Source organism: Vicugna pacos, chromosome 13, assembly GCF_048564905.1.
Source record: "Vicugna pacos chromosome 13, VicPac4, whole genome shotgun sequence".
Classification (NCBI taxonomy): Eukaryota; Metazoa; Chordata; class Mammalia; order Artiodactyla; family Camelidae; genus Vicugna; species Vicugna pacos.
Window position 1 is genome coordinate 64780966 of NC_132999.1, and position 283614 is coordinate 65064579.

At 56.1% G+C, this 283614-nt stretch overlaps 1 protein-coding gene, 3 long non-coding RNA genes and 1 other non-coding gene across 6 annotated transcripts; 2 read left to right on the forward strand and 3 right to left on the reverse strand.

Annotated features, from left to right (window-relative positions):
* Nucleotides 1-11443: 11443 nt before the first annotated feature.
* AJAP1 (adherens junctions associated protein 1) lies at nucleotides 11444-114485 on the reverse strand. The gene is made up of 5 exons (XM_072975863.1): nucleotides 113607-114485; nucleotides 61351-62168; nucleotides 15839-15926; nucleotides 13382-13624; nucleotides 11444-11576 (listed from the first exon to the last, which is right to left on the reverse strand). The coding sequence occupies exons 1-5, from the start codon at nucleotides 113633-113635 to the stop codon at nucleotides 11504-11506; spliced, it is 1251 nt and encodes a 416-aa protein (XP_072831964.1). The 5' UTR covers nucleotides 113636-114485; the 3' UTR covers nucleotides 11444-11503.
* On the forward strand, nucleotides 91896-93012 carry LOC140701000 (uncharacterized). Its single transcript, XR_012079775.1, has 2 exons — nucleotides 91896-92070; nucleotides 92600-93012. It is a non-coding gene; the product is annotated as an uncharacterized lncRNA (long non-coding RNA).
* A 25215-nt stretch (nucleotides 114486-139700) lies between the features above and the next one.
* On the reverse strand, nucleotides 139701-139807 carry LOC116282986 (U6 spliceosomal RNA). The gene has a single exon (XR_004192534.2). It is a non-coding gene; the product is annotated as a U6 spliceosomal RNA (small nuclear RNA).
* Nucleotides 139808-151681: 11874 nt separating this feature from the next.
* LOC140701001 (uncharacterized) lies at nucleotides 151682-154252 on the reverse strand. The gene is made up of 2 exons (XR_012079776.1): nucleotides 154190-154252; nucleotides 151682-152069 (listed from the first exon to the last, which is right to left on the reverse strand). It is a non-coding gene; the product is annotated as an uncharacterized lncRNA (long non-coding RNA).
* Nucleotides 154253-154697: 445 nt separating this feature from the next.
* Nucleotides 154698-157251, forward strand: LOC140701002 (uncharacterized). Of its 2 annotated transcripts, none has more exons than XR_012079777.1 (3): nucleotides 154698-154768; nucleotides 154999-155102; nucleotides 156255-157251. It is a non-coding gene; the product is annotated as an uncharacterized lncRNA (long non-coding RNA). The 2 variants fall into 2 exon arrangements; XR_012079778.1 differs by lacking the exon at nucleotides 154698-154768 and adding an exon at nucleotides 154830-154909.
* Nucleotides 157252-283614: the final 126363 nt, after the last annotated feature.

The window sequence follows — 283614 nt, forward strand, 5'->3', positions numbered from 1 at the left end:
TTCTGGCTCCCTTCACCCCCAGACCCACCTTCAGGAAGCAAGTGGCGATTCCCTAGCCAGAGACGGTGGGGAGAGGAAGACACACGACCACTCCCACCTCTCGCTGTGCCTCTCCCATCGCCCTGCGCTCCTGCCTTCCCGTCACTTACCCCGCTGCCTGCTGCTATTCTGTTCACTTCTGTGCCAACGGTCTGCCTCCTCCTGGAGTAGAGAGGCAGGGCCCACACGGCGGGACTGTGTCCATCTTCCTCCTCGCCGTTTCACCAACACAGCAGAAGCGCAACAAGGCTTTGCTGAGTCACAGATGGGGAGCCGGGAAGAGACACCGCTCTTCTCCTTGCGAATGGGAGTGGATGGCCCTGGGCTCACGACAGGACTCACAGCTCTTAGTAACTTCTCCCACCGTGGCTTGCGCAATGGCTCCATGGAAGAGGCAGGGAAAGACAGCCCAGTGGGGTGTGGAGACTCACTTGGGCTGGGATCTCCCCATACGGCCCAAGAAAAGGTGTGTACTGGCGCCATATTGAAGTGAAGACCCTGAGGAGACCCAGCCTGACCATGAAAGGGCTGCAGGTGCCAGCCCTGAACCTCAGCCCTGGGGCTGCTTTCTTCCAAGAGAAGCCTCATGAGCGACTGATGATACTGGACCACAGGGGAGGAGAAGCAAAAGAGATGGGATAGCTCCACGGGCAACGGAGTCAAAGGGAGACCATGCAAGGCGAAGGGTCAACTTCCCATTATGTTTGTTTCATAGCCTAACACAGGGGGGCGGACATCCACACGAAAGTTCCTGAATCCAGTGCCTGCAAGGAAGGTTCTGACTGATGCTGAAACGTGGCTAAGAAGAAGAAACATTTCTGAGATGAAAGAGTGCTTGACGGCTGCAAGATCACAGCAGTGGCTGCTGACTTCCTGGGGGGCAACTCCAGAGAGCTGGTGGGGTTTGCCGAGGAGTCTAGGTTTCTAGGTTTAAAATGCTCACGAAGGACTGAGATGAATGTCTGGGAGCTGAAGCCAACACAAGGGGCCACCCAACCTCAGACCAGAAACACTTTGGAGGAAACGTGGCTTCCCAAGTGGCCCCTCTTCGGACCCTGCTGGACTCTGATTTTGGCAGAAAACGCTCAGGGAGCCTTCGTGGCCCTGCCTCAAGCATCCTCCCCTCGGCACTCAGAACCTGTAAACAAAGTAATGACACCCTTCACTTCAACCAGACGACAGTGGCACCATGTGGGTGAAGACTGGATGCAACCGAGCCTAGAGGTGGACTCCACCACGCGGTGGGTTCCCGAAAGCCAAGCCCAGTCGTTGCGAAAGTTTTCAGGGTCTGCAGGGAAGAGCCGGCGGCCCAGGACGGCGGGGCTTCAGGGCCACTGAGGGCATGAGATGGAGGCAGACGGGAATCTGGGACCTCACCGGATGACGTGGCCCTTTGGGCACCATTCCTGAGGGAGAAAAGGGCAGAAGCAAGGTAAGGACCGAGCCCTGGAGGCTAAGAAGGCTCAAACCTTTGACGGAACAGGGCAGGGCTGCCGATGGACTCTGAAATCCAAAGAGCCAAGGAAAGGGAACACTGAGCAACGCAGGACGTCGCCCACGGCTGCGGAAGGGCGCCCGCGTTTGGACACGTGCGCGGGGGCCCGATTCAGGAAGAAAGCCTGTGCTGCTGCCGCTGTGGGGTTGGAGAGGAAGTCCGTGGCCCGTTCACTTGCACTTTTTATCTCCTTGCACAGAGATGACGTTTCCAGGTAACCGTTAAAAAAATAAAATAAAACACCTCTACGCTCCCTCCCTCAATCGTCACGATATGGGAGGCTTCCCCTAAACGGATGTTTTGTTCTGACAGGTGTGAGCACAGTGCTGGACTACTGGGGGGGACAGGCCGGCGACGGCTGGTGGCTGCACACGTGCCTCCAAGCTCTGCCCTGAGCGCCTGTCGAAGGGGCTGTTGGGGTGCAAAGAGGGGGTTGTTACTTCAAACTTCCTTTGAAAGCTTGGCGTCACCTGCAGCTCTGGAGAGTTCAGGCATCCCAGGGCCGCCTGAGCTCTGGGGCGGGTGCTGAGCTGCGTCCCCACCAGGAATCCTGGGTGCTGCCGTGGGTGGACGGGCAGACCCCCTGCCATCACCTCCTCTCAGCGCGTCAGACACAGAGCGGCCGCTCCCGGCGCCCCGTCGGCTGCTGCCGGCCCTGCCTCGGTGCTCACGTCGAGCTGCACCCGCCTGAGTAAGGAGAGCCCCCCTCCAGCGGGAGAGCGACCGGTGGAAGATGAGAGGGATGAGCTGCGTAACCGGCAGAGAGACGGCCACCACGGAGCGCTGCACAGGTGAGTCGGGAATCTGGGGACCAAATGGCTACGTTTGCGGCATCTTGTTTGATGTGTCAGAGTTTGGGTGGCGGGAGGGAGCACAAAGGAAACCAAGAAACCACCTTTCCCACAGGAGCAGCCTCACCAATTCAGGTCTTCACAGGGCGGTGGGACCCCGGCGGGCATCGCTTTGCCCTTCCCTATTTCAGAAAGTACAAAAGCCAACTTTTCAAACACATTTCAGGTCAGCAGCCTGGCCAGTAAGCAGATGAGAGGTCAGCTCCCTGCCTGATGACCTTTAACCTTTAACCTGGCCTACAGCATCTCACCCAATTGGTTCTCGCACCTACTGGTGAAACCGCTCATAGGAGGCCAGGCACGTGGCATCTGGGGTCCCCAGGCGGACATGCCCTCTGTCTGAAGGGGCAGCGTGGGGTCTAGATGGGCCCCCCATCCCTTAAAGCACCCCCACCGACCACATGATGGGGGCTGGGACACCTGGGTGAGGTGGGGGCCCTGAGGGAGTGTCTGTGATGAAGTGTGTGTGTGGTTGGGATTCTCTGTAACAAGACGCCGGTCTGTGCCCCGATGTCCCCCAGGTGGCTCCACCGTGGGATTCTTGACGGCAAAGCACAAACGCTGGCCAACGGGAGCCGACAAGAGACAGCGTCGTTGCTACCCCTCCACCGTGGGTCAAAGTCGCTCTTGGGCTCAAGAAGGAGCAGGCAACCTCGGAGCGCCCGGTGCGGAGAAGAGCCCAGAACACGCCCGCCCAGCCCCGTCCCCGCCCGGGGCCCGGCGTCCGGCCGCAGACCCACGGCGCCCTCGTCCGCGGCTCAGCGCTGCCCTGACGAGCACACACACGGCACCAGGCTGCAGGCCTTTAATTTTTGGAACTGGAACATTTTCTTTAATCCGGTCTAGGCTCGTATAACACAAGGATGGCCAGGAGCCCACCACCCACCCTCCCAATGTGGCGCTCAGGCCAGCTGGTGAGCGGCCGGCCACACAAGGGCGCACATGGCTGTCAGGTAGCTTCTTCAAACAGGTAAATGGAAAAAGGTCATATTTATGTGTCTATCTATTATATGTATATATATGTATGTATATAAAACCATGGCGTTCTTCGTTCTGGCCCAAGATGACACTTCAGCACACCTCTGGCGCCACCCAGCAGGCACCCAGCACGTGCGGACCTTGCCAGGTCAGGGTCGCCGCGTGCGGGTCGGGGCCGCCCGGGACGGGTGGCGGCGGGGCGCCAGGTCACCAGAAGGAGTATGCTCACGGGTGGAGCTCCGTGTCCAATGTCTGCGGATGTGTGTGCGTACGTGTGTGTGTGTGTGCACGTGTGCGAGTCTGCAGAGTAGAAAACACCAGTTCATTCTATGCGTACTAAGCATGTTCAATAAATCTGATTTCGTAACTGAGAACACATTTTCTTTTTTTTTAAAAAGGAACATTGAAGATCTTCAAAAATTGCTACAGTACAAAAAAGGGGTGTGTGTGTGTGTGTGTGTGTATTTATATATTTATATATGTATAGTAACCAGAAACAGCGACTCTGGCGGAAGAGATTCTCGCTCCTGCTTTCTGTACGACGTCTCCTCGCGGCTCGCGTGGCTGCAGCTCTGTCCCCAAGTCCTTCGGGTCAGTACATGGCACATAATGGTATTATTGGCACGGGTTCAGAATCAAAGTACAAATCCCAGCGTCCAGCGCGACCTCCTTCCTGTCCCTTCCCTCCGCCTCCAGGTCCTTCCTTCCCTCGCGGGTCTGCTTCCTGCTCCCCGAAGCAGCTCTGGGAGAAGGCCGTTCCCATAGGCAACAGCATCTTTATAAAAATATATTTGGCCTACAGCGTCCTGCTCTGCGAGTTCCCCACCGGCAAACAGAGGTGGTGGGCGCAGGGACCCTCCCCTTACATAGTTTAGTTTTAGGTTTTGTGGGGGGGGGTTTGTAATTTTTGATTTATTTTTTTTTACAGGTTCACCAACGGAATCCTGTGTGGAGAGAAAACAAGAAGAGATTAAAAGGCAGCAGGCCAGGGGCAGGGCATCTCGGCAGCCTCCCGAGCCTCCAGGGCGGGGCCCCTGCCCCTGGCTACGGACACCCGAGAGTCCCGGGGACACCCAAGGCTGCCTCGCGGGGCCTGGGCACCGGGAGTCGGTGCGCACGCCAGGAATCCCGGGGGGAGTTGAGAGTTAATTACGGGGAAATTGGTGGAGGGGGGTCCCCCGCCTGTCCGAGATCGGGTGTGGGCTTCCCCAGAGGGGGCCAGACCACCCTACATTAACTGTTGAGGGGCAGGGACACTGCACCCCAGACCTGCAGGTGACTGAGCGCACCCAGCACCCTGCTTGCTCTGGCCGCCAAGGCACAGAGGGGGGCCGCCAGCTCCATCCCTGGGCTGCGGGAAGCAGTGGAGTCCACTTCAGTCCACTACACAGCTAGGAGCTCGCTGAGGCTGGAACTCAGGGGAGGTCAACGGACTTCATCAGAAAAGCCACCTCCTGGGTCTGCCCAGGGGCTGATCTTGCTGGAGAGAGAAAGAGACGGTGAACCACCGTGCACACAGCTCAGGTCAGCCGGCTGCAAAGAAGCTGGCGGCTCTCGCCCCACCTGGGGGGTGCCACTTCGGAAAATGGAGACCCCAAGTCTTCCTGCTGCAAGGAGAGACCCCAAGGACAGCGTCCCCCTGGGAGTCAGAGAGCTTCAGCCGTCCTGGGCAGGGCCAGGGGAGTCGGGACGCCTCCCAGCTCAGCCCCGAGGGGCGCTGGCTCCGAGGGGCGCTGGCTCCAAGACGCAGCTCTGTGATGAGGGTGGGGCAGGGTGTCTCTCTGCTGTCACTCAGAGTGCCCACCCGCGCCCCTACAACTCCCGGAAATCAGGACCCTCAAAGGTGTGAGGAGGAATGATGGTGCATCCTCCTTCCACACAGACTAGGGGGTAGGTGCCTTCTCCTGAAGCAGAGAAGCCCCCTGGGTGCTCCTTGGTAGGACTTCAGGCTGAAGGGCACCCGGGTGTGGGGCACACCTGCAGGGGTGGTGGGAGCAGCGTCCCGGTCAGCACCGTCTCTGGCATCTTCTCCAAGAGCCTTGGTGGCCGAAGACCAGGGTAGGGGTGACGGCACCCATTCCCTCTCTAGGACCCCTCCCCGTCTGGATGACGAAGGCAGAGTCACCTTGACTTCCTCCTACATCCAAACGATGCCCGTTTGGGCAACTCTGGGAGGCCTCAAATAGAGCTTCTAATCACCTCCTGTGGGGCGGCCCGCCCTGCTGTGGGCAGGGGTGTCACCGGGTGGAATGGGACCGACATCCTGTCAGCTGTGTGCCGGACCGCCCTGGGCAGCTGCTCTCCAACCGTGCCCCGCCCCCGCCCCTCCTCCGCTCTCTGGGATTTGGGGTGGGGGGGGTTAGAAAGTGCAGTTGTTGAAATGAGAGAGGAACGTCCCTCTTGCATGTCTCTCTGCATTATAACCTTTTGAAAGTTAAAAAAAAAAAGTGGAGACAAATCCTCTGCGATCTCCCTGATACGAGGTCCCTGGAACTGTCAGATGCAGAGAGACGGAGGGCAGAGGGCTGGGTGAGGCGGATGCGGACACAATATGTCAGTCTGGGAAAGTGAGAAAAGTTCCGAGATGAACGATGGTGATGGTTTTCATAACAACTGTGACTGTATTTAATGCCACATAACTGCCCTGTTTAATGGTTCAAATGGTCAGTTTTTTGTTATGGACGTTCTATGACAATTTAAAAATTTAAAAAAATATTAAAAAATACAGGGACCCTAAAAGCTGGGTCTGGTGACCCTCCCCCCGTCCTGGTGGCCTAGGACCGTCTTGGGTTTAAGCGGCTGCCCGTTGCCCCAGGGTGACGGCTGCTCTCAGATGGGCCGGGGTTGGACCGCGAGTCACAGGGCCTCCTTCCCTAAGAAGGGGGCTTTCCTCGGAGAGCCGCCGCCGGTGGCTTCCTTCCCACCCTTTATTCCGACCTTACACAGACAGACCAAGGGAGGCGCTGCTTCTGTTCTGTCTCCTGGGCTCTTTTCTTACAGACGTTATCTGCCACTTTGTTACTTAAAAGTCTTGGCTGCCTCTGCCGCGGGCTCCCTGGATCCTCCAGGACGAGGTCCCACCACCTCCACCCCATCCCCCCCAGTTACACTTCCAACTCCCAGTTTCCTCCAGTGGACTCTTCGGTCAACAGTCAAGTACAAACCACAGCAGCAGAGTCTTCAACAGGAAAGTTATCAACCACAGGCCCCTAAAGGACAAGACTCACACTGCGTCTCCGACAGAAAGCTGTTACCCTGGCCGCGCGGCCAGCGAGAAGCCGCTCACACCCTGAGCTCCCAGTTTCCCAGCAGGCTTTCACTAAAAACAAAACCCCAAACCCTCTCACCTGCCTCTTTTTCTCTATAAAATAACCTCTCCTCTGTGCGTTGGACTTACCCGTGGCTTTTGTAGAGCCTGCTTGTTCCAAATTGCAATTCCTTTGCTGTTCTTGAATAAACCCACTTTTGCTGGTTTAACAAAACTAAACAAAACAAAAAAGCAGCCCCTGTACCCTGGCCTCAAAGCATAAATCTCTGGCCTCAAATTCCCCACATCCCTGCTGACCTCCCCTCCCAGGGAGGCCTTCGTGAATACTGCCTCCTCTCCTAAACGTGTTCTGTTTCATTTCTGTCCATCAGGGCATCCGGCTCTGTGACTCCTCGGGCACAGGGCGACTGGCACTGGTGCCATCTGCACGTGTGTACGTCACATGTCACCCCAGGTGTCGCGGGTGCCCGCCGGGTCCCCGTGGGTTTGCCCAGGTTGCAGCTGAGCCTGGCCCGGGAGGGAAATCCACGTGGAGTGAAGCTCAGAGAAGAGGCATCTGTACGAGAGGAGCTTTGTCCTCGGCATCCTTATCTGCCAGAAGTGCCTACAGGTGAAGTCACGTGGGAGGATGGAGGGCAGGGCTCTGGGCCACTCGGGGGCCAGCCTCTTCCAAACCTACCAGCATCTGCTTCTCCCCAGCGTCTCAGGATGGTGCCAGCTCTGCACCTTGAATTGCCATTTGAACAGCGGTGCTGGCTTCTTGTAGAGGGGCTGGTAGGTCACCTGCAAGGAGGAGGAGGCGACCCCGGCCACGCTCCAGGCCGCCAGTTCCTGCTGCCTGCACTCAGCTCATGGAGGCGGCTCGGGTTGTCCTGCTCCGGAGGCTCAGCGCGAGAGCCTCTCAGCCGGGCACTGACCCCAGGAGGGCTGGAGAGAGCGCGTCCTGCCTGGAGGAGGGCACCGGCGGCGGTGTGGACGCAAGATTCTGGGCCAGAACGGGAGGCTTCCGCTTCAGAGATCCGAGAGATGAGGACGTGGGATAAATTCTGACTTGGGAGAAACGAGTGCCCTCTGCTGCCTGGCGGGGGAGCCTCGGCTCCCTGGGCCCGCCGGGCTGCAAACCGCACGGGGTCCTGGGCTTGAAGGTCAGCGCCTGCTTGCGCAGAGCGAAGAGAACAGCAGGCAGACTGCGGTAGGGCCCAGAGTGCGGGAGCTGCGGCGAGTGCCCCGCACCCCGGGAAGGCTCCTTCCCCAGTGCTCTGCTCGGCGGCGCCGGTGCTCGGCGGCGCCGGTCCTCAGCCTGGGGAGAGAGGAGTTTCCAGAAGGGGCTGGATGTTGCTTTGAAGACAGCGTTCCTTTGAATTACAGAAGCTGGATATTCTGTTAATGTATTTTTTAGAACAACGCGGGAAGGCTCAGGTGCGTTTCTTGTGTTTTATTAGTTATGTCTCTGGTGTGTTTTTGAAGATAGTCACCACACGTGGTTCATTTCGCACTGGCTTCGGTGCAAGGGCTTTATGGCTTGCGAGGCTCGGCTCGGAATGATGTGGCCTTGGCCGGAGGCAAGATCTGAGCACTAATGAGGTTTTCTGAAGTTTACTTGCTAACATGAAAAATGACAGGAAATTAGCCCACGAGCCGATGGGAGGCATGGGTCCAAGGGCCCTTTCCTGGGAGCACCTTTTCTCATCCAGAGCATCCAATCGGGCCCCACCACGCAGGGGGTCTGGGGCTAGAGTCTGATGGAATCTATCGTAAGGGCTGAACCCAGGGAGACAGGCTTAACTGCTGCCCAGGCTGGGCTGTCTGCGTCCACGAGCCCTGGTCCTGCCGTCAACCTGCCGGCAGGGAAGCGGGCTCACTGGGGCGGGGCTCGGGTCCCCAGTGTGCCGGGGTCAGTATGAGCACGCAAGACGGGCGGTGGGTAACAAACAGCTATATCATCATTAAAAATGCATTTGGAGAGGCTTACCAGCCATGCAAGAGATAAATCTCTCCGCTGGCTCTTAAACCTTAATTAAAAGTTTTAGTATTAATTGCTATTTATTTAAGGGACAATAAGTGCATCAGAAAATCTGAGCCGTTCTCTGCTCCATCCTCACGTCCAGGCGTTGACTGCAGGAATCAGGGCTGCTTCAAGTCTGAACGCGTTCCCCCGGTGAATGATAAGCAGTCCGCCCGACGCTCAGGGACGGGATATGGAAACACTTATCGAGGACGGTCAGGGCTGCTGGCATGGCCCTCCTGGTCCGTGTCTGCGGGGGGGGGGAGGCGGAGAGAGCAGATGCTCTGAGTCCGTGGGCGCCGTGGCTGAGCGTGGTTGCGCTCGGAGCAAGTCCCATGTGTTCTGCTCGCCTCCCCACACCAGCCACCTGAGATCACGGCGACTCGGTCAAGCGCTGGGGACACAGGTATCCTCTCCTGAAGACGGGCCTGGTCCTGAAACAGCTCCTTGAGAGACTTGGGAAGTGTGGCCCAGACACCTCAAGGAGAAGTGGCCCCCGGGGCCCATCTGGGGTCACACACGAGGAGAGCCCACCCCAGTGTCCGTGGGTCTCTGGGGTCACACACACGGAGGGCCTGCCCCAGTGTTTGGGGGGTCCCTCTGTGCCCTGTGCTGCTAGAAAGGGAACTGGGCTTGAGACACGAAGGTCTTTGGAAGATGAGGAGGGAATAAAAGCATTTTCTCCCAATTTGATTTGCATTTAAAGTCAGAGCTGTGGCTCCCTGTCCGCTGGGGCTGAGGAGGTCCCCAGCCCAGGCTTTCGGACACGCAGGACCTGCCTCCCACCTGCGTGGCTCCCTGCCCTGTAGAGTCAGGCTGAAGGGCCCCCACGGGGATGCCAAAGTGGCTGGAAACCCGCCCTCATCTCCTACCACCCAACTCTCATCCCATCTGGGGCCAGGCCGGAGCTGGAACGGGGACAGAGGCATGGCCACAGGGGACTGCGATCAAGGCTCTTTGGACGGTGGGCAGAGCGGGGCCCAGAGCCAGGTGACCGGGGGACGTGTGGCCCCACCACTTACAACCTGACTGTAAACTCAGGCAGTCACTTCACCCCCCACGTCTCAGGCTCCTGTCTGTCAGATAGGATTGCCGAGAAGACTGAGTTTTGAGACGTCGAGAGTGCTCCAATGAGCTGCGGCTGGAACGTCCACAGGAGGGGACCGTGTGCCCCCGGCCCCCAGCCCGGCGGAGGCCTCCCCGGAGTGGAAGCACGTCCACCTCCAGGCCTGGGGGCCCGTGGGTCTCAGAGGAAGAGAGCGAGGTCTTTGATGGGCACGGCCAGCATCTCCCAGCTCCACGTCTGGTGTGTTTGTGCATTTTTGAAATCCTGACAGAGACGCTGGCGCCCCCGTGACCGCCCTGCCGAGGCCCCTCAGGACAGCAGGAGTTCTGCCACTAATAAGCAGGCCCCCCGCCGCCAGCCCAGCTGGGACTCCAGCGGGAGCCCTGTCCCCGGCCTTAACGAGGCCAGTCGCATCCAGGCAGACAAAGGTACGAGCTGCTGGCGGACGGGCCGCACCAGGGCATCTGGCCCTCGACTGCGGGGACAGACCTCCTCTTACAGCCTCAGCAAAGGCCTTTGGGCGGGAGGGGGACTCACTTTCCATCTGAATCTCATTAGGTTCCTTCACCCAGCGGCTACTCTGATCACTCAGTGGGCTCTACTGGCTTCGGGGCAGGAGGTGAGGGTGGGAGATGTGACTTGGAGCAAACAGGCCGCTCGTTAGGGCTGGGATTAGGACCTGATCATTCATTCCTACTTCTCAAAGCAGCTGGCTCCCCCGGCCCTGGCTAAGCGCTGTAAGCAGAGTCCCCTGGGGGTCACGAGTGCACCCCAAGAAGACGCCTCCCCCGCCCCGAGCCTTCCCCCGACTCTGACAATGACGTTCCCCCTGCAGCCCCCACATCAGAAGGTCAACAAAAGTAAGAAAGAACATTTTCAAATATCTGTAGCCCTAGAAATTGGTTTCCTGCTGGTAGAAGGGACCTGACGTCACGTTCAGGAGGAAGCTCTGGGGAGGGAAGATGCTGTCTGTGGATGAGCGAGACGAGCGTCCTCTGGAAACACAGCGTCAGAAAGGAAAACACAGAGCCCTGGCCGCAGCCACTGCCTGTGCGTGCGGGACGCGCAGCCCCGGGGCCGGGACGCTCTCCCCCCAGCAGCCCGACGTTCGGGAGGCTCAGCTCAGAAGAAAGCAATTTACCGTTAGCATTAAAGTCAATATCACTGAAAGCAAACCGAATGTTCCCACCCAGCAGAGCATGGAAAATTCAGAGCGTTCTGGTGCCGGTCTCCGGCTGCAAATTAGTAGATGCCTCAGCTCTTCACTTCCCTCCTTTATCATCTTCTTTCTTATCTCTTATTTTTATATTTCAAAATTGTATTTTAATTCTGCTCTGTGCCCTCCCCGCCCCCCGCCCCGTAAAGACACGTGATGGAGGCCCGGCCTGGCGTCCGCCCGCGGCGCCGCGGCCCTGTCTCCTCTTGTCGTGGAAACAGGAGCTGCGCTTGGAGCTCGCTTGGAGAACTGGGGTCCCCGGCGCTGCAGGGGAGCGGCACCCGCAGAACGACCGGGTGCCGAGTGGGGGCTCGAGGGTGTCCATCGGTCCCTTCCAGGGGGACCCGGGGGCATTTCTCATGAGTGCAGCAGAGAGACCACAAGCCCAGCCCTCTGGCTGGCAACCAGGGCGGTGATGCCCTCAGAATTCTACCTGCCACATCCGGAAGGGAGGCGGGGTGAGGGGGTGGAGGGAAGGTCAGGCAAAGGGACAATTAATCAAGGTCCCAGAAAAAGAGGTACTTACCATGAAACAGACACATGGCGTCTGCCCTGCCCCCAGGAGGTAAAAAAGACTTCGGCCAGTCAGCAGGAGATTTCAAACCACTTCTCAGACACAAAGGCCACAGGAATAAGATGCCGGTCAGAAGAGGAGGGTCTGCAGCAGGCAGAAAGGCGGGCTGGCACGTGCTGGCACCCGGCACCCCACCAGCCGGCCGGCTTGGGCCCGCCCCCGAAGACTGGCTTCTTAGGAGGAGGGTGTCGCTCTGGGCAGGGCGTGCGCTGCGCACGCGCGAGGTCCTGGGTTCAGTCCCCAGGACCTCCGTTAAACAAACAGACAAGCCTAGTTACCCCCTCCCCTACCGATAAGGAAAAGGACCCTGGCTTCTCGGGTAGAGGGGAGCCCCAGGGAGGTGATGCTCGGCCCGGCCCCGCTGGCCTCCCCGCCCGGAGCCGGCCGGTGTTCCCTCCCGCCCTGTCCCCGGAGGTCACACAGCCTGAGGCGTCCGTGCAAGGCGGAATCTGGTGCTGAGGCCCATGGTGGTGCCATCTCCAGGTTTTAGTTTTTGACTTGCAGGATGAGAGCCAGGCTCAGCGTCTCTGCCTCCACCCGCTTCACTGCATGTTATAGGGAGGGCGGGGCCTGGCGCCTAAAATGCCGCCCCCGCCCCGGTGTTTCAACCCTTTGAGACTGAGCTGCCACTTCCCAAGGCCGGCGAGAGCCAACAGAGCATCACCTTCAAACAGAAAGCAAGAACCTGTTCCGCCCGGGGTTCCCACGCCAGCCAGCTGTGCGCGCCCTGCCCGCGGCCAGGGGCGGAGGGTGAGGGCTGTGACACCCCGAGACCCACCCGCCCCTCTTCCCCCAAAGGCGGAAGCGCTGGCCGGCCGGGGCTGGCACCCAAACGGGCACACACACGTCAAGGTGACGGTCTGAGAATCCGTGCACACACGGCCCTTGGCGAGGCTGGGATGCAGCCCACGAGCTCCCCAAACGTCGCTGAGTGGAAGCCATGGTATTTAGAAGGACCATCCTGAGGTTTCTGCTGCCCCCTTCTCCTCTGGGGAGGGGGCATCTCAGACAGAGAACACGGCGGAGTCCGGCTGTAAGTAAGTATTAAAGGAGCTCCCACTCGCTCTCGGGGACAGGACAAGGCGACATCAACTCCGGGAACAGCCCCTGCATCTCCTGGACGTGGGTGCAGGGCGGAGCCCCTCAGGGCACTGGGGCAGCGTCCCGGCTTCCCCACTGCTGACCGTGGGCCCTCAAGTCCACCCGGGGTCCTGCTCATTTCTTCCTAAGATTTTTAAGTTGTGGGATAAATTTTTTTTTATTATTATTTACAAAATGCTGCATGAGTGAGGGCTCACTCAAAAAAAAAAAAACTAGTTTATTGCTGTTTAATCTAATTCTGGATGAACCTTCAGAAGTGACTCAAGGGTTTCTTGCACACCCCCGGGGCAGTGAGAGGCGTGTCTTCTTTGAGGGATTGTGTATGATTAATAAAAAAGGGCACTTAACAACCAGGAGTCGGGCTGGTGTTTGATATTTTCGCTAGATTTGCTGCCGACATTTTATTGATGGGGGTTCAGAGATGCTGGTGGGGGTGGGGCGATCAACACTCGTGGGTATCTGGGGAGCTCGAGACTGCGAGGCTGGCTTTGGACTCTGGGCAGTGAGACTTGCTCAGCCTCCGAGACGTGGGACCCAGGAGCGCGCAGGACAGTCGGCGCGTAGCCAGGTGCCGGGGTCTGGACTGGACCCCGACCGCGGCCGCGGCCCCTCCCTGGAGGGCAACAACAACACCTGCTTGCGTCTGCCCCGCCCCTCTCGCCTCCCCCCTCCCGGCCGCCTGCACGTGCGAGGGCCGCCGGCAGGACGGGAAGGCCGCCTCACCCCGAGCACAGCCCGGCACCCCCAGGAGCGGGCGGCGACCGCGCCCGGCTGGCGCCTGTGCTTACCGGTTCCCGTTGAACGTGGATTTGTACTCCCCGGTCGGGCGCAGCGTCTCGTCGGTGTACACGGGCACGGACGCCCGGACACACTCGTGCGAGCACTGGAGGGTCTCGTTGTAGGCCGTGAAGATGTCCAGGCTGCTGGGCACGCGGGCGGGCGTGAAGTCCGTCAGGTTCTGGCAGCTCTCCTCCTGCTGGGCGGCCTTCCGCTGGTGGCCGTTCCTGCGCGCGTTCCCGCTCTGGGCACAGCTGGGCCGGAGAGACGTCGCGGTGGGCGGCGGGCGGGCGCCGGCACCCACAGCCAACGCCAGCGCTTAAAGCGGTGGGACCGTCCCCTCCAGGCATTAATTATCCATCATTTAGTATTAAACGGTAATTCCCAGCCTCTTCAGAAAGATGGACCACAATCAAGCAATCAGCGCTCTCTTTTTATTTTTTTAAGAAAATTCGAATTTTAAATGTGGTCATTATTGCAGGCAGGATTCTGAGGTAAGTGGCTGAGCTGTGTTATGGGGGAGCTGAGGCCTCCTCCGGCCACAGGATGTCAGCCGGACAGGGGAACTGATTACGCTTCCCCAGGAGCGTCTGAATGGGATGGACACCAAGGCAGGGGCCCGTGGGGAAGCCTTTGTGCCCCGGTTTGAGTGGTCATCGCTCGCTGGGACTGGACCATGGAATTATCCTTGGGGAGAATTAGGGGGTGGGAACCCCGATCCTCAGCCCCTCCCCTGACCCTGCTCACAAGCTGGAAATGAGACCGGATCACTGGGTCTTGGAGAGAACTGTGCTGTGTGCCCCGTGGGCACCTGCCTCCATTCCCCGTTCTTCTGGGCCACAGAGGCTTCCAGACACTGCGCAGACCACACACGGGACCCCGCCCTTGTGGGCCAGGAGATCTGATGGAGAAGACACGTAGTGACCTCGCCAGCCCCCGGAGGTCACTTCTATGGCAAGTCCACAAGGATGGAGGGAGGTGTCCCCACGGAGGAGGGCAGGGAAGGGGAGATCCCAGGAGCCTCACTGGGGCACCAGCTCCCTCCCTCTCCCCCCTTCACGCTCAGAGCCTGTGCAGAGGGGGCTGTAAGGGGCGGGGGTCCACGAGCCCATCTCCCCGTAAGCCATTTCCATTCCCTGCCACGTCTTCCCAATGAGAGGAATCCTGGTTGCTGGCGGGACGCCTCGCCCACAAATGAAGGTGGGAAGACGGGTATGAAAGCCGGGGGCCCCTCAGCAAGAGCGTGGAACCCCCCCTACACCCTGGGGCGTCCTCCCTGAAGGAGTCTTGGCGGGCTTCCTGCAAACCCCAAATGCAGGACAACCAGGAGGAAGGCTGCCTGCCTGACACATAGCGAGACAGCCGCAAAGTGGGCCGCCTCCTTGGAGGGAGGGGCTTCCCCTCATGGAGCCGGCCGGGGGCACTGGGGCCACCGCGCACGCACGCGGCCCAGGGCCCCGGAGCCCCTTCCCCAGCCAGGCGGCCCTGCCCAAGACGCCCCGCCGGGGGCTGAGTGCCATCCACGCCGCCTGCCCCAGAAAACGCCCTGGGTCCCGAATTTGCTGGCCGCCATCAGGAGGCCACTTCCAGGCCTTTCCGGCTCGGCGTGAGGTCTGTTCCGGGGTGGTGCCCCCAGCCCCATCCTCTCTAATCCTGGAGACCAGCTTTCGCTCCCGTTTCCATGCTTCTCCGCTCCCCGGAGGCCCAGGGCGGCCCCTCCCCTCAGCCCGCCTGACCTCCTGTCTGGTCAGCGGGGGGTGGGGGGTGCTGGGTGTGTTACTCCACAAGGGCGGGTGGCTTCGATGCTAAAAGGAGCCGCGTTGCTGGAGGAGTGGCAGCAGGGAGGCGTGCGAGCAGCAGGGTCGCCCAGCAGAGCCCGGATTTTCCCAGGGGTGGCGCAGGTGTGTACACCCAGCAAGGCCAACCTCAAAGTAGGCCAATTTCCAGGAGGAAATGGGCAAAGACAGGCTGCCTGGAGCAAAGCAGTAACCTAGTTCGGCAGACCCAGAGCGGCCTCAAGAGGAAGGCAGGAGACAGAGAGGCTGGCGGGGACAGCCGGGGACAGCGAGGGGCAGGCACAGACCCCCCCCCCCCCGCCGCACCCCCGCACCCAGGCAGCTGGTGGGAAATAATGAAAAACGAGCTGGGAGGGTGACATTCAAAGGGCACTGGGATCTGAGAGACGGGCTCTGGGAACAGGACACCTGCTGCCGCCTGTGGGACTAAGTCAAGGGGCCCGGGCTCGCCACCGGAAGGAAGGGCCATGCCAGGCAGCGAGCCGCCCACCCGCCGGCCGAGCTGCCCAGGGCAAAGGTGAGGGGTCGAGCGTGGAATTCACCAGCAAACAGAAGCAACTCCCTGGGCTGTGCGCCGGAGCAGATTTGAAAAGCAGAGGCTCTTCTGTGTGCACTTCCCCAGGGACCCCCGTGGACCCCTGTTTCCAGGCCAGCAGGGCCGAGAAGCCTTACCAGTTTTTTAAGACAAGAGTTGTAATCAGAGCAGCTATGACCATGATGAGGGAGACGGTGATGGTGATGATCTGATGGACCGCCAAACCTGGAGACAGAGAAGCAGAGAGGGGAGCCATGAAACCAGGGGCACGAGATTCAGGGGCCCAGTTGGGAATGCTCTGAACACCAGTCCCCTCATGTGCCTGGTGTCCCAGCAGGGGACCCCAGTTGACAGGGCCACGTGTCCTTTCTTGCACCTGCCAAGCCCTTCACCTGGGACAGGTGGGCTCTGGTGGAGGCACTCCCCAAAGACCCATCACCCCGCCTTTCTCTCCTGCCCTGGGTAGGTCCTGTCCTGGAGTCTGAGCCCTGGGGCAGCTGGCCTGCAAGCAGGAGCAGGGTTTGGCCTGATCCAGGAGGAGCCAGGACAGCCCAGGATTTATTGGGAAGATGGGGAACACGTGGGTTGACACTCTCGGAGACTCAGGCACTTGGATCCCTGGGGAGTATCTTCCCCTTTTCAGAATTCTCTCCAAGAACCACACTGCCGGTTGAGGCTCTGGGGAATAAAAGATCCAGGCCCACAGCTGATGCTTCCCCAAGTCCCAGGGGAGCATCTGCAGCCTGGCCTTTGTCTCTGCTTTGTGTGTGTGTGTACATGGTGGGGAGGAGGCAGCAGGATGGGGACAGAAGGACCAGCCACTCCAGCAGCAGGACAGCCAGAGCCTGAGGGAGAGCAGCCTGTGAGCCCCACTGGAGGACCAGGATGGCAAGGACAGGAATTCTCTCCACACTGTCCCTTTGCCCCTTGCCCCTGCAGCATCATTGTCCACCAACCACAGATGTAGGGGGAGGGGGAGAAGACAGGCTGGTAACATTCCCCACCTCTGGTTCCCTCCCCAGCTAGGTCTCTCCGGACAACTCATCCATTACATCCTTCCTGGGACATGGACATTAAGGCTGAATCCGCTGGTCAGTGTGGGCCACCTGGAAGGTCCAGGGCCCTGAAGTTCTCTGCAGAGAACCCTGCAGGTGGCAGCAGCCCGCCCCACGCAAGTGTCAACTCCCCACGTCCTCCCACCTGGGTCACTTGAGCATCTGTCTCTCTCCACTCCCGGCATCCAAGTACAGAGGCCCACCCTTCGCACCCGAGGCCCCGGCGGGTCCTGGGGTGAGAACATCGCGTGTGCGTGGTCCAGCATGGAGGTTTTCAGGGTGTAAGAGTTTTCTGGTGCCTCCCATGAACACAGTGTCACAAACAGATGTTACCTCTCTACTGAAGAGGATCCTCGTGGGGGAATTGCTAATAAATGATTCAAAGTTGGCGTGACCAGAAAATGAGCTTTCTCTTCCTGGTGGCCTCACTTTTGGGCTATTTCTGCTTGTCCTGAGGCATTCCCTTCCTGAGCCAACAGGATAAGCTCCCCTGAAAAACTGGAGAAGATACATGAACGTCACGGGACTCCCTCCATTCATTCTTTAAGCCATTGATTCTATAATCATTTATTGAGCACCTGCTGCACGCAAGGCAGAGGCAGTTTTGACCAGCTTAGCCCTGGTGCCCGCTTTTAGGAGCAGCTGTGCTGGTGCCCATTGTTTAAAGTGGCAGCGTTCACTGTGGGTTCCGGCTTCCCATCCACCTGTGCCCAATCTGTGGCATGTGCTACAAATCTCTGAGCCAGCTTGCCTTCCCCCTAGGACTGCCAAATCAGCTTGCCAATGGGGCTGAAAGCGACTTATGCCGTAGGGACCACCCTCAATCTTACCAAGAAGGATGTGCCCACCAGCCTCAGGGATTGCTAGTTATTCACAAGCTTCTCTGAGACCCGACTCAGACTTTGTTGGGAGAGGGAGGTTGAAATGGATGCCCAGTCTAATGGACACCTGGGAAAGATGGCTGCTCAGTCTTTCCTCACCCTCCCTCCATCTACACAATCCCAGCCCAGTCAAGAGATGAACATGCTGTCATGAAGTCATGAAGAGTAGGTGCTCATCCTTTGTGCTTCCTGTGATGAGAAGGAGGCTGATGTTGGTGATGGTGGTGGTGATGATGGTGATGGTAGTGATGGTGGTGACGATGGCGACGATGGCGGTGACGATGGTGATGATGATGGTGGTGATGGCGGTGGTGCTCACGATGGTGGCAGTAATGATGATGATGATACTGATGATGGTGATGTTGATGGAAGTGGAATGATGATGATGGTGGCGATGGGGAAGATGCTGGCAATAGTGATAATGATTGTGATGGTGGTGATACCGAAGATGGTGATGATGATGGTGACTGTGATTATGATGATGCTGGTGGTGATAATGATGATGACGGGCATGCTCAACAAGCATTAGCAATCGTCAGGTGTGGGCTATCCGAATTATTCCCAGCAACGACCCTCAAAGGTAGATACTGTTGTCATAAATTACGGAAGTGAAAACCATCTGGGCAAGTTTGTGGAAATTCCTTGGATCACATAGAATCTTCTGGCTCAAAAAGCAGTTGTGTTATATGATTTTGAGCTCAGACTTTGTTCAACTCAGTTTTAACTTTGATCTGAGGTCCTCACTTTTTCCAAGGCAGAGGCTGGCAGGTCTACCCTCTACCTGCCTGGGGAGAACAAGCTTCTAAATTACAGAGGCTGGTACTTGAACCTCACTACTTCCTCCAGAGACAGACCCCTAAAAGAGAGCTCTGGGCCCATGAGCAAAGCCTCTCAGCCATCTTGGCAGGCCACATGCCAAACTTGATAGCAAGTACTGAATTTTTGTTTCTTGGGCTAAACCTGCCATCTTCTGGGCCAGGAGAATTCTCTGTGGAGGAGGGTGATGTAAGAAAGCACGCTGAGTGGCGCCAGCGACCAGGAGCAGGAGGGAGGGTTCAGCTGCAAGGCCAGGCCCAGCGGGAGGCACCGAGGGTCTTCGTACAGGAGCAGAGCACTCTGTCGTCCATCCCCCAGTGTCTGCAGGGCCAGAGGAGGCCGGGCCACCAGCGGGTTCTGACCTGCCATCTCGTTACCAAGGGAATCCTTCTGTTGGGGTGAGTGTCTGGTTACCAGGCTCTTCGGAAGGTCACCTTAAGGTGACCGGTCGTGTCTTGGACACCCGATTCCCTCCCACCCCCTCTGGGAGAGATGGGGAAGCACTGAGTCTCTTCTTCTGGTGGATGGAAGGATCTGAGGCCCAGAGGAGAAAATGTTTGGCTCACGGGAGCCCCCTCACCGAAAACCAGAAGAACAGAAGCCCTTTGCCAGAGGCTCTCATGCATCTTCGAGCCCCTTGTGAAAGAGCCAGACCTTCATCACCTTTACGTCCGCCCCAACCCCCAGCGCACGCTGCCGGACACAGCATCTTACAGCAGTAGCTACGTCACACGTTGTTAGCTCGGGAACTGAGAAGTAGAGAATAAAAAGCTAGGGGAACAGGAAGAAAGGTAACGGCATAATTCCAATGCCTGCCTTGTTCTGGAGACCCCCTCCTGCCTCCGTGTGAAATTTCTCCCTAGGACTTGCCAAATTCAAATTTGGAGGAAATGATACATGGGTTAATAACCAGCTAGGATCATCAGGGCGGAAATACAACAGTAACACCACGGTGATGCTCTCTGGAAAGATGTCGCTACGCCTGTCTTCACACACGTGATCAATTTAACCCGCTGCCCAGCCTGCAGAGCAAGGCGATGCTCTGCTCTGGAGTCCCGGGGACAATCAAGCATCCAACGCCAAATGAGCAAACCTGGTAATAAAGCCGGTTAGAGGCCACCTCCTTCCTGCTCCTCGCACACGTTGTTTGCAAAACAGTCCTGTGCTTCACCATCTGGCCCGTGGGCTTTGATGGGTCACTGGGCTCAGGCATGCGGAGTCAATGGTTACAGGAAGACCCCGCGGGCCCCACAGTCATGAGGGCTGAACGAAGACTGAGCCTTTTGACGTGTGGTAAAGTGGCATTTGTAGGAAGCAGGTTGGAGGATGGAAGCCCCACAGGGACGCCCCACCTTCCCCTCTCTTTGGGAGATCGCTCCTAAGAGGAGAGCAGAACCACTTATGAGAAGCTGTGTAGTTTCAAGTACGTCGTATCAATGAGGCTCCTCCGAGCGCCAGGAGTCAAGTCCTCAACTGGGTCCCTGGGGTTTGAGGGCACCCCGGGTAGGCGAACCTTCCCCGTAAAGGGCCAGTCAGTAAACATGTTAGGCTTTGCAGGTGGCGGGTCACTCTGTGACCTCTCACCCCTTCCATTACGGCCCAAGAGCAGCCGCGGATGCTGTGCAAACCAATGGGTGTGGCTAGGTCCCAATAAATCTTTATTTATAAAAACAGCTTTGGCTTATGGGCAATGGTTTGCAGACCCTGACTTAGGTGAACAGCTGAAGGTGGAGTGACTTACCAAGTAAATAAAAATGTAGAATCTACTTTGAATAGCTGGTGAAATCTGGGGCTCAAACAGCAAGCTTTTGGTTCTGTAGAACCTTCCTGCTCTACCAGCAAAGGTTTACAGTCTTTTGAGATTTTCACTGGCCACTGTCAAGGTGATTTCAAAGGCAGCCACGCCCCTGTCTTATCAAGTTGGACCATAACGACCAGCAGCGGGCAGCTTCCCCCCGCAGGGTGCGTCCACGCCAAGCCAGCTTCAGAGCAGATCCCTCTGCGTGACATGCATTCATCAGGAGTCTGGATTTTCGGAGACTGGAACTCAGGGAGGATCTTACCGATGGCATCCCACCAGTGGCCCTCGAAAATATTTAGGCTCTGTGTCTGTCAATGTTTTTCCATTAACGTTGAAAAGAAACCGCATTTTGTGAAAGACACGAATATTCAGATCACGGAACCTTTGTGCTGAAAGGACGTTGCCCAGTGGTCTGTGGACAGGGCTCCCCCCACAAAAGGCACCGTTCTCAGGGGGACCACCTCCCACCCCCTCCCTCCTCGCTCGTTTCCCTCAACACTCGCTCCTGGGCCGACGTCCCCCCCAGCCAGATCTCCGGTGCTTATTAAACACTGCAGGCGGGGGTATCTGCGCCCGAGCCCTCGCTGACCCTGGAGGGGGGCCACCCTTGAACAGCGTCTACACCAGCTGTGGGGCGGCGGGGCTGTCACTGGGGTGATAGTGATGTCACTTTAAGGGGACGTGCACTCTACGCTCCCAAGGAAGGGGGAAAAATCAACAAACTTTCTCCTCTCCACTTCCAAGGTCAAGATTCTCCTCTCTGTCTTCAACCCTTGCAGCTCAGACCTGGCCCCAGAGCACGGAGCGAGCTGGGCGTGGAAGCTGGAGTCCCTTTCCTGACAGGTGTTATTGTTCCTGCTAATTTAGGGGCTCTTTCGGCTCCCAGTAATTGCCACTGTATACTAACGCGCTAGGAATCAGCTGCCGCCCGGATAATGAAAAATTATACCCGGAATAATGGATGGCGACAGATGGATTACCAAGCTCGGCATCCATCAATAGGGCTTTTATGGCCATATCTGTGGTGGTTCGTAATAAGATCAGACCCTGAAGATTGATGTGGAAGTTGGTAATCTATCTCTGGGTCTAGATGAGTTTCTTATTAAATGGAGCTGAATCAACTGTCCAGGGCAGAAACCTGCCCACCCAGGACCCTTCTTGCAGCACGGCAGGGGTGGTGTGGCACACCTGGCTGGTGCCCTCGGATGGAGGCAGACACCACGGCCCTGGGATTTGTCGAGGCAAAGAGATGACATTTCTGTGTCTACCGTAGCTCATTTACAGAGCAGGGCTCTCGTGTGCCTGTGTTATGGAAACAAGGACCCGGTGATGGATGGATCCAAGGATGTCTGTCTCCTGGGGTTGGGGAGGTGACAGCAGGCACCCGCAGTGCAAATTCCACTGCAGAGGGACCACTCCTTCCCCACAAACACTGCAAAACGTTGACTGCACAGCACGTCTTTGACAAATGGTCCCTGGAAAGTGGAAGCTTGCGGCATCCACTGGGAGACAGGCGAGAGGCCAGCCCCACTTCCTTGAGGAAGAGGTACCCCAAAGTTGAGGCCCATGCTGAGGCAGCTGGCTGCCTATGGGGGGGTGGGGGTAGGCTGCTGAGGGAAAATGCACCTTCTAAAACTGGGGTGTTTACAGAAAATCAAGGCCACCTGCTTTGTGGCAGGGACACAAAGGCACACAGGTTTCTGAGTGACCCTGAGACGCCTTCCACGGGGTGAGTGATGGAGGTGCTTGGAGCCAAGATGCTGAGACGAAGCGTCCGCTCATCGGAAGTCCCTCCAGCCGAAGGCGGGACCGACCATCGGGAGAACAGAGCCTCCCCCAGGAAGGGGCTGTGCGGGTGTCTCACAGGACTCGGCTCTGTCCTGACAGCACGGGGAAAGTGAGCCGTCAAGGAAGCAGCCCAGAGGGGCCTCGGAGGCAGGCAGCAGCTGTGGCCCGTGGCCGGGGAGCCGGGCCATGTGAGGCACTTCTGATTGTCAGCGGGGATGAGGGAGCCTCCTCCCCTGGCGTCTAGCGAGCAGAGGTCCTGATGCTGGCAGACATCCTGCCCGCACAGGGCGGCCCCACGAGAAGGAATGATCTGGACCCAAACGTTAAGGGTGCTGAGGTTCTCCGCTAACAGGAGAAATGTGTGACCACAAGAAACGGGTGTTCACATCTCCAGCCCACGTCACGCCATCTGAATCGATTCACAGGGACACCATCACGGAGGCAGCATGCGGTTAGCGGGTCAGAAACGTCCCGAGATTACACCCCGTGTGGCTGTAATGTGAAAAATGTGGTCCTTTCCCTGTCACCGCCCTCCTCCTCCCTCCAGCCCCGTCCACGTTAAGAGCACAGACAAGACGGGGGCGGGGGTGCAGGATGGACTCAGCGGCGGCAGATCGATCCACGTGGTGAAGTGAGCCCCGCTGGCAGTGATGCCCATGTCGTCCTCGGTGAATTAGCACAACCCCACGAAGCGGGTGCAGAGATGCACCCCGTTTCTGCAGGGAGGCTGCACAGGGCAATCGGGGAGGCCCCCAAGATCACGCTCAGGCGCAGCAGTTCCCAGGAAAGATCCACGGCACTGAATAAAGCCGTTACCCTCCACTTACGGCCCAGGACAGTCAAAGCCTACAGACGAAGATCAGCACTGGGGAGAGGTGCTTGGTGCGGAGTGCAGGAGAGGCCAGGAGCTTCCCCCATCCTCGCCGACGGGGCCACGGGTGGCGCCAACTCCCGCCAGCGACGCCGGTGATGACGTGCGTGGGGTATCGCCAGCCAGGGAAGCGCCCCCGAGCCTGGGTGTCCAGATCTTGTTGGGGCCTGGTGGCGCGCCCATGGCTGACCTCCCACACGGCTGGTCTCGGTCTCCCGCCGGTCCAGAGGTCAAGGAGACACAGCACCCCAAGGCCCCGCCAGAAGTCACCTTGTTGGCGTAGCCGGCCTGCCCAGCCCAAGGCCCCAGGTAAACAAAGACACTCTTACCAGGAAGGACACGCCATGGCTCAGAGGTGATCTCCCAGGATGGGGACACAAGACCTTTCCTCGAGCCAGTTTAACTCTTTACTGCACACACAACGAAGACCCAGAAAATACGGGACTCGAACCCAAGCAGTCTTGCTCCGGGGCCCGGGCCTTTAGCAGAACAGCGGTCCTCCCTCCACATGGGCTGGCCAGTGGCCACGGGGCCCTGGTCCGAGACTCTGCAGGTGAAGACGTGCGCCGCGTGCAGGGCCCGCGCCAGAAGGGGAAGCCTGCAGCACCCACGGGGGCCCGTGCTGGCTCGGGGCTCCACACGGGACTTGGAGCTGGATGGCATCCGCCGACATCAGGCTCAGCTGAAAGCTGTCCCACCCCCGGGCTGGCCACACCTGGGGGCGAGGTCCCCAGCTGAGAACCTCCTTTGCGTTGGGAGACGCTGCTGAACTTGAGAATTAAGTTGTGCAGACGAGGAGACAGAGGGAGCCCGGGCCTAACAGACAGACGGCGCCAGAGCCCAGCAAATGCGGGTGTCTGCCGGTCCCTTCTCAGCACCATCTTCTGGGCCAGGGAGGAGGCAAGCGCTGCCCCTTCAGACCGTGGACCCTCAGGGGGGTGGGGTGTGATACACGGAGAGCCGGGGAAGCCCCCTAGCTGGCAGTGGGATTTGCTTCCTGTCGTGGGGTCGAATTGTGTCCCCCTGTCCCCTGCCCCAAATGCAGATGCTGGCGTCCTGCCCCCACGGCCCCAGGAGCTCCTATGCCTTCTGCGGTTTGTGATGCTCAGGCCCCGGGGGGGCACTGAGGCAGTGAGGGTCCCCGAGGCCCGGAGCCCTCACCCGAAGTCTGTAAGACCACTACCCACCTCCCAGCTGACTCAGAACCACGGCCGGGCTCTCCTTCTGGCCCCCGCACCCCACGCCCTTCAGCTAGCCCCTCACCAGGACATCACAGAGCGGGGCGGGGCCCGCACCCTGAGCCCCGGTCTTCACCACACACTCCCCCGGCCCCAAGGCCGCTGACGCCGGGAGAGGTGACGGGGTCTCTCTGTCGTGGGTTGAACAGGGTTCCCCCAGAATTCACATCCCCCCAGACCCTGGGAATATGACCTGATCTGGAAATCTGGCCTTTACAGGTGTACTTAGTCACTTAAGCATCTGGAGGCGGCGTCATTCTCATCCCAGCGTCTGGTGCCCTTATAAGACACATGAGAGGAGAAGACACAGAGACGCAGGGAAGAAATCCGCATGGGGACAGGGGCAGCGATGCAGCCACCGCGGCCACCAGGAGCTGGAGGCAGACGTGGGAGCGGCCCCCCAGAGCCCCAGGAGGGAGCCTGGCCCTGCAGGCACCTGATGCTGGCTCCTGGCCTCCAGACCCGTGAGAACACATTTCTCTTATTTTATGCACTCAGCTTGCATGGCCGAGAGGCTGTGTCTCAGGGGCTCGCTTCTCCCTCCCCGGCAGGCGCAGACCCTCCAAATCCCCGAGGGGCCGGTGAATGCAGACCCCTGACTCAGCCGGCCTCCTGAGGGGCGACATCCTGTGTCTCACCTGCTCCTGGGGTCGCCGACCCCACACCCAGTGCAGCGAGGCCTTGATCAGAAAACCGCGGCATCCTGCCCACCACCTGCCGCTGGGAACAAAGTCTTACTGGCACATGGACACAGCCATTTGTTTCCGTGTTGTCTTGGGCTGCCCCTGTGCTGCAATGGCACTGAGCCGTGTGGCCTGGAGGCCTGACATAGTTCCTAGATGGCCCTTTATGGAAAATTTGGGGCCCCTGCCCTAGGGGACGGCTGAGAATCCCGGAGCGGGTACCGCGTGTGTGTGGCATGACCAGGGCGGGGACGGAGGGGCAGCTGGGCAGGGCGAGGGGCGACCCTCCCAGCCCTGTCCACCCTTTTCCACCTGCCTCTCGCGCTGCCTGACCGCACGGATCGGGGGTCGAGCTGCCCCTTTCAGAAAGCGGCAAGAGCTCGAAAGGGTTTCTGAACTGAATTTCATGGCTCTGAAAACGGGCCACCCACGGAGGCCAGGCTCCATCCACGTGGCTCAGACTTGCACTCAGTAACAAGTAACAACCAAGACACCGAAGGGGAACCAGGACACGTGGCCGCAGCCTGGCGCCCCAGCCTCCGCAGGCCCGGGGTCAGAGACGCCCGTTCCCGGCCCGCGTCCTTTCCAGCGGAAAGGCCGGTCCCGAGGGGAACGCGGGAGCCCCCGGGGGCGGGCCCGGGCTTCAGGGCAGCATGTGCGCCGGGCCTTCCGAAGCGTGTCACCGGCCCCACCTCTCCTGTGCTGCTCGCGATCCCCGCCTGGAACGCGCAGGCTCGCTCACGTCACACATGCACGTGCACGCACGGGCACACGCACACACCCGGGCACACACGCACATTGAGGTTATTGCTCATCTCACTGAAGAACCGAAGCAGCTGATCCTGGGCTTTGAGCTCAGAAGTCAGTAAGGAAATGACCCATTTTCCCCTTAACTCCCAACAGCACCTGACGGACTTCAACGAAGGACGGCAGCCTGGGAAGGGGCGCTGGGGCGGCCGGAACCGCCCGATGCCAAGGAGGGGGTGGGGAGGGACATGCAGCGCCCATCAGCCAGGGCTGCAGAGAGCCGAGGCCTTCTGCCATCAGAGCGGCACGTCCCTGGCCTGGGCCTGGCAGCTGGGGCTCTTGGTCCCACGTGTCAGCTGCCAATTCTGTGACTGGATTACTCGCCAGTGGGCCCAGCACCCGCCATCAGGACAGGGTCTAAATTTAGCCCATAAAACAGTGAATGGATCAAACCTCTGGCAGACAGTGAGGCTCTCCCCACAGAGCCTGGCTGCCCTTACTCCACACCACCCTCACGGCACCACCTGCACATTCCGTGCCTGCAGGTCCTGTGCCAGGTGCTGCCATGGGGCTCCAGACCAGGAGGGGCAGGCACACAGTAGGTGTGCAGAGGACGGTGGCTCCCACCCAGTCTTCACAATGGCAGAACCCAGGCAGAGGCATCTCGCATGCTGCCGTTGCCATGAGAATATGCCCAGCCTTTGGGGGGAGGGATGGGAGGTGGAGCAGAGCTGACAGCCTCGAACTCAGGGACAGAAGCCAGTCCCCATGAGTGACAGAGCGAACCCCAGTAATTCACTCATACAGTTGTATATCCTAAGGTTTGGTGCTGTTTGTTATGTGGCATTTCCATGGCGTGGCTAGCTGATACACTAAGTGAAGAGGGAAAGGAATGGGTCTTCCAGGGAAAGAGGATGCGCTGTGTGGAGGATGAAGGTCAGAGATGGCTTCCTGAGAGTGTGAGGACTCAGGGCAAGAAGGCTCCACTGACAGGACAGTGCAGGAGGATCCCGGCTCCCAGGGTGGGGGGGTTCAGTTCAGAGCTCAGAGGCCCAGTCACCTTGGGGGCCACATCTTGTGCTCGCAGCCTTGCTCACTGTTCTCACATCCTGACAACCACACACAGGTGAGCCCCAGGCTTTCCCTTCAGGAACGCCGGCCTGACACTGGAATGAAGGGTGGGGACGGGGGACGGACAGAAGGGATTTGCCCTGCATTATAGAGACAGAAGGCTTAGGGAGGTGGCTGTGGGCAGCCTGAAGGGAGGGGTCATGGTGGGAGCAGGCCCTCTGCCTCCCCAAAGACCCTTCTCGGGGTTCCCCCAAAACCAGAGTTCTGGGCCCAAATCGCAACGTGCATCCTGCACTGAGGCCCCTCCAGGGGCTCATGACGCACAAGTGTGAGAATCTCCTGGGAAAGAAGCTGCCTTCAGAGCTGGTTTCACCCCGCGTTCCGCAGACACGTTGGCGTCTGCGCTCTCCTCCCCCAGAACACACGTCTGAACTGCCGAGAAGCCGCGTGTCCGTGGAGCCCGGCAGGACGTGGGCTAGGAGAGGAGCCCGCCCCCGCCCCCGCCGTGGGGTGCCGCTGCTTCCCCAATGCCAGCCCACTCCCTGTCGCCCCCTCCGTCCTCAGCAAACGTCTGTGGATGGAGAGAAGAAACTCAGCTCTGGAATCTGAGTCCAGGAGGGGCGACCCCGGTTGCCTAGTCTTGGCTGGCAAGCTCCAGCTCCAGAGAGCCAGGGAAGCGAGGTCAGGACTCCTGTCCACAAACCCTGCCCAGAGCATCCAGAGCAAGGGTGCCCGGCGCCAAGCCAGGGGCCCCCGCTGAGCTGGGACAGCCACACCTTCAGCCCTCTCTGAGCTGCTTTCTGCAGTGTGGAGCCTCTTACCTGGCTGGCTTCTCCCGGTTTGGGGCCCGGCTCTATTTTTCTGTTGAGAGTCTATTTTTCTGCATCGCTGTGGCTCCCGCCCTCCATCAGGGACATGCCTTCCTGTGAGTTCTGAGCCAAACCTTCAGGGTTAAACTGAGCCCCAGGGGCGGGGTGCGGTGTCCGGCCCAGGCTCCTCGGAGCGCACAGCGCTAAGCTTGCAAACAGAGCGCGGAGGCCCAGCTGGCTGTCAGCTCTGCCTTCAGAATCCACTGGCAGTGTCAACGGAGCCAGCAGGAGGGAGATGGCTATCCCCACGTCCCATTAAAACCTCTGTGTAGCCAGAAAGTTTGGGGAAATTGCAATGCAGTTTTGACCGGGGTGGGGAGGCGGACAAGAGAGCAGAGGCAAGGCGAGCGAGCCCAGCGTCAGCGGCACGCGGGGTTCCTGGATCACGTTTCAAGGCTTCCTGGTGGGAAATCCTTACATCCAGTCACCTCTGCTGTCTTTATGCTGCTAACTACCTTTTTATTAAAACAATAAACAGACAAACAGCCACGCTTAAAAGACCCCAATACCACCACCCCCGCACCCCCCAGAAGCCCCGGTGGCCCTCCCGAGGATCCTTCTCCAGCTCCTAGAAGGCACAGTGTCAAGGCTCAGAAGAAATCGTGCCGACCACCATGGAAGCCTATGTCCTCACTACGTGGTGGTGGTCTGATCCCCCCTCCCCCACCAGGATGGGAGCAGGGCTGGGCAGTGTCCCGCAGGGAGGGGCACAAGATGAGAATCACCGCTGCCACCCCCCCACACCGGGGGCAGATCCCCTGCCGGGCCAGCTGAGATGCGCTGGTGCCCGGGCAGGGCTGGACCTGTCTCTGCATCTTGCCTCCTGCGGTTGCTGCAAGGTCAGAGCATAAAAGATCCAGGCAGTGATGGCTTTGGGATCCATCCCCATGATGCCAGGGGAGCAGGGAGGAGGGCCTGAGGGTGGGGGGCCCAGGGGAGGGCTGCGAAAAGCAAGCTGATCGGCAAACAGTGGCTCTTTGCTTTGCGGTGGGGTCCCGGCAATATTCTAACCCGTGTCTGCAAGACAGGCTTTTTCAAAGCACAGGACTGAGACCCCATCCAAGAGAACAAGCAGAAGCAGACGGAAGAGTGCTCACGTCCAGCCTGGGCACCAGGAGCCGGGAGTCCCCTGCGGGTTCAGGGAAAAAACAGCACTGTCCTCCCACCCACCAGAGGACGGCTGCTTGGAATCAAGGAGGTGTCCAGGGGCTAGACGGCCTTCCAGAAAGACGGAAACCCAGCTTCCGGCCCGCAGGAGCCCGCCCTCACTGCCTGCCCCCCCGGCGGGAGTCTGCAGACCCTTCCTGCAAAGGGCCAGCCAGTTAAGCTGAGGCTCCACGGCTCACAGCGCCTCCCGCACAGCCCTTCATCCTGCCTGCAGCCCAGAAGCCGCCACAGACACAGCCGAGCAAACTGGGGGGGCTGCCGCGTCCAAAGAAACTCTGCCCGTGGACACCGCCATTTGGAGCTCACGTAATTTTCACAGGTTATGAAACATCATCCTCTGGATTTTGTTCAGCCATTTACATGTGTAAATTCTCAGCTCCCACAACGCACACAAACAGGAAACAGGCAGGGTTTGGTCCCGCTCTGATCCAGAGCCTCAGACGATCTCTGCAGCTTTTCACGCACGATGTCCAGCATCTAACGCCAGATTACCAGACACACCCAGGGACAGGACCAGATGGACCAAACACAAGGGAAGGAAAAAGGGAAAAACAGAACAATCTCCTAGAACATCTAGGTTCTGGAGTTTTCAGGCACCGACATTCACTATTTTATTTTTTTTCCTTAACAGTGGTCCCGGAGATTGAACCCAGGGCCTTGTGTGTGCTGAGCACGTGCTCTACCACCGAGCGATACCCTTGCTCCGGCACCAACTTTAAAATAACAGTGACTAATCTCTCAGGGACAACAGATGACAAGACAGAGCATTTCAAGAGAGAGCTGGGATAAATACTAGTATCTTAGGTATAAATAATGCATATGAGTGATTTATGTATTTATATATGAATAATGCATCTGGCTATTTTTGAAGGAAACAGAATCTGCTCCTGCTAATCCATGTGTGATTGGCCCGGGTGGGTTTTGCTTCCTCCTGGGGCCCTGGTTCCCCATCCACGTCCTGAGGAACTGGGCTTCCACGGTGGTTCCTCCACCTGTTCTGAGCCTTGACACCGTGCCTTTGAGGGGCTGGAGAAGGACTGAGGAGGTGGCTCTGGGTCCCCACTCCCGTTCACGCCTTGCTGTCCCCCTTTAACTCATTCTCCATCCTGGGGGTGTGAGGTTTCACTAGAAAAAACTTTGGAAACTTTGGAGGGTTTCGTGCACAAGGGCCCTTCCAGCAGCAAAGATGTACAATTCTGTGAAGGGAGGAGATTCGTTTTCTCAGAGGCAAGGAAGGGATGAGCAGGAAAGGCCACGGAAGGGGACTGTTGTGTGGCCAGAATGAAGGCCACACGGCCACGGAACCCCCAGGCCCTGACTGGCAGGACAGCTGCACAGCGCCTCGGGCAGAGCAGGGGGCCGCTGCCACGCCTGCAGCAGGACGTGTCTCCCCAGCTTCCAAGGCCTCCCTCTCCCCGGAGGACCCAGCCTTGGTCTCACGCCTTGAATTCTGCCATCAAGCTCCTGGTTTGATTGTTGTCTTTGAGACGCGAACTCTCCTTGGAAGACGAAACCATTCAGGTGGCTGTCACTGGGTGGGGGGTGGGGGGCGTGAGGTCACTTTTCAGTGACAGAAGGGATTGAGAGGAGCGAGGAGACCCTGGGTCCTGATGCACAAGGTGGTGCGGAAAAGCCGGGGAAGGTGGCGGCTGACCCTCAAAAAGAGCTCCACGGCGGGAACTGGACCAGGCTCCTTCCTCCTTGGCTGCATCGACTCCACAAAGAGGCGGCCCGGCTTGTTCCGCCCCTGCTAGGTGCCCGGTGGACCACTCAGCCCTCCCAGCTCTGCAGGACGGTGAATACGGGCTCAGAGAGATTGTGCGCACGCCCCCCCGGGCCATCCTGGGAGCTCTCAGCGCTGCAGTGACCGTCTCCACGCTGAGGAGGCACCACCCGAGGCATCACCTCCCGCCGACACCTCACCTCCCACCCTCTGCTGGGATCTCCCCGGGGAAATTCTGCACCCTTCAGGCACCAAACAAACCTGTCCCTTCCTTGCCCCTCCATCTCGGTGGCCACTGCCAGTGTCTTTGGCGCCTCTCCCCAGCCCTTTGATGACTGCCACTCTGTGGCTTTCCCTCCCGTGTGGCTGGTGGACTTTCCTGCACCCACAAGCCCCGCTCTTCGCCCGGTGGCTCCAGGGCTAGCTCGCCCAGCCTCACGGTGGGCACTGACCACCATCTAGTGAGACAGCAGCACCAGGGGTGGGAGGAGGGCTGGTCGCATTAGGACGTGGGGCCAGCAAGAGGCCGAGTCCAGGAGCCAGGCCCCCACCCAGCCTCCCGGCTGCGGTGTCCAGAGTCACTGTGCACCCAGCTTCTGCTCAGGCCTGGCCAGCGTGTCAGGGTCCAGGGACGCATGTTTTTGGAGAACAGGGAAGCTTTTTCCCTTGACTCCTGTTGCAACTGACTTCTGTTCTCCTGGGTGAATACCATCAGCTGGGCTGCCCAGCAGGCCTCGCTGCTCCTCGGAGGGAAAGGCCAGCTCCTAAATAAAGCTGGAGAACAGACACGCAGCCAGAACGTGCTGGGCCGCGGGCCTGAGGGCGCCCAGACGGGCGTGGGCCGGTCCCCTCCCCTGGGCTCCTGCCCCCGCCCCGCCCAGAGAGCCCGGCACCCAGACCCGTCGCTTCACCCACGGTCTGGAACTGAACGGGATCAGAACGCTCGTTCACGGCAGCCCCGTGTGCCCGAGGCTGTGCTGGACTGAGTGGTCAGAATGCTTCCCAGGCCATGGAAGCCTCTGCTGGATCCGGGAACAGGGATGTGGTCTCCGGATGAGGGTGCAGAAGAAAGGCTGGGATGGGGAAGAGGGGGAGTGCCTGCCTGCAGGCGCCGCAGGCGTGGGAAGCAAGGTGGGAGGAGGGGACGGGGCACTGGCCTCCACGAGTGGCTCGGTCACTCCTAACCACGTGGCCGTGGGCAGGGAGGTGGCTACCCGCTCAGAGTCTTGGATTCCACAAAGGAGACCGGCGAGAGCTGACTGCTCCCCACTCGCCCTCCAGCCCAGCTTTGGGCAGTGGGCGGGGTCTCTTCCGCCTCCAGGCAGTGCCATCCAAAACGTCACCAGCTCTGGGGACAATGGCGGTGTGGCTGGAGTAGAGGGTGACCCTTCGCTCCTCCTCCCTCTTCCTTGGTCTCTCTGTGTCTCTCTGTCTCTGTCTCCATCTCTCTGTCTCTGCGTCTCTCTGTCTCTCTTTGTCTGTCTCTGTGTCTCTCCTTGTCTCTCTGTGTCTATCTCTGTCTCTCCGTCTCTCTCTCTGCCTCCCTTTGTCTCTCTGCCTCTCTGTGTCTCTCTGACTCTCAGAAGGTCACATCCCCTCCTCACTCATCCAATCAGGCCAAATCGGAGCATGTCGCCCTCCCACCCTGGCCGCAGGGCCCCTCCTGGGCATGGAGGGCGGGGGTTTTGCAGGCGATGTGAGGCTCTCGCCGTGCCCCACCTCAGCCCCACTCCGGGGGCACCCACTGCAAATGATCAAGAGGATGTTTCTGTCCGTCAAGGAGCAGCTGCCACAGGCACCGTTCACTCCAGGTTTCCCCGAACACCATCTCTAGAGAACTTAGATGAGCTCGGCTGTCGGGGCCCTTCGGTCACCTGCCATCTCCGTCCTCAGCAAGGAAGTGTGCAGGGCAGTGAGGCAGCCGGGCAGCCCTGCCTCGGTGGCCTGAAGTGCGTCCACGCCTCCACTGGTTCCTGATACGCGCGTGTACACGCATGTGCACACACCTGGGCAGGCCCAAACAGGCGCACAGACACACGTGCACACGCCTTCCCGAGACACCCCTTACCCGCGGGGTCTCTGCACCCCTCCGGCATCGGGGTCCTGGTGCCCCTCGGTGCGCTCGCTCCCGGTGGTGAAACAGACACACGCAAACCTTGGCTTGTCCTGGTCCACCTCTTGTCAGATCCCGCCCCCCCAGCGTGTGTGCCACCCTTCCACGTGAGTGGAAGGCCGGGTGGACCTGTCCTCCGATGAGAAGGGCGGACGCAGGTGCATGGAGAACCGGCAGTGCCGCCCAGCCTACAACCTGGGGTCACAGCGTCCCCTGCTTCGGCTTCCTGCAGAGGCGCACAGGGTGGGGCTGTTATCTCGCGCTGGTGGGTCAGATGACCTAGGGTCCAGGGGCAGGGTGGCCTCTCTTAGCAGCACAAAGCACAGCCTGAAGGCAGTGCCCACTCCACGCCCCACGCGAGACCCTGCAGAGGTGCGCATGCTCAGAGGCCGCTCTGGCCCCATAGGTCCTGACGGGGGTGGGGGGTCCCATCAGCTGTTTAAACGCCCAGCAGGTACTTACTGATCGTGCAGGGAACATGAAGTTAACAGGACTGAAACACCGGCATCCGTGAGCCTGACCCGCTGGGGACAGGGGCACCTGGAGTGTGACCGAGTTTGAGAAACAGTCCCACAGACGGAACTGTACCCCCTTAAAAGGTAGGGTGTGATCCTTGCCCCCGCCCCGTGCGTCCGAATGTGCCCTCATCTGGAGACGTGGTCGTGGCAGATGTGATTAGCTGCAAGGTCGCACCGGAGGTGGGAGGCCCTGATCGGATGTGACTGGTGTCCTCATAAGGAAGGAGGGGACACACAGACATGCGGAGAGGAAAGGCCACGTGACCACGGAGGCAGCGATCAGAGTGATGTGGCCTCGAGCCGAGGGTCACCTGGGAACGGAAGCGGCGGGACCCTCCCCCCGCCGAGCGCTTGTCGGGCGCACGCCCTGCCGCCACGTCGACCTTGCTCTTGGCTGGGGCTGTGAGGCAGTCCTTTCCGCTGTTCTAAGCCCCGGGCTGCGGTGCTCTGACACAGGGAACTAACACGGCGTGCGGTGACCCGGGGTGCCACCGCTCCTGTCTCATCTGGGACACCCAAGGTCACCAGCTGCCACGTCAGCCAAACCCCCGACTTGCGGGGGCACTTTCTCAGGCTGGAGAGCATTTCCAGAGGCTGAGCTGCCAACAACCAAACGAACAGGCAAAACCTAGAGCCTGCTGTTCGTTCCACCCAAACACCCAAGCTGGCGCCCGCTGAGCTGCAAGACGGCGGGGTTCAGCGCAAAGAGTTTGCAGCAAATGTGAAGATTTTCGCCCTGAGCCCTAAAGCCTGTTTGCAGTCGTGGTGTGAAGTCAGCCGCGAGGAGACTTGGAGCGGCCGGGGCTGCACGGTTCGGGTCCTTCCTTCCTAGGGTGACGATGGCAGACCACCGTTTGTCAGGTCATCGCTGCACACCAGGGGCTGGCGGGCCACAGCGCACGGCGTCACTTCTTCCTACGGTGGCGCTCTTATCCGGCAGGTGCAGGGGGCTGAACGGTGCCGCCCAGAGATGTATCTAGTTCCCCGCGCCTCTGCATGGGGCCTTACCTGGTAGCAGTCTTTGCAGACAGAGTTAGTTAAGGGTCTCCATTCTGCTGGACTTAGGGTGGGCCCTAAATCCAGTGGCAGGAGTCCTTGGGAGAGAAGAGAGACAGAGAGACGCCGGGGCACGGGGGGGAGGCCGTGTGGAGACAGGGGCGGACTGGAGGGGTGTGGCCACAAGCCAAGGGAACCGAGGCAGGAAGGACCCTCCTCCAGAGCCTTCGGAGCGGGCAGGGACCGCCGACACTCTGATTTGGGACTTTGGGGGATGATGTATTTCTGTCAGTTAAGACGCCCCGTTTGTGGTGACCTGTCACCCCGATTTTGCTGCCTTCACTCTGCGGAGGGGAGGCAAGGCTGGTCCCGGTGGCCGGCAGCCCACTGAACGCGAGAGCCTGTGTTCAGACCCAGCTCAGCCTGGTTCCAAAACCCACACTCTCTCTGCGCGTCTCCAGTCCCAGCCGAACCCCGAGCAGGCCGCTCGCCCAGCACCAGAGGGACGTGGCTCGAGGGCTTTCTCTCAGAGTGAGAGTCTCAGGACCCAGTAGCCCCGCGGGACCGGCCTCCCGGGCTCAGCCGGACGCAGGCGGGATGCCTCACGCCTCCCGGGTGGCCCTTCCTCCCCCATCCTCTGCGCTCCACGCCGCGCGCTGGGAGCTCGGGACCACGGCCGATTCAGCCCTGGGCACCAGGCGATCGGAGGCGCGCGGCGGGCTGGCCGTGGGGGGTCCTGGCCCCCAGAGGAGCCCCTCTCTCGGGCTTGTACTGTGTTATTTCCTAATCAAAGCACCCAGATCTGGACCTGCCGTCCAGGTTGGAAGGCGGGGGCGGCGGGGGCCCCGAAGGCAGGGAGAGAAGCCAAAGGCGGCAGAGAGGAAACAGAAGCGGGACGCCCGCTCCCGCTGGGGGGGGGGCGGAACCACACCTGGGCCGCGGGGCGGGCGCCGGGGCAGTTAAGGCAGGAGACTGTCATCCTCGGCTCCCCGACAGAGGCCGGGCCTTGGAGGGCCTCCGACGACCGTTTGTTATCACCACACATTGTTACTGAGGCTGATTGCCTGTGATTATTCTGATCATTTCAGTTCCAGCCGCGGAGGGGAAGCGCAGCTGCAGGTTCCCGTGGGATCGCCTCCTTCACTCCTTCCAAGGAGACTCTGAAGGGCTCTTTCCCTGGTGCGGTGGCGTCAGTCTGAGCGGGGAGGACGGGGTCTGGGCCCCCGGGCCCCTCAAGAGCTGCTGAGCTCAGCGTTCGGGCCCCACTCGGGTCGCCTCACCTGAAGTCCCCCGAACTCACGTGGCACCCCCACCCTTGGGCAAACCACTGGGCAAACCTGAGGCTGGCATCTGCCTGGTGTGCCCCCGTGCACACGTGCCTGCGGGCGCTACGCGCCTCTGGCTGGACGTGCCAGTGCGCACACACCTGCCGCCGGCGTCCGCACCCAGACCCCCGCCTGGGGCGCAGCTCAGACAGGCCCGCGACCCTCTCCTCCGGGCCCCTCCGGCGGGGCCCTCGGCACCACGCTCTCTGACAGCTCGGTAATTGCTCGGTTGATTGGTTCTCTGACCTTGGACAAACCGCTTCAGTTCTCAGCCTGCTCATCCGCAGGAGGAGAAATTGTGTGCGAGCCCTTTAAACATCGCGGAGCCTCATACAGATGCAAGGATTACGTCTGAGGCTGGGACAGGAAGGGCGGTCACGGCCAGCCCTCGGAGCCAGAGCTGGACCCGCCCGCACGTGCCTGCCCTGGGCAGGCAGGCGACTCAGGCAGGCCTTGAAGGGCCCACTGGGTCCACACGCTCAGCTGTCCCGTGGGCTCACGATGGCACTGAGGGGACGCCGTGCACCCCGCGTCCTCTCGCGCACACTCCTCCACACCCCTTGTCGGTCCCTGCAGCCTGTCCCTACTGATCCCAAACAGAGACACCAGCCTGCTCCACCTCCCATCCTGAGCTGCGTTCCAGCCCCTGGGGCTCTCGGGCGACCATCCGGCATCCGGCATGCCGTGCCCCCCCTTCCCCCACAATTATATCATGGAGACTGAATCAGCACCCAAGTGTTATCAAAGTCAGGAGGCCCATTACCCCCAGTAAGTTCTGAGTGGGTAAGTGAGGAGATGTTCGTGGCGAGGCCTCCTGTAGATGGGGTTCAGCCAACCTGAGCTTCGTTTGGCAAATCCACCCGCGCCACCCAGAGGACTTCAGGGTCCAGGTCACAGCCTAAAACACAGACGCGCTGTGGGCAGGCGGGGCTGGGCAGGGAGGAACCAGAGGGGCCCAGTCGGGCTGGCCTGTCAGGAGCTCCCAGCAAAGCTTCCGCCTCCGCCCACAGCCTCCTGCTAACGGCTGAGCGAACGAACGGATACACAGACACCCGGGAGGGAGGGCGCGGATCCTGCAGTTCCCGGGTTTTCTGCGTTTCTGCGCCCACGCTGAGCCCTCTCCCCTGTATTCGCAACAACCCCAGGCTCCAGCTCGTGGCCCCATCATGTCCCCCCACCCCATCCCTGCCTCTGCCCCACCACACACGCGTCCTGTCGTCCTGGGGACTCTGATGACATTGAGGTAACCTGACAATAAGGAGCCCAAATGACCCCCTGGGACCCGCAGCAGTGAACGCATTTCCTGTTTATCAACAGCCTCCCACACTTGGTCCAGGGCGGCCGTCAGTGGGGCCGGGGACGGCACTGCAGCCACCATGGGGCGTGTCTGGGCACAGGCCACATTTCAGGACCCCCGAGTCCCATCTAGAGACAAACACGGAGCCATTACAGGGTGCGCGGGCACACGGGGTCTGAGGGCATCTCCCAGAAGAGGCCAGCACATCTGACCTGCCTTTCCAGGTACCTGGGAACTGGCATTCGGTCTGGCGGGTCTTTGCCATCATCGCCTCACCTTTGTTTTTGTTTTTTCTCCTACAAGGATGCAATTACCAAGGGAAACAGCTCACGTGGGAATGGCCTCTGAAGACCAGGGCTTTTATAGAAAAGTAAATGTGCTGTCTCTGAGCTGTGTTTTACCTGAGGGTGGGGTCACAATGTCCCCGGACTTACATGGATTCCGGCGGCAGGAACATTTTTTCTTGTGTGAGCGCATGTGTTGGTGTGTGTGCCTGTGTGTGCGTGTGTTGGGATGTGTGCCTGTGTGTGCGCATGTGTCGGGGGTGTGCCGTGTGTGTGCCTGTGTGTCGGTGTGTGTGCCTGTGTGTGCGCATGTGTCGGGGGGTGTGCCGTGTGTGTGTGTGCAGGGAGAGGCTCAGGGAGGCACTGAAAAGGGTGGTCGGCTCTTAGGTTTGCTTGTCTAATTTATTTTACTTTGTCTTTGGAAACAATTCCAAACGTAGAGAAAAGGGGCGAGGACAGGACACACACCAGCGTGCCTGTCCCCAGAGCCCCACCGGACCCACCAGTGATCCTGGCACCTCCCGGCCTGGACCACACATCCTAGTGCGTTTCGGTTTGTCCCGTCCCCTTCAGTCTGGGACAGCTTCCCAGGCGTCCCTAGACTTTCACGACCTTGGTCTTTCTGGACATAACAGAATAATCAGGCATCCTGCGCACGTAGCTCTGCTTTCTCTGACGTCTCCTCCTGAGTTACAGATGTGGGGGGGAGTCACGGAACAAGGCTGGGTCCTCAGTGACTCCTACCAGCCGGAGAAAAGGCTGACGCGTCCCCTCCGCGGTGGGGGAAACTTGGACCACTGGGCCCACATGGTGCCCACCGGCGTCTGCACTGCAGGGCTGCTCCCCTCCCCCGCTTTGGGAAAATAAGTATTTTCTGGGAGACAATTTGAGATGTAAAGTCCATTCCTCACCCAACTTTCCCCCACTCTTTTACGGCCCATTGGTGCTTCCTGCCTGGACAATCACTGTGATGGCGGCACCTCTTCAGTCCTGTTGTTCCTTCTGTGTTTATTAACCGCATCCACCGTCAAGAGGAAGGGCTCCATCTTCATCTCTGTCCACTCAGGCACCCCTTACTTTATTCAACCGGTGATGGCATTGCTTCTGATGTTGTACCTGAATTGTCGCAGGGTTGGTCAGCGGGAACCCCTCCACGCCGGCTTCTCCGCCTTGTGGACACGTCCCTCGGTCCTTCGAGTGCGTCCTTACCCGCCGGTACCAGGTGTTCCGGGCGTGACCTGTGCTTTCCCCGCCCCAGCCCCGGGGTCGGCCGTTCCTTCCAGGAGCCCTGGTCTTCCGTGGACAGTGCTGGCTGGGGTCTTGCTGCTCCTGAGTCCTCTGAGCTGGGAGGCCAGGAAACATCATTCTGAATGCGCACCTGGGAAAGCATGAGGGCACCAACCCCTCCACAGCTGGTGGAATAGTGACCACCCCGCCCGTCACGGCCACTCAGGGCCTCAGAACGCGGCCTTGCTTGGAACAGGGTCTTTGAAAATGTGATTAAGACGAAGTCATTCTGGATCAGGGTGGGTCCGAAGTCCAGTGGCCGGAGTCCTTCTAAGAAGACGAGAGGACACGCAGACACACGGGAGGAGACCGCGCCCGGTGAGGACGGAGCAGAGACTGGAGGGATGCGGCCACCAGCCAAGGAACGCCCGGAGCCCCAGAGCCTGGACGAAGCAAAGAAGGACAGTCCCCTGGAGCCCCCGGAGGGAACGCGGTCCTGCCCGCACCTCATTTCATTTCAGACTTCCGGCCTCCGGAACTGTGAGAGAATGAATGTCTTGTTTTAAGCCCCCGGGTTGGTGGCGCTTTGTTACAGAAGCCGCGAGGAACCATTACAGCCTCCAAATGCAACCCACACCTTCAGAGCACGCTCACTTCCCCCCTTTCCGGATTGGTGCCTCCCCCTCTCTGGGGGGAACCTGGCTCCAGCACATGCTTGCTGGTCTGCTCAGCTCCACCTCTGCAGGCAGCCAGCCCATCTCAGCCCCGCCGACCACCACCCTGCTCTGACGCCCCCACCACCCCCTGTGAAGAGTCCCAGCGCGGGCGTCAGCAGGGCCCTTTCTTGGTTGCAGGACCTGATGGCGCCTCTGCCATTAGAGCCTCCAGGCGGTCCCTCCAGTTCCAGTGCATCCGATGGGGGCCAGTGTCAGAAACAACACACCTCGGTCCTCACGCTGCATGGAACTGTTAGGTCCTTATTTTTGTTTTTAATTTTTAAAAAACTGTGCTAAAAAATACACATAATGTGAAACTTATCTTCACCATCTTTAAGTGTCAGTTTAGTCGTGTTAAGTATATTCACACGGTTGTGCAACTCACCTCAGGAACTTTTTCATCTTCTCAAACTGAAACACTGTCCCCACTGAGCAGTAACTCCCCATATTCCCTCCCGCAGCCGCTGGCACCCACTGCTTCTACTTTCTGTCTCCATGAATTTGACGGCTCCAGGGACTTCATCTAAGTGGAGTCACACAGTATCTTTTGTGACTGGCTTATGTCCCTTAGGATAACATCCTCAAGGTTCATCTCTATGGTAGCAGGTGTCAGAATTTCCCTCGTTTTCAAGGCTGTATAATATTCCACTGTACGGATGGCCCACGGTGCACTTATCCATTCATCCATGCATGGCTCTTGAGTGACTTCCACCTTTTGGCGATTGTGAATAATGTTGCTGTGAACGTGGGTGTACAAACATCTCTTGGAGTCCTTGCTTCCAATTCTGTTGGGTGTCTGCTCTGTCAGAGGCTGTCCGCCTTCCCAGGGGAGGGGATCTGTGTTCTGCATGGGGACACCTACACTGGGGGAGGGCCTGGGGCATGGGGTCTGCATAGGGGGAGCCCTACTGCCTGGTTGATACCCAGATGCCAAGGGCACATGAAGAGATGCTGGACTCTGACAGGGAGGCAGGAGGAAACGTGCGTTTGGCCAAATGCACAACTCAGAGTCAGAGGTGAGGGCCACTGTGACCCTCGGGGCTGCGAGGAACAGAAGCCACAAGCACGAAAGAAGCTGCTGTCTCCTCCCGTCTTCAGATGGTTTCTTCCTTTAAAAACATGCTCTGAGGGTCACTTCTGTGCAGTGAGAGAACACGGGAAATACCAGCCAAGATGACTCAGTGGGAAGACATGAAATGCAAATTGATCTCTGCCTCTTGGGAGCCGATTTGAGAATCTGTTCAAAATCAAATTAACTTTTTGACTTCTCTCCCCTAGAAAGCTCGGAAGACAGCCATGAGACCACAGGTGAACACGCTCGCCAGGGAAGCACGGCAGCGCCGGGGGAGGAGTCATCTGGCTTCCAGGACCTGTCACCTGGCTGTGGCGTTGCCGGAGGAGAGCTGCTGTGCTGGGACCCACGGGCCCTCCAAAGCCAGCAGGACCCAAGGTCCGTGCAGGCAACAACGTTTGCTTGTCAGGCACCTTGGCTGGTTCCCTGTGTCATTCAGCTCCTAGTTGGTACCAGGAGTCTCAGGCTAGTGATGATGGAAAATCCGTCTCCCGTGCGATTCAGGGACAGACAGCTCTGTCCTCCCCACCTCTCTCTTCTCCACTGGAACCTGGCCACCCTAAAAGTCGTGTTTCTTCTCTTGTAATCTATCAGAAACGCAGTGAGACCCCACGCCAAGGTCCTTGAGACCCTGCAGCAGACGATCAGGGTGACCAGGATCCTGGACATGTGCCCCTGCCCTCTTCTGCCCCGCTCTGCCCACCTCCCTCCAGCTCGGCAGGTGACACACTGGCCAGCTCTCAACATCATCCTCCACCCCTGACATCCTCCAGCTGGGACTTCTGTCCTCATGGACCCGAGTCCAGTCACAGGGCTTCCGTGCAGGTCCTGCTCCACTTGGCTTCTCCTGCACCCCTGAGCTGGGACCCCTACCTGGCCTCCTGCCCCCATGTCCCCTCTCAACACAGCAGCCAGAGGGAACCCTGAGAACCGAGGTGAGAGCTCACTGCTCTGACCTTCCAGGGGAGTCTCCTGTCTCCGGATCCCCGGGAGCTGCTGTCCGTGGTCTGAATGCCCTGCTCCTCCGTCAGCTGCTGCACCTTCTGCCCCCGCACCGGTCCTCCCCCTGCTCTACGGACCCCGAGCTGTTTCATGTCACCCGCAGGGCTCACCCCTTCCACTGCTGCCCGGCGACCCCTCTCCAGCCACACTAACTCCCCTTGGAAGGACATTCCTCTTCTGTAAACTCTGCCGTGGCCGCGGTTTGCAATCACGCACTTGAGTGAATTCCCAGATAAGCCGCCTTCCTGGACCCCCACCTCAGGAGAGGAGGGCCCGCCTTCCCAAGGTGTCTGGTTTGCTCACAGTAGGTCTTGGGCACAGGTCGACAAAGATGAGAGATGGTGAAAGGCGTCTACGCAGCCAGATGGCCTCGACCCTCCTCTGCTCTGGGGCAGGCGTCCAGGCTCCGGGTCCCCCAGTCGTGCCACTGCAGGGGCTCAAGGACCTTGGCGTGGGGTCTCACTGCGTTTCTGACAGATTACGAGGGAAGAAACACGACTTTCAGGGTGAGGGAGGAAAATCAGTCCTTGGTACGGGCTGGCACCTCCGGAACGTAGGAGAGCCCTAACCAGCTCTTGTGACGAGGGCTTCGGGTCACCGCCTAGACCCAGCCTGCCTTGGGCTCGTGGCTTCCTCTTCTGGCCCCTGGGCGCGACTGGGATGAGCCGGTGGGTATTCCTCTAGCTCTGCCCCAGCCCAAGGAAACGGGCCTCAGAGAGCTGGGCCAGCAGCCAGGATCCGACCCCGTGTGACGGGACCAACCCAAACCACCCCGGGGCGACGCGAGCACAGCGCACCCCCCCCCGCCCCCCGCATCAGCGCTTGTAACGAACAGGCTCGGCTGGGGCGCTGGGCAGAGGCCAGCAGCAGCTGCAGCTCCCCTGGCCCGCTCTTTGGCTCTGCCTTCGAGCCCCTCCCCATCGGCGCCGTGGCTCCAGCCGAAGCCCCCGGGGGGGCCCACAAGGCTCTGTCCGCCTCCTGGCAGTAACTACAGGCAGGGGCAGGGCAGGCTCCTCTCAAGAAACAACTCAGACCATCCCCACCCTGCAACGAGCCAAAACGGGTAATGATCCACCTCCCCAGCCTCTGCCCCGACCCTCCCAAGGCACTGGATGCAGCAGGGTCCCTGCCTGACCAGGGCCCGCAAACTAGCCCTCGCAGGGTGACCCGCCCAGGCCTCGCTCTACACCCAGGAGCCCAGGACAGCCGGGTCCCCAAAGAGACCCAGGCGGAGCCCAGTTTAGCTGCACACCCCATTCAGAGGGGCTCCCAGACCTGCGACCCCAGTGCACACAGTCGACAGGGGACCTGAACAGGGGCACGCTCTTCATTTAAAAAATTTTCTGTCCGTTAACTTATTCGATAGATACACTGGGCCCGCGTGGCCACAATCACTCCGCAGCACGCCACGTGGAGGGGAGAAAGAAAGAGCCTCCCAGGGCTCCGCTCAGAGCGGCGGCAGGCTGACGGGGGTCGGGGGGAGGCCGTCCTATTCTGCAGCTCTTTCTGTAGATAAGCACAACAGGAAAGGCATCCTGCGCACTGCAGGGAGCGGTCGCTTCCGGCCACCGGGGATCAAAGGCAGATTTGTGTGAGGGGCGTGTCTGTGGCCGGGGGCTCCGGAGCAGTAGGGGGGGCGGGAGGGCGCTGCAGAGGAGGCAAGGCCCTGGGGAGGAGGAAGGCCCCTGGAGGCCACGTGTGAAGGTGACTGCTACCTTGAACCCAGTTAGGGAGCGTGGACTTTTCTCCTGGGCAGCGGAAGCCACGGGCGATTGTTGAGCAGGGGAGTGGCAAGGTCAGGTCTGGCCGTCCTGTGCCGACCGTTTCACAGAATGTACCGAGTGAGCTCCCTCGTAGCCCTTCCTGGGCGCCAGGCGTGCTCTGAGCACTTTGCAAGGACTGGCTCCTTCTGTCCTCACAACCTGACGAAGGAGGCATTTTTCGGATCCTCGTTTCCCCAAAGAGAAAGGAGAGGCTCGGAGCGGCCAGGCAGCTGCAGCAACTGGGCGGCGGAGCAGCTCCTGGACGGAGAGCCCGGACTTGGTTCTCTTCTCCTAAGCTCCGGTCCCCTGGATTGGCCGGCGGTGGTCAGGGCAGAAGACAGAATTAGAGCCTTTAGGAGGCAAACGGGGCTGAGCTGGACGCTGCGGGCAGGCTGCGAGGGGTGACAGGCTCCACTGAGGCAGGGCCCAACCCTGGGTCCCCAACTGGGACCCTTGTGCCGAACGTCACCCCTCCCGGGAATCACTCGTCTCCCAGCTCCCGGAAATGAGAGTCAGGAGGGGAGACAGGCCGCCGTCCCACTGGAAATGCCTTGAGCCCAAAATGCTTTTCTTGTCTTCTCCATTTAGCAGTGAGGACCCTCTGGATCCCGCTGGGGGCCGAGGGGGCCCCAGACCCACTGGGCAGTGCCCACCAAGGGGTCAGCTGAGCCCCCTCCACACACCGGGGCCAAGACCGGCAGCAGCTCGGACAGCAGGCGCAGACGTGCTGACCTGCGATGGGGACACGGGGGCAGCGGGCAGCCCTGGACCTGGAACCTGCACAGCAGGAGGTGAGAAACGCGCCCCGCCACCACCCATGCTCCTCTCGGGGCTGCCTCTCTCCTCCCTTCCCAGAACAAGGACAGCTTGTGCACCGCACGCAGCGCCACCCTGCGGTCACTCTGCCCAGTCGGACGTGGACTGAGATGTCCTGGCGGCCGGGCTGTCGTGTGTTTATTGCCTGGTTGCAGCTGGGGAAAGGGCCGGCCTTTCCCGCAGCTGATGCAGGGGTATGTGACGTCCCTCTCGCCTTCTGCCCCCTCCCTTTCCGCAGATGCTGGAGCTGCCTTTGCTGGGACCTCTTGGGACTTGCACCTCCTGGAGAGATAGCAGAAGCTGCCTCTGCGCTGCATTGTGAGCTGCTGAGAACTGGTCTGAATGGGTCTGAACAGAGAGGGCCGGCCAGGACCACACGGGGCGGGGGGCACTCCAGGCTTAGCCACGAGGTGGGCTGGTCCCACACGTGTGTGGGCTCAGAGGCCCGGGGTGCTGGGAACAGGCCTCTCGGCCCAGGCAGCACTGGGGTCAACCTCTGCAACTCCCCTAAACTCCTTAATCTCTTGTAGTCTCCCTTTCCTAATCTGGACTATATACTCCAAAGAGTTGTTGAAAGGAAAGAACATCCCTGACGCCGAGTTCGAATCTTGACTCCAGCTCTTATAGGCTGTGTGTCCTCGGACAAGTCACTTAGCCTCTCTGTGCTGTTTTGGCCTCCGCTGAATAAGGAACAGAGGTGTGTTCATCTCCCAGAGCTGCTGTGCATCTTACAAGGGCCCTGACTGACTGAATTCAAGCCAGGCACTTAGAACCCGGCTTGTAGTGAGCACGGAATGTATCTAATCGTTAACATTAAGGCGGGAGTTGCAGATCCAACCCCCCGCTCATTTCCTGGGGCTCAGCTGACATGCTGCTATCTTCCAAGTGCAGCTCCCTGGCTGGCACCTCTCTTCCTCCACCCAGAACAGGTGCCTGGGGTTCGGGAGATCTGCAGGTCTGTATGTGGATTTTCATTGTCATGACTGGAAGAGCCTTTTGCAAATCGCTCCCATTTTCCCCTGGGCTGAGCCGAGTCAATACTTGGACGTGATGGGTTATAAACACAGCTAATTGGAGGTTCGGTGAGGCCGGGCTGGGGCTGCACAGCCCTCGCGTGAACTGCTCCATTCGCACCCCACCCCCAATCTCCTTTGATCCACATTTCGTAAGGGCGTCTTGCCCTAGAATTATGAGAGCAGAAATCGGAGCAAGAATCTTCCGCGTTCTATTTCTGGCTCTGACACAGACGACTGCGTGTGGGCAGATCATAACACCAGAATCTTCTCCGGTATCTGGGAAAGAGCGCACGTCACGGTGGGCGTGCCCTGCCCCTGCCCTGCCCCCGAGGGGGGCAGGGGCTCAGCCCGGACCACCGGGGTGGGTCAGGACACGCGGGAACTTCCCCACGGGTCATGCCCGGTGGGTCCCCCGTGCTCGGGAGCAGGGTGAGCTCTTGCCCTGATCGCCTAGAACCGCGAGGCCCGGCCTCTCGGAACAGGGACGCCAGCTGACCCAGAGTCTCGGGTTCCCACCGGACTAGTCACGGGCTACCCAAGGACAGGAGACTGCTCTGTACTTGCGAAGGCCCCAGCTCCGATTGCAGGGCCAGGCCCTCGATACACTCTGGTTGGTTGAACAAATGAATAATCGAATGAATGGATGAACAGACGGGGTCCCCTGGGGCCACGTCTCCCTGCTGTGCGACCTGTTTCGACCCCTGGAGTTTGCAGATGGCGACTTCCAGGGCAGCCAGGGCCCTGAGTGAGCACAGGACGCCTCTCCCTCGTGCGGGCAGCCGGGAGGGGACAGCCTATTTCTGTAAAAAAGAAATCAAGTGAAAACCTGAGCTGAGCCCCATGGGACTCCGCTGCCTCCCGTGAGCCCAACTCCGCCAGAGCAGCAGGGAGAAGACGGGGCAGGGGGCGGCCCACAGCCCAGGGGCCAGGAAACCCCACGACGATTCCTGAGTTGAAAATAAGGGTTTGAACAGCTTTCTAATTACTCTCCACACTCACATGCGCTGAAATACCCAGTGGGCCGAGCCTAGAACCTTGCTAACTTCATCTGTGAGGAAACTGGACCAGAAGAGGCCACGGGCAGGAACCCAGGCTGGGATGGCGATCTGGGGAGGAAGTTCTCCGAGGATCTCTCGAGGACGCAGCAGAACGGTGAGTGCATACTCTGACTCCCCTGGAGCTCTAGCATGCGTCACCTGGGAGCCCGCGGAAGCCTGGCAGAGGCCGCCCCGCTTCACAGATGTGTACACTGAGGCCCAGGGCTCTCGGCCCTCGCCAGGTCCCGCGGGGGCTGGAGTGCAGGCTCACCCCTGCGCTGCTGCAGCTGAGCCGCTCCGCACCAGCCAGCGTCGGGCACCGCGGGGCGCCCAGCTAGGGGTGCCGCTATTGTTCGTGGAAAGTTCCAGCACTGTGGGCAGAGTGCAGTTCTGAGGGACCTCCCTCCCTTCAGAACCCTGGCCACGCACAGCAGGTTCCCAGGCCCAAGGACACGCGTGAAAGCTGGTGGACCACGTCGGGGATAGGCCGGCACAGCAGAACTGCGGGGCAGGGAAGCCCCTCTCCAGCATCTCTGTGCGCTTTCTCCCTGCATCCCCTTCGGGGAGGCTGGACCTTGCCCAGGTCAGCCACGTGACGCCCCAGCCAGGCCCTTAGACGAGATGGTATTAGAGCCCCCGGACCTGTATGCCCCTCTCAGTACACGGTGACCCCGACGGTCCCACCCCACCACACAGCTGCCTTCTCAGGGGAAGAGAGAGACACTGCTGTCCTTAACCCCGTGTGCCAGGGGCCCTCTGAGCAGGGTTCTGGCTTGCCCTCGCACCCCGAGAGGCCTGTGGAAATGGCCTCGTCGGTCCCTACAAGGGGGAAGGCACGCTCACATCCGCTCTCTCCCAGCAGAGCCCTCCCCCCTCGGGGGCACGCCCTATGGCCTTGCAGAGGCACTGAGGGCTCGCCGATGCCCCTCCCTGCTCTGTTATCACAGCTGAGAGGAGGAGGGGGCGTTCTGGCCTCCAGGGAGGGGTCTTGGGGGATGGGCAACGTGAAGAGGATTGGCTGCTGGTGCCAGCCCCCAGCCCCCGAGGCCCCTTCCTGGTGGGTGTCGAGGAGAACCCCAGCCCCCCAGGACAGATCGGATCAGAGGCAATGGGAGCAAAGGGCGCCAGCCCAGAGCCTCGTGGCTTCAGCTTTTCTCTAGAAGCTACCAGGCTAAGAGGCCACGGTGGGAGTGCCTCTGCCTTTGCCCCAGGCAGGCGGGGAGCCGCAGGAGCTAGTCCTTCTGGAATGCCAGGTGACCAGTACCCTGAGCTTGCTCCATGGGCCTCCATATGCCACCATAAGCTTTGAGGCCACAGTCCCTGAAACCACCTGCTTCCCCTTCCTTCTCAAGCGGTCCCTGCAACTCTGACCTGATATGATGACAGGCCGACCACGCCCACGGCCCCTTGGCTGGCCTGCCTCGTCCTGCACCCTTTCCTTCCACTGCCACTGAGGTATAATTGACAAATAAAGCTAAATACATTTAAAGTGTACAGCAGGATGCTTTGATATGCTGTACTTTGCTTAGCTCTTTGGGGGCACTTAAAATGCCAAGAGGAAGCTGCAGCTCTTCCCCGCAGATGACATCTTGAAGGAGCCTGAGCAAATGTCAGCTCTTCACTTACTTCCCAAAACAACAACAAGAAAATGTTCTCATGGTAAAAGCATCTGCGCTCTCTCCTTTTAATTTCGGAAGCTGAATCTATGAGCGAGACTCAGAAGAGATACCCAGAGAAGAAAGACACAGTCTCTGCCTAGAGGAAAAGGGGGAGTACAGGCACAGTTCGATCCAGCCGTGCAGGGGGACAAGAACTGCTCCAGCCCTGAGTGTGGCGGCGGGGCCGGTGGGTGGCGAGTGTCCCCTGGAGTGTCTGTTTTTCCCTCTGCACTTCTGGATGCCCGGCTCCAAGACGCACCTGACGGGCACTCCAGGAATGCCGTTTCTACGGGGGAGGGGGGCCCCTGTCCAGCAGATGTGGGCTTAGCCCTGAAGGGCAGGAGGGGCGGGTGCTCTCCTGCTGGGGGAGATGCATCTTCTCTTCCAGCTCTGGCCTGAAAGGAGGGCCGTGGGTTCTGCGGCGCCGTCTCCAGCTGCGGAGCAGCAGGCCCTGCGTCCGGCCTGCGGCCTGGGCTGGCAGGAAGCACAGCACCCGTCCCAGAAATCAACCCACAGGGACGACAAATCCAGCAGGAGAAGCAGTGGCTCGTGTTTTCGCTTTTCTTTAAGATTTGCAAAGATGAGACGAGAGCAGGAAGAAGGGAAGTGCCTCCCCATCGCCCGTGTCTTCTCCAGACGCCGGGCCAGGTGGGCTGAGACGGAACCCGGTCTCAGGGACAGTGGTGCTGGGCCCGCTGCTTCGACTTCTCTTCTGGTGTCTTGTAGACTCATTTTCTCCCCAAAGCCAAAGTCAACAACAGTAAACTTCACAAGAACCTCTGCCCTAAATGTGCAGCAGACTCGCCTCCCCTCCCCGCCACCTCATCTAATAGGATGTAACATAATCCACGTGTGGCCAAGGAAAATGTCCAGAAACTTCTGTTCTCAGGGTAAAGAGCCCCTTCCCTCTGCAGCCGTCTCACCAAACAGCCCCCACCCAAAGGGTTCGCTCTCGGGGGGCCACACGGACAGGAGGGAGGAGCTGTATTTGGTTGGCTATGGGGGGTGGGAAGAAGGGGGCACTTCTGTGGTTGAACTTTGTCCCCCAAAAAAGATGCTGAAGTGCTAGCCCCCAGGACCTGCGAAGGTGACCTTGTTTTTGAAAAAGAGTCTGCAGATGCAATCAGGTTAAAGATGGCAAGATGAGATCATCTTGGATTATCTGGGGGGCGGGAGGCCCTAAATCCAATGACCAGTTGACTTGCATCTCCCTCCAAAGCTATGCTGGAGCCCTGCCAGCCAGGACCTAAGTTTCCTTATTTGGAAATGAGGCCTTTGCAGAGGTAAGCCAGCTACCGCAAGGCCCAGCCCACATGCTCCTGCTGGCCCACCAGGGAGTCCTGGTTAGCGCGGTGACACCCACGGGACACCGACCTGGCCGAGGGCTCCTCCCCCCCGACCAGCTCCCCTGACGCAAGAAAAGGAAGAGCTGTCGGTATCGAGGTCCGGAGCCTGGCCATCTATTCACTCGCTGGAGGTGCTACTTATGGGTGGGCAGCCAGGACGGCCGCGCTTCTTAATTAATGACCCACCTCTTGGTGTTGATGCATAATTTATTCCAATGATTTTTCTCCTCCCAGGACACAACAGAATGACGAGCTCCCAGCTGGCCCAGAAGAGAAGGAGCAGGAGAGTAGGGGCAGCACCCTCGGGGTCTGCAGGCCCCATGAACATCAGGGGCTAACTCAGCGGGTGCCCAAGATGGAAGATTCCAGAAGCTTGATGCTCCTCTCCAAACTGGCCAGGGTGGAGGTGCAGGGCGTCTGACGGCCCACCTGGACCCATCACCTTAATGGCCATTATCCCTGCACTCACTTGTTCAAACCCACTTACTGGCATCCCCAGCTTCCAGGATGTAGTGGTCACCAAAGCTGCAATAACAAAGCACCAGGAGCACAGGGGCTTAACCCCACCCACTCATTATGTCAGCTTCTGTGGATCAAGAGCCCCTTGTGGCTTCCCTGTGTCCTCCACTGGGGTCTTACAGGCCCTGAGCTCCAGACGGCATCACTGCTCTGAGGCTCCTGGTACCCCTGACACCTGGGCTGTGTTCTCATCCGGAAGCCCGACTAGGGAGGGGCCTGCCTGTAAGTTCATTTCCAGGCATCAGCAGAATTCACATCCTCATGGCCATGAGACTGAGACCCAGCCCCAGTGAACTTACTCAATCCCTCTGAAACGTGGATTTCAGCAGCATCCTGAGCACAGAAGCAACTTTCATGGAATCTTCCATCTTGGGCTGCATTTGGCTGGCCTTGTCTCCTCACTGAGTTCTCCTCTCCACCTTGGTCCAGGAGCACCTCCTCCCCCAGCCCACCCTCCCGTGGGGTCTCTGTCGTCAGCTCCCATTGGAACCAGCCTCACTGGGCCTGTCACCTCAGCCCTGGCTGCAGACCTGGCCAGTCTCCTCTTCCCTGCCTGCTGGACAGGAGACGGCCTTGCTACCCTGGGCTCCCTGGACCCTTCTGAAAGAAGACTTTTCCACACTTGAACAAGACTTCCCTCCAGCAGGCCGCTGCCTGCACTCCGGCTGCAGGCGACCAGATAACCTTGGCCGAGCTGGGAGTCCCCACTAGCCTCTGCAACCTGGAGCCTGCGGGCTACAGGTGGCTGCATCCTCTCCTCCTAGACACGGCCAGTCTGCTGCTCTGGACATGAGCTGGAGTCGCTCCCCACACGGGGGAGACTGTGCACCCCCAGTAAAGCCTGGGCCCCAGAGGGAAGCGTGAGGGACTCATTTCTAAGTGTGGGTCCGAGTCTCCAGCAGGAGCAGAGCCAGTCCCGGTGGGGGTTTGAGCAGACAGTTGAAGGGTGTGCTCCAGATGGCTGTTTAGTGGCCCCAAATCCCTCCAGCCTCCGGCAAAGGCTCCCACAGAGCAGAAGCTGACTCCCGCACCTGGAAGGGGCTGGAGCTTGCATCCCCTTGGGGATGGAACGAGCACTGAGCACTTGGTGATGTTTTCCCAAGAACTTGTTTGACTGGGGCGGGCGGGAATTGCAAGGCCTGGAAGATGGGGCGCAGGGGTTGGTGCAGGGCAGCGTCTGGGAGGCATTCTTCCAATTCTGCTGACCCACTACATCACCAGGTGAGGACCCCAAGCTCACGTCACCACGGTGGGGGATCCCAGTCATGGCCAAGGCCAGTGGGGACAGAAGCCGGCTTGCACACTGGGGACAGCCCTCCCATGGCTCCTGTCTACACTTAAGAGAAACATCCAATTCCTCTTCTGCCCAGGACCCCCCTCTGCTCCCCCCAGGAAAGCTCCAGCTCCCGCCCTGCCCCCGCCTGCTCTTCCCACAACCAGTCTCCTGCCTGGAGGCCTCTGCATTTGGCCCTGGAAGGCTCCCCACCCACACCCCCCGAGACACCTCCCCGCCAGTCGGGCCTCGCTCACCTGCCCCCACCTCCACCAGAAGCGACCTCTGTTCGCCTGCTCACAGTCCCCACCTGCAGGCGCAGGGCCTCCTCTGTGCCCCCCAGCCCTGGTGGACACGTCCCCCTCGAGCTGGTGCAGGTCTTCCAGTGAAAAGGGGACGGTCCCTCACTGGGTAAAGCTGGGTTTCCCAGGCCCTGACTAAGGCCCCACTCTCTCCACCACCAGCCCAACTCCTCTGCCCCAGCAACCAAGGCCAGCCCTTCCCCAGCTCAAGGGCCCTGCCTCCCCGTATCTCTGTCCTCTCCCCACCGTGAACTTTCATCCTCTTCTGCACCACTCACACCGGCAGGCAGTGGGCCTTCACGCTCCCTCCCTAAAACAGCGAAAGTCCTCTGACACCTCTGTAGTCCTCTCCCCTCCCCGTTCCGGCTCCCCTGCAGACCAGACTCCTAAACCCTTTGTCTCCGCCCACTGCCTCCACTCGCCTCCCTCCCCTCTCCCCATAATCCTCCCCAGTGGGGCTCCTCACCAGGCCTCCCATCGCCCACACCTGACGCAGGACAAGGGGACAGTCACCTGCCCTCTCACCTCCCTTGCCTCCCGGGAGCCCTGACCCTTCCTTGTCCATGTCCTCCCCCTCCCCTTCCTCCTTCCCCCCTCCCCCACCCGCCCCCTCCTCCCCCTCCCCCATGGTGAGACCCTTCCTTCTCCTCTCCTTCCTCCTGCCCCTCCTGTCCCCCCACCATTCCTCATGCTTCACTGCCTCCCCGGGCCCCGTGTCCAAGCCCATCGCACACTGTCCACACTCTCCCCAGGTGATCTCAGGCGTCCACATCCAAACACGGGAGGGCTCCTGAGTGTCCACCCCAAGGCTCAGCCTTCCTTCCCCAAACTCGCAAACCCAGGAGCCCACAGACGTCCCACCTGGACAGCGACTGCGGCAGCTCAAGGCGACTCTGCTGAGCAGGGCCGAGGCTCCTCCTAACCCGTGCCACCCGCGACGCCTATATCAGCCAGACCCAAACCCAGAGGCCTTCTAGATTGCTCTTTCCCTCACCTGCCTACCAGATTTCTCAGCAAGTCCCGTCCGCCCCCGTCCTCCCGTCTCCGCTGGACTCCCGCCATCACCTCCGCTGTGGCCCCCCACCCACGGTCTGTCCTCCAGGAGCCTCTATGGGACCACGTCCCTCTGCTCATCCCAGGACACTCGGGGTAAAACCCAGAGCCTCAGACTGCCTCCAAGCACCTCAGGACCTCGCCCGGCCCAGAACCCTGACCTCCCCTCCCAGACCCCCTCTCACGGGACCCTCCAAACAGCCCTGACGGCACCCGTCACATCGCACTGTCTCCTTCACCTCCACGCTCCCTTTCCCGTCACTGCTTCCTTCTCATCACTGGGTCCTGGGGGCTGCCTTCCCGGCCACACCCACCTGCCCCGCCCGAGCGCCCTCTCCTTGGAGTTTCCTCAGTCGGTTTGTGCGGGTGTGTCTCTGTCCGCTGCCCCCGAGGGGAGAGGGACCGCGCGTGCGCTGCCTTCGGGTGGCGCCTCCGAGCCGGGAGCACAGGAGGGCTCAGGAAGCACTTTCCAGTGAGCGGGTGAGTGAGGGATGGAGCGCCAGGGGACACGGCCAGTGGACCGCAAGCTCCGACCCCGACCTGCCTGTGAAGCTCAGTTTATACAAGGCATTTTCTCCAAAGGAAGCTTCCATTTCCTCCCAGCCCCACTGCTCCCCGCCCCTCATTCCTCTCCAGCACCACGAGGGCTGGAGGAGGAGGAAGGACCTGCAGCCGCCGCAGGAGAAAATCCCCGGCCAGAACTAATGAAAGCTCCTCCCGCCGGAGTGAGCTGAATGGCCCGGCAGCCAGCCGTGCCCTCGTTCCTGGAGCCTGTGAATACAACCGTGTTCCGCAAACGGGCCTTTACAGACACAGTTAAGAGTCTCCCAGGGAGCCCTCCGGGCGACCACAGTGCGCGCTGAGCCCAGTGACAGGCGTCCCTGTAAGGAGAGGGGAGACGCAGGCACGGAGGGGAGAAGCCGCCAGCTGTGCAGCACCCGAGCCCCGGCGCTGCAGGGCCCTCGGGAGGGGGCAAGCCCCGCCCGCACCGTCATTCTGGGCTCTGGCCTCCAGAACCAACCGGGAGAGAGGCAGTTCTGTCGTTTTAAGCCCCCCAGTTTGCAGTGATTTGTTGCCGCGCCCCCAGGACACTCGGATGTGGGAGAAAGCTGGCCCTTTTGTGGGAAGCATGCAGGTGACGGAGAGGTACGGGGCTCCCCCAGGTGCGAGGCCGCCCCTGGGATGTCTGGGACCAGAGCAGGGATTCTCGGGGGGCAGGGGCACCTTGCAGTCTGGAGTCGAGCCTGGCTGTCATGATGACTGACATCAGTGGCGTGGGGCCGGACGCTCCCCGCCCCGCAGTGCACAGGACAGACCCGCTCCTCCACGGGCGGACGGCCCTCCGCCCTCTGTGACTTCGAGCATCCTGACGCACGTCTGGGCTCCAAACGCTCTGAGCCCACGGAGCCTCCTTCACCCCCAGGGACAGACGCAGAATATTTTTTGCGTGGTTTTAAGAAGCACCGACGTTTCCAGGAACTCAACCACCAAGCACATCGAAAGGAGGCTGCAGGCTGTGTTATTTTTGTCCTGAAGGTCGAAGAGGGCTGTCCACTGTTTCAGAAAGTCACCTGCCGTCCAGGCCCAGGGGACACACCCGCCTTGGCTCGTGTTGGTCACGGCACCTTCCTGGTGAAGCCCGGGGTGGGCATGAGCCTTTCACGCCTCATTACGCCTCCCAGGGAAGATGGGCCCGGATCAGCCTGTCGTAAGTCACCTTCCTTTGTGTTTCCGCTAAATCACAGTCAGGGCCCTGCACGGGTTTTCAGATAAACTGGTATCGGCAGGTTACGTTGTCTATGAAAAGACGCACTGAAAGTGAATCAGGGGGCACTGCCAGTGTGTGTTAGGAACTCGAGCCCTGGGTCGGGGCGGGTCAGGAGGCCTGTGCTGGAAGCTGGCCTTCCCTCTCTGCTCCTCGGCAGCCTCCGCCCAGCCCAGCCTTCTCCAGCTGCCTCTGTCCCCGGAGCCCTTCCTCCTGCCCTGTCGCCACAGAGGACACTGGCGCTCTCCTTCCTGCAGAGGTGGGGACAGAGAAGGGGACCCAGCTGTGTGCCTCTTAGAGGCTCTGCCCTGGGTCCCAGGACGTACCCCTGGTCCCAGTCCCGGCTGGGGCCCGGGCTGCTGGCCTTTCCAGACAGTGGGTGAAATCACACCACATGGGTATCTGCCCTCCATGCACCTTGCTGTGGGCTCTGCGGGCGGAGAGCCCCCTGGAGCTTCCTGAAGGCCAGGAAGGCTCTTTGATCGTTGGACCTCGCGCATGGGCCGGGGCGTTCCCAGTGAGGACCGTGGTCTCCTCTTAAACTTGGGCCCCCGCTCAGGATGTCCTGAAGCCTCAAGCAGGGATGTGTGGTGGGGAGGGTCCCCCGGAGCCACAGAAAGGGCCCTGCTGGGGGTGAGGAGCACTGGGGCCAAGCCCACTGGCTCCTGATTCTCAGTGTCAGCACCTCCCTGCCCCCCAGGGTGGGTTTGAGAACACGGGGGGTGAAGCCAGCTGGGAGCCTGGGCCACTCATGATGGGTGGTGGGCAGAGGGGACCCTGGAGACAAGCAGGCTGTCCCCGTGCAAAGGATGCTTTAGCTCACGACCTCCCCCAGGACAGTGCCCCACCACCCACACGTAGGGGCTGTGGGCGTGGCTCATTGAGGGGTTCTGCTGGGTTTCCAGGGGGTAGTCTGACGCCCAGAGCCTTCCAGGGCAGGTGGAAGTCACAGAACAGCTAGACCAGTGACAGTCAGGCTCCCACGTGTCCTCGTCCCAATACCTTCGAGGGAGAAGCTGAAGGACACAAAACAAGCAGCGTCTCCCAGCGCCTCCCGGCACCTCCCAGCACCTCCAGGCACCTCCCAGCGTCTCCTGGCACCTCCCAGCGTCTCCTGGCACCTCCCAGCACTGGCACCGCGCCATCCCCCGGGGAGGCCACACTCGGAGGGGCTCCCTCACTGCTGCCCTGGACCCCTGCCAGCTCCACGCTCCACCGGAGTGGACACGGTCAAGTCTCAGAACAGCCATGGCAGGTAAGGAAGCCGGGACTCCCCAACGTCACGTGCGCAGTGGAGGCCACATCACTGGCCATCGGCTGGGTGGCCAGGGCCTGAGGCAGGTCTGGGTCAGATGCTCCCCCCCGCTGGTCCCGGCTCCGTCCCCTACAAGCCCCGCTCACCGGCCACCTCGGCCAGGAGATCCTGAGCCCCTGCTGCAGGCGACGGAGCATCCCTGCCGCTGGAGGAAGCTCCCGCTGAGAAAAGCATCCTCCTCCGCTACCACCACTCATCACCCCCGACGACAGACTTCAAGGCGGAGACTGGACCTGGTCGGGAGCAAAGACCCAGGGCCTCGTCCTCCCCTCTGACCATGCAGCCCGGCCATCCCGCGTCTGCCCACGAGCGGGCCTGAGTCTCCGGGATGGCGGGGGGCTCTGCGGGGCCGGAGTGCCACTGGGGCCCGATCTGCTGCGAGGGTGAGGACGGGGTCGCTCCTGCCAGGTGTATCCCCACGGGCCCTTTCACAGCAGCCCCATCACGCAGGGCGGCTCGCGGGCAGGGGTAGGGGGTGGGGAGGCACATCTCACCCCAAACGGCGGCTCTGAAACCCGATCCCCAGCATCCGCCAAGCTGGCCCCAGAGCTGACCTGTGCCTGGAGCTGCTGGGCCCGCCGCCTGGGCCCCCAGCTGGCAGGCTGACATTGGAAGAGGTGGAGGTCCCCAAGGACCTCCTTTCGCTGATGACAAAACAGGCAGGGGAGCAGCACCGAGGTCATCTTCCTGATTCTTGGAGGAAGGACATGGGGCCTCACGTGGTCCTGTGTCGGGTCAGAGCCGCATGAGGGGCCTCGAGGGTTTTCCCTTCCAGTGCCTGTTCTAGAGGGGAGAACACGGTCCTGGGGTCGCCTCCCGGCTCCCACTGCCAGGCAGGCCTCTGGGCGTTCAGGGGCGCTGGCCTCGCCACCGTGCTGGGAGCTCTCCGCCCTCCACCCACTCCCCGTCTCCCCGTCCTCTGCATGTGCGCACCCTCCCCGTCCATCAAAACCGGGCCTCGCTCACCCCTCCTCCCCGACCCGTTTCCAGAACAACAACTGTGCTCTCGCTGACCTCGCATGGTGACACTCCCTCTCGCGTCCTTAGCTGTCACCTGTCTCTTGTGCAAGCACGTGGCCTTCCCTGTCCGGCTTTCCCAAAGTGATTTTTAAGCTCCTTGGAAAGAGGGCAAGATGTTGGGGGAGGTTCCATCCCCTCACCGCCCCCTGCTGCCCCCACCCCGAGGTGCAGCATTTAATGTCAACTAAGGAGTGGACGGTCCGCTGCGCAATTGATCAGAAGCCAGAAACTCTAAAACCAGTTCTAACACAGTCAAATAAAAATCCTAAAAATGATGTTCTGTCTAATATTTAATCTCAACGCTCAGAATCATTCCCCCGTGAGTGGATGAAAACCATAAATTTAATCCACCGTATGTCAAACAGACCTGTTAGTGCTGTAACCGTGGAGGGGAGACTCCCTCCTCCCCGGGCCCCAGAGAGTCGGCAACCCCCCAGCACCCTTAGAGGACGCCAGCTTCCAAGGAGGGAAGCATCAGCGTGGGCCCCATCCTGCGTCTCCCGAGGGCCTGCTGAGGCCCGCGGCCCAGCGGGGAGAGGGGGCCCGCAGCTCCAAGGCAGCAAGTACACCCGGGCAGGCGCCAGGGTTCTGCACGAATTAAACAGCCTTCCGATCGCAACTTCTCTTAGAAGGAGCGTGAGGCCCTGGGGGAGACGAAAAGCTTAAGAAGCACTAAATGCAGTCAGGTGGAGCAGGAAGGACGCGCAGGAAATAAAGGGAACCGGCGACAGAGTCATCTCCAGAAGCACCCGGCCAGCTTCAACGAGTCAGAGCTCATTTATCCACTTGGTGTGAACACAGCTTTGATCAGCAAAAGCAGGGATGCTCTCGGAGAGGCTGGATGCGTCCCAGAGCTGTCGGCAGACACACAGGATCCCGCCTGTGGCTGTGACGGGTCCCCACCTGCAACCACAGCCCGCAGGACGAGCCACACCACATCGATTCCGAAAGTCCCAGCTCAGACCCCAAAGACCCCCCTCGCCGCCTGCAGAGTGTAGGATGCCTGGGAAAGCGCCTCGTGCTCGTTTGTTCATTGATGCTCTTACCTCAATTAAGCCACTCAAAATTTTTGAAGTTCATGAGTCATTTGCTTCGAATATCTTTAAATTAAGGACGGATTCATTTCCCTGGCAGCAAACACCCAGAAAGTTAATTAAAAGGGGCTCAGCATTTAAACAGCCATCATGGCTTTAAGCAGAAGGGGAGGGGCCCGTGCCCCTGTTACATCAGCTTCTCCTGCTTCCCCTCCCCTTCTCCCGGCATTTGGAAACTAGTCCATCCTCGTGGGACTTGAGCCAAGGTCTCTCCACTCCCTGTTCAGGTCAGCTGACCACTGGGGCGAAAGAAGATGACAGCAGCCTGTCCCACCACGAGGACGCTGAAGGCCCCCTACTGACAAGGACAAAGCAACTTGGAAATCACCCTTGGAGATGCATGAGTGGGTTCCAATGTAAAAATTACCAGGCAGAACCGGGATGACATTGGAGCCATCGCATCCTTGAGCTGCTAGGTGTCACAAATACGTGATTGATCTAAATGGGGACAAACCCTGAATGATAATGGGGACCTTGGCCCCTCCTGGGCAGGACACCTTCTCAGAGTTGTGAACACTGGCGTTGGGGACAGCACCGGACGGTCTGCACCGGCTGAATCCCAGGGGCCAGTTTGTAGGGTCTAGGAGTGTCCGGTCCAGGAAGTCTTTACTGAGCACTAACCACGCGCCCGGGGCCCAGGAGCTCCTGCGGCAGGCAATCGAGGGGACTGAAACCAGCTGGCTTAGATTCCCCGCAGCTCCCTTTATGAGGTTTAAGATTAAAGCCCAGGAAACGACTTTCCATTTTTCTCCTGGGAGACACTGTGATTCCAGACTCAGAACACGACCAGCAAGGGAGTTGTCACAGGAGGACAATGCTCCGCTGTGGGGAGCCCTCCTCTCCCGACCTCAGGTGAACTGCTGACCGTCCGACATTCACCCTCTGCCAGCACCTTGTGAGGCTGGAACTCAACGCCCTGGTGAACCTGAGCCAGGTGATTTTCCATCCCAAGCAGTTCCCAGCTAGCGTCACTGCTCGGAGCACCAAGGTCAAGGATGAGGGCACAGGACCTCATCAAATGACCTCACCATGGAGCAGTAAATGGAGCAGCAGCCTGGTGATGCAAATCATCACAAAGATAACAGTCATCACTGTCGTCAGCACCACCATCACCATCATCACGACCATCATCACCATCACTGTTATTCCCACCATCATCACAACCACCAACATCACCACCACCATCACCACCATCATCACCACCACCACCACCACCATCATCACCATCATCACCATCATCATCATCACCACCACCACCATCATCACTATTATTTCCATTATCATCACCATCACCATCTTCATCATTATCATATTAACAGCAGCCACATGTATGAAGGAGCTATTATGTGCCAGGCACTGAACACCTGGCACGCACTATCTCACTTAATCTTTACAACATTATGAGACAGTTAATTCTATAATTTCCACCAAGGCACAGAGAGGAGCAGCGAGCCACCCACGCTCACACAGCTAACACAGTGAAGCCAGGAACTGGCAGGCGGGCAGCGGCGCTCTTACCCACCATGCTAAAACTGGGAGAGACTTCTCAGCCTCTTTACTTGCAGGGTGATTCCTGCAGGAGGGGCCCTTGGATAATTCTGGCAGCTATTCCATATGATGTTAGCGCCAGAGGGATTCCAGAGGGCCCCCGCTCACCGGCCACCTGCCCATTCTATGCCCACCAAGGCCTGTGCTACGGACAGACTGGAAAACACAGCATCCACATTTAAACATGTCTCTACAGAAACAAAGACAACTCTCTAAATCTGATTGCAATGATACTTTTTTGGACAACAGAGCTAACTTAACAACGTCTTCACATCACTTCCTAAAACCTTCCTTCCTGATTTTTTAGGGGTGCTCCCAGCTGTGAGGGGGCGCATCTGGGCCTGCTGGCCCTGACATCGGCTCCCTGCTCTAGGAAGTCACTCTCCCTGGGTGTGAAGCAACTGGCTCGGGGGGCAGATCTTTAGGTGCCAGGCCTCGTGTTTTGTACTCAGTGTTGATTAACTGAATCCTCGCAGCGACCATCTAGGAGAGAGGTTTCTGAGCTTTGTGCTGATGAAAAAAATGAAGCCAGGAGAGAAGAGAACTGTCCCAGGGTCACCGAGCGACACGCAGCCGAGCCCAGGTTCACACGCACCCCTGCAGCCTAGAAACACACCGCTCACGTGGCCAGCACAGCCCCCAGCCCTCAGCTCAGGGGCCCCCAGGACCACCCTGGCCACCCTAAGTTCTGCCCGAGCAGTGTGAGTGGAGGCCGTACTCCACAAGGAGCTAGGGACCCCGGTCTACGTCTGAGGAGCATGAACCCTCAGGAGCCCGCTCAGGCCCTCAGCGCCCCGGGGCGTGGGTCCCGTAGGCAGGACCAGCTGAGCGTGGACGGACCCGGCTGGGGAAATCATCGCAGCACTTCCTCTCTTCCCGCCCCCTGAGCCGGCGTCGGCGGGCCGCGGGCTGTCCCTCCTGAGCGTTCAGCATCGCTTCCCAGAATCAACACTCCTCTGCGTTCAAAGCAAACACACAAATTTTCCCCCCTTTTAAACTTGTTGTGCTAAACAAATGAATCTAGCACCAGATTAGATTATGAAGAACCATAAATCTTTTCAAGATAAGCGTCTGTCATGTTGGACCGGCAGTGGCCAATGTACTGTGAATTAATTTGCTAAACCTTATAATGCCGGCCCGGGCATTTTACTTTAGCCATAACAAATTTAATTCGAAATAAATGGGAGCTAGTTTGCTCAGCCATGTCTGTACAGTAAGTGACGTATGCAGAGGAGGTGGCAGCAAATGAAGGCAGCGCTAAATTCTATTACAGTGATGGCTTGTGAGTTTATTGAGATAAAAACGAATGCTTTGTAAACCGCTCTTGGAAGCCTGGCACAGAGATGTCACACAGGCTCTCTGTGTCTGTAGATTCTGGAAGGAGGCTCCGTGGGAGACGGTGGAGGTGCCGCCCCACAGACCCTCTCCAGTGATGCTCCCGGCCCCCGGCCCCCGGCCTGAAATGAAGCTTGGGTTTGCTTCCACAGACACGCTGCTCTCTAGGGAAGAGTTGCTCAGAATAAAGACTGCAGGTCTCTTGTCCGGGTGCAAGAAGGAAGTAGATCAAAGAACAAAAGCCACCCACTCCACGGAAACCTGCCCGACTACTGACCACAGCCTGCCTGCCGGCCAGGATGCAGGGTCTGGGGCACCCGCAGCATGAGCGGGACAGTGTGGCAACCCGGCTGCAGAGGGACCCTGAGGAGCCGTTCTCTTCTGTCCCCTGGGTTCTGAAGAGGACCCATGTCGGGCCCAAGCCCCGCGGAAGAGGAGAAGCAAGCTGGGGGTGGAGGAGGCGGCCCGGGGTCCCCACCCCTTTGTGCTTATGCCCTGGAATCTGCATCCTATTTTACAAGTCAGCAAATACGGCCCCTTAGTCTAAGGTGTGCACGCACAGATCCAATCTGTGAACCCGGGAGTCAGGCTGGGGCGTGGGGCCTAAGGGTGCCGGAGGAGGCTCGGAACACAGGGGACCGGAATGCTGTGCCATCCGGCTAGATTTCAGGAGCAGAGCCCAGCCTGAAGCCGGGTGCGTGCTGGGGGGTCACAAGTGAAGGGACAAGCTTTGGCCTGGGAGGTTTTCACGTCGAAGCAATTGGAGGGTTACAGGAGGAAAAAGAAACACAGAGGAAGCTGTGGTAGATATGCTGAGGCCAAGACGCGCCAATTGTCTACATGCAGCTGGAATAACACGGGCAGAAGAACCAAAGCCATTCGTCTGATCTCCGTCCTCCAAACACCTCCTAATCCATCTTGTGGGAAAAGATAGCCCAGCCTGAGTCAGTGTGCAAAGCCTCAACTAACACCGCAGGGAGTTAATTCCTCCTGATGCCTGACCTCAGTCTTTCCTGCTGTTTAAGGTCATTCCTAGTTCTGAGCCAGTCCGGCAGTCGCCCCTCATAGGGTCACACCCTTGAAGGTTTCTGAAGAGGCCACACAGCCCTACTCCATCAGCAGATGCGCCCATGTCTTACTCCCGAGCTGGCCCAGGAGAGGAAGTTCTGCCACAAAGGACACTGTGGCTCTGTGTCTGGTGGGGCTCAGACACCCCTGACCCAGGCCTGGCGGGTACAGGGTCCACTTTCAGGCCACCACTAAGGAGAGACTCTCTCCCTTCTCCCTCCACCAGACAGAACAGCCTAGCCCCTCCCTCTACAGCACAACCCACGTGTGCCAGGGCACACCCATGGGCAAGTTCATGGACACACAGCACCCCGTCTCTCCCTGAGGCGCCGTTTAGGTTCCACTGTTGGGGATCGGGGGGTCCCACCAGACAGCATCTCCCGGGCACAGCGCAGCGTCCCTTCTAAGCCCCACCCCAAAGGCCCCCCCAAGCGGACCCCGACCAGAAAAGAGGTGCGTACCTGAGGTCTCCCCCAGAACCCGCGGGGGCTTGCTGTCTTTGTCACTGTCTTTGCTGGGACTGGTGGAAGTCTCCGTTGTGCTAACCCCAACCAGGATTCTACTCCTGGGGTCCAGGGGCTCGGTGACCCCTTGAGTCTGCAGCGTCATGGAGGTGGCCGTGGTGGCGGTGGCGGTGGTGGTGGCAGTGGCCACTGTTGTCTTTCGTGTTTGGAAGATGGAGACCGTGGTGGGGCCGTAAATGCCCGGAAATGTGTTGGACTCCAGGGCCTCCTCCTCCCCTGTGGGCCCCCAGGCAATGAACTCTGTCTCCGTGGTGGGCCGGCTGCCGCGGAAGTCAAAGCTGTTGAAGCCGACCCCCTGCAGGTGCCTCCTTCCCCGCCTCAGGAGGGCCTGCTGGTCCGAGGGGGCCCCGCTGCCCCCCACGGAGGACGAGGACGGGGAGGAGGAGCCCAGGGAAGGGCTGGATTTGGCAGCGGCTGGGGGCTTGGCCAGCCCCCCTTTGGGCGCCAGAGCGGCCACCTGGTCCCTGGGTCTGTGCGCCCGTCGGGCCCGGACACCCGGCATCTGCCCGTGACTGTAGCCGCGCTCCACGCGGGGCGGGCGGGGGCTCCACACGGGCGCCGGGACCCGGGACGGCTGCCCGCTTTTAAAACTCCACAAGCGGGCCGGCCGGTGGGGCGGCCGGGGCAGGAGCCGGAACTCGGGGCCCGGGCCCAGGGCCTCACACGACGGCAGGTCCAGGACGAGCTGAAACATGGCTATGAGTATCCAAGCATGGCTCCCCCGGGAGCAGCCGGGCCAGCGGATGGGCGTGGAGCTGCGTGGGGAAGAGAGAGGACAGTCAGTGTGGGCTCCCCGGCCCCCGCCCGGGCCCGCCCCGCCTCGTCCTGAGCGCTGACCCCAGCTCCGCAAGGGGAACGAAACCCTTCATCAGTGGACTCCAAAGGCCAAGTCAAGTGTGGCCGGCTGATCAGCAACGCAGGAGCGGCAGCCCTGCCGCACGTGAGCCGGTCCCCGGCCGGCACGTCCCGCCTCCTCCGGGGAGCCTGCCCGCTCACAGCTCCCCGGTGACTGTGACGGGACTCTGCTGCCCGGGAGGGAGGGGAACCGGGTCTCAGGGCCCCTCCCCACCCGTCAGCTGGAGAGACGACCTCACAGGCCTTCCATCCCCGCTTTGCTTTGGCCCAGAATAAAACGGGAGCTCCCAGAGGACACAAGGGAGGAAGGACAGGGCCAGGGACAAGGTCCACACCCAGGATCTGGGGCCCACTCTTCCCTCTGGGTCACAGAAGCCTGGGGCCACGCCCCAAGGTCCGGAGGGACAGAGGTTGCAGCTGGTGGGGCTTCACGTGGGTGGAGCACAAGGCCCCGGCGTCCACTGCTCCGGGCCAGGCCCTGCGCTCTGCAGACCGCACCTCGTCTCTCAGTCGAACATGCGTGTTTCACAGCAGCCCCGTGGCCTCCAGTGCCACACACGTACACGGGCGAGCGTCTGACTTTTGGCCTCCTCCAAACCTCACTCAGGGGAAGGAGACGTGCTGTGGAGAAGCTGCAAGTCCACAGGGCACCGCCTCTGCCCACGTGCTTGCTCTGGGGACATCTCTGCTCCCTCGATTTTTCTCTGGGGGGAGCACCCTCTGCAACCCGATTACCCACCTCCTCAGGGCGGGGAGGCCAGAGGGGAGCATCCCGCACCGCGCAGCGAGGGCAGTGGGGCTCAGCGCAGGCTGGGCCCAGGTGACTCCCGGGCGTGGCAGGTAAGGATGCCATGCATGGCAGCCACATGGAGGGTGTGCGGACCCGGCCCACGCGCCCTCCCACCAGCGTAGACGATTGAGGCCCAGGGACCAGCGACAGGCACCTTCAGAGTCAGAGCCTGTCACTAACATCACGTCTGAAAATTGACATGAAGGCAGAATTTAGGGATGGGGCTGGGCATGTTTGGTTCAAAGGTGTCACGTGACTTTAAAAGGGACTCAGCACATGTGTGCGTGTCCCTGAGAGAGTGTGTGTGTGAGTGTGTGCCCCCCGCTCTGCAGCCCACGTGCTCGGTGCAGACCCCTCTCTCACTGACACTCGGGGGCACGCTGTCCCCGCCGGCCATCGGCAAGTTGAAGGAAGAAACACATACTAATGAATCCCCAAGCACTCAGGCCCCGGTTCTTTCATAGGGAGGAAAGCGCTCTGCTGCAGGAACTGGGAGATGCTCATCATGCTAATGCCTCAGCACCGCATGGCTGCCAGGGCGCAATTTCTCTGCAGCCAGCTGAGCTCGGTGCAGGGGCTGTGGCCCCCCTGGCTGTGCACGGAGAACCACCCCCCACCGTGCACACTCTAAGTGTGGCTCCTCTGCGGCCACAGTGGCTCCATGAAGGATGGATGGTTTAGGACCTCAAGCTCTCCCACCTCGCTGCACATCTGGACACGAGTCCAGCCCTCAGGGGACTGGGGCGCTGCTTCCAGCAGGTGTGCTGCTTCAGCCTGGAGGCTGCCCTTGGCCACCATCAGGCACCATGGGGCTTCCCAAGCACCACCAAGTACCACTGAGCCCACCACGCCTCCCCGGGCCTCACCAGGCATCTCCAGGTCCCACCAGGTCCCACCAGCTCCCACTAGGCCTCACCATGTATCCCCAGGCTTCACCAGGCACCACAAGTTACCACCACCTCACCAGGCTTCTCTGGACCCCCCCAGTCACCACTAGGCCCCACCAAGCACTACCAGGAACCCCCAGGTCTCACCAGCTACCCAGAGACCTCACTGGGCACCACTAGGTACCACAGTCACACTGGGCCCCACAGGCCCCGCCAGGCCCCACCGGGTCTACCAGGCCCCCGCAGGCTGAACGAAGAACAGCCACTCACAAGCCTGCCTGCCACCAGTACCCGGAGGACCAGCGCCCCAGGAAATGAAGACAGCGGCACCTCAGCCTGGCCGGCCCGCCCCGGCGTACCTTCACACGAGGCCGCCTCTGCCCTGTTCCCCAGTCGCGCGCTGTAATTGGTTAGCATAGAAATCCCTCTTTTCCACGCCACCCAGCTGTTACGCAGAAAAACCATCCAACTGCAGTTGGTGGTGGGGAGAGTCTGGTTCATTCTTCCTCTTCAAGGCCTGTTTGTCCCTCTAAAGTGGTGGGTTTGTTCACAGAGGGAGAGTAAAGCGGGCAGGTGAGCAAGTCGGGACAGAAGCCCCACCACCCGCAGCCCCCGGACCGGGAGCAGGGACGGCCGCCCTCGGAGGGAGGTCTGTGGCCCGGCCTGTGCCCTGCAGGGGACTCCCGGTTGGTCTCTTTACAAGGGTCAGATGCCCCACATCCTGTGCTCCGTCACCAGGCCTGCTGCCCCCCTGCCCGATCTGGTCCCTCCTGGACTCGCGTGGGAGCGTCCTGGGCGAAGACGCACTGTGGTTTTAGGGGATTCAGCCACATCCGCAGGGACCACGTAGGCAACAAGTGATCTCTGCCCTCGTCCCTCCAGCTGGTCCAACCAGGCAGGACCCCAGGAACACTCTGCCCTCCCCTCTCACGCTCCTCAGCACGGGGCTGGGAAGCCCCCAGATCCAGACCCATTTCACAATTAAGAGGTTCTCCAGGATCCACTCACACATCTTCTTCCCTGGTGTGGGGGGCAGCGTCTGGGGCGCTGTCGGTCGTCTCTCAAGATGGGAGAGGACCCCACACGTGGGCAGGGACTGGTGACACCACTAACCATCAGAGCTGGTGGTGACACGCCGAGAAGGCCAGGCCATGGTGCAGGCTGAGGTGGGGCGGCCTCCCCCCAAACTCTGAGGCATCCACAGACCCCTAAGGAACGTGCCTCCACTGCAACCCCACGGGGACGGCCACCAGCAAAAAAGCCAGACACATATGCTGCCTAAAAAAAAAAAAAAAAAAGCCGGACACTTCCGAGTGCCGGCGAGGCTGCGGGAGACGGGGCGTCTTGTGCACCGCTGGTGGGAATGCGGAATAGTGCAGCCATCAGGCAGCCTGCAGCGTCCTCCAAGACACAGGGTTCCCAGCAGATCCAGGAATTCCAGTCTCGGGGATGAGCCCACGTCCACACCAAAGCGGGTACGTGACACTCATGGCGCAAAATTCACGGCAGAAGGAAAGGAAGCCGCCTCAGCGTCCTCCACCTGATGAGGGGTCAAGAACTGTGACCCCGGGGCGGGGAAAGGTATGGCTCAGAAGCGGGGCGTGTGCTTAGCATGCGCGAGGCCCTGGGTTCAATCCCCAGTGCCTTCACCAAACATTAATAATAAATGAATGAATGAATCAATGAATGAATGAATCAGTCAATCAATCTAATCCCCTCCCCAAAAAGAAGGGTGGCCCCTCACCGCAGTGGAACGCTACTTGGCCGTGAGAAGGAAAGATACTTGCTACCGTGGGGATGAACCTTGGAAACACTCAGAGAAGCCAGTCACATAAGGCTCTGTGTAGTTCGAATCCACTTACACAGAACGCCCAGAATCAGGGCGGGTGGGGGCGGGGCCTGGGGGCGGGGGACTTTGGGAGCCACCGTTAGTGGTTACGCGGTTTGCTTTAAGGGCGACCAGACTGTTCAGGAGTTAGTAGCCGTGGCAGGTGCACAGCCTTGTGGATGCATCACAACCATGGAACTCTACAGTTTAAAGGCGTGAATTTTAGGGCGCATAAATTAGGTCTGAAGAAGCATTCGAAGGTGCGGCGGTAGTGGACAGACTGACTCAGGTGCGCCGCGCTGCATCCTCACTCTGTTCCCCGTCCCTAGAAGGTGGGAGGGAAAAAGGATGCTGGGGCCAGAGCTGGCCTCTGCAGCGAGTGTGCAGCTAAGACTTCAGATCCGTCCACACGCTCCTCGCCTGGGTGTCTGGCTGCGGCGTCTACACCCTGGGCAAGGCGGGCCCCGGAGGGCACCCCCGCAGTAACCCAGACTTTCAGACGAAGCAGCAGCTCCGCCAGCCACCCCACCGCACCGCTTCCAAACTGGGAGCTACGCTCCACCTCACTGTGTTCTCTAGTTTGCGGCTTGCTTCTCTCCCTGTTCAATTTTTATTGAAATCGGTTTTCCCCCAAGAACAGTTTAATAAGATTCAACAAATTGAGATTCAATTCGGTACCTTCTGTATGTTTTCTTCTCCGAAGAAAATCACTGTCAGTTAAGAGAGACAAAGACATCTCCACTGAAGGGTGTACTTCTCCCCGAGCAAGGGGTCTGCAGGGCTGCCCCCTGCCAGCAGCCGGCGCCCGCTTGCCGGAGCCCTGGGGCCGTGAGACTCAGGGCTGGGCCGGAGGCTGCCACCGGAGCCCTGGGGCGGCCTGGCCCCAAGGCCACCTTGAGTTCCAGGATGAGACGGGACCTTGAGGGTCCGACGGGTGGCCAGTCTGTCTCCGCACCCCATGCACAGCCCCGCGAGAGATGACCGAGGAAGACCCCCACCCCCGCACGCCCGCCCTGGGGCTTGTCCGCAGCCGGTGCGGGGGACGAGCCACAGCGGGAAGAGCTCTGAGGCTGGCCCGGGTGTGGGCTTGCTGCTTGCGCCCCGGGAGTCACAGGTCTGCGTCCTTCCGGGAGACGGCTGGAGCAGGCGGCCCTGAGGGCTCCTCGCCCCCTAGGAAGACGAGTGTGTCTGTGACCCACCCAGATGGCCCCCAGAAACGCCTCCGAGGACGGAGGTGGCGCACACGCCGATGCGCTTCCTCCAGGACAGCTGGTTCAGGGACGTCCGTGTGCCCATGAGGGCGCCCCAACACCCCTGCGGATGAGGGCGGCCCCCCACATGGGGCCCGGGACCCCGGGGAGCCCCCGCGGAGCCTACCTGCCCCCCCCCCGGCAGGACCCTGTGTCCAGATGCCTCTCACTCCCACTCCACTTCTGTTGGTTTGTTTGCTTAAATAAGCTTTTCAGGTTAGGGTAGGTTTAGATTTACAGACAAACCGCAGGAGGGCGCAGAGTCCCTGTGCGCCCCCTCCCCGACGTCCTGAGGTTCACAGCCTCCCTCCCTCGGCTGAGTCTCCTAAAGCTGAGGGAAAGCGCGGGTCCACCACCAGGAGCCCGGTTCCATACTTCATTAGGATTTCGCCAGTTTTTTCTTCCAGGATCCCGCTCGGGGCACCACGTGACAGCGGTCATCACATCTTTTCGGGCCCCTCCCGGCTGTGGCGGCTGCTCAGACCTGCTCTGACAGCTGTGAGGAGGACGGGTCAGGCAGTTTGCGGACTGTCCCTCTGCTTGGGTGTGTCTGGTGTTTCTCTCATGGCGAGACTGGGGCGATGGGTCCTTGGGAGGCACCAGAGCTGCAGTGTCCCCCTCATCACGTGGCATCGGGGTGCCTGTGGTCAGCACGACCCAAGTGCCGACGCTGACCTCGGTCACCTGGTGACGTCCCACCTGCCAGACGTCCCACCCCTTTCCACCCAGATCCCCAAGCATAGCACACACTCCAGGGAAAAAACCCACTTAAAAATTTCTTTTTCATTTTATTTTTTTGGGGGGGAGGTAATTAGGTATTTATTCATTCATTTATTTACTGGAGGTGCTGGGGACTGAACCCAGGACCTCAAGCGCGCTCACCGCAGGCTCTACCACTGAGCCACACCCTCCCCCTCCCACTTTGTTTTCAGCTCTTTGAAACTCACCCATCTGCCAGCCAGGCCGTGGAACGGGAAAAATCTAAGGAAGCAGCCGTCCCGAACAGAGAGGACGGTGGGTGAGTGACAGGCACGGCTTCCCCTTCCTTTCACACCTGCGTTCCCGGGTTCGGGCTGGCAGGGAGGGGCGGGGCGCTCCAGCTGAGGGCTTGCCCCGCAGGGGGCCGGCGGGAGGCTGGGAGGGAAGAAGCCCGAGGTTTGCTCTCCAGCACATGCAGGGTATCTTCCCCGAGAACACGGCAGCATGGTTCTGCGCTCTGCAGAGACTGGAGACCCAGGGGTGGCAGGCTGGGGTCCTGGCTGGATGGAGCCTGCGGGGAGCCACCCAAGGAGTCCCAGACCCCAGGGCTGAGACGGAAGGGAGACAGCAGCCACGCTCCAGACCTGACCTTGGGCAAAGAAAATCTCCTGGCGGGGTGAGCCTTCGAGTCACGACTCTGTCCTCCTCCTGGGAAAACGTGCGTCCCATCAGGAAGAGACGTTCGACTCCCGGTGCGAGGGCAGAGCTGGCTGGGCGAGTTCACCCCTGACTCCACGCTGCCCCAGTTCTCTGCCCTGGAGGGCGAGGGACGTGGTCTTCCGTGCCAGCAGGCACCCATCTCCTATCCCTGCACGTGCGAGGCCCTGGTGCCCAGACACGCTCGGGGAGCCTCCTTCCGCCCTGGTCCCCTTCCCCCCATCACCAGCAGGACGGCGAGCCCGGCTGGACTTCAGGAGCAGAGACCTGGCCTCCCGGCTCAGGGCACAGGTCCCTCGGTCTCCACTCCTCAGCTCGGGAAGGGAACACACACTTTCTCCTGGAAAGCAGACATGGTTCAATTTTCCTAATGAAAAAATGCAGCCGGGATTCCCTTGAACCGTGTTCCCAGCCTGATGTCACCGAAATGTCCTGTCTGAGTGGCTCCTCACTCAGCTCCGCGACCCGCAGGGATTACAGCATCCCCCCCTCTCAGGGAAGGCCCTCAGTCCCCGAGGCTTCCGTCTTCCGTGGCCCCGGCGGGGGTCAGGTGCGCACGTGGTATCTGACTCTCAGAGAGGGGGCAGTGCGGACGGTCCATCTGCTTTGGGTGGAAAACCTCCAACGCGACCAGCCGCCTCCTCTCCTTCCCTGGAGCGGAGGGTCAGCCTCGGGGTCTAGGGTCCTCCTCGCATCTTCCCGCTCCTGCGTGCTCGGTGCTGGGCGAAGCACTAGGAGACTGGTCTGACGGACCCACTTGTCCTGCGGCATCTGTGGGTGGGTGCGCTCACCCCAGACCCTCATCACCCACATGTCGACAACATAAGACCACGGACGAAGGCACCCGGCTGGGTCACTGCAAGTCTAGGACACGAGGACTTATGATCTCTGTGCTCAGGAACCAGGTCCCAAGCATCCTAGACCGTGGGACCAGGCACACACGAGAGGAAACAGCCAGATCAAGCCCTCTGAGACCTGTAACCGCGGTGACTCGGCTCCCCGGACAGTCTGCGCAGAGGCCCTGCCTGCGGGGATGCGCCTGGGCGGGCACCAGACCTTCCCAGCCTTGTCCAGCCATCAGGGCCCTGGGTGGGGGGCCCAGGGAATCCTTTCACGGGCTCTTGGAGAAGGTAACAACCCCTGGGGGGTCACGGATGCCGCCAAGTTCACACTGACGGTGTGTCCCAGTGTGTCTCGCCGGGGGTGGGGGAACAAGGCCGCCGCAGGACATTCAGCAGGGTCTTGAGACTGCCTTGCTTATCAGCAGCTGGGGAGGGAGGCACTGCCACCGGCGTCCAGTGGGCGGAGACCAGGGACGTGCAGAAACTGCCCCATGCACAGGACAGGCCCCACCACGGAGGCCTGTCCGGCCCCAGGGCCCTCAGGGCTGAAGTCAGAAGCTCTCGCGCACAGATGGTCTGCCCCACCCGCCCGGGGCCTGGTGAGGTGGGCTTGGCTATCTTTATCTCCAAGAGGAAAGAGTCTTGGAGATGACCAACCCACACAGACTCCAGAAGCGGCGCTGTGTGTGGGGACAGAGGGGGCGCACCGCCGGCTACCTGACTTCCCCGTCCTGGCGCTGCAACCTGCTGGCTGTGTGATTTCGGGTGATCCACAGGGCCTAAGTCTCAGTTTCCCCACCTGTAAGATGGGGTGACAGCCTACAGGGTCTCATGGGAACGCCACGGAGACTAGGTTAGGCTTGGCTCCTCGGAAGTGCTCCCAAGCCTCGGCTGCGGTCCCTGTACGCCCCTGGTGGCTGTGGTGGTGGACGGCACCCCGGGGCCCATCTCCCTCCCCTGGGAGCGTCTGCAGAACTCGGAGGCCCGGGGGGCTGGTGCACGCCAGGCTTCACAGGTGCTTGGAGGAGACTGAAGGATGGCAATGTGCTGGCATTCTGGTTGCCTGGGCAACGTGCCCGCGAGCATCCCGGAGGAGTGAAGTGGTGACAAGCGGTGGGTGGGAGCGCCGTGGGCGGAACGCTCTCCCCAGGAGGGGGGGGGCAGGGTTCCCGTGTGTCTGAAGCTACAGCTCCCACGGCCGGCCGCGGCCAGGTCCGTGCTGCCCTCCTGCAACCGTGCCACAGGGGGACAGCGGGCAGGCTATCCAGAAACAGCAGCCCCACGAAGCGCCCCCAGCCCAGTACGTCCCCTCAACCTCGTGTCTGTGTCCTCCCTGGGTAGCAGCTGCCCCCGCGGCTGAGCAGCCTCCCCTGGTTGGCCAGCCCGCCTTGCCAGGTACCTGGGCCACACCTCCCGTGCTCCCCCTGCAGGTGGGGGCAGAGGTCTGAGACGGGCCCCCAGCATGAGCTGATCCTTCTGGGTGTCAAGCTGGTATCTCCTCCAAATCTCCCTGGGCAAAGCCAAACATTCACAGGAGCTGGACAAGAACCCTTACATCTGGTAAAGTTCCCCACCACCGAAGCCATCTCAGAGCAAGGACTCAGAAGGCCCCGGAAAGGCAATGTTGATTCTGCAAACCCCTGGCTAGGGTTCTCAGCCCGGGCCTCGCGTGGGAACCATCCACTGGGGGGAGGGTGGTTACAGAACCTGAGACCCAGACCCCCTGCAGACCCACTGGCAGCATCCCTGGGGATGGGGTCGAGCATCGCTAACGTTTTGAGAAGCTCCCCAGGGACGCCCCGGGTTGAGAGCTGAGCAAGGTCGCCCGTTCCTCACTGGGACCCACTTTAATCCTACTTCGTGTCCATTTTTAAGAAGAGATAGGATGGGGGTGGGGGCGGAGGGGAGAAGGGATGCTGCAGGCTAGTGACCCTTCAGCACAGAGGTCCCGGCACCACGTGTCCCAGCTCCTTCCAGGAGGGCGGTCAGGCTGGGAAGATGCTCTCGGGAAAGTTCTTGCAGGATCGGGGGAGGAGATAAGAGCCAGGGCGCAAAGGCGTGTTTGTGGAGAACTGCACTGAAGAGGGCTCATGACGCACAGAAAGGGCCGGCGGGCGCCGGATCCGTCACCCACACGGATGGAGCCCCAGCCCCGCCCCACACGCTGGGCTAAGTGCTCGCCACGAACTGTCTCATGCCACCCGCACGGTGACCCTCCCAGAAGAGCTGCCGCTACCCTCATCTCGCAGAAGAAAGAAAAGCACAGAAATAGAAGCCGTGTTTTGCTCTGAGAAGACGTCTCTTAAAAATCCAACTGAGAGCAGGCGATGCTGAAGGAGGCACACGTCCAGCCGCGGAGGGAAGCTGGCTCCGGGAAGGACGCGCCCCTCTACGGCTCTGAGAACTGTCCCAGGGTCTCTCTGACGCCGAGAGACGTGCGTCCCTCGTGGAGAGCGTCCTGCGAGTCTCAGACGCTGCTCCTGGCAACAGATGGCTCGCTACCGACAGCCTCGTCCCTGAAAGGTGGACTCAGAAGAATAAACGTTGCCACTTCCAAGGCACCCACGAAATTCCTCTCTCCTCACGGGAAGCATCTATTTTAGCTGCGTTGCCATTGTTACGACGTATTTGCAAAGCTTGGTACACGTGCTTTTACAGGCGCTTTTAAAGCCAACAAAGGATAGAGGAGGACAGGGAGGGAGTCACAGAAGGAGGCAGGGCTGCTGTGGGATTTGCAGAGACAGGGAAGGGACGCCACGGATGGAGGTGGGGAGGGCGGGGCACGGAAGGAAGAGCAAGGTGGCCAAAGGAAAGCTGTGGGTCAGGCGGTTTTGGGCTGAAGTCTGGCTCCATCACCAGCTCACCAACCATGTGGTCTGGAGCAGGTCCCTCGATCTTCCCTGGGCACCATCTCCTGAGGTGGTCCCGCACCTGCCCGCTTTGCACCAGGGGATGTGGCAAAGGCAGGACACCGGCAGAGCTCTTAGCAAAGAGCCAGCTACACAGGTTAGGAACGAGAGGAGGCCTGGTCTCAGGCCACAAGAGGGTGAGGCAGGGCAGCTGCGTGGCCAGGGATGGAGAGGAAGGGACAGCTGGAGCCCCAGCTCTCTCCACAGGCCTCCAGGCCGCCCCTGACGTCTCTGACCTCCGGAACCCCCGGGACAGCTGGGGCCACCACTCGGAGGGGCTCAGAGTGGCTGAAGCACAGTGGGCCCTCAGACATCAGAAGGTAAACTCAAGGAAGACAAACTCTGCAGTTTCAGGGCTCAGAGTGGGCATCATGGAGGAGATGAAATGACAGCAGAAGCCAGAGAGGTACAGAACCTCAAGCAGAGGAAGGAGGCCCACTGGTCAGGCAGCTGGGGAGGGGCCCCGGCAGCCTGGGGGGGCGGGGGCGGGGCAGACGGCCTCGAAGGTCTCCTGAGTCTGTGCTGCGCAGATTTCAGGTAGGAGGGAGGAGGGTCTGCTTCACAGTCAAAAGCAGACCCACCCCACCTGAGGGGACCGGGGGAGCCCGGGTGACCTCAGGTAGCGGTCTCCACACCCTGCCGCGAACTCCGAGCGTCCTCACCCTCGGTCCTTTGTCCCTAAGTGTAAGCAAGGCTGAGGTGCACGGGGCCAGGGACTCAGACGGCAGTCTGCGTGGGGCGCGGGGGTCCTGAGGATAAGTGCGGTGGAGGCGGGGCCTGGAGAACAGGGCACGGCGGGGGCTCCCCCGTGGTCCGTTGAACACCGCAGCGTCCACAGATGGGGAAAAGAGGACACGGTAGCTTGGAAATGAGCTGGAGTTGCCGGAAGTCCATGAAATCATCTGTGCGAATCTACAATGTAGGTCACGTTCTGCCTTACCTCCCGCTACACAGAGTTCCTGGGTCTCCATCAGGTGGGGGCGTGGCTCTGCTGCCCGCCCTCCTCCGCCCTGACCCTCCACCCCCACGGAGGGAGAAGGGCAGGGACACAAGTCCCACTGGGCTGCGGTGGCACCACAGGGGCGCTGCCCTGGGCAGTGGCAGGCGTGACGGGCTCACCCAGCACCAGCAGCGCCACTGGGCAGCCAGAGCCCACTGTCCGCGGGGCCGGTCCTTTCTACGTCCTCATCTGGCCGGCCTGTTGACCCCATCCATGCCCTCTCCCTCCAAGTGGCCAGTGAGGGGATGGATGGGTCAGAGATGTCAGCGCACCTGCCCAGGTCACCAGCCAGTGGGCGGTGCCTCGGGGACCTGGCACCAGCCTGCAGGGCTCAAGCCTGCTCTGCAACTGCCCAAAGCCCTGGGTGCAGAGTGAGGAGGGGGCCGGCCTCCGGCCAGTGCTGCAGGCAGACGGAGCCGGGGACATCCTGCCCAATGCGGACAGCCACAGCTGGAGCATGAACGGTGACGGGGACCTCACTGCCTCCAAAAAGCACCGAGCGAGTGTGGGGCAGGGGCTTGGGGAGAGAGACTTCCGGTATCATTTCCACCCCACCCTAGCCATCCTGCAGGGACTCAGGACCTATCCACCCCCTGAGCAGCACGCCACGTGCAGGCCACATATGCCCGGATGCACACGGACACACAGACACACATGGACGCACAGGTTCACACATGTGCATACACAGACACTTGCACACGTGTTCCCAGCTGTCCTATTTCTGGTTCTCCCAATGTCCCCTCCTGTGGCTCAGCTGTGAAACCCACAACCCTGAGCACCATTTCCCTGAGCGGAGGGTCCAGGGTTCAGCCACAAATGCGGTTTGGCAAAAAGTTTATGGCATGGCCACCACGGGCACGAGGACAAAACACTCTCTTTGGGGAAATTCTTCCCAAAACACCCCAGCGGAGCTGACTGTCAAATCCGGTGGACAGGCCCCACTGTCCCTGGGCGTGACCTCTTGGCGGGACCCAGGACACTGCCCACTGCCTCCCAGCGAGCAATGCCTTCTCTTAGGGTCAGTCTCCCACCTCCCGGGATCCTGCTATAGACCAACTTGTGTCCCCCAAATTCGTACATTGAAATCCCAACCCCCAACATCTCAGAATGTGACTGTGCTTGGAACTGGAGGTCTCTGAAGAGGTAATTAAGGTAAAACGAAGTCACTGGAGGGGATCCTAATTCTATGTGACCGGTGTCCTTAGAAGAGGAGACCAGGACACAGACATACACAGGGACGGCCACGTGAGGACACGGGGAAGACGGCGGTGACACACCAAGGCAAGAGGCCTCAGGAGAAGCCACGCCTTGACCTTGGGTTGATCTTGGATTCCAGCCTCCAGGACGGGGAGACGGTGAAGGTGTGTTGTTCGGGCCCGTCTGTGGTACCCGTCAGCGGGGCCCGAGCTGAGCAGGACAGGGACCTTCTCTCTCTCACTGCTCCCGCCCGCAGGGCTCAGGGCTCAGGGCCCGGCAGGTCCCCATCTTCCTTCTCTCCTGGGGATCTGGCACCACGGCTCTGGACTGTACGTGCAGGGGTCACTCATGCACATGACGCCACCTCACAGGTCTGGACCTGGCTCTCCAGCCCGGACCTCACCACCGTCTCGGCCAGCTCAGAGCAGGACTCAACACGGACATGCAAATCCCTTGTCCACCTTAAAATGGCGCACCCAATAGCGTGCCCGGGGGCCCCGCCAGTTACCAGGTGTCACAGACAGCGCCTAATGCCACCCGGGCCCTCCTTCCCCTGCCCTGCTTCGGCGACCTGCCCATCGCTCCCTCCCATGCAGGGGTGCTCAGCCTGCGCACAGAGACCTTGGGCTGGACCATTCTTTGCGGGGGGAGCTGTCCTGGGCACTGCAGGATGTTTACCTCCTTCATCCAGAAGACGTGAATGGTACCCCCAGGTTGTGACAACGGGGAAGGTCTCCTGACATTGTCACAAGTGCCCTGGGGCCCAGGGCTCCGGCTGAGTACAGCTGCTGTAACAGGCACCAGGACCCGTCCCCTAGTCTCCACTTCCACCTCGCCAGGCTGCCGTCCCGCCCGACTCCACACTGTCCCCCACTTCACACTGACTCCCCACCATCCGTCCTCCACGCAGCTGCCCAACCTCACGCCGCTCCTTCCCGCACTGCCAGGGCACTCCTCCCCGCAGCCTGAAGGGCCAGCGGTGCAACCTCAAGGGCCAGCCCTCACCCCTCGGGGCCCCCGCGCCCCTGTGCTCCAGCCCCACACGCTCTGCACGTGCTGCCCCTGCTGGTCAACTGTCCGTCAAGGGAGCCCTGATTCTCAAGCCTCTCTGACGTGTTAGGACCACTCTCAGCGCTACTAGCTGGTGGACACTGAGCCGTGGGCACCGAGCCATGGGCACCTGTGTGGAGGGAGTCGGGCCTGCGCAGTATGGCCGTGCTGGTGGACCGCGGGAAGACTTCGAGGGGATGCTGGTGCAGGAGGGCAGGGGGAAGCCCTCACTCTGTCTCCTCCTAGCCTCAGGGAGGGATGCTCTGCAGCCCACAGGGGATCTCCTTTACCTGCCCGCGTCAGGGAGCAAGACTCCCTTCCTGGCACTAAATGTTCTTAACGCGAGTTGGCAGATGTCCCTCTCAGCTCCTGGGTGCCCGGATCCTGCATGCTCGCCCCACTGGGGGAAGGAAGGGCCCCTCTGCAGCCGGTGGGAGTCGGAGCTCTGCTGTCTCCAAGGAGGGCATCCTCCCCCTCCCACCGCCTCCAGGAAGCCACCATGACTACCTCCCACACCTGCCTTCCTCTGTCCTGTGTTTCCTCTGATGCTCAGAGTCTGTCTCCACCGGTGCCTGCCTGTGACGTCCAGTGACCGCTGGCCGACCCCCCAGCCCGTTACGGGGGTCTCTGAGTCCTGGCAGCATCACACGGACTTCTTCGGAAGCTTTCTCCTTATGGAACGGGAGAGGGGCCCAGCCCCGCGGACCTCCCAGACCCGTGACGAGGAAGGAAAACTGCAGCCTGAGGTGGACTTTTATTGAACTTGATTCTTACTATTAATTATGCTTTAATACTAAAGTAAACTGTGCTTCTTAATTTTGTTGTCATCAAATTACTGTGTAACCGTTGACAAAACAGCTACAGTGACGGGCACTGGGGATCTGTGAAAAGGAAACAAGGTGCCACCCCACCCCACTGCCCTAATCCAGCACCCCGCCCAGGGCCCGCCTCACAAAAGTGCATTCATTCATTCATCCAGGGAGCAAACAGATGAGTGAATGGATGGATGAGCCAGGGGCTCACAGTCTACTTGAGGAAATTGGGGTTTTCGTTGACAAATTCCTAGAGGAAGGTCTGGGGGGGCCTCATGGGAGGGGTGCAATCCCGGCGACCTCGTGCGGTGGGGACTCGGGCCCTGCAGTCTCGGGGCCCAGCCGCTTCTCTCTCAACGAGGAAGTTCCCCGCTGGGCTCCTGTCCTTAAAACAAAAGTTCGCACCCATTGTAAAGGTGGGAAAGGTCTGGACACCTTGGCAGACCCAGCTCGGCGTCCCAGACCCCAGAGGCGAGGGCGTGGCAGCGGCCAGCCCTGCCTGGGGAGCCGGGAAGGGGCCCAGGGCCCGGTAAGCCTCCTGCGGGGGCTCCCGCTGGTGCAGCCGCTCCGCGGGCCTCCCAGGGGAAGTCGGCACGTCTCCGGGCGTGGACAGCGGTGAGGCCGCGCTCCGCTCCTGCAGGGGCGGGGCTGCGCCGTGTCCGTCCCTGCCGGGGAGCAGACGCACCCCCGGAGTCAGCAGGGGTGCACTGGGTGCCACTCGTGCCGGAGCTGGGAGGCTCTGTGCGGCCCCCTGGGACTCAGCCCCGGGCCAGGCGGCCCGTGAAGGTGGGCACCTCTCCTTGTTCACAGGGAAGAACAAACCGCTTCTCTGACGAGCCTCGGCCGGGGCTCCCGGCCCGCACGGGGACGCTGCCCACACGCCCGCCTCGTCCGCGCCCTCCAGCCTTCACGGCCGCCCCTCAGGGAGCCCAGCGCTGGGACGCGTGCAGAGCGCGTGCGCCTTCCGCTCGCGGCCCAGCCGTGTCTCCAGGCCGAGGACACCCAAACTCAGGATCCAGACACGCGCCCGATGCGGCGCTGGGAAGGGCGTCCCCTCCACGCCCTCGCACCCCCGCCGCCTCCCCGCCTCCCCGCGTCGGGCCGCGCCCTGCGGCCCGGGCTCCGCCCCCTTTGCCGCGGCTCGGAAAGCGGCTGTTTCGGGCGTAACCGACCGCTGGTTCGGCTGTCAGCCGGGCCGCCCTCTGGCAAGGCGGGCGCTGTAACCCGCGCAGCCGCTGAGCCCACCCTGCGAGCGCGCTCTGACCTACCGGAGACTGTGCCGAGGCCGCTCCGGGGCAGAAGCCGCTGGCGCTTCTCCCTCTTCGCTCCGCCAGGGGCTGTTTGAACGCCCCGTCCCCTCGCTCCCTGTCCGCGGTCTCGGGAACACTCCACGGAGGACAGAGTCCCAGACCCGCTGCTGGGCCGGGTCAGCCAGGAGCCCTCGGCCCCCCGCCCCCAGGGGGCCTCGCCTCCGCCGCACCCGCCCGGGGAGGCCCTCAGACCCCCGTGCGCCCCAAGGAGCCTCTCCTCCGCTGGGTGTATGCTGCCTGCCCGCCGGCTCTGGGCAGGGCCCCCGGAGCCCGGGCCCCCCCAGGGGTCAGGGCCCGCAGAGACCCCGTGCCTCGGCCCCCACTCGTGGGAGGGGGCGCAGCTCTCAGATGGCCCTGCGCTCCCGGGTGGGTCCGCTCCGCCGACGTGGGTCACCCCCACGGCGAGGAAAGCAAGACAGAACATCCCCTGGGCGCTCTCCGTTCTCCCCCGGAATTCTCTTCTCAAGTTAAGCACTTGTTTATTTTGAAAGCGGAAGCTGCACCTTGAGTGTTTTCACTAAATAAGTCTACGTTTGAACGTCGACCAGCATATCTACATTTCACCTCAGGACTTCCTCCCCCCTGTATCTCACTGTCTCTCTGTCTCTGCCTCCGTGTCTCTGTCTCACTGTCTCTGTGTCTCTGTGTCTCTCTCTGTCTCTGTCTCTTTTTGTCTCTCAGTCTCTGTCTGTCTCCCTGTCTCTGTCTGTCTGTCTGTCTCTGTCTCCCTGTCTCTCTGTCTGTGTCTCAGTCTGTGTCTCCGTGTCTCTGTCGGTCTGTCTGTCTCCCTGTCTCTCTGTCTGGCTCTGTCTCCCTGTCTCTCTCCCTCCCTCCTCCCTCCCTCTCTCCTTCCTTTCTGGGACCACAGTCTACAAAGAGCTCACAGACACGGGTTAGGCTGCTCCCGGTTGGGCCCCCCAGGCCCTGGCCAGGGACCTGCCGCTGAGCCGGCCCGGGGCCAGGCAGGTGGTGGAGGGACACCACCTCCTCAGAGCCTGGGGGAGACAAGCCACCTCTCAGGTCGCACGCACGTGGTCATTCTGAGCGTGCCCGCGCTGCCACGGCTGGGCCAGCACCCCTGGCCACGCATCTGACCCTCTGGGGCCCAGTCCTGGGGGCCCGGCCCACTGCCCTCTCGCAGGCTGTGTAAGTGCCTCCTCCCCTGAACATCCTCTGGTCACCGGGAAGAGCAGGGCCCAGAGGAGCCTTCTCATGGGCGCGGCCCCTCAGAGCTGCACCCCTTTCCTCGGCTGGGGCCCCAAGACTCCGGGTCTCTCCTGGCCTGTACCCCAGCGCCCCCCCCACCCAGCACACAGGTGCTGGATGGGCAGGTGGACGGATGGATGGCATCTGTGCTGCCTCCCTCCGTCCTCATCTGCACCGAGCACCCTGGTCCTGGGCCCCTTTCTCTGAACCATGGCGACCTCATCCCACGATCCAGCTTAGCGTCCCACGGCAGGGGCCCAAGTGGCCAGACTCCACGCGTGCGTGCTGTCTCTCCTTCTTAAAGGAGCCCTAGTCTTGGAGGACAGGATCTCCTGCCATCACCCCTTCAAACTCTGCGTCCGTCCTCCGCCTCACCTGGTACCATCTGACCCTCGACCCCCATGGGGATGAGCACAGACAGGACACTAGGTCACATCGGGGGGATGGTCCAGCACGTGAAGCCCAGCGTTCTGGCCCCGCCCAGAGGCCGCCCGCCAGGCTGCCCCGCCCGGGGGCCTCATGCTGGGAGCAGCGTGCCGGCTGAAGCGGCACACTGAGGCCGACGGAGGGTGTGCCGGTGTCTCTGGGCTTAAGGAAAACCTATCTCTGAATTTCAGCTGAGACAACAGGTAACTGGGCGATGACAAAAGTGGTCCGAGGCTTCCCTAAGTCCCCCCGGGGGCCACTCCACGGTGAGCGCCCGCATGGATTTCACAAGGTTTTCAAGCCCTCGGTCCTAAATTCTCACTGCGATCACGGCTTTAGAAGGTACTTTTCTCCGTTTGTGGGTTCTGTAAAGAGAGAGAAGAAAGGAAGGCAGAAGGCTCGTCGGTCTCTTAGGAGGAAGAGGCCAAGCTAACAGTCCTGCAGGGAAGGACCGGGACCCCTGCTCTTGTCACCATCCGTGCTCTTGGTCCTGATCCTCACGGGGGTGGGGGCCGTGCGAGGGAGCTGGCTCACAGACGACAGGTGGCTTCCTGGTCCGCATGGGGCCGCGGGTGAGCAGCAAGGATGCTGGTCCGACTCTGTCCTGATCCCTCTGCAGAAGCAGAGACCATCTCTTGCTTGGAGGCTGAAACCCTAAAAGCAGGGCTGATACAAGCCAGTGAGTCACACCGCAGGGCCAGAGGGACTGGTGACGGCTGGGAGGGCGAGGGGACGAACAGACAGGAGGGCTGTGGCTCGGCTGGCGTCCTGGCCGCAGCGGGGAGGGCACGTGAGGCACGCACCCGGAGGGATGCTCTGTCCGTGTTCTCCCCGGGGCGCCTTCCTCACTTGCGGGCTTTGGGTGGGCAGGATAAATGAGCGAGCCTGACGCGAGAGGCTCGGCGGGGCCCCGGCCCGGGCGTGCCCCCCCGGAACTGGCCAGGGATCTGGGAGGGCTGGAGTTTATCATTTCTTTACTTCCTGAGGCTGAGTAACTGTCCGCATGGGCACTTTCTGGGAAATGGGGTTTTTGTGGGGACACAAAGGAATTAAGGGGCTCATACTCTTAGGGAAGAATGAAAACTCGAACCCAGCCCCCTCGAGGCTCCAGCTGCGGGGAGGGACGTGGCGCACCAAGGCAGGAGTCTGGACCCTGAAGGCCAGCAGTCCTGGGCTGAAGCCCAGCTCGGCCCCTGGCTTCCTGGCCTTACCACACGGCCTTCACGTGCCTGTGAGCCTCAGTCTCCTCACCTGTAGTTGCAAAGGACAAAAGGTACCCGGTGGGGTTTCAGAAGGAGGGATGATGGACAGAAAATCCTCAGCACACAGCAAGCGTCCCCCTCAAAAGAGGGCTCCACCTCCCAGCCCCTCGAACCTGAGCATGTGGCCTTATTTGGAAAAAGGCTCTTTGCAGATATGATTAAGTTAAAGACCTCAAGTTGAGGTCATCAGGGTGGACCCTAAATACAGTGACAAGCATCCTTGGGAGAGAAAGGCGAAGGGACACTTGGGGCACAGAGGAGGCTTGAATGAAGATGGGAGGATGCAGCCATCGGCCGAGGAGCGCCCGGGGTCTGGGAGCTGGGAGAGGCCGGAAGGAGCCTCCTGAAGAGACTGGGGGCGAAGCCCAACCCTGCTGATGCCCCGGTTTCAGACTCCGGCCCCCAGCGCTGGGAGAGGAGGGGTTTCTTTGGCTCTGAGCCCCCCAGTCCATGGAGCTTGCTTGCAGCCACCCCAGGACCCTCAAACAGGTGTGATCATTTGCCAAGGGGTCACTGAGTGGGGGAGACCCTCCCCCCAGAGTGTAAGGAAGGAGAAAACATGAGGCAAAATCATTTCCTCACTGCACCACTGTCAACCCTCAGCCGCCTCGCACCTCACTTGTGCTCTCGGGGGAGGACCCCAGAGGATCAGAAAGGCCCCAACATCCAGTTTGTGTTTCCCTGGGAAAACAGGAGGCCGTCTGTCGGTGGCTGCTGGGCGGCCAAGGGGACAAACAGACCAGGGGGCTCATCTTGCCCAGAGCTGTTACCCTGACTGCAGCACCAAAAAAGGGGTGCTGCCAAATCTGGGGTGTGCTTCAGTGGCTGCCTGGGTCCTTCCGCTGTCACCTGACACGTCCCACCATCCCCAACCTGGCGGAGGCCACGACAACCAGGCAAACAGACTGTAGGCCCTGTGGCTTCAGGTTGACCAGATGGCTGACTGCGGGCTGCCAGCAGCACCTGCCCCTGTGGTGGGGGCGGGGCGCTGGGGGCGGGGCGGCCACAGCGCAGGCGAAGATGGCACCGGGGTGTGACCTTCGTCCAGCCTGTCCGTCCCCTGTCTGGGGAGGGGGCTGCAGCCCTGGGAATCCCGGTCTCGGAAGGAGCTCCTGTAACAGCAGCTTCAAGAGGAAGATGCTGCGTCTGGTGACCTGGCAGCATTGCCAGTTAGGATCGAGGCTGCCGCAAATCGTGAGACACAAATTGTGAGCAGCCTGCAGACCATTTGCAAGCAAACCCGGCGGCGAGGCACTGAGAGGGCCCTGGATAAGCGTCCTCGCAGAGGCGGTGACGGGAGAGCGCGCCGACACCCTCTCCTGCCTGGCACTTGCTCCATAGAAGGAGGCCTCGCGCGGCCCGTGGAGAGGCTGCGCAGGCAGCACTCAAGATGCAAAGATCTGCTGGTGTTTCCTACGGAATTATACAAATGGACCCACTCTTCCGTTTTATGATTGAATTAGGTAATGTATTGATGGTGCAGAAAGAACCAAGGTTATGTCCTTGTTTCCCATGATTTACGGGCCAGGAGCATCTCACGGCTCCTGGTTCTGGACGCAAGCACGCTGACGTGCGCCTTTGGAGCCCAGGAAGGCTGGCTGTCACACAGACTTGGGAGGGCTGTGGGCCGGCTCTCAGCCACCAGCATGTCCTGCAGAGAAGCCCCGGTAAGAGGGGACACTCTGGCCACAGCAGGCTGGCTGGGCTGTCCTGCCTTCTTCCTCCTGCCATGGCGCCTTGTGACAGAGGGCAGAGGACAGCTCGCCCCGGACCAAGTCTGGGTCCATCCTCCGAGCCCGGCTGCCCCAAGGAAGAACCCAGCTGGCTCTCCAGGGGCAGGTGAGCTCACGAGACTGTCTGACCCGGACTCTGTGTTCAACTGCTGTAGCTGTTCTGCATTTACTAGCTTCCCCTGGACATGTCGATACACCCAGGCCTCAGCATTCCCATCCGTGAAATGGAGAGATGCCTGTCCATCTCCAAGGGTTAGGATCTACTTGGAAGCAAAGGATGAGCCACTGGTGACTGCAAAGATCTTCTCGTCCCAGGATGCTCCCCAGGAAAGGCAATGGATTTGGATGTCTAGGGAGAGAAGGTGCTCCCTGGGGTCAGGACATGCGGGGAATTGGGGGGGAACTGGCTCCTGGTGCTGCCTCTCCTCCCCCCTCCCCCGCTGCTCCACCCCCTCCAACCCCACCCTTTTGCCTCCACCAGGCAGCCAGACAGGTCGCCGAGCTGCCTGGGGTCTTGTTCCCCTGAAGTCTCCCTTCTACAGCTCATGAAGGTGATGGGTGATGGCTGGGAAAACCGGCACTCACAGAGGGGACGCGCGGCTCCCCCGCCCCAGGTGCACGAGGCAGCTCACAACCACTCCCTCCCTCCCTCCCTCCCGCCTCCTGAACTCTTAAACCTGCAGGCTGTGCTGAGCCAGGAGCAAAGGGAGCAGAGAAGAAGCTCCACAGAGGCCAATCATCAGCTCCTCAGCAGCTGCCCCCACCTCCAAACAGCCGGGGTGCGTCCCCCGCCCGGCACACGCAGAGAGCAGCACATTTTCTGAACCCTGGAGCTTTACAGAGACAGCAAACTGAATCTGCCCAGCCCTGGCACCCCCAAGGGCCCCACCCTTGCGGCCTCTGATGGGCTGCTTCCCTGGCCTCGCACCCACCCCGCCCACCCTCCCCAGCCCTGCGCACCACGCTCTCCTGACCCTTCTCGTGAGGCGCCCGTCCGGGTCCCACCTCGGGCTTCCTCAGGCAGCGGCGGCTGCTCCTGCCCCGCTCCAGCCCGGTGTGGGTGGCCTCGTACCCACTTCAGGGCGGGCGCAAGGTAGGGACCTCACACGGCTGCAGAACGAAGGAGAGAAGAGTGACAACTTCATCTCGTCCTGTCTCCTGGGGATTTTCCAGCTGAGGCCAGAACATGCACAGAGCCCCCAGGAGGACCAGGGCGGGGTCACCTGGTACGGGAAGCAGCACCCCGCCCCCCCCCCCCGAGAAGCATCGAGCCGCCATTGCTGCATCTCTTTGTTCTGCTCACTCTGCGGGGTCACTGTGCCTCCCACACACGTCAAGGTCGCGGAAGACCCACTGAAGCAGAGCAGACGGCTCCCGGGCTCGCAGAGCCGACCTCTGACCGGGGCACCAGCATCCCGGGAACTGGTAAGAAATGCAAACTCTTAGGCCCCTCGCTCCAGGCTCAGAATCAGAGGCCTGGACCCAGGCATCAGCGCTTCCGCAAGCCCTCCAGCGACAGCGGCTCCGAGCTCCGCGGCCAAGGAGAACACGCGGCGGCCCTGCGCAGGGCGGGGGCTGCGGGCAGGTGCTGCGCACGGAGCTACGAGGGCTGCTTGTAGTCCTCCTGCACCCCGAAGGGCGGACGGATGCTGCCACTAACCCCAACCTACAGACAATGGGAGTGGGGCACAGAGAGGGGGAACAATGCGCCCAAGGCCACACAGCAGGCAAGAGTCCATCTGACTCGCACCACGAACACAGAGCCGGGGCTCTGGCAGGGAGCCCAGTGGGCTCCCCAGGGCAGAGGCGGCACCAGGGGCCTGGCCAACAAGGGGAGCTTGACAAGGATGCAGCCTTACTCCTGACGGGATCATCACCACCATCATGACACCCACGTCCACAGCTCTGTAAAGGCTCAGCACGGCTCTGGGTGACGCGGGGGGGGGGGCACAGGACCCACACACAACACCCTGGCCTCAGAATCGCACAAAACCAGGTAGACGCTATGCAGGCACCAAGGAGGCGCCTGGGAGAGGGAGCCGGGAAGGGGCCCCAGGCACCCAGGGTGGGGGCACGAGCTGTCCACAGAGGGCTCATGTGGTCTCAAGCCTGGAGAGCAGGTGAACGGTGGTCCCAGTGGAGCCAAGGTGGGAGTGGGCCTGGACAGGGAAGGTGGAAGTTAGACAGGTGGCCAGGCTGGACCGGGGCGCGGGCAGAGCATCCGGGAGCAGGGAGACGTACTGTAGCAACGACAGCCTCCCCGTGACCGCCAATCGCTGTCTGTGGAGAGCTCTGTCGCAAGCCCACAGCCCCGCAGCACCTGAGTCTCCATTCCCATGAGTCTCAGACACAAGCTGCCAGCACAGAGCAACTCCACGGCCAGGAGATCTCCCTCCACGGCACCACAGCTCCAGCGGACTATGGTGTTACCGGCGGACCCGCAGCCAGGCTCCCTGGACTGATCCCAGCCCCGGCCGCTCCTGGCTGTGTGGCCTCAACAACTTACTCACCCTCTCTGTGCTCGATAGCCTCATCTGTAAGCTGAGGTCACCACAGGGGTGCTGAGGTGTCCAGCACTCAGAGCAGTGCCTGCAACCATCAATCAGCCTGAGAGACACTGTCACCACGGCAACTGTCCCCTCGTCACTTTGCAGGTGGGGAGCCCCGGGCAGAGACCCCAGCAAACCTGCCGGAGGTGACAGAGCTGACTGGCAGACCCCAAGCACGTGAGCTTTCTGCCCGTGGCCTGCTCCCCCTCTGCAGGAGACGGAGTCGCGGTGCAAAGTCAAGGACGTGCCACTTCTGCGGAATTCCTCTTCTCCGCACCCACAGTGGGGAGCAGGGATTTCTCAGAATGAAGAGCTCACTTCTGCCCAGGGTCACCTCTGTGCAGTCACGTCCCCTCCACCCCAGCTGACTTGCCTGGGGAGGTGTGAGCAGAAACGCCTGGAGAAGACAGAACCCAAGCCTGCCCAAGGCCACCCCCAGCGGCCCTGCGGCCCGTGAGTCTTCCTGGAGGCCCGCCGTCGGGGCGGCTGTGGCTGGCGTCCCAGCCTCGCTCTGGCCAGCGGCACTGGGCCTCCTCTCCTTGGCCTGGGGCTGGCAGACGGGGACGCTGACAGCGTGGCCCAGGTGACACCCCTCGCCGTTGCAGTCTGTGGCAATTTTGCACACTGTCCGCGCTGCTGAAAACACGCGCCTCCGAGGGGCTTTACCAAACAGTGCGGGCATTCAGTGGGCTGCGGGTTAACAGTGGGCATTTCATCAAATCGTCCGAAATAACACTTGATGTTTGTCCTGTCTAGACAAAGGGATTCTGTGTGCGTTTGGCTGTTTAATCTAAAAACTGCACCTGTCTCTTTGATTTATCTAACTCTGCCCCTCAGGATTTGAAGCCAATAATGGGGACTGGAAAACACTCCATTTCAAACAGAACTTGCTCAGAAGTTTATCTCCACAATATTTCCAAATCCACCCGAATTCTAATGTCAAAGACCTATTATTTAGCTCATAGACTGTATAGGTTCTAAGACACTAAAGTGTAATCCTACAGAGAAATGGTCCATTTCTACCCACTGCAGCCAGAATCCCATATAAAAACACCTCTAGAAAGATGCTCGTCCTGCGCTCCCAGCTCCGAAGCAGCCATGCTACAGTGGCTTCATCATTCTTATTGGGGTCGAAACAAATTTTATTTGTCTAGAAATAAAAAACTCCCGTGCAGCTGAAAACACAGCTGTCATTCTCCATCCTCCGGGCTGCATGTCTGCCCGACATGTGTACCAGCCTTGAGGATGGCTTTGCCATGTCGTGAAATGGACAGCAGTGTCCTGGAGGGTGGCCAGAGCTGGGGCCAGCGGGGCGGTGCCTCCGTGCAGTCCCGTGACGGTCTTCCACACGCGAGCATCTACTGAGGGAAGAGAAGACTGTGGGCCCAGCAGGACCCACAACTGAACTCTTTCCAGCCCCTGCCTCCCATAGGGGCCGAGTGGGTGTGTGGTCATGTCCACCTGAAACCTCAGAATGTGCCCTTATTTAGAAATAGAGTCTTTGAAGATGTGATTAGGTTAAGATGAGATCACAGCGGATTACACTGGACCCAAAATATAATGACTGATGTGATGGTTACATTTATGTGTCAACTTGACTTGGGCCAAGGGGTGCCCAGACGTCTGGCCAAATGTTACTGAGTGAGTTGGCGAGGGGCTTTCTGCATGAGATTAATACCTGGGTCGGTAGACTAGGGGAAGCAGGTGGCCCTCCATACCGTGGGTGGGCCTCGTCTAATCAGTTGGAGATCTGAATAAGACCAAAAAGCTGAGTGGGAGGGAACGCTTTCCACCTTTAATTGCTGTAGCTGGGACATCGGGCTTTTGCTGCCTTTGGACTTCAGCCAAAACCTTAGTAGCTCCTCCTGGGTCTCCAGGCTGCAGGCTTTCAGTTTGGAACTTAAACCATCGGCTGCTCTGGGTCTCCAGCTGGCCGACTGTAGATCCTGGGACGTGTCAACCTCTGTAGCCACGTGAGCCAATTCTTCATAATAAATCACTTTTTATTTGTGTGTATACAAGTAAAATATATACGTGTGTGTGTGAATACTCTGTCGGTTCTGCGTCTCTGGAGAACACTAATACAGCTGGTGTCTTCGTAAGAAGAGGAGACACACAGACACGTCCAGAAAGAAGACAGCCAGGCTGGGACAGAGGCTGAGATGGGTGCGACGCAGCCACAAGCCGAGGAACATTCAAGATTGTCAGCAGTCACCAGAACTGGCAGAGGCGAGGGACGATTCTTCCCTAGAGCCCAGCCCTGCTGGGAGCCCAGCCCTGCTGACACCTTGGTCTTTGACCTCTGGCCTCCAGAATGGTGAGAGAATATACTCTTATTGTTTAAAAGCCCCACCTTTGGGGCGCTTTGTTATGGCAGCCCCAAGAAACTGATCAGCTGGGGTCCCTACTGAGGAGTCCAAGACATGAGGATCGTTCATTCATTCATTCCATGGAGTCATCAAATATTTGCTGAGTGCCTGCTATTTGAACGTCTCTATTCCAGGGTCTGGGGACATGGGATACAACTTGCTGTCCTCGTGGCATTTACACCCAAGGGAGAGGAGACAAGCGAAACGGAAATCGAGTAGAAGGTACAGAGGATCAGACGGCGAAGAGCACGATGGGGAGAGACGGCCGTAGCAGGAAGGTGCAGGAGGGAGTGTTACCTGAAATCGGACGGTAGCTTTAGGGTTGGGAGGAGCCGAGGGGGAAGGCACTGAGCTGTCCCCCAGAGTCCTAGTCAGCAGCTTGCTCTTGGCCTTTGGGGGTGAAACGCATGACCTCAGGTGCTTGCTGTATGGCTTGGGGCAAGTTACTGAACCTCTCTGAGAATCAGTTTTCTCAGCTGTCAAAAAGGGGTGATGATGGGGTTGAGCTCAGTGAACTGTAAGGATGAGAATGGTATGTTTCGAGGTCAGTGCACCTGGTCCACGGTTCTCCTGTGTCCATAAATGTCAGCGATCATTTGGAGCCCCCCAGACAGAGCAGTTTCCCCTGGTGGTGCACAGTCCCCATGGTCCCCGTCTCCTTGAGTTCACATCCCTTACAACTCACTCCCCTGAGTGTGGGTAGGACCTGTGACTCCCCTCCAGCCAACAGGAAACAGGACAGGACGTCACTTCCAGGATAACATCATGTAAGACCCCAACATCCCTCTTGCTTGGAGACTCTCCAACCTGCTGACTTTGAAGAAGCAAGCTGCCACGTTGTGGGCTCCCATTTGGAGAGGGCCACTGGGTGAGGAGCCAACAGCCGGCAACAAACAGAGCCCTCGGTCAGGCAGCCCTGGGAGCTCGGCTATGGACACTTCCCCAGTCGTACCTCAGATGAGACCACAGCCCCAGCCCACCGCTGACTGCAGCCTTGCACAGAGCCCAGCTGAGCCGGGCTGGCCTCTAGACCCACAGAAGGTGGGAAATAATGTATATGTATAAATGTATATAAAATTTTTGCATGGTAGAGCTGTCTTTTTTGTTGTCATTGTTGAAGTGCAGTCAGGCACAGTGTGACAGTTTCTGGTGTGCAGCACAGTGTCCCAGTCATGCATGTGCACACACATATTCTTTTTCATATTCTTTTCTACAAAACGGAAACAGACTTGCAGACATAGTAAACAATCTTATGGTGACTGGGGGAAAGAGGGTGGGAAGGGATAAATTTGGGAGTTTGAGATTTGCAAATGTTAGCCACTATATATAAAAATAGATTAAAAAACCAAATTTCTTCTGTAGAGCACAGGGAACTATATTCAATATCTTGTAATAACCTTTAATGAAAAAGTATACGTGTGTTGTTTTAAGCCGCTGAGTGTGTGGTGATCTGTTACGCAGCAGTGGATAACTAACACAGACACTGTTCATCTTTAGAAACGGGCCAGGCCCATGCTGGACCAGATTCACCGACGTGAGGGACACACACACTGTCCGTACTGAGCACCTTTCTAAAGTGATTCACAAATACACATTCCTCCTCAACTGGACCCACAAGAATGCTATGAATTTGAGGCCATGAGGGAGATTCATCAGGGAGGAATTCAAGGCGGCCCCTAGTGCTGAGGGAAGGGCCCACGTTTGCTGGTAGGACCGTCCTTCTGTGTGGAGGGGACGCCTCAGTCGGTCCCACAGGGGAGCTGCCAAGCCCACCCCCACCTCCTCCCAGGCTGACCTGCACTCAGCAAGCCGCCCGCAGGGAGAAAATGCACGCTTCACAGGGACGACAAAAGTACCACTCTCCACAGGGTATTTATATCTCTCCTGAAAATCACCAAATTGGCCTTCTGATTCAAACCAGCCGCTAGCTCCAGAGCTACCCTGGGCAGGGGGAAAATGGGTTCCATTCCATCGTTTCTGGGATCTGTTCGCTATTGGCTCTTAATGACCTGAACACACACTCACGCATACATTACTTGTTGTTCAATTTCATGCCACTTTCACTCGGAACAGGGGCTGGTCCCTTCGAACGGGGCCAAGCCCTTCCGGCCCACGTGACTCTGCTGACTGCCTTTAAGCGAGTTTCTCCTGCAGACCACAGCTTCACGCCCACTGCTTTGGTTTCAGATGTTAGGGTGTTTGGGGGGTTTTGTTTGTTTTAATCCTTCTTTTGCTCCTTAATCCTCTGTCTTCCACCTGGCGCAGCACCGTGGGCTGGGAGAGGTGGGGTCCCCGCTGGGAAGAGGTGAGAAATGCCGCTGGCCAGTCCTGGCCAGGCCTTCGCCCATGTGAACAGCTCGTTTACTACAAATAAAATCAGTTAATCTCGGCGGCAGGCTCTGTAGGGGCTGCACACGCCGTGCAGCCTCCCTGTTGGGGGAAGCAGGGCTGTGAGGTCAGAGTCCTCAGCCTCTGGGAGCCCAACAGGCCGGAAGGCACCTGGGATCGCGGCCCAGACCGACGGTCTGCTGAGGTGCCCCCCCCCCGCAACATCCCTGCCACCTGTCACTCCGCTCAGGCTGATCTTACACGCCTCTTCTGGCGGGGAACTCACTCTCAACCACGAGTGGCTAATTCCATCCTTGGGCATCTCTGGCAAAGACAACATCACTGTTTACCTCGAACTGACCTCAGCCACCCTGTGACCCCTGCCCAGGCTTCCTGTCCCGTCACAGGGTCCACACAAGCCACTGGGCAGCCCTGCTGAGCTGGGGCCTCAGTTCTCACAGCCCAGGTCCCCGCCTGTCTCTCCCAGGCCTTGTCTCCTCCCGGATGAACCCGTAGCTCCAACCTGCCCATGTGCTTAGTCCGTCCATCCCTGGAGTCCCCCATGGACACTCCAGGCCTGTGCTGGGTGCTGGGACCCAGCAGAAGCAAGACCGACAGACGCCCTCTCCTGGAGCATCCAGCCCAGCGGAAGCCACCAGAGGGTCAGCAAGCCTGTGTTAGATGGTCCCCAGTGCACCTAACATCCGTCCCAAAGTGAGGACGCCACGTTCCTTACAAACAAGGAACCATGTGACGGGGTCTCGGGGGCCCTTGGACATAGGGTGGCCAGAGAGGTACATATGACGGAGGTCTGGGGGTGAGAGCACACCAGCCTAGGAAAACACGGGGCATTGGAGCACTCCAGACGGTCACTCCTACTGCCGGAAGGTTCTCCACGTGGCTCTTGGTGGGACTGGCGTGGCCTGCTCGTCTCTGGAAGGGGGCAGGGAGGAGTGCGATGGGTGCAGGTCAGGGTCTCCACAGGGACCCTGAGACCTGCCCAGGGTGGGGTGTGGGCAAGACAACCATTGGGGCTGCCTCTTCGCGGGTGGAGACGGAGTTGTCCTGGAGAGCGGGGCTGGGAGGGCAGAGCGGTCAGTCCCAGAAGCCAGAGTGACTCAAGAATCAAATGTGCGCTGGTGCTTCCGCGGGTGGAGACCCCTCACCGCCTCCTCCCCTCACCTGCAAACTCGGGCCCCAACCCCCAGGGCTGGACCAAGACCCAACCTCCTCCTCACCCAGCAGACAGCAGCTCATCGGTGACAATTCTGTCCCTTGCGCCCTGTTTTTGTTGTTGAACTTCGGGAGCCAGCACCATTGTACTCACTTCACCCCCTCCCAGCGAACTCGGTAACACGACACGCCCCGCTGGCAGCTGGAGGCTGGCATCCTCAAGTCCCCCTTTCTGGTGCCTGGTCTTTGCTGAGACACTGCTGACAAGACCTGCTTGAGGGCCGCGTCAGCCCTGGAGCCTGGATGACAGACGCGAGCGGACCCAGAACCCCGGCCCACCTGCCCCGCCCCAGACAACATCCGGGACTTTGTGGGCTGCCGTTCCCCAGGGCCCGCCTTTCTCCTCTCTGGCGTGTGCGTTATTTGAGAGTGGACTTCAGAGCCCCTATACTGGCACTGAGAAGGGGGTGGGATGCAGGAGTACACATCGAGGACCCTGCGGGACAGGAGGGGGGTCAGAGTCTCACCGGCCAGCTGGACCGGAAACGCTACATACGATGCTGACGCCATCAGACCCATCTCATGAGCCTCCAGCCTCTTCTGGAATTCTTTGCCAAAGTTTGAATTTGTCGTAAATAAACTCAATTTTCACTCCCTTCACACAAATCAGCTTTTTTTGGAACTGGTTAAAAAAAAAAAGAAGGGGGAAAAAAAAAACCACCACGAGCAAGTGCACAGGAGATGAGGAAGTCGGAGGCGCATGACTAACGCGCAGGCGCCGAGAACGAAACGCGGAGGCCAACGCACGAACACGCGGGCCCGCTGATGCCCGCGGCGCGAGGGCAAGCCGGCGCGGGCCCCTCCCGAAGGACGCCGAAGGTCCAGAAGCCGCAGGCGAGGACGAGCAGCGAGCGGCCGGCGGGGCTGCCCCCGGGCAAGGACCCCGGCGTCCTCCCCGCCGCAGGTGTCCGAGTCCCCGCGGGAAGCGAGGCGGCTTTGGTGCTGCTCCCGGCAGCAACCTCCCTGCGCACCCAGGGCGCTCTGCCGGTCAAAGGAGAAGCCGCGCTGCATCTCTCCCTGCCCTTCTGCCCATAAGACCTTCGGGGCAGCGTTTAACTGGCTTGGCCTTCACCACCAGCCACGGGGGTTCTGGGAGACCCTCGGACCCTGGTGTGAGGCACGGTGCGCCGTGAAGGATTTGACCTTGCCCAGAGAGGTCTAGCCTTTGCCCGCGGCACTGGGAGACGTTGCCCGGCTCTGGGCTGTTCTGCCTGATGAGAGTGTCTGTTTTCCTGGGGGGAAGGGCTTGGACACCACAATATCTAACAATGTGATTGGCGGGGACGAGGGGAGGCCTCGGTGTCTGCTTCACCTCCCAAGGGGCTGGAGGGTGAGGCTGGCCACGTGGGCGGACAACCAGGTGGAGTGATGGAGCCCCAGGGAGACCTCCGGACACCGAGACTTGGTGAGCTTCCTGGGGGGCGGCACTCCACCTGTGCTGTCGCACTGTCCCCGGAAAGGGTGTCCTGACTCCACGGGGAGGGGGCAGCTGGAAGTCCACGCTGGGCTCCCTCCTGGGCTCTGCCCTGGCATCTCTGCCCGTGGCTGACTTTAATCTGAATCCTCTCCCTGTAATAAACCATAACTGTGAGCTCTGGGGGTCCTGCTAGCCAAGGACCGAGCCTGAGGGTTTGGCACTGAGGACCCCCAAATGCCGCAGCTGTGTGGGAAGTGGGAGTGGTCCTGGGGCTGTCCCCTCCCCCAGGTCCTGCCACTGACACCCGGGCCTCACGGGGAGGGGCGAGCGCTCTCCGGCCGGCAGGAGCGTGCTGGAGCCGGCGCCCCGGAAGACGGCCCCGCCGCCGCGTGGCGACGCGGTTCCTGCCCCGTGCCGCCTGTGTTTGAAGACGCTGGCTGTCAAGAAGGAAGAGCAGAATTAGGCGTCGAGACAGAAACAGGCACAGGCAGGTGAAAGAGCGCTTTTGTTTGCACAGAACTTTCTGCCAGAGACCCCGAAACACGGAGACGGGGAGGGAGGAGAGGGTGCAGCCTGCTGACGACGCCCCCATCCCGCAAGCAAGCGCCTCGCCGCACCGGGAGGGGCCCAGGACCGGCGGCCAGCAGCTTCTGCCCACTGTGCCCGCAGGCCTGGCCAGCGGCCCTCCCGGAAGAAGTCCCCCCTCCTGTCTGCCTTCAGTCCTTCACTCCACTCCCGGCACCTCTGCTTTCTCCCTGGCCTCTGAACCCACCGCAGGGATCAGCAGGCTGTTTCTGGAAAGGCTTTGGGGCTGGCAGGGGTCCTGGCACAGCCACTCAGCTCCATCCTTTGTGGCACAAATGCAGCCACAGACAACAAGCGCGCGCGTGGGTGTGGCCATGTGCCAATAAAACTCAATTTGTCTAATCAGGCAACGGTGGGATCTGGCCCTCAGACTGTGGTGTGCCGCCCCCGGACCTAGATCTGAGCTCCCAAAGCCCGAAGGCTCTCACTGAAGCCTCTCTCCAGGGCCTCTCCCAACCACTCCCTGGCCGGCGCTGCGAGCCGGCCTCAGCAGTCTCTGGGACCAGGGCAGCCAGACTGAGCACGTGAAAACGCAGGCTGCCCAGCTCCTCTGCATTTCCGAAAACCAGCAGCTCTTTTTAGTATAAGGATGTCCTATACGAAACTCAGGATGTACGCTACCAAAAATGTATTTGTTGTTTGTCTGAAATTCAAACATAACAGGCATCATATATTTTATCTGGCAGCCCTACGTGGGGGCAACACGGTTGGATGCAGTCCAAGCAGATCCCAAATTCTCTGCTCCTGGCCCTGGATTGGAGTCTTCCCTGAACCAGTAATTCAGATAAAGCCTTAAGAGGGAGAAGGAGACAAAGGAAGAGGGGGAGTTGAGGGGAAGACAGAGAGGAGGGGAGAGAGAGAGAAAGAAAACTGGGCATTAAGAGTGCCTCATTACCTAAGTCATGTGTATCAGTCACCTACACTGCATAACAAGGCACCACAAACTTAGCACCTTAAAACACCACCCATTTGCCAGAGTTCTGTGGGTCAGACACCAGAGTGGTGCAGCTGGCCCTCTGCTCAGGGCTGCACAAAGCTCACATCAAAGCACTGCTGAGTTGTGCCTCCTTCCAGAGACCCCAGGGAAGGAACCCCTTCTGAGCTCACGCAGGTGGTCAGCAGAATCCAGTCCCCATGGTTGCAGGACTCAGGTCCCTGCTTCCTTGATGAGTGGGGACATCCTCTCCATCTTCACACCATGTTACATCCTTTTCTCCTCCTTTTCTCCCTGCCCTCACCTGCCACATCTCTCCACCTTTCTGTCTGTGTTTCAGGCCATATGACAGCACTCTGGAGCCACCTGGATAATCCAGGATAATCTCTCTGCTTTAGGATCGACTGATTACTGAGCTTAATGACCTCTGCAAAGTTCCCTTTGCTGTCAGGTGACATTTTCAGGGCAAAGCATCACATTAGAGTCACAGCCCAGGACCTGCTTGGGGGCCACAGTCCTCCCCCATCACCCACTGGGACACACATCACTGGGGACCCAGCAGTGCACCAGGCAGACCTGCCCCACCCCTGGAGATGACTTGGAGAAAGCTGGCGTTTGCAATGGAAGCGCCTCTACCCTGGTCCCCAGAATTGGCTGCTTTAGGGCTGTCTGAGGCATTTCTGCCAGACTTCTGCTCCTAGGCTCCCAAGCTTAGACGTTTCCCGTCATTGGAAGCAAAATGCAAGATCCCAAACAGAAACATACGGTACCCCAAAGTCACGTGGGCAGAGCTCATGCAGAAACAGTCTTCCATCCCTGTAGTGGCCCCAAGACTGAGACATCCGACTGTGTGTGGCCCTGGGGCTCCTGGCAGTTTGGCTGTTTCACTTTTATTCAACTTGCCTGGAGCTCTCGTGTCACAGTGATTCAGGGCCCAACAACCCTTGGCAGCCAAAAGGTGCAGCCATGGAAGGTCCACATGCCCCCCGACCGCTCCCTCCGCCCCATGCGGCCACGGGCTCCATGACCACCCCCTATAACGGTCCACACCCAGGAGACACCCGGTGCTTTGCTTAAATGTACACACCATAACATGATGTGCTAGCGGCTCAGAGAGTTTCAAACCACAGAGACCGGGGGGCGGGTGAGGGTTTCTGCGAGGACTCCACCAAACAGGGAGGAACGGCGCGCGTTTCCAAAAGCCTCTCCTTGCGCGGTGGGCGGTCTGCGCTGTGGGTCCCCGGTTAGACCATCACAGTGAAAGCAGGCTGTAACCAGCTTCCCTGTGCAGCTCTGTGTTCCCATTAATTACATTTTCTGGTTACCCAGGGATTCAATTTTGTTCAGTCTCTGGATCTACAAAAGCAGGAAAAATAATGGGCCAATATCTTTTAGATTAGAAGCACGGCTAACGAGGTTTCCATGTCATCATGCCAGCATCCTTTGATGAATGGGGACATGACGTGAGCACAGAATCAGGAGGGCATGCGGAGAAGGACTGCTGGACCAGGGACAGGTCCGGCTCCTCCACCTCCTGGGCTGAGCTCGGGAAAGCCGGGCGCAACCCAAGCCCCCGGCCCCACACCGTTACCCTGTTAGACGGGCAGGCCCGCGTTCCGATGCCCCAGTGGGCGTGCGGATGAAGAAAGCTGACGTCCTCATGCTGTGTGACACATCACATGCTCCTCGTAGCAGGGGCTGGCTGTTGCTGCTTTTATGAACACGGTCATCCTGGTGCCGACACTCCCCATTATTATGCTTTGGACCTCAGTTTCTTCCAGTGTAAAAAGAGCAAAACCACCCAACCCTCCTCATGACTGTGAATGACAAGGGACCCAGTGCCTGGGAAGTGTGACGCAAGCTCCAGGACACCGGCAAGTGTTACTAGGACCACCATCACCACAGAGGGAGAAGGATGAATACAACTCAGGGCGCTTTCTCAAACGGTCTACAGGCCGGGACATCAAAAGATGTCTTCCCAGACCTGAAACCCCCAGATCGACCTAACGGGTTGCCATTTGCTTTTTCCTCTCTTCCAAAAGGGAGAAGGCAAAGAACATTCTGGAAAACCTCGTTCCAGATAATCTGGGCCGGCTCCTGCTCTCACAGGCTCCCCTGAACATGTCACCCAGTGGGTCCTTGAGCTAGGAACCCGCAGATGGATGAGGCCAGGCAGTGAGACCTCCATCTGGTCGCTTCGTGGTCACACGGGCGCTGGTGCAGAGGGGTGGCAGTGTCCCGGGTGCCAGCAGCAGAGTGGACGTCTCACTTCTGCAGCAGCAAGATGCAGCTCTCAGAGAAAGGCAGCAGGCTGGATGGGCCAGGCCATCCCCAGGGATGCTCCAAGTTCACAGCCCGTGCCCGGGTCACGGAGGCCCCACGTGACTGCGGGCTCCTGGCTGGCATCTCGCTAATAGGATAAATGTCAGCTCAGGTGGTTTTCAACAGACCACAGGGCTCAGCTCGGAGGTCCAGGGAGAGGGAAAAGCGAAAGTCACCAAGAGTAAGATTCCTCCCAGGGGCAATTGCTTTAATCCACTCCCAAAATGGCTCATAATCCCTCTTTAGTGCGGAGCTTATGAAAGTGCAGCATCTCCCCCGAGCCTCTTCCCCGGGGATGTGTTAGGAGTAAAGACGAAGCAGCTGCTCCGTGCCCAGCGCGCCAGCACCGGGCACACAGGCAAAGTGGAGGCCTGGCTGCTCTGTGACGGGGGCGGGGGGGGGAGGTCAGCCCTGCCGCTGGGCAGCCAGGTGCTGGGCTGTGCTTTCCACACAGTCGCCATCCTCCCAGCCCCACATCGGTGACAGCCCCATCCGTCCCAAGAGGAAGCTCGGAGGGACCACGGGAACGGTCCAGGACCACACAAGCACTGCAGCTGCCCCCAGCCCCGTCAGCTGCGGGTAGAACTCGTTTTCGAGAAGTGTTGACATCTAGGCACACACCCCAAAGAATCAGAAGCAGGAACCGAAACAGACACTCTCCAGCCACGTTCACAGCAGAACGATTCACAGTGAGCTGAAGGTAAAGCAACGCAAACCTCCATCAATGGATGAAATGGAAACAAAACGAGGTCCATCCACACAACGGGACACTATCCAGCTGTAAAAAGGAACGGAGCCGTGGCTGCTGCTGCCCCGTGGACGAACCGCAAAAACATGATGCTGAGTGAAAGAAGCCAGGCACCCAAGGTCACATGTTATGTGACCCCATTTATGTGCACTATCCAGAATCCACCGAGACTGACAGCAGACTGGGAGTTGCCAGAGCATGAGGAAGGGGGAAGGGAGTGACGGCTAATGGCTACCAACTTTCCCTTCGGAAGATGAAAATAGTTTGGGACTAGTTAGTGGTGATGGCTGCACAACCCTGTGTATGTACTCGACGCCACTGAAATGTACACTTTAAAATGGTTAATGCTGTTATGTGAATTTCACCTTCAGTTAAAAAGGGAATGTTGGCTGAGTCTGGATCCTCCTGTTGGCTAAGTCTAAGTCACTCCTATTGGCTGAGTTTGATCCCTCCTATTGGCTGAGTCATTCTGTCTTGTTGGCTGAGTCTAAGTTGCTCCTGTTGGCTGAGTCTGAGTCCCTCCCATTAGCTGAGTCTGAGTCCCTCCTGTTGGCTGAGTCTGAGTCCCTCCCGTCAGCTGAGTCTGAGTCCCTCCTGTTGGCTGAGTCTGAGTCCCTCCCGTCAGCTGAGTCTGAGTCCCTCCTGTTGGCTGAGTCTGAGTCCCTCCCGTCAGCTGAGTCTGAGTCCCTCCTGTTGACTGAGTCTGGGTCTCTCCTGTGAAATCCAAATATTCCCTGTGGCCACTGACATTAACTCAAACTGTCTGTGACTCAGTAGGACTCTGGAATTCTTACACAAGAGGAGTCTTAGAATGACAAGAGAGGCTGAAGGAGATTATGGAGGGGGCTGGTGTGAGGTCCACCCTCCCCATCATCCCGTGGAGCTGCTGTGGACATCAGCCCTGGATGCCACCCCCATCTCCCAGGTGGGGGCTCCTGGCTCCAGGACAACCATCACATGCGGAAGAAGGGAAGGATGTAGCCATGCTGCCCCTGGTGACCCCTCCCAGGACTGGGCCCGGAGAGCTGGCTGCCTGAGAGTCTGGGCAACTTTCTTTGCTGGCTTGGCATGACCTTAGAAACACTGCTTAACCCTTGCTCTGCCTCAGTTTACCCATGTGTGAAATAAGGCTAATGATGTTTCCTGACCTTGAAGAGACGTTGAGAGATTTTGTTAATTAAGGTTTTTACTGCTTGATAGCTGATGGGTAAAAAGGGCAAAGACTTATTGACTGGTGATTTTCAAGTCCACTGCTGCCCTGCACCCACTCCCCCACACAACACACACACATACACACACACACCCCTGCACAACTCCTACACCCACACACCCCCAACACACAGACCCAGACACACACAGATACACACACCCCAACACACAGACCTAGATACACATACATACATGCCTCCACAGACACACACACACACATCTCCACATACACACCCCTGCACACTCCTACACCCACACACCCCTCCAACACACAGACTCAGACACACACACAGACACACACCCAACAGATACAGACACTCACACACAGACACACACACCAGCTCTCTCCCTACGTGGCTTTAAGGGGGTGCCTTCAGCTCTTCTGCACACAGGTTTGGACCCACATGTGGACAAAGAAAGCAGGGCATCATCTGAGGAGGAACCAACTTCCCCAAAGTCTCCCTTCCCTCCTTGAAATTTCCACCCGGACTCGGAGCTGCTGGTTGGCCATCTGGCTCCGCCCACTCCTGGCTCCTCCTGGGGGGGAGGTGCATCCTCAGAAAGTCACTGCCCTCAGGTGCTCCAGGCCCCGCCTGTGAGGCGCTGCACTGTGAGCTCTAGATAAACAGTAGCCGCCCTGCTCTGTCTGCCTGCATGCACCTTCCTTCCCCTCCTCTCAGATGGGGGCCAAGTGCCACCTCCTCCAGGAAGTCTTCCCAACCGCTCCAGGTAGAGCCACCTGCTTCTTCCCCTGGGCTCCTGCGGTTCCCTTTGCATCTCTGCTCCTGCTCTGATGAAAAGTTCCTGAAGGGCTGGAGAGGGTCCCCCCCTCTCCGTGCCCAGCTCAGCACAGCACCAGGGGCAGGCCATCTGTGCCTGCTGAATGAAGGTTTGGGGAGAAACCCTTCCTCGGCCGCAGCCCTGGGGCAGCACATCCTCAGGTGGCCACCCCGTGGCTGGCGCAACAAAACCACAGCCCTGACCCCCCCCCACCCTCACTGTGAGGCCCCGGGGACAAGAACCTAAGAAACAGACTCCAGCCACGTGAACTGGGGCCGAGGTTTCCAGGAGCACCAGGTTTCTGTGAAGAGGATCCACCTGGCCTGAAAATGCTGAGGGCAGGAGGAAGCTGGGGCCGGGGGCTCCGAGGGACCTGGGGGCAGCGCCGGGCAGGAGATTAGCCCAGTGCTGGCCTTTCAGCAAGGGCCCGCCAGTGCCCCCCGAAGCCCCCACTGCGTGACGCCACAGCGCCTGGGCCGGCGCCTAATGGGGCCATTCCGTCAACGTTTTCTGGGATTTTGAAATGCAGTGTCATAAAAATAAACATGCTTACTCTTGTCTTGCATAATTGGCTCCCTAAAGAATCCTTGCATCCTGAAAGCCACCGTGTCCCTCGGCAGGAAGCACAGGTTTTTTCTGCATCTGGGTACAGTCCTGAATTTTCTCTTTACAAAACAGAGGGGGGTGGGAGGAGGGAGGAAACTGGACCCCTGGGTGCATCCTTTCCCCTCCATCACAACGTCCTCCCTGCTAAGGGCGAGAACACGGTCTCCAGGCAGTCCAGAGGCTGAAGCTCTGTCACAGGCTGGCCTCGTGGTTTCTGGAGGTTCACTGCCATGTGTGGGACATCACCCTGCCTGGTCAGTGACTCTTACCTAGAAAGGTTGGTTTTGTAAAATAGTGGCTGCGTGCCCAACATGCCCATTGGCCGTTCCGGGGGTAACTCCTTCACTCTGGCCTAAGATGGCTTTTTGCAACATTTCGGAAAATTGGAACCACAGGAGAACATTTGCTTTTGATCACGGGTACAGTCAAGCTGGGAGGGTGGTTATGAGACCCGTTGAAGGTGAACTGTGTTATTTAGGTGTTCGTACGGGAGCACGTGGGAGCTAAGCGGTGCTTCACCCGAAGGTGGGCTTGAGGGAAGAGAAGCAGGGGTGGCCTCGCCCCGCCCCATCTCCAAAATCCCAGCTCCCTCCCCAGGCCATCCTTGACCTGCGTGAGGATGATGGGCTCGACCCACCCAGGCAGGAGGGCAGACAGCACTGCAAAACCAAAAGCTCCATCCTGTGCGTGTGGACCCTGCACTGCCTCCCTCATCTGAAATGATGCCCTTTGTCGTAAGACATTCCATGAGGGTGACCTTCCCTAAAACTGCCCCACTGGGAGGACGCCCATGATCCCAGAGAACCCCGAGGGCCACGCCAGCCATGCACAGTGGGAGAAGGCTTTGCGGTGGGAGGGAGGGCGGGGGCAGTCTTTGCAGGACCACTTGCCAGCCCTTCCCCTCCCCCACCAGGCCACACTCCCTCCAGCCACAGGAGCCACACCCAGGCCAGCTAGGAGCCCTTCCTCTAATGAGTCACCATGTTCCCCCCTCGTGGCATCTTTGAACGGAAACCTTTGTTCTCGTCATTATCTCGCCAAGATGCAGCACCCTGGCGAGACACCGTTGACACTCAATAAATGTGTATCAGATGAAAAATGAACAAATAAACAATGGCTTATGTGCAGTCAGCTCTTCTCTCCAGAGCAAAGGGAAGGAGCAAATCCAAACCCAGAGGTGGAATCTGGGATATCTGGCCTGTGCACTGTCACCAAACAAAAAAAACCAGGAGGCTTCTCTGACCTCCCCACTCCCCGAAGCATTTATGTCTGTGGCTGCAGAGTACATGGAGCAGGGAGAGAAACAGAAACAATGTTCATGGCAGCATCATTTGTATGAGCCACAAAGTAGCAACAGACCAAATGCCCATTAACAGATGAATGGATAAACCAACTGCGGTATGTCCAAAAAAAGGAATGCTACTCAGAAGTGAAAAAGAATGAAGAACAACATAGGCAAGCCTCAAGAGCATCATGCTAAGTGAAGAAACCCAGGCAAAGAAGTCTAATTCTATTTATCGGAAATGCCCAGAGCAGGCGAATCTATGGAGACGAAAGTCGAATTAGGGGATGCTTGAGGCTGGGGGTAGGAATGGAGTTAACTGTAAACAGCACAAGGGAAATGCTCTAAGTCAACTACAGTGATCATTGCACACACAGTAAGTTTACTAGAAATTGAATTATATGTTTAAAATGGGTGCGTGCTATGGTACATAAATTATACCTCAACAGATACATACACACGCACACGGTGGGCAATCCTTCTTACCCAGACTCCGAGTTATGTTAAGCCTAACTCTCTCAATGTGGCCATTCATTAGTTCCCACTTGAATTTCACCAGAGCTGTCAGGAGAGGCTTCCTTGGAATTGGTGGCATATTTATTTTTAATTATTAAATAGATTGAGTAACTGTATCTGTGTCACAAATACGTGTTCATCCCTTTATGACATTTTATGAATTCTTTGCTGCAAAACAACCTCTCACTGAGATGACAAATTTTACCTAAAACTGTGGGTGCTGGAAGGACTTGTGACTTCAATCAGGTCTAGATCCACAACGTGCTGACCTGACATCACAGCAGTTGGGTCCTTCTCAGCTTCATGTTCAAGTTTGTGTTGCTTAAATTTGATTTTGTTTCTCCCAGAAGGTCAATGTGTAACTTCATCAAGGGAATGAGAAGTAGATTTTACAAAAGATGTAGATGGCACAGTGAACAGGGTAAAGAACGTGACTGAACCCTGGAGTCCATGAAATCTGGGATCAAATCTCAGCTCCCTCACTAGTCAGCTGTGTGAACTTGGGCAAACCACTTAACCTCTCTGAGCTTCAGTTTCCCTGTTTGTAAAATAAGAGTAACAAAACCTGCCTTGCAGGGTCATCATGGGGATCCTGAGGGCAGACTGAGATGGTGTAGACTGGCTGGGTCACTTAATGCAAACCCTGGGTTACCGAAAGGTCTGGAGCTAGTGTGTTCCAGCACCTTCTAGCTAGACATAAAAGGATGAAAAACACAAGTAATGCATCTAGTTTATGGGCTATCTGAAGCTCACAGCCAAATTTGGCATAGAGTTTCCCATTACATCACCTAACTTCATTCAACAAGCATTTATAGAGCGTATATGTGTGGGTGCCTGCGCGCGCGCACACACACACACTCTCTCTCTCTCTCTCTCTCTCCCTCTCTCTCTCTCCAGTTCTTTTATCATAAAGACCAAATGAAGTGAAAACAGCAAAGACACAAATGAACATTCCGCCTTCACAAACTTGAGGCTGTTGTCTCACTGCTCTAGAAACAAGAGGCCAACTGTTCTTGTGGTTTCCTCGGAGCATGGCCTTGAAGCCACCCTATGTGCAGGGCAGGAAAGTGGGGCTGTCCCCAAAAAGGCTGTGCTATTTTCAGAGCTGCCCTGATTTATGGAAGGATCTGGACGGCTCTTCTTATCCAATAATTATGCACCGGGTCATTCATTACTGTCACCGGTAACGGATCTCATAACATTAGCAACACCGCACCTTCACTTGCTGCTGTATTTGCATTCTAAAAAGTGTGGCAGAATCACAACATAGCAAATTTCATAAATTTTTTACCCATTTGCCCATTTCCACATCACCCAGGACTGCCATTAAATCCAAATACATGGTGACTAAAGAGGTTTTACACACACACACACCCCAATTAGGTGATAACTTTTGACAGAAAAGTAGAGAATACTATTTTTCTTTTAGTGAAACTTTTTAATTTGAGTTAATTGTAGATCCACAAGTGCTGAAAAAGATGCAATACAGAGAAATCTTGTGCATCCCTACCCAGCTCCCCAAGTGGAAGCATCTTACAAAAACCACAGTATAATGGTGTAAGAGGATACTGGCAGGGATGCACTCAAGACAGAAAGCACCCCAGCACCCCGAGGGCCCCTGGGGTTGCCCTGTTATAGCCACGTCCTCTTCCCTTCCACACCCCAGCTTCTCCCTAACTCCTGACAACCAGTACTGTGTTCTTCGTTTCTATCATGCTGCCACTTCAAGAATGCCATGGAATCATCATATCGTGTGTGACCTTTGAAGTTGGCTTTTTTTTGCTCAGCAAAATTCTCTGGAGGTTCCTGCGGGATGTTGGGTGCACCAGTCATCCCCTCATTTTTATTCCGTGATGTGTACATGCCACGGTGTGTTTAGCCACTCACTTGCTGAAGGGCACGTGGGTTGTTTCCAGTTTGAGACTTTATTTAGAAACAAAGCTGCTCTGAACATTCGTATATAGGTTTTTGTGCAAACAAAATTCTTCATTTCTCTGGCATACACGCCCCAGAGTGAAATGCTCAACAGTATGGCAGCTCAGGTTTAATTTCATAAGAAACTGCCAAAGTGCTTTCCGGAGCGGCTGTAACATTTTACCTTCCCACCAGAAGTACAGGAGGGCTCCAGTTTCTCCATATTCCTGGCAGCATTTGGTGTCTATATTTCTTTTTTTAGCCATGTTAGTAGATAGATAATGGTTTTAATTGCATTTCTCTAATGGCTAAAGATGCTGAGCATCTTTCCTTGTGCATTTTACCATCTAAATATTCTGTTTGTGAATTGCCCTGCCATGACTTTTGCCTGTTTCTAATTAGACTGTTCCATTTTTCTTACTGAGCATTTTGAGAGGTCTCCGAGTATCGTCTATACTAGTCCTTTGTCAGATTCTCAGTGTGCAGATATTCTCTCCCACTCTGCAGCCTGCCCTTTCATCTTCTTAAAAGAGTCTTCCACAGAATGAATTCTAAAATTTTGATGAGATCTGATTTATCCATTTTCCCTTTTATGTATTGTGGTTTTGGTGTTAAATCTGAGAACTCTTTGCCTAGCCCCACAACTTGAAGGCTTTCTCCTTTTTTCCCTACAGGTTTTATAGTTTTATTACATTTTATATTTAATTCTGTGACCCATTTTGTAGTGATTTTGTATAAGGTGTATAGGGTGAGGATTTGGGGGGAGGGAGGGGGTGGCTATGAATGTCCTTTTGTTCCAGCACCATTTATTGAAAGGCTACCTTTCGTCCACTGAATTTGCACCTTTGTTGAAAAATCTCCTGCGCATGTTTGCAGGCATCTACCCCTGGGTTGGTTCTCTGTTCTGTTTCATTGATCTATGTATCTACTCCTCCATTGATACTACATAGCCTTCATGACAGTGGCTCTGTAATAAATCTTGCAATCAGACAGACAACTCCTCTCATTGGATTCTTCTTTTTCAAAACTCTTTTAGTTATTCTAGTTCCTTTACATTTACACATGAACTTTAGAATTATCTATATGTACAAATATTTTGCTGGGATTTTGATACGTACTGTGTTAAACCTCCATATCAATCTGAGGGGACCCAATATCCATACTATGTTGAGTCTTCCATCCATGAACATGGTATGTTTTTCCATTCATTTAGACTTTCTTCCATTTCTTCCATCAGCATTGTGTGGTTTTCAGCATACAAACTGTCCACATGAGTTTCATTAGATTTACACTGAAATACTTCATTTTTAGAGCAACTCTAAATGGTACTGCATTTTTAATTTGTGTCCACATGTTCACTGCTAATTGATAGAAATACAGTTAATTTGTGTACATTTATCTCGTATCCTGCAGCCTTGCTGAAGTCTCTTATTAGTTTTAGGAGTTGCTTTACAGATGACATGAAATTTTCTATGTAGATAATCATATCATCTGCAAATGGGGACAGTTTCATTTCCTCCTTACTGTGTACATTTTGTTTCCTTTTCTTCCTGTATCACACTGGCAAGAACTTCCATGTTGGATAACAGTGGTGAGAATGGACATCCTTGACTTGTTCCTCATCTCAGGGGAAAAGTGTCCAGTGTCTCAACATTAATTATGAAGTCAGTGGTAGTTTTTTTTACAGATGTTCTTTATCAAGCCAAAGAAGTGCCCCTGTATGCCTATTTTCTGAGAGTTCTTATCATAGGTAGCTGTTGAATTTATCAAAAATGTGTATGATCATATGATTTTTCTTCTTTAGCCTTTTCTTACGATCGATTGCATTGATTGATTTCCAAATATTGAACCATCCTTGCATTATTCATGGAATAAACCCCACATTGTCATGGTTTATACTTCTTCTTACACATTGCTAAATGTACATATTTGTTAATATTTTGTTAAGGATTCTCTTGGCCTATTTTCACAAGCCATATTGGCCTATAGGACTGAGCATGTTAGTTTTTTAACAGCACCTTCCTGCTGCCAGACCTTCCCCGCTGAGATCTTCCCTTTCTCAAATCTAAATATTCCTTTTTCAGGGCCAAGGATTCCAAGAAATAGCATGAAAACTCCTTGCAGGGCCCTGGTACACTGTGGCCCATCAATCAGCACTGAGCACTTGAGATTCCATTCTTGGAAACGCTGGTGATTAGTTGCCTTCCTCATCCTTCTTTTGCTAGAATCTTCACAACAGCTGACAGAGCCTGTATGTCAGTTTGAAGAGGCTGCACCATTGCATCTGGTCAGAATAAGGCACCTGATGTACAATTCACTTGCTTCACAGTTCCATAAGTTTGAATTTAGGAATCTTACCATGAACCTGTGCCCTGCTTAACTAAGTCAGTGCATTCAAAATAATAATAAAAAAAATTAGATGAGATCAAAACAGGAGCTATCTCAGAGTTTGAAGAACTTACCATTTAACTTAGAAAGAGCTCCCAAATTGAGGAATTGTCCCACAATACAAATTCCTTTCTTTTAATACTTAAGGAAGGGCGGTCACAAATGATCACCAGGGCAGCTCAACAAAGTGCACTCTTTTCACAGATCACACTCCACTGCCTGGAATCCGTGCCTGGCATCGAGTCCTTGCACTTAGTGGGTGCTCCATCAGTGTTCCATGAAGGCACAGGGTGGGCTTATCAATGCAAGGGCATCCCCTCCAAATCCCCTCAGGAGCCCCCTCATGCCTGTGCAGCACCGGCAAGCAGCCCACCAGCCCACCTGGAATCAGCTGCCTGTCCGCGCCTGTGTTAGAAGCCCGGTTCCTGATGTGGTGTGCTCCACGCTTCCTTACCCAGACTCTCAGTCCTATGAACTCAGCAGGTTCCCTCCTGCAGGGGGAGTTCTGTTTAAAAAACGGGTCTCTTCACCCGGAGTTGGAGCTCCTGATCATAAATGCTTGGATGCCCACTGGCCCCTAAACTCCCCAACACACACCATGCACACCCACATACACACACTCACACCCACACCCCAGAAACCCATATATGTTCCCCAACAGACATCACTCCCCTCACACACACCACACACACACACCCCTACTTCTAGAACAAGGTTCTCAAAGGTCTTCATTGAAACCAGACCTTGACGATTCCCCATCATTCCTCCTCCTGTGGACCCGATGTGTCACAGGCTCTCAGCATTGGTGACAGGAGCTGGGGGGCCGGGGGGAGGCTGGGGGCCCCAGCCTCAGGTCCGGCCCAGTGAACGCACCCTGTCAGAGCTGCGAGGGGCCACCCCGATGTCTGTCATCCCAGGGTGTGTTCACTCAGGGCGCTGGTTGTGGGGCACATTGGTGGAGACTCTGGAAATGACCTTCCAGGAGGGCAGCTCTCCTTCCCAGCAGGTGATACAGCTTCTCGTCCAGCAAGATCTTTGACTCACTGGTCTTACCTCTCCATCCACTGAACCCCCTGGCCCCTGACAGCTCTGTTACAAATGAGCAGTCCCTCCTCAGGTCCCCAAGAGCGTTTCATCACAGCATGGGCTGGGAAGTGCCCTGGTAGGGCTGGACAACCTGCCCTGCCTGCACGGTCCAGCTCCCTCTCCAGACCGTGGGCCCCCCCGCCCCCAACGCCAGCGGCCGCTGCCCCCACCCCAGCTCAGCCTCCTGCCTCCGGCCCTGGCGCTGGCCCAGCATAGAGCTGGCACTCCGCACGTGTCCACTGTAGAGTGAGGGCTGCTGGCCAGGCTGGCCCTCGTCGGAGCGTTTACCAATGCAGCAATGGTGCCAATGTCGCACACAGCCTGGGGAAGCGGCGGTCTCTAAACACTTTTCTCAAGGCTGAATTTCCGTAGGAAAGCATCCAATGTGGCTGCCCCTAACCCCACGTGCCCACTGAGTCCCCCAAGGGTAGCAGGTCCACGGGGAGATGGTCTGGGACGAAAAGCTCCTGATTTCCACAACTTAGAGCAGGGTGAGAATGGAAAACGAACGCTCATTCACACTGTTTTATACTGATCGCACACTGAAATAATAGTTTGCATATGTTGGAAAAATTAAATTTACCATTCAAGTTGATTTCACCTTTTTTTTTTCTTTTAATGTGGCTACTGGAAATTTTCAAAATACAAACATGGCACATGTTCTGTTTTTACTCAACAATGCTGGTCTCCACTCCTAGTACGAGTCATTTTGCCTGCTCACATATTCTCCCTCCATTACTGGAGTGAGGAGCGTTTGAGAGCAGGGACCCACTCATTTCCAGGTCTGCGGGGCATCTGGTCAAAGCTGAGTTACCCTCAGGTGCTCAGGGACTAAGGAACGGATTAAAGGTGTGAACGAAATGAGTGAAACAGAGGTCTGCACGCAGACATGGACAGCAGGCAGGTTTCATGGACCTCAATCCCCACGCTGTACACGACATCCCCAGGACTTCTCTGTTCCATAACTGGACTTTGTACCTCTGACCCCCTTCCCCCATCTCACCCATCCCACCCCCACCTCTGGCCACTGCAGGTCTGTCCTCTGCCTCACATGTCTGGAAATAGCTGAGAGCGATCTTCAAAGTTCTTATCACAAGAAGAAAGCAAGCCTGTGACTACGTGTGGTGACGGATGTCAACTAGATCGACGGTGCTGCTCGTTTCATTCACACACAAGGATGGCCTCATCACGTTGCACAACTGAAACGAATAAAAAGTTGTCTGAAAGTGACACCTCCATTTAAAAAACAGCGTGCGGACTTTATCAAACGCAGTACAAGTTCCACAGCTCTCATGGAAGACAGGAGCAGACGCATCTTAAGGTGGGTGCGTGTCACAGACTGTCCCCGGTCTCCTCTACCTGCCCACCCACAGACTCACAGACTGACCAGAACCTTCTCAGTCAGTCCCTCATGGGTACAGCAACTGTCCCAGTCTCCCAAGAAAGCCGAGGGGAAGGGGAGCCCTCAACCCACTGGAAGGCAGGTTGTTTCGCCTCTTGCCCGAGTCTGCACCCTAACGTCTCCCAGTCCCCCCTCGGTGGCATCTTGGCTCCCCCACTACACCGCCAGACCCGTGCACCTGCCCTCGTGCTCTCTTCCAGTCTACACTCACCTTTCCTTTTAAGTTAAAGATCAGATGCCCTCCCTCCTGCTGAACTGATAACTGAAAGCGCTCAGTGGGGCAGTTTTTCCCGGACACGTCTGCATGCCCACCGTGACTAAGTGTCAAGCCAAAAGAATGACTCTCTAATGGTGGAATTGCGAGCACCACCAAGTGGGGCTGAAGAAGTGTGGTATCTATCTGGGGCAGGACAGGGTCAAGGCCTAAGGCTGGCCCTGGATGGGCACTGCCTTCCTGGGTCTAGGTGTGGACTCGGGGATGAGTTACCAGAAGGGCGAGACTTGTAAAGCAAGGGCGCTGGGCCAGGCAGACAAGCTCACTCACTCACAGCCAGCTCCTGAGCATCTTCTACGGGGCACTGCTCTTCTCAAGAGGTGACAAAGGATGAGACAGTCCCTGCCCTCACGAGCCCCTGGTCCAGAGCCCAGAGCTTCCCCCCAGCACTAACCAGGAAGCCTGGACACAGACGCCCCAGCGTCCCTGGCGGACACGCCCCCAAGTCTCCATCGCCAGCCGCAAGGTCCTGGCACCACTGTGGGTGCGCCCTTCCCACAAGCCCCTGAGGTCACACCGGGCCTGAACAGCAACTCCGTGGGGAGGGTGGGCTGAGGTCTAGGTGGCCACCCACTAGGGGCCGGAAGTGACAGGAGGGCAGAGAGGCCATGGGCTCTGCACGCCGGCCCTCCCTCCTTGGCCGGCCACCCAAGAGAAAGTGCCACAAATGGCAGAAGTCCCAGCGAGTGGACAAACGGAGCACGTGAACGGGGCGGGAGGGGGAGGTGGGCAGGGAAGCACAGATGGACTCAGCACGGCAGCCGCCCACCTTGTCTTGGGTGGGAGGGGAGAGAGAGAGACAGCCTCTCCAGAGTGCACGCAGGGGATGGAGATGCACATACAGCCCCAGGCCTGCCCCCCAGCCCGCCGTGGCCCGGCAGCCGGACCTTGTTCTTTGCCAACACACAACACCTGGATGGTGCCCAGGTCAGGGGGCTGGGGCCGGCATGCACAGGATGGATGGCACTGCACCCACCGCCCTCCACTCCAGGTTCCCCTTGAGTCATGCTGGAGTTATTTATCAACTCTGAAGACCCTCTGAATGGTGGGTTTCTGGCCTCTCGCCATCCCCAGGGCCTTTTCCAAGGAGTAGCAACACTCACTGCCCTGCCACTTCCCTGCACCTATCTGGGCATCCCAATTAACTCGGCAGGTCCGCGGGGGCTGCCCCGTGCTTCCTTCCTCTGCCCACTGGCAGCAGTAGGGGCTGAGTCTTGCACACTCTCCTGGAAGGGGCTTTGGACCTGGCCCTGAGAAGCTCCCTACCATTCCTGGTTCACTGATGGGTACAGAGTGCTGCCCACAATGGGGAGCCACAGCAGTCACACCTCCTCCAGGTAGCCAGATCCAATCCAGGACCCAATGTGGATGGACACCGGGGGAGCCAGGGCGCCCACCTGAGGGCTCCCGGAGCTCTAACATGAGCACTGCAGCCTCCGACTTTCTATTAACTGAGAGTTAATCCGAGTTATATAACCACCACTTCCCACTGGGCGGCCTCCTGACTCATGGACTCCTTTGAATTCCTGGAAGGGGGTCCTAGAGAGGGAGAGAGAGTCAGTGGGCCACGGGGTCTGCCTGCTCCAGCTCCAGCCAGCCTTGCTCCCGCCTCCCCCTCATGTCTGATTGGCATCAGCCAGGAGAAACCCTCTCGAGCCAGACTTCAAACACAAAAATCTAGATCAGGGATATATTTGGCTTTCCAAGCTAATCTCTACATCAGTTTGGTCTCTACTGAGTTGTAGCCCTTTGAAGAAAACTTGGCAACTACGTATGGGAAGCAGATGACTCTTACGTAACCCCAGACAGGAGACCCTGGGCTCTGGGAAGCTTCGCAGTGGTCGGCCGGGGTAGGGGCGGGGTTTGATGTCCACCCTGTCCGTCAGGACCCGGGGTGCGGCTGCCCCCACCTGCTCCCGGCACCCTGTGGTTCTCCCACAAAAAGCCCCGGGGAAGGAAGGACTTAGGAAGGACCTCCAGCCCACATCTGCCAAACGCCTGGATGGCGCCCAGGCTGGTGGGCTGGGGACAAGGAGGGCGCCATGTGAGCGACCCCAGGGAGGAGGATGCAGGAGCCGGTGGGGAAGCAGCTGCTGGCTCTCCAGGGACCAGGAGACAGACGTCTCAGGGAGGCGTGGGGCTGTCTCAGCCTGGGAGCCGCCTTGCCCTGCTCCCCACTTATCGCTCTTTCCGATGCACAGAAGAAAAGGAAGCAGGTGATTAAAATAAATCAACAGAAGGTACAGACGGGGAGGAGCTGGCTACCCTCTCCTCTGCTTGGACAGTGGGTCCCCTGGGGGGAGGGCGGGAGTGAGGGGAGGGGGAGGCACCCGTGTGGTAGAAAAGCTGTGAGCTGCCTCTTAAAGTGGTGATTTATTCCAGTAATACTGGTGCTGGTGAGCCTCACGGCCACTGACACCCGATGGACTCCAGTCGCAATCAATTTGGTGGCAGCAGCTGGAAATGGGTGCGAGCCACAGCTGACCGGGAGGACAGTGTCTGCAGACAGAGACTCTAACTCCGACAGCCTCTGAAGCCTGGCTGCTCGTCCCCAGCTGCTGGAGGACTTTACAGGCCGGGACGGGGACAGGCGATCCCCCGGGACTGTGCAGTGCAGCCCAAATGTGGTACAGCGTGTCTAGTGGGCCTGGGGACTGAGAAGCAGCCCAGGAAAGAAGAGAATGCCATTATGCTGTCACAGACCCACCCCCGCCGCACACACAGCCAGGGCCTCGGGAACAGAAGGGGCAGCAGAACCTCAGGCAGAGGGACCACAAAGGACATGCCCGGGAGGAGTGCGGTGCTGGCCGCGGCACCCTCGAGTGGCACCTGGCAGGTGCCTTGCAGGCTCCGAGCCCCTGTCGAAGCTGCGACGTGGAAGGCTGTGGCCACAGGGGCCGCTCACACCCAGGCAGCCCAGCTCCAGAGTCCCCGTCGCTCGCTGAGTGAGCGTCCCCTCCACGCGGCTCCGGGAGCTGCTTCCTGTGAGCTCCGACGCAGCTGGCCGCGCTCCGGGGCCACCTTCACAAGGGGCCTTCATTTGTGCGGATAGAAGGTATCTCTGGAGTTCTGCTACAACTACCACCGAAAAGGCACAAAAACAGCTCCGAAAGCCTCACGCTGCTCTGCCTCCTAAGAAACGGCTTCACACACACAGCTCCCTTCCAACGCAGAAGCAAAAATCCAAGCCCAGACTTTGTCTTGGAAGCCAGAGCTGGGAGCCCTCACTCAGGCCGTGCCCAGAGCCACCTTCGTCACCTGGGCTCCAGGCTCCACGTTTGCCTGATCTAACCGGGCCTGAAGCCGGCAAGCGCTCACCGGGGAACCAGGGAGGGGCTTGGGAGCAAAGACGATGAGCTGTCTCAAAGGAAAAAGCGCCTCCCCAGGGCTCAGGCCAGCACCCGCTGGCTTTCCGTCGCCAACGCTACCCTGTGCCTGGTGAGACACAAAAGCAAAGAGCCTCCAAGCACAGCCCCTTCTCCTGGCCAGGGGACAGTTCTCAGACATGACAGAGCTCGCTCCTGTCATCCTCCCAGAGAGGTGACAGCTTGTCCTCAGAGACACATTTACCGAAAATCTCTTGTGCTAACACTGAAGGGAAAAACACAAAAGGTCAAACTTCAAAATCACCCACAGAACTATTTCCTGAAGCAAAATCTAGAGTAGATCTCACTTGGGGATGCCTTAGAGGAACTGTTTTAGTGAATTTTGAACCAGCAGAGAGGTTTCTTTCCTTGATATTTACTCTTCTCTCTTTCTCCAAATCTTTCCATCTAGCAAGTTAGTAAAAAAAAAAAAGATGTCGGTTCAAATAACTTGCCGGCAGTCAATCAGAAATGGAGTGCCAGACAGCAGCTCGGGAGGTGTCTGGGAGACCAAGGTGCTCCCTCCGCGGAGCGGGGACCCCTCTGATCTTTCCAGAGGCCCTGGGGTCTGGCAGACACCGGGGAGGCAGAAGGCAGGGCACCTGGAAGGGGTCACCCGGGCAGAGCTGCTCTTGCTCCATTTAGTCTGCGTCCCAGAATGGCTGAGCCTAAATGTGAACCAGTCCAAGCACAGGACATCGATTCAGGCCGAGCCAATACCCAACGCAGTTCTCCTCAGGATTAACCTTTTAAAGCCCACACTGGGGAACAAGACCCTGTCACCGAAGGAAGGCATGCCGCTTTCCAGAAAAATGCCAATAATAACATTTGGCAATTTTCACTAGATGCCTTCACCCTGGGAGTGGAGAACTGTCTCATAAATCAAGGGTGGCTTGAAAACGCTTGGCGGGCTCCGTCCTCTTCCAATTTCTCAAAATCAGGACGCGCACTTGATTCTCCCTTCAGCTCGCTCTCCTCCCTCCCCCCAGCTCTTATCGGGTGGCGGTGGGGGCGGCTCAGGCAGCCGGCTCCAGCAACGACTTGCCCCTTTCTCCCCAACGCGGGAGCGCAGTGCATCCCAGTGGACGAAGTCGAGAACCACACGCCGGCTTCCCCTGCCTCCGCCTATGTCCTCCCAGCTCTCGGATGCAACCCGGGACCCAAACGCACCAGCTCCGCCGAGACCCCCGGCAGGAGGGCGACGGCTCGGAGGCAGCCTGCGCCGCCAAGGGGGGCAACTGCGCCCTGCTGGGTCCGAGGCTTCTCGAGGCAGGGGATGAAACCCGAGCTCCACGACAGGCGGGCAAAGTTTCTCGAAAAGGGTCTTCCTGGTTACCACTACCAGGGGCCCCGAGCGCGAACCCCCGGTTCCTGCCGGCCCTGGAGTCTGGGACACAGACAAGTCCCGGGCGCTCCCGAGGGTGTTTGTGTGAGGCAAGGAGGGGGTGCCCGCCTGTGCTCCCCCAGAACCCCAAGGCCTCCCGCCCCAGCTGCCCGCCAGCTGTGCGCGCCCGTCGGGCCCGGAGGTCACCGGCAAACAGCTGGATCGGCTGCTGGGAGCCCGGGAGGCCCCTGCTCAGCCCCGGGGCCCGAGGATGGGCAAAGGCGGACAGAGTGGCTGTTAGGCTTCGGTTTCCGCCAACTCCGCCTGCCAAGCTCTCGCCGGGAGCCCGGAGCCTTGGCTTTCCCCGGCAGCCCCGGCCCCCGCCCTGGGTCCACAGCCCACCGCGCCCAGCGGCCCGCGCCTCGCTCGGGCCCCAGGGAGGAGGCGCGCCGGGGCGGCCGGCCAGGACACTGCGCTGCTGGCGCCGGGAGCCGCGGGCGCGTCCGGTTGGCCCCGGTACTCGGGAAGCTGGGGCGGGCACCCCTGCCCGGACTCGGGCGCGCGGAGCCTGGGAGAGCCAGCCCGCTCCCTGCGGAGCCGCGGGGCCGCGGGGCCCCGAGCTCCTGACTAGCGCCCCGACCGGGCTTCCGGGGCACCGGCCGGCCGCTCGCGGGGAGCAGGGAGGGTGTCCCTTTATTTGCAACACCGAGGAAAGCGCCGCTCCAGCCTAGCGCGGCACCCACGCACCCGCGCACCCACACGCACCCCGGCGCGGGCCAGGTCGCTCACCTGAGTCCTAAAAGCTGTTGAATCCACATGGTCACGTTTCGGGGAGCGGAGCCTCAGATCTCGCTCGCCCCGGCCATCTGCGCGGCGTCCGCGCCCGCTCGCTTCCGTCCCGCGGCGCCGGTCTCTGGCTCTCCGTCTGCCGCCGCCCGCTGCCCGCCGCCCGCCGGCCGCGGGGCGCAGAGCGAGTCAGAGCGCGGCCGCGCGGGGCTCCATGCCGGCCGGCGCGCCGCCGCCGTTGGGGCGCATGGCTCAGGCGGGGCGGCCCGCGGGGGCGCACATCCTTCGGCCGGGGCGTGGGGCTCGCGGCCCCCTCCGGGGGCGACCCAGCGAAGGCGGCGGCAAGGCGGGGGCGCCCGCTGCCGGCCCGGGAGGGGCGCGCTCCGGCGCCGCGACCGCGCAGCGAGGGTCGGAGGAGCGCCGGCTTCGCCCTCCGGGGCGGCGAGGAGGGAGGCGGGCGGGCGGCGCCGCCGCGCACTGTGCGTCTCGCGGCGAGACTCTCGCTCCAGCCCTCGCCTGCGCCGAGGGGGCGGCGCGGTCCGGGGGTGCGGGCGGCGGCGACGCTGGCGGACGCGGATCCTCTCCGCGGGCCGCCGGGACGGGGTGCTCTGCCTGGGACTCCTCTGCCGGTCGGCGCCTCTCAAGTTGGCCGGGGGCTCCGTCTGAGCGCTCGCTCTGCAGACGGCCGCGGCGCCAGAGGCCGGCAGGAGGCGGGCACCGGAGGCGCGCGGGGTGAGGGCGCCGTGGAGCGCGGGGTGTGGGGACGCGCGGCGGCGGCGCCGCGCCGAGGAGGCGCGCGGGGATCCCGGGGCCCCGCCGCCCGCGCCCACCGCGCCCGCCGCAGAGCCGCCGCGCCGCTCAGCCGCCTCCCTCCGCGCGTCTGTCTCTCCGCGCGCTCGCCCCCGCCTCCCCGAGCGGGTCCCAACTCCGCCCGCCCGGCCCGGCTCACGTCACCCGCTTCCCCGCCCCTCGAACTGGAGCCCGAGCCCCCGGCCCGGCGCCGGCTGCCGTTCGCCGCCCCGCCTCATGGTGGCCCGCTTCGCCGCGCGCATCTGTGCGCGGCCCCGGAGCCGCGGCAGGCGGGGCCCCGGCCGCCCCTTCCCCAAGCCTAGCCTCGTCCCGGTCCCCACCTTGGGAAAGGCTCGAGAGAAGCCGCGGGCTCGGATTGGACCGCCGGGCGCTGCCGGATGGTGTTGCCACGGTAACCGGATGGCATGCGAAGCAGTTCGAGGTTCTGACCCGGTTACTGGTGCGCCCAGTGGACCCGGAGAGCCGGTTTTGCGGGGGGCGCTCGTGAGGAAGCATTCGGGGGCCGTCTGGGCCGGGGGCTCCAAGAAAGTTTTCTCCAGGCGGAGCTGCGCGAAAGCGGCCGCCGGAGTCTGGGAGGCGGGGAGAGTTCGCTCTCCCCCTGCGGCCTGGGCCCCTGTCTCGGGCCCTGGTGGAGGAAGTCCCTGCGTTCCTGGTCAGAGCTTCGGCACCTCTGCCCCAGCCCAGCCGGGTCGGTTCTGAATCCTGACGCTCGAGCAGTCCCCAGGCCGAGCCTCCGGCAGCCCCAGATGCTGCTGGGCCAGGCCCTGGAGGAGGAGGACTCCAGAGGGGTCGCTGGGGAGTTTCGGGACCCCAGCTTCCCACTCGGCCGCACGCGCATCCTGGCCCCTTCCCCATCCCCTGTGCATACCCGGGTGGGTTGTATTTGCACGGCCTTGACTAGAGGAGGAAGGCCCCTGTCCCTGAGAGAAGGGACGTCCAGTGAAACCCCCCTATTAAAGGCTAGACCTGCTGACTCCGGAGAAGCCCTGCTTTCAACTCTCCTTGCCTGCGAGGGAGGTGCCAAACCAAAGGCCCTAGAAATCATGCCAGTGCAGCTCTTGTGTGGCAAGTGTGGATGTGGGGGTCCAGGGAGGGGAAGAGGGAGATGATCTATGCAGGTGCCCCCCCAGCTAAGCTCTGTAACACGGCCCCCAGGCCCAGGTGAGAGACCGCCACTTAGCAGAAAAGGCCTCCCTGAGGGGCAGCCATTTGCGGGGTGGAGTGCGGACGGCTGGGATTGTAGACTCCCAGGCATGCTCTTCATCCCTGAGCCTCCAGGTCCTTGAGAGCCCAGGGGTCTACTCTGCCCAGGCCAGAGGATGGGGTGGGGGGTGGGGGGTGGCCTGCTTCCCCAAGAAGATTCCGGAGGAGACAGGGCAGGGGCAGAGAGGTGTGGTGGCCAGAACCCAAGTCTTGACTCGGGCAGACCAGCTGTTTACTCACTGTGAGGTCCTGGGTACATGATCTAACCTCAACATCCTCAGTTTTCACACCTGTGAAATGGATTCCATGTTCCCTTCCACACAGAGATTTTTATGGGGGTTAAATGAGATCGGATTCACTGTTACTGTCTAAAGACGGCACAGGCTGAGTCAGCACTTTGCTTACGTGACCACTCTTGGCTGGTGTTCTCCCGGGAGCCCTCTCCCAGAGGTCTGGGGCAGATCCCAGAGGGAGGTCCGGGAACAGCAGGCTGAACCCCCCACCCCCTCACCAGGGGAGTAGCGATGCCCTCACTGCTGCCACCTAGCGGGAACACGTGGGGGTGCTGCACCAGAGAGGTGCTTCCAGAACATCCCTGGAGGAGCTGCTGGGCGAGGAGCCGCTCTGCTCCGGGGACCCCCTTCTGCAGCCCTGTGCAAGCCTTGTGCGGGACCTCGTGTGAGGACGCTTCTGAGTGAGTGCAGTAAAATGCACAGGATTATTAGGAAACCAGGCATATTGAAACGTATGCTCGAAACATTAAATTCTTGACATAGTAAAGTAGAGGGGCAGAGAAATACGTTCTTTTAATTACGTGAAGTAATAAATTGGCGGATCCAGAACGCCCCACAGTTTGGGTGTGGAGATGCGCAGCAGAGCCACTGGGACCCGTCCACAGCGGCAGCGAGACCACGGGATTGGGCGGCCGTCTCGGCGTGACAGTCACAGGTACGTCACACCACCTGCCTACCTTTCTCCCGGGAAGAAATGCTGGATTTCGGCTGTAACTTTTTCACCATCCAAGTGTAAAGACCCCTTGAATTCTACGCACGTGTCTTGGGGGATGAGACCTCAGGTATGAACGTCGGGGCCAAGAACTGAAGTGTCTTCTGGAAGCAGCAGTCAGGATAAGCAGGGGCAGTCAGGGGGGGGAAGCTACACGGCGGGCGGGCGCCGAGTGAGTGCCGTCCCCGTAAATCCCGGAGGCGGGGAGGAGAGGGGGCGGTCGCCCCCAGCCCCGCCCAGCTGGAAAGTGAGACTTGGGGGGGGCACTGATGACACCACTCCAGCTCCCCCAAAGAGGGCAAATCCCATTGTTTTGTTTGTTTGGATTTTTCCCTCTTGTTGAAACATTGTCGTCTTTTACACGCCGAACAATAACAAACCCGTGAGGATGCTTCGCCCTCGGTGTGACTGGTTTCTTGTACTTTGATGGCATCTCATGTTTCCTACCTGTTCACCTTCCTCCTCTCTTGGGAATTGGGGGGCGGGGTGTAAGTCGTCCCCCACCCATCTCTCTCTCTCTGTCTCTCTCACGCACACGCACATGCCCGCGTACCAGCTTCAGCAAGGACATAGGGAAGTTTTCAGAAGTACCCACCATGGAAAGATCACCTGGCCCCCCCCCCGGGGGGGGAGTCTGCTCCCTGGAACCTGGAATCACAGGCTGGCATGGACTCTCTGAGCCCCCTGGCCTCTGCCCTGCCCTATTTTCCCAACAAAGGAGCCGGCCGACCCCCAGGAGGCCCTCTTTGAAGCTCTCTCAGGCCATTTACCTAATGGCCTTCACAGGCATGGCTATTTTTAAAATCCATCCAAAGCCAAACTAAGCTGCCACTGTTCATTTTTCTCCCAAGGAGGCAAGCGTGTCTTAAGCATGACATTTGATTAAGTAGCGAAGTTTGTGATTTTAAATGGAAGGGAAATGCTAATTAAAATTATTGTAAGTTTCTTGAAAGCATTCACACTGTCTTCTCTGCCCCCTTACTTTACTAGCGCCCCCCCCCCTTTAGAAATTTCACGTGGTGATGGGAGGCCGGGTGGGGGTGGGAAGGAACTTCAAGTCACTTTTGCTTCTGGGGGGAGGGTAAGGGCCCAGGCCTTGGAATCCGGCGCCTACCCCTGCCAGCATCGCATCAGAGCTGTCCCCAGGTGGGGCCGCAACCCCGCTGCCCGCTCCAGCTGAGGGCAAGGGCAAGGCTGCCAGGCTGGAGGCTGGGAGAGAGGCTGAGACTCCCCCGACGAAATGACTCCCAGGACAGTCGCCTCGCATCTCAGCCTGGCTGTTAGGGAGAACGCAAGTTCTCTGCTGCCCATGCAAACAGGCGTGTGTATCAGAAAGAGAAACGGTCCCCTGCTTCCTCTGACCAGGTGATGGGCGAGAGGGCTGCTGAAGGATTTGAGCCAGGCTGGTATGGAGAAAACCTGCTTTCAAGTCTTTTGGGAATTCTCTGTGATGGCACATTTGCCTATTCTACTTAGATGAGCAAGGAAAAGAATGAATTCGCATCGCAAAATAAAGTGACAGTTTGACCCCAGTCCCCTGGCATTGCGGGGTCTGGAGGTTTGGGGCATGAAGCTGGAGAGAAGAGGGGAGGGTCTGGAGGGTGGGCAGGCACGTGTGGGAAGCCAGGAGGGCTGGGGTGCCCCCAGAGGACGGGCGCGACCCCCAGCCGAGTCCTTACACCTTCTCATAACTGTGACTGGGGTTTTTGTCCCGCATCGAGGTTCTGCTCTAAGGCAGTGGCCTGAGTTAAAGGGGTCAGGGAGTGAGGAACAGATGGTCCCTGTTTTGGGGCAGTGGGACAGGGGGACACCCAGTGGCCGTAGGAGACAGGAGGAAGAATTGGGACACAGTGACTAACTCTGGAAGGGATGTAAGGAAAATCCGCTCCCTTCCTCACATTCCAGAAGACTCTGGGCCTTGGGCAGGTGGGAAGGCTGGTAGCAGAAAGCACTGCCTGACTCCACAGAGTTCTCTGATGGGACTCCAGACAGATTAACTGCGTGTTAATGAAAAGCGGTGGGATCAGGGGCAGGAAGGCGTCCGACCCTTGGTTACACTTACGATAAGGGAAAGGGGCTGGGGACGCCACTCGCTGGCCCCAAGGGCCTGACGACTCCTTCTAGGGGGAGAGGTGACGGGGTGAGGATGCGCTCACGGCAGGACCGATCCCTGAGACTGTGCAGAAAGTAGCAGTGAGACTTCCTGGGGACAAGCTGGCCAGATGGGGGTGGGGGTGCACAGGGGATGACGTCTGACCCGCCCCGCGCTGGGAGTGGTTGCTGCTACTGGCTGGTCCAGAGACCCTTGGCTCCAAGCAAAAAGGGCAGAGCTGGACACCACTGACTTCAGGCTGCTGACGTCTCTTCCAAATCAATTCATAAACCACATCAGTCAGCTCAGGCTAGCTAATGCTGCATCAGCAGACAACCCGTGGGAGCTCGGTGGGTGAACCCAACAAAAGTCTATTTCTTATTCATGATCAGGACGGCCAACGGCTCCACCCGCCCTTCTGCACATCATCTTCACTCTGGGACCCAACCTGGGGGAGCTGCGCCCACCCGGATGCCCAGTCACAGAGCACAGAGCAAGAAGTCGTGGTGGGGCCTCACCGTGGCACTTAAGTCTTCCCCTGGGAAGGGGCATATGTCACTTCCATGTGTCTTTGACTGGCCAGAGCAAGTGCCGTGGCCAGGCTGACACCAGTGGACATGGAAACATAATCCTCACATAGGGAGAGGCAGGCAACATTTGGACATTCAAACAATCTTCTAGACTTATGAGTAGGTACCAACAATTCAAAGAGATTCAATATCTTGTTTTCACAGAGCCCCCAAACTTGATAATGACAGAGTTTGTTCAAAGAAAGGAAGTGTATTTTCTAGAAAGCATGCTGGGTTTGCATACTTCTTTCTATCTCCAAGCTCTAGATAAATCTTTGATTCTCAAGGTTGGGGAATTCTGGACTAGACTTCATCCCCTACCAAAGACTCAGGCAGCTGACGAATGCTGACACTTGTCAGCAGTGATGGGGGAGGGGGTGGTGAATGCCTCATCCCTGACAGTATAGATAGATGGTCAGATCATGTGTCTTTGGGGGCTGTGCTTCTCTCCAGAGGAGACAGCAGTGGTTAGCCAAGAAAAATCATCACCATCACCTTCATCAGCACCATGACCATCATTAACCCCAATGTCATCACCATCATCACCATCATCAGCATCAGCATCACCATCATCATCATCATCACCATCATCACCATCACCATCATCACCATCATCACCACCATCACCATCACCATCATCAGCATCATCATCACCATCATCACCATCATCATCACCATCACCATCATCACCATCATCACCATCATCACCATCATCATCACCATCATCACCATCACCATCATCACCACCATCACCACCATCACCACCATCACCATCACCATCATCAGCATCATCATCACCATCATCACCATCATCATCACCATCACCATCATCACCATCATCACCATCATCACCACCATCACCATCACCATCATCAGCATCATCATCACCATCATCACCATCATCATCACCATCACCATCATCACCATCATCATCACCATCATCACCATCATCACCATCACCATCATCACCATCATCATCACCATCACCATCACCATCATCACCATCATCATCACCATCACCATCATCACCATCATCACCATCATCATCACCATCACCGTCATCATCTTTAAGAGTTTTGCTGATGCTCAGGATCTGCTCAGAGACCCATTCTTAATGAACTAAAAAGCGTCTGATCCTTCTATGGCTCCCTTTCTCAGCCAGTAATAGTCGGACTCTGTCTCCCTCCAGCAGCAGCTCAGGTGGCATCTGGGCTGCTCTCATCCAATCTAGTGGGTAATTGAGCAGAAAAGCCACTTCCTCTAACAGTGCCTCGTCTGAGCACTTATCCTCGGCTTGAAGAGGTTTCCGGAACATGCCAAGGAGGGAGGAAGACTTGCCACTTATTGAGTGCCCTGATGCAGAGCAAACACCCAGCTGGTTTGCCCCAATGTAGCCTGAAAGTTGGCCCTGTGTAGGCGTCAGCTGTGACACTGAATGGCACATATCTGATCTCCTGTAACCTCCACAACACCCTGGAGAGGCTGGAGATGTTCTCACACCGGAGCCTGCTAGCATCGCGCAGCTTGGGCCCTGGCAGGGAGGCTGGCAGCACTTCTGGGAGGGAACCTAGGGCAATCTGGGAGGTGCGGGGGAGCTCAGGGGCTGTTTCCAGCTAGGAGGAAGGTGTTCCAACATTGTAATATCTGGCATGTCTGCTCCCGGCCATGCTGGCTGAATACCAGGCCTGATCATACGCATATGCGTGAGAAGTTCAAGGTGGATGGTCGAAGATCCCCCAGCAGGGAAGGGGTGACTCGGCGATCCGGCCTGGGTCTGTCCAGTACCAAGGCTCTCTTTGGTGTACCATATGAAGGTCACTCGACAGAAACCCACTTCACTGCCCGCTTCCTGAGTATGTTAAAAAGCAGAAGCACGTGTTCAAGACAGCGATCCCCAAATTCTACCAGTGGCTGACCCGGACCATTATCTCCTTACATACAGGTCCTGGTCCCTGCATGATCAATGCTGGCCCTTAATTTCACTTTTGGAATTGTGCTTTTATGAAATGTTCACTTTTATTTAGTCTTCTAGGGAACTTGGCTACAGTTACACACTGCCAGATGACCACTCAATAGCCATCGTCCCCACCCTTACTAACAGACCTTTGGTGTTGGGGTGGGGGCTGATAAATGTGCCTGGAGGGAAGTTTATATATAGCCCAGCCTCCCTTGTCGCTGGGGTGGCTGGCAACAGTTCTGGCCAAAGAGGTATAAGCAGAAATTACTAGATGGGACTTCTGACAAAGTTCTTTAGAAGGGGGCAGACCTTTTAGCACATGCCTTTTGCCTTCTTTCTCGTCCTTACTCCTGCCTGGGATGCAGGTGGGATGCAGGAGACAGAGCAGCCACATCGTAATCATGAGGTGACAGGTATGCAGGTGGAAGAAATAGACCAAAAATGCCAGAGCAAAGGGATAGAAGGAGTCCAGGCCCCTGGGGCAGGGCAGATATCCACAGGGATCCCAAATTACCTGCCTACAGACTTCCTGTTAGACGAGAAAAGTAAATCTCTCATTTGTTCAAGCTTCAGTTGATTCGAGTTTTCTCTAACTTTTGTGCAAATGTAATCCTCACTTAGAGCAGGCTAGTTCTTACCTGTAAGCCTGGTAAGACTCAGAGGAAGGCCTTCATTTCTTCAAGATTCTAAATTTTCTGGGGTGAAATTTTACTAACTGCCATGAAAGCTTATAGTCAAAGAGGACGACTGAGACAAATTTGGAGAGCAAAAGTCTTAGCAGAAACGTAACATAGGGGTTTTCTGTCTTCACATTATCCCCTAAACATCTTGATCTATGTCTGTTTCACCAGCATCACATCTTTAGCTGAGCTCTGCTTGGGGATGGGGGTGGTGACTGTAAGGAATCCTTCATGCCTTTGTTCCCGTGTTTTTGGAAATTTCACCAAGCGAAGAGGTATGTTTCGTGTCTCCCAGGAGACAGCAACTCCTGGCTCGACTGGGTTTGATGTCTCATGCTCTGAGTTCTCCTTTGTTGCAGGAGCCAACGAAAGGCTTGGGAGAAGGCAGCACAGGTCTGCAGTGTCTGGAGCAGGTGCTTAAAAGCTGAGTCAGGCCCGCGGCTTCCCACATGAGCTTGAGGAGTTTCGTTTCTCCAAGCTAAATAAAGTGACGTCAGCAATCCAGGACAGCTCTTGTAGGAGTGATGTTACTAGAACCCTTCCCTGCCGCCCCCACCCCCGTAATCAGCAGAGATGCCTGTATCCAACGAGAGGATGCTTGCATTAATGAGAAGGACACAGGTTTTGTTTTTTCCTTTTTAAAAAGAATCAAACAAATAATTTCAAGTCCTGCCTCCACCACGTATCAGCTGCTGATCTCAGACCAGTTGCATCACTGCCTTAGCCATGGTTCTGACATCTCGCAAATGGGAGAGGAAGGAGCACACCTTGGGGGGATTAAATCAGATGACCCGGGCAACTATCCTACCGTGTTAAATGCCCATGAACCATTGCCATTATTAGGAAGGGGCTGTGGTCAGTGAAGCTGGCATACATCTGAGGGCAAGTATCAGCTGTTTATGAATTTATTCTTCATGCAACAAGCAATTATTGTGCACGGTCCTAGGTGCCAGATATGCCTTGATAAGTTCCACACACCTGGTCTCTGTCCTCATAGGATTCGCATTTCAGAGTTGAATTCAGACAATAAACAGATACACAAGATAGAAATGCATAATTGTCTGCTGAAAACTTTCTAGGGATCATAGGCTGGCTATTAGCTGGTACTCCACACCATCACCTTTCTTCTAAGATCTCTCCTGCTCGCCGGGGCTAGAAGCCTACAAGCTACATTCTTAGCATTCCTTCCTGTGGAAGCAAATGATCCTGGGAATGGCTGTGGATGAGTGTCTGGCTCTCAGAAGAGACACACAGACTCACAGGAGGAGAGCCAGCGTTACACCCGCACAAGTCCACGAGAGTAAAAGGTTACTCAACAGTAGCAGTAACATCGCTCAGGCAAGGACCCGCTGAGCGCTGTGAGGGATGGAGGCTGCCTGTGCCTCTGAGCAGCATGGGAGGGAAACAACCACACACACACACTTGGGTCAGTTTCTCTCTGAGCAGAGCACTCAGAGGCTTAGAGTCAGCCTATTGCAGAAAAGCGTGTGACAGCTCCGTGTTACAGCTCAGTTGTGACAGCAACCTGGATCCAGGCGAGAGCCCAGGCAGCACGCGGAGAGTTGGAGAACTCAGGTTTATTACGCCAGTGGGCCCAGAGGAGTTAACACTCCAAGCTCTGCACCCCGTCAGCAGGTTTACACAGGCTATTACAGACTGCCAGTCTAGACTTTGGACATTTTGTAACATCATATGCAAATAAGGTATAACGAAGGTGACTAATTAGGAACAAGCTTTGTAGAAATGGACCAATCAGGAGTGAGAGAAATAACCAATCAGGAGTGAGCTCCATGCAAATGAAGCACTACAAATGGGCCAATCAGGAGTTAGCTCAGGGAACCAATAGAATTTTAGGGGTAAGTTCCACTTTCCTAGAAGTCAGCTGTTTCAGAGGCAAAAAGTGAGATGGAGCCGCTGGGCCAGGGAACTGGATGGTGCTGGCAGGAGAGCAGTGGCCCTGCCCGGGGGTCCTGCAGGTCTTTTTTTATAGAGCCTCCCACCTCAAGCCCTCCCTCCGTCCATGTATTCCTGGAACTCAAATGCATTCTAGGACTGATGAATCAGACAAATGAGGTCTCTCCTCTCAGGCTGTTTTTTTCTGGTTCAGTTTAGTGGATTTCAGAAAACATGGGCTAGGCAAACACCCCTTTGGAACCTGGACTTGGGATCAGGGTCTGGTGAGATTCCTCAAGCCCCAGACATCCAGGTTGGAAGGTTAGTAAACTCTCTGTGATTGGGGCATCAGGCTCATTAAAGCTGCTTGAAAGTTGGGAGAGGGGCAGGTAGCCTCATCCACACAATGTTTAAAAAGGTGATTGCCAGCCCGGGAGACACCGGTGTTGGAGGGGGGGCTCTCAGCAAGCAGAGGGGCCACATGTTGCAGACCTGGGACTGTTGTCCTGGGGCAATTCTTTACACTACCCTGTCTCGCTCTCAGAATGTCTCGATTTAGACTATACATTCTAGGCTGACACAGTCAATCAAGTATCCCCTTGTCAAAAGGTATCAGACATTAAAGACAGACCACCTGGGCATTTAAATCCCTGGGGGTCTTAAGACTGAGAGGTTAAAGTCCAGCTGGAAAGTCCAGTGGAAGACTATTCAGCTGTGACAAGGAATGAGGCACTGATGCATGCTACAGTATGGGAGACCCTTGCAAACATGATGCTACTGCAAGGAACTAGACAAAGGGACATGCAGTATTTATGAGAAATGCGCAGACCAGGGAAACCTAGAGACGGGGGTAGATTACTGGCTGCTCGGGGCTCTGGGGGTGGGTGAGGTGGGAGGAGGACGGGGAGGGGTCACTAAAGGGTACGATGTCTTTCTGAATGATTTGAGGTGATGAAAATGTTCTGAAATTGACTCGATGGTGGTTGCCGAGATCTGTGGATATGCTGAAATCACTGAGTCATACAATTTAACATGGCTGAGCTGTGTAGTGCGTGAATTGTATCTCAATAAAGCTGCTTCAAAAATCATGCAGGGGGTAAAAAATCCATTCTAAGTAAAATAAACCAGTGGGTTTTAATGTAATACAGTACACAAGGCATGAATATGGAATTCCACGTTGCAACTAGCCGTTGAGAAACCGCCACTTGTCAAATCTTTGTGTGGTATCAAACAAGATACCCACAATTATCTGAAAAAGCTACTAAACCACTCATCTCTTTTCCAACTACATCGATGTCTGAGGCTGTTTTCTTTAAACTTCAACCAAAACGACATGTTGTAACAGACTGAAAGAACACACAGCTGTGAGGATCCAGATACAATGTCTTTTTAATTTGGAAATGTTATTTTTAATAAAAGTGTTAGTTACATTAATAACAATAATTAAAGAAAAAAAGAGTGAGGCTCAGTGGCCAGCTGAGTGCGTGAAGTCAGCACAGTCCTGTTACCGAATTTACACCGCCCGTCATCCCTTCATTCAAAACAGTCATCAGCTGGTGCCTGAGTGATGAAGATGACGACTATATTAATTCCAGCTAACATTATAAACTAGTTACTCTGTGTCGAGTGCTTGATAAATTGGGGCCATCCACCCCAGACAGCTGCCCTTAAAGTGAGAGTGTCGTTAGCTCAGACAGCCGCTCGGCGAGGCAGCTGAGGGGCAGGTCCGTGCTGTATGCTCTGGAGCAGAGCCGAGGTCGAGCCCTGGTCTGGGTCCCTGGGGAAGAGGCACAGTCCCCTGCCTTTGTGGCCAACACACAGGCCCCCCCGTATGCACACTGTGGCCATGGCGTTCTTGGCGGGGTGTGGAGGCAGTGCTCGGGGAACCTTCCTCATCATCATTATGGGGGGACATAAGCCTCCTCCCCATGCTCCCAGGTGGGACTTCCAGTGCGGAGACTAAGCTCTGGGGGCAGTTAGAAAGTCCACTTGGCTGCCTGCTTCAGCCACATCCTGTGGGCTGTTGGTTTCCGCCTGCCTGCTTCCTGGGTGGCCAGCCTCATGGCTGTTAGGAGGTGTTACAAACTGGACATTTGTGTCCCCTCAGAATGCTGAAGCCCCATCCCCCAGTGCGACGGTCTTGGAGGTGGGGCCTTTGGGAGAGATTAGGTTTGGGTGAGGTCATGAGGGTGGGGCTCCCATGGTGGGATCAGTGCCCTGACGAGGAGCTGATGAGACCAGAGCTCACTCGCCCTCTGTTGTGGGGGTGCAGCAGGAAGGCAGCCTCCTGCAAGCCAGTGGGGAGCTCTCACTGGGAGCAGAGCCGTGGGTCTCCAGCCCCCAGAACCATGAGAGGTAAATGTCTGTTCTTCAAGCCACCTGGTCTATGGTAGGTGCTGTTGCGTAAGCCGACCCAGATAGCACCTTGTGGGATCTCCCTGCCAGCCTCCAGCCGGTGCTAACTGCCTCTCATGGTCTCTCATTGGCTCAGAGCCCCAAGAACTAAAATTCCTGTTTCTACTAAAAAATGAGTAGGGATTGGCCAGGTCCAAGAGGGTGGGCACAAGGACAACAAGAGAGGTGACAAAGTCCCCGATGGAGGAGGGGCCAACAACCTGCAGGGGGTCCCAGGATGGAGCATGAGGCCAGAGGGAGTGAGACCCATGGCCAAGTGTGCCCGAGCCCACGTCTGGGTGGTGACGCGGCTGGATTTCACCTTCCAATTCAGAATCACTGCAGTGCTGATCACTCACTCATTCACTCATTCATTCATTCGTTTATTATGCATCAAGGGCCAGCGTGAGCCAGAGTGAGAAGCTCTGTGCAAGTCCCCAGAGGTGCTGCCTGGACACAGGGGACTGGACCTCTGGGTCCCAGGTGCTCCTGGTGCCCCCGGGTGAGGTGCAGAGCTCTGAAAGGCACCCAGGCAGCCTCCAGCTGTAATGGGCGATCTTGGGCGTTGAAACAGGAGGCCGAGGAGAAGGCGGCAAGAGGGCAGGGCCTTGTCTGAGTGGCCACAGCCCCCGCCCCTAATTCTGCAAGCGGGCTTTCTTCTCGTGTTTCACTCTGGGCAGATCAAGTCCCCTCTGGGTAACTCCTGGGTGTGTGTCCATTCACTAAGAAACTACATCCACACGCCCCTTCCCCATACGGTTCTTCTCCCACAGAGTTCAAGAGAAAGTGGTCACAGTGGACTTGACTGAGAGGAAGCCCCACTCCGTACCAGCTGGCTGTGTGTCCAGATTTCCATCCACCCCCATGAACCTCAGTGTCACAGGGCCACCCTGTTTCAAGAAGCTGGAAGTTAAAATCAGACAGCAGGTGGGGATGCACTCTGAAAAAGGTAAAGCCATAATTCTGATGAACGTCAGTGTCTGGCTGGTGGGAACCTCTTACAGCTGCTGAGGGCTCAGTCACTGCCCCAGGGCTGCTCTGACTCAGGGACTGAGACCCTGATGCCTCAGGCCATCGAGAATGAACCTTCAACTGTCTTACACACACCAGTTCCCACCCAGGGGTTGAAGGCAGACAGGAAAGATCAGGGTCCGATCTGCCAGGGCACTGAGGAAGGGAGAGGCTATTCACCAGTCAAGCTGGACAAATTATGACCCGGAGAGGAGAGTGAAATCAAACCCCTGCCTCACACTGTACAAAAGCTCATCTCCAGCTGGCTGAAGGCTTAACACCCAGAAGGAAGTGATGCAACACTTAAAAGAATCGGCACCTGTATCTTGGAGGAGGGCGAGAGTTCTTAAACAAAGCAGACACAACTCTACGTGGAAGACTGAAACACGTGACTTCTCTAAAATTAAGAACGTCTGTTTATCAGAAGTCCCTTACAGACAGTGAAGACAAGCTCCAAACTGGGAGGAGGCCATTCCCATGTATGCAATTGGAAGAGCACGTGTATATGACCCAGCAGTCCCACTCTTGGGCATAAATCTGGAGGGAACTCTAATGTGAAAAGATACGTGCACCCCAGTGTTCATAGCAGCTCTGTTTACAACAGCCACAACATAGCAACAACCTAAATGTCCATCAACGGATGGCTGGATAAAGAAGCTGTGGAGTATTTATACAACGGGATACCGCTCAGCCATAAAACAGAATAAAATAATGCCATTTGCAGCAACATGGATGGACCTGGAGATCGTCATTCTAAGTGAAGCAAGCCAGAAAGAGAAAGGAAAATATCATATGAGATCGCTTATATGTGGAATCTTGAAAAAAAAGACACAAATGAGCTTGTTTACAAAACAAACAAACTCAGACATGGAAAACAAGCTCACGGTTACTGCGGGGAAGAGGGCTGGGAAAGGACAAACCGGGAGTTTGAGATACGCGAATATTAGCTACTATACATAAAACAGATAAACTACAGGTTTCTTCTGTGCAGCACAGGGAACTATATGCAATACCCTGCAGTAACCTATAATGAAAAAGAATACAAAAAGGAACATATGTATGTGCACGTATGACTGAAACATGACGCTGTGCACCAGAAACTGACACATTGTCAACTGGCTAGACTTCAATAGAAAAAAGAAAACGCAGGTGGTCAAATATCGATATTTGTCAAACTACACATCAGTAATGTGAGGATAAACAACCCATTGGGCAGACGGACAAAATTGTAAGAAAAGACATTTCACAGAGGAGAAAATCCACATGGCCGACAAATACTTGAAGAAATACCCAACCTCCTTAATGATCAGATTGAGTACAGACAAACCAGAAAGACTGGCAGACAATGTACAGCATGACGGTCTTCGTAAAAGTAAAATTTAACACTACCAGCGGTAAATTCCCAGGAGTACGCAGAGGTACGGCACAACGATTTTAAAAGAAGGGATGATAAACATAAAATCCTGGATGAGGCGTTGCAGAAGGGTTTTCTGCTGGCCAGGGAATATTTCTTCTCCTCTGTTTACCAGACGATTCCCAGAGCCAAGGCGTCCCGCAGCCTCTGGTCACCCTGCTAGGCCAGAGCGACCAGCAGGTGCTCACTTGGGCCCTGGAAGAACGAGGCATAGGCTGCTGTTTTTTTTCCCCCCAGGATCAAGGAAGTCAGTGAGCCACCCTCAGCTTGGCCCTGACAGCTCCCCCTTCTAGAGCCTGCCCCACTGTCTTGAAGAATCCTGTCTTTTCTTGCCTCATTTCAGCATCTCCGACACACAAGCATTCCCCAAAGATCCTTTGCTTTGGGGCCTGTGGGACGCTCCCCGCCTCCCCGGCACAGGACAGGGAGGGAGGGCTTGGCCTCGGGGCCATCGGGCACCTAATGTTGAAATGCACAAAGGGAGACACTGTCCCGCCTCTGCTTTGCAGGTCACTCCCCATGGCGAGCGTGCCTGAGTGAGCTTCCCGGCTGGAGGTCGCATCCCAGTTCCAAAGGCTCCATCCTTCACTTTTCGTCCATGTTTTCCTGTAGCTCGAGAGGGATGGTCCACAGATGCGAGCATCTTGTGACTTCTCTCACCGCCCAGCCTCCGCCAGCTTCCCGTGCTGCCAGCGAGCAGTGGAGGAAGGGCCTCAGGGAGAGGCGGGGGGCAGTGCGGTGAGCAGGGCGTCCTGGGCGACCGGCCTGACCGGCCCACCAGGGATGGCGAAGCACGTCTCCCCTCCCCCACCCCGGCTATCGCTAACTTCACGAGCTTTAGGCACGCACACCATCTGAGGCTCTCACTTGACCCGGTCCAAGGTGAGGGACTTCCCTGTATTTGGGGCAGAACAGACGCTGCCGCCTCCTGAGTCCAGCACGCAGGGTGGACACGTGGCCCAGAGCTGCCGAGGAGGGTTTGTCCTGGATGCTAACATGTTTAAGTCCCTGGTGGTCCCAGGGGCTCCTGCTGTGACACTAAAGCATTTCTGCTGGATGTTCAAAAGGCCCGGGGCAGCGGAGAGGAAGCCCGAGGTGGGAGCGCCGTCTCCCTGCAGCCGTTTCTGCATGAGCCACGCTCCTGGGCCGGTACCCTTCCTGCTTTAGGATGGGCAGGGCTCAGGTTTGCAGCATGTAGGCAGAGAGCGCTAATTAGCTCTCCCCTAACTTCAAAACTGAAACCCCTGCACACGCGGCATCCTGATTATGATGGCTGCTATGACCATGACTGCAGCACGGTGCGGCCGCCTTTTCATCCCCGAATTTCAAAGCAGGCTGCTTTATAAGGAGATGGCTATTCGCTGGTACAATGAGAAGCAACCTTTGATTTCAGACTCTTGATGGAAAAACCTCTGATTGCTTTCCACTCAGCGTGATTAACAGGCTGAGGAGGTCCCTTAGAGAGGATGTGTCTGTTAAGTGGGATCTGGGCACTGGTGTCAGAGGCAAAAGGTCCCCTCCACACTGCAGAGAGCAGTTCCTTGGGTGTCTAAGCTTCCGAGACCCTCTGCAGCCAATTCTGCCCCTCCTCAGGTTCATTCTCTCCCCAGGAGCCATGGCGTCGATCAAAGGTCAAGGGCAAGCCAGACCCAGGCTGACAGCGCAGCGCAGCCAACGCGCAGGCTCCAGCCAGACCGCTTGTGCTCAAGCCCTGGCTCTGTGTTGGAAATTTCAGCTCGGGCAGGTTACTTAACCTTTCTGTGCTGCCATAGAGTGAAGTTAAATAGGAGTGTCTACCTCTTGGGGGCCGTTCTAAGTACTGGATGAGCCGTCACAGATCCAGCCTTGGAAGGGTGCTTGGCGCACAGTAAGCTTGCAGTGAACTGTGGTGAAGTGGGGGGTGGCCACAAGGACATCACTTCCCGGCTTCAAGTTCAGCAGTGGATCCCAACTCTTCCCCCACGACTCAGACCCTTGACCTGGCACCGAAGGCTCTTTGGGGCCTGGCCCCTCTTGCCCCTCTGGGTAAGTGCCTTGGTGCTCACCACCATGGCGCCCTCCCAGCCCAGCATCGCCAACTCCCTGCACACCCCGAAGCTCTCTGCACCGCTTCCCTGGCCCTTGGGCTTCTGCACTGGCCAGTGGGCCTTCTTGGAAGCGCCGCTCATGTTCCTGGGCAGCTGGCCCTGGTCCTTTAGGACTCAATTCAGTGTCACCCCTCTGGGAAGGCTTCCCAACCTCCCTATTGGATTAGGTGCCCTCCGCTGGTGTCCACAGAATCTACCTGTCCTCTTTGTTGCCATGACCCACGGCCAGTCTCCTCCTCCCTGTCCTCCTCGTCTGTCTTCTTCCTTCACCCTCATTCTCATCTTCATCTTCTGTCCTTCCCGCTGGACCATCATTTCCTCCAGGGCAGATTTTGAAATGGCCATTTTAGGAACCCTTCTGGGCTTCACCAAGAACACACACACCTCAACGTGTAGTTTGGTGTTTGTGGACAAAGGCGATGTCCACACTTCCTCAGGAAGCTCCTTCCCTTCTATTGAGCTTCAGGGGTCACAGAGAGACGAGGTAGAGGGGCCAGTCACTGCCTGGCTCGCCGAGGGTGCTGAGCGGTGAGTCAGCGGAGGGGGATGATCCGATGGGTGAGCGTGAAGGCGGGCAGTGCCGGCCACCCCGGCCAAGGCTGGAGCAGGGCTTCTGATGCCCCCCGATCTGCAGGAAGGCCCTTGGGTCACCTGGCAGACTCACTCCACTACGTCGCCGTAAAACCTTCTCACGTATCAAAAGACGCCACTTCACCCAGTGAGCAGACGATTCTTTTCATGGTTGTTAAATACCCTAAGAGCCGAACTCCTCTGGAAGCATGTTACACCAGGAGCTCTGCGGGATGCCGGGCTCCTGCCCGCGCTTTGGGGTTCCCTGGCTGGGAACCAGAAGTCGGTTTGACCGAGAGGAAACGTGGGAGGAGGGATGCTTGCGGACAGGACCTCCCTGCGGCTCCGCCCTCCTGCCACCGGCGCTGCAGAGACAGGCAGTTCCCATCGATTATCTTCACACACTATTTTGGGCTCTGGGGACTTTTTAATAACAAATGAAAGCCACGCACAGTAGCTCAGGACGTCCGACTCACTCAGAAGCGAGGCAAGCCCCTCTTCCAGCAGAGGGGAGACCAAGGATGCAGGGAGATGGGGGTCCTGGTGGGAGGGCCAGGCACAGGGCTCAGCCACGGGGACCCAGGGGGAGACGGTTGCTCATCTCGGACTCACACCGTCCCGCCCGCTGCCGGCCACGCTTCCCCTCTAGCTCAGGGGCCCCTGTTGACCTGGGAGGCCTGAGGCTGTGCCTTCTGGAACCTGAGAGGGGGCTGATGGTGTGGGAGGGGTTGGCTCTCCAAACCCTCTGATACAGGCCGAAAACTGCTGAGCCTGAGCCTCGGTCTCGCTCCACTCTCTTCCTGACATGAGGTTGTAAGAGGAGACAGGGCACAGCCCTGAGCCCTCCCCAGGGTACCAGGCACCTGGTCTAGTCTTTATGTTGCTGTTCGGGGCTCACAGATTCCCAGCTTGAACAGGATCCCAGGGGCGGAGGACAGCCGGAGAGAGGGGTGCCTCTGTGCTCCGCGTCATGCGGCCAAGGGCGGGAGAGCCGGCCCCCGTGCGGGTTGGCGACCTCCCGCAGCCGCCCCGTCCCCGGGGCCACGTGCCCACATTTCTCAGAAGCAGCTTGTCCCGTCAGATCCCGGGAGGTGACCCACCAGCCCTGGTGTACTGGGCCGCAGCACTGCAGCCCCCACTGCGTGGGGCAAGGGAAGGTGGTCTTGAGTGGATACTGGGGTCCTCTGACCTTGGCAGGCTGGCAAAGCCTGGGTACCCCTGCGGGACACAGAAAGGTGCACCCTCCCCGGAGAGATGTCCAGCGTTTACGCCAGGCCCCAAGCACAGGCTCCCGGCCCAGGGCCGCTTCTCCCAGGAGCCCAGCGCCCCCACCCCGAGCGGGGCTCCGGCAGCTACGTTCCAGGGCTTCTGTGGCTGTGGCTCCCTTTTGTCTCTAAGTGACGTGCATTAGGGAAACAGGTCCAGTGGCTGACCACCTCGAAAATGCAAATCAGTCTAATTTCAATCAATACATGCAGCACTGAGCATTAAAAATGCAAATTTCCTGCTGTGCAGAGAGCAAGAAAGAGCGGTGCCTTGTTTAGAAAGGAAACTCAGGCGGCAGGAGGGCCTTTCTCGGCTCTTAAGTGGGACAGAGGAAGAGGCAGAGCTGGGTGACATTAGCAGCGTCTCCCTGCCCCAGCTGGGTCCTCCAGGATCCTGAGCTGGCGGGCAGGGGAGGCCTGCTTATGGGTCCCTTTAAATTTGAGAGAAATTGTTCACCCGCCTTCTTTGCTTTATTCATTCACTTCCACGTCCCGTCCTCCCCCCGTTTCTCCTCCTCGGAGCCTGAAGGGAGAACTTCGTGGCTGGACAGCCTCCAGCTCCCAGGCAGAAGCAGCAGCTGGGAGAGACCTGAGTGACAGACCTGGGAGGAGTGTTCACGCCACACCTGGAGGAGCACCTGGCCCAGGTGAGGGGAGACCTTGGGGTCCTGCCTCCAAGCCAGCCCGCATCCTCGGTGCCTCTGAGGGGCGATTAGCCTCTGTCCTCTCTGCGTCGGCACAGCAAACCCATTGCTGATGTCACCAAGCCGATCCTTCCACCACGAAGGCCCCGGCGTGGTCCCGCCCTCCCGGGGCCCTCCCTGCACCGCAGGTCCTCAGCGGCACAGTCCAGTGGCCACAGGCCTGGGGGGTGGCATCGGACTGTCCCCACTTGCGTCTAAGCCCGCTGAGGGCAGCACCACTGGGTTTTTGCTCTAACACGTGCTTTGCACAAAATGCTTTGCACAAAACGCGTTGCAATGAGTGAGTGAATGATGCCCACGCTCTCGTCCGTCCACCTGGAATAGTGGCTTCTAGATTCCAAGGACGAGCGGTCGGTGCACCCTTTCATCCAGACCAGAATCCCAGCCCAGCACCCCCTCAGGTGGCCGCCTGGCCGGTCCTTGAGCTAGTGCGGACACAGGAAGCCAGAGCCTCCGCCATGTGTGATGACCACCACACGCCCAGTGGTTCAAACAGCACCTGCCAGTTATCTCACAGTTGCCGTCGGGCTCACCAGGCTGCCAGCACGGTGTTGGCGGGGCTGGGGTCTGGTCTGAGCTCCCGTGGTTGTTGGCAGAATGCGGTTCCTTGCAGCTGTAGAATTCATGGCATCTTCCTGCCTCAAAGCCAGCAGGAGAGAGAGCCCCACCTGGGGAAGGGCCTCAGTCCCTCCTGTAAGGACTTTCCCTGAAATGGGTCAGGCCCACCCAGGATAACCGCCTTTCTGACGAGTTCAAAACCACCCAGTTGGGGGCCTTAATAACATGTACAAAAGCCCTGCCGTCCCCGGGCGGGAAGCCGTCTGCCGGGAGCCACGATCACGGGCCATCTTGGAGGTCTGCCTGCTTGTCCCGCAAGGAGAAGGCCTGCCCTGGGCTCTGCACCAGTGTCCTCTGGAACCATCTCGTCTCATCAGGTGGGCGTCGTCTGGGGATGAGGAAACTGAGGCTCAGAGAGGTTGAGGTGAGGCCTGCCTGGGTCTAGGGCGGCAAGACAGAAGACAGGACACCAGTGAAACATGAAGTTCAGGTCAACAACAAGTCATTTTTTAATAAATGTATCACAGATGTGGCGTGGGCTGCCTCTGCACAGAACGTGCACGTGGCTTACCTGCAACCCACCTGTAGCTGGCGTCCTGCATCGCGCAGCTGGTGACAGACTAGGGAGCAGGAGTGGGGAGCAGCCTCCAGAGACTGGGCTCCCCCTCGACTCGGACACGTCGGCATTGAACACCTGCTTTCCTCTCCCTGCAAGGGGGGCCTGCGGCCACAGCCCCGGGCCACCTGGAGGCCCAGCCAAAGGCCGGCGGTGGGTCAGGTGGGAAAGCAGGTGCTCGCCAGGGGGCATTACAGGGTGACGCCCTTGCAAGTGTGGTCCTGGTGGCCACTTGCTGCAGACTGAATCTGTGTATCCTCCCAGCTCTTATAAGCCCGACTCCTGATGTGATGGTGTCAGGAGGCGGGGCCGATGGGAGGTCCTGAGGCTGGAGCCCCCATGATGGGATTAGTGCCTTCAAAAGAGGCAGGAGGGACCATCTCCCTCCGCCAGGAGAAGACAGTGAGATGAGGGCAGTTTACAGGGGAGGAAGCAACCCTCACCAGTCACCAAAACTGCTGTTGCCTTGATCCTGGACGTCCAGACTCCAGAGCCCGGAGGAACAAACGTCTTTGGCTTAAGCCCCCTCTGCAGCGTCTGCTATGCAGCCCAGCCGGAGCTAAGGCCACTGCCTCCCGGAGGAGGCCGCCCCTCCCTCCCCTCCCCTCCCCACCCCCCCTCCTCCCCTCCGCCTCCCCTCCCTCCCCTCCCCCGCCCCTCCTCCCTCCCCCACCGCTCCCGGAAGCCTCGCCCCCAGGCGGCCTGGTTCTCTGCCTGAGCGACTTATCAGCACGGGGCAGGCCGGTTACACCAAACCCTCCAACGGAGAGTTAGGGGCGTGATCGTTTCCGTGATCTGTCTCCACCGGAAGCCGGGCAGCTTTCACTCCTCTTCGTGTCACCGCTCATCTTGAAATGTCGTATTTAAATGATTAAGCCGACGAACAGTTTTATTTCCTCCAGCAGCCGACAATTCCACATAATGGAGAGATTTTAAAGTGGCACAATAAAAACCTTCATGGCTTCAAGACTCAGTGAGGAGGCGCGGAAGGGAGCCTGGGGCAGGAGAGGGGGCTGCAGGCCCGGCCCCTCTGGGCCCGTTTCTCTAGGGCCTGCCAAGAGCCCCTGACCTGTGGCCAGTGGCCAATGTCCCCTCACCGCCGGCAACTTCTTACACAGAAGCAGCTCAGGACCCGCACCGCGTGGAGAAGCAGGGCCGGGTTCTGGAGGGTTTTCGACGTCCGCCTGGTGGCAGGAAGGTCTGGTATTTACATGTGCAGCTGGTCCAGGCTTCCCAGCTGACCTGTCCCCCGCCCGGGACACTGGCTCTTCCGTGGCATTGCTCACTCCTGTCCCGGCAGAGAAAGCCCCGCAGGGCTGCTCCCAGCTGCGTCCAGCAGCCCCCGCAAACCTTCGGGAAGCCGCCGCGCAGCCGTGCGTGGGCCCCAGCGGCCCGCCCTGAGCAGCCCCGGCCGCCTCCCCTTGCTGTCCCCCAGCACTGCCCCTCGCCAACCTGCTGTGCCCCACAGCAGTCCTTCCCCTCCTCATCCTGGTGTCCTGCCTCCTTGCTGGCAAAGCGGCTGGAAAAAGAAGGAAAAGGGAAAGTTTTGCTTTGCTGTCTTTGCCAGTTCCCGTGGCGCCCGTACTCCTAGGGGGCCGATTTCAGTTACGAACAGCGGAGAAGCCGGCTCCCTGAAGTCCTGGGTATCCAACCATCAGCTCTCGTGAGCCCCTCTGCGCAAAGGCAGCAGGATCCCCGCACGGAGCCACATGGCTGTTCTGGGTTGTCTCCGTCGCCGGAGGGCAGAGCCCTGTCTCCTCCATTCTCCTGGCATCCACAGCGCCGGCTTCCGCACGGTGGGCAGACACAGCCCTCCTCAGTGATGCGCGCCAGGCCTGCCCTCCCCAGGCCCCCAGCCCTCGCCTGGCCCGCTGCCCTCCTTGCCCTTTGCGTTTCACCAGCGCAGAACCTGTGTTTGTCACCTCCACACCTTCCGGCATTGGCCCCTGACACAGCCTGGCTCTCACCCCACCCTGACCAGCCACCTCTCGGCCGGATCAAGGCCGCCCCCCAGCCCTGCACAGACCCAGCGCGTCCCGTGCGCCTCACTTGATAATTATGTCTTGTGCTTTCTCTGCACAAGTGGCCACATCTTGGGCCTTATTATCTCTAAACACACACCAGGTAGCACCGTGTCAGGACACAAGAGAGCAATAAGCCTTGTGGAAGGGACACAAAGATGACTCTGGGGCAGCAGAGGCCCCAGAAGGCCCCAAAGCCACCAGTCACCTCCCGAGGGTCAGGTCTGTCCTTACATTCCCTCCCCAGATCTTTCTGGATGGGCTTGGAAATCACTGACTGCATGCTCAGCTCTGTTGGGCACACAGTAGGTGCTCAGCGAAAGCAAAATCCAACACTGAGAGAGGGGCAGGCTCCCACACACGTTCAGTCTCTAAGTTCATTTCCAGACCCGAGAACCATGGAGGGAAGGGGGCAGGGGGACCCTCGTTCTGCGTCTGCTGCTCGTCCTTCCTGTCACTCAAGGGCCTGGAATTAAAGCGTCACCATTAATTGCGACACTTCTGTCTGGAAAGTCTTCCTGTGTGTAATTTGGACAAATTGCCCTGTATCCTCTGTCAACGCACATTGCGTGCAAAGTGACTCAAGGAAGGACTGGTTCATTTTCTGTTGCAGGAGAGACTACCACCCCATGGGAGGCCGCCCCAGGCAGGTGCCGAGCTGTGGCGTCTCCCGGGGGCCAGGGATGTGCTCCAAACGCTGCCCGTCTCCAGTCAGGGCCCCAGCACTGTCTGCGCTGCACCTGCAGGTGACCTTCCTCACCTTCCCTGGTGGAGCTGGGGAGCGGAAGGCAGGGCATGAGACCAGTGAGCAGAGGTGGGCTGCGTGTAGAGACTGAAGCTCCCCTGGCTTGGGGGGGACCCCCAAGTGAGCCAGCCAGGCAGACAGAGCAGGCGGAGTCAGACGGTCACCTGGACACAGTCTCAGGAGTCAGACACACCTGGGTTCCAACCTCCACCCTGAGCCAAACAGCTGTGTGACTCTGGCAGAGACAGAGAAAGTCCCTGGATTTCAGTGTGCACATCTGCAAATCTGGAGGATGGGAGATGTCACCTGTCCAAAGGTGGGCGATGTCTGCGCTGCATCCCTCCCGGGGGAGCAGTGCACCCCCCACTGCAGTGGGTCCTGACGAGAGTGTCCATCCAGCGGCGTCCCTGGAAGCCCCTCCCCTGCCACGCGGGGGAGATGTAACCAGAGCAGGGTCTCTGGAGTCTGTCCCTGCGGTGAGTGTGGACCAGGAAGGGCGGGAGCCCAGCTAGACGCTACCGTGAATCCACACCTTCACCGGGACCTCCTTCTCTTCCTTCAGCACGTGTGACCGGCCAGGTTTCCCCGCCTCCCTTTCTGTAGACGAGGCACATGTCTGCCGGCCAAGCAGAGACATGGGCCCCTGTCTGGAGGGGCTGCCTGAGGAGAGGGTTTCAGCTCCTGGGGCTCAGGGAGGAGGGACACCTCTGGGCAGTGGTGGGTGGCTGTCCCCCAGGAGGAGGCTGTCTTAGTCTGGGCAGCTGTGACAGAACACGAGAGACTGGGGGCTTATGGACACCGGACGTTTATTGCTCATGGTTCTGGAGGCTGGAGTCCAAAATCAAGATACCTGGTGGCTGGTGAGACCAGCTCCCTGGCTAATAAATGACCATCTTCCAGCTCTTTCTCCATGTGTGGACGGTGCGAAGGAGCTCTCTGGGGTCCCTTTTGCTGCTGCTGCTGTTTTGATTGAAGTAGAGTCGATTTACAATGTTGTGTTAGTTTCCGGTGTACGGCATAGGGATTCAGCCATGCGTGTATACATACATCCTTCTTCAGATTCTTTTCCATTATAGGTTATTACAAGCTACTGAATGTAGTTCCCTGTTCCAGACAGTAGGACCTTGCTGTTTATCTGTTTCTTATGTAGTAGTGTGTATCTGTTAATCCCAGACTCCTGCTTACCCCTTCCTCTCCCTGCCCCTTCCCCCTTGGGAACCACAAGTTTGTTTTCTGTGTCTGTGAGTCTGTTTCTGTTTTGTGAATGAGCTCATTTGTATCATTTTTTAAGATTCCACATGTAAGTGATATCCTAGGATATTTGTCTTTGTCTGACTTACTTCACTCAGTATGATCACCTCGGGGTCCATCCACGTTGCTGCAAATGGCATTATTTCATTCCTTTTTTAATGGCTGAGTAGAATTGGGGTCCCTTTTACAGCCCACTACCCCTATTCTGGGGGAGCGCATCCCAGACATAATCACCTCCCAAAGGCCCCATCTCCCAATGCCATCACACTGAGGGTTAGGGTTCCAGTACATGAATTTTGGGGGGATAGTCAATCTGTGACAGTGATCTTAGTTCCTGATCAGTTTGGCATTCGTGCCAGACTTTTCATTCTCAAACCCATCATTACGGTGAACATTCGCGTTAACATAAGCCGGTGTGGTCTGGCAGTTGCCGCCTTTTGGTCCCTGGCTTCCGTGACGTTCCATGAGATGCAGGCGGCGATCTGTTTCAGTTTAACATGTGGTTCGAGCTGAAAAGACCACCAATGATGACAGAACTGCCTTGTTCTCAGCCCTTTCCAGACTCAGTACGTCTCTCCTGCTTCCAAATGGAACGGCCGAGGGGCATCGCTCAGACACGTGTGGCAGTAGGAACGACCCCCCCGCCCCCGCCCCCAGGGAGGGGAGATGCACCCACGTTACTGCCGCAGCCCGTGACCTGGCAGCCGGCCGGGGGTGCTGTGGCCAGTGCCACCACCTAAGAGACTCCAGAGCCCCCAGCTGGCAGCCGGTGGGGACAGCGGGACATTCCAAGTAGACACGTGTGAGACCTGGAGAAGATGAGAGGCGACCAGCCCTGCTTAGAACAGACGGAAGGGAGCAGCCATAGGCTCCACTACAAACCGTCTTTTCTTCCCTGTCAGGGCAAACACACGGCCAGTTATTTCTTTGTTTGCTAAGGATTTTGCAATTTTGTCATGAACTCTTTGGGCAGCAATGAGCTAAAATAACAAAAGTATACATTTAATGCAAAAGCAAGTGCTGAACTTCTCTGGGTCCTTAAAATTCTGCCAAAGCTGCAGCTGGCGCCAAGCGCTCGTCCACGTGGCCCCTGCACCCGTGGCCGGAGGCCGGACCCTGACCACCCAGCGGCCTCTGCTTCCAATGTCAGTGGTCGTTTCAAGAAGACTTTGCTCAAAGTTGGGGATTTGCCACGTACAGCTACGTAAGGCTTCTCGTACGTGGCTCCTGATTTTTCTTTCTTTTTTTTTTTAAAAATATGGAACGCTTCACGAATTTGCGTGTCATCCTTGCGCAGGGGCCATGCTAATCTTCTCTGTATCGTTCCAATTTTAGTATATGTGCTGCCGAAGCGAGCACCTGATTTTTCATTTAGATCAAATGCTGCTCTTAGCAAACCCAGGTGGCTCAGTTCAGATTTTAAGTTTTCTTGGGCATGAATGAAAGATCAAGCAGTGAGCTGTGGAACTGCCAGTGCCACCAGCAGAAGGATTTGCAAACCGGTAAAGGAGGCCAGTGTTGAATCATGCCATCGGGGACTTCCGGTTCAAAACTCCGTGAATTTCGAGAATGGTTCAACATTTCTTAATCCCAGTTATAAACTAAAAATACAGCTTTCGGAACTTCATTCCACTGGAAGCAAAACCCCTGAGACTCCTGGGGATGCTAATGCAAATTCAGTGGAAAAGCCACATGGAGGTTATAATTGTTTGTTTTATTACGCTGATAATACCCATTTGAGGCACGTTGCAGGGTAAAAGCAACGTTCTTGAAGTGAGACGCGCAGGGAGCAGAAATGAAGGAGACCCGTAGTTCAAAATTGCATCCAGAAAGTTGAGACCACGTAGCAGTCAACTGGCAGAAGTTGTCATTGTCAAAAATTTACAGCTGTGTGTATGCAGGCACTCAGGGTAACTGAGTTACAGTTCATGACAAGCCGATATTGAATTTCTGAAAGCCCTCCAGTGTGGCACTATAAGCCCTCAGTTGCTTCTCACCGTGAACAAGATTCTAGAAGTGTTTGAGCCTGGAAGAGCTCCTTCGTAAATCGGTCTCCAGGGTCCTATAAGGGCACTGAACCCTTCTGTGCACAAACCCTCTGCATTTTGGTTGCATCCAATAACCCAACAACACGAACAAAAACAGCAACCACAAAAATTTCAGCTTTTGAGGCTTTTAGAAAATTATAATTATTGAAAACAAAGCTTGCAAACGGGAAGATGTTAAATATATCCCCGTACCAGGAAGGGAGGGTGGGAACCAATGAAACTATGTGAGTCCCGACAGCATAAGATTTAATTTAGAAATTATATAATTGTGCTGTGGAATGTCTCAACTAGTAGAAAGCATCTTTTAATGAAACCCTATTTTTAATTAAACAAATTTGTATTCTGTGCCAGAGTAGAATGAAATGGGAAGATGTACCAGTTTGCTGCGTCTAAATTTGGAGAAACATTCAAGAGAATCTTTTCTAGAAATGAGTTCAGGACAGACAACTTATTTGATGAGTTTTATCTTATAAGAGGATTTGTCAAAGAAAGGCTCTCAGCCTCTGTAAAGGCATTTGGGTAAAATATTTACACATTTCAGGGTGGGAAACAGAAACCATGAACATAGCCTCTGTAGAGAAAACCTTGTTCTGAGCTTACCAGGGCCCCCTGCACCTGCAGAGAGATAATTGTCTCAATTAAACATGTTATGGTCTAATGGAGTCAGTGTAAGGCATCAACAATCTCAAATGTACTAGCAAAAAAAAAAAATGCAATTTTGCGGAAGGGCCCAAGCCATTTTACAGAAAAATTTTAAGTGTTAAGATTCTATTGAGCAGTTCTCCAGTGAAGACATACACATGGCCAATAGGCACATGAAAAAAATACTCAGTAGCACTAATTATCAGAGAAATACAAATCAAACTACAGTGAGGCATCACCTCACACCAGTCAGAATCCATCATTAGAAAGTCCACAAATGATAAGTGCTGGAGAGGCTGTGGAGAAAAGGGAGCCCTCCTGCACTGTTGATGGGAATGTAGTTTGATGCAGTCATTGTGGAAGACAGTCTGGAGATTCCTCAAAGAACTGAAAACAGACTTACCACATGATCCAGTGATCCCACTCCTGGGCGTATAACTAGATAAAATTTTAATTCAAAAAGATACATGCACCCTAATGTTCATAGCAGCACTATTTACAATAGCCAAGACATGGAAACAACCCAAATGTCCACTGACAGATGACTGGAACTTGTGGTATGTTTATACAATGGAATACTACTCGGCCATAAAAAAGAATAGCATAATGTCATTTGCAGCAACATGGACGGACCTGGAGATCATCTTTCTATGTGAAGTAAGCTGGAAAGAGAAAGAAAAATAACATATGATATCACTCATATGTGGAATCTAACAAAAGAAAAAGAAAAAAGAGGACACCAATGAACTCATCTACAAAACAGAAACAGACTTGCAGACATAGTAAACAGTCTTATGCTTACCAGGAGAAAAGGTGTGTGAAGGACTGATTTGGGAGTTTGAGATTTGCAAATGTTAACCACTATATATAAAAATAGACAAAAAGACAAATTTCTTCTGTATAGCGCACGGAACTATATTCAATATCTTGTAATAACCTTTAATGAAGAAGAATATGAAAAAAATATGAAAAAGAATATACGTATGTATGTGCATGACTGGGACATTGTGCTGCACACCAGAAACTGACTGTACTTCAATTTAAAAAAAAAAGACTATTGAAAATACTTATTCTTCAGAAAAACTCCAGTGTGTCTACCCATAGAGTAAAACCCACTCATCAAAAAATACTTCAAAAATATACAACTTTAATTATATTTGATGCATCCCTTTCTTTCTGACACATGTCCCACTTTGGATGACAGGCTAAATGATCAGCCTGCCAGCGCACCATCAAGGCTTCTCCAGCACAGAGATTTCAAAGTCTAGACTTTCCTGGCTGCTTATTTCATCCTGAGGCAGGAAGGCTGAGACCGACATTGTTGTTGTTTAATTGGGGCGTAATTTACAACAGAGTGAGATGCAAAGCTGTTAGGTGTACGGGTCGATCAGCTTTGCCGTGTGCGCACACCCACGTGACCCGTACCCAGCCAAGAGACAGACTGTCTGTCACTCTAGAGTTGGCTCTGCCCCCTGCAGTTAAGTCTCCTCCCCCGCCCCCCACCGGCAGCCAAGCTTCTCCCTGTCACAGTCGGAGCTCAGAAGGATCTGGGCCGGGGTCCTGGCTCAGCCATGGACTGGAAAGTCGCTCAGACTCTCCGGATGTTGGTGGTCCATCCGTGGAAGGGCACCTGGGGGTGCGGAGATGCCATGAGTTGACAAGACGCAGTGTTGGGCATACAGTGGCACTCCATACACAAGGGCACGGTCAGGGGTGAGTGAGGGTGGAGGAGACGTCTCCACCTGTGCAGGATTCCATCACCAAGGGTGGCCTGGAAGGACTCGATTCCAGTCAGTCTGTCCAGGGGTCCTGCTTTGCCCCACCTGCCTGCCAGGTGTCCTACCTGTGTCCCAGACCTCCTGCCTCTCTGCCAGATGCCCTGCCCTTGTGTGAGGTATCCTGTCTACCAGGTGTCCAAACTGTCTGCTCCTATCTGTCCAAACTCCTTGTCACCTCCTTTCTTCAGACAGAGACTCGTGACAACCCCCACTGCCTGGGGTTCTGTCATCTCCTGGGAAGAGGGACCCATGTCCTCACCCCTCATACATGTGTCCTCAGCCCCAGCCCTGCCTGTGGCCCTTAGCATGTCCAGCATGTCCCCACAGAGATAAGCTCCATGCCACGTGGCTTAGCACTTGACACAAACCAAAATGAGAGAGAAGTGAGTCTCAGGGAGACAAAGGAACCAGCTGTCGGTCACACAGGCGGAGCGAAGGGAGCCAGCATGCCCTCGGTCCCTGTAGTCAGGTAATAATACCACAGTGTTTATGAGCTCCTGTAAAGGGCTTTTGCACAATCCTACATGGGAAGCCTTATTATGCCCATTTTATAGGTAACAAAACTGAGGCTCGGGGAATCTAGGCCGCCCAAGGCACCCAGCTAGAAGGTGCCGGAACTGGCTTTGAGGCTGACTCTTCCAGCTCTGCCTCCTGGGGGAGAGGCGTGTGTGTGAATACTGCCTGGGCCCCAGCCTTTCCTGGGCTGCAGAACCACCCGGGGAGTTTTCCCGGCCCCATTCCCAGAGGCCCCAATTCGGCAGGTCTGCCTTGAGCATTTGCTTGTCAGGAAGTTCCCAAGAGAGTCTAAAGCAAAGGGTGCAGGTGCCACCAGCCTGTGGGCCCCATGTTCTTGGTGTCAGAGGAACCTTGTCCTGGCTGGGGGTTCAACGTCACAAACACTGGATCCCTAGGTGAGCCGCCACCACAAAGGGGAATGGGAATGGGGCTCGCACGCCCCAGCTTTTTGAGCCCCTGTCCCTGGTCCCGGCCCCTCGGGACCGCGCAGCTCCGACCCCACCCCTCGCCCCACAGGGAGAGAAGATACGGGGCAGCGGATTCCCCTCCCCAGACCTGCCCCCATCTGTGCCCACAGTGCGGGTGCCGAGGGGTTATTGTCACCTGTGAGTGCTTGTTGAACTTGCCTGATGATGGATTTATCACAGCCTGAAAGTCACCTAGTCGCAAGCGCCCCGAGTGACAAGGAAAATGGTTAGAAATTGCTCCCTATAAAAATAATGAGCCCTGCTGAACTGAGCCAATCCAAACAGCCTCCTCATGGCTCCCTGCGCAGCCAGGTGCGGCAGGACGGGGGCGGTGCTTTGTGGCGGAACGTGGGCCCCGCTCGCTGAGACAGGTCTGAGGGCGGGGGTGGGGCTGCTCTGTGTCTTGACGCAGACGCCCCTCACCGGGCAGCAGCACGGCCAGGTGGCCCAGGGGCAGGTCAGGGAGTTTGTCCCATCACCGGGAGGATGACCGAAGTCAGGGTCTACACCGCTCAGGATGCTCAGCACCCCCAACCACTGCAATCTGACCCTCCCGCCTGCTTCTCAACACCCCTGGGAGGTGGCCCTCCTGCTCCATCGCTCATGAATGTCTCTGCACCGCCTACGCCTGGCTTAAACCGCAACCCCCTCAGGCAGGCACCCTAGCTGCCCGCGGTGGGCAGGCCCCTCCCCACACCCCAACAGGGCCAGCCTGGGAGCCACCAGAACTCGGTGCTAGGTCTGGGGACATCTGCCAGCTTGCCTGATTCCTTTGCTAGCACCCTCCAGAGCCTCTGGGCCGTGTCTTCATTCCTGGGATTGTGTGAGGCTGAGAACAGAGGCTGGAAACCCGGGCAGTGAATGAGTGAATGAATGGATGAGTCGGTGAGTGAGAGCAGAAGAGCTCGGGTTCGCCGTGTACGTGAAACGCCGTGTTACCATCGGACAGTCCGCGGTGAATGCGGTGACCCGTCATCCCCCCTCTCCCTCGCCCTGACCTTCAATGGTCAATTCTGCAGGTCTTCCCTGAAACTCGGGCCCTAGTCCCCATTTCTGCTCCTTCGTGCCTGCCCCACTGCCCGGCCTCCCTGCCTCCCGCCTGCCCCTCGAAGCTCCTCTCTGCAGGGTCCAGTCTGAGTAACCCGCTGCTCTCTCCAGCTCTGCTGTGGCTCCCCAGTGCCGCGGTGACGGAAGCAAAGCCCGCCATGGTCATGTCCACCCCTCCCCTCCGGCTCAGACGCCTCACTCCCAGCTTCAGACGTGACTCCACGTGGCTACACATCAAGTGGCTTCTTACAGGGTCCTTGGCTCACACTGTCCTCTTTGGCCCAAATTCCCAGCCTTCCCATCCCCCGGCATTCCCACCCTGTCTGTATTCTTATTACACTTGAAGATGCAGCTCTTGGGTCATTTCTGGGGACCCCGTACCCCTCATGCCACACATCCGGTCCTTTTGTCCCCTCTAAGCTGGTGCCCCTGCCCTGCTGTGTGGGTTCCAAAGGCACCAGTGTGTGCCACTGTCCTCGCCCTCCCGCGGGACCCTCTCTTCCAGGGTCATTGCCCACGTGCTCGCAGAGTGAGCTGGAGACCCTGCGGTCTCAGCTTTGAACCCCTGGTGCCCAGCCCCCCCGCACACTGGGTCTGTAGGCGGGTGCCTCCGCAGGCTGGCTCTGAGCTCACAGCCGCCCGGCCAAGTCCTGTCACAGGGCAGGTCTTACTCAGGTTGAGTTACACAGATGCAGCCATGGGCAGGCTCTGCCCAGCCGTGCCCCCAGGACAACAGTCTGCGAGCAGGCGATCGGCCTCTCCTACAGATGGGGATCATGACTGCAAGGTGATGGGCTCCTTCACAGCCAGTTCTCGTCAGCGCTGGGTCCCCCATGGCTTGGCAGCACCCTGACTGCCTTGAGGACACAGTTGAGGGGCTGCCTCCACCCCCCGTGCGTGGGTTTGACGTTATCTTTCCGTCCGTCGGTAGCAGAGCGCCTCCCTCGCAAGGATGCAGACATCACAGAATGAAAGTCTCTGACACACCAGGTGGTCCACGTCCTATCGTGCTGCTGACTATGTTGGGGGCCGTGTGGGGGTTGGCTGAGGCCCCTCAGGGGTGGGATAAGGCAGGGGCAGCGGGAAGCCAGCAGGAGAGACTCCTGGCACCGCCCTCTGCTCAGGCCTCAACACCTGGACACGCAGGTCCCCAGGGGGTGATGGCGCCCCTAGGGGCTGGGCTCCCCTGCAGAAGCAGAGGGACCTCAGTGCAGCTCTATCTGCTCTGCGCGTCCCAGAGTCCTCAGGGGTAGCCTTCCCATGTGGCAGCCCAGGCTCTGGGCAGGAGTCTGCTTCCCCAGCCCACAGTGTCCCTCTGCAAAGTACACCTGCTCCATGGCCAGGAGCACCCTGGCTCCCAGCTGTGTGCAGCCCAGAGAAGATTTTGACCTTGCTTGTCAAAGCAATTATTATCCTGGGCTGATCCTACAGACAGATGAAGAGGGGGTAGGGGAGGACCAGGGAGGAGGGGGGGGTGGCCCACCAGTTTACAGGGCCACTGGAACTTCAGACCCCGGCAAGGACCACCTGGACGCCATGTCTACATCCCGTTGTTGACCCTAACAGGCCGTGCAGCTGGCCTCAGGGACCACTCACTTTCCAACCCACTCTTTCCTGGTCCCTGGGCGCCAGCACAGTGTCTGGGAGGCCGGCTGCCTCCCCCAGATCTGGGCTGCGACTTTCCACCTCCCATCACCCTGTTTTCTCTTCTAATTGAACGCTGATGAAATGACAGTTCATCACCGCTGTTTTGTTTATTTGAAAACAAGGAAAGCACTTCAGATGCTTCGGGAACAAAGCAGACTTGATAATGAGAGCCCATCGACAGACAAAGTGGGGCCCTGATTAGCCCCAGGGGGAAGGCGGAGAGGCTGGATGGGGTCTGGAGTGCCATTTTGTTGTCTCTGCTGGCAGGGCTCCTCAGAATTGCCATGTAGACTATTCAGGTGTTGAAGCACCATTTGATTCTGTGTATTGTTAGGCAGGAGCAATTCACCCGGGGACAGGGGCGGGGGCACCTCCTCCCAGCAGCTGGACCCATCCTCAAGATGGGTGAAGGGAGGGTGAAGGCCTTGGGCCATTGGCTTGGCATCATTTTGCAACAACCAGGGGAGAATCAGGCTTAGAATGAAACCTGGAAGCCGTGAGGAGAGACCTAGAGAAATCAGACTTGGGAGGGCATTGTGGGTGGAGTTGTGTCCCCAGATTCATGCTGACCTGGGACCTTGGAATGCGGGGTCTTTGCAGGGGTGAGTAGTTAAGTGCATTCATACTGGAGTAGAGTGGACCCTAATTCCAAAATAAATGGTGTCCTTAGAAGAAGAGGAGAGACACTCAGGAAAGAAGGCCATGTGATGATGGAGGCAGAGATCGGGGTGATGAGTCTGCAAGCAAAGGAGGCCCAGGACCCTCAGAAAGAGACACACAGAATCCTCCCCTGGAGCCTTGGGGGGAGCACGGAACTGCCGACCCCTTGATTTCAGACTTCTGGCTGCTGGAACTGTGAGAAAATGACTCTGTGTTATTTTGAGCCACCCAGTCTGAGGTGCTTTGTTAAAGCAGCTCTGGGAACTTGTCAGGAAGCAGTGGGAGCTGCTGGGCAGCAAGGCTCTTCTCCATCCCAAGGCTGTGGGGTAAGGGCAGCTCATAGAAGCCCTGCCTTGCTTCAGCCAGTTTGAAGTGGGGTTTTGGTCATTTGTGACCAGAAGACTCCTAATTGACACAGTCTCCAAAATCAGCAAAGGGCACATCTAGCTGGGCAGGAGCAAGGAGTGCAGGGGTTCTCCCTGAGACACGTGCTCCAGCCATCCCATGAGCCTGTCCCAGGCACCTTCCCAGGAGCCCTTGTGGCCCCAGATGATAACCAAACAAAGTTATCTTCTGCGGTGCCGCAGAAGAAGGAGAAACACACAAGCCAGAACTAAAATGCAGGTCAGTACAGAAAAGCCACTGCAGGAATTCATGGATGGCTTGACCCTTCTGATCATTAGAGGCTGTACTGGAGAATAACATTTAAAATAAGACATTTCAATGCCTTCTCTTAACTGATGGGGGAAATACATTATTTGTGAGTAGCAGTTTAATATACATTAACATTCCCTCAACTGAAATGACCAAAATTCATAAAATTCAAGTTCCTATACATAAAGTATTTGGCTCCTTACTGCTAAGAGCAAAGCACCACGTTTCAAAGGAAGAGGCTGCACTTGACTCCTCACCTCCATCACTTAAGTCTTGATTTCACTCAGGAAAGGAGGAAGGGCCACGTGTGGGAGCACTTACGTGCAAGAGTTTAGACTATACACCTTCAGATTCAATTTTTATACCGACCTAATGAGGAATCTTATACCTGTTCGTTTCAGCTCAGGAAACAGAGCAGTTAAGTAACTTTCTGGAGATCACAAGGCAGGATAGTGTTTGAATGCAGTTCCGTCTGGTTCTAAAGCCATGCTGGTTTTTGGGGGTTTGTTCTGGGGGATTCCTTCCTGCCAGATCAAGCTCCATCTCTAACATAAAGGGAGAGATGCCTGGTGTCGTTGCAGCCTGACCTCAGGTCTTGCAGAAGGTCTGGGGCAGAACGGAAGGAAGAGATGAGGACTCGCCTGGTTGATTCCCACTCACCATCTGTGCATCCCTCTGTCTTCCCTGCGTGTTTTCAATGTTACACAAAAATCTTACACGTGGAAGTGACTTTCAGAAGACGTATCTACGTGCTGCTTCTCTAGTAAGAGAAAAGAAGTGGGCATCCTCTTCTCCGTCCCTCGGAGGAGCAGAGCTCCAAGGATGGGTGGGAAGGAAGGTATGTGGATCGCCGAGGGTCTGGCTTCCGAGGGATAAACGGACTTTTGTTTTTTAATGTCTCTGATCTGAGCTTTTTCCTGATGGACAATCCATGCACGCCACAGTTGGACCTGGCAGGGGCGCTAGAGAGGGAAAACAGGGGCTGCTGGGTCCTGAGAAAGCAGACGGCTGAGCCACATGCTGGCACACATGCCAGGGAGCCCACCCAGGGGGACCACGGCGGGGCAGCCATCTTGCATCCCCTGCCTCTGTCCCCAGCCACCCCGCTCAAGGGAGACCTGGAGGCATTTATCAGCGGTGGGGACGAGGTGACAATTAGGTCCATGCACCCCACTCCAGAGGAGGGAAGAGAAAACCCATTGCTGCATTTCCTCGCCAGGGACACACCTCATGCTGTCCATCCAGAGGCTACTTGCTGCCCCTGGAGTCCTGTCCTTCAAACTCCATGTCTCAAGTTTCACGCTCCCCCCGTCCAGGGAAGGATCACCCCATCCAGCAGCCGCCCCCCAGGGCCTGCCACCTCCCCTCCTGCCACGAAGGATGGACTGTTATTTTCTAGACAGACATCAAGGTCTTACCTTTTCATACTGAGAACATCCCAGCAACAGGCAGAAGAGCAACCGCAAGTGTCACACTGCTGATGTGGGCGCTGGGGCCCAGGGCATGGCGCCCCAAAGTGTGCCTCCATGCAGACGAGTATTTTGAATTAAAGTTACTTAAGAAGCGGCCCACACCAGAGGGACACTCTCTCTTTTCTGTCTCCCTGAAAGTAGGAAATACATCTCGCGTGTGGAAGGTGAGCTCCCTGTGTCAGGAGGTAGAAGGAAGTCTTGTCACCAAAGATCAGGAGACCGAGGCTGAGAAACTTACCTGAACAGACCTCGTGACTCCGTTCATTGACTAAAGCCCCGGCTCTGCTCAGTCGGCACTAATTAGCCCAAATTTCCTCGTCACATCAATTCCTCACACATTGACTGTTTCTGTCTCAAATGTGTAAAAGCTGCCTGCTTTGGCCACTTCTGAGACCCCATTTCTACGGGACCTCCATGCAGATGAGTTCAAATGTGTTTCTCTTTCCCGCGTTCATCTGCCTTGTGTCAATTTTATTATTAGTCCATCCACAAGAACTCAAGAGGGGTGGAGGGGGAAATTTCCACCCTCCCCGACAAGCTCTTCCCTTTATCCACCCAGGAAATGGCTCTTGTTTATTTAAGAAATTCACAGAACAGAGTGTAGGGGGCTGAACCATAGGCCCCAATAAGAGGACCGCGCCCTAATCTCCCAACACGTGAATGCGAACTTGAGGGCAGACACGTGTCCTAAATCGTCCAGGTGGACCCTAAATGCAACTGTGTGTACTTCGTGAGAGGCAGAGGGAGGTAGCCGTCAGATACGCAGAGAGGAGAGGCCATGTGAAGAGGAGGCAGAGACTGGAGGGAAGGGGCCAGGACCAAGGAACGTCTGGAGCCCCCAGAAGCTGGAAGAGGCGGGAAGGGTTCTCCCTGGAGTCTTGAAAGAGAGCATGGCCTCACCAACCCCAGGATTTGCAGCTTCTGGTCTCCAGAAATCTGAGAGGAGGCATTTCCCCTAAGCCCCCAGGCTGTGGTGCTTTGTTACGAGGACCTGAGCAGACGGGGACGTGGGCGTAGGAGCCAAATGCGTTTTAGAGAGAGTTTCCCTGAGAGCCAGTTGGAGGGAGGCAGCTCTGCAAGGGTGGGGCAGAACTTTCCAGGGAGAGGAAATGGCAGCGATAAAGCACCTCCCCCCAGGGAACCTGAAACGCCCCAGGACCAGAGGCTGGTGCCTGGAGGAGAAGCAGAGACCTGTCCACACTGGGTCATGTCCGTCTTGCCAAGCCGAGTTGGTTTATTCTAAGCACTCTGGACCTTATCAAAGTGTTAAGGAGGAGAGTGATGGATCTGATTTACGTTAAAAACCAGTAAGTTAAACAAAGCCTGATATGGAGAGGGGTTATGGAGAACAGACCCAGGACGTTGGAAGACCAGCGTGGGGGTGGGGAGTGCGGCATGCTGAGCTTGCGATGCGAGGCTTATTTTCAAGTGGAGAAGCCAAGCAGGCAGCCGGTGTGCAGTCTGCAGCCCCAGGGAGGGGCAGGCACTTGTGCCTCATCACTTACAGGGGTTGTTCAACGCTGTGGGGCTGATGCAAAACTTTGGATGAGGAGACAGAAATGAGAGGAGCCAAGACAGAGATCGGGGGAGGGGCTCTGACCTCTAAAGATGGGGCCAAGGAAGAGAAGGCAGAAAGATGGATTGGGAAGGGGCGGGGGGGGGCGGGGGAGTAGCCCAGGAGAGGGTGGAAGGTGAGAGGAGGAGGGTCTCAAGGAGAGGGGGGTCCGCTGTGCTCAGTGCTGCTGAACGCGAGCAGGCTGAGGACAGATGCACGCCTTGTTTGCAGCAACTTGGATCCCTTGGCAACCTTGGGAAGGTTAGTTTTTAATGGTGAGGATGGAATTGACCATATGCCAGACAGGTTGCTGCTGATGAGAAGCAGAAACAGTTCCTGGAATCCACTTAACCCAAAGCTTGGCAAAGCATCAGTCATATCAGCCACCCTTCCCGGGAGCAACTTATTGTGAGATTCCTCCAGCCTTAGGTCTGCTAAGGACTGCTGCGTGAGCCCAAGGGCCTTGCCCCCAAGTGCGTGTGTCCTCAATTTTACCAAGCAGTTACCGGCTACTTGCTCAGTAAATTCGCGGGATCCTAAGGGAACCACGTAATTAACATCACCCCCTTCCTTTTCAGCACCCTGGCCAGCGCCCGGGCCCAGGGAGGAGGCTCCTTAAAAGCTTTGGTAACCGAGGTCACTGTTTTCCAACCACTGGTTCTCATCTTGTTATAAAGAAACCCTAAATGACACCTCTGATAAAAGGCTGTGGTTCAAAATATACAAAGAATCCTGAAAACTCAACAATAAGAAAACAGCTCAGTTGAAAATGGGCAAAAGAGCAGAACAGGCAACTCATGTACAGACGGCAGATAAGCACATGAAAGGAGGCTCCACTCCATTCATCATCAGGCAGAGAACAGCCAGGCACCACCACACACCTACGAGGACGGCCACCCTCCGGGACACTGACGACGCCGAGTGCCAGGGAGGACGTGGAGCCGCAGGAACGCCGACTCAGGGAAGACAGCTGGGCGATTTCTTACAAAACGGAACACATGCTCGCCGCGCAATCCAGCAGTCGCGCTCCTCGGTGTTTCCGCAGATGAGCTGAAAACATGGCTGCACCAAATCCTGCGCACGGGGGTTTGTGTCCACTTCCTTCACAGTCACCAGAATGGCAGAAGGCCTCCTTCTGTAGGTGAATGGATAAATAAACTACATCCAGACGGCGGAATATTACTCAGTGATAAGGAACCAGCAAGCCATGAAAAGACACGGAGGAACCTTAAACGCAAATTACTAAGTGAAAGAGGACAGCTGGGCGGGGCTACATCCTGTGTGGTTCTGACTATATCACGTTCTGGGAAAAGCAAAACCTTGGCGGCAGTAAAAGGATCAGTGGTTTCCCGGGGCGAGGGGAGGGGGCAGTGAACAGGCAGAGCACAGGGGTCGTTAGGGCAGTGAAGCCGACCTGTGTGATGCTACGCGGTTGGTGCATGTCACTACAAACCTGCCCAAACTCACAGGACGTACCAAGAAAGAACCCTAATGTAAACTATGGACTTTGGCTGGTGACGCCGTGTCAGGGTAGGTCCATCGACTGTAACAAATGCATCACTCTGGTGGGGGAGTTGATGGTGGGGGAGGCTGTGTGTACAGAACCAGGGATGGCTCTGCTAAAATCTCTGTACCTTCTGCTAAATTCTCCTCTGAACCTAAAAATGCTCTAAAAAATAAAGCCCAGATATATTAACAAAAAATACCCTAAATGTATCTTGGGCAGGGTGACTGGAGTTGCCCCCATACCCCCATTCACTGCGTTAGAGGCTGGAGATCGGGTGTGCAAACTGCCTGGAAGCCGGAACCCAAAGTTGCTAAATTTCTTTGCAGGACCTTCGGGAGGGCCGTTAAATTAGGGTTAGAAGGACCACCTGGCTCAGTGGGGTCCTCACCCTTTGCTTTAATAAAATCAGTAAAAGCTGTATGTCCCGGTATTATGTTAATATAATTAGATGCATAGTAATCTGCAGGTTTATCGTTCTGCCCAAGTGCAGTATCGAACCTCAGAACCAAAGGTTTTGCTCACATACTCTCTCCCATGACCCCTGTAAACCTGAAAATGTCAAACTCATTCTAAGAGGATGCCCCCGAAATACAGCTGGACAGAACAATAAATCCTGACCTTTTCCTGTCTAGAGTTGGTGACAGAACTTTCAAAACCAGGAAAGAAACCCCCCAGAGGGCCGTGTCACAGGCCCCCTTGGGTACTTGGGGGTGGAGCCGTCCTTGGTGAAACCTGGGCGTCGCCTTCCTGAAGCCGAATTCCGTCCCCTCCCGGGACACCCAGGGTCTCATGGGTGCCTCTGACGCCAAGCAGACTGGGTTCACTCCCCAAACAATGTGTTCACTGTGCCTGTAAGACTGCTGTCTACACTTCTGACCTCTGCCCTGAGTGCAGGTTCCTACAATCCTGCCGGTTGGGACGGGAAGCCCCTGGGCCCCTGCTGTCACTAGAGCAGAGGACAGGGGAATCTGAAACCAGGGGTCCGACCTCCGCCACGAAACCCTGAGGGCCGCGAGCAGGTCCTGCCTCAGCAGAGCGTGGCCGTGCACGTCCTGCCCCCTGCAGACACCCAGCCCCTCTACCCCATGGGTGTAAGGAGCAAGCAGGGAGTGGGGAGGGGCCCCGGCTGCCTTGCCAAGGCTCTCTCTGGAGACGAGGCTGACTCGGAAGCGAATCCTGGTGTGGATGGAGGAGGACAGAGCTTCTCCTTCGGTGGGGTCCTGGCTCCCCTGGAGCTGTGCTCCCCGAGGGCAGGGCCCCCCCTTCCCCTCGGGTCCCCAGGGCTTGGGTAGGAACCCACAGGCGAGAGGCGTTGATAACCATCATTAGATGACTCAATTATTTAAAGTAAAATTTGCTGATCGAGCCCACCTGGCCGGCCCAGCACTCAGCCAGGAGTCAGAGCACGGGTTCCCTTAAAGACAAGGTGTCGTTTTCCAAGGTTTGGACAGGGCAGGCGTTCCCTTCACTGAGCTTTAGGATCAGTTTGTGTGCAGAGGCCGTCAGAAGAGCAGCTCCAGCCGCCCCTCCTCCCCCCACGCCCACACTCATGCGTTTTTCATCACACAGCTCTCTCTCCCGCCGCCTGTGTCTGTGAAGTTTCTGCTGTGAGCCATCTCGAAAATCTTAATTCTCAGGCTTTAAAAGGAATTGTGTTTTGCCAGCGGATAGGCTGGGTTTTACGACACCGTTGGGGATGGTCCTTCTCCCTTCAAACAGAAGATTGTTGAAAACAACTGGGAACCTACCAGGCGGCCGAGTGTGAAAACAAACAAAGCAGCGGCAACGTGGGCAGAGCGTTAGGGGGGCCCCAGAGACAGGCCGGGTCTGGGGTGACGCCAGATGGAAGGCGACACCCCTGGCCTGGCCCTTTGTGCCTCGGCGGGGGCCCCAGGCAGCCACCTGCCCCAGGGAAGGAAGCCAGTCTCAGGAGGGCTCTGTCCGCAGCCCGGGTTTATCCAGGTCAAGGCCTAGTTACAGCACAGAGGCGGGGGCGGGGCGGGGGCTGTCTGCTGCTTGGTTTGCTTTTGCTGAGAGGGAGGGAGGGGCTGGGGGGGGACACAGCCGCCGGGCAGCTGCCCCTCTGTGGCCAGGCTTTATGGCCTCTTTGTCCCATAGAACTTCTGCGACTGCGGAATTAAGACTAAGATGGAAACCGACGCCTGTGAAAGTTATTACTGTGGTTACCTGGGAGCGCTTGTTTTCAGAGGGTGGGTGAGACAAGTCCGCAATTCTAGAATCCTCTGGGGGAGAGGGCCCCCCAGGGCCTGGGGAGCCTTGAAGCGGGATGCGGTCAAGCGGGGGCCCGGGTCCCCTCTCTCATTCAGGCAGGGCGCGCTGCCCCACTGGGGACGGAACCCCAACAGCAGAGGGCCCGGGGAGGGGCCCCCACGGCCGGCGCACCCCGCCCCGAGCTGTGCGCCTTTTACGGAGCCCCTCGGGTTGCCAGGCTGAGGGAGGAGGGGGCGGTGAGTCTCCTCCCCACACACACCTGCCCCCGACTTTTGCTCCTGGTCACGTGCTGACCTGCTGCCCTTTGGCTTTCTCCACGTCGAAGGTCACATCCTCCTTTGACGTGCTCCCATCCGCCGCCACGTCCCCTGACAGCAGTGGGATGACGGAAACAGAGCAGGAGTCACGCCCTCGGCACTGGGGGAGCAGGTGGGCCAGAGTCACGGGGTGATCGCCTAGCTCGTTTTGCAACACAGAGGAAGAGGCAGGGACGGGGTGAACTGCTGCATCTGGAAGCAGAGGACAGAGCCCGGTTCCGGGTCTGCTTTGTCTTCATTAGCCGGCGGGGACGGGGTGGGGGGGCAGTGGGATGGAAACGGGGGAGGGGCCGCACCGCGGGTCCCACTCACATGCCTGCATCCGCCGTGCGTCCCACCCCCCTCCCCTTTCCACGGCTCAGGAGTGACTTGGGGACCTCGAGCTGTCAGCTGCTGCACAGAAGTCACGTTCTGGGCAACGGAAGAGCCGAAGTGGAGTGGTTTTTTTTTCCTTTGTTCTTCCACAACCTGTTCAGCCCCACTTCACACCACGCCCTGAGAAAGGCCGGGAGAGATCACGGTCCCCGTCTCTGAGGGGTCACAGACTCCCCCACCCAGGACAGGGCAGCACGGGCTGGAACGTCAGGCTGGAAACCAGCGGGAACACCTGGAGAGGGAGGCGGGGAGGAGACAGAGGAGCAGAGAGGAGGCGGCTGGGCGGCAGAGAGAGCTCTCCTTGGGATGAGGGCTTGGAGGGGCAGAGTCCCTGGTTCATCGCTCCTGGGTAGAGCCTCCGGGGTAGCACACAAGAGATTTTTCAGGCCGTGGAATCAGGAGGACCTGGATTTGCTGTGTGTTCCTGGGCACATGGCTTAACCTCTCTGAGCCTCAGTTAATATATATACAGGACCCATAAATAGCACCAAGCACGGCCTCAATAAACACCCCGTGTGCTCTGCAGGCCTCATGCAGTCTCCAGGCTGAGGCTTTTTTTTAAGTAGCACTTCATTGCCGCAACTAGACACTCCCATGTGTAGCACAGCCTCTCATACGGAGTCATTCGAGCAGCAGTGCTGAGAGACGGTGACCAGACACAAACGGGACAGAGCTAGACAGCCAGCCAGTGCTTTCTCAGTTAAGAAAAACATCCAATATGAAGGCCTTTCAGAAGCCCCACCCCACGTGCCCGTGCGAGTTTGGTCCTTAACAACAACCAGCTTTCTCTAAACATTGCGTCTTACAAGCGATGGGTTGCACAGCTGAATTACTTCCAAAACAAAGTCACATGCTTCTGTCTCCTATGTTTCTGTCTTCCTCGGGCTAGAAATGGAAGCCGCACACTTCAAGTCAGATCCAGGAGAGTCTGTGTCACCAGGCAGATCCCGGAGCAGGAAGGTCCCGGGACCGGCCACACCTCCTCGGCTCAGGCCAGGCCTGCAGGGGAGGAGGAAGCATTTCCTTTTGCCTGGGGAGGCGTCTCAAAGACCCGTGAGCAGGGTCCACTACATCATAGAAACTCCCTTCTTACAGTTGCTTCACTCACCAGCACACGCGGAGGCGATGCCGGTTCTGAGTCAGGTGCTGTGATGGGTTCTGGGTTGAACTAGACTGTTCCAGACTCGGTGTCCGAGCAGATCTGCAGAGGGAGGGAGAGGTGAGTGACAGCTGCCTCCACGCTCCTGATGGGACCCTTGGTCCTGCGGGGAGGGTCCTCGGCCGGCTCCTCCGGGACAGCGAGGGAGCTCCCCCAGGCCCGAGGCCCGCCTCGCTCGCCTCTCTGTGGCCAGGGCTTTAGATGCACAGTAATTTGCAAACTGAGGTTTTGTGACTTAGCGCAGTAATTTCTGAAACATTCGGCAACACTTCTTGCAAACACAAGGGCATTCACAAACAAAAGCTCCACTTTGCAGAAGGGAAATCTGAGGCCCAGAGGAGCTATCAGTTTACAGGGCTGCGCAGCCGTCGATGCCGGGGACTGCCTGCTGGACTCCAGGACGCCGCCAGACCCGGGCCCCCGCCGAGCCGCAGGCTTCTCCAAGCCCATCTAAGACCAGGCCTTTTAAGAATATCTACCTCACGGGCCTTGGTGTGCTGGGCCTTCTCGCGGGGGCTGCGGGCAGGGCGGCAAGTGGCACGCAGACGCCGAGCCCCTCCTGGGGCTCCTGCTCCAGCGAGACTGCGGCTCCTTTCCTTGAAGGTTTGCGGTTACATTGGGATAAACCAGGACAGGTTTCTTAAACTCTGATTCTGGGCACCTTCGCCCGCTCTTCTCCAAATTCCAGAATACACAGGTGGCCACCTGGGCACCTGCTTCCACAGTTTATTGGTTGTTTTGTTTTGCTTTATTCTGAATGAAGATCTTGCCACCCAGTGAGACTGTGTCCTCGGGCCCTGCCTGGGGCCAGGACCAGGAGAGGGCCGCGGGGCGCAGCACACTGTTTCTGGGTGTGCCCAGGCCCTGCTTTGTCGGGGAGGCGTGGTCGCCTGGGGCAGGGGGGTACATTCTTGTGTTGGTGCCCAAATGTGGGTTCTGGGGTATGTGGGGAAGGTGGGGTGACCAACCCTCGTCCCTCGATATGCCGGAGCTGCGTCCGCCGCAGGGCTGAGACCAGGGCCCCTCTTCCCGACCCAGCCTGGATATACCGGCAGGACCGAGGCTCAGGGGACACCCACAGGAACGGGTGGCGGGTCAGCTTGGTGGATGCTCACCGGAGCAGGTGAGGGGACAGCCCGGTGGACACCCCCTGGAGCAGGTGAGTGGACAGCAGCAGGAGGTGGCGGTGCACTGTGGACTCTGGACCCCGAGGGCCGCAGTTTCCACCAGGGGGCTCAGGCTCGCACGCAGGAGGGCCCCAGCTCCAGCAAGAGGCCGAGGTCGCCTGGCCCAGCACAGCTGCGCTCCCACCCCGAGCTGAGTGAGGGTCCCGGCTGGCCCACAGTTCCCTGAGCCCCCTCCAGAGGCACGCGGGGCACTAAGGCCACCGAGCCCCACCCCACCCCCGCCACCACCACTGTTCCCTGCGGACATGTCCAGGTGCACCATCTCAGGGCTTCTTTAATAATCTTTGTTCTTTCTCATTCCCCTTCTTCAAATACCTGAGGCTGCTTGTAACCCCGAAGCTGTTCCTGGAGCTCTCTGCCTGCTTGTGTCCCACTGGCGTGGGGGTGGGGGGAGCAGCGACAAGGAAGGACACGCAGGGTCTGGCCCCTTACAGCCCAGGAGCCGCCGGCGGCCAGGTCCCTGTTCATGTGCAGCCCCCGACCAGGGCCCCCACCCCCACGACACATCGGCGCCAGGAGCCCCCAAAAGCCATCTCCTGAAACGCTCACACACTCGGCCGGTGGAAGGATCAGAGGATAATCTGTCCGTGTGTTTGAAATACTAATGGCCTCTATCGGGGCGCAGCATGGAGAGTGGATTCCCGGGGGGAGGGTGGAGCTCAGGGTTGGAGCGCGCGCCCAGCAGGAGTGAGGTCTCGGGTCCAAGTCCCAGCACCTCTATCAAATAAATAAATACATAAATAAAACTAATTACCCCCTCATTAAAAACAAAGAGTGGATTCCGCGGTGGGCTGAGCGATGCCCCCAGAGGCATCACGTTCTCGTCCCCACGCTTGTGGACGTGTTGCCGTGTGTGGTGAGAGGTCTCTGCAGGTGTGATGGACTGAAGGCGCTTGTGACGGGGTGGGGGGTGATTGTGGCCTGCCTGGGCGGACCCTAAATGCCATCGGGGGTGAAGGTGGCAGGAGGCTGGAAGACCAGCAGAAGGGCGGTGACTGGAGAAACCAGAAATCTGTTCTCTCCACCGACAGACGTTTAGCAAGTGACGCCGCATGCAGGCACCGCACTGGGCGTGGAGAAACAGCCAGGACAGGGACAGAGCTCACATTCCATGAAGCGGAGGAAAGCCAAACAAGAGACAAGCACGCAGCCTGCGAGCACAGAGCGTGTTGCGGGGGAGAAGAGTGCTGGTGGAGAAGGAAACCTGGGGCCGGTGCAGAAGGGGCGCGGGCGGGGCGAGGGGCGGCCAGGAGAGGCCCCAGGTAAGCCTGCCGATGGGGAGGCCTCACGTCAGCAAAGACCGGAGGGAGCAGCCGAGGTGGGAGCCACACAGCCGTCTGGGAGCAGGGGAGGACAGCCAGTGCGAAGGCCCTGAGGTGGGAGACGGCCCTGTGCGCCGGGAACCTCCGGGAACAAGGTGAAGAGAAAACGATTCCTCCGCAGAGCCGGGCCGGGCGCTCTGGGGCCGCCCTGACTGGAGGAGGGAAGGCACGAGCGTCCATCAGAACCAGGTGACCAGCTGGCTCAGCTTCCAGCAGCCCGGGGAGGGGCTCAGGGTGGCCGCTGTAGAGCTGCCCGCCCCGGGATGGCGCGGCGCTCGGGACCCCGCAGCCCGCCTGTGACCGCGGCTTCCTGGCGCTGCTGGCCGCCGGCGGGAGTGGCGTGAGCACGGCCCCCCACCGAAGGGAACGCCTCCCAAGATGGGAGCTGAGGGCAGGGCGTTCACTGAGGACGGCACCCCTCCCTGCTCCCCTGAGCTGCTGCCTTTCAAGAGGTTTGCTCACAGCCCGCTCGGAGCAGGTGCACGGCAGGACGGCTGATCTCGTCCCACTGAGAATGAATGAGGGTTTCCAGCGATGCATCTCCACGGTCCCTGGCCCAGAGAAATGGGGCGGCCAGGCCTGGTGCTGGGGAAGGGCGCCCCTCTGGTCCAGCGGGCCCGATGCCCCTCCCACCTGCTGAAATGCAGCCGTGCTGTGGGAGTCGGCGCCTACTATGTGCTTGCTGGGGCCTAGATGCAGCCACAAGTGGAGGGTTGAGGTTCCTCTGCTGGGGTGATGCTCTGCAGAGCTTCAGAGCTTAGAGGGACCTCTGTCTGTTCTCAGCAGCGAAGCACCTGCTGGTGCGGCCGCTGCGCTGTGACTCCACGAGCCCGGGTCTGGGACTCCGTGCGGCTGCTCTCCGGGCCGAGCTAAGGTGCTGACGTGGGTGCATGGAGGTGACCCCTCCGATCTGGGCTGGGGTCACCCTGAGGCTCTGGCATTTAGCAGCTTCGACAGAGTGACTCAGAACTCACTCTGAAGCCACACACTGTTTCACGCAGCCCATCCAGTTGGCCTGATCTGGAATGACCTGCTGCATTTGCAGGACGCTGGAGGACACGGGGCGGGAGGGAGGGGCGAGGCTACCAGGCGGCAGTTACTCTAAACTGTAGGATCGCCGTCCGTCCCCTTGGACGGCGTCGTCTGCTGGCTGTGGCTGGAAGCCTCCCTGGGGTGCTGGTGTCCGAGAGTGTGCCGGTCACGCTCCAGGGGCCGTGCGGGCACTTCTCACCGGAGGGTGGACACTCCAAGCTGGCCTCAAAGAGGACGGCCACTGATGAAGATCATCCTGGAAAACCCAAAACACTCATAAAGCCGATCTCTGTGGCTTCACAGCTGCACGAAGTCGCGGGTGGGCAGTTGGGGACCATGATGCCAGACAAATACAACCTTAGAACAAGTGAGTCTCCCACAGCCCAGTGAGATGGGAGACGCTGGTGTGGGCGATGCGGTCGTGGGGCAGCCAGCCCACGCGCCCTGGCCACTGGAGCCCACGCCCTTTGATGGGGTTGTGTGCAGGGCCCACTTGACCACTAAAATTGCATCTCTATACCCAGCAATGAGCTAGTGAATGGATGGAGGATTGAACAAGGTCACGTGCTCCTTCCCGAGGCTCCTCCATCTGCTGCGGGTGGCCTCTGGCTCAAGGCATATCCTCCGTCGTCTTTTGCTGGGAAGACAGGGGCCCGTACACTTGCCACAGGGCCCCGGACCCAGGACAGGTCTCATCATCCAGCTCTGTTCTCTTCCTCACTGGGCACAAATTCAGCCCAGTGTTCAGAGACACCCAAATGCGTGGACGTCCACCTTTGCTCCAGGGTCCAACATCTCAGTGGGCCATTACCGGGTTTCACTCCTGCCTCCCAACTGTGTCTCCCCTTCATCTCCCACTGGTCCCTTTCAAGTTCCTCAGTCAGCATCAGCCAGGGCACATCCTTTCCGCCTCCTCCACGCACCTTGACCAGCACGTCCCCCCTATCCCAGACTGTCCCCACACCTCACACTCCTTAGGTACCCGGTCCTCACGTCGCTCCTCAGCAAAGCCTTCCGCGGAACCCTCTTGTAAACTTGCTCCCCGCACCACTTCACCGCCGCGTATCTGTCCTCTTCCTTTACGTTTAATTTACAAACGACAACACACCACGCATCTGGTTTCTTTGCAAACCCTTGTTCGCTTCGGGAAAAGGAATGTTCTTCATCCTCACGGGGTGGGCACCCACGTCACGCCTGATTCACTGTAGGCACCTGAGATGCTCATTGGCTAAATTGAGTAGTTAGGCTTCCTGGATGAGGAGACCCCCAAAGACCAAGCAGAGTGGAAGGAAGCCTTTCTCTGGACCCCAGAGAGGGGAGGGCGGGGGCGTGCAGGCTGGCTCCTCCCGCAGAACCACTCTGCTGTAGATTACTTTGGTACCAAGGGGCAGCAATCCACTCGATTTCATCATCTGTACATTTAATTTTTCACTAAAAAGTCTGATCGTATATTTCTGTGATCATAGGAAAACCTGTTCCCGTTTCTCCCCCACCACCAGAAAAAGAATCCTGCTAACCTTAGGTCTATAAGCAGCTCACACAAACGGTCCTTGCCTGTCCCAGCTGGGATCAGCCTCGGCCCGTCTCTGCGGCTGTCCCCAATTGGTTCAGGGTCTTCCTTTGGAAATCTCCCGGAGAAATCCGACTGCAGAGAAGGAAGGAGCTGAAGACCCTGACTTTTGCGGTAAAGCACTTTTCCGGGCTGGACCGCGGGAGGAGAATGCAGAGGCAGTTCCGGGCTGCGCCACCAGGGGCAGGAGACCAGGCACGTGGCGCAGACGCAGATTCGAAGCTTGGAGTGGCCACCTGCGCCCGAGTCTCCAGATTCTGTTACCCGTCGTGCGTTCAACCTCAGATCCCAGCCCCGAGCGGGGGAGTGGGCGCACCTGCCTGCCCTCCTCCCCCCGGCTGTGCCTCCCTCCCTCCCGGCCAGCTCCAAGCACCCGCCTGGGGAGGGGGTGATCTGTTTCCTCCAAAGGCTCCTGTAAATCTCCCTGAGAGCCCTCTCCTGTCTGAAATGAAGAGCTGCCCCTCCAACCTGTATTTCTTCAGAACTGGTAAATTGCATTTTAAACCCATTCCCGTCATCTGATCTTCACGTCGCATTTCAGAGACGTGTTAGGGGAAGGGAGAGGCTGGGGAGGGTCCCGGGGAGACATTTGTCTCAGCCCAGACTGGAGGATCGGTGAAAGTGAAATATTTATGTTCTCTGCTCCCAGCTTGTTTCCCGTCTTCCTTCAAAACAAGAGGTCAGAGCCCTCGTGAGTGAACAGATGGTTGACTCCTGTGTCTGAAAACACCCACCTTATCTCCCGTTAAGGCCCCCGCTCCACTCTCTTTGTTCTGCCTGGGTGGGAAGCACTGTCTGTGCTCCAGAAACAGAATTTCAAATTAGATTATTTGAATGAAGTCAGCAGCTGTTGATTCAGAAGAAATCGAGGGCCGGTGTCGTCAAATCCTTGATCAAGAAGCGATCTCGAGAGAACATCCGGCCCCGCCTCCCGCGCAAGCCTGTGGGTGCCCAGGCCGAACCCGATAGGACAGACGGTCTGCATCCTCTTACGAAGGTCCCTGGGGACAGACGCCACATCTTCCCGGGTCACCTATTGCTGGCTGGCCATTTACAGAAATATTTGTTTGAGTGAGCTCCTGTTTGTGGGGAGTAAGAGCTCTCAGGGACTATTGTTTGGGTGGAGAGAGAGAGTGCATGTTTCTGCTCAGTTCCTGGAAGTGGCTCGTGAGCCACAGCAGGACAGCAGCAGAGGGGCCAGGAGTGAGCCAAGGCGCCTGCAGGTGCCCTTCGGGGCGTCTTAGGGTTTCAGACGCTGTCCCGGGAAGGTTCACTTTATGTGTCAACTTGCTGGGGCCACGTGGCCGGGCACGTGGCCAGACATTATTCTGAATGTTTCTGTGGGGGTCTTTTGGGATAACTGTAATTTTAAATCGATAGACTTGAGTAAAACATATAACCCTCCACAATGTGGGATTCACCCAATCAGTTGAAGATCTTAATAGAGTCAAAGGCTGACTTTCCTTCAAGCACGTGGAGATTCTGCAGCAAACTGCCGTCAGATTTTGCACCATCATTCCTCCGGGTTCAGCAGCAGATGGCCTTTGGACCAGACCCACAACCCCTGCCTGAGTCTCCAGCCTGCCAGCCTCCACCATCAGCCCCTGCACTCAGTGCACCCATTTCTTTCCATCTTTTCCTCTCTCTGTGCACCTCCTATTGGCTCTGCTTCTCTGGAGAATCCTGATTAATATAAGCTCCAAGAAGCGGATCAGTAAAAAAGTGTGTTGGGGAGGGTGGTTCAGGAAAACAAAGCTGGAGTATTTTATGCCCCAGGGAAGAGGCCTTGGTTTGAAAGATGATTCATTTGTTCACATTTCAGCCTCAGTATGTTTCTACTCTTTTGACGCTTGAGAACACAGCACGATGGCAGGATGACCACCTCAGGCCTACCTTCCAGGTGCCGCGCCTCCGCCTTCACTCTGCCACCCTCGTGGCCGTTCCACACCCTTGTTTTGCCTTCATGGCTGCAGTTGGGCTCCGGGGGTCTTCCCACTGGCTTCCCCACAATTCTCTCTGCACGTGGCACCCAGGACATTTTTTTTTTCTAAACTGGAAATCTAATCACGCCTGAGCTAGGACAGATCGTGGGGTCTGTTTGAAGGTGGGGAGACGGTAACTTGGATTCAGTTTGAATTTACACCAAAGCTGCCAAGAAACCAAGCAAAGATCGTGTGCTCTTGACTCCTTCGTTTTGTGCCTGAGATCTAGACCCCCAACACCCTCGTTCTATAAGCAAGTCTCTCTCCACCCTGTTCACCAAATACTCAACTCTAATGTTTTCATGCGTTTACCAAACTTCTTACCTTAGAGGTATAGACACGTCCTGTCCACGGTGGGGACCATTCTCTCTCTCTCTCTAACTCCCCATCACAAGCCAAAGGGCAAGGAAAGAGGGAGGTGTGGAACCAAGACGAGTTCCTATTTCTGTCACAAAGTCTCGCAACACCATGTATTTTCCTTTATTGCTTTTATGACATTTTCAGCCACTTGGTTCTTTGTGTCACTTGCTTGTGCACGTCTTCCCTGCTAGAGAGCAACCTGGCAGGCCCGGCACCATTGCTGGGTTGGTTGTTACTGCCTTGCAGTCAGTGCTCAACGAGTAAGTGCCTGAAAGGATGAAGGAGCGTGGACCTCTAGCTCTCCACGGGCCTTACCACCACCACGATCGAAGAAATGAGGACCTTCTACACTAAATCTTCATCTTCACTCCTTCTAAATTAAGATTTGAAAGCTAATTTTCACGACAAGGGAAGGGAACGTAATCCTCAACTTTGCTAGGAAGACGTTTGTCATTCTCCCTTGGCTGCCTGGCAGCTGAACCCTTTCAGTCAGCTGGGGGGTATGCACGGGGCCTGTCCACCTTTGTGGGTCCTGATGGGAACAAGAGTTACTTCCCATTCGAAAAGCTGAAGATGCCACATACTCATATCACCGAGGTTCCACCAGTCAGATGCTCCCACCTGACCTAGACCGGGAGCTAGGGACGCACAGGAAGGGCGCTGCGAGGACTCTCTGTGGCAGTGGTGACTGGCGGAAGCTTGCCTTCCCGGAGCAGCTCCGGCAGCTTTCATGGTGCAAAGCGCAGCACCCAGCGTTCAGCAGGGGTGTCCTCACTGGACCCAGAGCCGGAATGGAGATGTGCGGGAGTCTGCTGCGTCGTAGGACCCCGGGGCACTGAGCCCACTGACCCTCTTCCCTTCTCCGGTAGAGTGGTCCCCACTTTGCCTGAGGAGAAGCTGTGCCTACATGTAACCCCTTTTCTCCAGACCTTTCAATAAGGTACATCCGTGGCAGGACCAATAATAAATGAAAACACCAAAGAGTTTGTAAGATTTTGTTCGTGCACGCCAGAAAGAGATAGGTCCCCACTCTAAGCCTGACCAATAAAGCCAGGCTCACAAATAGACACAAGGCATAGAACCAGTTATGTGCTGGGTCGGAGGCATGCAAATGCTCAAAATACTGTTTGGTATCTTAAGTATGTTTGGTGATTTTAAAACATGATAGATACCTGAAGAAGAGCAAGAACTTGAAAGCCACCAAACTAAGGACAGGAATGACGTCTGGGGGGAAGGGACGGGGGCACTGGATTTCACGGTCCTTGCCTGGCGGATCTTTTCCCCAGGACGGGTGCATGTGTCAGAGACTCGCACTGCAGTGTGCCGAGTCAGACCTCTGAAGATTGTTCTGATTATTCGCCAAGGGGGTTGGATGAAACCTGGGCCCCACATTTCACCGGAGGCTCCCGCTAAATGAAGCTGGGCTGCCAGCCTTCTCTTGATTACTGTAGAGGAAGAAATCCAAAAAGAGGTAGATTAAAATACTAGAGTGGATTTATCACCCACTGTCTCCCTCCTTAACTGTCCTACAAGAGGGCTCAGAGCACTCCCTCCACCAGAGCAGAATGAACACTTTGCTGGAGGAGGTACTCGGAACTTGGAGGAGAACTGTGGCGGCAGCGAGACGCGGACCTGCTGCAGCTGAGCTGGCCTTCCCGACCTGAATAGGAATTCCAGGATCGTGGGTAGCAGGCGGCACTTTAGCATCCAGGCAAAGTGGCTGTAGTTACGTCCTGGGCACCCAAAATACTGTAAGTAGAATGGTCTCCTCTACACACAGGACTAGAGGTGGCTCACCAATGCTGAGCCCCCAGGGGTGGACGGGGCGAGTGCTTACCATCTGAGCAGGTCTGATGTGCAGAGCCTGCAGGGGACCACAGTGAGGCAGTCTCAGCCCCTCACTGGACCCCCTGACCTGAGTCAGCTCCCAGGCCTCGGACCTCTTGACTGATGTGTTGACGACACACCCTTGGGGATGCACCCAGGCGTAATCTTACAAGAAAGCATTGTGAATTTTTCTCCTAATCCTTTCCAGAACAGACAGTGGCCTTTTACCTACCCAGCTGTGCACTGGGGAAAGGGAAATACTCGGACCTTCAGGGATTGTTGGAAACGGGCCGAGCTCAGCATAATCACGGGCAGGGAATTAAGAGGACCAGATGACGCGGGGAGCATCCCTCTAACCCCCACCCCGGTCTGCCCGGGGGAGCCTGAACCCATCCGACCTCTGCGTGTGTAACTGGGAGACATACACCAGTAAAAGGAAATATCCCCAGATTGTCTGACTGACCCACGAAGTCAGAGATATTGTCGTAGGACCAAGCGGGAGCCAAGCTCACCGCTCACAAGACCACGTCATGGTCTTCAAGCCACGGGGCGAAAACCTTTGAAACGATGGTGTGACATTGGCTCAGGTGATGGATCTTGGCCATAAAGAGATGAAGGGACAGTAGGCTGTTATGAGCAGTGCAGGATGGAGGGGTGTGGAATTCTGGGGGCCCCCTGGGTGCCTCCTAGGACCGCCAAGCCCGGCGATCATGGCTAATGAAACACCGGACCTGTGGCTTACAGGCAGCTCCCCAAGGGCGCAGCTCCCCAGGAATGAAGGACTAAAATGCGTCACCAGGTGAAGGACTTGACCAGCCACAGCGCCGGCTGAAGGCAGGGGGCGAGCAGTGGGGGAGGGGGTCGCCTCTTCACCAGCACGAGCAGGAGGGCTCTGACCGCTCCCCACACTTCCTCGTGTCCTGAGTCACGTATATATACATTTTCAGTAACTTTTTTTAAAAACTAACTTTTCTTCTCTTTGTGTTGATTCCACGGTCATCTGCAGGGCCTGTCGGTGGTGGCTGTCTCTGTGGTCTAGACCACAGGTTACAGCGTGTCAAGGTCAGATCACGGCTGGACACGGGGGTAGACGCGGTGATGGACAGAACTCAAAGTCACCCTTTCGTTTTCATTAGAAGGAGCGAGCTTCCAGGTGCGGCAGCGGACGCGGCGTTAGGTGGGAGCCCCGCTTCAGACGCGCGGGGGCGGAAGCGGGTGGGTGTCGGCGGAGCCGTCAGGTGGGCGGGCTGCAGGAGGCGTCGCTGCTCTTACTTGCTTGCTTTTCTGCCGCCAGGCTTTTCATCTTTCATCCTACATGTGGGAATCTCCCCTTACGGGTCTTGGTGGGAGGCAGAGACGCCTTCTACACAGAAGCAGGAGAAGGCAGAGACTCGCAGTTTCAGCCTTCCCGTGGATGACGTGACCTGGAGTCCACCCGCCGGAGGCATCTGCTCAGGCTTGAGTCCGATCTGGTGACACAGGGAAAGGGGTACAGAGGGGGCCTGTCTGTGGGAGGAGGGGCTGCCAGAAGGTTCCTGGGGCACCAGGGCTGCGTGCTGGGGGCTCAGTGCTCAGCGTCTAACACTAGTGGATGCTGGCAGTGAAAATTTCGATGGCTGAGAGCCAGCGCCGTGGGCTTCCTGGCTTGTTCTGCAGCACAAACGTGTGCGCTGTCCTTGGCCTTCCGGTGCTGAGCCTGAACCCTCCCTTCTCAGCCATTCTGCGAGCTGCCCTGCCTCTTTTGAGCAAACTCCTTTTCCATTTAAACAGTCGTGATGTTGGTTCCCGTTGCTTGCAGCTAAGAGCCTCGGCTAATTCTAGAAGTGAGAAGCAGGTGAGAGTCCTCCCTGCAAATGGAAATTTAGATTCCTTGGTGACATAAGTGCAGGCCAAAGACATTTGTACCATTCTTCATAAAATCAGCATTGTGGAACTTGTGGTCACTTTTATTTTTTTTCCCTGGTCAAAAGTTAGTATTTCTTTCCAGGAATTACGCACAGACTTGGAGTTGATGTTCAAATTGTTTTTATCTTTTCCCCTCAAACTCTTTCTCTGCAATAGGTATCTGCCAATACATAGAACTAGATGGTGAAATGCCAGTGATGGTGAACACCTTACAGCACGAAGCTGTTTGGGAATTCACCGGGGCCGCCTCTTCCAGGTGGAGTAGGCCGATTGATATGGTTTCCTACACTAGTGATTCAGATGATCGTCCCTAAAAGCAAACCCAGGAGTGTCTGGGGGTATGATGTTTGCCCTGAGGTCACTACACAGCGTATGAAAGGCACTGTTCCTCCCATGAAGTCCTGTCACTATGTGAAGGCAGAACCTGAAGAGATGAGCAACAGCCCATTAGCGGGAACCACCTGCTAAATTCGTCAGCTGCCCCCGTGGAGCACAGGGAAGGCTGGAAAGCAGCACAGGGCTCTGTTTGTGCAGCTGGTTCACTATTAGAAAAAAGTTGCAGACTGGGTTTGGGGTCCTTAAGCCAGAATATCTCAAATTGGTTTTCACAGAACACTTCATCAGGGAAATACTAATAATTATTCCAAGAACAAAGGCTGTGTAATCAAACATGTTCAGATATCTCCTCTGACGAAACAAAACAGTGTTCAGATTCCACCTGCTGCTCCAGCTCTAGCCTTCTCACAGGGAAAGAGCTCAAAGGATCATCTACACTCTGCTTCTTTTTTTCATCTCTGATGGTTAATTTTATGTGTCAACGTGGCTAGGCCACGGCACCCAGACATATGGTCAGATACTATTTAGATGCTCCTGTGAGGGTGTTTTTTGGAAGGGTATTAACATTTAAGTCAGCAGATACTGAGTGAAGCAGACTGCCCTCTGGAGTGTGGGTGGGCCTCGTTCAATCAGTTGAAGGTCTTAAGCAAAAGACTGAGGTTCCCCCAAGGGAGAGGGGATTCTGTCTCCCGACTGCCTTGGGCTCAAGCTGCCACATCAGCTCTTCCCTGAGTCTCCAGCTTGCTGGCCTGCCTTGCAAAATTTGGACTTGCCAGCCCCACAATTGCGTGAGCCAATCCCTTAAAATAGACACAACTCTCTCTTCCCCTCCCATACACAGACACACACACATGCACACACCCGAACACACATCCTATTTGTTCTGTGTCCCTGGAGAACCCCGACTAATACAATTCCTAACACTCTTTCCTTAACGCCCTGCCTTGGGCGTCCATCCCTAACATTTCTACGGAGCCTGCTCTTGTTAAGGTCACTCGTGGACCCATGTGGCCCAGACCAAAGGTGGTTTCCATGCTTTTATCCTATTTGAATCCTTAGCAGGTTTTGCCTCATTTGATGCTACGTCCCTCTTGAAACTCATCTCTTCCTGACTGTTGAGACCTCCCACTCTGCTAGGTTTTCTCTGACTTAATGGGAAGGTCTTCCTCCAAGCTCCTTGTCAGCTCCTCACTTCTTGATTGACCTAAAAATGTTGGAGAATCCCAGAAATTGCAGCTCATTCTTCCAGTCTGAGGCCATCTTCATAAAGATGGATGATGGCTCTTTCTTCACCGGTGGTTCTCTTCTCTTGGCTTCCAACACAGCGCATGCTCTTGGCTTTGCTCCTGGATCAGTGTGGTTCCTTCTCATCTCCTCTTCCCCACAGCTTCTTAAAGTTGTGCCAAGGAGCTGCAACCTCAGTTCTCTTCTCCCATATACTCATTCCCTAAGTGATCGTTTCCATGGTTTAAAATAACATCTATGTATATGCCAACGGCTCCATAGTTACATCTTCCAGAAGACCTTCTCCTAAAGTCCAAGTTCATCTATCTCCTGCTGGCTCAGAGACAGTGAGTTTGCACTTTCAGCCTGAATCTTTCCTCCAGACTCCAGATGTATATATCCAAGTGCTCAGTCAACATCTCTATATGGATAGATAATATCTCAGATTCAGCACGTCAAAGCATAACTCCTCCTCTCTCAACATCTTCCTCCAAAGGATGTCAGCCCCATCCTTCCAGTTTCTCTGGCCACAGACCTCAAAGTCGTCCTTAAGGAAGACTCTCTCACACCCACAGGCAATCTCTCAGGCCATCTTGTTGGCTCTCCTTTCAAAGTACACCCAAATATTGCACATCCAGATACGACAAACAAGCTCATTTAGATGATCTCTTTGGTCTAGAACAACTTCTGTGCCGAAAAATTTGTACAGAGAATGTCTTTCATGTAGAAAATTCAGGGGACCGTACATTTAAATAAACATCTGTTTGAAGGCATCTGAGTGTAACCAAGGTGGTAGGGACGAGTGGAATCATGATCCCAGAGAGAAGGTCAGCTCTGGGAGGCGAGCCAAGACTCTGGCATGACTTTTCCACTGGAAGCACCTGCTGATTTGATGAAAGGAGGCTGGGAGTCTCAGAAGCTGCGAAGAGCTTTTTCCAGTCTCCCAGGGATGGGCGGGGGCAGGATGCGCAAAGCTGTCAGGGAGGATGTGTTCCAGGAACCATGTGGGCATCAAGGTGGGACCCGGGAAGGGCTGTAACCGGGAACGAGAGCAGGCCGGCAATAGACCAGCCTGTCCCCCTCTGAAAAAGAGAAAGAGAAAAGGAAAAGAAAAGGGAGGAGGAAGCAACAGCCACAGCAAAACCGTAAAACTGAACTTCGAGCAGCTTGCGTATAAACTGGCTTAGGTGATCTCCACGCACTCCAGAAAGGAAAGAAGGGGACAGACGGGGATTCAGTTCAGTGCTGCTCTTCCTGTGAAGGCATTTGCTGATTAGTTAGCAGAAGTCTCGAGGCTGAAAAACTAGGGGGGGAAAGTGGTTATTAGGAAGCAAAGCATAGCTTCGTAGTTTCACAGTGCTCAGGAGAGAAAACTTAAAGTTCAGGACCATCCAATCATCAGGGGCCCTCTTCAACACACCTGGCTTTCAATGTACTATTGCTCAAAAAAATGCAAGAATTAAATGAAAACCAAAGGAAAAACAGACAATAGAAACAAACCCAGAGTGAGTCACAGACGCTGAGATTTCACCCTCAGACCTTGAAGTAACCGTGATTAATATGTTCAGGAAATTTAAGAACAAGGAATAGAATTTGGGCGGCAAATGGAAAGCAGAAAAATAAGTCAAAAGGCAATTCTAGAACTTAAACACCCACAAATCGAGCACTTAGACAAATGCAGTGGAAAAGGGGGAACATGTTTAATTAAATAGGTACTTTACCAATGAGGCCATCCGGACCGGCGCATTAGACAGGAGAAGACGCTCAACCTCATTAATCATGACGGAAGTGAGCACTCAGGTCCCGAGGGGACCCCACTGCAGACTGGCCAGAAGAGCCAACATTAAAATGCCTGACAGTGCCAAGCAGGGGAAACCGAAGCCCTCTTACCCTGACGGTGCGAGAAACGGCAGTGCAGCCTCTTTGGGAAAGTGCTCGGTATTATCTACCGAATGGCCCAGAAATTCCCCTCCTCAGTGTCCGCACACACGCACGTATGCTGTGATTTAACAGCGCTACTCATAGTAGCTAGAGCGAGGGTCCAACCAAATGACCGTGGCAGGCAGAAGGCACAGTGTTCCGGTGTAGGGGGACAACGCAGTCCCCCAGGCAGCAGCCAGACGAGGCGCTCCGGCGACGACCAGCTGTTGGGTGGGCCTTTCCTGACAGGGAACAGACGAAGCTACTCAGAGAACACGCCGTGTATGACTCCCTCGTACCCATTCAAAACCAGGCCAACCTGCTCTATGGCTTTAGCACTCAGGATGCCGCTTCCCCTGGGGAAGTGGGTGTGGAGTTGGAGGTGGGAGGACGTGCTGGGGAGACCCGCCAGCCCCCGGCGGTGATTACGTGGATGTGTTCAGCGTGTGAAAATCCATCGAGCTGCTTACCTGTGGTTTGTGATGTGAGGATTCTATATGAATACACATTTAAATGTAAAGTTTATTTGAAGGAGCAATGACACAAGTCTAGAAGACACCCCCTCCTCATCAGCCCCGGCGTTGCTCTGGCTCAGCCCTGTCACCCTCTGGATTTCTTTCTTTCTTCCCAACGGTCTCCCCACCTCTCCCCTTGCCTCCTGCGGTGCTGATCACAGCAGCACAGCCAGAGGGGCCCTTCAAAACATACCTCAAATGCTGCGTGACGGGGTCCTTCCTTCCTGCCTTTCTGACCCCACTTCCCACGGGTCTGTCTGTCACATCACACTCATCCTCAGAGCAGGGCATTTCCACTTCCCTCCACCTGGAACGTTCTTTGTCCCGACTGTCCCTTGCTTGTGTCTTTGTCACTGAGCCCTCAACCTGAATCTTCTTGGAGTCTTGCCTGGACCGCCCCCTCTAAAGCAACCAGACGTCCCTCTCACCCACTTCAGCTCTCTGCACCACGTCTTTCAGTCACGGACAACTTCCCTCCATCCTTCCTTCACATCCGCTCCCCAGGATGAAACCTACAGGGGCCCACAGTCCGGCTCATTCCTGCACGATCCTGAATACCTCAAACAGTGTTTTGCATATGTATGAACACAATAATTAGGTGTGAAATGAATCAAGTAAGTTTGGAAAATGCTGCCCACTATTTATCTCTCGTGTATGCATTTGTTAGCATATTAATGTTCCTGAGGAGTCCCGCAGTAAAAACAGAAACCTACTTGACCTTCACCTCGCAATTCCCAGCCCATTCTGAACACAAGAGCCCATTTTTGCGTCGTACCCTATTGACGCCACTGCCGGAGATGCTACCCCCAAGGGCTTGTAGCCGTCCTCCCGGGAGCCTCCTCGTGGCCAACGGTGGGCTGAACGTCGTGCACACGTTGCCTCCGTCTCCATGGCAACCCGAGGGCCTGGGCATCTTTCTCCCAGCTCTGACTACGAGGAAACGGGGCCGTGCCGAGTTGGAGAGGGTCCCCATGGATGTGGGTAACACACAATGAAGCTGGGACAGGACTCCGCATCTGCCTGACGCTAAACCCCGCTCTTGCCCCTTCAGTTGGGTGAACCCAGTGGAAAAGTCAACCCAATGTGGCTCGACTTCCCATCTCTGCCTGCCTGGGAGTGGAGGGAATGGATGGATGGCTAAGATCACGTCTTCCTGGAGAAGATGAAACCCCTGCTTCCTCTTGTACGTCTGCACCCTGGGGATGTGCTCAGCGTCAGAGCCACGGGGCACGTTTCCCATCACGTCTTCACAGCCTCAAATTGCATTTTATGAAAGTCTTGGCCAAACAGGCAGGAAAAGATGGCAAGACTAAGCAAATTGCCAGTCTATCCAAGGGGATAATTCATTAAACTGGCAGGTTAGTCACAGGAGTCTGCCCTGCGCCGCTAATGAGAAGGCATTCCAGAACTTTCTCTCACTCGTGCTTTAATGCTTGCATTGCACCAGCTCTCACTCAGCATCTTCTCCGCCCCACTGTTTGTCCAGATGTGGGAGACACTGCCAGCCGTCCCCGGGAGCCCTTTCCCAGGAGAAACTCCCCTGGTGGCACAAATGAGGCTCTCACCAGACACGCAACGTCACCGATGGTGACGGCTGGCCCTCTCCTTCCCTTCTCAGGCCTGTTCATCTATAACTGAAGTGAGTAAGCTTCCTCAGGTCTTGCTGTCTCATGGGTCCTCTTGGGTCTGAGATGATGGGCGGAAGCAGAAATGTCAAATTCCTTCAAGAGGCACCATGGAAACTGCAGACATCCTCACACAGCCTCAGAGTCCAAGCTCCCTTGCCCAGAAGAGCTGAGAAGACCCCTATAGGTCACGGTCTCCAGCACTGTGGACTCGGGGGGCAGCTATCACTCTGCCACAGGGGCCTGGCCTCTCCCCACTAGATGCCGGTCACACCTGCCCACCTCTCCCAGTTTTAACAACCAGAAATACCTCCAGACGGTGCCGGATGTCTTCTGGGGAGCAAAAGTGCTCCCGGTTGAGAACCACTGATCTGGATGAGTCAAGATTCTGAAATATCAAATGTTTTAAAAGAAACGGAGATAAATTAGTCAAATAACGTGTTGAATCACGAAAACTACGTGTTTTCTCTTGGTGCTTATTTTGATAAAAACATTCACTTCTTCCTCATATAACGTTGAGTGTGAAGCCGCACGCTCGTCCCTGCCCATGTCGGGTCCCGGTGCTGCAGTCTAGCAGAAAACCAGAGAAGACAGACGGATAATTGGCAGATCAATTATAGATAAGGTAAATGGTGTGTCCCTTCAGTCCTGGCAAACGAGCAGCCAGTTAAAGGGAGTCAAACCCCGTGCTGCGATCCTGTTTGCATTACGTGTTTGTCCGGCCAAGCCGACTGTTCACCGCAGCCCCTCTGTGAATTACCATAAACTCCAGGTGAGTGGTGTGCGCACAAAAAAGTCTTTCCCTCGCTTCCATTTTCCCGGCAAAACCAGCTGGGAACGGCCTCCGAACAGCTGGGGGCTCAGCTCACGGCCAGCGTGGCCTCCAGGGGCCCCCTCCTCTGTCGCAGCCTCGCACGAGGCCGGGAGCAGCTCTCCAGAGCTCTGCAGTCGACACTGAAGGGGTCGAAGGGCCTGGATTTCAACCCTTCTGCCCTCCCTGTACTTTATTTATAAGGTGGTTCGTCCTACTTTTGACAACAAATTTCAAAAAAAATCTCAACAGCTTGTCTGTTAGGACAGGGCGCGTAAGGGAATGCGAGGGCTTGTTTTTTTCCAATAAAATCTGTTTCAGGAGAAAATAGAGGTGATTTCACTGTGTGCACTTAGAAAAAAAAAAGAGAGAAAGAAAACTAAAAGTCTGACAAATCTGAACAGCGGTTTCAAACACCACCTCCAAATGGAAGCGGGTCACCGGTGAGAAGGCGGCCCCGTCTGCTCCTCCCGCCACGTGCTTCTGGTTCAGCGGCATCAGCCCTCTGCAGAGCGAGCGTCCGGGGCGTCCCGTCAGCAGCCGCTCCCCAGCAGACTGTGAGCATCGCGGGCCCGCCTCCTGGTCCCCGCTCAGACTTTCTCCAGCGCCAGGTCAGATATAAAAGCATCAAATAGCCCAGGCAAAAATCGATGCTGTTGGTCAGACGTGAAAAGCAAAGTGGCCTGCCCACTCGCATGTGCAAGGTTTTCTTCTCGGACCTTCTGCTGCTTCTGATCAGATGTCCATGGGATGCCCTTCATCTGAAGGACGCGGCCTCCAGAGGTAACAGAGTGGAAAAGGTGGAAGGAGAGAACATTCTGGAATTCTTGCCTGCCTGCCTTTTCAAGTGGGTCCCTCCTGTGATCTTGGGAGGTGGATCACGGCCACCTCCTGCTAGCCAGGAGGCAGAATGGAAGTTCATAAGATCAGGGCCCCACAGGAGAGAGGAAATAAGGGGCAAAGGGAAACAGTTATCACTGTGCTGGTTTTTCCACTCCAAGGCTATTAGGCAGAGGTGGGGCCGGACACACCAAAGTCTCCGAGAGGCAGTGAGGGGTGCAGAGACATTATTGACAACAGTCCTCCCACCCTGGATGCTGAGATGCTGTGACGCGGGGCCCTGCCTTCTCCATCACCCCACAAGAATCAGAGCAGGATTAGAGCAATGACTGCAGCCCAAGGGGACTCGTGCTGATGGCTGGGGGGAGGCAGAAAGAAGGACAGGAGATGCCCTTTCCTCTGCCCCACCAGTGCCCTCCAGGTCCACCTGCAGCCTCCCTCCCACGGCATCTGTTCTTTGTTCTTTTCACTTGTTCGCTTAGAGCTCCATGTGAGCATGCGTTGGGCATAAGGGTGTAGAGTAAATGTTCTTCTGCAGCAAAGTTATCTCACTGTGGAGCATAATGAAGATGACTAACACCTCCCTTGCCTGTAAAACACCAAGCACCAACTGCTTATTAGATATTATAAATGAATGGCGGCTCGGTTAATGCTGCTGACTGCCAGTTTCCCTGCAGATCAAGCAGAGTCAAGCAGATTATTCAGGACAGCAAGGGAGCACGTGCCTTGGCGGAAATCAAAGGGAGCCGAGAGGTGAATGTTGCTAAGGTTTGGGGTCTGGGTTTGAGTGCTGGCAGGTGGGCTCTTCAGCGCATGGGCCTGACTGGGATGTTCATGATGTAATAGCACAGGACCTGTGGACACAGCCAGGCCGGGGGCTTGGACCAAATTTTGATGAACATACAGTAGTTTGATGAATAAGGATGCTTGCCCAGCTGGGAAACCTATGGTTCAGCTAATCAGAAATTCAGGGTGCTGCTGAAGCTTATGATTCGGTGATTTTCTTTTTACAGCCGCATGTTCCTGGGCAAGAATTTCTTGGGACAAAACAGTGAAGTTATGTTGGGGCAAGTGCCTTAGTTCGGGTGCTGCTGGCTTCTCATGTGTTGCCAAAACTTGGCCTCCATCCCCCACTCAGCAAATTGAGACTCAAGGACAGTGATTTGGATGAGGTAGAAAAGGCAGCTTCATTTCTTTGCAGGCAAAGGAGGTCACAGTGGGCTGGTGTCTCTAAGACTGAGCCTGCTGGGGAGAGAAGGCGGGGGTTCTAGTAGAAGTTCAAGAGTTCGAGGGGTGGGGCTAGTTTCCATAGAGATTACATACAGGGTAACAAGTTGTTGCAAAATTGTTCCTGTTTTTGCAGGTGCAGCAGCCGCCTTCCCTCTGCTGGGTATGAAGTTCACCTCTGGCTTTGGGGCTCTTAATATTCTTGTACCTCAACAAAGGATGCGTGGAAAGAGGCCCCGTGGAAAAGAGCTCTAGAGGAAAACTTGTGCAGTTTACGGTCAGGCTGATTAGTGCTTTTAGCCTTTTGAGCAGGCTGAGGCCTGGGATCTCCTGCTGCAGGCTCAGAGCTGCAGCTCGAACAACAGGACACAAGGACATCGCAAGGGGCCAAAAACAACTGCAGACATGCGCAGTTGGGGCGAGTTATGAGCAACAAGATACACAAAACACCCAATTGTCATTTCTGAGTTGTTGGGGTCAAGAAGAGGGCACTGGGGTCAGGAGCAGGGCACTGAGCATGACCCCTGCACACAGCACCTCTAGGAGGGTAGACAGACCACCCAAAGCTTTCTTATTCTCCAGCCCAGCCCTGGTCAGCAAGAGCATGAGGAAAACCCTTAAACCATTTTACAGTTAAACAGTTGCAAAGACCATCACAGATACAGATGGTCCCCAATGACAGTGGGGTCCTACCCAGTTACAACGTCTCAGCTGTTTCAACACCCCTTTGTGGTCAGTGCTACTGTAGGCACGACCTCGTGCCCTGGATCTTGTGGTAGGAGCTATTACAGGGAGCATTATTATCCTTCATTTTACCCCTGAAGAAAGTAAAACACAGACAGGTTAGGTAACTTGCCCAAGGCCACACAGCCTGTGAGTGGCAGAGGCAGGATTCGAACCCAGGCTGCCTGGCTCCAAATCCATGCTCTTGATCTCTACGTTATTCTGCCATTTGCAAAAACAAGTCCAAACAAAACATTGTGCAGGAGAAACAAGCCAGAGAAATCTGTAGAGAAAGGTAAGCTTTCCAGGAAGCCCACAGCTTAATTAGAAATGACGGGACATCACCCAGCAAGTTGGGTGACAGGGGCTCTGTCCTTTCTGCACCCGTGAAAGGCAGCCTGCCCTGAGGGCTACAGGAGAGAGGACAGTAATTGCCTCTGCGCGTGTTTGTTTGTGGGAGCTGGACTGAGTCACACAGAGGTGAGAGCCTGCAGATTAAAATATTTGGGGCATTCTAATAAATAAATAATGGTTTTATCTCAACACTGTGATTTCTGGAGTGGAACACAGCGCTGTGGCCTGAAAGCACATTCTGTCTGCCGAAGCCCAGCCCTCAGGAATCGCTCAGAAATACTAGCGCCATCTCTCCACTCTCCTCTGCGCTCTGCAACTTCAGAGAAACGTGATGCACACACAGGAAACAAAGACGCTCCAGACAACGCTTCTCGTGCTCTGAACCCCCGGTCAGGCTGGAAGAGCACCAGGAACCCAGAGAGGCAGGTGTCTGGAGCACCTGAGTGGCTGGGGCTGTGTGAGAGGTCAGTAGCTGGACTGTTCAGAGAAGAAATTTTCGATTCACAAGTAGAGAGAATCCTGGTGCTTGGGGAGGGGCAGGGGTTTGGACCTGACTGAAGACGCAACAGAGGACCAGAGAAGATTCTAGAATAAGGAGGGTGCTTGGCAAGGAAGGTTGAGACTCAGGGCATCAGAAAGCAGTGAAGCAAATGAGTCTGAAACTGCTGATGGGCCCGAGGTACATGCCTTGCAATATCGTGTTTCCTGGAGAGGCAGCAGCTCCTTGATAAACGATCAGGGAAATAAAATTTTAACCCAGACCTATTGGGGCGGTAGCTAAGCCTTCTGTCTGCTCTGCACTCATCTCCAGAGGGGGCAGGCTCATCTCTGATCTCCCTGGGGGGGGGGGCGCTGAGCAAGGGGCTTTGTCATCACAGGCAACCTCACGCGGGCCACGCGGGGAAGCCCACCTCTCCCACATATAAAATCGATTCTGTTCTATATTCAAAGGCCTTAAACGTGAGAGGAGCAATCTGTCTGCGCTTCCGGCTGTGGGCGGTGAGAAGGAAAGCCGCCGTGTTACACAGTCCCTCGCGCGGCGGCCAAGGGCGTTCCCGGGAGGCGCGGAACATTCCCAAACAGGGCAGGGAGGACAGGATGGGCAGCTGGTCGGGGTGGTGGGGGGCTCTCTGCAGACCGGGCCCCCTGGCCCCCGGGCAGGACGCTGTGGCCGGCCTTCGGGGGTGTCATGGGCTGACTGTGCCCCTCCTCCGTCCCCAAATTCATCTGTTGAAATCCTAACCCCTGGTACCTCTGAATGCGACTGCATTTGGAGGTGGGGCCTTCAAAGAGACAACTCAGTTAAATGAGGTTCTTAGGGTGGGCCCCCATCCCATATGACCAGTGTCCTTATAAGAAGGGGAAACCGGGACGCAGACACAGGGAGAAGAGAGCATCTCCAAGCCAAGGAGAGAGGCCTCCGGGGAAACCAGCTCTGTCCACGCCTTGGTCTGGGGCCTGCAGCCCCCAGGGGGGTGTGGGTGGGTCAGTGCGTGCAGGAGGAGGGGGGTCACTGCGTGCGGGGTGGGGGGTCAGTGCGTGTGGGGGGAGGGGGATCAGTGCGTGCGGGGTGGGGGGGTCAGTGCGTGCGGGGTGGGGGGGTCAGTGCGTGCGGGGAGGGGGATCAGTGCGTGCGGGGTGGGGGGGTCAGTGCGTGCGGGGGGAGGGGGGTCAGTGCGTGCGGGGTGGGGGGGTCAGTGCGTGCGGGGTGGGGGGGTCAGTGCGTGCGGGGAGGGGGATCAGTGCGTGCGGGGGGGGGGTCAGTGCGTGCGGGGGGAGGGGGGTCAGTGCGTGCGGGGTGGGGGGGTCAGTGCGTGCGGGGTGGGGGGGTCAGTGCGTGCGGGGAGGGGGATCAGTGCGTGCGGGGGGGGGGTCAGTGCGTGCGGGGGGAGGGGGGTCAGTGCGTGCGGGGTGGGGGGGTCAGTGCGTGCGGGGTGGGGGGGTCAGTGCGTGCGGGGAGGGGGATCAGTGCGTGCGGGGTTGGGGGGGTCAGTGCGTGCGGGGGGGGGTCAGTGCGTGCGGGGGGAGGGGGGTCAGTGCGTGCGGGGTGGGGGGGTCAGTGCGTGCGGGGTTGGGGGGGTCAGTGCGTGCGGGGGGAGGGGGATCAGTGCGTGCGGGGTGGGGGGGTCAGTGCGTGCGGGGTGGGGGGGTCAGTGCGTGCGGGGTGTGAGGGGTCAGTGCGTGCGGGGTGGGGGATCAGTGCGTGCGGGGGGAGGGGGATCAGTGCGTGCGGGGTGGGGGGATCAGTGCGTGCGGGGAGGGGGATCAGTGCGTGCGGGGTGGGGGGGTCAGTGCGTGCGGGGTGGGGGGGTCAGTGCGTGCGGGGTGTGGGGGGTCAGTGCGTGCGGGGTGGGGGGGTCAGTGCGTGCGGGGTGTGGGGGGTCAGTGCGTGCGGGGTGGGGTATCAGTGCGTGCGGGGGGAGGGGGATCAGTGCGTGCGGGGTGGGGGGATCAGTGCGTGCGGGGAGGGGGATCAGTGCGTGCGGGGTGGGGGGGTCAGTGCGTGCGGGGTGGGGGGATCAGTGCGTGCGGGGTTGGGGGGGTCAGTGCGTGCGGGGTTGGGGGGGTCAGTGCGTGCGGGGTTGGGGGGGTCAGTGCGTGCGGGGTTGGGGGGGGTCAGTGCGTGCGGGGGGAGGGGGGTCAGTGCGTGCGGGGGTGGGGGGGTCAGTGCGTGCGGGGAGGGGGATCAGTGCGTGCGGGGAGGGGGATCAGTGCGTGCGGGGAGGGGGATCAGTGCGTGCGGGGGGAGGGGGGTCAGTGCGTGCGGGGGAGGGGGATCAGTGCGTGCGGGGTGGGGGGGTCAGTGCGTGCGGGGTGTGGGGGGTCAGTGCGTGCGGGGTGGGGGGGTCAGTGCGTGCGGGGTGTGGGGGGTCAGTGCGTGCGGGGTGGGGTATCAGTGCGTGCGGGGTGGGGTATCAGTGCGTGCGGGGGGAGGGGGATCAGTGCGTGCGGGGTTGGGGGGGTCAGTGCGTGCGGGGTGGGGGGGTCAGTGCGTGCGGGGAGGGGTGTCAGTGCGTGCGGGGGAGGGGGATCAGTGTGGGCGAGGTGGGGGGTCAGTGCGTGCCGTTGCAGCCGCTCAGCGGCGGCGCCGGGCTGCAGCAGCCCCGGGACACGGGCACAGACGGTTTGCACGTCCGGCCGCAGTCCGTGGCTGAGGCCAGTGCAAGGTCGCACAGTTGGCTACGAATTAGCTGCTCACAGCATGGACAGTCAAAATTAATAAAAGCTCTCATTTTCAAAAATAAATTATTTAAAAAGGGGAAAGTTCTTGGTGACACTTTGTAGACGGCGGAGTCCTCGGCACAGACCGCCACCAACGTCGAAAGGTGTGGGAAGACTCTCCCTCGGCGTCAGGGCGCCTCTCTCCCCGCATCGTCTTCCCTGGGGGCCTCGTCGCCCCGCCCTCCGGCCCAGCCGGCCCCCGGGGGGCCACGAGGGCGGAGTCCGCCCCCGCCTGTTTTACTCATCAGGAGGGTGACGGTGGCTGAGAAACCCACCGAGACGAGGAAGCCTCGCGGTGAGGAAGCGCTGCCCCGTTTCCGCCTCACTTTCCCCCCGGCAGACCAGCGGCTCGGCCGTGCTGGGTGCCCGAGGCGCCGGCGGACAGCTGAGCCGGCGGCTGAGCGGAGCCCGCGCTGCGGAGCCTGCTCCCGCCTGGGCAGGGCCCGGGCCGTGTGGCAGAGCGTGCAGGCCAGCCACGCACTCGCTCTCCGCAAACCCACTCCGGGCCCCACTCCCTCGCTGCTTTTTGGCTCTTGCCTCCTAAGGAGCGGCCCGGCCCCACGTTCCTGTCGGCGCCTTCGCCCTCCTGGAGGCCGCAGCGGGCAGGGGAGGGCGGGGGCGGGGGGGGGGCGGCGGAGCCGGAGAGGGCAGGGGAGACTCTCCTCGCCGGGACAGAGAAAGGTTTGATTGGCCCTTGGCTGCTTATGAAGGGGGCGCTAATTCACCCTGGAGGCGTCAGAACAGAAAATCTGACCGATGGGAGAGAGCAACTGGCCATAACCCCAATTACGCGGGAATAGTAAGACTCAGCAGATACCTTCAAGGTGTGGGTGATATTTGCACCTGCTCAGCACTTTCCTCGTAAAAGGCAGCTATTTTGATCCATCACCACCATCCTGGACTTGATGGAAACCAAATGGAGCTGTTCTGTTTAGCAGGGGTCTCATGGAACCGTTTTATTTTTATGAATATGGGTGTTAGATCTGGAGAGAAGGAAAGTTCATTCAAGCACTCACTGAAGGAGACGGTGATGGGGAGACACCCACCTTGGCATGACTTTGTCAAATCTTCCTCCTGCTGGGGGGCACCAGGGATCCCAGGGGGACAGGACATCACCCAGTGTCATAAACAGTGGCCCCTTTGAGGTGTGGTTCCTGCATAGTTCACACCCTCTTGGCACCCCCATCACTGCTCCTTACAACGGTCTGCAGCTTACCTCGCCCACCTCCTCCTTCCTGTCCGAGGCCTCGTGAAAATGGGCGTCTACCCCTTGTCAAAGGCATTTTGCAGAGTCCCAGCCTCTCTGAGCCCAGTTTTGGCCCCCTGGGGCTGACCTGGACATCACCCAGGCAGGCTTCAGCAGAGGTCAACCCGTCACCTCTCCTGGTAATGTGTTTGCAGGTGCACACAGCATCTTGGATCCTCCGTGTTTGCTCTCTCGTTGCAGATGTGAACAGGACTAGGGGAGGGGGCTTAGACCCGCAAAGAGGTCCCCTACCAAGCAAGCAAGTTAGAAACTCTCAAGTAAGGACAAGAACTGGCCTTTCTAAAAGTTCCCCATGAGTTTCTAATGTGCCCACAAAGGCTTAGAACAACTACCTTAATTTAAAGTCTAGAAGGTCAGATTTTCCCATAACTTCCCCATCTGGGAGGGAAAGTCAGGGCCAAGGGGTCTCGGGCCCTGCTGCTGGTGGAACGCCTCAGTTTTACGGGATCCAGGACAAAGGCTGAGAGCCCGTGTGTGTCAGGCAGTCAGGAAGACGCTTTATATATTTCTCCTGTTAGTTCTCTCAGTGGTACTTGGGATAAATACTATTTCCTCAACGTGGAAGAGGATCAAAGGTGAAGATTCTCTGTCACTTCTCCGATGGAGAGATGGCGTCCTCGCCCCTCCACTTGGGTGGCGGCTTTTCTACCGCAGAAGTGATCCTGGGTCTCTGCCATGGCCAGGGCCTCTGGAGGCTGGCCACTTCCGTTTCTCCCAGCTTGGAAAGCTGAGTCTTCAGAAAGCCGTCTTCCGTGTGAGAAGTGGGCGAATCTGAGACAGCTGCACTATGAGGATGCCCACACCCGCCCCCACTCTTGCCAGCCACCCAGCTGTGGTGCCAAGACATCAGTGGAGCAGCCACTGACCTTCCAGCGCAGCCACCCCTTTGGATGGCTCTGGACATAGCCCAGTCTGAATACAACCACGAGAGTTCTCGGAGGAACACCGCCACGCCGAGCCTGGTCAGCCCACAGAACTGTAACCGGTGTGGTCCAGTCGTTTCAGGGTCTGCCAGGTAACAACAGCTATAGGAAGACCCAGTCACACTGGCTGTACTAACAGAGAGAGTGAAGCCCCCGAAGATGACTTGTTGGAGGCCACAAGATCATTAAAAAGACAAACGGAGATTGAAATCAGAATTTTTCCTGACTTCAAAGGCCACTTTTCCTCCCAGACTTTAATCCCATCAGCTATAATAGCCATGTTAGAGTCACAATTTACTGCTCAATTTAAATTGGAGGGAAAGGCTTTAAATCACCCCCCAACTCAATCCACCACCACCATTGCCTGACTCCAGTCAGACCTGCCAGTCCCCGTTCCTCCTCCATTTGTTACTCAGGTCCTTAGATTTATTTATTTATTTAATGGAGGTACTGGGGACTGAACCCAGGACCTCATGCATGCTAACCATGTGCTCTACCACTGAGCCATACCCTCCCCCGACACCCTGCTCTTCCATTTAAACCTGCACACCCAGAGACTGTCCCATCCCCTCTCGGGAAAGCACAGCTCTCAGCACCTTTTCCGACTCTGGAGCTGCCTGTGCAGTTCAGTCCCTGATGGCCCGCACATCAGCCCGATCCCTGGTGATGAGGAAGATACATCAAGCTGCTGCTGCGGGAGGCTTCTGCCTGCTGCTTGTAGCAGCATCTACTCTCAGAAATGCCATTACACCCTAATGAGCTGCTTGGAAGCATCAGCTTTTCAGCCTGCCCAGCTGCTGCAAGGGCCGTGATGGCTTCACTGCAGAGATAAAAAACACCCAGGAAATTCCTGAAACTGATCTTAAACCATGCTTTACTAGGAGGCAATCTGGACCTCTGCTACCAACTAATTAAACTGTGAAGGTCACTGTCACAAGGAGAGCAGAGCAATGGTGGCTGGGCAAACATCAGGTCCAGTTCTTCCTCCTTCTGACCTGGGATGAATGGTCAATGCTGGCCATAGTCAAGAGTCCAGGCATCCATAGAAGCATAAGGAGTTTCCCGGAACTGCCCATCCCCAGGGCCATAACAGATGCCTTGATTCCCCACACTGGTTAGTTTACTGCCTTCTATGCTGTCAGGGTCACAAACCCAAGGGCTTCTGAAATGTCAACATGTAAGAAACAGTACCAACCTGCAAAATGGCATGAGAATTCAAGACAACAGGGTACAAATAGAGATGAATTGGCCAATTTGTTCCGTTCTGGCCAAAAAAAAAAAGAAGTATTAAGTTCAGAGGGTCTAATTACCCTTAGATATGGAGATGCCTCCTCTTTGACCCTCGTGATAACAATGATGATGATGGTGATGTGGTGGTGATGACGATGGTGGTGGTGGTGATGATGATGGTGGTGATGATGATGGTGATGATGATGATGGTGGTGGTCATGATGACGATGATGGTGGTGATGATGGTGGTGGTGATGGTGGTGATGATGGTGATGATGATGGTGATGATGATGATGGTGATGATGGTGGTGGTGATGATGGTGGTGATGGTCATGATGATGATGAAAATGATGATGACAAGGACAACAATGATGATGGTGATGATGATGACGACAGTGATGAAGATGTTGATGATGATGACAATAACAATGACAACCATGGAAATCAGGAGGAGCAATGTCTGTTAAAGGCATTTATCTGCACCAGCTACTTACTTAACAGGAGTTCCTCCATTTAACTCTTACACTTCCAGAAATGGGAGGTGCCAGAGCTTTACCAGAGTAGGTGGCCTCCTTGAGGCCATGCAGTCAGGAGAGATGGTTCTGGGATACTGGCACTGCTCCATTCCTGAGCACAATCATTCAATCAGTGGAATCCCCTGAATCTTTCTCTGTGTTCCTCCCTGCCTTACTCAGATCTTTCCTCCAAGGTTTGCAAGAGCTAAAAAGGACGAGGATAAGGATCAGCTTGGTAAAAAAAAAAAAAATCCTGTTTCGAGTATAGGATTTACATTCATTTTTTTTCCTCAAGGTTAGCAAGACTGTCCAAATTTTTGAAGGTTGCTATGTACCATGGAACAATCACATGACACCAAAAAAAGACTTGCCTTGGCCCATGTACAACTAACTGATGATCTGGGAAGCTGACTCACTCCTAAACTCAATTCTACCCGCTTGTTTTAATCCATTTTTATTAAGCATATCTACTATGTGTCAAGACCACCATGCTGCCTATGGGTGTGAGGATTTAGGACAACTCAATGTCACTCAATGAGTACAATGTTAAAAATGCTTCCCCCAAAATACAGCATGATGTATTATTAGCATAGTGTTAAATACACTTGCATGATTGTAGCAAAATGAGTTCTATCCACATGTAAAATTGTTTTATTATTATGTGCATATATTAGAAGATTAAGAAGTCAAATTACCAAATACAGCAATTATAACTTGCTATCCTTTTCCACCTAATTTTGCTTATGATATGTTGATTAAACTCAAGTTCATTATTCCAGACAATATTGACCTACTTTGCACATTTAATACCATCCAAACAGCACTTTCATATATTGTCATAACCATCCAGACTGTCATGCACTTGATTTATGGGTCTCTCGCATGAAACCACAACTTTCAGGCCAACTGCTAGTGTAGCAAGGATTGAGAATGCCAATCTGCCAGACTGAGAAGCAAAACTCCCTTCCTTAAAGACAAATCTCCATCTTGGCCACATGCGTGACGGTATTATGTCTTGCTCAGCAGTTTTCTCTGATTTGGGGAAGTCAGGAGAGATGGGTTGGAAAATGTTTTGCTCAGGGGAGGTTGGTCAGGACAGTCGGTGGAGGTGAGAGGGTTTTTATGTGTCCCTCCTCACCATTCCCCGTCATGCTGTGTTATTTCAGAGACCCGACAAATGCCAGCGGGACTGCTGGGTGGCCATCCGCCAGACTGGACAGAAAGCCAGACACACCAGCCAAACGGTGCCCTTGAACGTGGACGTTGCCCGCCCCTCAGCCTCACGCAGCAGTTCCCACCTCCCAGAACACTCTCCCCTCCCTCCCTGGCCTTCTCCTTGCTAATCTGGACCCATCCTTCAGGTCTCTGCTGGTAGCTGAACAGAAATGGGAGCCCAAAGGGGCCGTTTCAGCTCCTTAAATGAGGGTCTACCCCAGTGGTTCTCAAACTTCATGGTGTCTGGAACCCTTTATGTTCTTAAAAACACTGAGGACCACAAAGAGCTTCAATTTATGTATATTCAGATGTATTAGGAATTAAAACTGAGAAAAAATTTCAAATGTTTATTATTTCATTTTTAATAATAAGCTTACCACGTATTAACATAAATATTTTTTATAAGTGGAAGTATGTTTTATAAAACAAAAAATATTGGTGAGGAGAGTGGCATACTTCACAATTTTTGCAAATCTCCTTCATCTCTGGTTAACAGCTGAACTCCCAAAGCTGCTTCTCCAGTCAACTGTGATGTGTCACGTAGCTCCTGGGAGCTCCGCAGTACCCCCAAGAGAGAATGAGAGTGAAAGAGTAAGTGATAACTCAGGATCCCGATGGAAATAGTGCAGACCCTGAAGACCCCCTGGAAGGGTCTGAGGAGTTCCCGGGGTCCTTGGACCCCTGTCTGAGGATCATGGCTCTGTGTAGTTTTCAGGTATAAGCACTCAAGCTTGGAAAGGATAAAGGCTTTAAAACCCTGTCATGTCACTAACTAGCTGACCGTGGGCACGTCCACCTAACTGCATGACCACATCAAGCCCTTCAAGATAGGACAAGTAATGCTACTTCAGGTTGCTATGAACATCAGCCATCATGTAGGTGTGGTGCTAACACAGCACCTGGCTCATAGCTGGCTTCTGTGAACTGTGTGTTCTGGGGAGATAATGAGGGTTATTGACTTACTTACTCAATTTAATGGAGGGACTGGGGATTAAACCCAGGACCTCATGCATGCTAACCACGCACACACCACGGAGCGACACCCTCCCCCTCCCACTAGCTTCTGTAAAGTCGTCGCCAGGACGCGTCCTCCCCTGTGCAGGATACTTCGTTACTCACCCCTTTACTCTCTTCCCCAGGAGGGTGGGTGACCTACCTGATCAGTAAATTTGGGGAGGAAAAACCAAGGATGCTCCTGAAAGAGCACGTGCTAGCTTCCACAACTCTTGAGTCCAGCATGGGGTGTCCTGGGCTGGGTGGGCAGGTCTGCCCAACACCGACAGCTTGGAATTGCAACAGCTCGAGCTGTGTCATCCAATTTGACCTCTACTAATATGAGGGTCCATGTGTTAGCTCCATCAGCTACTTTTTATTTGCTTGATTTCTCAGTTTGGTCAGAATCTGGGTGGTAGCGGGAGAAAGGGAGTCACAGTGGGGTGATCTGAAGATCCCGACAGCCGTGGGCATCATCTTCACCATCGTCATCATTCACACCAGCAGAGCCATTCAGCTTTGTGAAAATGGTTATTGTGGTCATGGAGAACAAACACATACACACACACACCCCAATGTCTACACAACGGACTTTGAAGTCTGTTTCAGCTTGCACAAAGATAAAATGTTTTCAATGCTTTCATGATCTAGGCCTCATCAGCTGGACTCAGGATGAAGGGATTAAAAATAAACTGCAATGTAAGATCTTAGTAATAATCACAAAACAGAAATATCCATGGTGGTTCATGATCCAGTGGGCAAGGTGGCGGCCACGCCCAGCGTGAACTGAATTATCCCCTGCCTGTGAGACATTTGAGAACAGCTGCCCAGTGCCCAGCACTGCTCTTACGCATGCTGTGTGGTCACTGTGTCCGTTTAAACGCTCGCGGGTGGTTCTTCAGTGGCATTGCTGAAAGGGAAACGATCGCCAGGGCACAGCTCAGTACCCCGTGTCCCGCCCTGGAGCACAGCCAGCCTTACAAACACCCAGAAAGCTTGGTTCTGGATGAAAACCCCAGGGCTGCCATCCACGCGCTGCCAGTGTTTTATGGCCTCATTTCTAGAGCTGTCGCCCTTGGCCCTCCGGGTCTCTAAGAACACTTAGCATTGGTTTATGCTGTTGGATAAAGTTCCAGGCTCATTTCCAGTTCAGTCTGGGGGGCATTGGAAGGTCTTAATCTAGGCAGTTGGCTCCCAAGGTCCCTGTTCTGTGGAACCTTTCCCTCCCTGGCCCCCAGGGCCCGTGTGTCATTGCTCCATGAACTCATTCAGGCCACCAGGGTGCTGGCCGGTCCCCAAGGCGGGGGTCAGCGAAGAGCACTCTCATTAGTAACAAGCACCAGAACCTTTGCTGGGGCTTCAGTGATTAGATCCACTTAATGAAATGGAGCCAATTAGCTTCCAGTTTATGACCAAGAAATGATTTCACCATGTGGTCAGACTCTGCCTTAGGAGCTGGGGACAGGGGAACATTCCCCTGGGTTCTGTGCGTGGGGTCTTCCTGGAACCTTTCAGATGTGCCCCTCAACAGCACTGACCTAAGCCGGATGCCTGGCAAGCCCCACTCCCCACAGCAGCCACCACTCACATATTGTCCCAGAAACCATTTCTGGGGCAGGACCCCTCCCCAAACTCACCTTGTAGGAGAGAAGCCATTGGGAATGCCCGTTTGGGATGACAAAGGGGGTCTACGGTTGTATTTCTTGTGGACAACATGGGCCACAGATTCCTGGAAGGCCACCCCAATGTGGACCACTTTTGGCCTTTGTGGCTCTAACACTCCAGGCTGCAGCCTTTCCTTCCTTCAGTGCCAGCCCTGCCCCCAGGGCCACCTGCCTGAGGGCTGGTTCCCAGGAGTCTTGCTCTCACCTGGACGGCCCCATCCAGGGTTAAATGCATTCGCCTCAGTAGGGGCTTTGGCAGGTTACAGGTAATCTCTCCCTGATGCTGGGATCCTCTGGCGTTAAGATGGGCTGGAGAGAGTTGGGGACCTGAGTCCTCAGCCTCACTTACACCCCTCTAACTCTGGCTTGTAGGGCTGATTGCAGCAGCAAAAGGGAACTTTCTTGAAAAGCTCAGTTCTCCCTTCAGCCTCTCTTCAGAACAATGAGGTGGCTGGCCCAGGCACCCTCCTCTGATTTGTTGTCAAATTATGGTCTTAGCTGAGTGTTGCTTTTTGATCAGGTTGCAGTCATGGGCCAGGGATCATTCTAGGTGAGGGGAATACAGAGATGAGAAGACCTGGTCCTCCTCAGGAAGACAGCAGGTGGGTCGGCACAGGTGCCCCAGGCAGCCAGGGGTGCACACGACAAGCTGGAAGGGGATGATGGGCTCAGAGGAAGGAATGACTGTGGTGATGGCAGGGTTGGGGGGGTGGGGGTGGATATTCAGGCTTCATGGAGGAGGTGTCATCTGTGAAGGGTGTTGAATGACTTAGGACCAGTGAGCAATGTGACAACAAGCAGTAGGGAGAGCAAAGGTAATTGTTTGCAGTAATCGAGTGGGGAGTAAGAAAGGAGGGTCAAATGTAAGAGAGATCTAGGACAAAATATGGTGCCTTTTAGGACTGACTGGATATCCAGGATGAGTGAGATAAAGAAGACGTGGGTGGCACCCAGGTTTCTGCTTTGGGTGAATGGTGGCAGTATGTTCATTAAGTTGCTGGGTTGAGTCTGGGCATTTTTAGTTTGTGAAGGGAGCAGGGCATGCAAGTGGAGATGTCTATTAAAAAGTTTTAGGATAAAGAAGTTGTGGTATATTTATACAATGGAATACTACTCAGCCATAAAAAAGAATAAAATAATGCCATTTGCAGCAACGTGGTTGGACCTACAGATTGCCATTCTAAGCGAAGTAAGCCAGAAACAGAAACAAAAATACCACATGATATCACTCATTTGTAGAATCTGAAAAAGAGAGAGAGAGAAAGAGAGACAAACTTATTTACAAAACAGAAACAGACTCACAGACATTGGAAACAAACTTATGGTTACCAGGGGGGAAAGGGGATGGGAAAAGATAAATTGGGAGTTCGAGATTTGCAGATACTAACTAATACATATAAAATAGACGAACAAGCTCATTCTGTATAGCACAGGGAATTATATTCAATATCTCGTAGTAACTTATAGTGAAAAAGAATATAAAAACAAATATATGTATGTTCATGAATGAAGCATTATGCTGTACACCAGAAATTGACACAACATTGTAAACTGACTATACTTCAATAAATTTTATTTTATATATATACAAAATTAATATAGGCAATATATTATATATATATATACAAATATATACAATAAATTATATATAATGTATATATATATACACACACAAAAAGAAAAAGTCTTAGAAACATGTCCTGGAGTTTGGGAGAGTAGCTGGACCAGAGCTACAAACTCGGAAGTCGTGGGACTAGAATTGACAGGGGAATCAAATAGTAAGCCTCGGAGGTGAAGGAGATGGATCACTGAGGGAGAACTTGGAGAAGGTGTCGCAGTCTCTGCTCTCCTCCTTGCTTGTGGACCACGGCTCCGTCTGTGAGCTACGGTGGGAGGGAGGGAGAGACACAGTGAGCTCAGCCCACAGGGCGTCCCCGGAGGGCGAAGACGTCCTCAGGGTTCTTAGCCTGCGGTCACGTCTAATAGTCCATTTGCCCACATTTTCTTCTCTGGATTCCCAGATGACGTTTCCTGTTAAAAATGCAAATTCCCTCAAGAAAAATTCATCTTTTTAAAAACTTTTCATCCATAACTTAACATCTTTTTTTAAATTGTCTCTGACATTACATTATCTCTTTGAAGATTATTATTTTATGGGGGTAATTTTTTTATGTAATGGTGGTGCTGGGGATTGAACCTAGGACCTCGTGCGTACTTAAGCATGTGCCCTGCCACTGAGCGACACCCACTCCCCCATCACTTTCATCTCAGTGTGCGTAGAGAGCTTCAGAAAAAATACTGAAGACCAGAGAAAGACCTAGGAGGGCACTGGGTCTCTTGTAAAAAGAAAGGGGCACCAGGCAAGGGGGAAAAAACACACGACACCAAAACTAGAACCTGGAGGCACAAGTCCCCAGTTTACAAATCCTGCCTGAGGATTCTGTTAGAAACACCTATTTTCAGAATTTACAGGCATTAGATGCAGAGTTACAGTTACTTGGCGTCTTCCATCAAGTCTGGACTCAGAGGTTACCCTGCTAAATGCCATGGAGAAGGCAGTCTGACATAATTTAGGATCCTGTTTGGGTTTTTCTGAGCTCTAAACAATAATTGAGTCCCCAGACACTTAGCAGAATCTGACCACACATGGTGAAATTATTTCTTGGTCATAAACTGAGAAGTTAATTGGCTTCATTTCTTTAAATAGATTCAATTATTTAAGCCACAATGAATCTTCCAGAGGTACTTACAAGTCGAGAATGACTTCAGGAGATGAAGGTTTAAAGCATGCTACCCAAAGGCCTTTGCAAACTGCCACCAAGGAGTTTGCAGATTGGGAAGGGATTTATCTGTGCTTATAAAGTACAGAAACTGCCCTCCGTGGTATGATTAGATTTGAAGAAACCAGCTTATTAAAAATTAACGCAGCCAAGAAGTGATGCCCTCATCTGTCTATAATGGAGTTCAGTATTGTTGAGAACCGTAGGGAGTGAGGTCTGGAGCCCACCACCTCCCCGGCCTCTCAGAGGAAACAGCCACCACACACCCAGGCCATCTTTGCCTCCACTTACTGCTCAGTGGCATTCTTCCCCTTCAGCAGGGCTCACCTTGGAGTCCTAAACAAAACAGTTAACTCTTAAACTCACAGAGGAAACACAGAGCCATAACTAGGTTGACCCCAAGCACCTGACTTCCTTTTACACAGTAGACATTTGTGGGTTTAGCTCAAATGCTTCTTCCTACCTTGTCCTTTCTCCCCTCCAGCTTTGGCCTGGACTCTGAGTGTTAAGCAGTCCCAGAATAAAGTGCTTGTAATTAGCTGAGAATCTGACCCAACCTCCAACCCTCTTCCTGCTGCCTTAATAAAAATTGCTTCAAATTGCCCTGACCCCAAGCACAGACGTGGTGTGCCCCTGCACGCTTCGCCTAGTAAATGTGAATTACCTTCTGAAAGAGCATGCTTAGAAGCAGAGTTGAATCATTAACCTTAACCCAGAATTTCACTCAAGCAAAGATCGTTGAAACTACAGGGTTGGGTGGGTTAATTAGGGGCCAGTGTCTTTTTCTTCAGGCAAATGAAGACAAGGGATAGATCAACGAGCTGCTGGTACCTCACAGAGCTGGGAGGGGTGTGTGTCCACCATGTAGGCTGGACTTTTCTCTGATGAAATCAGAAGGAAGGGACATTCCCTACCATCAGTCCTCTGCAGAGGCTCACCCTAAGGATGAGGGAAGAGAACATGGAATCAGCTTTTAGGGATGGGGGCCACCTGCTCCCAGAAGCATCTGTGCAGCCGTGGCTCTGTCCAAAGCCCCCAGTGCTGAAAGCAGTGAGGTGAAGACACTCAGAGTCCACCCTGAGACACCAGTCATTCGGAACTTGTTCTTTCTCCGGGGACCAGAGCAGGCCACTCTCAGGAGTAGATAGTTTGAGGCTAAATACTGAATGTCTCTGAGAAGACGACCAAGCGTTCATTTTAACTTTTTACCGACTACCATGAATTATTGTTTGACCACCGGCTCCCCTTCTAGTATGCAGCACATCTAAGGTATGGGCGTATGGAAAAGTCATCAGGAGACACCTTACAGGATGATGCGTTTCTCAATGTTTGAAATGAAATAGGGGCTAGGAAAATCGTCGATACCAAATTTCCCCATCCCAGGGACCCTCCCTTGCCCAAACGTGATACTCCATTGCCAGAACCGTGGGTGGAGAGCTTTGTCTTCCTTCAGCCTCGTCCCCTAACACGAAGCTCCCCTTCCAAACAATTTTATAATGACTTTGTCATTTCACCACTTATGCAACATGTCTATACACTCCTTGGCTTTTCAGAAAATCATTTGAAGTTAAAAGCGCAAAAGCTAGTGTAAATATGGAATTAATTAAATCTATCTATGCTTAAGTCTTTTCAGCATTAACTTATGAAATGTTTGCCAGTAAAATTATTAACATGTAACTCTGAAGATAATGAGTCAATTTAAGGTTATTTAATTACTGGCAGAATTACAGTATTATTTACACTAAAGTCTTTCCTGCAGCTCTATTCTCATGTGTGATACATCGCCGAAGGGTTTTCAAGTCTAGCTCCTTCTGATATGTCATTTGGATCATGATTTTCACCTGAAATAATGGGACCTTTTGAACCAATGGAGTCATTGGCTCTTCAGTGGATGGGCATCTCTGGAACCTATGTCTGTGATGATGGAAAAGTCACTAGTTGGGGCTAGTTGATCACTATCCCTATGTGCCATGAAGTTGAGGTGGATCAGAACAAGTCTTGAAAACTTAGCCCCCAGTTCCCTTCCTGTGGAGGGTAACCTAGGGTGGCATGCAGTTAGCACCGATTCCCAGGTCTTTGTGTGTCCAGCAGGGGCCCCATTAGGAGCTGGACGTCCACAGCCCAAAGCCCTAGTCCCCTTTTAGTTCTTGCTGGAGGCATCATAGTCCAGTTGAGTGGCCTTTGCTGTATTTTTGCTCAGTCATTCAGCCTTGATGTGAGCTGAGATAGCTGCCCTTCTGAGGGGCACTTCTGAGCAGTGAATATTCCTCCAACTTTCTCCCAAACAAGCTCTAATTTCCTGCAGAAAACCTAGACAGTTTAGAGCAGTTTGCCTGGAGCAAAGGCCTTCATGTTGTGATCTATCAAAGAGACTGTATGCATCAAACATGGCAGCCCCCCTCCACTGGGCTCTTTGATAATGCTTCTTCTCCAGCCAGATTGTCAATGACTGACCTTTATCTAAAGATAGAGCAAGACAGAAGGCTGCCATGAGCAGCAGGAACCATGCTGGGGAGAGGCAGAAGCTCTGAGGAGATGCTGAGTTTGCTCTCTTCTTGAATGGAGCAGCTATGGGAAGCAGAGCTGGACTGGTCTAAAGAGAGTTAAATGTCACAGAACAAAAAATGTTGATTTCATGATGAGCATCCTTGAGCCCCTGTGGTGTGTCCAGCCAGGACTAGCCATGGTGGTGGTGGTGGTGGGTGAGAAAGTGTAGGATATAGTCCCTGAATCCCTGAAGCTTCCTACCTAGGGAAACAAAATCTGCAGACATTGTCAACTAGAGAAGAATATAAGACAGAACACAAGCTAAGTGGTCCACACTCGGGCCCTTGTGATCCAGAGGAAGCCCTCATCCCACATCCTCCTTTTGCAGTGACATGGAAAGGACTGTGGGAGCCTCTATCCAGCTGGAGACCACAGGAGGCAGAAGCCTGGAATGTGGGGGGACACATCCACTGGGAGTTAGAGTCTAAGGTTCCATTTCCAATAAATTGCATGGGAAGCAGAGGCTCATAACCATGGGATGGTTCTTCTCAGACCCCTGGGTACTGTGGCTTGTGTAGGTTTAATCTTCGGTGGGCTGAAATGTCCTTCAGTTCCCTCTGGATGCTGGCATCAGACGAAGGATGCTGAGAGCACACAGCCCTCCCAGTTCTAACCTTTCAGGGTCTTCTCAGGAGATCTCTGTGGTCCTGCCCCTCTTCTGCAGGCCAAGTCAGAGCTGTTTCCCACTGAGGCAGCCTCCTTATCTGTCAGTAGAACAGCTTATGCAGCCTTAGAGAGAAACCCTTGAGATTTGGGGTCATGCAGCTGACTCCCTGGCTCTCACAGAAGGGAGGTGACCTTGTGGCTCCACAGTATGTGCAAGATCTGATATGAAGAGACATAGGTGCAGAGGATGCCAGCATCCTCAGAATGCCTGGATGCAGTCAACACAGTTGGGCAGAGTTCCTTTTTTGACTCTCCTGTCTTGACTATGGCCAACCTTGGGTCTCACAAAGAGACACCTGGTGCTCCTGCACCTCCTCCACCACACCTGGGGGATGGAGGCCGAGCAGCACCCAGCTCACCCACCTGCCCAGGTCTCCACCTGATGGAAGAGCTTACCTGCGGCACCACCTCTGTCTCCACTTCCACCAGGCCCCCCGGGAAGGTCTCAGCTCTCCAAGACAAGGAAGAAGTGAGGCAAAGCTATGAAATAGGAAGATGGTAATTTTTCTTTAAAACAGGGGAGAAATACAGCTCCAGGCCCCTGAGAGTGTGGACAGCATGGGCTGTGGGATTCCCAAGCCTAACACAAAGTGCTGAGATGTGCAGTGCAGCTCGTTTTCCCAGGGAGGTCCGTGGCTCAGAAACAAGGAAACCAATTTCATGCTTCAGGGAGCTGGTGGATGGTCTGTGGGGTCAGGAAAGGACTTCTTCACTCGGGTGGGCCCAGCCTCTCTGAAGGTGAGGAACACGAGGAGCTCCAAACTTAGCATCTCTGGAGACCTGCAGAGCGGCCAGCAGCGGACACTGGAATGATGAGGTCAAGGGGGAAATGCAATGATTAAAACAAAATCCAGCCAAGGATGGAGGAGGGGAGATGGATGGTTTTAATACACCGCCCGCCCTCTCATTTTTAATAACAATGTTGCCTTTGCAATATTAGCTCTGTTAATTCTCACCCCCATTCCGTTCGCTTTTGTTTTCACACGCTTGCGCTGTAATTTTCAATTTAATTAGTCGCAGCTCTGCTAGATGGCAACAGGTCTTGGTTTTTCTTCGCAGCTAATACTGCTAATTGTTTATCCAGCCTTCAGTAATATCTCATTAACTTTATAGGCTATCGTTTCCACATCATCTACAGAATTAATTTTCTGCAGATCTAGAGATGTTGGTGCTTGTGAGCGATTTCTCTCAGAAACACAACAAAACAAAACCAAAAAAAAGAAGAAAAGAAAAAGGAGTGGCTGGCGCAGTTGGAGAAGCCCGTTCTCATTTTCCGCTGTGATGTCCCTCAAGGAAATAATGTCTGGAAAGGATCTTTCCTCTACTTTTTTAAAAGGGGCTCACCTCAGCAATTCATCATTTTTTTAACAGTCATTATCCATAAGGTGTTTATGGATATGCAGATAAATATGAGACGTGCACAAAAAATATTTGGAGGCTACGCAACGTGGGCCCTTCAATTACTTGTTTTAATATAATGAAGTTGTTATTCAGATGAGCTTTACGGCATCCGTCCTGATTTCTCAGAACATTTAATAACCCCCCCCCACCTCCTCCTTTGGAGGATGGGAAGTTTAGAAGACAACAGCGCACGCCTTGGCTAAACTCCCCCATCACACCACCTGAGAGTCCGACAGCCAGTTCTGCCCTCCTTCCCCACCCTCTCCTGCCACCTTTGAATGAAGGTGCAAAAGTTTGTCCTTCACGTGGCTCTCCTCCCTTGCTCCAGGGCTGGCTTCTTTATAGCCTACCTGGTCCCCGGCTTTCAAGACAAAAAGGTACATTCTGTCCTCTCTGCACTTCCCTCACCACCTTGGACCACATGGATTGACTGTCCCTTCTTTGTTTGTCCCAGACAACAGGAAATGACTTCCATCCTTTGTCACAAGCACAAGAGAGCATTGCTAACAGACTGCCCCTGCAGGCTAAGCCTGCCTGGTGGCAGAAGTCGTGGCTTCCCTCACCTGGCCTCTGGGCACGGTGGCTTCACGGTCCTGTGTATGTCTGCTCTCCACGTGGCCGGAGGATCCATCTTTTCTGTTTGGAGAAACGTGTGGACGTTCTCCACAGCTTGGGTCCCCACTAGGAACGTGCTTTCCAGTGGCTGCGATCTGTTCCTACGGAACTGGGAGCAGCTACTTATCCACGGACTGAACTGGGCCGGATGTAATCCCCCGCCAGCAGAAGGGTCGGGGAACTTGATGAACTGGGCTGCAGACAGCAGGAGAGCCTGGGTCTGTCTGCTCAGCCGTGGCCGTGGCAGAGGCAAGGGCAACAGCGGAAGAGGCATCTGAGAATGAGCACGTGGGGGTCTTGCTTTGACTGAGTGGAGAATCCACGCAGCGACGACTCAAGAGATAAGACTATGGGTCAGTTGGACAGAAGAGAGGATTCCAGGATAGATACCAGACTCGGACTTCCACTGATCGACTGTTTACATTCAGCTTGTGAGAAAGGCCGGTCTCCATGCCCAGAGGGCATCAGGAAGGACCCAGAGGACAGTCACATCGGCAAGTCCTGCCTCAGCCACCCTTGCTCACTGCTTTGCCAGCTGGAACCTTCTCCCCAAACCCCGCTCGCCATCAGCATCCTGTGCATCGTCGCTTATTCTGCGTTTTGCTGAGCTATAACCCCCTGGGGAATATGAGGAAAGATGTGAATGAGAAGCACACCTACCCCCAAACAGTCCAAATTGCCTCATTTTCAAGGTATCCGTGGGGCCATAAAGACCGCAGCATCTCTGTTCTATGTGTGAGAATTCCAAAATGGCCAGGAAACCAGCGGGTGTCTTCTAGATGCTCTGGAGACAATGATAAGGCACGATGCTCATGGTGCTGCGTTTAGGCGTTAAAGAGTAGCTGACGAAACAAGCATCGCAACCCAGAGCTGACTTGTCCATCGCCCCCCGAGAGGGACAGATTTCGAATCCCATACTTGTCCCTTCCCACCTCCTTTACCCCACGGGGGACCGTGGGTTTGTGAGTCTGCTTCTGCTTTGTAGGTAACTTCATTTGTGCCCCCCCTTTTTTTAGACTTCATGTGTAAGTGATATCACATGGTGTTTTTCTTGGTGGATGATAGAGATTTAGATAAAGGTGTAGACGCAGGCGCACTGCCGGTGCAGATACTGGTGCACACAGATGTTGGGTGTAGACACAGGTAGATACAGTGCATAGTGTACTGATTGCCCAGAGCTACCGTAGCCAAAATACCACAGACTGTGTGGCTTTAAACAACAGAACTTAATTCTCTCAAAGTTCTGGAGGTCAGAAGGTGGAGACCGAGATGTCAGGACAGCTGGTTCCTTACGAGGGAGAATCTGTTCGCGACGTCCCTCCTAGCTTCTGGTAGTTTGCTGGCATCTTTGACAGCCCTCAGCTTATTGAAGCGTCCTCCCAGTCTCTGCCCACATGGCATTTACCCCTGTGGGTGTGTCTCCACCTTCACATAACTGTCTAATTACAAGGGCACCACTCATATTGGGGTAGGAGCCCACCCGATCCCCGTATGAACTCATCTTCACTAATTACGTCTGCAAAGACCCTATTTCCAAACGAGGTCATATTCTGAGGTCCTGGAGGTCAACCCATAACATGCAGGTATAGTTATACACAGAGGTACAGGTGTAGACAGACACAAGGAGGTGTAAATACAGGTAGATACAGGCATATAACTCAGCACACTGTCCCTACCCTTGAATGTGCCACCATTTTCCAAACACTTTGGGTGTTTTCAGTGTCACTGCTGCAAAGAAAGCCCCGATGACCACCCCCCACCCCTGTGCAAGCATTTCTCCGGAGTCTAACCTGAAGCGGATTCATCGGCTCACAACATCTCCGCATCTCCAACTCTGGTAGATCCGGCCATGCTGCCCTCCAAAGCCGCACTTGAATTTCCTCTCCTGCCAGCTTCACCTTCCTCACGTTCTGTCGTTCATCCTCCCACCTTCCCGATGGTGCTCTTTGAACCACAAAAGCTCTTACTTTTGGTGAAGCCCACTTCATTTATTTTTCATTTGGTTGCTTCTGCTTTAGATGTCATAGCTAAGAAACTATTGCCTTTTCCAAAGTCATCAAGATTGACATAAAGCTCTTCGATTTTTGCAGTTTTAGCTCTTAAATTTAGGTCTTTGGTCCATTTTGAGTTAATTACTGTATATGGTATGCACACTAAATACATACATAATTTCTTTCGTACGTAGATACACAGTTGTGTCATCAAAAGTTTGTTTCGGCTTTTCTAGGTTCCTTGCGTTTCCATACAAAGTGTAGGATAAGCTTGTCAATCTCTGCAAAAAAAGACACTTGGCATTTGGGGAGGGACTGCGCTGAATCTGTCGATCAGCTTAAGGAGTATGTATCTTAACTACAATAAGTCTTCCATCCATGGACATGGGACGGCTTTCTGTGCATTCAGGTTTTCTCCATTCTATTTCAGTGATGCTCTGGTTTTCATTGCACGGGACCTACGCGTCTTCTGTTCATGTATTCCTAAGCCTTTTGTTCTGTTTCATGCTATTTTAAATCGAGTTGTTTTCTTGATTTTATTTCTGGATTGTTCATTGCTAATGTACGTAAACATAATGGATCCATAATGATTTTGTATCCTGGAAATTTGCTGACCTCAGTTATGAGCTCCAACAGTTTCTTTTTGTGTGTGAATTCCTTAGAATATTCTGTGTACAAGATCGTGTCATCTGCAAATAGAGATGGTTTTGCTTCTTGTCTTCCAAGGTGGGTACCTTTCCTTCTTTCTTTTTTTTCGTTTATTTTCCACTCTTCTTTTCCAATTGCTGTGACCTGTGGCTTATTCTTGTGTTTCTAAAATAGCATCCCCTGAGGACTGAAAGCTGTTTTCAATTAAATGTAGTCAAATTTGGCCATTGTTTTCTATTATTAGCAACTATTAGCAAAAGGTTTTGCATTTTACTCCTACTTATGAATGCATCCCTATTCTGAAATTTTGAAGAAATTCTTATTTTTTTTTCTGAATTTAAATTATTCTGCTTTTCAAATTTGACCTTTATGCTGCTGGAATTGAATATTGAATGTGCATAAATTAATGAGTCAGGGAGCTAATTTTGTTTTATTTCCCATGTGGATAATCAACGGTCCCGACACTGTTTGTTGAATAGTCTATTGTTTTACTGCTGGTCTACAAGAACAGCTTTCTCATATTTTAGTTTTTCATACATGTGTGGATCTGTTTCTGGGCACTGTGTTCCATTCCACTGGTATTTTACTAACCCCACACTGTTCACCCACTTATAACTTTATGATATGTTGTGATAGCTGATATGTCAGGCTCCCCCAACACATTCCCCAGCTTCTTATTTAGTTTCTTCAAATTTTTCTTGGCCATTTTTATCATTATGCTCTTACATTTAAGCTGTAGAATCAGCTTATCAATTTTCCCATTATAAAGGATTGGAATTTTGGTTGGAATTCTATGACATTGTGGATTAATTTGAAGATAATTCTTATTTTTATAGAACATGATGCACTGATTATGTTATTATAGTTCTTTAAAATAAACCTTGTGTAATTTTCTCCACAAAACTCCTGCACATCTTAAATATTGTGTGTATTCCTATTTTGTTTTGTTTTGTTATGCTTTTAGTTCCCATTTACAAAAGCAACAAAAATATGAATTACATTTCATTTTCATTGCTGATATATGGTATTTAAATAGGTTTTTTTTCTACAGGATTCTTGTATTTGTTTATTTGTCTGAGAAACATGTATTGAGGGCTCACTATATGCCAGGTACCATTCCAGGGTCTCAGACAACCAAAGTGTCCAAACAGACTCAATCCCCGTCCTCCTGGAGCTGATGTTCTCCTGGTAAGAGGGAGACAGTAACCCAACAGGCAAGCGTATGACATGTCAGATAGTGGGAGACGCTGCGGAGAAAAGAGCCAACTAAGCAAAGGCAAGAGGAAGAGCAGGCCACATCGTGGGCTGCTCCCACGATGTGGCCCCTGAGCAGAGCTTTAGAAGGAGGGGATGAGTTCCCCAGGTGCATGGCAGGGAAGGGGAGCAGCAGGTGCAAAGTCTGGAGCCCTGTGTGTACCGGGCATGTTCATGGGCCACCCCGGAAGCGGCCAGTGTGGCTGGAACCTAGTGAGCCAGGAGGAGTCTGGAAGGAGCTGGGTCATAGTGGTAGTCAGGGCCAGATGAAGTAGAGTCTTCACCAGATCTTTGCAGGGCTGGTGGCTTCCTGTGTTTGCACTGAGTTCAAGAACCCCTTCCCCAGCGAGGGTTTCAGGACCACGGACACCTCCCTCACTGTGTCTGATCCACTCTCTTGGCTCCACAGCTGGAAGTGTCTTGCTTCTTTGCGCGTGCGCAGCCTCTGTCCTTCCCGCTGCGTAAGCTCACTGACAACAGGTTCTTGCCCAGCTTCTGTCCTGCTGCTCGGTCAGCCCCTGGGACTTTGTCCTCCCCCCTCCCTCAGGCAATCCCTAAATAAACCTCAGGGCAGCACAGAGCAGTCCTGAATGAACCCACACAGCCAAGCACAGGCTCTCCTCTAAGCCTTGTGCCCACACAGCCACTCTGGCCACAGTTTTGCCCATCACATCTGTGCAGCCACATGGTGAGGGAGAAAAGGGATCTGCAAAAGGATCCCCCTGGCCGAGTCTGCTTGACAGCATAATTGACAGTTTCCCTAAGCTTGCTTCAGAAGCCAACAATTCAGGCTATGTAGAACAAGCCCCCATGCCTCGAATGTGGTTTAAATGTATGTAATCAGTAAGGTGGATTGGTACATAAAATCCTTTTATTATGGAAAATGGCAGGCGTCTACAAAATCAGAAAGACTAGCATAATGAATACTGTGCCCCCATCATTCAGCTACAGTGATTCCTGCCTCCTTCGGATTATTTGAGGTAAATTTCAGACACCATATTGCTTTTTTTCTGTAAATTTTTTACCTTGTATCTCAAAAAGATAAGGGTTTTTTAAAACTGCATGCAATCATAGTCTCATTAGCATATCTAAAATTTAACAATAATTCCATAATGTCATCCAGTCATTGTTCAAGTTACCCAAGCGTCTCAGGTTTTTTTTTTTTTTTTTACAATCTATTTGTTTGAATCAACATCCTGACTTTCATAACACCAACATTTCATTTTTTAGGTTATTATATAAATGTTGTTATTGTTTTGTTGCTCAGAGGATACCAGCTTTGGCCACCTTTCAGGCTGGCTCCTGCCTCCTTTCGAGAAGCAAATACATTTTTTAATACAAGAAAAACATACTCTTTTGCTTTCACTTACCATCCTGCTGTCATCACTTATCTGCACACCCTAGAGTTGCTTCAGACCTGCCCAAAGCAACATCCCTTACTCGTTTTCACAGCTGCAAAATAACCTGCTGTACAGACGCACCCCGCTTTCCATGTCACCCCCTAGTGATGCGCATTTGGGTTGTGCTCTTTCCAGAAGTGCTGAGCACACGTGTTTTCATAACTTTTTTTGGGCATCTTTGGAAACAGATCCTAGAAGTGGATTCCTTGGACAAAGGGTACACGCATATAAGATTTTGCTAGATTTCGCCAAATTCTCCCTCTCGGGGTTGTACTATTTTGAATTTCCACCAGCAGTGTTTCTCCGGAGCCAAACCAATCAAGTGTTTCACCCACGTTTTACATTCCTGCCAACCTGCTGGGTGAGGAAAGGCACCTGTGCAAAGCTGGAGACACCTGTGTGAGCTGAGCGGCTGTCAAGTAGGCACAAGAGGTGCCCAGAACACCTTATGTAGAAGACAACAGATACATAGCTATCTCCTGGGTGATGGGGCTTCAACTCCCCCTATCCCTCAGGCAATCCCTAAATAAACCTCAGGGCAGCACAGAGCAGGGATCGAAACCCCCAGGTAGGACCATCAGGTCACCAGCACAGCTGGGATGAACGTGCATCGGCCTTTTCTGCAGAGGAGGGAAGCACGGCTGGCAGGGACGATGTTCCCCACGGGCTCCTGCTGACCTCCACAACCCGACAGGATAAGCGATCATCTGCTGTTTCTCCCAGAAGAAGAAACTGGGAGCCAGAGAAGCTAAGTCATGTGCCTGCAGCTGGTGTCTGGATGCACCAAGATTTGATCTCAAGGTTTTCTAACGCAGAGGAACACTGTTCCCGAGCTGGCAGATGGAACGAGCCCTGGAAGTGTCTACCTTGGTGCCTTAGTAGGAGCTGCCACAGTGATAACACCCCAGGCCAGGCTTCTTGCAGACAACAGACATCTGTCAATCACGGTTCTGGAGGCTGGAAGTCCAAGGTCAAGGCACCGGCAGACCCAGTGCCTGGCGAGGACCGGCTTCCCGGTTCACAGATGGCTGTATTCACGCTGTGTCCTCACGCGGCGAGGGGCCGAGGGAGGTCTCCGGGGCCCTTTCACAAGGACACGAATCCTGTTCATGAGCGCCACCCTCATGACCTAATCACCTCTCAGAAGCCCCACCTCCTAAAACCGTCACCTTGGAGGTTGGGATTCCAGCATATGGGTTTTGAGGGATCACAACATTCAGCCCATAACCCTTGGCTTGGGCTGCTGCCTTTGGACCCCAAATCTGCTTAAGTGTTCTTTTAACGTCTCCCTTGTGCCTGGTCTTTGTTTCTGGGCTGCCTCTGTCCTAGGAGTGGTCTCCACAGCGCCTTACTCTCCACCCCAGCCCCAGCCTGTATTTTCTGGTCCTTTGCATTTCTTCACAGTCAGTTGAGCAGAAGGGAAGATGCGCTAGATTCTGCCGTCTGTCTCTCTGCTTCTGTCCAAGACGAGGAGTTAAAGATAGCTCGAACACACCCTGCATTTCAAGCCCTGCTCATCACTCTGCTAATGAGTTTGTGTTCCCAGATGAGACTCTTCTGGCTAAAGACGGAATGAATACAATTTGCAGCAACGTCTGTGGCTTTCTTTCCCCAGCCCCTCACGTGACTGCTCCGACTGTGGCACGTTGGACTTGAAAGCTGTGGGTTTGACTTTGCACTGAAAGGCTGGACAGCTCACAGCTGTCCCAGCTTCTCCACCGTCTTTTCCACATTCTCTGTACTTTCCCACATTGGCTTCTACTACGGATGCCTTTGGCATCTCCACGTTTTAGATGGAGACCGGGAAGCCTACAAGGAGGATGATTTCAAATGAGTGCCTTCTGCAAGGGGCAGACTTACTTAGCACCTTGATCTGGTCACAGACGCCCGTCCCTCTAGTATCCTCAGTAACCAGGTAGCCCCCTAAGTACACCTTGCAGAGGAGGTATCCTGAAAGGAACTAATTTTTATCTTAAATAAGGAAACTGAAATGATCCACTGCAATCAGCTTGATTAGATGTCAGCAAGATCATTTAATAATACTCCAGAGAAACACCACGTCGCCACCATCGAGGGTCGTGGAGCGCTGCTCTGCTCAGTACCCTGGGCAAACATCACAGGAGCCCCACTAAGGAAGCCTCGTCCTCTCTGCCCTACAGACGAGGAGACTGAGGCTGATTGAAGTCGGGCACCTTGTGTGAGAACATCCAGCCAGCGGGGAGTGCAGCTGTCACACCGGCTGGTGGGAAGTCCCGATGCAGACCCCTGAGTTCATTCCTGGAGACAAAGCCCACCGATGGGGTTGACTCTTCCCGCACCTCGTGAAAGTCACAGACGAGGCCTTGATCACAGCTGTAAATGTGTCCACTCGTATGAGATTCACAGGATGGAGGGCCATTCAAGATCCATCTTCTCTCAAGGGGTTTGTTTTTACAGCTCAAACCCCTACAAGCCTTAGGGATAATATTAAGCAGGAGTTTCCACAGAAAAACATCAATAGGATGTGTGTGTGTGTGTGTGTGTACACACAGAGAGAGAGAGAGAGTCTTATTTTAAGGAATTGGCTCAATTTCTTAGTAGAGTCTGGCAAGGCCAAAATCTACTGAGCAGGGCAGGATGCTGGAGACCCAGGAAGGGGTTGCAGTTCATGTCCCAACGATGCCTGGAGGTAGAATTCCCCCTCCCATAAGAGGCCTCAGTCTTTTTCTTAAGGCCTTCAACTGATTAGATGAGGCTCATCCACATTTGGAGAACAATCTGCTTTACTTAATGCCTACAGATTTAGGGTTAATCTCATCCCCCCAAAATACTTTCACAAAACATTGTAGAATAGCATCTGAGCAAATATCCGGGTTCCATGGTCTAACCAAGTTGACATACGAAATTAACCACCACAGGGACTTCCTCCAGTGCTGCTGTCCCCTCAAGCTTCTGAGATACGTGACTCCCGGGGGCATGGACAGGAAGGCTCATGGAGCATCCTTGAGCAGGTCTGTGCAAGACCACAGGGCTTCCCCATGCCCAGTCTGACCAGTGCTGGTCCCAGATTGATCCATCTCAGATCAATAACATGCTATCGGCTTGGAACTGGCTATCATACTGTGCTGTGGTCCCCTCAGACCTCTTCAGTTGCTTGGAGCTGAGACCTGCAGCAAACTTCTGCTTCTGAATGTTTATCTTCTGCTGGTGTTTTGCCAGGGGACCCCAAGAATGGCCAAGTTGTTCCTGTTGTGGGGAGATGCCATTTAGAATGGTTAGAGGTTTGCAAGAGTGCTCCAAGTGTTGCTTTAAATGTCATCCTGTTTCCTCGCACACTTCTGTTTTTAGTGAATAGATCCAGCAATAAGACACACAAGCTTCCTTCCAATTTGCCAGAGAAAACTCCCCTCGACTCAGCTCATCAAGATGAAATATTGACTCCACGAGGAGGGTATGTTACAAACGTCTTATGGAATGTTGGATTTATCATAACCTTTGGACCAGAGACTGGCTCCTGCTAGCCAACAAGCTTATGAGCTCTGGGGTTATTTTTACAAGGAGCTTCCAGATACGTGCGTGCTAATAAAAGCACTGGAATGTCTGGTGGAGCTGGGTCGTTTACATTCAGTGTTACCCTGCAGCCCTCGTCTGAAAAATGCTGACAGATGCCCGTTCTCAACTGTTGCTTGCAAATTTCACAACGATTGCTTGGGAGCTTGGTTTTCTGCTCGGGATTTAAATCCTCCACCTTCTCACCCACCCGTCATGGCTCTCGCTGTGGGCACGCGGCGCTCCAGAGCAGCCCTTGCGGGGAGAAACCAGTAGCAGCAGCAACTGTCTGCTGGTCTCGAAGCGCCCGGAGCACAGACGCTCGCTTGGGTTTCAACACAGCTGCACGTCTCACAGAGCTTTCCCACGCCTCTTTAAGAACTGTGTTTTCCAGCTGTGGTAGGATTATGCGTGTCTTCCTTAAAAACCTAAAAAGGGCAAAGCTTAACAAGACTGAACTGTAGCTGGACGTTTCGCAGACGTTCTTTCTGATCTGCCCTGAGCTCTCAACCACGCCCTTGAGGATGGATCAGGAGCTCAGAGCTTCGCCGTCTGACGCCGGGGTGCAGGATGTGACAGGTGGGCGGTCCTGGCTAGGGAGGGGAGGCCGACCTGTGCCCCGTGTCCCTCCAGCATGCAAACCACACGGCACTGTGTGTCAGGGGGTCCTATGAGCACCGGAGCCTTGGGGTACCTTTGCTGATCTGTGTGTATAATCTCCGAGCCTTTAAGCAAATCAGGACCAGGGACCATGTTTCAGGAAGGACAGAGCACGGGAAGGTGATACCAGTTTCCACCTCCCCAGCTCGAGTGCAGAGTGGCCCGCCGCCAGCTGGAGGGGCCTCCCTCCCCTCTGCTTCTCCCTCCAGCTGCAGGCGTGTCTTTCCAAACTTCCTGTTTCTCTGGGGACCTTTCTACACTGTGTTCTTCTGGTCTTCCCCACCCGAAGACCTGGGAACCTTCTCTATCCAGGAATCATCGCTGAGACTCGGGGTTCGGCAATGTTCTCTGGGGACTTTCTGTGGCCGGGAAATGAAGTCGCCCGTGAGGATGGACCCTGGAGGGGCCGGAGGGCACGGCAGCTGCCAGGCGCAGGGGGGCACCGCCAGCATCAGGCTCAGGTGCAAGGGTAGCGCTCACCCCAGGCCCCGGAGCGCTGCTGCCTTGCTGAGAGCAGAAGCAAACTGTGGCGGTGCCTTCAGCAGGGGCCTCTGGTGGGAGTGGGGTCACCCCCCGGGGGGGCGGGAAGGACTCTGGTCCCGGGACCCTCCTGAGGATACCCCTCTGCCGCTGGGAAAACTGGCTCCTGCCACGCGCTCTGGTGGTGTCACCGCATCTCCAGACCCCTGAGCTGGCTTCCCTGCCTGCCTGGGCGGCCACAGTGTAGCCCTAACTCACAGGCCCCCAACCTCGCTCGGCTCCAGTTGTGGAAGAGGGAGGGTGTGTTGGCTCCGGGTTCCCCACCTCTCCCTGCACCCCGTTCTCGGCCCTCCACCCACAAAGGGCTTACGAACAGTCCTTCCAATTCGAGACAACTTTAGAACAGGAAAGGAAAAGGCAGAACTGCCTTCCGGCTGCCGGCCCCTCTGCCTGCGAGTCGCTCCGGATCAAGGCGCGAGGCAGGGCCGTGGAAACCAGAGCGCAGGCGCCGGCAGGAAACAGAGGAGGCCGCCGTCCGCCGGAGCAAGGCTCTCAGCGCGCGACACCCGCGGAGGCGGGAGACCCCGGCCCGGGGGCTGCCCCAACCCTTAAGGGAGCCTCTGGGGCGGGAGGGCCCCGGGGACGGGGCGGCCTCTGCAGCCCTGCGCTGAGACGTCAGCCGGGGGCGAGCCGGCCGCGGGCTTGGGCGGTGCTGAGAGGCGCTGCTCGCGGAGGCCGGCCCGGCAGTGCGCCCCGCCGCCTGCGCATGAAGCTAGAGAACGAGGCTCCGCTCCCTCGGAGACGGCGCCGAAAGGGCACAGGAGTTTCACTTAATTTTTCAACTTTCTGGCTTGGCTGTAAGCCTGTGTCGGAGTCTAAGCCAGAGAGCCCTGCGCCCAGCCTGTGATCAGGTCTGAAGCTCACCCTTGCGGCTCCCCTGTCGTCAGAGGCGTTCAGGACACCTCAGCGCTGACCGGGAACACGGTCCTCCCAGGCGGGGAGCGCGGACACCTGGACGCGGCTTCAGTATTTTCTCTGAGACCCCCTCCTTCACCGGACGTGAGGAGGGGCGTTCAACAGACTCTCGTTTGAGTGTTTTGGTTTTTTTACCCTAAGCCCCATATTCGCTCACAGACACCTGTTTTGTCCTTTCACAGCCGCCGGCCCCTCCCTCCTGGGGGCCCCCCAGCGTCCCTGCAGCCTGTCCGACGGAGGGGCGTGCAGGTTGTTTCTGACCCTTCGCAGCCCCAGACGGGCCATCGCAGAGAACCTGTGCACGTAGATGACGTTGTTGGGCACAGCTTCAGGGTGAGTTTCTAGAACAGGGACCCCTGGTTCGAAGGGTAGCTGCCCGCGCGGTTTTGCTAGGAATGGCCCCATTCCCTTGAAGGCGGGGGGAGCCGACTGGCACCACTCTATTTTCCGCTCGAGCTGGTCCCTGGTGACAGACCTGCGGTTAGAATCTGGGCAAACTCGAACAACTAAGTCATGTGAAAAACTTCAGAGCAAGAACTAGGGATCAGGGACTGTTGCCCTGAAGTGCGGGGACTTGGTGCCCCTCCAAGCTCTAGGGACTGAGATACCAACAACGCAGGCTGTGACGGGACGCACGACCTTTGCTTTGCAGTAACTTGGCCATCACTGTTTCATAATTCATTGTTTCTAAAGGCTGTCCCTGCTAAGTGAGCTGCAGTGATCAGCACCCTTGCTTCACTCCTGCAGTGTAGGATGAGGCGTGCTGTGAGTGGGGGGCCTGGAAGTCTCCCCCTAAGACACGGAGACAGAGATCTTTGCAACAAGACGCACGCAGGTGCTCAGCCGAGGTGGGTCAGGGACCCCGTCTTCTTTCTTCAGCTTGCAGACTGTAGGGAAATACCCCTCTTGTGGTCTGCTCAGTGCCCCGTCTTTTGCATTTTTGAACTTTTTAGTGATGGTTCTGCTATTTAAATTGGCCTCCACGGGCAGCGCTGAAGTGCCGCCTGGTGTCCCAAGCTCAAGGCGGCTGGGACGTGCCTCACAGAGGGATTACGTGTGCGAGAGGAGTTTTGTTCCGGCACGAGTTACTGCCCTGTTGTCCGTGATCCAGCAGCATCACTAAATGAGGGAGCTTTAAACGGGCACACATCAAACAAGGCTGTGCACCGACTGCGCACGATAAAGATGTCCCGACTGGAGGCTCTCGGGAGCCTGGCCCTGTCCTTCTCCCAGGAGTGATGGTCTGCCCTCACCAATTCATTATTCGTAGCGACTTTAGGCCGTAACTATGGTGAAGGAACAGAAGTGACTGTAAAATCAATATTTTTTTATCTTTGTTTCTTTGCCCATTTTCAAGGCATGCCTAGCACATCCCACATCACCAGATTCTTTGGTCAAGGGACTGGCCTCGGCTGACAAATTCTCCATTCACCCCAATCCTAGTGATCACCTCGGCTCCAGGGTGCTGGCCTCGTGCAGATTCCAGCACCAAAAATAGGGCTGGCCCCACCTCGTAGTGGCCGTGCATCTGTGAGCCACGCAGCACGGCTGTCTCTGTAGAGCCCTTCCATGGCGTCAGACAATTCACCTGGAGGAGAACAGCTTCTCAGGGGCCAGGGGACCCAGAGCACAAGCGTGGAGACAGCAAACACGTCACAGGGTCTCTTGGATTCCCGGTACCTTGTGGGGCCTCAGGGATAAAAGAAAACCAGCCCATGCTCGCTGCACAAGGAGCGCAGACCCGCCTGGAGGAGACAGACGGCGGAGCCAAGGAGCGACAGCACCGGCTCATGTCATGTCCTCTGGGCCAGGGGCTGGAGTTGTCTAGACAGGGGCTGAGCACTTTCTCTGTAAAGGGCCACATGGTAAATATTTGCATCTTGGTTGGCCAGACTGTCTCCGTGACCATCACTCAGCTCTGCTGTCACGGACCAGCAGCACAGGGGATACGGAGGTGAGCGCGTGGGGCTGGGCTCCAATAGAACTGTATTTACAAAGCCAGACTGCTGGTCTGGGGGTCAGGGTTCGCTGACCTCCTGGTCTGAGAGACTAATAGGTGTCTTTCTGAATTCAGGTTCCCTCTGGATATATGCCCAGGAGCGGGATTCCTGGGCCACACGGTAAGTCTATTCCTAGTCTTTTGAGGAATCTCCACACTGTTTTCCACAGTGGCTGCAGCAAACTACATTCTCACCAGCAGTGTAGGAGGGCTCCCTTTTCTCCACAGCCTCTCCAGCATGTATCATTTGTGGACTTTTGAATGATGGCCATTCTGACTGGTGTGAGGTGATGCCTCACTGTAGTTTTGATTTGCATTTCTCTGATAATTAGCAATATTGAGTATTTTTTCATGTGCCTATTGGCTATTCATATGTCTTCATTGGAGAATTGCTTGTTTAGGTCTTCTGCCCATTTTTGGATTGGCTTGTTTGTTTTTTCTTATTAAGTCTATATGAGCTGTTTATATATTCTGGAGATCAAGCCTTTGTCGGTTTCATATTTTGCAAACATTTTCTCCTATTCCATAGGTTGTCATTTTGTTTTGCTTATGGTTTCCTTTGCTGTGCGAAAGCTTGTGAGTTTAATTAGGTCCCATTCGTTTATTTTTGCTTTCATTTCTATTGCTTGGGTAGACTGCCCTGGGAGACCATTGCTGAGATGTATGTGAGGTAATGTTCATAGCTGCACTATTTACAGTAGCCAAGACATGGAAACAACTTAAATGTCTTAAATTGACAGATGGCCGGATAAAGAAGTTATGGTTTATTTATATAATGGAATACTACTCAGCCATAAAAAAGAATAACATAATGCCATTTTCAGCAACATGGATGGTCCTGGAGAATGTCATTCTAAGTGAAGTAAGCCAGAAGGAGAAAGAAAAATACCATGTGATATATTTGTAAGTGGAATCTAAAAACAAAAGACTAGTGAACTTACATATAAAACAGAAACAGACTCACAGACTTAGAAAACAAACTTATGGTTACCAGGGGGGAAGGGAGTGGAAAGGAATAAATTGGGAGTTTGAGATCTGCAGATACTGACTGGTGTATATAAAACAGATAAACAAGTTTACTCTGTATACACAGGGAGTTATATTCAATATCTTGTAGTAGCTTATGATGAAAAAGAATATGAAAATGAATACATGTATATTTATGTATGACTGAAGCACTGTGCTGTACACCAGAGACGGACACAACATTGTAAACTGACTAGACTTCAATTAAAAAAAAAAGAAGAAACTACTAGGAATCAATCTGACAGGGAGTTTCTGGAGCAGTCGGTTCTGGAGAGACTCCCTGAAAACCGAGTTCTGGGCCAGTTCGTAGAGGATGCGTGTTATTCTGTTGGGGGTGGGGGGGAGGCTGCGCCTGAGCACACGGGGGTTGGAGCTGCAGGAGCTGGAGCCCCGGGCATTGGAGGAGAGCTGGACTCAGAGCAGGGAGGACGCTGCCACGGCCTGTCCCGGGACCACCCTCCCAGCAGCGCCCCCCCCAGCCCCGCCGAGTCTCTCTCCACGTCACCGCTGGCTGCACTCACCTCCTTGCACAGATCAGACTGCGAGGTTGGTGCAATCGGCTGTCCCGCTCACCAGCCTGCCACCCAGCAAACCCAAGGATGCAGGCTCCACGTCCCTGGCACCTGGTCTGTCTCAATTTGGGGTGGTGCCCCCCACTGGGGCAGTGCTTGACACCGAGTAACACTCGACCAGAGAGCCATGGAGTGGCTACCAGTCAATCAATCCAACACCTTAGTCCACAGGACTCGGTTGAGGACGTTACAGCTCCTGCTGGAAGCCCAGAGCATCACAAGCTCCCGCGTGCCCGGGCGTCATGGGATCTGGTGAAAATGCTAATTCTGACTCTGGCGATCTGGGTGGGCCTGCTCTCCCGATGTGGAGGTGGTGCGTCCCAGGTGATGTGGTGCTGCTGGCCTGAGACCCAGACCGAGGAGGGAGGGGCCAGAGCAGCCTCACGGCCAGGGCGCGGCATGACCCGCCGAGGCCCTGGTGATCGGTCTGTTTCCTCAGGCCTTCATCCCATCCGTTTCGCCTTCATGACTGGCTCACTCTACACCGAACCCAGCTACACTGACAGCGTGCTCCCCTGTCTGAACTGAGTTCTCTTCCTTTCTCTCCATGTTTCTTGGTGGAAGAGATAGGCGAGGGTGAGGGAGGTGGGGAGAGCACAAACCCTGGTCCATGTTGGGGACGATGACAGTGTGGCCCAGAGAGCTGAAACACACCAAGGCCCCTAGCAAGCAGCACCGGCAGGGAGGGCACGGTTAGACAGTGAGAATGTCCTCAGCACCCCTGGCCCTCTCTGCGCCTGAGCAGGGCCCCCCTGGGCGGCCCCTTGAATGGCACCCAGCTGCAGCCCGTCTTCCTTCTGGCTCAGTTGCAGTCGGAGCCATCAGGAGCTCCTGGTGGGCATGTGCCCCGAAGTCCGCCCCCTGCGGGTCCGGGTGCAGCCCCGGTCAGATGAGGTCCAATGAGGTTCTCTGCTTTCACGGCTCATCCGGCCACCCCTTGTGTGACCAAGAGCCAGATCAAGACAGCAGCTCATTTAAAAACTCATCATTTTCTCTGTGAGAACATTTGGCAGAGCTCTGCCCCTCGGGTTGGGGGCCAATCAGAATAAACACTTGAGCCCAGACCTCAGCGCTCCGGGATGTCTGGGTTGATCTGTTTCAGTTTGTGTGGCCATTATCACCACCACCATCACCATCAGCAGCAGCCTGAACGTCCAGCCACAGGGGACGGCGTTTGGCGCTCTGCCCTCTGCCTGCCGTGAAAGGGCTCCCTGCCCCGCCTTCAGGGTCCCCAAGACCCGCCCCCTGTGGCCCCGACAGCTGCACCCAATGAGCTGTTCTCTGTTCCAGAATGTTGACAGCGGCCAGATGGGGGCTGGAAGCAGACGAGAAAGGGCAATGGTACGGAAGGGTAAACACCGTGTTCCTCTCGCTGATTCTGTGTTTCCATCCTAATGAAGGACCAGGGCGAGAGGAATTACTGATCTCTGAACATGCCAGGAGGTGGGAGAGTAGGAAGGGAGACAAAACAGCAGATTGTAAAGCTCGGTGCGATTTTCTGAAAGGTCTTCCACCCGCACGGGGTTCAGTGCAGACGGATCTTCAGTCGATCACTAAGACTGATCAATATGGACCCATTCAGGCGGTGACTCTTCACCAGCTAGTCTTTGAAGAACCTGTGAGTTTCAGATCAGAGTGGAGCCTGGGGCTGGACGTCTCTGGATCACCAGGAACTTGCCCGAAATGCAAATTATCACCAGGACCCACCCGGAACGCGGACGCTGGTGCCCCGGGGCAGGGCGCAGGCCATCTGCCTGAACAAACCTCTCAGCGACTCTGCTTTGCACTAAAGTGGGGACGGAATAGATGAGCCCCTTTCCCCTGATGACTGATTCCAGCCCACCGCTCTGCTCTCCCAAGACAGGTGGCCCACGATTCCAGGAAGCCTCAGCAACCAAAATGTCGTGAATTCCTCCTGGTTGGGCTGAAGTTCACCTTTTCATTGTCTGCAAACAAAGGGCTTAGTAGGGAAATGAATTAAATGAAACAAATTACATGGGAGCTATTCAAAGGGAAAAAAATGTTTTTGCTACCTTATTACATTAATTGTCTATATGCAAATCGTTGCTTCCAGTTACAAATGAGTCTTCATTATGAAGCAGATACACCAAGACGCAGTCTGAATGCTCAAGCTGGCTCCATCACTCAGGCTTGAATGTGATCAGATAAATACCCTCTAATTTGGACCCCGCTTATTCAGGCCGTCTCACCCTCAAACTAGCAAGTAATCTAGAATGAGCACCTGAGGAAAGAAATCTCCATTTTGATTGATAAATTGCTAATGAAATCCCCACACTGTTACCCCTTCCAACTTCAGATGTGCAGTGAGACAGCACCATAAAAGCAGCAAGTGAACGGAGACTTGCGATCAGACGGTCCTGGCTGATCTTCTCAGCACACAAAGCGACAGGAAGTCTTAAGAGACAGGAACATGCAAGTAGGCGACCGTTTCTCCAGCCTCCTATTGACCTCGACCTCTAAAAGCAATGTTCTTTATTAGCTGATGTATCGCTGCCGGAGACTTTCCTCGTGGAATCTGAACACATTATTTAAGCACTGAACTGTTTCCGTTCTGACCGGTAATTGTAGCGAGATTTAATAGGACAGAGAACAAGCTAAGGGCCTGGGGCAAGATCACCTCGAAACGGCCAGTGGGATCTCACTGAACCCACAAAGGTGTGTCTTTGGTGTCAGAACCAGAGGGGACTTCCGCACTGCGCAGCTCCAGGGGGCGCTGTTCATATTGTAATGTGAGGGTGGTTGGGCAGTCCATGCTCTGGGTGGCCTGATACATTGGCCCTGCAACCCGGTATTTAAGATTCACATGGTGTGTCCAGTCAAAGGCCAGAATGTGACATGGACTGTTCCTTTAAACCCCCACGTCCGTTGTAGGGGTGTCAGAGCTCTCCAGAGAAACAGAACCAACAGGATGTGTGTAGATCTGGACAAGGAGGGAGAGACAGAGATAGAGATGGATGATAGAGGTCTGTCTGTCTGTCTGTCTGTCTATCACAGAGAGATTTCTTTTAAGAAACTGACTCACATGACTATGGGAGCTGGCAAGTCTGAGAGGACAGAGGCCCAGGGAAGAGTCGAGGTTGCAGACTTGAGTCCAAACGCAGCATGTCTGCAGCATCCCTTCCCCTTCGGGGAAGCTCAGTCTTTGCTCTTAAGGCCGTCACCTGATTGGGTGAGGCCCACCCAATGGCGATAATCTGCTCTAACTCAATGTTAATTTCACCCAAAAGATAGCTTCATAGCGCCATCCAGACTGGCTTTGCCCAAGCAGCGGGGCACCATGTCCTACGCAAGCTGCCATTAAGCGTTACAAGGGGACGTCTGCTGATTCTGTCTGCCGGCGTCCCCGGCCTGTTTTTGCTGCTACTCACCCACACTCTTCTTGGGAAACTCACTCTCCCCAACTCCATCCTTGGACTCATGGGTCTAAGCGGGTAGGTTCAGCCTTGAGTTTCAGGCGTAGAACACTGAGCCAGGCGCAGCCAGTCAGCTTCTCCCTCTGGCCCTTTGGCACTCTCCTCCCCATCTCTGCCTGGGGCCGTGGAGATGGGTTTGGGGGTGGGAACATGACCCAAGCTGGCCAATCAGAGCGTTTCGCCCACTTAGCCAACTCCTAGTCACTGTGGTGGTTCCACGGTTGGCCTGAAACCCAAATAGTCATCGTGACACCCCAGTCCAGTGATTGTGTGCAAACCATCGTGGGGAAAGGCAAGCTTCCGAGCACTCTGATGCCCTTTGAACCGCTGAGCCGGGGGGACCGGATTTTCCATTGTGAGACTGTGAGCTCCTGGAGGGCAGGGCTTAGGTGGGTTGACGTCCGCCTGATGTGCCTAGAACTATGCCCACCGTATTGTAGGAGGCTAGTGATTACATGTTGAATGAATGAATGAATGAACCAATGATGCCCCGTCTTGCATGAGCCCACGGGTGTCTGTCCCTTGTAGACAAAAACACCCAATGATTGCAGCCCACAGGGAAGCGCGCCGCAGCCCGGGACAGAGCTGTGACCGCTGCGAGGCCTGTGGCTTCTTGAATCCCAAGGGCAACTCTAGCTTTCAGTCCAGGACATAGATTTCTTCACTCCAAAGTAAGCTGATGGGCAAGAAAGGCTTGGAGTTGTTTTGCTTTTTTCTCTCCCTCCGTAAATGGCACAGATGCACTCCTGAAGTTTGTCCTTCCAAACACCTGCCACTTTTTCAATGCAAATCAGCTGCTAACAAAAGAGGCCTGGCTGGATACTGAGGCTGCAGAATAAGACAGACTTTGCTTGGGCTCCCAGGGGCTCCTCCGTACAAAGCCACCTGATGTTTAGGTGGGATCGAAAGAGTCACAAATAAATTTGAAATTCTTGGGACAAACGGGTTTCAGAGTTCTTTTGTGTTGTGTTGGCACATAAAGTTAGAGTTCCCTCAGTCTGACAAGCTGCAAGATTCACTGGCAGGAGATGGCTTCAGGGCTGAATCACCAAACCTTGAGAAGTATGAGTGAGCAAGGGCTCACGTGCGTGGTGAGGGGATGGGGCTCACGCATGGTGGGAGATGGGAGGCTGTGCATGGTGGGAGATGCAGGGGGCTGTGCACGGTGGGGGAGATAGGGGTCATGCATGGTGGGAGATGCAGGGGGCTGTGCATGGTGGGAGATGCAGGGGGCTGTGCATGGTGGGAGATGGAGGGCTGTGCGTGGTGGGGGGGATGGGGGGTGCCTTGGCCAGGGAAACAGCTGTCTCCGTGTGCTGAGCTCTGAAGGTTACCTGGGAGGCAGGAATGTCAGTGCTGGAGGTGAGACAGTCCCAGACCGCCCCGGGCCACCGCTGATACGGCCCCAGGGCCAGGGCCGCACACACACTCTTCGTGCCCCGACTGCGTGGGACAAGCCCGCCCTGAGGTTCACTGTTCCAGCGGGAGGAGAACACTCGTTACGTCGGCTGGTGGAAGTTGCCTTAACAGGAAGTGACCTTTCTAGAAAGGGCTTGTCCGTGGCCGTCTGCCCGAGCTCGCCTCGCAGGAGAGCGCGCGGTGGCGGAGGGCGCACTGTGCCAGGTTTAAATTTAAAGCTTGTTGGTGATTTCGTTTTTCATCGTGACTTTAAAGAAAGTTTGTCTCTGGTTTGGAGTGGCCCAGCCTTTTCGATTGCCAAGCTCGATGGCGAGTTAGAACCAGAGGCCGTTCGAGGTCCCAGGGGAGGTTAGGGAGGCCCAGCGTCCCGTGGCCCCAGAGGGGGTCGTGGCGTGAGGTTCGCTGTGTGCATGGCAGTCCTGGTGCAGGTGCTCAGCCCTCTCCGCGTCTCGTTGGCTGTCAGTGGCCGGAGCAGCCCGGGGCCAGGTCAGTGTGTTTATCCTGTGAGCCATCCCTTCCCCTGGTCCTCGGCAGAGACCCTCGCTTCCAGGCTGTCTGGATCCCCCCTGCCCCCAGACACCAGCTATCTGTGTGGTGCCAGAGCCTGATCCCTCCCTACAAACTCATCTGTATCAATTTCCTACTGGCGTGGTGTCGTAATAAAAGACCACAAGCTGCGTGGTTTCAAACAGCAGACGTCTATCCTGTCGAGGTTCCCGAGGCCAGAAGGCTGAAGTCATGGTGTGGGCAGGACTGCTCCCTCCGGAGGCTCTGGGCGAGGGCCCTCCTTGACTCCTCCAGGCGTCCGTCCGCTGCGACCCTCAGCATCCTTGGCCTGCAGCTGCCGCACTCTGGCCACGTGGCCGTCTTCTCCCTGTCTTGGCATTTTCCTCCTCCGGGTGTGTCTCGTCCAGATTTCCCTTTTTCATAAAGACACCGCCATATTGATTAGGTTCCATCCTAGTGGACTCTGTAAAGACTTTATCTCCAAATAGAATCACACTGTCAAGTACCTGGGACTTCAACGTGTCTATATCGGGGGGACACAATTCAACTCACAAGCCCCGTCCAGTCCCACAAAGACACGTTCTGCTTTGTAATAGTCAGGTGCCTGCAGAACACCCAGAAGGCTGATCGGAAACCTGGCAGCCCGAATCCCTGCGCAGATCAACCCGGGTGAAGGGAAACGTGGCTGCGGTCTGCTCACACCCCCACCACTCGCGCCCCGGCTTCCTTGGGCAGCCCGGGTTGGGGAGCCTTGTCTTTCGACCTGACCCAGCCCAGCACTGACGCCCGCCGTGCCAGGCCGCCAGCTCTCCCGCCAGAGCTGCAGAGAGCCTCAGGGGCCCCCCCAACCAGAGTGATGTGGCGAAACCAGGCCCACTGCCCCCCCCCCCGAAGCAACCTGGCATCTCCCAGACGATGCTCTGAGGCTTCGCTTCTGTGCTGAAACGCTGATCTGAAATGCTCTCCAAATCAATTTCATGTTCTTCCTTGTAAACTCTCTTTTCTCCAAAAAGGAAACATTGAAAAAGTTTTTCCTGGCTCTTCTGTTTCTCTGTTTCCTGATGACTTGACTTTCTTTCAGCCCAAAGGGGGATGTTCACGTCTCAAAATGATGACCCAGGAAGGAAGCTGTGTGTGGAAGATCCTCAGAGCCTGGAGCCCCCCACAGGGACGACACTGCTCGCTTCGCAGGACTGAAGTGTCTCTGAGACCCCGTGCCATCCACAGTGTGAGAGGCTGATTTCATCTTTGCTGGAGGAGTCAGAACGCCTTCTTGGGAGACCCCCATGCAGAGCGGACCAGAAGGAAACCTTGAGGGCAAAGAGAGCCACGTGCAGGGAACAGTGCCGACCGCGGTTCCCTTGGGGGGAGAGTTCAGACGCCAGGCTGGACGGGTGGCTGGAGGGTGTTTCTGAAGCTCAGGGAGAGCAGGGCTGAGGAGGGAGAGTCAGCATTCGCGGGACAGGCTTGGGGCCACATGTGAGGTGATTCCAGCCAGAGTGGGCAGGCAGGTCCAGGCCGAGGAGACGGTGCTCCCGGCAGCTGATGTTGATGGAATTCATCACATGCTGCCCCTCCTATTCCCGCCACTCTTCCCAGGGCGGATTCCTTGAGGGCTCCGGCTCTGGGGGTCTGGGAGAGCTCGGCCTCAGAAGCCAGTCGGCCCAGGAGAGCCACCTGATCTGAGAGCTGTCCACGCACCCCTCCTGCGGATGCTCTGTCCTGGCACCTGTCTCCTCAGGTGCTCCCCGAGGGTCCCCCGTGACCCAAGTGTTTGCAGGGCTGCGGGGACCTGGCGGCGGCCCTGGCCAGGAGCAGTGGCGCTCTTCCAGCTGCCCAGCTCTGGCTGGCAGGAGCGGCCTGGCATTCCCCAGGGGCCCCAGGCGGGGCGGTCAGGGTCCCAAGGAGCCAGTGCAGCTGTTCAGCGTCCAGCGCCGGCTCCTGCAGACGGGTCAGCGTCCGGGTTAAACACCGCAAAGTGGCAATGATTTCAGGGAACCACCAGCGGGCAGCCTGCATGAATTAACGCTGCGCTTCGTGCATGGCTGATCAACCATCTAGTCCGAGTGGAGGAATTATGTAAAGGTATCGAACGGTGCAGCCAGGGCTGCCTGTGGCCCATCTTTGGTGGAGGGCGAGGGTCTGATTCATTAACGCCCTGTGTGTAGACACGCTGGGCCGTGACCAAATCCCTGTACTTCGCAGGATGAATGATGAATGCCTGGTTGGCTAAAGGGTTTAGAATATTTCACTCTTGTCTTCCTTGCTCCCCAGATCCGCCCCGTCCTGTTAGATGGTCTTTATCGGCATTTGCCCGCCTTCGGCCTCAGCGCTGTTTCTAACCCTCTCGCTCGGAGCAGGAGCAGGTCTGGAGAGCGCTTCCTGCACCTGTAACGCTTCTCGTGCCGCCATTTAGCCCTGCCGTTGTAACTGGCTTTTTTATAATTTTATTTTCTATTGAAGTGTAATAGATTTACGACATTAGTTTCAGGTGCACAGCAAAGTGATTCAGTAATACACATATACATTTTTTTTCAGATTCTTTTCCATTGTAACTTGTCATGAGGAATTGAATCGAGTTCCCCGTGCCCTACAGTAGGTCCTTGTTGTTTATTTATTTTATATATAGTGGTGTGTATCTGTTCATCTCAAACTCTGAGTTTACCCCTCCCCCCTTCCCCTTTGGTAACCATAGTTTGTTTTCTAAAAGCCTCAGGAGACACGGGCCTGTGCGTCAGAAGGTCTTGTGCTTTGCTGGAGAAGCGGTGTGTTGCCGAGCACTGTCCGTGGGACTTTCTGATCAGCTGATCACCACCCCCAGCCCCTGGCAGCTCTGCCCCAGCTCCTCCCGTGCCCGGGGGCACCACCGCCCACGGCGTCCTGCCCTTCTGCTTTTACCTAAGGGGCAACAGAGGCCTGGCTGCCTCCGACTCACCCAGCAACCCCCACCCCCCCTTCACTCCAGATGTGCCCTGCAGCCTGACTGTGCTGGGGGGGAGGCAGTGACGGAGCCCCCGGGCATCACTGAGCTACCAGCCAGCACCTAGCTCCCAGCCGCCAGACCATGGAGCCAGCGAAGCTCTCTACAGCCTTTTGTGGGAAAAACACTTAACATTTCAAAACAGCAAGGTTCTTGACTGTGAATGGAGAGAAAAAGGCAGCTCACCAGAGGTGGCAATTAATATGCCCAATTTTTCCATCCAAAGCTATTTCAAATCTGTCTCAAGCTGTTTCTTATTAAGCTCTTTAACATTGAAAATATTCCATATTTAAAGCTGAGGCGCGTTGCGCCTGGTGGGGCGGGGGGACGCTGATGCCCACCCACCAGGAACAGCGTGTTTCCTCGGGAGGGGCAGCTGGCTTCGGTCACCGGGGGCCGGACGCTGTGCCCAACCGAGGGGGTGACACGAGGCCTCACACCTGCGCCCTGCCCAAGGTCACCTCGCTGCTCCTTCCTCTGCACTCACAGTCCCAGGTCACATCACTACTCACCCGTGCCCCCTGAACTCTGTGGCTCAGGGCTCTGCCAGCCCCGCCGCCACCAGATCCAGCCCCTGCCGGTGTCTGCAGAGCCGATGGGTCAAGAATGGCTTTCACATTTTCAGATACTTGGGAAAAAAATTAAAAGAAGGATACCGTCTTGTGACATGCGAAAGTGACTTTAGGCTAAAATTCCAGCGTCTGTAATACGGTTCTGCGGGGCCGCAGCCTTGCTCACGCCCGGACCGAGAGTCTCTGGCCACGTGCCCTGCCAGCCAAAGAGCAGAGCCGCTGGGCGGCGACCACGTGCCCATGCAGCCTGAAGCTGTCACTGTTCACTGATAAATATTCACTGTATTTTATTACTAGTGAAAATCTCGGGTTTATTTATAAGCCTATATTGTCTCTATTATTAGTAATAAAATACTACTGCAGATTAAGTATGTGACCATTTATAGAATAAGTGTGTCGACCTCTGCTTTAGATAAAAAGTGATCATGGCAGGAAGGTGCTGGGGGTGTTTGGCAGACTTCAGCCAAAGTTTGGTTGGATATGGGTTTGGGGATCATTATGGACTGAATGTCTGTGTCCCCCCCAGATTTCTATGGTACCGAAGCCCCTATGTGACCATGCTAGGAGGGGAGGGGCCCCATGTTTGGGAGGCGATGAGGTCATGAGGGTGGAGCCCTCCTGAATGGGATTAGTGCCCTGGTAAAAGGGACCCCAGAGAGCTGTCTTCTTCCAGGTGAGGACGCCGTGCAAGGACACCGCCTTATGAACCAGGAGGCAGGTCCTCACCAGACACGGGGCCTGCCGGAGCCTTGAGCATGGACTTCCAGCCACTTTGTTACAGCAGCCCAGACGGACCAAGACCAGTGTGAAGGGGTGGGAGGGAAGACAGCCACAGAAGTCGTGGAGGTCAGGATGCGGCACCGGCTGTGGCCCTGGGAGCCTCTGGGAGGAAACGCTGGCTCTGAGAACAGTGGGAGTACCTTTCACACCCGTGAGACCGGGCCCAGCCCAGGTGAGAAAGTTCCCTAGTGAGCGGTAGGCTCAGGCCCCTGTCCCTCCAGTGCAGGTCTGAGTCTGCCACCTGTATGAGTTTCCTGCGGCTGCGGTAACAGAGCACCACAGACTGCGCGGCTTCAAACATCACTTCCTCCCTCGCGGTCTGGAGGCCAGGAGTCCAGAATCCAGGTGTTGGCGGGGCTGCTCCCTTCCAGAAGCTCTGAGGGAAAATCCTTCCTGCCTCTTCCCGGTCCTGGGGGCTCCGTCCCATCACTGCACGGCCCCTTGTGTCTCCTCGTCCTCTCCTGGTCTTACGAGGACACCTTCATTGGACTTAGGGCTCACCTCAGTCCAGGACGATGTCATGCTGAGATGCTCACCTGTGCTGCACCTGCAGAGGCCTTTTCCCCGACGACGTCACCTCCACGGTCCCGGGGAGGGTCGCAAGCACAGCTTTTGGAGACCACGAGGCTGAGGGTGGGAAGTCCGGCCCCACGCTGGGGCCATGGGCAGAACCGGGCCCTCCAACCCCGTGGTCTCTTCTCTGCCCGCTCGCCGCGACCCTGCAGCGGGGCCATCAGTGACCTTGTCCGCTGTTACCGACCCTGAGGGTGGTCACCTGCGCTCCCCGGCCGAGCCTGGCAGCCTCGGCCCACGCTTCCTCTACGGGCCGGCCCCTCTCACGTGATAAACAAACCCAACCAGGGCGGCCCACGTCTGGAAAGGCCGTAGCGGCTCAAGGCAGCACGCTCACAAAAAACAACAAAAAAAACAGCATCACCTGCACAACCGACTCGCTCAGGCTCACAGCTTGCAGCGGCGGCGCTGCTCGCCCGTGGCGGGAAGGCGGGCCTTCCTGGAGACTGTGTGGCGATTTCAAGTCCAGTGCCCACTGGTGGTGAGCTTCGCCGGGACAGCTGAGGCCGCCGGAGGGACACGTAGACCCAGGACTCGTCTTGGAGAAGGTTGGGAAGCTTCTGGAGGCCTGTGCTGCCTCCCAGGCTCGTAACCGCCCCCATGTGACCTTGGGAACCCCGGTCGCCCCTCGCCTGGGGAGCAGGAGGGTTGAAGTGCACCGTCTCAGAGCTCCTGCTCCAGACCCGTTCCCAGAGGCGACGCCCCCGGGCCTGGCCCCTGGGCCCTGGGTGCTGGGCGCCCGGAGAGGAGGCAGCGGGCCGCAGGGAAAGCGGCGAGGGCGCCCTGCGGAAAGGCCCGCTCCCCGCCCGCCACCAGCCCCCAGCCCCAGGCCGCAGCGCCCAGGGCGGAGAGCCCCTGCCAAGCCTGCCTCCCCCACTCACAGGCCGCAGCATCCCCGACCGCAAGCCGCTCTCCGGGGACGGGGCTCATGTACCGACCGTGTAATGGGAACTCTGCCTGCTTCACTTCGGAGCTTTACGTGCGAAGTGCACTCAGAGCGTTCACAGAACAGAAGAGAAATCTGTTCCGCTAACACTTGCCAAACGAAACGGGAGCTGGGACTGGGGATGGGGGACCGTCCTGTGGGTTCGTGGGTCCTCGTACTAGGATGGTGAAGGCGGGCACCCTGAGCCTGGGGGCTGCTATTGGGCCCCCCATGCCCAAGGCTGAGGACCCGAGGGGAGAGCTGGGGGAAGGGCAGCACCTCGGGGATCACCTTTATAAAGACACGGCAGCAGGCAGATGCCAGGGTGCGGCTCGTTGTATGTGTCAATGACCGTGCTCAGGGCGCCCGATAGCTGGTCAGAGATGATTTCTGGGAGTGTCCGGGAGACGTGAGCACTCGAACGGGCAGGATGAGTGAAGATCGCCCTCGCGGATCATCCAGTCCATCGAGGGCCTGAACTGAATAGGAAGGTGGAGGGAGGATGGACTTGCCTTGTCTGCTCGAGCTGGGACGTCCATCCTCCCCTGCCCTCGGACCCCCGTGCTCCAGGTCCTGGGCCTTCAGGCTCGGACTGGACCTACGCCTTCAGCTTTCCTGGGTCTCCCCCGAGCTGCAGATGGCAGAAGCTGGGGCTTCCCAGCCTCCCTAATCGATGAGCCCGCTCCACGTAGTCAGCCTCCTCCGGTGTCACTCTGCGCGCGCCCTGTTGGCTGTTTCTCTGGAGAACCCGACTCACACAAGGTGTGACCAGGAGCCAGGCGGGAGGGAGGCTGCAGCCGCCGTGTGACGTGGAAAGGCCTGGTCGGACGCACTTCGGACCGTCCATTCGCAAGCTGCAAGCATGCTTGGCTGTCGCAGCTGGAGGAAGTTGCTGTCTAGTGAGAGGTGCTGCTAAATGTCACCCTAGGAAAGTCCCACGACCAGGAGCCACCTGGTCCCGAAGGCAGCAGGACCCTGGCTGGGCAGCCCCGTCCACACACTCCACGGGGCTTCGAAAGGACCTCAGAGGGCGCCTCCTTCCCTCCTTCCCCCTGGATCAGAGCGGCAACTGTGGGCGGAACCTCCGTCCTTCTCCAGAGAGCAACGGCGCCAGGGCGTGGGGGCTGAGCCCTTCACCGTGGGGTTAGAACCGGTTGTCCCAGAGCTCATTGCCCACCGTTGGCTCCTCGCAGGCCCTCGAGCAAGACACCTCCAAGTCTTTGGGGGAAACCCGCGCACACTGCGCTCTCCCCGACCACACCCAGGGCAGGACCCTCCAGCCAGGGTGGTCCTCGCGGGCCGCGCGGGGGTCCTGTTGACGAGTGCTGTGGGTTTTCTCACACTCTCTGGGCTCGGTGACCCCAGGATGTCGAGATGACCCCATCAGTGCTGAAAGTGCGTTACCTTCCTCCCAAAAGTCACACGAGGGGATGTCTGAGAGCGCAAGGCTGTCCTCTTTGAAACTAATAAAACCAGCATCGAAGTTTGGACATGGCTGTGGAGCAGGTGTTTGTGTCCCCCCAGAATTCATGCTGAAACTCTGACGTCCGGTGTGATGGTGCTAGGAGGGAGCCTTGGGAGGCGATGAGGTCTGAGGGTGGAGCCCCGAGGACTGGGGTCAGTGCCCTTAAGGAAGGGACCCGGAGAGCTCCTCGCCCTCCCCCTGCGAGGACACAGCGAGAGGATGACCGTCTAGGAAACGGGAGGCAGGTCCTCACCAGACACCGGACCTGCTCGCACCGCGACCGTGGACGCCCAGGCTCCAGACCACGAGAAATGTACGTATGCCCCCGGTCCACGCTGTTCTGGGACAGCAGCCCTCGCTGACGGGGACGGATGTGTTTCTCCCCAAGAGCCTCGTTCCCCTTATGATGGTTACAAATCCACAATCCCCAGCTTCGTCTCTGATGTTTCTAGATCCCGCTGTGCCCGTCAGCCTCCTCCCACAGAGGCGGGAAGGCCACACCTTCGCTCTCCAGGTCAGAGAAGTGGCAGGAGGCACCTGTCTGGGTTCCCTCTCTGTCCTGAGTCCTAGATTCTTCCCTGGAAAACATCCTAGGTGGGGAAGGACAGCATGTGCTTCAGCCTGAGGGAGGATGGGGCGGAGGCTCCTGCCCAGAGCTCGCCTTGGGGACCGTCAGACTGTGCTTGGAAGTCTCTGCCCACCCACTCTCGGCCCTGCTCTCCTGGCACCAGCTCCCCACCTCCACTGCTCGGCACAGGCGGCTGAACGCTGCCCGGGGCTCCCGCCCCGCCCGCCAGGTCCAGGCAGCGAGGACAGTCACCTGACCTGAGCTGTCTTAGCCCACCTGGGCTGCCATAATACAGCGCCAGAGACACTGGGGTTGGGGCGGCTTATAAGCAGCAGACATTTATTTCTCACAGTTCTGGAGGCTGGATGTCCAAGGCCAAGGTGCCGGCAGGTCTGGTGTCTTCCTGGTTCACCGATGGTGTCTTCCTGCTGCATCCTCACAGGTGGAAGGCGTGGGGAGCTCCCTGCGGTCTCCTTACAAGAGTGAGGCCACTAATCCCACCATGAGGCCCCACCCTCATGACCTCATCACCTCCCAGTGCCCCTCCCAAAGCCGTCCACTGGGCGTCAGAATCCATCATGAGTTCTGGGGGGACACAAACTTTCCAGCACCGTGCAGGGGGCCCCGCTCTAGGCCGGTGGTCAGCGGGACTGTCTCCCAAGAATCCCAGCCGAGGGAGACAGGCAGCAGCTGGTTGGCTGCAGGGAGCTGAAGCCAAAGGCCAGTTTCATCGACACAGAGCGGCCGGCCAGGCAGTACAAAGGGAATGGAGGGAGAGGAGTGTGTGTGGTGGGGAGCAGAGGGGGCCACGGGGCCTTGGAGGAGAACCAGGCGGACCTCAGGCCAGCAGACGCCCTCCATCGCTGGCGGCCCCTGGCCCCCGGTGCTGGTCCTCTCAACTCCACACTGTACAGACGATCCCCGAACCCTGACTGCAACCTCCCCAGTTAGAGCCAGGTCCAGTGAGCGTCTTTCCCTTGCAACTGACAGAAATTTGAAGTCATGTTGTGCAGTCCAGAGCTGACTTGCCAGGCCCAGAACACAGGCTGGCGGGCAGCGATTTGGGCTTCCTTCTCAGCAGTTAAATACATCCTGGGCTTGGGGAATGCAGCCAGCGTGTCTGGAAATAGAGATGCAGACCCAGGGCCTGGCCAGCCCCGCCTCCCCTGTGCTGTGTGACCCTGAAGCAGGGCCCTTCCCTCTCTGAGCCTCGGAGCCATCCTCTGTAAGTCTCCGCAGGGCTCGCTGTGAGGAGTCACTAAGATACTGACTGTGGTGTCCGACGCACAGAGAAGTTTGTGGCCCGACTTCACACGCTTGCTCTGTCAGGAGAGTCGAGAAGGAAGGCGAGCCCTCCTGCACGTGCTGGGCACAGACACGGGAGGATGGGACTTGGAGGTGGCCCCGAAAGTCGGGCAGGCAGGGGGTGGGGGAGCCTGGAGAGGGGGTCGGAGGGAGGGAGGGCGCCCTGGAGGTGTGGGGTCCCCACGCACCGGTGCCTCTGGATGCATGAGCCTCTCACTCCTTTCAGCAACAGCAAACCCCCTTTAAGCCTGAGCTCCTTCGGGAGGGACTCCGCCGCCGGCAGCCCCGCCCCTCAGAGTGCTTGGGGCGCTGCAGATCTCGAGGCCGCGCCCTTCGACCCGGAGCGGCGGCCCCAGGGGAAGAGTTAAGACTTGGGAGAACGAGGTCCCTTGGGGGCCCCTGCGAAATGGGCGACAATTCGCAGTGTCACCCCCCGCTCTGCTCGGAGGCTCTGATGAAGTAACGCTTGCCAACGGACATGAGTTTTCTAAAAGAAAGAGGGTTCTTAGCACCGTGAGCCCGGCCTCCGGGTCTGCATTGATAACCCGCCTCCGGTGAGTCGCCACGGCTCGCTGGCTGAGTCGGCGTCAGCAGGAAGAGATGGGGGCAGACAGTTTGCTGGTCGTGGGTTTCTGCCTCCTTTGCTTTGTCTGGGGGAAAACGTCCTGACACCGCGGTTGACAGAACCTGGGACTTTCATTTCAGCCACGACACCGGGAAGAGCGGAGAGCGCAGTGCCCTGGTGTCGCCCCCGGGCTGCTCCCCACCTGGAAGGTAGGTATCTCTGGGGCCTCCTGCTGGGGGCGGTGATGCCACCGGGCTCCCTGCATCCGCCCCTCCCGCCCCAGAAAGGCGGCAGCCTGAGCCCCAAGAGGTGCCCAGGAGACAAAGCAGAACCTCCTGCTACCCAGGCCGCAGCGAGGACCAGTCCCCGCTCGCCCCGGCAGGGTGGCTCTGCTAGCACGGACTCGGGCCAAGCAGAGGCTGGCAGGAAGGGCTGCACTCAGCTCGGACCTGAGGGCGTCACCGCTGGAGGCAGGTCTGAGAAGAGTTTGCAGGACGTGGAACGGCTGCTGGAGACCCCGGTGGACGGGCCATCACCCGTGTGCTAGCCTGTTTGCGCCCCGAGACCCCTTCTCGCTCCATAAGCTAGGGTTTCCTTTCCTGCCTCTGCAGGGAGATGCACGGAACCAGCCCCCCAAGCGTCCGTGCGGGGAGCCTCTCCCCCGCGCCGTCCATTCCCGGCTCACAGGCACTTCCGACGCTAGGTGTGCGGGTTTACCACACCGAGCACCTCTCCCGCACCAGCCAGGCGTCTCACTCCAACTCAGTTCTGACGCTACCGGGGTTCACATCAGGCCCCGGGGTGAAGGGCTCAGCCCCACGAGGCTGCCCCACTTCAATGCCGGTCCCAGGTCCCAGGGTGTCGCTGTACTTCTGAGCCACCAGCTGCAGAGCAGGAACCCCTCCTCGGGCTCCGTAATTTGCTGGAGTGGCTCACGGGACTCAGGAAAACCCTTCACATTTACCGTTTATTATAAAGGACGTGATAAAGGACACAGATGAACAACCAGGTGAAGAGATATGGAGGGTCTGGGAGGGTCCGGAGCACAGACGCTTCTGTCCCTGTGGAGTGGGGGTGTGTCACCCTCCGGGCACACGGGTGCGTTCACCAACCCGGCGCCTCCCCAAACCCCTTACTTCAGGGATTTTTGTGGAGGCTTCATCGCATAGGCAGAATGTATTAACAACTCACCTTGTAGACCCTCTCCTCCCTCTGGAGGATGGGAGGGGGGCTGCAAGTGGCAACTCCTAATAATTACGGCTTGGTTTTTCTACTGACCAGCCCCCACCCCCAGGAGCCCACCCAGACTCACCTCATTAAAGCAAAGAAGTTCCCATCACCCAGGAAATTCCAAGAGGTTTAGAACTAAATTTAGTGAATATATAAATACACTTTTTCCTATTATTTCACAATCAGAGATGACAGGTGCAGATTCCTACACAAAAGTGGGGTCATGTGATATTTGTCCTTCTGTGATCGGCGAATCTCACCAACATCATGTCCTCAAGGCTCAGCTGTGTTGTGCATATGGCAGCATCACTTTTTCCAGGCAGAATAATATTCCACTGTGTGGCTGTACCACATATCCCTTTTTTTTTAACCCATTCATCTGTTGATGGACATCTGGGGATGTTTCCACATCTCGGCTACTGTGATACAAGGTATCTGAAATAGTCAAACTGATTGAAGGAAAGAATGAAATGGTGGTTTTTCAGGGGCTAGGGGCTGGGGGCTGGGGAGATAGGGAGCTGCAGCTGGAGGGTGTAAAGTTTCAGGTGCACAAGATGAATGATTTCTAGGGCTCGGCCGTGCAGCGTGGGGCCTGTGGTTAATGCTGTGTTGTGCATTTATTCTGTTAGAGGGCAGGGCTCATGTTAACTGTTCTTAGCACAACAAAAAATTTAAAATGAGAAGATCTGCAGGAAGCCATGCCCCTTCCCGAGCAGAGATCTACTGTCTTGAGCCTCCAGCCTCGGTTAATTTTAACCGATACTGAAAGCTCAGAACTTCACCAGCATCCCTTCCTCAGTCCCACATCTGGATCATTTTGCCGGGTCCCCTTGATTCATTGTCCAAGACATGGAGCAAGTCTGTTAAGAAACCCTTGGGGTCCGGGTCCACTTAATCCCTATCTGAGCCTCTGATATGCAGACTCCTCCTGGGTCACTTCAGAAAATGTTCCATTACTGATGGAACTAAAGGACCGCCTGTCAGGGAGGGTGATGTCTCTGCAGTCGGGTGGCGTGTCCCGGCCCAGGGGCATCACGCTGGGGAAGTCAGCATGCCCGCGGGAACTCTGCCCACTGGGGAGCCTGCCGCAGGCTTCCTCTGGTCCTCAGGATGCTCAGGCTGGGTGGCGGGAGCGCAGTCTGAATATTCATGACATGCAAATCATGGGAGGTGAAATTGTCACTCAGCCCCTGAGCTCCGTCCGGTTCTCACCTCCCCTGGCACCCGCGCTCGCCGTGTGGACGTGCCTTCCCCAGGTGGGCGCTGTTACAGGACATGCTCTAGATGCGACAGGTGCTCATGGAGGCGTTGCTCCTTATTTCCCTTGGGGGCGTCACGGTGAACATCACGTTTGTGGGGAAGGTCAGCTGCTATTTCCTTCTTGAGACTCTGAGGGTTCCCAGCATTGAGGGACAAGTAGCTTTTCTCTCTCTTGCCATTTGTCACTTAGTGTATTTACCTCACTTCAAATCCCGAAGGTCAGGGAGGTGGAAGGACCCTGGAGCTGGTGCTTCTCCGCCTCCTTGTCGATGGACTCCACGCGCCTCTCGTGGAGACGCAGGAAAATGATGAGAGACTCAGGCCAGGGCACTGGGGTGGCGTGTCGGTCAGAGGCCGCGCTGGTGTCGTGCACATGTGGTCAGTGGGGCCCCGTGCTCGGCAGAGCTGAACTGAGCTTGGTGTCACCCTCTGCTGTCACTGTCTTAAAATTCTTCACAAAATTTTAACAGGAAGCCTGCTTTTTTTTGCAGTGGGCCCTGCAAACTAGGGAGATGGTCCTGGTTAGAGGCCCTGGGCTACATCATGGATGGGAAGGAAGACCCTCCTCTGCTTCTGAGAGATGCAGAGAGCCCACTCCGGGTGGGGAGGAGGTGGCTGTGGTGGACCTCAGCAGGGTGGCCTGTCTCTGGAAGACCCCAAGGGAGACACTGAGGGACCGTAGAGTGAGAGGACCCCATCCCCACCCAGATAGTCTGCCCCCGGCTTCCGCTTCCAAGGAGACTGTGGGAAGTCAACAGAGACAGTTCTCACCTCTGTAACCACAGGCTGATAGATCCCAAAATAAACCGTAAAGTCATTAGCACGTGTGCAGCTGTCACCTGCTCAGAACGCAACAGGTAGCTTTCTGCCCAGAATAGCCAAGTCCACCCCAGAACCGCACCATTTTAATTTCTTATTTTTTTTATTTTTTTGCATAAATATAAAAATACTCTTATATACAGGTTTAATTTAAATTTTCTCAGAAGTTCTCAAATATCCTTTATAGCTTATTTTTTAAATCCAGGATCTGATCAAATATCATTCTTTGCCTTTAGTCAACGTCTCTTTTTTCTAATTTGGTCTAGAACAGCTCACTTGCTTTATTATCTGTTTACTTCTATTGCAACAACAGATACATAATATAGAATGTAAATGGTAACATTGACATTAAATACAATCACGTGGTTGTGCAGCCGCCGCCACCACCCACTTTTCACCTTCCCAAACTGAATCTCTGTCCCCGTTAAAGCCTGATTCTTCCTCCCCTCCCCCGGTCCCCGGCACCCACTCTCTGCCTTCTGTCTCTGTGAATCTGACGACTCCAGGTGCTGCACATAAATGGGATCGAGCAATATTTACCTTTATTTCCCACTTAGCTTAGTCCTCAAGCTTCACCCATGTGGTAGCTTGTGTCCGAATTTTCTTCCTTTTCAAGGCCGAACAATATTCCACTGTATGTAGAGACCATGTTTTCTTTATCCATCCACCTGCCGATGGGCACTTGAGTTTCTTTCACACTCTGGCCATTGTGAATAATACTTTGAACAAGGATGTATAGGTCCCTGCTTCCAATTCTTTTGGGTATATGCCCAGGAGTGGAATTGCTGGATCACATGATAATTCCAAGTTTAAGTTTTTGAGGAACCACCATGCTGCTTTCCACAGCAGCTGCACCATTTTACATCCCCACCAGCAGAGCACCAGGTTCCCATTTCTCTATATCTTTGCCAACACTGGTGATTCTCCATTTTTGAAAATAATGTTGTCCTAATAGACATGCAACAAGTTCCTTCTATACAGTACAGGGAACTACATTCAATACCTTGTAGTCACCTATAATAAAAAAAGAATATGAAAAGGAATGTATGTATGTATGTATGTGACTGAACTATTACGCTGAATACCAGAAATTGGCACAACATTGTAAGCTGACTCTACTTCAATAAAAATGAATAAATAAATAAAAATACTAACCTAACTGGTGTGAGGTTGCATCTCACTGCGGCATTTATTTTTTTATGATTGGTGTTTTTAGAGCATTCAAAGCAGCTGACCTGTGGAAGGTCCCACAACTGGGATTTTCCTTGGCTGTTTGCTTGCGGGTGGATTCAGGTTAAGCACTTTTTGTCCAGACACTGAGGACTTCTCGATGCACAGAACTTGGTTTGTCTCATTACTGGCTAAAACGGTATCACCAGATCTTTCCATCATAAAGGACCGCCTTCCGTTGGTGATTGCAGTCGCCCTGCGAGGGGAACCCTGCAGGAGCACAGGTGACCTGCTCACCAGCAACGCCCACCCAAGGCTGCCGCATCGGGAGACGGTCCTTGTTCTCATCCGTGACGACGATGGTGGTTGAAAAACAGTAGTGTTCTGGTCCTGCTGTCTTTTCCTGTAAAAAACTGTTTTTCCATCACCTATTTCCCCAATATTTTCTGAGACTGTACAGAAGTGCAGATTTCTTTTAATCTCAGTGTCTTAGAATCCATCATTGCTCTTTCTGATGCTTGAACTGCCCTGCATTTGGCCAGAAGGAACCCCTGAAAGCTGGTCGCTGTGTCCTTTAGACACTCCCCCCTCCCTTAATCTCCACCACAACAAGGTGACCGGGGACCCCTGCTCTCTCCCCAACCCAGGCTTGGCTCCTCTTGGAGAGGGACATTAGGTAGAAGCCGAGATCTGGGCCCTTGGCTGTTCTTTGCTTCTTGGACCTTTCAGGACTACATGTTTTTGAGGAACTCGATGGACAACATTTAGATGTTTCAGAGTTCTTTAACCAAGTTTTATAACAAGGCTGTCACGAAGGGTTTACATGTCCTCGAGGCAGCGTGCCATCATCCATGTAGATAGAACTGCATTAGAGACAAAAGAAAAATAACAGTGGTGCCCCCCCAGGAATCGGTGCTGATTCTAAACATGTCTGAAAGTTGATGCATTTTCCCGAAGAGTCACTGCACAGTGGTGTCCCCACATGTGGAAGTGACAGCAAGCTTTGTCTCGGGTGGAAACTCCAAGTCCCAGGATGGATGAGGGCAGGTTCACAGGTGATCCTGGGGGACAGGAAGGCAGGTGGGAGCCTCGGCACAAGCAGGAACAAGGCAACGCTTTGGGGGGGAAACAACCAACCACCCTTTCAAAGTGACAGGTTCCAAGCCATCGGTTTTGGCCCTGGAATGAGATGTTAGCACCAGCACAAATGGTGGGGTCACCTCAGGATGACGTCCCCAGCGGTCCCCCGGCAGAGGGACCCACCCCCTCTGGATTCCCTGGTGCTGACCAGCAGCAGCGCGGGCAGCCATGTGCCTGTCACTTTGCCCAGTGGACCATGTGCTCTTGCTAGGCTATTTATCGGCCATCAGACCTGTGCCAGCCTGGAGATTCTCTGAAGAAAAACACCAAGATAAGCCAGCAGACCCAGCCCAGCCCTGTCTCCATGGGGACTAGAGCCCAGTGGTGGGGGCCCACATCCAAGGACCACAGCAGGTGCCGGGCTCACCGAGGCAGTGCAGGTGCCGCAGAGGACAGGCTTCAGTGGTGGTCACCCGGTCCAAGGAGTGGATGCTGCAGGCAGCTGTGGTCGTGCTGGGATCTGAGGGATGAGCAGGGCTAGGTCCAGAGGGGACAACGGACAGCACGTGCAAAGGCCCTGAGGTGGGGGTGGTGGAGCATAGAGTCTGAAGGACACAAGGGGACCACGCGATTACAGCAGAGGGGATGTAAGGAGACGATACTCAGAAGAAGCAGGGACTGGTTGTGTTAAGAAGGGGCCAGAGGGTGTCAGGGGGACACTTACTGCCCACTTCCTATGTCTACTCCATTTCTCAAAACACCCGGCCTCCTGCTAGGCACTGAATGTGTCCTCCACAGCCTCTCTGTTGGTGCCCTGAACCCTGATGTGATGACGGTGTTAGGTGAGGGGCCTCCAGGAGGTCACCAGGATGAGATGAGGTCACGTGGGCGGGGCCCCAGGATGGGATTAGTGCCCTTGTAAGAAGAAGAACACAGCTCTCTCTCTCCCCCCACCCCCTCCCTCTCTGCCTTGCGAAGACACAGCAAGAAGGTGGCCATCTGGGAGCCGGGAAGAGGGCTCTCACCAGGAACCAAGCCTGCCTCACCTTGATCTTGGCTGTTCTAACTTCCAGAAATGAGGGAACTAGAAGTCTGTGATGTACAACACCCGATTGGCAGTGACCGTTTGAATAGTCCGAGCTGAGCGCAACGTCCCCCGACCCCCATTCGCCCGCTCAGTCTTCTGGATCTGATCTGGTCCCCATGCCCTGAGTCGGGGGAAGACAAGGTCTGCCCCCAGCGTGAAGGCCTGTCGGTGTTCAGGCCACGCGACTGGGGGAGCACACCGTCCGACTCGGTGGCCTGCCAGCAGGGAAGCCGCTGCTGTCTTCCCCCCGAGCTGCGGTCTCCCTCACATTCGCGGGTGATAAGCTGGCCTTTGGGTCTCCGTCTGCCTTACCCTTTGTTTATCTCAGAATGGAAGGTGTGTGGTGTGTGAGCCCTCTCTCGTCCCAGTGGGGGGGCAGGGGCAGACATATGACTAGATTTGTGTAAAAAGCCCACCTGGGCTGTTGTGTGGAGCGCGCCATCGCCAGTATTGGGAAAGCAATCGGGAGGCGCTGGGTCCAATCAGATAATGGGTGAGGACGTGGAGCTGAGCAGCGGTGGGAGTGGAGTCGTGTTTGGGTGGATCAGAGGGGATCTGGGAAGCTGGTGGAAAGGACTTGGTGCTTTTAGTGGCAGGTCAGGGGGAAGAAGGTCCCGGCCCAGCCCTAGGCTTCTGGGCACACATGAGAAGTCGAGCAGGAGGGCAACCCCAGCAAGGTGTGACGGGAGTCCCTCCTCCCTTTACCGACCAGACGTCCTGAGCATCTGCCAAGTTCCTGGAATAGTTCTGGAAGTTGGGACACGGTGACAAGCTCAGACAGCTACATTCCCATGGTGGGGGGTGGGCGGGGGGACAGACGACATACGTACACACGGTCAGTGAGTGACACGGTCTCCCGTAGTGTGCTCTGGTTCAGGGGGGCCAAGGTCCGACCTTGGATTTGCACACGTGGAGTTTGAGCTGCTCTTGAGAGCTTCAAGGGAGACGCGAGACAGCAGCCACTCCATCCCCATCCCGGCACCCTCCCCATCCCAGCACCCTGCCCCATCCCCGCACCCTGCCCCAGCTCCTGCACGGGGCTGATCCGTGTGTGTTCCTTGAATTAAAGTGAATTCAGAGGCGGAGAGGGGTGTTTTGGGTAAATAAAGTCTGAGAGCAAAGTCTTCCTGGAGGTGGGAAGTGTCCCTGGGGAGGTGACAACTGGGACGCGTCCTGGGGCACTTGGATGGCTTGTCTGCTCGGCCTAGACCAGTGGGGCACCTTAGCTTAGGCAGAAAGCCCTCCTTGGGGTTCAGCCTGATCACCGCAACCGCTGATGACTCGAACCCCAAACGGCATTGCAGGCACTTGGTGCCTTTTTTTTTTTTAAGTTGGATTTTTTTTAATGTAAGTCTTGTTGATTTGCCGTGTTGTTAGTTTCCGGTGTGCAGCCCAGTGGCTCGGGTACATACAGGCTATTACAGGATATTGAACGCAGTTCCCTGTGCTGTGCAGCGGGACCTCACTGTTCATCTGCTCTGCGTGTCGGAGTCGGCATCTGCTGATCCCCAGCTCCCCGCTCACCCTCCCAGCTTCACTTTGCTCTTTGTGCCTATTTGCTCTGACAGACATTTCAGGTAAAGACGTAGGGCCGAGGGAGGAGCTGGGTCCTCCTCTGGCTCCTAGCAAAAAAATTATTCTAACCCACAACTCGGATTGAGTGCTGACTATGTCCTAAAGCACTCTGCATGGTTTGACTTATAAAATTACAAACGCTTACGATAGATAGATAGATGATAGATAGATAGATAGATAGATAGATGGACAGACAGATGATAGAGCAGATACGAAGCTACAGCAGGTCAACACAATTGTTCCTCCCAGTCAGAGAAACTGAGTCACAAGGATGTGAAGTAACTTGCCCACGACTGCACACCCGGCGAGTGGTGGACTGGAGTTTGAGCCCAGGTTCGGATTCTGGCTCCAGAGCCTGTCCTCCCGCTGTGACACCACTTCACTCTCTAAGGACCGAGCAGCCGGCAGCCGCGCTGGGCTCGCGCACTTAGATGCAGGTACGTACAACGTCTCGCGGTCCCCACGTCCCCTGACTCTGCGCCTCACCGCCTGGTCTGGCTCAAGATCACTCCCAACCTTGGAAACGACAGTGGTGACTTGTCCCCCAGGTCAGCTATAAAGGTGGGAAATAAGACACGCCTCAGCGTAACACCTGGGACGTCGCACTCAGTGTGTCTTCCACCTGGAGCTGCAACCCCAGATACGGAATCTTTCCTAAGTTTTTCTCATGGTCCAGTGGGTGGCATCTTTGATTTTCCCCAGTCTGGGTTTGCCTTTCAAAGAGTTCAATAAAGTAATCAAGCTCGCTCTTTGGGGTCCCAGCCCACTTCATCTGGACTTCCAGGAGCATTAAAATTAAGGTCAAGGCTCTTGACGTGAAGGCCCCAGCACCTCAAGGACAGAAGGGAACCCAGACACTGTGCTGCCTGAGCCGGACCGGGTTTAAATTTCTTCCAGGACATCACAGAAAGTCATCTTCTCGTCTCTGCACGCGGCCTGACCTGGAGAAGCACTCAGAGCATATTTGCTCAATGTGAATAGACACGTTTGCTGAGCAGCACTGTGATAGTGTGGGTTATAAGACATATCTTTTTGGTCTTGGTCCCTGCTTCTGGCACAGAGCCCCTAAAACACTTGGAAGTGTCTAAGTGATGAAAATCTTAAAGGTGCTTTTGTTATGTTAACAAGGTGACTTTGGGACCAAACCTAAGAGTCACCTGCGCAGCCAACCACGTGACTGAGGGCTGGAACTTTCAGCCCCACCCCCGCCTCCAAGGAGGGGAAGGAGCTGGAGGCTGAACCAGTCACGCTTGCGTAATGAATCGTCATAGTAACCCAAAGGGGCCAAGCTCAGAGAGCTTCCAGGTGGGAAAGCACATAAGCCCCAGGGGACAAGCGCCCCAAGTCCAGGGGACAGAAGCGCCTGTGCTCAAGGTGCCCAGACCTCCCTCCATGCGTCCCTTCATCTGGCTGTCCTCTGCATCCTTGACCATATCTTTTGATTAACTGGTAAACGGAAGTCAGTATTCCTGGTTAGGGGAGCCACGCTCGAACCCAGGGAGAGGTGCCTCTGGGGCCTCCGATCTGTAGCGGGCCGTCAGAAGCCCAGGTGCCGTCTGAACTCGTGCCGGACTGGAAGAGGTGGGGGCGTCTCGTCGGCTTAGTCCTGAGACCACGGGATTGGACACCGTCCCCCAGTAGGTCGTTTTAGGATTAAGTTACATTGTGGAACGCCTAGCTGGTGTCACCGAGAGCTGCTTAGCATCGGGGAGAGACCCCCACAATGAAATGTTCTCTGTGAGAGTCGAGACTCACGGGGAAGGAACCCACAGGAAGGAAGAACTGGGTTTTCCCCACATAGGAAAGGACGAGACTGAGTGGGTTTTCTTGCCCTTTCTTTTCCTTTACAGGCGCACATCTGCCTTAGATACAGGAGACAGGGGGATAAACACACCAGCTCAGCCCAGCTCGCGCGGCCCTCCACCTGCACAAGGGGGCAGCGATGCACGGGAGACAGGTGCAGAGCGGTGATGAGGTGTCCGCAGCAGAGGAAGCTGGGGCGAGGGCAGCGGAGCGCGGTATGGGGGGTGGGGGTGGGGGGATCCAGACAGGAGATCGGACGAGACGGTCTCTGAACAGAGAACTCCAAGACTTGAGGGTGAACACATGCGGGGCCCCAGGGACAGGGGGCTACCCTGGGGGACGGTGAGCCTCCACCGTAAGTTAATTCTGCTTGTGGATGCGGTCAGAGTTCACCTGTGCTGTGCGGGCGATTTTTCCTGCTTCCGAACTCCTGGAGGCCGTCTTTTCCCGAGGCCTGCTTTTTTGGAGTAGGTCTGCTGACTCTGAGAAAACCATCGTAGGACTGGGAAAAGGGGCTCCCGCGGGAAGGTGTAAATATTCAAAGAGGCGGCTGCGCAGGACAGACGTTGCCAGCACGTTCATTTTCGGTGTCTGTGCCGCAGCCGTGGTCACTGTGGGCTTTGCGGTGATGTTCCGTTACAGCAAATCTCGCGGGTAGTCACCAACCCTTAAGAGGTTATCTTGGAAAAAAGTAGCTCCCAGCTAACCTCAGACCATGAACTAGCAGAAGAGGTGGCACTAAAAGTAAATGGTCCAAAGGGAGTTTTGATCAATGACTAGGTCCCCGGGTCCTACCAGGACCTTAACGGGAGTCCAGACACCTCCCTGCCGCTTGGGGCTGACGTAGGCCGAGGGACCAGATGTCTTGCAGAGTACGTCCAGCCCTGCTGTTGGAGCAGGACATTAGGCTGGACGCAAAATTGGCCTGATTCCATTTGGCCAAGATCTCCATTCTAACGCTACTTCCACAAGCTATGCCCACGGTCAATACTTCTGATCTGCAGTCAGACTCCTAACAAAATGCTGTGTGACAGCAATTTGATTGGCCCTTGTCCCTGGTTCCTGGGAGGGAGGCTGAACCCTTGAGATGTCCCGGGTAATTGGAGTGGCTCTGTTATTTATGAGCCTCTGGGATGACACCTGAGTTTATGCTGAGAAATGCGACGGCTCAGGATGGGGGCTGTCACAGGAAGACCAACCACGACAGAGGACTGGGCTTCGGGTCCGCTGGTGTCAGCCCGGCCTCTGGGGAGGGGAGGGGACCGGAGGCTGAGTTCAGTTGTGTGGTCAGTGGCTCACCACCAGCCCACACAGTGAGGCCGCAAAAAACTTTCGTCATCGAAGCTTGGGGGGCTTCACATCTGCTGAGCACAGCGGTGTGCCTCGAGGGTGACACTCTGATTCCATCGCGGGGAGCACACAGAAACGCGGTGTTTGGGATCGTCCCAGGTCTCACCTTCTGGGCCTCTTCACTTGCCTGTTTCTGAGTTGCAGCCTTTATGAGAAAACTGCTTTCACACGAGTATGTGATTCCGCGTGATGGGTGAAAACCTGCAGTCTGATGGTGGGACAATGCCTCCACTTTTTGAGTTCTGTGAATCATTGCAGTAAAGTATTCAGCTTGAGAGAGTCATGGGGCCCCCCAAACTTACAGCCAGTTGGCCAGAGTGCAGGCTGCCTGGAGCCCCCCCCCACCTCCCCGAGAACAGCCAGCCTGAAGCCGGGCTGGTCTGCGGTGAGAATGTTCTCATGGAGAAGCTGTGCCGTCTGCACTCACTCCGGGGAGCTGGTGCCAGACTGAATCGCAGCACACTGCCGGGGGAACCAGAACTGAGGTGACTTAGACATTCATGCATGTTCCCCGGGGCGGGGGGGGTTGTGACTCAGCGTGCGGACTTGATCACAATGGCTGGACGGGCTCCAGACCCAAGATGGAGAAATGATCCGGCACTGGGTGCAGATTAGAGCAATTCCCTCCAAATCAGCGTCGATTCATCCTGTAATCACAAAGCCCGAGACGGAAAAGGGCGCTCAGGCGAGCTGACAACTTTCCAGGGTGAAAACGGGACACGTTGGTGACTCACGTTCACTGGCCGTGGAAGGGGAAGCAGAGTTAGCTGGGGGAGTGGGGCCCCCAGATCGCTTGGGTTTTAGGAAGCTTCGCTGAGGGCGAGATCCCATTTCCCTGCCACCAGCGCTTCTTTGGAACTTGGGCAGTCACGGCGGTGCGGAGGCCACCACCCAGCCGGCAGGGAGGGCTCTTCCCAGCTCGCTCTTTGCCGAGTCTTTCCTTTGGAGCGTTTACACTCCACAGTCACCACGTCTCCAGCAGGGGTGTGTGGGGGTGGTGTTTGCGTGCGAGCGGGCTCACTCACACAGGGCAGCCCAGCCCTCACGCATCCCTAAGGGGCCTCACGCGCTGAGGCGCACCCAGGACAGCGCAGGGGACGTCTGCTCCCGTGGCACTTTTTGGAACATCAGTTCCAAATGACGGCAGGTGCAAAGTGGCTCTGAGTGATGGGTGAAAAGCCTGCCATCTGGTGGGGGGGGGCTCTTCTGCGTCCAAGAGCTTGCCGTCCAGCTTTTCAATTTTGTTGGCGGAGGAGGCTGGGCAACAGCAGCCGCCCGGTAGTCAGGGGGTAGGAGCCTCATGTGGAAGAACCTCCCTGGCTCATGTGCCAGGATGAGTCTGCAAGGCTGTACGCTCTCCGGGACCTGGTGAGGGACAGGTCCCAGCAGCCCGGGATGATTTCTGCAGCCGCCAGGCCCGTCCGACAGCGACAGGGGAAGTCAGCGTTCTGGCTGTTTCAGACCCACAGTGAGTGCTTTACCGGGTGGCCGGCAGCCCGTCCCAGCATCAATGCCCAGGTTTATTCACTCATCCCATTCAGAAGGTCCTGAGTCTCGCCCACACAGACACATAACTTGTGTGGACTTCGTGCGATGCCCTTCATTACATTCCCTCCCTTGTAACAGACGCTACAGAGAACCTACTTTACATCTCCCTGCGCAGACACACACGCACGTAGCGGCCTGAGTTTCAGCTCTGTGCGTGTCTGTCAGCCACCGCTCTGCTGGCTTTGGTTTGCAGCTGTTTAACGCATGCTTGTTGTGTTTCTCCAAAATCCACCCTCCCAATGCCGCCCCCTCCCCCCACCCCCAGTGTGAAGCGCTCGGCTAACAGCAGGACCAAGTCACAGGTGGCTAAGGCCCAGGCCCCCCAGCCCCTCAAGGGGACCCCAAGTTCTGGGGAGGGCAGGGTTTCTTCTGGTTTGTACAAGGACCATTGTTCGGTCTCAAAAGTCTGCAGAGACATGGGGAAATGGGCGTGCATGCTCACCAGGGGAGGCAGGGAAGAAAGTGGTTTTAGCCTCCCCAGGGAGGCCAAGAAGGATCAAGATGGACAAAGAGGAGGCTTCCCGGGGTGGGGGAGACCAGGTGGAAGCTCTAGTTGAGGAAAGAGCCAGAAGAGAGACACGGCCCGCCCCCACCCTGCCCCACCATCAGCTCCCCTGCCCCCTGCCCCGTCCCAGCCTCCAGCCTCTGAAACCACCTTAGACACTGGAGGCCACGGAGGGAAGAGAAACGTTGGTCTGGGCATCATACTTGCTACCCCCCAAGCTCCGAAGGGCAACTGGGGGTGGTGACGAGGAGGTGTGCGGGTCAGCCCCGTGGAGGGCGCGCCCAGCCCCTGGCGCAGACCACCAGAGGGGAGTCCAGGGAGCCATTTCCCCGCTTTGGGCAAGGATGTGATTGTTAGGGCATTTCAGGGGAAGGCAGACCAGAGCCGGGCCTCCGGGACTTCAGGCCCCAGGCCCGGAGTCATAGCCTTGAGCGGAGGAGCCAGGGGAGGGGTGGGGCCCAGGGAAGCTTCTCAAAGACAGCACAGTAGGTCAAATCGTGTTCCCCCAAATTCACGTCCATCTCGAGCCTCAGAAAGTGGCCTTTGCAGGTGTAGTTAGGGTGATGCTACGCCTGACTGGGGCGGCGGGGGGAGCGAACTCCAGTGACTGGGGTCCTTGGAGGAAGAGGAGAGGCTGCTTAGAGAGGAGAGGCCATGTGAAGATGGAGGCAGGGGTGGGAGGCATGTGGCCACAAGCCAGGGAAGGCCGGGAGCCCCAGGAACTGGAAGAGGCAGAAAAGAAGCTCCCCCAGCATCTTCAGAGGGAGGATGGTCCAGCCGGCACCTTGATTTCAGATTTCTGGCCTCCAAAACCGGGAGAGAATGATCGTCTGTTGTTTAAGCCCCCGGTTTATGGTAATTTGTTACAGAAGCCCCCAGAAAACTAACACAGATAGAAAGAAAGGTTGGTGACCAGGCCACACTGAGTGAGGGAAGCAGCTCAAAATAGGGTCCAGAGGCGCAGGTTCCAGTGGGCAGGGCGTGGGGGTTAGTCTAGGGGGCAGGGAAGGCCCCTGAAGCATTTAAGCAGGAGGGTGACGTAACAAGATGGTGAGCTGCCACGCAGAGGAAGCCACGGCCCCTGCCCGGAGGGATGTGTAGACCCGGGGCAGTGCTGGCGTGGTCATGGGATGGGGGGAGGGGATGCAGGCGGACCTGCGGGCGGTCCTGGAGGTTGCTGTCAGGGGTCCCCGACACCACCCTCAGTTTCAATGATTCTCTGGGACAAAACTCACTAAAATCTGTTATCCTTATGGTTATAGTTTCTTACAGAGAAAGGACGCAGAGTAACAGCAGCCCAGGGAGAGGCTCAGAGGCAGAGACTGGGAGGGACCAGGCCCAAGCTGCGGCTCGTCTGCTCCCCGCAGAGCCATTCGCACAGGGTCCACTTCTCCTGAAAAAGATGCGTGACTACACCCGGGTCCTGCCAACCAGGGAAGTACCCCTGAGCCTCCCGTCCAGGTGACACAGGCCGGGAGCCTGCACACGTGAACCTGCCTCCGCTTAGAGGTCGGCTGGCGCTGACGGCCCAGGGCCCCGCCGTGAGTCTCTCTCTGCGTGGACCACCCAGCAGGGCCCCAGGTCTTAGGTAACGGACACGTGTGAGGCCTCGGAGGTGACCCGGAGTTGCTGGTCGAAGGCCAGACTTTTCTTCTCAATGTGTGGGGTTTAGACCACCCAGGCCTGCTGGGTCGGCTCTTGACTGCACAGGGGCAGAAGGGACTGACGTGGGGGCCGAGGAGGAGGGACCAGGAAGCATGACTCAGCCTTTGAGCTGAGCATCTGGGGACCCTGATGTCACTGTGATGGGCGCAGTGGGGCCGTTCAAACTCTGGAGCTGGTGAGCTTGAAGGACCTAGGATGGTGTCCTGTAGGTGATTGGAGGGACTAACCTGGACGCTTGGTGTGAATCTGAGCTGGCGTTTAATCCATGGGATTGAGCACTGTTCCCTGAGGCGGGAATGTGCATAGAGCGGAGGCCGCAGGGCCAGCGTGGACTGTCCTTCTGCACTTAGAGACTGAGAGGGACTGGACGGAGAGGCGGGGGGAGAGGAGGGAGCCGACCACCCCGGGGCCAGAGGGAGACAGCGGCCAGCAGTGTTAAGGCTGCCCTCCTGCTCTGTGACTGAGGACGAAAGCCGGACGCTTGGATGGGCCCGAGGGACCCCTTCCCATCGCTCACGGGGGAAGTGATGCTGGGAGGTGAGGAGGCAGAGAGCACGTGTGAGGGTCGCCTGGGGGGATGCCTGGCTGTGCTCGGAAGCAGAGACAAGGGCAGACCTGGAAGGCAGTGCGGGGCCGAGGACCATCGGGCAGCCCCTGAGCACGACGCAGTGACGGTGTATCTGACACGTCAGAGAAGGAAAGGGAACGATGCAGAAGGGGCCGCAGGGACAAAGCCAGCCCAGGGGGTGAGCCAGCCAACAAAGTACAGGAAGCCCAGCTAAGCTTGAATTTTACATAAACTACACAGTACTTTTTAGCACAAGTATGTCCTGGGCGACATTTGGGATATACTCGTGCTGAAACAGTATTCATCGTTCATCCAGAACCCAGACGTCCCCGGGGGTGCTGTATGGAGCCTAGCACCCTTGTCACATTTAGACTTTGCCTGAGTGGGAGGCGAGGTCCTTCTTCCTTCAGACGTCAGTTCATTCACTCAACTGATGTTCCTGTGCACCCACTACGTGCCGGGTCCCGATCTGTGGAGACAGCAAAGCGCCTCCCTGTGTGGTGTTCACTTTCCAGCAGGGGAGATAAATAACAGCATACAAACACGTTCAGAAAATTAAAGCAGGTTGAGAGAAGTCAAGAGTGCGTATCCAAAGGAAGTGAAGTCAGAATCTCGAAGAGATGCCCGCACCCCCACGTTCGTGAAGCTTCCTCCACGTGGCCAAGACACGGAAACCACCTAAGTGTCCATCCACGGGGGGATATGGAAAGTGTGGTGTGAATATAAACGAAACATGATCCAGCCGTAAAGGAAGGAATCCTGCCGTTTGCAAGGACAGGGTTGAACCTGGAGGTCATTACGCCGAGTGAAGTAAGCCGGACAGAGAAAGACAAACACTGCACGGTCTCGCTTACGTGTGGCATCGAAACAGCCCGAGCTCACAAAAGCAGAGAGGAGAGTGGTGGTTACTGGGGGCTCCTTGGGGGCCGTGGAGTGAGGGGGTCGAAGGACACGAGCCCTCAGCACGAGATGAACGGGTTCCGGGGACCAAGTACACAGCACGGTGACTGCACTTATAACTCTACACCGTCTACTTGAAATTTGCTGAGAGCAGATCTTAAGGGACCCCACCACACACACAAAAGTGGTCCCCGTGTGAGGAGACGCGTGTGTCCATTATCTGGACCGTGGTGACCATTTCGTAACATGTACGTACATCACGTTGTACACCTTAAGTGTGTGCACTTTTTATTTGTCCATTTATCTCAACAAAGCTGGAAAAAATAAGTGAAAGTAGAAGAAGTGAAGCCTTGGGGGGAAGGCAGGCGCCTGGAGCCGCCGCTGGGCTGGAGGGTGAAGCGCACGGCCGCACAGCGCTCACAGCACCTTTAAAGGGCTCTCTTCGCTTCCGAATCATCTCGAAGGCACCGGAACCCAGCTGTGGTGTTAGAGTGGCCGTTTCGTGTCCGACTCAGAGGAGGGGCACCCGTCTGCCTCACGACCTTCTATGTGACACAGATGTCATCGGCCGTAACAGACACGGGAACTGCTCTGCGTTCTCTTAGAGCTGCCGTGAGCCCCGGACCACAGCTCCACTCCCCGCACCAGTGTCATGGTATTGGCCGCTCACTGGCCTCCCCCATGCCCAGGGCCTTCCACCTCCAGCCCCCAGATCCTCCATCCGCTTTCCACTCTCCACGCTGTGGGGGGGTGGGACTGCCCACCCTGGTACCCACATGGCCCGTCGCCCAGGAAGACGACCCCAGAGGCCTCTGCAGCACCAGCCCAGGGAGCTGGACTTGAGGAGGGACAGAGGCAGCCAGGGTCCCCAAACCCAAAGCCAAGGGAACTGACCCAGCCTGAGATTTTTGGAGAACGGCCAGGCAGAGCCAGGCGGGCCTGTCCAAGGCGCACGGAGGGGCTTCAAACCCCAGCTCCCCCCTCACCATGTGCTTCCCTCGAAAGTCCCGTCTCCCAGGAACAACCTAATTATCCCGTGGACGCCCCAGAAGGGAAGTGGCCCGGGGTCATCTGCGGCCGCTGCACCGCAGTTATTGGATTTCTCTGACTCGCTGCTGTGTTTATTTTGATCGATGAGCATGAACGGATCTTTGTGGGGAGATGAAAGGAAAAGGTCCCATGGTAGCTGGGCAGCCTCCAGCCCTCTGGGCCGCAGCCGTGGCGCGGCTCCTTTGTGCAACAGCGCAGTCCGTATTCAAGACGGCAGGCCGGCCCCTCCCCCACCCCCATGTAGGGGGCGGAGCCGCGTCTCCCTACAAGACATACTCAAGATGCAAGGGACCCAGAGCCTGTGAATGAGACCTTCTTCGGAAACAGGTCTTTGCAGATGTCATCAAAATAAGATGAGATCTCAGGGTGGATCCTAACCCAGTGATGGTGACCATAGAAGGAGAGGGGGAGGACACAGAGACAGGACTCGGGCCACGTGGCGCCGGATGGAGGCCGGGGTCAAGGTGATGCGTCAACAGGCCCAGCGTGACCGGTGGCAGCGGAGCACAAAGTGAACTGTTTTTTAAAGTGTCCAAATCCAGTGGCATTTAGTACATTCACAACGTGCAGCCCCCACTTCTATCAAATTCCGAAGTGTTTTCATCACCCAAAGGCAACCCCGACCCAGGAACCGTGCGGAGCCTCAGATTCACTGGGTGCTCTCGCTCTCGCACCAGGCAGGGAGGGCTGCACCCTCCTCTGCGTGTTTTCTTAGGTGGCAGGCAGCCGGGAAGGCACAGGGACGCGCGGGGCCCAGGCGGAGGACGTGCCTGGCTCTGACCACTGCCCCGCACTGTCCCCTGCATCCCCCACCCCCACCCCTCTCCTCCCGGAGCTTGGAGGGCACAGCGCTGTCCAGGAGGGCAGGCCGCTCCAGGTTCAAGCGTGTGAGCCTAGGGGTCCGCCCACCCCGATGCCCTGAGGGGTACGTGAAGTACCCTCACCCCTCTCTCCAGCCCCATCCGACGTTGCAGCCAAAATGCGAAATGTGCAGCCCGGCCTGGTGAGCGCTTCTCTGAAATATTACCCTCCGCACCGCCGGCACCCGGCTCTTGTTTTGCCAGGGCTGAGCCTCTGTAGGGAGTCAGAGCAATTTGTTGCCATAACAACCCTCTCTCCCACTCCGGAACATTCAAATACCAGCCTCCTCCAGCCTGGCTCCTCTCAGGGGGCTGCCAAGTGGCTTCAGCCAGGGAGAAGGGGGGCGGGTCCCTGTCCTCCTATTCTCAGGATGCCGAGCGCAAGTGAGGTCCCCGGGGAAGGGCCAGGCGAGCCGCTCCGAGGGATCGCTCAGCCGGCCTCTCCACCAGAGCCTGAGGCTTCTGGGTCCTTCCACACTCAGTCTGCCATTGTTCTGTCACAGGGAAAGGAAAGGAGTTCTAGAAGAGTGGGAAGGTGGCGTTGGGCTATTTTCCCTCTGGAAAGCCGAGGCCCCAAGGGGGTGACATTTCTGAGTCGGTGCGAGTGTGCGTCCCCTCCAGGGCCCGCCCTTCGTGCCCCCTCTTCGCGCCTTCAGTGTAGTCCCCCCGGAGCTGTCGCAGGCCCGACCTGCTCGCTCCCCAACCAGCCGGCCGCGCGCGAGGACCCGGGGCTCCGGCCTGACGAGGGAAAGACCGTGTTTCCCCGTGTTGGCATCGTCCCCGGGCTCGTGTGGGGCGGGGGAGCTCAGAAGGGGAGACAAGTGAGTGAGAAAAACCACGAACGCCAACAAGGACCGCATCAGCGAGCAAAGGAGAGGGTCTCCCTCGGAGTCACACGACCGGGGCGGTTAATTCTAGAAAATCCGCTAATAGGCAACCTCTGCCTTCCCAGCTTCCGCGCGATACACGCGTCTCCGCCTCTCTGCTGACAAAGCCTGGATGACAGATTGGCACCGGGAAATCCTGCCACCCAAGCCGGGTCTTATTTATAAGTCAACCCTGACTTTCAAACAGAGGTTGTTAAATGCCAGCCGCTTTGATTTTATATTTAAATCAGGCTGAGAGCTTTCTGAGCGCAGAAGAGCAAAGCTTCGTCTGAGGACGTGCCTTCCCCACCTGCCTCCTGCAGGAGCTCGGTCTTCACTCAGAACGGCCACATACACATTATAAATTCTGTCCCTGCTCTCTCGTGTTCAGCTGTATAACCTTGTTACGTTAACATAAAAATTAAACACGAGATGAATCAACGAAATTGGATTCGCGTATAGACACCCCAGGGTGGGGGCGCAGCCGGTGGGAGCCGGCCGTCCCGGAGCCGCCGAGGGGTGGCTCCTTCCAGGAGTTTTGTGTGAAGACTTGAAGACAGAAAGAAAAAGGAGCTTGAGAAATAAAAGGCCAGGGCCAAGGGTCGGTGTGGTTTCGGATGCTCCTGCTCCGAGTCCCCGATGGTCCGAGAAAGAGCTGACAAACCACCAAGCGAGGAGGGGGTTGGCTCGGGGCCGCCCCAGGGGAAGCCTGACCGCAGCCTGGCCCCTCCGCCCGGCCTGGGGCTGCTTCACGGCGTCTCTTCCCGCCGGATCTCATCCCATCCTCCCCAGAGCGCACCTGGGGGGCAGGCGGACCAGGTTCTGTTGACCCAGTTCTGCCAACTGACGAGCGGAGGCTGGAAGGGCTTCCAGGCCCTCCCCCCACAAACACGGGCTCCACCAAACAGGGTAGAACCCAATCTCCTGGCTCATCGCTAGTCTAGACGAGGCTGCGGCCGCATTGCCCTGGCCCCTGGCTTAGGGCGTCAGTACTCTCCCTGCCCCGTGCTCTGGGCTCCCGCTGCCCCGCCTGCGGCTCCTTCCCTGAGCAGACATCGCCTTTGACACGCTGGCCCTCGGGCCGTGCTGTCCCAGGACATGCTCCTGTCCTGCAGGCCCCTGGACCCGGCCCGGGACTCACGGGCGCCTCGGGACCAGATGGGGCGTCCTTTGTTCCCCAAGAGGCCCTGCACACGGTCCCCTCACAGCACTCAGCGCCCTGTTGAAACTGTCTGTCTGCCTGTGTTTCCCCCACTGGACACCAAGCCCCCGAGGGCCTGGGTAGCCCTGCCTTCCTGGGAGTATTCCAAGCTGTCACAGCAGGGGCTTGGCCCACATGCCTGACCGGGCCGTGGTCCCAGGGATCTGGGCGGAGCCGGCCAGCATGGGGATGAGGACTTGGTTTGCAGCCGTGAGCCCCGCCATCAGACCACCACGCGGTCAGCAACAGCTGTGTCCCCACACCTCTCGTTCCTGCCAGGATGCCCTCTCCCTTGTAAAGAGGCAACGGTTCCTGCTGCGCCGTGTGCGTCCTGCAGCGACGAGCTACAAACAGGCCCGTGTGGTCTCCTGGAGGCGGTGGGCGTCTGTGCTGAGCCTGAGAACCATCCGGCGGAACAGAGGCTGAGCCCCCGGGGCTGCCCCAGCCGAATCTCCGGGGGGAGGGTGAGTCTGGGAGAGGCCATGGGACAATGTGGCCTGTGGTCTCCAGGGCAACGAGAGAAAGCTGTCCTGGGAAACGGCGTCAGGGCGGGTCGGGCATCAGGGTGGAGAGGCAGGTGGCTCAACCTCCTTCTGTTCCCCCTCCTTGAGTGAGGTCGGGGTCTCGGTGGGGGACATAGCAGAACATGGGATTAAACCTCTCAAGTGGTTCTGGGAGGAACATTTTCCTCCTAGAAGTTTAGGGCCTGGGGCCTGGAGAGGACAGCTAGTTGCTCAGCCAAGGTCAGAGAAAGTTATTGGGGTGGAAACAGCTCCTGAGCCGCCAGTCTGACTCCCCCACCAATGTCCCCACTGGCCCCCCCAACCCCCACTGCCCCCACTGCCCCATCCACACACAGCTCTCGGGAGAGGCCAGACGTCCCGTCCACCTCCCAGGCCCCGGCTGGGCATCTCTGCCGAAGTCTGGAGGTCAGCTGCTCAGACCAGACCAATGTCCGAAGCTGCCAAGTTCAGGGTGTGGGTGGGCAGGGCTGAGCCAAGGGGGCACGGACGCCGGGGGGAGTGGTCTCCTGGGGCAGGTTCGGGAGCAGCAGCAGCAGACTGGCTAACGTGGCTAACGGACGAGTTCTCAGCATGTCCGAGGTCAGAACAGTCACGTTCTCACAGACGTGGGCTGGCCCGACGTGTCACTGGTTGTGGACCACGCGGCCAGAAAACACCTCCCATGGGTGGGCAGGACACGCGACTGAGAGGCGGCGTGGGAGGGGCCCTCAGCAAGTGTGGGCAGCTTCCCCGTGGTCTCTAGGAACAGCCGGGAGCTGCCTGCTCGGGACGCCGTCCCCTGCAGTGGAATGGGGCCCTCTTGCTTGGCAGGTTAAGGGTGGCCACGCTTCCTGGCTGCACGTCTGGTGGAGAGCTGGCCCTAGCCCCCGCCCCCAGGTCTGGGCCAGCCCTCGTGACCGCAGTTGGAGCAGCACAAGGGATGTTCTGCCTTCCAAGGTGAGGCTGTAAAGAGCCCGAGGAGGCTAGCTTGGCCGCATGGAAGGCCAGCTCTGAGGCTCCGGCTTGGAGGGAAGCCAGCCGCCTTGCGATCAAGCCAACTACCCTGCCCTCCGCGCAGGGAGGCGCCCCAGCCACGTGGAGCGTGCACTGCAGAGGGAGCACCACGCAGACCGCCAGGGCCCTGGGCGCGGACTGAAGCGCCCCAGCGGCTCCCCGCCAGCCAGCCCCCAGCTGAGCCCTTCCCCAGTGTCCGACCCACATAATCTTGGGTAAAACAGCCCAGCTATTTGGAGCTTCTAGCTTCAACCGGTTTGTCATGCAGCAAAAGACAACCGGAAAAGAGAGAAAAATCAAAGACACCAGAAGGGGAGCCTGGACTCCCAGGGCACAGGGGGGCTCGGAAGACTCGAAGTGGAAATCCCCAGTAGGAAGATGATGACGGCGTGCTCTGGGCCCCTCCTCCTTCAGTTCCCTTCTCCTGTAAATGTCATATTTCCAGAGACGGTGACTAAGGCAGTTCAGGGTAAGAATATCAGAAGCCAGCTTCTCTCCTCTGACGTTTCATCAGGATGTGAAGTTGGAGTTTGGCTCTAACGGGTGTGTTTGTTCCTCTGGTTGGAGGGTGTGTCCAGGGAAGCTCTCTGTGGCTCTCCTTAGCCTACAAAGGATTCGCTGCTCCTTTACTAAACCGCCTCGGGCTACAGGCGTGGGATGCGTCCGTCCCCAGGGCCGAGGGTCTCGTTAATGGGTCCCCTGTCGTGAACCCCAGAACTTACCCGAACCAGGAACACATCCCAGCCGTGGTGGGCGCTCGTCCAGGCCGCCCTACGACTGCCCCTCGGTAAGTGTGGACTGTCTTCTTCAGTCTCTAGAAACCAAAGTCAGTGCTATCTTCTCAGGCACCTGCCACCTCTGGGAGCCAATGCAATAAGCCTGCTCAGTCACGTGGCACCTCCAGGGACCAATAGGCACTGGTTTCTCAGTCACATGCCGTCTCTGGGGACCAATAGACACTGTACTGTCAGTTCACCTCTGGGAACCAATGAGAGCTGTCTGTTCAGTCCCATGCCACCTCCAGGAACCGAGAGGCACGGATTGCTCGGCACAGTGCACCTCCGGGGACCACTGGCAGGCTTTGTTCTAGAGCAGCCTCCTCCAGGGGGACGCCAAGCGAGGAGGTCTTCACTGTCTTTGTCAACCTAAGCAGAGATAATCTCACGTCATCACACACACCAGCAGTCGGCCGCTGGTTCTGCCGGCGTGACTTGGCATCTCACCGGGGAAGCGGGGCACGTCTGCTTCCGCCTGGCTGGTGGGTGGAGTGGGACACCCTCCGGGGTCTGCTCGTCCCTGTGCTTTTGGCTCTGTTGTCATTTTCGGTGGCGGGCGCCTCAGAACATTATCTCTCCCGGCTCACACTGAGCTCAGCGTCTCCCGGAGGAGGAAGAACGTGACTGGTGGTCTGACGTTTCCTGCTTGTCCAGCAGCTGCCCCGTCCCCGGCAATCAGAAGCAGGTCCGCTTGGATTCTGCCCCCACGAGCCACGCCCACCAGCACGTGCAGGCTGTTGGGGGGTTTGTCCAGCCAAATCTATGGTGTGTCCCCAGCATGGGACACACTGAGTTCAGCTCTCGGCTCAGTGGTAAAGGGAGAGATGAGATCTCTCTCTCGTGTGACAGATTCTGGGGGGACAGATGGAAGACAAGTAAACCAGTCCACAAGCCAGACAGATGCAGACAGGTGGTGAGACGTGCCAGGAAGAAAGAAGACAGCGGAGGTGGAGGGGGCACCCGGGTACGGGGAAGGATGGCTGGATCGAGAGGTCAGAGAAGGCTTCCGGGGAGACAGCGCCAAGCCCCGAGGGACAAAAAGGAGGTGGCCAGACCCCCACCCACAGGAAGCAAGTGCAAACCTCATGAGGGTGGGGTGTTTGAGAAACAGCAGAAGGTCAGTGTGGCTGGGCGAGCGGAGGTGTCCATCTGAGGTCCTTAGATGTGCTCTCCTGACCTCCCTGTGGGAAGAGGTGCCTCCTCCCCGGCCCCAGCCCCGGGCCCTCTCCACCTCCTTGCCACCCGTCTCCACCCATCCAGGCTGCTGTAACAGATACCAGAGACTGGGCGGCCCTGGTGTAGACAACAGACATTTATCTGTCACAGCTGGAGGCTGCAAGCCTGAGATGAATCGGTGTCTGGTGAGACCCAGCTTCCTGGTTCAGAGATGGTCATCTTCTGTGTCTTTGCACGGTGGCAGGGGCTAAGGAGCGTTCTGGGGTCTCTCTTGTAGGGACACCAGTCCCATCCACAAGGGCTGCACCCTCATGACCCAGTCACCTCCCAAATCACCTCCGGATACCATCACATTGATACCACAGTGTTAGACTCTAACATCACTACGGTAGAATTTAACATGCGATTTTTGAAGGAACACAAACATTCAGTCTATGGTCCCCTATTCTATTTTCTTAGTCACCTTTGTCATTTTCTACCTTATCTCGGCTTTGTGTTGATAAGTTTACTGTCTATTTCCCTCTGCCTTTTTCACGGTCATTTCTCCGGGCCTCTGTAATTCTCGGTGCATAGCAAGTGCTCAAGAAATAATGGCTGAAGGAAGAGTGCACCATATGCGTCAGTATCAGCAAAGCAGGTCCAGACGCCATCGGAGCGGATCTGCTACAACTGGGGGAAATGTGAGCATGTCTATGTCTATCTTTGGCCTGGAGGCTAATAGCCCATCGTGCACCCAGAGAGGCAAGCACGAACAGCAGTTACAACAAACACAGGCACACCATTTGTTGGGTCCTTCCTGTTCTCCAGGTTTGGCAGAGAAGTGATACTTAAGAGATGGAGATGGGACTCGAGCACAGGGCTGGTGGCCTCCAAGGCTGGAATCGTAACCCTCTGCTCAACTCAGTGTCAATACGAACACATGTGTTTTGATGGACTGATGGCCTCTCCCTTGGGTTCTGTTAGTATCATGTCTATGACCACAGCTTGGAACTTGATCCTTAAACAGTTGTAGTGGTTAAGCCTCCCCGGGTGGTTTGCATGGCTCTGAAGAGACAGTGTGGTGTGGTGGTTAGCAATGTGTTCCTCCTGGAGCCAGCCTGCCCAGGGTACCCCCATCAGAGCCTGGAGGCTTTGGGCAAATGATCGAATTTCTCTGTGCCTTCGTTTCTCCATCTGTAAAATGGGAGTGATAAGAATAACTACCTCTCAGGTCTGCTGAGAGGGCTTCACCTGTGAAAAGCCCTGCCTTCCTTTAGATCAGGAGAGAGGAAGCGGCATGAGGGCTTTTCTCTCACCCTAAAAAGTAGGGAGAGCTAGGTGATCTAATAAAACCGTAACCTTTCTTGGGCTCAGGAGAGAGCGGAGGTGCCAAGGCATCCAGGTGAACTGAACTGCAAAGGATGACAAGCCCCCCCCCAGGAGAGATGGGGCCCAGGAAGTCATCTTGTCAGCGTGCAGAAGGACACACTGGGTGTCAGAGAAGTGAGTGGGAGGAAAATGTCCAAAATTTGAATAAACTCTTGAAACTGAGCGTGGGCTGGCACGACAGAGGAGAACCCCTGGGAGCCGAGACCCAGGGGGCGCCCGTGCCCACTCACAAGCTCCTTCCGTGGTTCTCCACCAGCAAAGTCACAAAGCATCTAGGTCAGGTGAGAAACCAGGAGAGCCACCGACCCTGGTGGTGCTCAGGCACCTACCTCCCCTCTACGAGGCAAAGCCCTGGCCTTCCCGGGGGAGGGGCAGGAGCCCTCAGCCTCAGTCCCAGGCAGAAGCAGAAGGTCGGGGGGAGCCAGAGCCACCCACCCATGGGGCAGAGGCAGATGAGACCCTGGACTGGACCCGGGGTCCCGAACTGATGCGAAGCAGGCATCTGCTGTCTCTAGGGGAGAGATGGGAAGCTCTGCCCCATTCAAGAGCCCCCACAGACACAAGGCAGAGGACGCGCTGTGGAGGCAGGAGGAGCAGGACCTGGAGCTGGAGGAGAAGAAACAGACGATGCCCGCACCATCGTCTTGCGCAAGTATGAGCAGCAGCAGTGCGCCATTGGAGAGGAGCCAGAGCTGGGAAAGGGCCGCCCCACTGCAACCCAGGCAGGCAGGCAGGGCTGCTGGAGGCTGGCATGGAGCACAAGCTCATGGGGGAGGAACTTGGGGCCTCTGAAAGCAACCCTGGCAGCAGCAGAACCCAAATCCAGCTCAACCCTTGACAAGGCTGCCTCAAGCCCTCACACTAACAGCCCACACCTGGGAGTAAAAGACTATTTACTTCAGTCTTCACTGTGGCTGATCTTTAATTAAAACTTACGAGGTGCACAAACAAAGAAGAGTACGACACACGGTTCAAGAGATAAAGGAGTCAACAGAACCAGACCCACAGATGATCTGCATTTTGGGAGGATCAGACCAGGCCTTTAGAATAGCTATGATTAATATATTAAAAGATCTAATGGGCAGATAGACGACATGCATGAACAGATGGGGAATTTCAGCAGAGAGAGAGACTTTAAGAAGGATCCAAAGACAAATGCTGGAAATAAAGATCATGACATGAGAGATGAAAAGCCACTGAGGTGCAGAACGTGGAACGGTGACTGACCTGCCTTTGTAAGTATTATTATTCTGGAGGGCAGGGAGAATGTCTTTCACTTCCTTTCTCATGGGCTCAGCATTCAGCACAAGGCTGGGCTCCTAGGAAGTCCACAGTCAAGAAGGTGACCATGAACACGACCACAGCTGTACAACCAGTTTCTTCCAGTCACACACAAACGTGTACACATTACAAGCTTGCAAGCTGCTGTTCATAATACAGCTGAGCTTTTATCACAGACGAGGTGCTGTTCTAAACTTCTGACATGTAGTAACTTGCTAAATCTTCTCAAGCTCCTAACAAAGTAGATACAATTATTTTCATTTAGCAGATGGAGACATGGAGGCAATGGCAGACGCGGGCCACTCTGATGGCAGACAGCCTGCCTTGGGACCCACATTCTCAGCCCTTTCAAGCTGACAATATTCATTCCACGCCAGAACAATGCTGGAGTTTCACGTTTGACACCTATCATCTCTTATTGGCCAATGAACTTCTAGTTTTGATGAGTCAGCCGAGGCCATCAACAGTGGTAGCAATAGATGACCGTGACTGAGCACTTCTCAGAGTGGTGCTGACCACCATGCCAAGTATTTCACGTGCATGAACTCATTTAATCTTCCCCACCATGTTACAAGGAAGATTCGCTCACTATCCTCTTATCCTAGTGAGGAAATTGAGGCACAAAGAGGTCAAATCACTCATCCACGTCATAAAGTTTTCAGTCTGGGACCAGTACCGCTGCCCCTCACTCTTGTACTAAAATGCCTCGGCAGAGGTCTAGAAAGTTCCAGAAAAGCAGTAGACATTGCACCTCTTCAAGGAAAAAGGTTGTCTGAGAACACAGCCAGGACAGGGAAGCTGGGCTGAGCTGGGCCAGAGTTCTGGGGACATCGCCAAGCTTTGATGCCAGCCCTGCCTGGACTTTTAAGGTACGTGATTCAATGCACTGACTTTTTTTTTTTTTTTTGCTCAAGCCACTTTGAGTTGGACTTTTGCTCCCTCTTGAAAACTCCAGGTCACTCTCCGAAGGGCTCCAGTCTGGAGGAGGACGAGGCAGTGGCTGGTCCTCAGGGGGAGGTGGAGTCCGCCTGGACAGCACGGGGAGGCTCTGAGGGTGTCACGTGACGCTCAGCAGTGCAGGGGATGCAGCTGAGCTTCTGGGGAGACCACCTTTGACCTCACAGAGAACCTGGGGTCTGGACCAACCCCAAAATGAATCCTGAAAAGGCTGCCTGCCCCCTTTTCCATGTCAGCATCACACACAGCATCGCCACCTTGAATGGAGTGTCTAAATCGTGCGTAGAACTAATCTGTGTCTGTCCCAGCCAGATGGCCCTGGGAGGCTCGGGTACTTGTCGGCTAGATTGTCTTTTAGTTTCCCTCCAATGATTCAGGCCTCAAATCCCTCTGACCCCCAGAGCTCATAAGCTCCGTCTGTCCCTCCCGATCACTCCAGTGGGCAGTTGCCTTTGGACTCGGACGTGTGCTTCTTAGAACACGTGAAGAATTTTCCAGACCCAGTTTCGCACCAAACTGTTTCCCCAGTCTCTCCTGTGACTTCTCTCTGGGTCAGTCACTTAGCCTCATGGTTTCAGGTCTCCTCTTTAAAAAAGAGGAATGAACCACCCCTTCCCCACCCCGCACTTCTCAGGAGGATTGGGAGAATTAATTCTTGTTTGTAAAGGGTTCTGCCGTCCTGGGGAGTCTTTGATATCGAGGATGAAAGTGTGTGAGGGATGGTGATGAGCCCCAGATTCAAGAGGGAAAGAGAGAAAACAGTTCTCTGTGAGTCAGCTTTCGTGCGCACCCGTGCCGTTCTGACACTCAACAAATTTCTTTTAAGTGTTTCCAAGTTAAACGTGTGCGTGTCAATGTGGTTCCTTTGATGGAGACATCCAAAATTAAAAAAAAAATAAAACAACTTTTGTACAAACCAAAAAATTGGAGGTAGGAGTCTGAGGCTTGTCCACCAGAAGCCTAACTGGTCATCACCCTGGCTCTGTCATCCCTAGGCGTGGTGTGAGCCCCCTGCTCCCCACCTGCAGGCCCCCAGACTAGGAGTCTGCTTTCTATTCTAAGGGAAAAAGAATGCCATGATGATTAATTGACTTTTCCAGCAGAGGAAACAGCGTCTTGTGGGCTAAATCATGTCCCGTCCTTCCCCTCAAATTCATACAGTGAAGCCCTAGTCCCCGAGACCCCACGATGTGGCCACAATTTGGAGTCACAATCTTTACACAGACGATCAAGCTCAAATGAGGTCATCTGGTAGGGCTCGAATCCAATCTGACTGGTGTCCCTATAGGAAAAGGGGACCAGGACGCAGACACACAAAGAAAGGACCACGTGAGGACGCAGGGAGGAGACAGCCATCTGCACACCACGGAGTGAGGTCTCAGGAGAAAACCGACGCGCCTGACGCCTTGACCTAGGACTTCTAGCCTCTGTGGCTGTGAGAAGACGAATGTCCTCTGTGCGAGCCACCTGTCCTGGAGCTCGGCGACGACAGCCCCGGCAAGCCGGCACTGTGCCCTGCCTACTCGTGGCCTTGGCAAAATTCCTTTGCGATCAGCGACCGGGGAAGGAATGTCAGGGGGAGAGTTCCAAGCGTGTGGCCAAGACTAACGTCACAAGGTGCTCATTCGACACCATTTGGGGAAGGAATCTGGGGTAATAACTGACTTGTAGGGTCATTTATTTCATGCAGAAAGGCCTAATTTTTTTCCTTTAAATTATTTCATTTGAACCTTTGTTTCAAATCTCCACGTTCTGGCTTATTAAGGGGAACAACCCAAACTCTCTTCTCCATGTGGCTCTTGGAGAGGAGCCTAGAAAATTTCCTTTAATATCATTTCCACCTTCCAGCGAAGGGACATGGCCTCGTGATTCTCTGATGCACTCGCCCTGCCCCACGCCCTGCCCAGGATTCAGCGATCTTCAGCAATACGTTGTAGCAGATGAAATACGGGCTCACATTCTCTGCCACTGATCCAATCAAGAGCTGGAGTCTATTTCTCCCGCTTTGAATCTGGCTTGCGTGCGGGGAGGGGTGGCTTGGGACTTGCTTGACCCAGTGGGGTGTGAGGGAAATAACAGGTGTGAGTCCAGGAGCTGAGTTGTCAGAGTTCTCCAAAGACGCAGAAGCAACAGGAGAGAGGCAGGCGGGTGGGACAGATCCATTACGAGGAGCTGACTTGTGGCTATGGAGACGGAGAAGCTGCACAACCTGCCACAGGCAAGCTGGAGACCGAGGAGAGCCAGGGGTGTGTTTCCAGTCCAAACTTAAAAGCCCAAGAACCAGACAGCTGACCGTGAAGGCCAGTCCGCACCTAATGTCACCTAAACTCAAGTCCAGCTGCTCGCCGCTCAAAAGCCAGTGGTCTGAAGACAAGGGTCCGGAGGAAGGGAAGTCCGCTTTATTGCAGAGGTCAGCAGCCAGGGAGGGGAGTGGGGGCGGGAGGTGGGCAGACTTACGTCCAAAGGCCAGTTCCCCACCGCCGATCAGTGGGCAAGAGCTTGTAAAGGGGCGTTTCAGGGGTGCGCAGGCAGAGGGAGGGGGCTGCGTGCAGAACAGCACAGTCCGCTCCAGTTACCATCTTGCAGCTGGTCATGTGGGGGCCTGATCTGCGTCATCTCAACTGTTTCACGTGCGGTGAATCTGTTCCAGGGTTGGTTTGCTCCCATTTCCTTGAGGCCAGTTCTCGGAATTCTGGCAGCTTCTGTCACGGCTCCAGTCGGGTCCTCGTGCAGTTAACTTCTTCCCCCTGGGGGGTTTCAGCGTCTGCAAAACAGCTCAGAGGACCTGGCTCAGGATATTATCTGCAGCCCTGGAGAAGGAACTCGGGGTCCTTGGCTTTGCTTAATGACTAAGCTACCATGATTTTGTTTTGCTTCACTTTTTCCCTTTGTTTCTGTATCTTCTCATTTCTCTGATTAAAATTATTCTTTGACGGATGTTTCTCTGCAGATAAGAGGCAGGCTGAGGACACGGCGCGGGGGGTGGGGTCCTGTCCTGGGAAAGCCCCACGGGGTCCTTCCTGCTCCCTCTCAGGAAGACCAGAGTCAGGAGAACCAGCAGGGGAAGCTCTGGTCTGAGTCCAGCGGCCTGAGAAGCATCACCAGTGTGTGGTTCCAGCTCAAGGGCAGGAGGCCTGCGCCCCGGCTCTACAGCCAGGCAGAGAAACGGAATCAAAATTCCTCTGCATTGGTCTGTTCAAGTCCTCAGTGGACCGTACGAGTCCCCCTCACGTCAGGGCGGGCCGCCTGCTTCACCCAGTCCACTGATTCAAAGGCTGGTCTTAGAAGCACCCTGACAGGTGCACCCAGGAATGGTGTTTTGCCAGCTCTCTGGACCCCCCGTGACCCAGCCATGTGGCCATATAATGGGCGCCTTGGCCTTCAGATGCCCTGCAACTTCCACCTTCACCCTCTTGAGGTGCTTCCTGAGCCCAGCGAGCCAGGAAGAAGCTGGGGATGAACGGGACACAGAGCTGTCGCAGCTGAGCCTGGCCCCAGGTGGCCCAGGGGTGCGCCCACCCTCGTGAGAAGGCCAGGCAGACCAGCCACCAAGCTGCTGGGGCCGCTCAGAGAATCCGGGGCTGTTCAGCCCCCTCTATGTGAGCCCCTGGTCCCAGGACGGCGTGGGGAAACTGGACACTTCTCTTCCATTTGGTCTGCGGAGAAAGAAGGCCAGTCTGGATTAGATGAAACGTAGACCTTCAAGAATTAAAAACAAAATTCTAGTTACATAACGTTTTATAAACAAATGTAACAAAGACATTGTCCAACAAAATTGTTAGGGGACCCAGGGCCCTGAAGCAATCATTTAAAATAATTTGCAATATTATATTAATTGTATGCAAACCATGCTTCCGCAATGGTGGGAAACAATTGATTCTTTTAATAATTTAAACAATGCCCCTGAAATCCTTTGCAATATAATTTGCTCAGCAAAACACTTTCCCGTAAATCGTTCCGGGGAAGTCTTTGATCACCCCGTAAATTACACCATCACGGATTCTGCACCACGGCAGCCTGAGTCAGGGATGTTTTCCTGTGCTTGACCCTGAACCCGGCTTTCTTCTCTCCTTTATCTCCCCCTTGGGGGCATTTTGCTCCTAAGCAAAGTTTGTTAAGCTAGCACATTTCCCAAAATGCAGGGCTGACTTTGAACTTCTGAATTCGTCACAGCACACAGCCAGAGATGTTTGTAGCACTTCCCTAAAGATCCCCCATGGGCGCTGAATCCCACCGAAGCCGCCGAATGTGTGTCGGGGGGAGGTCTGCGCATGTGTGTCGATGTGTGTATGTGTTTGTGCATGTTTGTCTGTGGGTACACGTGTGTACATGTGTGCATGTGTGTGGGCTGTGTGCGTGCATGCTTGCATGTGTGGCTGTGTGTTTGTGCCCGTGCATGTCCCTGTGTGCACCTGTGTACCTGCGTTTGCACATGCACGTGTTTCTGTGTCCCCATGTGTGTCCGTGTGTACACGTGTGTGCATGTGTATTCACTGTCTAAACCGGCCGGAGCTCCATCTCACTAAGGAGGCTCAGTCCCGCGAGGCGGGGGCAGCGCGCAGGGCCACGTTAGCATCACGAACCAGACCATGAGGCTTCTGGTCCCACGTGACTCGTCTGTTCTTTGATTCCTGCCTCTGTCCCACTTCAGGAACGCAGGGCCCTGGAGCGGGGTGACGGAGCTGATTTGAAAGGTGAGGTTCCCCCACAGGCCTGGAAAACGAGGACCAAATCTGTCAGCGCAGCTACTGGCCTTTCGCCCCCCAGGCCGCTCTGGGGAGCAGCGCGGGGGCGGGGGGCCTTACGAGAAGGGCGCCCCAGGAGCCCAGACGGGGAACGGCAGGCGGTCGAGGTCTGCAGTGCAGCTGTCATCACAATGGCCCAGCTGAGCGGTCCCGGGAAGGGGGGGGGTCCACGGCTCCTCCCACCCGCAGGCCCATCCCCATCCTAATTAGCCTGCAAGATTATCTTATTTGTGGCTGAATGGTAACAGCCCCTGCGCTGATTCTGGGGAGAATGATCAAAGAGGGATTTAATTAAATGTTCATATTTAACTTTCTTTTTTCATTTTTACCGCCTCTTTTTGCTCAAAACAGGCTATTCTCAGGGAGCTGAAAAGTTGCTCAAGAGAGCAGAGCTCACTAGGACGGGAGAGAAATGGAGGCTTTATGGGTTTTCTTTAAAGGACCCACATCACTCCATCTCCACTCAGCTCAAATGTGTGTGTAATTCAGGGCAGCAACATTTGAATTATGAATTGGCCGTTCCAGCAGTAAATTAAACACACTGCGAAAGGCTTCAGTCCCCCGCGTCCCCAGCAACTCGTGTTCAGTCACTTGCATCCACGGGGAACACAGAGCATTCTCACAGAGGAGAAGGCAGGCCCGGATGGTCCATTCCAGCCCCGATGCCCACCTGTCCGTCTGTCCGTGCAGGTGATGCCTTCAATCCCCAAAACGCACAAATTCCCAAAGGTGGTGTCAGTGATGCTAGGGATGGCGACAGTCCATGGCGAGGTCCAAGTGAAGTGGGGCTTCTCTGTGGGCAGGCAGTCCATCTCTCTGCACGGAGGCCAGTGACTGGCGTCCATCTTCACCTCCGATGGGCACCCCCTCATCAGCTCTGCGCGTGGCCGCGGTGGGAGGGAGTGTGCAGTTCTCGGGCCCGCACAGAGCAGAGCCTTTGGGCCAGAACTCTTGCAAGGCAGGCATCTGGACCTCCCTGCCTGGGAACGGCTGCTCACTTGCACAGAGCGGAGGCCGAGAGCCCCCCTGCAGGTTTACGGCAAGCTTCCCCCCAACCAGCAAATGTGCTGAACAAGATTTGCGTACATCCACGTTAAGGGGAAGAAGTCCCTTTCCTTTCAAAGCGTCACTTACACACTCATAATTCATGTGTTTATTACACATCATTCTTATCTGCTCATTAGAGCGGACCCTCCCCACGGATGCCTTCCAGAAGGCTGGTGGCAGCCTAATTGGAATTGTATTCAAATACAGGCGGAAACTCCTGCCTGACTGGCAAGGCAGTAAGACGAATTCCCCGAATTCCTTCCAGTCTCCTGCACTCTAGACGCCAGTGGCGTGATTTTCTGGCCGGCCTGTCTCAGCTGAGCCAAAATCTGGGCTGCGGAGCAAGGTGAGTTCTTCTTCCAGAGCGCCAGTGCAGTCACCTGGCAGTGCTTCTGGGCCTCCCAAGCTGTGCTGAAGTCCTGTGACCGACCCCGGGTTCGGCTGCTCCCCGCTCCAAAGCCAATGCTTGAGAGATCAGTGTTGGTGGAAAAGGAAAGGTTGCCTCATTCAGGAGGCCGGCAGCCTGGGGAGAAGGTGGACTCATGTCCAAGAACCAACTCTGAAGATACGCCTCAACCCGGAGAGTTTTGAAAGAGGGACGGGGAAGCGAGGTGCAGTTGATCATTTGGGGGGAGGGTCAGAGTCTCGGTCATCTCTCTCTGTGTGCAGACGTGCTGACCCCTTGCGACCTTTCTTCAGGTGCGATCTCGTTCCTGCAGTTTGCTCTCAGGATTAGCAAAGGCGAAGCTGGGAAAAGGGCTAGCCGTCCGGTAATTACTTGTTTGTCATTCCCATTTCTTTAATTTAGGGAAGGAATCAACATGTCAGACAAGGCACTGTGTGATGGGAAGATTTGAAAGGTGTGCTAGAGCCAGAGGGCGGTGAAGCGTGGGGGCACCTGGCGTAAAGGTGAACTAAAATCCAGCTGGTGAATCTAGTATCTGCTAGGTTTTCAGGACTGCTCACCGTCCTAACTCCCAGCACCTGTGAACGTGACCTGATTTGGCAATAAGGATCTTTGCAGATGCAACGAAGTCAAGATGAGGTCATGCTGGGTTGGGGCGATTCAACCTCTGACCCTGGTGAGAAGAGAAGAGGCGCACACCAGGGAGACGACCACGTGGTGACAGAGGCAGAAGCTGAGTGGCCCGTCTGCAAACCGGAGCACCAAGCGTCCCTGCAGCCACCAGAAGCCGGAAGAGGCGGGAATTACCCTCCCCGCAGGTCGGGAGGACGCACATCCCGCCCACACCTGGACTGCGGTCTTCCAGCCTCCGGAACTGCGAGAGGATAAACTCCTGTCAATTAAGCTCACTTTGCGGTACTTCGTCACAGCAGAACCCGAGGAAACACACATCGAAGTTCACCGAAATCAAGTACACTGTTTCCTTCCCGTGTGGCTGAGTCGTACGTGGCCAAGAGCAGGACAGCCAGCGGGGGGGGCCTGCTGTGGTTGGTGACACACCCATGATGCCGACACGTGACCCACTGTGGAGCCGTGGACACCCTCTGTGCAATGGAGGGTCCCACACTACGTATTTGCTCGGGCAAATGAGGGGTCCAGCAGTGTGAGTCCAGAGTCCTAGACCATTCATCACTCAGCGACCCCGACTCCGGGAACTATTCTGCTGAAACGAGTTGCAGACACAGATGCAGATACAGTTTCCAGCATAGATGCGTTGCCGGCATTGTTACTTAAAATAGGGAGCAAGTGGAGAAACCTCTGTCCTGCAAGCAGAGGACACGTTGACTGTGGCTCATTCACAGGATGGGTTATTGTGCACCCGCAGAAACAATGTTGGCAGGAATTTTTTTAATTATGATAGAGATTTTTAGTGACAAGAACATACACAGTGTATCTCTACCGAGTATCACCCAGACGCCACGTCGGTTGTCTCCAATGAGGTTGCTGAGAAGGTTTAACTCCATCCCTGGTCCTCACAGGATTTCCCGAGTTTTCTGAAGTAACTGTCTGTTGGATTTATAATCAGAAACCTGGTGTTGTGACAGCAGATTGGGTCTGTGCCCCACAGTTTCTCTTCTTTATTTTCACCCCCGTCTCCCAACCTCTTTGGAGGAGTTGAAAACGATGTCACAAATTAAAGTACTGATATTTGGGGATCAGCGTTGTGACCCCTCCCCACTGTGCTCCAAACACCAACGGCCAGTTTCTCTTCCTTGTCCCTCCCCCTCCCCCGGGATCGTCCGTAGGTCTGGGACTCAGCGATGCCACCTGGGCTGCCAGGGTCTGCGCTCGGGTGTGCCGGCCACATTCACCAGGGTCCAGGCGCCGTCCTGCCCTTGCAGCAGCACCACCCGCAGTCACGGCACCTTCCGCAGGGTGGCTGCCTCTCCCTCTGTGGCACTTTTGTAGCTGTCCCTGGGTCTTACCTTCTTAATGGAGTAAGACAAGGCAGAAACCAGCCTTTTTCTTGAGCTGATGTTTTATTTTCACAGCTTGGCTATGGAAGGTACTTAATTAAGCCCCCAGGCTGGTGGATCACCTCTCCTTTTGCATTTGGCCTTTGAGGACATGCTGCCCCCAACCATCAACGGGCATCATTTCCAGAAGACGCCCAGGAGGAGACGGGAGGGCAGCTGGAAGCTCCCCGTGGCAAGGGTGCCTGGGCGTGGTTCTGAGCGCTCTGAGTCCCCAGGGCCACAGCCAGCCCTGGACCTTGCACAGAGCTCCAGCCCAGCCATTTCAGCTCCAAAATAGCCTCACTGTTTTCATCACTCCCATTCTTCCAACGAGGACCCTAGGGGTCAGATTTCACTCCACCTCTTACTTGACAAACATCAGAAGCCAGATCTCTCGGGTGGGGCCCAAAGCCCCTTCCAGCCTGGACCACTCCTGCTTCACCAGCATCCATCCACGGCATCAGATGGACCATCTCCAGGCAGCTCCATTCATCCATGCCGCATTTTGCTTTGCACATCTTCTGGGGGGAAAATTTTTTAATTTGGCTTTTAAAATATTGTTAATGTGATTTATAGTTTTCTTTGCACATTTAAGAGCCATTCACTTTTTTCCAGGTCTCAAGACACTTGGTAAACCCTTGTGGGTCAGCAGACCCGGCTGCACTGGCTGCCCTGGACACCGCCTACTCACAGCCTCCTCACACCTGGTCCTCCCTCCTTCGGGACAGCTGACTCGGGGCTGGCTCTCAGCAAAGAACTTCCTGGCGTCTGCCCCTGCCCTGCGGAACATTCTGCCCTTCCTGGGAACACTCCTCCAAGCTTGCCCACAGTTTTCCTTCCTGTCTGGTTTCCCTCCTACACATCCTGAGAGCAGCCCCGGGCTCTGCAGGGCCAGCTTCGCCTGCCCCCTTGCTCCCACGGCCACACGGTACCTGGCCCTGCACCCCGGTTGCCGGATGAATAGCCCTTTTCCATGGGCACAAAAGATGATTCCACCTCCAGAATTGTTCTTTGCTTGTCTTTTTTGTTTGTTTTTGTCTGGGGGCAGGTAAGTAGGGGTTTCTTTTCCGTAGTGGAGGTACTGGGAGTGAACCGGGACCGTGTGCGTGCTAAGCATGCACTCTGCCACTGAGCTGTGCCCTCCCCCACCCAAAATTGTTCTTTAAGTGTCCTGTCCCCCTTCATTTCATTTTTCATAAGCATTTAATTAAATGAAACTGCTAGCAGTGTGCACATTTCCCTTCTCCTGTTCTATGCCAGGTAACAAATTGTGACAAGGTAGCAGGACGGCGGCCTCCCTGGGTCCCCTCTCCTCCCACTCACCCTTCATCGCATCCTGTTCCTGAGTGTCCTGAGGGCCTCGGACCCAAGGGTGAGGCGGAGCCAGGCTGGGTGGCAGGGCCGTGACTTGCTCCTTCTCTATTCCCAGCTCTGTCTAAGGGCTAGTGGGAAGGGTGGGAACTCGTGGGCAGCCGCTCGCAGCCCCGGTTCCTGAGCCCTGCCTGTCTCCAGCCGGCAGTGCCCAGGGCTGGGAGAAGCAGCCTCCATGTAGGTGCTCCGTGATTCCAGCCTCTGGGAGCCCAGGCCTCTGCTTCTTGGCCAGGGCAGACCTCACGCTTCTCAAGTGCAGGGCGCTCAAGGCCCGGGGCGCCAGTCTCCAAGACCTGCCCTTGGCAGGTGCCGGGGAGCCGGCTTGTTACCTTGTCACGTGGGGAGCACCCGGGGGCGGGCATCTGGTTCGACGGGAAAGTTGTACTTGTGAAAAGAAAAGCACCATTTATTGAATTATTTCTCTAGGTCAGATTTTGTCCTGAACCCTTTAGCTGCATTATTTGTTTAATCCTCAGAGTTCAGAAACAGGGTTATCGTTGCCTTTTTAAAGAGAAAACTGATGATGCTGTGAAAACTCAGTGATGTCCCCAAGTAGGTGGTGGCACCAGATCTCACACAGACTTCAAGTCTTGTCTTGTCTTTTTTTTTTTTTTTTTTTTTTTGGTCAAACCATCTGTCCCTGCTTCTCTTCCCCAAGGAGGCCTCATTGATATTTCCAGAATAACTGTTCTAAAATGGTTAGAAGTTGGCCCACTCTTTCGTCCATTTCTCTGGGAGGTGTGACTCACTGATATCAGTGGGTTTAGGGCATTAATTTGAGGAAACTTCAAGAGGAAAGACTCTGGAGTTTGACTATTTTGGTTTAATCCTTGTCCCGGATCTTATTAGCTACAGGTTCTTTGCCAAACCTCAGTTATTTCATCTCTCAAATGGGTTCAGCTGCTCCAACAAGCAGACTGCAGAACTGCAATGCCTTCAAAAAGGTAAGTATTTTCTATTTCCTCGCATAACCTTCACAGGTAGGTGACCTCGTTCCAGTCTCTTTCAAGCATTGGAGTTTTCGTCATCCTATTTCTCAATAATCCCCTAGGGAACTGTCCCCTGCGTGGTTGAAGCTGGTCCATGTCTATGCACCACAATCCAACTGATGGGAAGGCGTGTCCCTTAAAGGAAATTGACATGGATTTGCTCTCCTCACTTCTGGTCACTTTCCAATGGTGCCAATTTAGTCCAGTGGCCAAGTCTAGCTGCAAGGGAGGCTGGGAATAGAGTCTCAAACTAGGCAGCCATGTGCCCCATTAAAACTCAAGGTATGCTGATCCAATGTGTGTCACCAAGCAATTCTCCAGTTCTCAGTGGACACTGACTGGGTGTCTGACAAATTTAATTCAATTCTGACACTATCTACCCACCAGGAGAGCACCAGATCCCACAGATTATGGGAACAGTCCCATCAGACTGGCCCCGCTGCCGATGCCAATCGTACGTCCAGGTTGTCACCTGTGCTTCTGACTGGCTATAAATCAGAGGTCCCCATGACCCCCTCTTTGGTGTCAATTAATTTGCTAGGGTAGCCCACTGACCTCAGAGAAATATTTACACACATTTGCTGGTTTATCATAAAAGATGTTATAAAGATACAGGTGAACAGCCAGATAGAGAAGCACACAGGGCAGGGGCCCAACAGAGTCCCCAGAGCAGGAGCTTCTGACCTGCCTGGCACAGGGATGTGCTCACCGAGCCAGAGACTCTCTAAACCCAGTCCTTTGAGGTTTCTATGGAGGTTTCATTGTGTAGGCATGATAGGCTAAATTACTGGCTATTAGCAATCAATTCAGTCTCGGCCCCTCTTCCCTTCTGGAAGGTCAGGGGTGGGACTGAAAGTTCCAACTCTCTACTCAGGTTTGGTTCCCTGGCAACCAGCGCCCTTCCTTAGGTGCTTTCCGAAAGTCACCTCATTAACATAACAAGATACACCTTTATTGTTCTCCTCGCTTAGGAAATTCCCAGGATTTCAAGAGTTCTGTGCCAGGATCTGGGATGAAGACCAAGCGTATGTTTTTAATTACAAGTTACAGTACCACAGCAGGGTTCTACTGCTAAAAGGAAAATGGAAATGGATGCTGAGGGAAAATTAGCCATCTCTGCCAAAGGCCATAATCCTGGGACCCCAAAGGTTTTCTGGGGGGATTGAATGAAACATGCATATAAAGCTTTGCGTATAAAAGTTTGGCATTTGCTAAAACCTCTTGAAGTGGTTTTATTGTTATTATCATATCATCACCACCATCATCACCATCACCACCATCACCACCATCATCACCATCACCACCATCATCACCATCACCACCATCATCATCACCATCACCACCATCACCACCATCATCATCAACATCACCACCATCATCATCACCATCACCACCATCATCACCATCACCATTAGCACCGTCATCACCATCACCACCATCATCACCACCATCACCACCACCATCACCACCACCTCCACCAGTATCACCATCATCGCCATCATCATCATCTTACTCATCATTTCAAGTAATGCCTATCCACCATCAGCAATGACTAGAAGTGCGCTTGTATTAACATTCTTGTTCCTTAGTCACTGGTGTATTTTCCTGATGACGGCTGCCTCCATTTGCTTTCAGAATTCAACTGCAAACAGAAGCCTAATTTATCATCACATTGGGTTCAGTAAATGCTAGTTGGATACACTAATTCTTGCAGGTTTTAAAAACAGTCTAAGTCACAGGAAGCTCACAGTAAGCCTTATAAATACGTGTAGCATTTAAAAGGGTATATAGTATATACTCTTTGACCCAGCAACTTGGCTTTTGAGATTTTATGGAAAGGAAAGAATCACAGAGAAGCAAAGAGATTTATCTCCTGGGATGTTTCTCAAAGCAATATTTACAACCACTGATAAATTGGAAACAACCTAAATGTTGAAGAACAGAGACTGAGTCAAGGAAATCACACTATACCCATATGATGAAATATTGTGTAGCTTTTAAAAATTATGTTGCTGAAGAATATTCAAATATATGGAAAAATATTCATGATATATTTGTTAAATGGAAAAGCAGATTTCAAAACAATCTATGAAATCCTCATCTCAGTCTGTGGGGGAAAAGCAACGACCAGTGAAGGAGGTGGGCTCTGGGAGTGGAAAGATCTGGGTCCCTGTTCTGTCCTGTACCAAAGGTAGGACCTTGGACAAGTCCCTTAACCTTTGTGCTCAGTTTCTTCACTTGCAAAATGTGGATTAGAATAATACGCTCCTCAGAGAGCGTCCAGGTAAAACCCAGCCCCGTCCTCCAGCACAGCATACTGGACAGGTGGCCCTCCAGCCCCCATTTGGGTCCCTCCAGTGAATGGGGTCCTTCGTACCACCTGCCAGTGCTGTCCACACAGCAATAACTCTAACAGCAGACTACACATTAAGTGGCTGGAACTACCAGCAACCTCGCCTTCTCCAGGCTGGGACTTGTGTTCCCAGTTACTACCAGTAAGAGGGTGGCGGACAATTAATGGGTTACTGCAGTTGTTACCGGGGTTCAGTTTCTTTCCTGGATCCCCAGAAAATTTGTGCTAATGTTCCTGGAGCCATCTGTAGGCTAGCCCAGGACTGATGTGCTGGCAATAAGTTAGCCTTCCCTTGGGTTCACTGCTGGGGGCTAAAGACAGGCTGCGGAGCAGCCTCATCATGGGAACGGACCTGAACAGCGCCCGAGAGCGGGTCCGCATGAGACACTCTAAGAAAGCAAGCACAGTGTCTGATGTCAAGTTGCAGCTCAAGACACGCTCAGAAAATCGGCCCAGCCTGCCGCTAGAGAATCAGGTGACCTTGGGAAGTCACTGCACTTTCAGGTTTCTTGGCTGAGAAAGGAGAGATGGGGGAAGGAGGGGTCTCAAGCATCCTTTGACGGCAGGATGGCCTTTTATTTAAATGCCATCTGATGCAAAGGCCAGGGTACCAAACAAGTGAGGGAAGATGCTGTAGCCAAGAGAAGGGAGGATGGAGACACGGACCCCCCCCCACTCTCCTTTACTTGTGCACCCAGGTCTCTGCGGGAACGGCTGCATCCTTAGCTTCATCTTTCTCACACCACAGCATTCCCGCCACAGCACTCGTCCAGCAGCCAGTGGTGGGGACAACCTAGCCACCTACCACCGGACCAGTGGGCAGACAAGCCAAGGCAGGTCCGCACAGTGGAAAATGCTGCTCAGTGGTAAAACGGGTGAAGGACAGATACACGCTACACGGCGTAAACTTGAAACAGTCCTGCGTGAAAGAAGCCAGTCCCCAAAAGCCGTGCACGGTACGACTCCATTCACGTGAAGCCTCCAGGATGGGTAAATTCTTAGACACAGAAAGGAGACTGGTGGTTGCCAGAGGCTGGGGGCAGGGGAAATGGGCAGTGGTAGCTAATAGGAGCAGGTTTCCTCGGCGGGTGTGAAAATGCTTTGGAACTGGATAGAGGCGGTGCTTGCCCAACCTCGTGAAAGCATGAAAAGAGATGGTTCCATTGAAACCTAGAATCGTTCACTTTAAAATGGTTAATTTAATTTTAACGTGAATTGTACTCATAAAAACACCAAAATAAAATGATGGTCACATCTACACCCAGAAAGGGAAGGGGGTTCTCCTAACCCACGTGCAGCGATCGGCAGAACATTTGACACGGGTTTCAGCCCCCCGCACCCATCTGCAGGGCAAACGAAGCCCTCTCTTTGCAGTTGATCTGCCGGGGCCAGACTGCAGGTGCCAGGCGTCTGACCTGACGCCCTCTCCCCCACCAGACGGCTGTCCTTCCCGCCTCCGGGCCCGGCTCCTCGTTGGCGCGCCGTGGCTGCTTCTGGCTCTGTTGGAGGACAACGGGCGTGTGGCCATGGCTGGGTGGGCTGCTCACAGTGCAGGAAGTCATGTTCGGGGCACCAGACCCTCACCAGTGGGAGCCACATGCCCAGTGCTCTCAATGCACCTTTTCTCAGGGCAGAATAATATTCCATGTATAAGTATGTTGATGAAAAATTAATCGGTTGATCTAAGAAAGAAATGGAAAATTTTATTCGAGTCAATTTGAGGATTGTAACCTGGGAAGAGTATCTGAGAAAGCTCAGATCTGTTCTGAGACAGGAAGGGGGCAGGGCAGAGCCATTCAAGGAACACTACAGCAATTAACACCAAAATGGTGAAAGATTCAACCCCCAGGAGGCCTCGGGGCTTAGGATGGTGGGAGATTTGACTTCTAGCCGACCTGGAGCTTCATCATACACCCACTGAACTATATTAACATGGTGAATAGCACGCCCACAGGCGCCATGGCAGCCCCAAGGCTGGCCGCAGGACGCCAAAGGGTGGGAAATGGCCAACTTCCTGGGAACCCCAGCTCCTTCCCCAGGCTAGTTAGACTGGTCCTTCCACTTATTTGCATATGAAGCCACCTAGCCCATAAAAATGGGCAACACTGCCCCTGACAGCTGCCTCTCTCTCTCCCCCCCTCTCCCTCTCCCTCTCTCTCTCTGTCTCTCTCTCTCCCCTCCACCTCCCTCCAGCCCTCACTCTGTCTGTGGAGTGTGTACCTACTTTTACTCTAATCTGAGCACCCAATCCCCATACCTCGTGGCCTTTCTCTTGCCTTTCGATGTATCTCTCTGAATAAATCTAACTTTACTCAACTGTGGCTCGCTCTTGAATTCTTTCCTGCACGAAGCCAAGGACCCACACTTCGCAGGGCACCTCCCAGGGGCTCAGCCGAAGCCTGGGACACGGCCCGCCTCAGGCCCCACATCGGTTTTTCCTGCATCAGTTCCACCCATTAAAAATCAAGGCTCAGGTGTATAAGGTTTTGAGACAGAGAGCTGTGCACCAAATGATGTAGTATGGACAGTTTGTATAATCCAAACCCGAGCGTCATCTTGGCGGGTCATGCGACCCCTTACAAGCTCAAGAAGGAACGTTACCTTTTAAGGAGCTGTCTTGATGCTCAGAGAATGTTCTTTATGGTTGAGCAGGTGTCCCTGCTGGTGGGGAGATTTGTTCGTGCACAATGAAGAAACACAGTGCATGGTGCGGCGAGAGGACACCAAAGGGCAGAGAAGAAACTTTTATGTTTAAATTTTTTCTCGTCTTGCCATAAAATATGAATTTCACTTCACATACATATAACATATATGTATATATCTTACATATAAGTGGAATATGATGTATTAAATATTTATAAAATGAACTATGTATATTGTGTCTTCTTTACGCAGCCATCTGTTGACAGACACTAAGCTTGCATTCCCACCAGCAGTGCACAAGGGCGCCCTGCTCCGCGCATCCTCACCAGCCCTTGTTACATTTCTTGTCTTTGCTGACAGCCGTTCTGACAGGTGGGGCGTGGTATCTTATGGCAGTTTTGCTTTGCATTCGTGACTATGACGGTCCGTGATGTTGGGCACCTTATCATGTACCTGTCGGCACCTGTTGGCACGTTGTGTGTCTTCTTTGGAAAAATGTCTATTTAGTTCCTCTACCCATTTTTTAAATTGGATTGTTTTTGCTGCCGAGTTGAATGAGTTTTGTATGTATTTTGGATACTAACCCCTTATCAGATATATGATTTGCAAATGTTTCCTCATGCACAGTTTCAAAACATCTATAAATGCCATTTTCAATTTCTTTTTGCAGGGGAAGCTGGCACCCGTGATTACAGACCACAGATCAAATGCCAGGATACCAGCCACTATTCCATTCCAAGATTTAGATGTTTGCCTCCTTAAAAGTAGTTAGTAGCTTTGAAAAATTCAAATAAATTAAAAGAAAATTGACTAAGGCTTAATCAAGCAATGTATGTTGTGAAATGGAACGCTCAAAAAGTATGCAAATCCAGTGGTGATCTGCAGTCCTTATAGAGCCCTATTGGAGAGCTTGCTTTCCATGCAAATACGGTCGCGGAGAGCAACTTCGCCGTGAGTGGACTTTCTTTTTCTCCATAAATTGATTTTTACCTCAAAAGACTCAGAATTCTTCACAAATAGTTCATGCGCACATTAACGACGCAGCTGTATTTTTTGTCTGGCTTTTTCCCTCCCATTTCTGAATCCAGAATTCTCTTTAGACCCACCAGTGCGTCCAGCCTGCTGGAGACAGTTTCTCCCCAGCCCCAGCGGGGAAGGCGCATCTCAGGGTGGAAAATTACTGGAGACCACACCAAGTCTTAAAACCAGCCCCTCGAGCGTTCACAGTCCCGGGCAGGGTGGTGCATTTCACATGCAAGCCCTGCCTCCTTCTTTGAGAATAACTGAGCGTTTAACTCCAAAGCCATTTCACAATTAGCCCGGTTTCCCGCAGGGAAATCCAGCCTTTGGTAAATTCAAACCCGCTGCTGGAACAAAGGATTCCTTGAAACTTTCCTGTTAGCGGCGTTTGGAACAAGAGGCTCTTAAGCGCAGTGAGTGGTTCCCATTTGGATTGAGCTCTCCGAGGCCTGTCAGGCCCCCTCCCTGGGGCCCACTCGGAGCCAGCATTCCACTGCTTCTGTGCAGAGTGTGGTTTTTAAACCACAGAGTGGTTTCCTGCGTCATCAGCAGTGTCTCATGTGACGACGCCACCACAGCAGCCCCCCCCCCCCCGCCGAGGGCACGACGCAGGGCGGGCGGCACTCTCTGGGCTTGCAGACAGGGGACTGAGCCAGGAGTATGCAGGTAATTTGCTCAGGTCACAGTGGTCCTAAGTACCTGGAGTGGCTGGTGACGTGCAGGATGAAGGGTTTCAGACAATGCCACCTGAAAATGGACCACTTTGGCAAAAAGATTATTTGGAACCAAAGGCGATTGAGAAACAGCAGATGCTGGAGAATTCTCTGCCTGACCAGATCCACCGAAAGGATGGAGGTGAAGTTCCCCTGTGCATATGTCCCTTTCATACCAGGAAGGGAGGGAAAACTGTGATGACTGGAGAGGGAGATGGGCTGCACAAGGGAAACTTGGTAACATCACCCTTCTCTCCACTGGTCCTCCAGATGCTGACCTGCCCCCGGCTCACTGCCCCTGTCTTGCCTTGTCCCTGCTCCACAATCCATCCCGCAGTGATAAAATGGTATGTAAGCCCCAGGAGTCTTAACGCTCCCTTGTGTCCTCGGTCATTCCACGAGGCCTTTGCGGGCCTATGTAGTAAGCTTTTCTCCTATTAATTTGTTTTATCAATTTAATTCATGAGCCCCAAGCACAGAACCTAAGAGGGTGGAGGAAAAGGATTTCCTCCCCTACAAGGACCAGACCGTGGTGCCATTTGCTGATGCCATTTGCCAGCACCCAATTGTTGTGGGCTGGCCAGTCTAGACTGGTATTTATGAAAAGAGTTCTTCTTGCATTAAGAAAAAACTTTATTCAGAAAAGCAAGCAGTGGGCCTCAGATGACGGACCTGGCCTGCAGGCAGTAGGTCTGCGGATAATGTGAGCACTCAGTGGCTCACAGTAAATCGTGAGTGATCAGCTTGATAAAACTGTGTATTTCCAGCCCCACAAGTATGAAAAAAAGCATTTAAAAGGTTTCCCGAAGGTCCTTCCCCAAGGTGCTACTGCTTTAATTCCACGCAGAGTTACGGTCACCTTCTATTGGAACGGCTGCAGGGCGACAAGCTGACCTCCATCCTTACTGACTCTGGCCAGCCGGCACCACCCCTGGCAGCCCCACGCCGCATCTGACTGTCCCTCCTCTGGGCCTCCCGTCATTGCGCGGGGCGGCCACTGGTGTCAGCTTGCCTGGGACAGCGTCCAGGCAGGCCCGTGGTCCAAGTTGGGCTGCAGTAGCACCCTGCAGGCTGAGAACAGGCCTGGCTGGAATGATGAATGACCTACTCAGCCCCTCGGAATGCAGCTCTGAGCACGTGTCCAATGATGACTCCTGTGTGCTGGGGACGGTGCCAGGCTCCGGAAAGACAGGGATCAAGACGGTAAGTGCATACAGCGTGTGGACTGTGTACATGTGTCTGCATATGATGCATACGCAGTGTTATATGCAGACACATATACAAGGTATATACAATATCGTGTATATATACACAATATTGTGTGTATATATACAAACATACACTATAAACACAATATTTTGTATTAATATTGTATATGTACGTAATATATATACAGTATTGTATATATACACACACACAATGTATATGCAGTATTATACAGACACACACACAATGTATATACAATACTGCAATATATATATATGCAAGATAGATACACTATTTTATACAATGTACACACAATATTCTGTGTATCTATACACATGCAATGTATAATACAACTTTGTGGGCACAGTATATACAATATTGTACAGATATACACACACAAAGTGTATATGATATTTTATGTATATACGCAGGGTATATACAATGTTTGTACATGCAATATAATATACAATATGTTTATTGCAGTGACCTCTCAGCATATGTATATACTAGCATGTACATTTTATATACCTGCATGACCCTTCCATCAAATAGCCGTGGCCTAGCAGGGGAGGCAGAGGAGGACACCAGCACCACAGCAGGGCAGTTCCAGTGTCATGAGAGCAAGCAGAGAAGGCTTCCTGGAGGAAGGGGCATCTGGACAGAATCTTAGAAGGTGCAGAAGAGTTAGTCAAGAAACGCAAGGCTTTCGAGTGTGACCTGCCCGCGCTGGGGACAGCAATGCTAGGGTCACAGGGCAGAGGAGCAGCTCGTTTGTGGAAAGCACACCACATTCCAGCGCTGCTGGGCAACAGAGGTCTCTCGTACAAAAAATAAATACCCAGCCACTATCTCTTTATTTGTCTATCTGTAATAAAAACACTTCTTTCATGCTATCCTGGGTTCCTCTTTATTAATAACAGGCCTCATAATTTACTTTTAATTTGTAAGTGGTTTAATATCTGATTACAAACCTCTAATTAACTCTTCACCTTGCTGTGAATAATCTCACCCCGTAGCTGAGCAGGTGAAGACATTTAATTCTCTGGCACAGTGCCTGCAGACAACCTCACAAACAGAACAGGCAGGAACCTCGCGCCCAGCCTCACCGTCTCACCTAACCGGGTTATTTGTCTAATTCGAGAGCCCTTCGGCTGGAGTGTCCAGCGCCCCGCGAGCAAACCCTGCTTGCACTCCGGCAGCCGCACTCCTCCCTGCACGTCCCCGCCAGCCTCCAGGCAGGCCCGAGATGACTGGACAGGGTGGGGGGGAGCCAGATGGTTGAGCTCACGTCTCAGCAGCACGGATGTGTGCGCCTGCGTGTGTGTGTGTAAATAATCCAGCATATGGTGGATGCCGTAAGAGACAGAATATACACTTTACTAGTAACACATGGCAGATAAGATAATTATAACAGAAAACTCACAACATCCACGTGCAAGTCTTCGTTTTCTGTCGCTGCCGTAACAAATGGCCTCCCACCGAGAGGCTTAACGCCACATCCGTTCATCGTCTGCGAGTCCCCCCGTCCAGCACGGTGTGCCTCAGGGCCCCCCTCTGCTGAAATCAAGGTGTTCGGTGGGAAACGAGCGTAAGCTTCCCTGGGCGGCGTTCAGCTCCCAGGCCCTTCGGCCGTTGACCGCGCTCCGCTCCCGAGGCTGTGGGGCTGGGGCCGTTTCCCGGCTGGCGGGCAGCTGGCGCTGCTCTTTGCACCTCGAGGTGCCCGGATCGCTTCTCGCGCTTCCCGCGTGGCCCCTCCAGCGACAGAAGGTCAAGAGTCTTTCCTGCTTTGAATCCTTCTGAGTCCCTCCTCCGGGTTACGCTGGGCCCGCCTAGATAATCCAGGATGATCTTCCGGGTTTAAAGCCAGCTGCCGAGTTCCCTCACAGTAGTGCCCGGATTAGCGTTCAAACCAGCAGGCGGTGGGAATCTTGGGGGGGCCTGTTTAGAATTGTGCCTACCTCTATGCACACACACGCGCGCATAGTATATCGACACGCAGGAACGTCAGCCGTGAAATGGTGGGGCCCGTGCTAGCCCCGCGAGCAATGGGACTGAAATTCAAGGAAAAGCACGTGACAAAAAGATCCCCTGGATTATAACGGGGGGCACTTGTCTACTTATAACAATTTTATTGCTCAATCTGAACATCAGTTTTCTGAATGTGTGCTTTCCTATGGCCATCTGTTAAAAACTAGGGTCCAGAGTGCCATGCGTAATTCTGAAAGAGAATTTACCAAACAGGGATTGAGACCTTCCCTGCAAAAATTTCTCTGAAAGAGGGTGAAGTATGAGGCAAGCGAACAGCTGTCAGGGTCCAGATGCAGCTTCACAGCCGTCCGACGCCCATGCAAGTACCTCCCACAACGGCCCCAACGTGGCGACAACTCAAAGGGCCATCGGCTGATGGGTGTGGTCTAGTCAATGGACCGTTAGTCATCCGCACAAAGAATGAAACCTCGGTTCACGCTCCGTGGGTGAAATTTGAAAACGTTATGCTGAGGGAGAAAACTCCAGGCACAAAACCCCATACGTTGTATGATTCCATTTGTATGAAATGCCCAGAACTGGAAAGTCTGTAGGAAGAGAAAGTGTCTCGTCCATTACCAGGAGACAGGAAGCGGCCGCTAAGGGCACCGGGCTCCTTTCGAGGGGCTGAAACTATCCTAGAATTAACTAGTGGTGAGGGTTGCAAAACTTTGTAAATACACTTCTAAATACTTTAAAAGGCAGTGCTTGCAACAAAGATTTACTGTAGAGTATTCAATATCTAGTAATAACCTGTAACAAAAAGTAATCTGAAAAAATAATACATTTTATATAGCATAAATGATATATATTAATAAGAATAGTAATAGTTGAATCACTTTGCTGTACACCTGAAACTAACACAGTATTGTAAATCAACTCCACTTCAGTTTTAAAAATGCACGGGAAAAGGAATGCCTTATGGTACGAGACTTTCATCTCAACGAAGCCCTGATCCACACCCCACCTGAGTGTCCTCCCTCCTGTGGGCGATGCTGCAGGGGAAGGTTTTATGCAAGAAAAAGACAACCTCAGCTTTGTGTTCCGTTCACTCCTTTGTGCCCAGACACGCACATTCCAGGTGTTGTCGCCCTGCGAAGGAGCGGCGCAGACCCGCCCGCACCTGGGAACCCGGAGCAGGACAGAAACGCCACTACAGACGGGGGGTGGGGGGGAGCGGTCCCGACGGGATGCGGGGCCACGGGGCATCGGGGGGGGGGGACATGACAGAGTTAGAGCGACACGCGGCTGCCTCGGCCCTTCTGTCAGGATCTCCAAGTAGAAGGCGAACAGCTCCCCTCTTGCCTCCCGGCTTCTGAACGCACTGTGTCACAAACTACCCCGTGGGACCTGGCCTTTTTAAAAAGCAAGCACAGCACCCTTGTGACTGACAAGGGCTGTGACGGGGGCTGCGGGTCAGAATGGGAGTGAGCAGCTTCGCTCCTGCACCCGAGACGGCCAGGCCCCCGGTCCAGTCGCAGGGAACTCGGGACAGGTAGGTCCCCCGGCCAGGGACGGGGGTGAGCGGGAGGAACACAGCGTGTGCAGGAGCGAGCTCGTGAGAGCCTGAAGGAAGCCGCTGGACGAAGACGCTTCCCGGATTTGCCAACGGGATGCACGCCACCGCTGTCCCGGGTGCGTGGGGTGGGCACCAAGGTTGGGAAGAGGCCGACGTCACACAAATGGACTCCCCACGGTGGGTCTCGGGGAGGAAGCACCCCTCATGTCATGGACAGAAAAATAAGGTTCAGATGTGGAAAACCAATTATGCAATTTCTTTTCAAAGAAAGCATGATGCTGTCTATAAGACATCAGAGCGGGGAAGATGCAAAAGACAAACCATGAAGGAAGGGGTTGATGCATTTGACTGCATTAGAGTAAGAGCTTTCTTATACGATTATCTTGTAAAATCATCTTACAAAGACATGACAATAAAAGTGGGAGTATGAGATGTTCGTCAAGCAGATAACTTGATCCGCTCTGGCTATTGCAACAACACAGTGTAGGCTGAGTGGCTTCAACAACAGAAATGAATTTTCTCGTGGTTCTGGGGGCTGGAAGTCCAAGATCAAGGTGCCGGTGCGGCCAGGGTCTGGTCGAAGCTCTCTTCCTGGCTTACAGACAGCTGCCTTCCGAATGCCCTGGTCTGTCCTTGGTGTGCGAGCACTGAGTGAAACTGGTGCCCCCTTTTATGAGGACACCGTTCCACAGGCTCAGGCCCCACCCTCAGGACCTCACTTAACCTCAGCTCCTCCCGTAACAGCCGCGTCTCCAAACACGGACAGATGGACGGTTAGGGCTTCAACACACAGATCTGGCGGGAGTGGCTCGTCCATGCTATGGGCTGAATATTTGCACCCCCCACCCCAAGATTTCGCACGTTAAAACATAGCCCGCAATGTGGTGGGGTTTGGAGGTGGGGCCTTTGGAGGCGCTTAGGTCATGAGGACAGAGCCTGGCGGAATGGGATGAGCACCGCCTCAGAGGAGCTCAGAGGGAGCCCTCCCCCTTCCGCCGTGTGGAGACACGGCAAGCAGACGGTTACTTACGAACCCCTCACCAGAGGCCGACACTGCAGCACATGATCCTGGACTTCCCAGCCTCCAGGACAGTGAGACGTAAATTTCTACTGTTTGTAAGTCTCCCATGTCTGTGGTCTTCTGTTAAGCAGCCCGAGTGGACTAAGACAGTTCACCCACATGAAACCACTGACAGCTAACACCGGACTGTGCACAGGACTCTACAACCTCCCGCGTCGTCGGGGGGAACGCAATTTGAAGCAGCCACTATAGAGAACAGTACGGAGGTTCCTTAAAAACCAAAAATAGACTTACCCTATGATCCAGCAATCTCACTCCTGCGCATATGTCCAGACAAAGCTCTAATTTGAAAGGATACATGCACCTCAGTGTTCATAGCAGCACTATTTACGATAGCCAGACATGGAAGCCGCCTAAATGTCCATCAACAGAGGACTGGATAAAGATGTGTGGGATATTTATACAATGGAATACTACTCAGCCATAAAAAAGAATGAAATAATGCCACCTGCAGCCACATGGACGGACCTGAAGATCATCATGCTAAGTGAAGTAAGCCAGAAAGAGAAAGGCAAATACCATATGAGATCACTCATGTGTGGAATCTAAAGAGAAAAAATGATTTAGATGAACTTACTTACAAAGCAGAAATAGACACACATAGAAAATAAACTTGTGGTTTCCAAAGAGGAAGAGGGGGAGGAGTAATTAGGAGTTTGATATTAGCAGATTTACACTACTGTCTAGTACAGGGGACTATATTTAATACCTTGTAATAATCTGTAATGGAAAAGAACCTGAAAGAGAATATATACATATGTAACTGAATCACGTTGCCGTGCACCATGAGCCTAACCCAACGTTGTAAATCACCTACAGGTCAATAAAATAATTAATTATTTTTTTTAAAAACTCTAGAAACCAAGAAGGAAGACAAAGCCCCCAGCAGAGAAGGGGGCACCTATGACCCAGCTGCCCACACGAGGGGCGAGAGCTCAGAATTTGGCCACAGATCTACCCCCAGACACATAGACAGCCACTCACTGGGAAGTTGTCTGTCACAGTTGTTCAAGTTAGTTGTCCAGCATGAAACGGATGGATAAGAAAAGGGAGAGGAACGTTTTCAGCTACAGGCAACGGACAGACACGCACGTGGCAGGGGCAGATCCCGAATGCCGAGAATCCAGGGAGGAGGTAAGCAAGGAGCAAAAAGGAAACCAGTAGTGCATGGTCAGTGACGTGAAGTTTGCAAGGATTTATGCCAGCTGAACGACAAGAATCCAGCTCATCCTCGTGGGGGGCTGTGAAGGTGGAGAGAAGTTGAAACATTACAGGGATGTCGTTGGAGGTAAAATCAGCGGGCTCTGAAGATGAGTCAGGTGCGTGAGGGGAGGGAGATGCAGTGTTCAAGGGTAACTCCCAGGTTCCTGAATGAGCCACTGGTTGGGTCATGATGTCATTTTCCAACATGGAACCCGCTGGAAGAGGGCAGTGAGCATCCCAGGGGCACTTCCCTTCTGGACTTGGTGGGGCATTGAGAGGTTGTGGCACCTGTGAGTCATCCACGTGGAAATTTCAAATGGACCCTTGAAGACACTGGACTTCTAAGCTGGGCAGAGTGGTCTCGGGTGAAGGTCTGGATTTGGGAGCGGTACATGTCCTGGTCCAGGAGACTGTCCAGGGAGGGCTGTGCGACGAGTCTGTCGTCAGGCAGGTGGCAGGGAGGACTAATGGGACCAAACACCCTGACCCAAAAGATATTTGACGACCATATCACTGGGGAACTCTGATTTGTTTGAGCACCGGGGCACCTGCTCTGCGTGCCTGCCTGAACCTCTGCGATCAGGGCGCGTCCTCCCAGGAACTGATCCCCGCCCACCGTGACTTGTTTCTGGACGACGGCTGTGCCACCTGCCTCTCCCCTTTGCTCACTTGTCCCATGGGTTCCCCGCTGAGCCAGCAGCGGCCGTGTGGGAGGAACGTTTGGAGGAAAAGGCTCTGTCCCCGGGGCAGTGGCGCCCAGTGGTGAGCAGCTGTCTGCCCTCCCTGGGCTTGCAGAATGGAGGGTGCGTTATGAGGTCACTACAATCATCCCCCAGCCCAGGGAGCTTCAGCACAGCCCCGACACCTGTGCCTCAGCCCGCACAGGGGCTTTGCGGAGAGCAGGCGCGTGGGCTGCTGTCACTTCCTACCGGTGCTCCTGGGTTTCCCACCTTCCCTTCACCCTCTATTTTCTAACATATTTTCCTGCCTTCTTCACTGTGCAGAGGCCACGGCATCTACGCGGCCATCAGGCTGCCGCAGCTTCTGCAGCCCCCGTCACCTTTGGGGCATTCTGCAAACTGTGTGAACGCCAGACAAGGCTGAAGGGTTCTCGGGGGGGACCCCTGAGGGTCTTAGGCCAGCGTGCTGGATCTGAGATGGTGTCCGCAGACCTGTTACTTTCGGCATCTGACTGGACGCCCTTGAAGGAAATGGGCAACCCCCCGGTAGTGACCTGCTTGGGACTAGCTCCTCCGAGGGACCGGGGTCTCACGGAAATGCGGTGGCCTCTGGTCTGGGATGGCTGGTGGATGTGCCAAAAAGCCAATGAGCTTCGGGGACCTCGGGACAGCCTCTCTCCACGTGAGCTCCCTGTCACACCACCTTTGACCCTTGGCTCAGGGATGGACGGGGCAGCCGTGGTGCTGGGAATCCAGCCACAGGGAAGCTGGGCTGGGGAGACCTGTAGCCGCTGCTGGTGGGCCAGGGTCCGCAGACCACACCCACTTCCCCGTGTTCGGTTACTTACTGCTAATATATCAGTTTGCCACGGCGGCTGGAACAGAGGACCATGGGCTGAGTGAGCGGCTTCAACGACAGACAATTATCTGCTCCCCGTTCCGGGGGCCGGAAGCCTGAGGTCCTGGTGTGGGCAGGGTGGTTCCTCCTCGGCGTGGAGACGGCCGCCCTCTCCCGGAACGCTCACGTGGCCGTCCCTCTGAGTGTGTCTGTGTCCTCCTCCTGTAAGAACGCCGGTCCTGCGGGACTGAGCCCACCCCTGTGACCTTATTTTACCTTAATCACCTCTGCAAAGGCCCTATTTCCAAACAGCTCCAACGTACGCATCTGGGGTGGGGGACACAATGTAGCCCAGGAGAGCTAGTGTCCCTACAGGAAAATGGTCCCCGGAGTCCTCCGACTGCCCACGGGGCCAACGTGCCCCCCGGGGAGTTGTGACATGGGGACACCAGGCCAGTGCTGTGACCGGCAGTTAAACAAGGTCACTGCCTCCTGGTCCACGCTTGTGATGTTTGCTGTGCTCGTCAGCTCTGTAAAATGCGCGATTGATCATGGATTATTTCCTCATTGGAAATAAACACACGTGTGCAAACACGCCTCCACAAACACGTATGCGCCCCCACCACTGACTCACACTCGCCCTCCACGTGGCTGCCACTGCAAGACGCTTACAGGGGGAACATGCTGACGTGAAAAAATAAAACACATACTGCTCGCTTGAAGGCACACAGCCCAGAAGAGCCGATGGGGAAAAGTGTGGTGGGCAGACTTTCTTATGATGGCCCCTCCGGTACCTGCGGTCTCTTACAAGCCCGCGTCACAGCCAGAAATCCTATTTAGAATCTGTTCATGTCAGGGGTCGGCAACTTTTTCTGGAAAGGGCGAGATGGTAAATGTAAGCTTGGCGGACCAAGTGGTCTCCGTGGCAACTACTCAGCTCTGCCACTGGTGTGTGGAAGCAGCCACTGAGGATGCGGAAGCGAGAGGGTGTGGCTGTGTTTCAGTAAAACTTTATTTAGAAAAGCAGGGCTAGGGCCAGATTTGTCCTGTGGGCCGCAGTTGCCGACCTCTGGTTTCTGTATTTGTCACCTACCGCCTTGCAGGCTAGTGAGAGCCTGGCACTTCTCTGCTCAGCATCCTCGACTTTCCTGCTTTGGTTTCTCGAGCCCCAGGCGTGGCTACCCACGTGGTGATGAATGGCCCACACGTTTTTGTTTATTTCAGGTCCTACCCTGGAAATGCATCAAGAAAAGGTTAGGCTTGCCTTAGGTGCCTCTTCCGAAGACAGAAAAATTCACTTTGAAGGGAAAAACAAAACACAAGTGTGCCTTCTTAAGGCTGTTTGTACTCAAGCCTTTGCCCTTGATCCTGGAAAGGGCAGGGTGCTCACCGAAGCCCTTTCATGCCCATTTCCTTACTCTCTCTGGGTCTGTTTCATCACGTCTGGATGGGGACCAGGACACGGAGCAATTGGCCAGCCACGCTTGGATCACTGGGCTGTTTTCCGGACAAGGGACCCGGACCCCCTGTCATCTTTCCCGCACCCTCACTGCTGTCGACATGAAGGGAGGAAGACGGACACCAGCAGGGCGCGGGGTCTATCCCCTGCCTCTTTAAAGCCGGGGGCCGAATCGGGCTTTGAATCTGACCTGCTGCTCTCCCAGGCTGAGGACATGCTAAGTCTGGTGGTGCTCCGAATGGTTGAAAGCTACCTCCCTCTGAGCCAGAAGGAAAGGATTCAGCAGAGGAGCAGGGGGTGGTGACGGATGCAAACTGTAGACAGGTTTCCCTTCATCTGCTCTGAGCCGTCAGGGTCTGTCCCGGGACTCCTGCCCCTGGCCGAGAGCAAGGAAATACCCGCCTTTTCCCAGGTGAGGACTTGCCCATGAGTTTGGTCCCGTCACCCTGGGGCTCAGAGGCCCTGCTGCCACTGGTGGCCTGCTCCCTGCTGGCCATCCTGAGGGCAGGGAGACCCAGCCCAGGCAGGTCTGCCGTGGGGAGACGTCAGGGGCCCTGGGAGCGGTGGCGGGAGGTGATGGGTTCTCTAAGGCTCCCCAGGGGAGCAGCAGTGCCCATGGGCAGCTCACCCGGGGCCCAGCCGCGGGGACGCCGGCAGCTGGGAAGTCCTCGGCATCCTTGCCGGGCCGGCAGACGCCCTTTGGAACAAGCCAGGAGCCTCTTCCTTCTCTGCACCCACCTGTCACTTGGGAGGGTCTTACACTAAACAAGAGGGGTCTTCACAGGCAGGCGCTGCCATTTCACGTATGGGAATCTGTGTTCCAGAGAACCAGCCACAAGGCCACTCCTAAAACGGAGGAGCGTCTCTGAGTCTTGAATGGAGAATGACACAGTGACGACAACCGCTGGGTGGCATTCCACACGGATGGGGGGTGGGGGAGGGCTGCTAAGCTCCCCCTGTGCTCCGTGGTGGGGGCGGTGCGCTCTGAGGGGACACGGCCCTGCGGGCCTCCTCCTGGCTGGCAGACCACCTCTTCCCCCACAGACCGTGACCTCAAGCCCAGATGCCTTGGCCGTCGTGGGTCACCCTTGAGCTGGGGCAAAGGAAGCGTCCTTGTGGCTTCCTCTGGTCTGTAGGTCTCTCTCCTTTTCTGTGAAAACCACAGAGATGGGCTTTTAAGACACAGCTGAGCAAGGGTCACCCAGCCCTGCCGTCGGTAACCGCAGACGCCTCCACGGTGCTCTGAACGCGTTTTCCAGCAGCGCCCGGGGTGGGCTGCAAGACTCCTCCCACGCCAGTTCTGCAGCCACTCAATGAGCGAAGCGTCCCACGGCCCCCCGGGGGAGGGCTTAGCACGCTCTGTCGGCCGCTGCCGTCGGGGTGCTGCTTGACCACCTGCCGGGGCCCCCGCTCAGCGGCACGGGAGCTTGGCCGGTCCAGGACGCCCTCAGCCAGGCTGGGAGCTACACTGGTCGGTGTGAGCCACGTGCCTTCCCTGCTGGGACTCGTGGCTGCCCAAAGGGTTTTTCTTTGGTGAAAAGGGATAATGCCAACCCCACAACACATTCCAAGCCTTGGTCATGTCCTTGAAAACCTCATGTCCTTGAAAATCTCATCCACCAAAGCAAGTCCATGGTCGCGGCCGAGTGGAGCAGAAGGGCCATCTGGCACATGGAGGAACCTGTGACAGGAGAGAGAAGGCCTGGGACCCAGAGTCAGCCGGCCCCAGCATCCCAGCCCCGCCTCTGGGACTCGCAAAAGCGTGTGGGGCTCTGAGACGCCCCGTCGTGACAAAACCCGCCTAACGGAGCCCAGCGTCCCCTGTACTTCTAAACGTACGTCTGGATTCAGAGAACAACCTTTCTAATCTGTGTAAGGAGCTTTCTGCAGAACACAAGTCGAGAACATAAAATAATATAATAATGCCAATAACGTGTGATTTGTAACCAGCAAGTCTGGCCCCATCAGAGCCCACAGTGTCCGGTGGGAGAGGCCAATTCCCCTCCGTCATTTCCAGCCCCGAGTGTCTGAAATGGGGACAAGACCCCTCCTCTGACCGGCTGGGGACCTGAGGACCAGGAGAGATGACGGGTGAGCGCTCCCGGGCCGCGGGAGGGTGACTCGGCCGCTGGGAGCCGCAGGAGGGAGGGGCAGCGAGAGGTGCGGGGCGGGGCCAGCCCCAGGCACCTTTCAGGAAGGTGGCGGTGAATGGGGCTGTTGCCAAGCTTGGCCCCTTATCACTCTGTCCTGGCAGTAGCCCGCCACACATGCCGCGGATTGTGACAGCTTCTTTATCAGATGTGTGACGCTCCATAAATATTTCAGGCTGAGAAACGTGTGTGGGGCACCTCATCACTGAGCCGTCCCGACTCGGCAGAGCACAGGGGTTACTGTGTTGGCCTGGGGATCCGACCTGTTCTCTGCAAAACACCTCCAATGCCTGGATCTGCACGGGCCCCGAGCCCCTTGTCACGAGGACATTCAGACTCTGTCCCAAAAGAAGGTGTGGGGACAAGGTGGTGGTGTGAGCCAGCCTCACCCCAGAAAGGCTGGGGTGATGGACAAGCCCGGGTCCCCGCAGACTTCATTCTCTGTCGGGGCAGCTGGACTCTGCTTCCCGCGTCGCCTGCGTCCTTGCTGCGTCCTCTCGGCCCCCGGGAGGGAGGAGCAAGACCAGCGTTGGAAACGCGTGTGCTTCCGGAATAAGCTCTGGGAAGACAAACGCCAAATCTGCTCACGTC

Bases quoted from the DNA above. Each gene is read 5' to 3' on its own strand.
- AJAP1 (XM_072975863.1), bottom strand. From the start codon at position 113,635: ATGTGGATTCAACAGCTTTTAGGACTCAG. The intron at 15,927-61,350 runs GTACGCACCTCT...CTCTGTCTCCAG, and splicing joins GGTTCTGGGGGAGACCTCAG to GTTTGGCGGTCCATCAGATC. The intron at 13,625-15,838 runs GTAAGGCTTCTC...TCTCCGGCCCAG, and splicing joins ACTCTTGTCTTAAAAAACTG to CTGTGCCCAGAGCGGGAACG.